Source organism: Equus caballus, chromosome X (assembly GCF_041296265.1).
Source record: "Equus caballus isolate H_3958 breed thoroughbred chromosome X, TB-T2T, whole genome shotgun sequence".
NCBI lineage: Eukaryota > Metazoa > Chordata > Mammalia > Perissodactyla > Equidae > Equus > Equus caballus.
Window position 1 is genome coordinate 38,770,283 of NC_091715.1, and position 241,678 is coordinate 39,011,960.

The following is a 241,678-nucleotide window of genomic DNA, read 5'->3' on the forward strand; positions in this document are numbered from 1 at the left end:
AGAACTTGGACACTGAGAACCAAGGGCAAACAGACGGGACCGCCGAGCGGGCACCGCAAGCAGCTGGAGAGCCCCACTAATTCCTAGAAGGGGCGGGGCAGCGCGGGGGCCGGGGCGGGTGGGCCCGCCCCTGGGGGCTGGTGCAGGAGCCGGGCGTGGAATGGTTGTGCGCTTACGTCGACCTCTGTTCATAGGCCGCGCGGTGCTGCTTGCAGACTTTGATTGGCTCACCGGGCGCCGAGCGGTCATTGGCTGCGGTGGGTTGTCAGGGCGACTGGGAGGAAAAAGAGCAGGGGTGTTGGGCCTGACGGCGAGCGGAGGCTGCAGAAGGCTGGGCGGAGAGCTGGGGGCCCCGGGCGTCCGCGATTCACGCCGCACTCCGGGAGGGGCCTGAGCGAGCGGGCGGGCGAGGAGGAGCGGCCGGAGAGCCCCGCGGGTCGGGACCATGGGCTGCTTCTTCTCGAAGAGGCGGAAGGCTGAGAAGGAGCCGAAGAAGACCGAGGGCGGAGAGAAGCCACCGAAGCAGTACAGCTGGGACCAGCGCGAGAAGGTGAGCAGAGTCCGTCGCCGCTGGGCTCAGCCCTCCCGATCCTCTCCGCGACGGGCCCTTGCGGCTCCCTCGCTCGCTCTCACGCGGGTAGTTGAAGTCGCAGTGAATGACTTTGCGAGGAGGGCGCCCCGGAGGGCTGGGAAGCGCTGGAGGGGGCCTGAGTGCGCCTTGTCCAGGGCATGGACCCCTGGGGGCTTTCTCTGTGCTCTGCACCCTGACCTCCCGTCCAAGGAGGGGATCGAGAGAAGGAAGGAGAGCAGCGAATGCCCCGATCTCAGATCTGCTCGTTTCACCCGCAGCGCCCAGCGGGGTTTCGTCCAGTCCTCGAGTTACACTTGGGACTGATTCTCATCTCTTTCGCGGCTTCTGTTCTTTCTGTGGCTTTCTCTTTTGTCTCTCTAGCCGGTAAATCTCTTCGGCGCCTGATAGTATGTCCACTGCTGAATTTTCTGTTACGAAGCGGACTGTTGAACGTACAGCTCTGCCCTCCCTCCTCTTCCAGTTACCCGAAAGGAATAATGAAAATCGAATCCGCCTTGGAATGTCTGTTAAGAGTGAAAGGTGAAAATAACCAGCATAAACCAGGCAGTATTTTACTATCGCTATAAGTGAATGAAAACGCCCTTATTTCTAATTTTATATGTAGCCAGAAACAAAAAAGCTTTGGAAATGTCCACTAGTCTTGCTCAAAACTCACTTAGTCATAAATTTCATAATGCTTCCTCTTTCTACATAGTTCTCCATTTGTGTTTAGTAAAATATTTGGATAGACTTATCAATTATTTTTGTCTTCCAGACAAAATGAGGTTTTTAAATGAGTGTTATGAACAGTTAACTCCTTGCTTAATGCAACATATCTTTATCCATGAATACTTTGTAGTAAATTTCTAATTAATGTCTTGATTTCATAGATCTTCCTGTGTGATTTCCAATCCCCAGCAGCATTTATTCATGTAAACCTGATTCTCCAAGAGTCAGATTTAAGAAATTGGACACTTTTTGCAGACTTCTCAGCCCCATCTTTCTGCCCCTGTTTCTCAGATCCTCCTCGGTATATTTATTATCTCGTATCCATACTTGATAGCAACGTTTTATAATGTAGGAATGGAAAGTACTGTGCTTTCTGTCGTACGAGAAGATTGCACCTATCATTTAAAGTCATTTGGTGGACAGCTTTTAAAAGATTCATTTCCTCATCCTTACTATTTCTGACAATATTCTTTAAGCTTAACTGTCTGCCATAGAGAAGATTGTGTATTTTATTTTTATTTTAGCTTTTTGTTTTGAAATCATAGGCTAAAACTAAAGTGCTTTTAGTTTTTTATTTAGAGTAGTCTTGGTTGCCCTCTGACTCATTACTTCATAATAAATTGTCTTACAGTTAACCTTTCTTAACGTAATGTTTGGGTTAATTGGAATCTCGCATGTTAATCTTTGTCCTTTTAGATAAATGGATGTGTTCTGTGACTTTTTCTTTTGCTCTTTGGCTAAGTAAACACATTGGAAAATAGAATAGTGGACACCAACATCTAAACCCCCCCGCTCCCTCAATGAGCGTACGGTAAACTTTCCATTGTAGACATTGTTTTGAGCTTACAGGGAACGTTTTTGGGGAACACTGCTAGATACTGTAGTTGTAGAGGTGTAAGAGATGTTACTGGAAATATAAAATAAGTTCATGCTTCTGCGTATGTGTATAGTAAAAGTTAAAATCTTGATCAACTCAACTAATCAAAATTTTTCTAACTAAATGAGCATTATATTCCGAAAACAACCCAATTTAAAAATCCTTTGGGGGCCGGCCTGGTGGCGCAGTGGTTAAAGTGCGCGCGCTCCGCTTGGGCGGCCCAGGGTTTGCAGGTTCGGATCCTGGGCGGGGACATGGCACCGCTTGGCAAGCCGTGCTGTGGCAGGCGTCCCACATATAGAGGAAGATGGGCACGGATGTTAGCTCAGGGCCAGTCTTCCTCAGCAAAAAGAGGAGGATTGGCAGTGGATGTTAGCTCAGAGCTAATCTTCCTCAAAAAAAAAAATCTTTTGGACTATTAAAGAGAATTCCCAGCTTACGTTTTTTTTTTAATTTTATTTTTCCTTTTTCTCCCAAAGCCCCCCAGTGCATAGTTGTGTATTTTAGTTGTGGGTCCTTCTAGTTATGGCATGTGGGACGCCGCCTCAGTGTGGCTCAGTGAGCGGTGCCATGTCCGTGCCCAGCATCTGAACCGGCGAAACCCCGGGCCGCCGAAGCGGAGCGCGCGCACTTAACCACTCGGCCACCGGGCCGCCCCGGGCCGCGCCCCACCCCCCCCCCCCCCCCCCCCCCCGCTTACATTTTGAAACAATGCAGATACCACATTTCCCAACATTGCTTTTTCTTTTGGGAATTTTTCTTTTTCTTTTGGAATGACTAGGGTGCCTCATTTATGACAGACTGCTACATTTTATATGATTTTGAAGATTTTTTTTTCCCTAGTTCCTTACCTCTCCTGAGGCCGATTTGGCTAGTGTACAAATGTTCTGTGTTAGCCTAATGATACTTTTACTGATACTTGTTTGCTCTTAGAAGAGTTTAATTGTACCTTAAAAGGAATAGAATGCAAATACAGTCCAGAGAACATAAATGAGATATATTGTATATACATTAACAGAATGGTTTGTATTAAAAGTTTAGGCTTCTATAATGTGATCCTGGAGTATAGCATATATAATTTTAAAGTTATGCTAGACAATTACCATTCAATTTATAAGACTTTAGGTCTAAAAACAAAATTCGTTGGCTGAAAAGTTTCCTTTGCAACTTGGAAAAGTGGTGTTTAAATTTTTCCTTAGGTTGTGTAATCAGAGTATCTTTATGGAGAGGCACCCTCTGGGTTTTGGTTTTTGAGTTGTGTAATTGGGTCAGTCTTAGGGGACTGAAGCTAGGAGAAATTGTCTCAATTAGAAAGAATGTTTGGAGACTAAAGGTTGTCATGGCAACTGATATACTGTAATCAACAGTGTGAGAAGCTCATTTCTATGGCTGCTGACTTTGAAAAAGAAAAAAGTTTACTGTACAATTACTACATTGACATGATGAGAAATATTTTTTGATTGTAAGATATGTGTTTAAATCATTTGGAAAGAAGTGCCTTTATCCTCATCTGTATGCTGTCTCCCATAGCCAGGCAAATCATTCAGTATGTATGTACTGAAACACCAAGGAAGACTCAAAATTCTAAGAATGATCCCTGCCCCGAAGAGCTGACTGGCTTTCTTGAGTTAAAATAGGAAATATTTAAGTACGAACAAGGGGAGGATGAGTGGTGCAGAAAAGTAGTTTTCATTTTCCAGTTATTCATACCAATACTCCTTCTCCTAGATGATAGAAATGAGGATTAGTCTTCTAAACAATGATGGCATAAGTATGAAAATTGTGAGTTTGAGTATGGACAACACATCCTGTATCCATTACATTTGTCTCATATTCGATAGAAATAATACTAAACAAAAGCTTTATACCAGAGATTCAAGTAACTGCATTTTATTCAATACCTGTTGTGTAACTTTGGAGAAAGTTGGACATTGCAGGCTCCTTGGCTATAAAATGGAACAGTGCTAAAGATTTCTGTACTATTTAATAAGGTCAAGGCCTGTCCTGAGGAAGAGAGGTTAGACGGTAATGTTACCACTGAGGATAAGACTCGGACCAGAGACGGAGCAGGACAGAACGAGTCTGAACATAAGGCAGGTCATAATTCCCAGAGTTGTTCATCAGTGGGAGGGGTGGCTTTGTGAGGACCTGATTTCCAAGGTAGTCAAAACGTTCAGACAGAGGTTGGAGAGTGACCTACTGGAAAGAAGCGTCTGCACTGAGTAGGGGGCTAGATGCTACTTTTAGCCTTTCAAGTATATAAGGTATTCTAGTTATCCATTGCTGCATACCAAACCACCCCAAAACGTCATGGCTTAGAATAATGGTAAGTACTTATTGTGTTGCCAACTCTGCAGTTTGTGTGGGGCTTAGCAGGGTTGGCTCTCTGCTCTACGTGGCATCACCTGCGGCAGCCTGACTGGGAACCAGAGGACCTGCTTTCAATATGGCTTAATCGCAGAGCTGGCTGGCGAGTTGATGCTGGCTTTCTGCTGGGACTGAGGGCCCGGGGCCTCTTCATGGAGCCCGGGCTTCCTCACAGTGTGATGGCCGGGTGCCAAGGGTGAGTGTCCTAAGAGAGACTGGCAGAAGCGGCGTGGCTTTTTCTAACTAGCCTCTGAAGTGACCTAGTGTTACTTCTGCCACATTCTGTTGGTTGAGGCAATCACACATGTCCAACCAGGTCCAAGGGGAGGGGACTTCTTGATGGGAGGATTGTCAAAGAATTTGTCAACATGCTTTAAAATCCTTTACATAAAGTTGTTGTGTTTTAACGGCAATAGCTAGTTCTTTGTTTATTCATTTTAAAAGTAGCTTTATTGAGATGTAATTCATATACCATATAATTCACTCATTTAAAGTGTACAACTCAATAGTTTTAATAAGTTCACAGGGTTATGTTACTACCATCACTATGATCTAATTTTAGAACATTTCCATCCCCGCGAAGGAAACTCGCACTCTCGTTAGCACTTCCTCCGCACCACGCGCTCCTCCCAGCCCCTGGAAACCACAATTTTACTTTCAATCTCTATAGGTTTGCCTATTTTGGACATTTCATATCAATAAAATCATACAATACGTGGTCTTTTGTTACTGGCTTCTTTCACATGGCACGTTTTTGAGATTCATCCATATTGTAGCATGTATCACTACTTTATTCCTTTTTATTGCTGAGTAACATTCCACAGAATAGATATATTATTTTTTTTTAAAGATTGGCACCCGAGCTAACAACTGTTGCCTATCTTCTTTTTTTTTTTTCTGCTTTATCTTCCCCAACCCCCCGTACACAGTTGTATATCTTAGTTGCAGGTCTTTCTAGTTGTGGGATGTGGGGCGCTGCCTTAACGTGGCCTGACAAGCGGTGCCATGTCCGCGCCCAGGAGCCGAACCCTGGGCCGCCGCAGCGGAGTGCGCGAACTTAACCACTCAGCCACAGAGCAAGCCCCTAGATATATTATTTTATTTATCCATTTTTTTATTTACCCATTCATCAGTTGATGGACATTTTGGTTGTTTCCACTTTTTGGTTATTATGAATAAAGCTGCTATGAACATTCGTGTACAAGTTTTGTGTAGACATATGTTTTTATTTCTCTCGGGTATAAACCCAGGACTTGAATTCCTGGGTCATATAGTAACTCTATGTTTAAGTTTTTGAGGATGTGCCAAACTGTTTTTCAAAGTGTCTGCACCATTTTACATTTCTACCAGTGGTGTATGAGTGTTCCAATTTCCTCACTCATATAGTTTTGATAAAGGGAAAAAGCGTAGTGAGTGGAAAGTGTATGGGACTGGAATTTTAATTTGTGTTCTGCACTCAACTACACCTTACCGCTAAAGCCAATTAGCTTTTCCAGCCCTCAGTTTCCTAAGATCCCTTCCAGTTCTCTAATTCCTTGAGCATCTCATGAGGGGAGGTAAGCGTTGCTACAAGCATTCAGGCAAATCTGGGTAAACAAGGGGAATGTGATAGGATGTAAGATTAGATTCAGGTTGGATTAGATGATGTGGAAAATCCTTTCTGATCCTAAAAATCCATAATTCTATTTTGTGATTATATAGTTAGCAACACAGTGAGCTAACAGAAATATAGTACTGCACCTTTTCTCGTCATCAGTGTATTTAAGACCAAAGTACTGATATTATTTCTATAATTACATGGCACTGCCTTTTCATTCATGAAATAACCTTTCAGCTGTATAGCTATGTAGCCCTGAAAATGACTTAATAATGTTTCAATTTTAAGCAATTTGTTTAATTGAAGTATAAATTATGTACGGCAAATTTTACCCTTTTAAAGTGTACAGTTCTGTGAGTTTTGACAAATGAATACAGCTGTGTAACTATCACCACAATCAAGGTATAGAGCAGTTCCATCGTCCCCCAAAATTTCCTCGTGCTCCTTTGTGGTCAGCTCTGCCCCCAGCCTCTGATCAGTTTTTTATCCCTATAGTTTTGTCTCTCTGAGAATGTCATATAAATGGAATCATATAGTATGTAACCTCTTGAGTCTGGCTTCTTTCACTTAGCATGGTACATTTAAGATTCATCCGTGTTGCTACATGTACACGAGTTCCTTTTTATTACCGAGTAGTATTCCATTATACGGATGTACCACATTTGTTGCTCAATTCACCAGTCGAAGGACATTTGTGTTGTTTCCAATTTTGGTCATTATGAATAAAGCTACCATAAACATTTGCATACAGGGTTTTGAGTGAACATAAGTTTTCATTCCACTTGGGTGAATACCTAGGAGTGGGATTGCTGAATCATATGGAAATTGTATATTAAACTTTATAAGAAATTGCAAAACTATTTTGCAAAGTGGCAATGCCATTTTGCAGTCCCACCAGCAATGTATGAGAGATCCAGTTGCTCTGCATCCTCACCGACACTTGGTATGGTCAGTTTTCAAAAAATTTTAGCCATTCTAATAGGCATGTAGTGGTATTTCATCATGGTTTAATTTACACTTCCCTAATGACTAGTGATTTTGAGCATTTTTCCATGTACTTATTTGCCATCCGTATATTTTCCTTGGTGAAGTGTTTATTAAAATCTTTTGCCTATTTTTTACTGGGTTATTTGTTTTCTTATTATTGAGTTTTGAGAGTTCTTTATATATCCTGGATATAAGTCCCTTGTCATATATGTGTTTTGCAAACATTTTTTTTCCCAATTAATGACTTGTCTTTTCTTAACAGTGTCTTTTGAGGAAGAAAAGTTTTCGATTTTGATAAAAGTCTGATTTTCAATTTTTTCTTTTATGGATTGTGTTTTTGGTTTCACATCTACGAAATCTTTGCCTAACCAAGATTACAAAGATTTTCTCCACTGTTTTCTTCTAGAGTTTTTAGACTTTTGGATTTTATTTTTAGGTTCTGTGATCCATTTTGAGTTAATTGTTATATATGGTGCAAGGTATGGGAGATTCTTTTTATTTTTTTTACATATGGATGTCCAATTGTTCCAGCACCAGTTGTTGAAAAGACTATCTTTTCTATATTGAATTGCCTTTGCACCTTTGTCAATATACACATGTCTATTTTTGAACCCTCTGTTCTGTTCCATTGGTTTATATGCCTAGTAAACACTGCTTTCTGTTTGAATGTGGTTGAGTATGAAGAAGCAGCCAAGAGAATGGACTTAGGAGCCAGACTGCCTAGGTCTGAGACTCAGCTCAAGCACTTACTAACTCTGTGACCTTGGGCAAGTTATTTGGCCTCATGCTGCTGGAAGCCATGATAGAGATAATGATAGTACATACCCCTCATAGGGATGCATAAATCTCTTTGAACTGTTGATTTCCCATATGTGGTGTCTTACCATTTAATTCTAAGTATTTTTAGATTTTGATTATGATTTCTTCTTTAACCCATGACTTACTAGCAGTGTGTTTTTAAAATTTTTTGAATAGGCAAAGATTTTTAAAAGTATCTTTTTTTAATTAACTTCTAACTTAGTTGCATGTTGGTCCACTATCATGACCTGTAAGTTATTTGTTATTTAAAATTTGTTGAGGCTTTCTTTATGATTTAGTACATGATTTTAAAAAACTCTTTAATGTGTGCTTAAGAAGAAAATGTGAGTATACTTATTGGATGCAGAACTCAAGCTTATTCATCGTGTGGTTGAGATCTTCTATATTTTTGTTGATTTTATTTTTTTACTCCACTTGACCGATCAATAATTGAGAGAAACAGCATTCGAAGACACTCCTTAGATTTTAATTCACCAGTTCTGAGGGTTTGGAGAGGTCCAGAATGACTGTCAAAGTTAGTCCCCACGTGTTTTTCTCAGCTCTTCACCAACTCAGGGTTTCTGCCCTGCCCTGCGTTTACTCCCAGGGAAGTCTAGACCAGAGGTCTGAGTCCCAGCAGGTGTGGGGGAAGCACTATTGTCTCAAGATTTGGGAGGGGGAGAAGCTAGAGCAGAAATCTCAGGTGTTCCTTTACTATTGTATCCTCCCACACCCCACCACAGGGGTGTCTCAGAGTTTCCCCTTTTCTTGGTGTTTTCCTTACTTGGTCCCTTTGGGGTTGATCTTGGGCAACGGGGAGCCAGCAGCAACACTGGCCCTTTATATATGTACATCACCTGTAAACTCCTAGAAATGAAATCGCTTGAACACATCTTCCCACATTAAACCTGTGTTGCCTCCTGTGTTTTCCATTTTGTGTGTGTGGCACTACCAACATCCAATCACATAAGCCAGAGCAATGTTTTTTCAAACCTGTGAGTGGGATAATAGAAGGTATTAAGGGGCTTAACACAAAATAAGGGTAAATATTATTTTGTGAAACTTTTGTTTCATTGGTACACGGACATGCACAAATACTCTTAAGTATGTGTACTGGACTGTGCTGAAGAATGTACTAGTGTGGATTGTGGTCAAAAAGGTTGAAAAACACTCGACTAGAGAACTAGGAATCATTTTTGATCCATCCTTCGGCCTTACCTCCTACAGCCATTGAATTACCAAATCTGCCGATTCTACTTCCTCAATATTTCTTAAATTTATCCCATTTTCCTCTTCCCTGCTAACCACTGCTCTAGTTCCAGCCTTTTCTGGACAACTGCAACAGCGTCTCGGATCTGCGATCCACTTTTCCTTATTCCCATCAGAATAATCTTCCTGAAATGTAAATTATTTAAATCCTCCTGTGGCACCCTATTGCCCATGGATAACTTCCAAGCTTTATACTGTGGCCCCCACCTACCTCTCTAGCTTTTTCTGCTCCCATTCCAGTGTCACCGGTCACACCAGTTTTCCTCACCCTCCCTGAAGAGTTTTATTTTCCTCCTCCTTTCACTTTTGCCTGGCGTGCGAAGGGAGGGTTCTTTACTCCCACCCCTTTTACCTGGTGAACTCCAGCTTATTCATTCTCACTTCATACGGGAAGTCTTATACCCCCACGTCCCCCGCCCCAGGTGTTCCTCTTCTGTATTTCCAGAATATTCTGGGCATTTCTCATTACACAGTCAAGTGGTTTTTAAATGATCTGTTTAGGTTAGTGTTTACTTCTTTTATGGAAAGAACTGGTCGTATTCATTTCAGTGCCTAAAACAATGTCTGGCTCATACTGGGTGTTCAAATGTTGGTTGAATAACTGAAGATCCAGAAAGCTGAAGTGCCTTTTTCAAGATCATGTTGCTCAGAGGTGACAAAATTGAGACTGGAAAACAAGTGCCTCTTTTATTGCCTCGTGCTACAGACCAGTACCCCTTCTAGTACATTATGTAAAACTGGATAAGTACATTTATTGTGCAATATTGAATAAGTCACTTTAAGCTAGTTTGCTAATAATTACGATGATTAAATTATCCTTTGTAAAAAAAAAATCGGGGGGCTGGCCTCGTGGCTGAGTGGTTAAGTTCGCGCGCTCTGCTGCAGGCGGCCCAGTGTTTCGTTGGTTCGAATCCTGGGCGCGGACATGGCACTGCTCATCAAACCACGCTGAGGCAGCGTCCCACATGCCACAACTAGAAGGACCCACAACGAAGAATATACAACTATGTACCAGGGGGCTTTGGGGAGAAAAAGGAAAAAAATAAAATCTTAAAAAAAAAAAATCGGGTTTTTGCATACTGTATCTCTGGGAGCCTGTTTCTGGTGCATAAAGTTTTGCATGAAATTTAATATTTGCAAACAGGTAAAACAGTGGAAGTGAATACAAAAATAATGTGGAAAAATCAAAATGGCCTTTTTTTTTTTTTTTAAGATTTTATTTTTTCCTTTTTCTCCCCAAAGCCCCCCAGTACATAGTTGTATATTTCTTGTTGTGGGTTCCTCTAGTTGTGGTATGTGGGACGCTGCCTCAGCGTGGTTTGATGAGCAGTGCCATGTCCGCGCCCAGGATTCGAACCAACGAAACACTGGGCCGCCTGCAGCAGAGCGCACGAACTTAACCACTCGGCCACGGGGCCAGCCCCAAAATGGCCTTTTAATGACTATATTTTGAGAGGCCAGTTAAAATTTAAAAAAATAATGTGACAGATTCCAGGCATACCGTTTAAAAGATTATGTGAGCTTTAGTTTGGAATATCTAGTAGATGCAAGTTCTGACATATAGTGATTCTTGTGCTTTCAGGTTCTTCCATTTTCTGTAATGTGTTGCAGAAATCAGTCAGGGTTTAGAAACTAAGACCCATGCCTCAATTTATGGAAGAACAGAGAAATATATTTCAGGGGCTGGCCCAGTGGCGTAATGGTTAAGTTTGCGTGCTCTGCTTCAGCGGCCCAGGGTTTGCAGGTTCAGATCCTGGGCACGGACCTAGCACTGCTCGTCAAGCCACGCTGTTGCGGCATCCCACATAAAATAGAGGAAGATTGGCACAGATGTTAGCTGAATGACAATCTTCCTCAAGCAAAAAGAGGAAGATTGGCAACAGATGTTAGCTCAGGGCCAATCTTCCTCACACAAAAAAGAGAGAAGTTATATTTCAATCTGGGTGTATTTCCAATTTCAGAAGTTTTAAAGAAGCAGAAGTTATTTTAAAAGTGAAGCATCAGAAAAAGGGTCAGAGCTGAAATATTCCTTAATATTATCCATTATGCTGTGTATATGTGTGAGAATTTCGCTAATTGTTTCAAAAAAGTGCTTTTACGATTGATATGTTGAAACAGGATCCAAACACTGTCCGCACATTGTTTGGCTGATATGTTATTGAGTCTTTATCTATAATAGTTCCCTCTCCCTTTCACCCCCGCCCATGCCTTTTCTTTATTGGAAAAAAAAATTTGCACTGTTCATTTTCTTACTATGTCGCAAAGTCAGTGAAAGTAGGAACGTATTATTCTAGCACTAAGAATTGGGCCTGGCACCCAATAGACATTTAATTGGTATCTGTTGAATAATGTTAATAATACTCAAGGTGTGTGTTTTGTCTCTGCAGGTTGATCCGAAAGACTACCTGCTGAGTGGCCTGAAGGATGAAACAGTAGGCCGCTTACCTGGGAAAGTGGCAGGGCAACAGTTTCTCATTCAAGACTGTGAGAACTGTAACATCTATATTTTTGATCACTCTGCTACAGTCACAATTGATGACTGTACTAACTGCGTAATCTTTCTGGGACCCGTGAAAGGCAGTGTGTTTTTCCGAAATTGCAGAGATTGCCGATGCGCATTAGCCTGCCAGCAGTTTCGTGTGCGGGATTGTAGAAAGCTGGAAGTCTTTTTGTGCTGCGCCACTCAGCCCATCATTGAGTCTTCCACAAATATCAAATTTGGCTGTTTTCAATGGTACTACCCTGAATTAGCTTTCCAGTTCAAAGATGCAGGGCTAAGTATCTTCAATAATACCTGGAGTAACGTTCATGACTTTACACCTGTGTCAGGAGAACTCAACTGGAGCCTTCTTCCAGAAGATGCTGTAGTTCAAGACCGTGTTCCTCTGCCTACCACCGAAGAGCTCAAGGCTGTCCGCATTTCCACAGAAGCCAACAGAAGTATCGTTCCAGTATCCAGGGGTCAGAGACAGAAGAGCAGTGATGAATCATGCTTAGTGGTATTATTTGCTGGCGATTATACTATCGCAAATGCCAGGAAACTAATTGATGAGGTAAGGAGAGAGAGAAGAGAAACAGACATACAACTAGATAGAAACACACCGCTTTCCAAGAACTTCCATTTTTTTCAAATTGGCTGTTAGAAATACAGGCAATCCTTAAGTTATAGTCCTCTGCTCCCTACAGATTTATCTGTAAGATAAATCTTACAGAGGTTGCTTAGGCCCCAAAATATTTTCCCAAAGAAACTTTTTAAAAATATAATTCAATTCAGTAAGCATTTATTAAGCACTTACTATGTGCAAGTTACTCTGTTATCATATTTCATTGATTAGAGGATGCCCATTTGTTTTCCACATTTTCACTTATCTGAAATGCATCCTACAAGTGACAGCAACTTAGAGCTGATGAAATATAGTATCTCCTGGAGGTGGAGAGACACAGACAAAATTCTCTGCCTTCAAAGAACTTGTGTTCTTCATAATAAATGATTTCCATGGAAGCTCACAAAAGTAGCACTGCATAGTAAGGCACAGCCTTTTATAATGATTTAGTGAGGAAATTTATTTGGAGTTTTCATTGGTTAGGAGGTAGCAAAGACATTTAGGAATAGGACCCCCTTTTGACTATGAGAGCCACCTCCACATTGCTTTCCTTATTTTCCTTTGCCCTATTGCCAAGGAGGGGAGGTTGGTGCGGAAGAATGAGGTGGGAGCTGGGATAGCAGAGGTTGTGGGCTCCTGAGCAGGGGCGTGTGGTGAGTTCGTGAGTGTAGAAAGGTTCTCTGGGTTCTTTTCTCAAGCAGCTTCCACTTGAAAAATAACTGGGGCCGTAGAGGTCAGGGGCTCCAGCAGCAGCGGTTGCTGTGTTGCTGGGCGCTCCCGCGGAGAGGCAGCAGAAGGATGCCTTGATCATCCATTAATCAGACGTTCTTCAGGAGGAGTCTGTTCGAGTTTAAAAATCAAACTTCCAGAAATGGAGAAGTGAATGGAAAACTCATCAAGTCTTTTTTAATGGATTTTTAAAAAGTTGTAACAGTTCTGTCAAAAGGAATGGTTTTAGGAAAAAAACTAAAAATGACTACCTCTCTATAGCTCTACATTCTACAAGGTAGAAAACCCATGTCTGAAATCTATAGAGTATATCTGAGGTCTAGTTTTCAAAAACAACAGAAGCCAAGGTATCATTTTCAGACTTTGATATTTTCTTTTTTTATTATGCCAATCTGATAAAAACATGCTGTGAATGTGGTAAGACATGAAAACCGTGCTTCTGGCCTTTGAGCTGTTGAATCACATGCTAATGCAACATCTGAGAGGTGATATTTTCATTATACTATGAGGTGATTTTTTAAAAAAGATCTACGTACAGTTTTCAAAAGACGTAACTATTCAGGCTAAACCCCTTTTTGGTAGGTAGTGAGGAGTGGATGTAAAGAATATGTAGCATATTTAAAGAAAAAAACCATCAAAACAAGCTGTCTTCCTTCTTGAGTCATCAGATGTTCTTCACCTTTTAACTTTTGGTATCTGACGTGTGAAATGGCAGTGTTGTGTGCACTTGAAAGCAACATGACCAGGAAGAATGATATTCTTTAGATGTCCTTCTAGATTACAAAATAATTAAAAACAAACAAAACTCTAACAACAACAACAACAATAATAGCTAACATTTATACAGTGTTACTATATACCAGACACTGTTGTAAGGGATTTAAATGGATTAACTCACTTAATTCAGGATAACCTATGAAATAGGTACCATTATTCCCCTTTTCACAGATAAGGAAAATGAGCCACAGAGAGGGTAAGTAACCTTCAAAAGGTCACTCAGCTGGTAAACAGCAGAGCCATGATTTAAATCCAGGGCAGTCTCGCTTTGTAGGCCACAGTCTTAACCCTTAAGCATGCTGCTACCATGCTGCCTCCGTGGTGAAGGGAAGTTGATAAAAGCCTGGTGGAACAGGAATGTGATCCAAAGTATGTGGAGTCAAGGCAGCTACTACCCTCCAGCCTAGAAAGAAAAGCCCTGGGACTTTCTGGCTACAGTTATCCTATCTAATTCTGAAATCGGAATTAAGGAATGAAAAGAGAAGAAAAGGCCAAGTACCTGTGAAGAGGGTATCAAATGTGCTGAAAGACCAGTGACTTACATATTAAGAGAGAGGTTACAAAGTTTTTTTTAATTCTTTTTTTCCTTCTTAAGCTTGGCGCCCGAGCTAACATGTTGCCAATCTTGGTTTGTTTGTTTCTTCTTCTTCTCCCCAAAGCCCCCAGTACATAGTTGTGTATTCTAGCTGTAGGTCCCTCTGGTTGTGCTATGTGGGACGCTGCCTCAGCGTGGCCTGATGAGCGGTGCAAGGTCTGCGCCCAGGATCCGAACCGGCCGCCCAAGTGGAGCGCAGGAACGTAACCACTCAGCCACGGGGCTGGCCCCAAGATTACGTGTTTTTTAAAAAATGAAGCTCGAGTTCCCAGGAAAATATGTGTAGAAGCTAGTTAATTCTGAGATGGAAAAATGAAACTTGAGTCTCATTTCATAACACAAATAGCTTAGGATAGCTTAGATTGGAACTGTGGTTGCTAACTCTGCTTTTGTTAAACCCTAGGAGTATCACAGAATTTTGTTTCACGTTTTCATAAATTAAACTTATCATAATGTTTTTTTTTTTGAGATAGGAAGTATAAAACTTAAGAGAGTAGGAAGTCCAGAAAAGCTGGGTAAAGCAGAGCACATTCCCTTGGGAGTCAAGAGAAGTTACTGGGCCTCAGTTTTCTCACCTAAAACTCAGATTTCTTGCAGGCTCTTACCTGCATCACAGATACGCACAGGAAAATTAGAGTAAAAGTATGCACAATTGTTTGGAAGTAAAATATTGCATAATTTAAGTTGGGTAGTTACCACTATTTTCTAGTCTTTAAAAGTAGAAGAATTTTCATGAAAAAGAGTCTCTTCAACAATCTGCAGTGATATATCAAAACAGATATAGTTTTCATAGTTCCTTATTTGTTTTTAGGTAACGGCATTTTGAATTAATCATCTTTTGTCAGTTTATGTGTCTGATTATAAAGTGAGAGGTAACGAGCTGTCTAGAAAATTAGAAGCAGATGTAGGATTGTTTCTGATATTTTAAGTAACTTTGCAGTCATCATCTGGCAGTGATGTCCGTGTAATTTTCTGCTACTTTTTTATGTATGTTTCTTTTTTCTGAGGCAGCATTGAGGGCTTTGAAAACAGATTTAAGTTTGATTCCAATTTGATGGAATGGTATGGAATAATGTAGCCATAGAATGAAATACTGTCAACCATTAAAACTGATTTTATAGTAGAATTGCTGGAAAATGTTCACAATCAAGTAAGTGAAAATCTGTAGAATATTATGTAAGTATCTGATTCTTTTTTAAGTAGATAAGTCTGGGGCTGGCCCAGTAGCACAGTGGTTAAGTTCGCATGTTCCGCTTTGGCGGCCTGGGGTTCGCCAGTTCGGATCCCGGGTGCGGACATGGCACCGCTTGTCAAGCCATGCTGTGGTAGGCGTCCCACGTATAAAGTGGAGGAAGATGGGCACGGATGTTAGCTCAGGGCCAGTCTTCCTCAGCAAAAAGAGGAGAATCTACAGCAGATGTTAGCTCAGGGCTAATCTTCCTTAAAAAATTAAATAAAGTAGGTAAGTCTGGAAAATTATATATACTAAAATGTTAACAGTTATGGTTATTCTTAGGAAGTGGATTAAGAGCAGAGTTTTCTTTTTTGTGGTTCTATGGATTTTACAATGAACATGTATTATTTCTGTAATGGGGGAAAAAGAAAACTGGGAGAGTAAAAGGAAGTACACCGATATGGGCAGTGGCATCCTTGAGTGGTAGCACTTTGGTTGATATTTCTTTGTTTTCAAATGTTCTGTATTGAGCCTATGTTACTTTTATAATTAAAACCCCAAGAGGCTTTGCTAAAAAAAATTAATTGGTTGAATGACTTTGCATTTTTTAAAACTACTTCCATAATTATTTTAAAAATTAATATGTACTTATTGTAGAAAACTGTAGAAATAAGTTTAAAAATAATCCATAATGTACCTTGAATAGTCTTTTTAGGAATAATTTTTAATTTATTTAGTCTATAATCAGATTAATTGGGTTTGAATCACAGCTCTGTTACTTAATAGTTGTGTGACCTTGGGCAGGTTCCTTAACCACTCTGTGCCTTAGTTTTCTTGTCTATAAAATGAGAGTAGTAATAGGTACCTCACCTGAGGGCTAAATGTGTTATACACGCAAAGTGCACAAAACTGCCTGGCACATAGTAACTGCTCCATAAATGTAATCTATTGTTATTGTGCTACACTGTATACATGTGTATCGTGCTTTTTAAGATTAACATTATCATGTAAGCTTTTCCCCATCTTATTTGTTATATTTGATGAACTATGATACTTTATCATGTAAATGTACTGTAATTTACTTAACCATTCTCCTCTCATTGGACATTTGCAGTATCACCAAACTAAAGCTTCCATCTGTTAGTTTCAGTCAAAGAAAATTTTTAAGTATGTTTTAAATTTTGAGGGATAATTCACATTTGTTGGACTCTAATCTTAACAGTAGGCATTGCAGTACTAATTCTTAACCAGAACCACCCATCTGGAAGGAAGAACCCCGTATATGTGGAAACTTGTTAGAGCAAACACCCTGAATGAGAGTCATCGCTAAAACAAAAAGCAGCAGGCTGTGTTGCGTTTGGTGCAGAAAAATACGAGAATAGGAAAATATTGTTTTACTCTCAGAAGGTCATTTTAAAATCTAAATGAAATTTTATTTTCCACAGATGGTTAATAAAGGCTTTTTCCTAGTTCAGACAAAGGAAGTGTCAATGAAAGCTGAGGATGCTCAGAGAGTTTTTCGGGAAAAAGCAGCTGACTTCCTTCCTCTTCTGAACAAAGGTACCTTCTGGATGATTCGTCTACTTTTGTGGTTATTCTCTTGACATGCTGATTTGATTTATTTCTGCCTTTAGCATTTCTCTTCCATTGCCTTCTCTTTCTCATTTGTTTTATGTTTTTTCCTATTACTATTCAGAAATGTCAGAATTTCACATCATTCAAAAAACCTTATATAACTAACCAGAAGTTAGGCATTAGGATTTTTTCCTATTCTATCATCTTAGTACTTGAAAGTCACATTTTATTATTATGTATTTTATTCTTTTTAATTATTGTCGTATTATTGTATTACAGTGAGTGACCATTTCATTTTCCCTGCCCACAGTTACAAAGCACTTGATGAGGATTCTTTCTGCTTTCAGTGTGCTTTGACCATACTGGAAAAGAAATAAGAAATATAAATAAAATGGTGTACTATTTTATGTATTTGATATAATTGATTAACTTCTCATGCATAATTAGAATTGTTTTCCCCAGTGGGCGACTGCCACCAATAAATTTCAGATGCTGGAAATATGTCTGCACACAGAGGAACTAGAGCTCATGTGCCCTCCTGAAGGGCTGCTGTCTGCCTGTATGCCTTTGAAGGTGTACTTATTCTAGAGGACAGAATACTATTTATCTGTCAGAGCAGGGACATTGTTTGCTCAAAGCTCATCAGACTTTTCTTGACGAGCCTGAGCAAATATGTGTAGAGATATGCAATGCTGAAGGGGTATACCCTAGAAAGAGGGTGCATCTGCATTTACATGCTCTTTATAAATAAAGAAGTTGTAATAAACTGCAAAAACCTGTGTGAAAACGTTGGAGGATTGTTAGGATAACTTTAATAACTAATGCTGGGTGTGAGTCAGCCCTTAAGTATTAATACAGTATCTCATATACCTTGTGGTTACTCGAGTAGCATCAAGGATTCGCTCCAACCCAGTGCATGAATCTCTCCCAGATTACCAATAGGAAATCGTGACCTGGCTCCTTTGGTGCGACCATTTTGACATGGGAACATTCTGATGGAACCTTGAAAATGAACCTTTAAACTCTCAGCAGCTTTTATAAATTGAATCAAGTAATAAGTGTAATGGACATCCTAAAGTGTGAGAATTAGGGATGAAGTGAGCATACGAGTAAGTCTACATTAATGATCTATGTACTCATGTACTGTTAGTGTAGTGGTTTCATAGAATTGCTCCAACCCAAATATAATATCTGTGTTTACTTAACACAACATTCTACATGGAAGAAGTAAAATGTTCTGTTCCTCCAAAAAGTAGAACCAAAACCAATGGGCAGATGTTATAGGAATTTCAGCAAATAAATGTCATATAAACCAGAGATACTCACAGGAAGTACTCAAAGACTAATGAGGTACATCAAAAGGTCACAGGAGCCAGCGTGAAGGAGTTTCCACTGGCCAAATGTGGGACAATTTGAGCATCAAAAAGAATAATGAAAGGAATTTATTTAACAGCAGCAGAGATCTATGCATCTAGTCATAATAAAAAAGAGGGGAAGAGGAAATAAAGGAAAGCTCTTCTGCTCTGTACAGAATACTGTGAGCTAATAAATGTAGAAGGAATGATAGACTTTTTCCAGCCCTCGATATAATACTTCAGACAAAGATTATCAGTGAATGCTAAAACTATTGGGGGAAAAGCTGATAAGAAATAGAGTATTTATACATTCTAATTCCAAGGCGGAGTGTACCTTTACAGCAGAAACTTGATGATCCCATTAACCCAGTGATCAAACTTAGCGTCACTGATGGCAGGGCAGCCTGCCAGTGTATTTCTCCTGATGTGGCGCAACAAGAAATACACAACATCACCTATGAAGTCTTCTTGCCAAAAATATTTAACCTGAATCTAATCGATCCAAGACTTGCCTTCTAGTTTATAGGAAAGAAAGGAAATCTAGGGTTATGTTAAATGACACCATGAGGAAACAGGGAGACAAATCCACAACTGAAGACATTCTACAAGACAGCTGGCTAGGACTCTTCAGACGATGTCCTGGAAAACAAACAAAAACGATGGAGGACTGTTCTTGGATAAAAGAAACAACTAAATGCAAGGGATGACCTTGGTTGGATCTTGGATTGGGGGTGGGTGAGTTATAAAGCTGTAAAAGACATTTTGGAGACAACTGGGGAAGTTTGAAGATGATAGTGTGGAATTATTGTTAGTATCCTTAGGTATGCTAGTGGTATCCTGGTTATGTAGGAGATGCACGCTGAAGTATCATGATGTCTGCTATTTTCAAATGACTCAGCAAAACAAAAACAGTGTGTGTGTATGTGTGCATGTGTGTTTGGGTATAGCATGTGATAAAGGAAATTTGGCCAAATGTTAACATTTGACGGGTGTAGGCGAAGAGCAAATGGATGTTTATGTTCTTCTTTCATCTTTTCTATGGTGTTTGGAATTTTCCAAAATAAAAAGTTGGGGAAAAATTTTAAGCTGCCCAGTAGTGCATTGATTGATGTGGAATAGTGAGCAGGCTGTCAGTGGAGATATTCCACCAGGAGTTGGATGGATTGGGTCCTTACCTAAAAGTGGCCATCAGTCATTCTAAGGAGGATTGCTCAGCCTCAGCATGATTGACATTTTAGGACAGATAATTCTTTGTTGTGGGGGGCTGTCTTGTACATTCTAAGATGTTTAGTAGTGTCCCTGCCTCTTCTGACTACGTGCCAGTAGCACACTGCCCCAATTGTGGCAACCAAAAATGTTTCCAGACATTGCCAAATGTTCCCTGGAGGGTAAAATTGCTCCCAGTTGCAAAGCACTGTTCTGAGCTGAGGGTGGACTTACTCTTTTGAAAATTCACTTTTCTTTCAAATACTTTGTACTTTAGAGTCTCTAAATTTTCCTCTTCAGTTAAAGTAGTCATAGTTATGTACTTTCAATTAATAAATCTATGTGACTGCTTAATGAGAGAATTCATTGTTTTCCATCTTGAGAATCTTCAACCTGACTAATCCTCAGAACCATCTAGGGTGCTTTCAAAGATGTAAATTTCCAACTCCTGCCTCAGAAAGACTGAGCCAAATGTCTCTGAGATATACCCTTGGAATATGCATTTAAAAATTTCCCCAGATGATTCTGATGATTAGTCAGACTTGGGTTCCTTTGTTTTAGAGGGTCATTCATTCATTTATTCAACAAACATAGTAGATGAGATCTGAGAAGTAGTAGTGGAGGAGTTAGATAATTTAGGGCCTTGTAGGCCACTGTAGACACTTTGGCTTCTAGTCTGAGTGAGATGAGAAGCTACTAAACATTTTTATTTTTTAATTTTTTTTTTGCATTTTTTATTGAGTTGATAGGTTACAATCTTGTGAAATTTCAGTTGTACATTATTGTTTGTCAATCATGTTGTAGGTGCACCCCTTCATCCTGTGTGCCCAGCCCCCACCCCCCCCTTTCCCCACATAGCCACTAATCTGTTCTCTTTGTCCACATGTTTAAGCTCCTCATATGAGTGGAGTCATACAGAGATTGTCCTTCTCTATCTGGCTTATTTCATTTAACATAATTCCCTCAAGGTCCATCCATGTTGTTCCAAATGGGACAATTTTGTTCTTTTTTACGGCTGAGTAGTATTCCATTGTGTATATATACCACATCTTCTTTATCCATTCATCTGTTGATGGGCACTTAGGTTGCTTCCACGTCTTGGCTATTGTAAATAATGCTGCAATGAACATAGGGGTGCATGGGACTTTTGGAATTGCTGACTTCAAGTTCTTTGGATAGATACCCAGTAGTGGGATAGCTGGGTCATGGTAGTTCTATTTTTAATTTTTTGAGGAATCTCCATACTGTTTTCCATAGTGGCTGCATCAGTTTGCATTCCCACCAGCAGTGCATGAGGGTTCCTTTTTCTCCACAACCTCTCCAACATTTGTTACTATTTGTTTTAATTATTTTTGTCCTTCTAATGGGTGTAAGGTGATATCTTAGTGTAGTTTTGATTTGCATTTCCCTGATGATCAGTGATGATGAACATCTTTTCATGTGCCTATTGGCCATCCGTATATCTTCTTTGGAGAAATGTCTGTTCGTGTCTCCTGCCCATTTTTTGATCGGGTTGTTTAATTTTTTGTTGTCGAGATGTGTGAGTTCTTTATATATTATGGATATTAAGCCTTTGTCAGATGTATTACTTGCAAATATTTTTTCCCACTTAGTGGGTTTTTTTGTTTCAATCCTGTTTTCCCTTGCCTTGAAGAAGCTCTTTAGTCTGATGAAGTCCCATTTGTTTATTCTTTCTATTGTTTCCCTTGTCTGAGAAGACATGGTGTCTGAAAAGATCCTTTTAATACTGATGTCAAAGAGTGTACTGCCTACATTTTATTCTAGAAGCCTTATGGTTTCAGGTCTCAGCTTTAGGTCTTTGATCCATTTTGAGTTTATTTTGGTGAATGGTGAAAAAGAATGGTCAATTTTCATTCTTTTACCTGTGGCTTTCCAGTTTTCCCAGCACCATTTGTTGAAAAGACTTTCTTTTCTGCATTGTATGCCCTCAGCTCCTTTGTTGAAGATTAGCTGTCCATAGATGTGTGGTTTTATTTCTGGGCTTTCAATTCTGTTCCATTGATCTGTGCACCTGTTTTTGTACCAGTACCATGCTGTTTTGATTACTGTAGCTTTGTAGTATGTTTTGAAGTCAGGGATTGTGATGCCTCCAGCTGTGTTCTTTTTTCTCAGTATTGCTTTAGCAATTCAGGGTATTTTGTTGCCCCATATGAATTTCAGGATTCTTTGTTCTATTTCTGTAAACAACGTCATTGGGATTCTGATTGGGATGGCGTTGAATCTGTTGATTGCTTTGGGTAGAATGGGCATTTAAACTATGTTTATTCTTCCAATCCATGTGCATGGAATGTCTTTCCATCTCTTTATGTCATCATTCATTTCTTCCAGAAAAGCCTTGTAATTTTCATTGCATAGGTCTTTCACTTCCTTAAATTCACCCGGAGGTATTTTATTCTTTTTGTTGCGATTGTGAATGGTATTGTGTTCTTGAGTTCTTTTTCTGTTAGTTCGTTATTAGAGTATAGAAATGCTACTGATTTATGTAAATTGATTTTATACCCTGCAACTTTGCTGTAATTGTTGATTACTTCTAAAAGTTTTCCAATGGATTCTTTGGGGTTTTCTATATATCAGATCATGTCATCTGCAAACAGCAAGAGTTTCACTTCTTTCCTCCCTATTTGGATTCCTTTTATTCCTTTTTCTTCCCTGATTGCTCTGGCCAGGACCTCCAGTACTGTGTTAAATAAGAGTGGTGACAGAGGGCATCCTTGTCCTGTTCCTGTTTTCAGGGGGATGGCATTCAGTTTTCGCCCATTGAGTATGTTGTTGGCTGTGGGTGTGTCATAGATGGCCTTTATTATGTTGAGGTAGTTCCCGTCTATCCCCATTTTGTTCAGAGTTTTTATCATAAATGGCTGTTGGATCTTGTCAAATGCTTTCTCTGAATCTATTGAGATGATCATGTGGTTTTTATTCCTCAGTTTGGTGATGTGGTGTATCACGTTGATTGATTTGCGGATGTTGAACCATCCCTGTGTCCCTGGTATGAATCCCACTTGATCATGATGTATGATCCTTTTGATGAATTGCTGTATTTGGGTTGCCAAAATTTTGTTGATAATTTTTGCATCTATGTTCATCAGCAATATTGGCCTGTAGTTCTCCTTTTTCGTGGTGTCCTTGTCAGGCTTTGGTATCAGTGTGGTGTTGGCCTCATAGAATGTGTTAGGAAGTGTTCCATCCTCCCTAATTTTTTTGGAATAGCTTGAAAAGGATGGATATTAAATCCTCTCTGAAAGTTGGTAGAATTCCCCAGGAAAGCCATCTAGTCCTGGGGTTTTATTCTTTGGGATGCTTTTGATTGCTGTTTCAATCTCTTTCCTTGTGATTGGTCTGTTCAAATTGTCTGCTTCTTCTTGACTAAGCTGTGGGAGATTGTAGGAGTCCAAGAATTTATCCATTTCCTCTAGGTTATCCATTTTGCTGGCATATAGTTTTTCGTAGATTCTCTTATAATCCATTGTATTTCTGCGGAGTCTGTTGTTATTTCTCCTCTTTCCTGTCTGATTTTGTTTATTTGAGCTTTCTCTCTTTTTTTCTTTGTAAGTTTGGCTAGGGGTTTGTCAATTTTATTTATCTTCTCAAAGAACCAGCTCTTTGTTTCATTGATCCTTTCTACTGCCTTTTTTGTTTCAATAGCATTTATTTCTGCTCTGATTTTTATTATTTCTCTCCTTCTCCTGACTTTGGGCTTTGTTCTTCTTTCTCTAATTCAGTTAGGTGTAGTTTAAGATTGCTGATTTGGGATTTTTCTTGTTTGTTAAGATGTGTCTGTCTTGTGATGAATTTTCCTCTTAATACACCTTTTGCTGCATCCCATATGAGTTGGTATGGCATGTTATCATTTTCATTTGTCTCCAGGTATTTTTTGATTTCTTCTTTAATTTCTTCAATGATCCATTGCTTGTTCAATAGCGTATTGTTTAGTCTCCACATCCTTGTGCCTTTCTCAGCTTTCTTCTTCTAATTAATTTCTAACTTTATAGCATTATGATCAGAGAAGATGCTTGTTATTATTTCAATTTTTTTAAATTTGTAGAAGCTTGCCTTGTTTCCCAATATATGGTCTATCCTTGAGAATCTTCAATGCATGTTTGAGAAGAATGTGTATTCTGCTGTTTTTGGATGAAGTGTTCTATATATGTCTATTAAGTCCAAGTGTTTTAGCTTTTCGTTTAGCTCCGCTGTTTGTTGATTTTCTGTCTGGACGATCTGTCCATTAATGTGAGTGGGGTGTTGAGGTCCCCTCCTATTATTGTGTTATTTTTGATATCTTCTTTTAGGTTTGTTAATAGTTGCTTTATGAACTTTGGTGCTCCTGTGTTGGGTGCATAGATATTTATAAGCGTTATTTCTTCTTGATGAAGTGTCCCTTTGATCATTATATATTGGCCCTCTATGTCTCTCTTTATCTGCCTTATCTTGAAGTCTGTTTTGTCTGATATAAGTATTGCGACACCTGCTTTCTTTTGTTTGCTATTAGCTTGAAGTATTGTCCTCCACCCCTTCACTCTGAGCCTGTGTTTGTCCTTGGAGCTAAGGTGTGTTTTCTGGAGGCAACAAATTGTTGGATCTTGTTCTTTAATCCGTTTTGCCACTCTGTGTCTTTTTATTGGAGAGTTCAATCTGTTTACATTGAAGGTGAGTATTGATGCATGAGGGCTTAATGCTGTCATTCTGTTGCTCGTTTTCCTGTTTTCCTGTGTTTCCTTTGTTTCTCGTTGTGTGTGTTGTAGCCTACCCATTGACTTCTGCAATTTCTTATGCTGGGTTTCTTAGATTTTTCCTTATTTATGTTTTGTGTCTCTGTTCTGTTTTTTAGTTTAGTGGCTACCCTGAAGTTTGTATTCAGAATCTCGTGTATATCATAGTCCATTTTCTGGTGGTCTCTTACTTCCTTAGCCTAGACTGATTCAGTCCCTTTCCTCCTCCCCTCCTAAATTATTATTTTCATCTCTTACTCCAACTTGTGTTGTGAGTTTGTGGTTAGAGTGATAAGATTGTCTTTGCTTTGTTGATTTCCTTCCCTTTATCCTAATGCTATAGTTGAATATTTACTATCCTATTCAGATTCTATTTCTCTCCCTACTCTGTGTTTTGTGACCCCTTACTCCCTTTTTTTCAGGTATGAGAGCCTTCTTGAGGATTTCTTGTAGTGGAGGTCTTGTGACTACAAATTCCCTTAGCTTTTGTTTGTCTGGAAAAGATTTAATTTCTCCCTCATATCTGAAGGATATTTTTTCTGGATAGAGTATTCTTGGCTGAAGATTTTTATCCTTTAAAGTTTTGAATATGTCACTGCAATCTCTCCTAGCTTGTAAGGTTTCTGTAGAGAAATCCGCTGAAAGTCTGATGGGGGTGCCTTTGTAGGTTATTTTCTTCTGCCTTGCTGCCCTGAGTATTCTTTCTTTGTCATTCATTTTTGCCATTTTTACTACTATATGCCTTGCAGTAGGTCTTTTTACATTGAGAAATCTAGGAGATCTGAAAGCTTCCTCCGCACACATTTCTCTCTCAATCCCTAGATTTGGGAAGTTCTCTTCTATTATTTTGTTGAGCACACTTTCTGCTCCATTTTCCTTTTCCACACCCTCAGGAATTCTGATGATTCTCAAGTTGCATTTTCTCATTGAGTCAGCTATTTCTCTGAGATTTTCTTCAGTTTTTTAAATTCTTAGTTCTCTTTCTTCCTCTGTCTGGAGCCATTCAGCCTGTCTATCTTCGATTATGCTAATTTTCTCCTCTATGGTGTCTGCATGGGCATTCAGGGAACCCATATTCTGTTTTATCTGATCCGTTGTATTTTTCATCTCTAGTATTTCTAATTAATTCTTCTTTATAATTTCAATCTCTTTTGTGAAGTAACTCCAGAACTCGTTGACTTGTTTCTCTATATTTCCCTTTACCTCATTGAATATTTTGATGATAGCTATTTTGAACTCATCTTCACTTAGTTTACCCATTTCCAAGCCCTCAGGACCTACTTCTGTATTTTTATTATTTTCCTTTTGGACTGGAGCTTTTATAAATTGCTGGATGGTAGAGGAGCAGTTTTTGCGCATGATGCTATTATTCGGTTGCAGTTACAGCCTGTCGCCACTAGATGGGGGTCGAGAGCCTTGCTTTCTGAGCCCTCCACCTTCAGCCATGATGGCCGCGTGCAGCGTGGGTGGAGGGAGGAAGGGCACTTTCACTCACGCTGACCCGTGTTGGATCAGCTCTCACTTTCTGGTCTCACGGGGCCCTGCCTTGCTGGGGTTCCCCCACACGAAAGCTTTCCCATTAGAGGGTTTCCCTGCACAGGCAGTGGGAGTCCTGGATGATCCTGTGGATGCACAGCCCCTCCCCCACTCCTTCCCTCACCCACGGCAGTGATCCCAGTCTCTAGGGGAGGGAGCGAAGTTCTCTCCTACCCTGTTGCAGCTCCTCCAAGGCCGGCTGCAGCCTCTCCGCCTTCCGTCATTTGGCTTCTGTAGGTCTCTGACGATTTCTGTTATTAGGATTTTTTTTTTTGGTTGAAAAGCAGTTGCTCTTTTTGGTTGTAATTTGGAGGGAAGAGAGTCCCGGGTGAGCTCACGCTGCCATGTTGCTGACGTCCTTTATTTTTTTTAATAAACTTTTTATATTGGAATAGTTTTAGATTTACAGAAAAATTGTGAAGGTAGTACAGAGAGTTTCCATATACCCTTTACCCAGTTTCCCATAATGTTAACATAACCATGGTACATTTGTCAAAACTAAGAAATTTACATTGGTAAAATACTATTAACTTAAACTATAAACTTTATTCAAATTTCATCACTTTTTCTACTTGTGTCCTTTTTTTTTTGAGGAAGATTAGCCCTGAGCTAAATGCTGCCAATCCTCCTCTTTTTGCTGAGGAAGACTGGCCCTGAGCTAACATGCATGCCCATCTTCCTCTACTTTATACTGGGATGCCTACCAGAGCCTGGTGTGCCAAGCACTGCCATGTCTGCACTCAGGATCCAAACTGGTGAACCCCAGGCAGCCGAGAAGGGGAACGTGCGCACTTAACCGCCGCGCCACCAGGCTGGCACCCACTTAGGTCCTTTTTCTGTTCCAGAATTCAATCCCACATTGCATTTAGTTGTCATGTCTCCTTAATCTCTTCTAATCTGTGACAGTTCCTTAGTCTTTCCTTGTTTTTTATAACCTTGAAACATTTCAACAGTACTGGTAAAGTTATTTTGTAGAATGTCCCTCAGTTTGGGTTTGTCTGATGTTTTCTCTGGTTAGACGTGGGTTATAGGTTTGGGGGAAAAAATGAAGTGCCCTTCTCATCACATCACATAAGAGAGCAAGCGATAGCAACATGACTTATTGCTGATGATGTTGACCTTAGTGACTTGGTTCAGGTGGTATCTGCCAGGTTTCCTGAACACTGTAAACTTCCTATTTTTCCCTCTCTATATTCTGTGTTTTGGAAGTTGAGTCACTAAAACCAACCTACACTCAAGGAGAGGGGAATTAAGCTCTACCTCCTAGAGAAGGGATTATGTACATACATTATTTGGAATTCTTCTGTAAGAAAGATATTTCCCTTCTCTCCCATTTATTTATTCAATCATTTATGTCTGTCAATAGGGACTCATGGATATGTATTTTATTCTTTGGGTTATAATCCAATACTATCAAATTGTTGCAGTTTTAGCCTTTGGGAGCTCTTTTAGATTGGTTCCTCTGTCCCTTTGACATGCCTTTTATTTCTTTTTCTTGCATTATGATGCTGGCTAAGACTTCCACTATGAAGCTGTATAGAAGAGTGAAAAGAGGACATCCTTGCCCTGTTGCTGATCTCAGGGTGAAAGTGTTCAGTCTCACCATTAAGAATGATGTTAGTTGTAAGTTTTTTATACATACTTTATATTAGGCTAAGGGAGTTCCATTCTATTCCTAGTTTGTTGGGTTTTTATCACACGTGGATGTTGAATTTTGTTGAATGCTTTTTCTGCATTTATTGAGATGATCATATGTTTTTTATTATTGAGTCATTTAATCTGGTGATTGACTTTGGTTGATTTTGAATGTTGAACCAGCCCTGTATTTTTGAGATGAACCCCCTTGATCATGATGTATTATTATCCCTTTAATATATTGCCAGATTTGATTTGCTGTTATTTTATTGAGGATTTTTGCATCTTTGTTCATGAGGAATATTAGTCTGTCGTTTTCTTGTAATATCTTTGTCTGGCTTTAATATTAGGGTAATGCTGGCCTCATAAAATGAGTTGAGAAGTATCCTTTCTTTTCTATGATCTTGAAGAGATTATAGAGAATTGGTATCATTTCTTCCTGTGGTAGAATTTGCCAGTGAAAACATCTGGGCCTGGAGAATTTTTGGAAAGATTTTTAGCTATAAATTTTATTTATTATTTATAGGGCTCTTCAGAATGTCTTTTTCTCCTTGAGTGAATTTTGATAGATTTTGTCTTTCAGGAAATTGTTTCATTTCATCTAAGTTATCAAATTTATGGGCATAGAGTGTTTATAGTATTTCCTTATTCTTAGTCATGTCTGTGGGATCAGTAGTGATGTTCCTCTTATATTCCTGCTATTGGTAATTTGGGTCCTCTCCCACTCCCATCAGCCTAGATAGAGGTTTATCATTTTATTGATAATTTCAAAGAAGCAGCTTTTTGTTTCACTGGGTTTTTTCTCTATTTTTCTCTTTTCAATTTCATTGGTCTCTGCTCTAATACTTATTTCCTCCCCTTTCACTTGCTTTGGGTTTGATTTGCTCTTCTTTCTCTAGTTTCCTAAGGTTTAAGCTTAGGTTACTGATTTCAGATACTTCTCTAATAGAGTTGATTCTTGTTATTCACAGTAATGTTCTATAAAGTCACTGTGAATGCTGAATTAGTAAGTACTGAACTGTTGCTCCGAGGAGAAATACAGGGTTAGGTTCCTGCAAGTCTCTGGTCACAACGTTTTTGTCAACCAATCAATACATAACCTTGTTGTATCTGTGTTTCTGTTTAAAGACACCTTATTTAGTATATATCATTGAACTCACAGCCAACAGCACTGTAACTCATACCTGAGTGAAGCTTATCTAACAGATACTTTCTCTGTAAGGCGCATCACAGCCTTCCGAAGCTTAGGAACATTAGACAGCACTTCAGTGCTATGTTTGGGGGCCATTTTAAACATCAAAATCACCAACAAAAATGTGGCACTAAATAGACTGTGAAAAGGACACTTGTTTACAGAATGAATGCTGATAAAAGAAGGCAGAGCATCACTTTGTTTGCCTTCACTGGGAACATGCATGTCAGGCAACTCAAATTTTTCACTGCTCTGTGTGTGTCTACTAATGACCATGAAAAGACTGCAAGTATTGATTTGGGGCTTACAAATAAATTTTACTAAGTAGGCAAATTCGCAAATAAGGAATCTGCAAATAATGAGGATCAACTGTATAAAATGTAAGCACTGCTTTAGCTGCATCCTGCAAATTTTGATATGATGTATTTTCATTTAATTCAGGGTTTGGCAAATTATGGGCTACTGCATGTTTTGTAAATGAAGCTTTATTGGAGCACAGCCATGCTCATTCTTTTATCTGTTGTTTTGCTGCTTTTGCCCTATAACAGCAGAGATGATTAGTTCTGACAGACGCTGTAAGGCCCGCTAAGCCTAAAATATTTCCTACCTGGTTCTTTACAGAAAAAGTGTGTTGACCCCTGATGTACAGTCATGTGCCACGTAATGATGTTTCAGTCGATGACAGACCACATGTACAACGGTGGTCCCATAAAATTAGTACCATACAGCCTAGGTGTGTAGTAGGCTATACCATCTAGGTTTGTGTAAGTTCATGCTATGATGTTCACACAACAACAAAATCACTTAACAGTGCAGTTCTCTGAACATATCCCTGTTGTTAAGTGATGCATGACTGTAGTTCAGAATATTTTTTAGTTTCCCTTGAAACTTTTCCTTTGATCCATGGATTATTTAGAATTCTATTGTTTAACTTCCAAACATTTGGAGATTGTCCAGATGTGTTTCTGTTACTGATTTCTAGATTAATGCTGTTATGGTCTGGAAATGCACATTGTATGATTTCTATTTTCTTTAATTAGTTAAGGTTTGTTTTGTGGCACAGAATATAGTCTATCTTGGTGAGTATTCTGTGTGTATATGAGAAGAATGTATTATCTGCTTTTGTTTGATGGAATGTTCTATAAATGTTCAGTAGGTCCATTTGGTTGATAGTGCTGTTCAGGTCATCTATTTCCTTACTGATTTTCTGCCTACTCATTCTATGAATTAAAGAGAGAGGAATGTCAAAGACTCCAACTATACTTGTGGATTCATCTGTTTCTCTTTTCAGGTCCTATGGGGTTTTGCCTCATGAATTTTGAAACTCTGTTGTTAGGTGCATACACGTTTAGGATTGTCATGTCTCCTTGGAGAATCTTTTATCATTATATAATGTCCCTCTTTGTTTGCTAATCTTCCTTGTTCTGAAATCTACTTTGTGTGAAATGTAGCTACTCCAGCTTTCATTTGGTTGATACTGTTTCATGATATATCTTTATCCCTTTGCTTTAAACTTATCAAAGTTTGTACATCTAAAAGGAATTTTTTGTAAACAGCATATAGTTGGTTCACGCTTTTTAATCCAATCTGACAATCTATGTCTTTTAACTGGTATGTTTAGACCATTCACATAGAAAGGGATTCATAATATTTGGATCAACATCTACCAACTTGCTAGCTTCTTTCTGTTCCATTTGTTCTTTGTTTCTTGTTACCTCTTCTTCTGTTTATTGGGCATTTTTTTATGATTCCATTTTATCTCCTTTATTGACATTATTTATGCCTCTTTTTCCAAATCTTATTTAATGGTCACCTTAGGTTTTACAGCATACGTATTTAAGTAATTTGACTCCACCTTCTAATAATATTATACCACTTTACCTATAGCATATAAGGACCTAATAACATTATATTCTCAAATCTTCCCTCCCATCCCTGTGTCACTGTTATATATTTTACTATTACAGATGCTATAAACACCTAATACATTGTTCATATTATTACTTTAAACTGTCAGTTATTTTTAGAACAATTAAAAATAAGAAAAATATAGATCATATTTGACTGGAGGTTTCAGAGCAGAGAAATGTCCTGGTCCCTTTAAAATGTAGCTTTTCTCCTTCTGGTTGCTCTAGGGGGAGCAGAGAGACCAGCTGGGAGGTGGTTGCTGTAATCTAATGGAGACGTGACAGTGGCTTCTTCCAAGGTCACGTTAGATAACACAGAAGAGTTTGTTAGATAGGACATCCAGGAATCTTTTTTGTTTACTTCAAAGTCTCACAATTTTTCATGCCAGTTCAAATATTTAGATTTAAAGCTGCTGCGAACTATTTGATAAGACGTTAGCATTAAAACCCTAAAAACATGACCGATGATCCTTGTTGACCTCATAGTTCAGTTTGAAATAATCACAGTAATTGTGGTCATCATCATAAGACAGACAAATATGACTGCTTAAAAAGTGTGGTGTCAGCTTTGTAATTTTTAAAAAATTTAAGATTATGTACACGTTAATCAAAACTAATGCCCTTGTCCACATTTTTCATTCGTGTTTCTTTGTTGGCAAATTTTTAGGTCACTTATTGGAAGTTCATCATATTCTACTCAAAGAATATCAGCCAAGTTATGTACCTGGGTAATTCTACCAAAATTGTATTTCTGAGTCCTAGATTATATTGCCTTTGTAGAATACAGGAACTTTCAGTAATAAATGTCTGACCTTAAAAAATATATCTTCTGTATTTCCTTGTGGTGAATTCTAAATAAAAGCATTCTCTATTCTACCTTAATTCAAACTTTCCACTCTCTGCAAAACTGGAAACTCTACATTTATCATCAGTTTTTTCTTTTTAGTTCAGTATTTATTCAGTTTAAAATGCTTTTTAAACTCTTTGTAAATTTCCAAATGTACTCTGTCTCCTCAAAAGTAGAGAGTACAATGACCCCATGTGTACCCATCCCCCAGTTTTATCAACTTTTTGCCATACTCTAAAGAATAATCTATAATCTCTTCTTTTGCTGAAATATTTTAATCAAATTTTGATATGTCCTGTCATTTCATCCCTAAATATTTCAGTATGTGTCTTAAACAAAACAAAATTTAAAATGGATGTTTTCTTAAACATTACATTATATTATCACATCTATCATGATTAACAACAATTCCTTAATATCTAATGCCCAGTTCATATTCGAATTTCCCTAATTGTCAATACAATCTATGTATTTTTACAGTTAACTTGATCCAGATCTAAAATTGGCTCCCTCACTGTATATGCTTGTTTTGTATCTTATAGCTCTCCTAACCAGAAACAGGTGTTCCTACTCCCCTTTTGTTTCATGCCTTTGTCTTGTAAAAGAAACCTGGTCAGTTGTCCTGTGGTATGCATGAGTTTGTTTAATTTGTTCCTTTATGGTTCTTGTAGACTAGAAGTTAGATCAAAGCCGTGTTTATACTCGTTTAGTTTTTTTTTTTTTTGGCAAGAATATTTCACGAGTGGTACTATTTCCTATAGCGTGAAATGAGAGGGCACATAATGTTTAATTGTTGCACTTTTAGGGATGCTAAGATGGATCGGTAGGTTCAGGTGGTGACAGCCTTCTCTTTTTATTGTAAAGTTTCTTGTCAGTTTCCCTGTGGGATGCTAAAACCACTGATGATCGTTGCCTGATCCAGTTATTTTATTACGAGTTGCAAACTGATCATTTTCTAATCATGTCATTACCTCTGCATTTATTAAGGCATATTAACAGAACTTCTCCTTGTACATCAGAGCTGTTTGGTTAACTTGAAATATGCTTCGTATCAGAAAAGCACAATAAATAAAGGGAAAATAATTTAGCATCAGTTTTCAGAGTAATGAATTGGTGCCCTAGCAACCTACACTGGTGTCCAATGAATTGTTTCTCTTTTTAAATGTCATTATGAACTCATGACTTTTGATATATTGCAGTATGTTTTAATACATTGCTATCATTAGTCCTTCTGATCTCACCATGTCTCATTTGGCCATTGGGAGCCCCTTCAGGCTGCCTCCTGTGTCCTTCTGATACAACCCCATTGGCCTTCGATAGCCTCATCACTTTTTGGCTCAATAAGATATTCCAGGTCGATCTTACCCTTTTCTTGCCCCAGAAAGAGAATCATCCATTTTTCTGAGAAAATGGTCCCCAGTTACCTTCTTTCCTTTACTCAGCACCTATCTTGATCTACACTGTGATGCTAAAGCACTCATACTTTAATTTGTTCTCTGTATCTAATTGTACAGTTGACTGTTATATATCCTGCCTTTTCTGTGTTTGTTGTCTGTATTAAATCACAAGCCCTCAGTTATTTTGGTGCCCAGTGTGGTGTGATCTTTTCTCTTTCTTGTGCCTTGTCCTATGGCACATGACTACATTCACCTTAGTATTTCATTACTTAACATTTCATTATTTTCCCTTGTTCCATATTTATTTAATGGGTTTATGTCTTTTTTCAAGAAATTTGTAATTTCCTGGAGGTCAAGACTTCTCCATTACTGTAGGAGATAAAAATCAAATCTGTTAGGAATATAGTGGTAGCTGAATAAATATTAATTGAATTGAAGGGCATATTTTGTTTGGCTAACTTATGGCCATGTTTGCTAACAATTTGACACCAGTAGTGCCAATGCTACATTTAAATCCAAGCCAAACTAAACCATGAATCATTATACTGGAATTTAAAGTACAAGTGGTTTAAAAGTATTCAAATGAATTTGTAGGAAAGAAGGCACAATATGCTATTCAGACTTAAAAAATAAAAACTTGGCCGTTGGTTCTAGAATGAAGTTTTAAGGCACACTCAAGAAAAATACTTTCAGATGGTCATTCCTTTTGGTGCCTGGCCTCAATTACTGTTCGGCTTAGCTTCATTATTGGTGGCCCAGAACTTGGCTGGTAAGTAGGAGAGTGGGAAGCAAGGTTGGCTGCCTGGCAAAACCTGCTTATAACTGACTTAAATTGCCTTTGATCTTATTTGTCATTTTATCAACTATTTTTTGTACTGCTAAATGGGTAGATTTTTATGGTTTTTATAGAAGAATGAAACCCAGAAAAGCCAGACTATTTACAACCCTTAAAAATGTGACTCTAGTCCTATAATAGCACTGAAGCTACTCGTCACGTGATGAGACCCTGCGCTCATTTGTTTTATGATTAGAGGAGGAAGAAGTAGCTGAAGTGATGTGTCCCATCTGTCTACTTCCTTCTTCCTTTTCTCTTCCTCCCAAAGAAGAGGCTGGAGAGTCTTCAGGGAAAAATAAAAAGATTAATGTTAGAATGGGTTTGTATTCATGATAAGACAGGACTTCTTGGGTTTGCTTATAGGTCCTGTTATTGCCTTGGAGTTTAATGGAGACGGTGCTGTAGAAGGATGTCAACTCATTGTCAACGAGACATTCAATGGCACCAAGGTACAAGATTTTATTGACTACATTTCAATCAAAGTTTTTCATTTCATTTCCTTTTCCTTACAATCAAATAGTACTTTTATCCCTGGTATTGCTTGGAATTAAAAAGAAAAATAGAAGGTCATGAATTTTAGAACCTGTGTTAAATAATTGAGAGCTAAGCTTTGCCAAACTAAAATTTTAATTTCTTAAAAATTTACAAAATAAGAATCTACTTATTAAAAACTTCCAATAATGCATGTTTCTAAAGTCAAGTCTCATGAAATGCCTCTTGAAGTCCTTCCTTTTTTAAAATAGTGATATGTTGAAAGATGTTATATTTCTATGATTATATCTTTTAGACAGACAATCCTATTGCCCAGTATTCGTTTTTATTTGCTTCAGAAATTGAACTTGAGCTATATCTAGAAATCATTACATGTAGGTATTTTCTAGATATGTTGATGATGTTGCTGTATTTAAGAATTTCAGACTTAAATAACTTAAAAACCAAACATATAAGAGGATTAAATGAGTATATATATATATATAACTGGTTATTTTTTGATAAATATCTGAGAGGGAATTTTTGGTTTTGTAGTCTGATTTGGTTTATGATTATTTGAACTTACATAATTTAAAGTACACTTTGTCTTTTGTCTCATTTTATCATCACACAGTATTAAGGGAGAGGGCAAAGATAATCAGATTGAATAGAAAAAGAAACAGAGAGGGAATGGCTATATGATTTGGAGTTTTTAGATCTGGATGAGTTAAAGATTGTCTAATCCAGCTTCCACATTTTACAGGTGTGGAAACTGAGCCCGTGGAGGTTTATTAAATTGTCAGCATCACACAGCTAGTTTATGATAAAGCTGGAATAGAAGCCAGGTCTCCTCTAATTCCTGGCTGACATTTGTGAAAGCTACTTTTGAAGGGTTCTATTGAGTACTGCTTTATTTATGTTTAGAAAATAATTCATTTAAAATTAATAATATATCTTTAGCAGCTTTAAAAAGATAACCTCAAATTTTGCTTCTCAGCCTATTGAGATTATTATTAGAAAATAAAAAGACTAAGAGTTCTCTGAATAAACCTCTTTATTCAGTAGCTTTTTTTTTTTAAAGATTGGCACCTGAGCTAACAACTGTTGCCAATCTTCTTTTTTTTTAATTGCTTTTTCTCCCCAAATCCCCCCAGTACATAGTTGTATATTTTAGTTGTGGGTCCTTCTAGTTGTGGCAAGTGGGACGCTGCCTCAACGTGGCCTGATGAGCGGTGCCATGTCCACACCCAGGATCCGAACCGGCGAAACCTTGGGCCGCCGAAGCAGAGCGCACGAACTTAACCACTCGGCCACGGGGCCAGCCCCTATTCACTATTCAAAATAAAACTCCAAGTGTAATAAAATACAACTGAAGTATTAGGAAAGCGAAGACTTTAGTTATAGCAGAAGTGCTTTTAAAAGAGCTCAATCTAGGGGCTGGCCCTGTGGCCGAGTGGTTAAGTTCGCGTGCTCCGCTGCAGGCGGCCCAGTGTTTCGTTGGTTCGAATCCTGGGCGCGGACATGGCACTGCTCATCAAACCACGCTGAGGCAGCGTCCCACATGCCACAACTAGAAGGACCCACAACGAAGAATATACAACTATGTACCGGGGGGCTTTGGGGAGAAAAAGGAAAAAATAAAATCTTTAAAAAAAATTTAAAAAAAAAGAGCTCAATCTACATTATAGCCATTGAAACTATATTGCATAGATACTACAGAAAATCTACTGATTAAATATTATAAATGATGTACTTGCATTTCTTTTAAATAGCAAGCTTGTGACTTTTTTCTGTGGAGAACGTGGGCTTTGGAATTTGGAGATTACTAGTATTTATTTTTTGTTTCTTTTGTATTTCAAATAGATGTTCGTATCGGAAAGCAAGGAGACAGCATCTGCAGATGTAGACAGCTTCTACAACTTTGCCGATATACAGATGGGAATATGAAATGCAGTGCGGAACCAAGAACTGGATGTTAAGTCCTTTCCAATTTGTGTATTAGCAGTGGGTTTTACTAATGCTAAAATTGTTAAAGTTGACTTTTTAATAAATCATTGAATACTGCATCATCTACTTGACTTTCAAAAGTAGTTAATTTTCAATTAAGTAGTTTCAATCAGCTTAAAAACTATGTACCCCACTTCAGTAAGCTCGCAGTTTTGTTTCTCTGCATATGGTACTGTTATTAGAAAACAAAAGTGGGTAACAGTTCATGATTTTAATCCTAATTAAATGTTCTTTCAGATCTCTAATAATTTAAACTTTCCTCAGTGCCCTGTGATATGTGTTTGAGAATACATTCCATTGCTTATTTTTTTTCTTTTTTAATTTAGAGGGATTTATTACTAGTTGATCAATGAGAACAAACCTATGCATATTTTTTTCATATATACGTATCCAGTTAAATAATTGCTTCCTAGGTGCATAATATGGAGAATGAAATTTTGTACACAGAGTTGACATAATACTTTGTAAACTGAATTTTTTAAATTAATAGGTATTTGATAACCATTTTTACAAGTAACTCTACTAACTGATGTTAGTATAGCTGTTTAAAGACTACTTTGTGAGTAGAATAATTATTTGAATCAATTCCACACCGTTTAGTTTTTGAATACAGCTGCTAGATGACTCTTCTGCTTCCTGGTAAGAAAAGGCATATGCAACACTAAAACTGTGAAATTCCAATCACCGGCAGTTTTCCAGAAGGTGATTACCATTTTATCAGCTCTTGAGGGCTATTAGGAGAATTAGAACAAAATCTTGTGACATTTAGGTAAGAAATACTTAGGCATGATGATAAGCTATGCAGGTTATTAAAAAGCTAGATAAATTTGATTTTCATTAGACATGCCACTCATATCAAATAATGTTCAAGTATGATAAAATTATTTTGTTGCTTTAAAGCATTATTTTCTAAATCAACTTGACCAAAATAATTTACCAGGAGGCAGGGGAGAGCTAACTGTTTAAAAATCCACATTCTTGGACCCAATCCCCAGATGCACGGGTTCAGTCTCCAGGAGAAACTCTGTTTTAAGGGGTTTGTAGTAATCTAAAGTAATCAGGTCAGAAGATGTTGATAGGTTGATCATGTGAGAAGGGACTGAACCTGCCATCCACATCACATATAGCAGCTAATAGAAAATTAGCTTTCATAGGTCTATTTTTAAAACGAACCTTAAATTTAATTCTATTTTAGTAAAACTAAGACTGAAAATAGCCACCTGTAAAAATTCTCCATATGATTGTTACTAAAAATGTATTTTCATGTTTAAACTGCTTTTAGATATTAACTACTACATTGAATTATGTGTTGTTCAGACGTAAAACATTAAAAGAATTTTCACTTTAAATTAGTAAGTAATATTGACTACCTAGCCTGTGCCTGGCCTTGTGCTAACTATTTGCATTGCATCATTTTAATCTTTTTATAATAGCATTCTATACTATATAGTCAACCTCTCCTTTAAGTCAAAATGATTTAATAAGATGCAAATAAAAATTGGTGACAGGTTTAATATAATGTCAATCATAATTTACAAACGAGCTTTGCAAGTAGTGGTCAGAGGGCATTAATTTGTCCCACAGTTAAGTTGAATTAAACATATTCCTTGTGATCATGATTACATTATTAAACCTCATTATTTACATTTAAAATAATCACAATACTTTTTGTCTTTCAAACATGTAATACAATGTCATGCAAAGCTGTAAATTGAGTTCTTTATTTTATCTATGGTATTTTAGCAATAACTCAGGAATATATAAGGGAGATGTTAATTTAAAATTTCCCACTAAATTTAGTAACTACTAATCAAAGCCTAAAATTGTATATTCTTCAGTTAGATAAGAGCTTTTACCCAAGTTTATTTTGTCTTTAAGGACAGTGATTTGGCTTCTGAATGTTTGAAAAGATTTTTCAAAATAAGTCGTGCTATGGTGGTTGTTTCTATAATTATAAACTTTGATAGTAATCATGGTATACAACATTTCATTTCTGAATAGCTTTTGAATTCGTGAAAAATTATTAGCAATGAAAAATTAGCAATTTTCTTAAGTTATACATGTTTCAACATTAGATTAGATTATTTCTCTTGTGTTAATAGGGCTGCTGTTTTTGCTTCTGTATATTTATGTCTAGCTTTTATATGTAATTTAGTGTTTATAAAATGTGATTTGTAATAAATATTGTTAAAACGAAAGTGGCTTAACACTCATTTTTGAAGAGCACTTCTAAAACATACATTTACTCATACATGTGCCAAAATTTTATGACACAAATTTTTTAATGATAAAAATAAAATAAAATGGTCTAACCTCTGTCTTATGTTAATGAGAAATGAGCTGTATGGTGTGCACGCGCGTGTGTACAAAGAACTCTGGAGAAATGCAAAGAAAGTAGAAACCTATTTTAATCTAAGTAATTTCCAATATAATGCTTCCTTTGTTAATGTATTTCTTAAGATTAGGCATCTTTCTCTTCCATATTTAAGAAAATAATGAATTGTTTGTGGTATACCTTCTTTCAGGTTTATACAAATGGACCTTATTTTTAAATTACTGCCAAATTTACCAGCTTTTTGTACCCAACTTCTCCCTCTCCTAGCCCATAAATCAGAAGTACTGAAACTGCAGATTGGTTAGTTTTTAAAATTCATTTAGTATCATTATTTCTATATATAAAGCTTCTACAAGTACATTTAGAGCATTGGGGGGAAATCACCAGAAATGCACGAGACAATAGCAAAAATTACTTTCTATTTATTGGATAATTCTTGCTATGCTGAGTTTGAAATTTTTCTCATTTAAAACGGACATGTTTAACTCTGTTCTCTATAGGAAGAGAAGATACTGTAATTAGGATATGATTACTCCTTCAAAGTCCATTCTAGAAAATACTTTAAAAGTATAACACTAAAAAAGCCAAACTTCATTTGAATTTTAGTACTGAAAACCTCCTTTGTGCAAATGGACTCATTCACTGTTGACATGGTTTTCTGTTTTGGCAGATGGAATGTTGGCGGGAAGGCAATAAGCCTTTATACACTTCTCTCTCCTTTGACATCTTGACTTTTAGTGGCAAACTCCAGCAAGATGTTCAGAAACAGCAATGTCTTCCCTTTCTCATGTTTTGGTGCTTTCCTGGTGAGAGTGGGTTCTCACCTATAAATAGCTGGTCAGGGAGCAGGAGCACAGGTAGCAGAGGGCACTGGTTCTGATCCTCCCCCCGGGGCCTGCCTTCCCCATTTCAGCTGAATCTGGTCCACTTGTAATTGGAAAAGTAACTTGCAAGTAGTGTGACAAGTAATTAACTGATGTTTGTAAAGTGCCTTGAAAGTGAAAGGTACCTTATGAATGTTAAGTAGTATTGTGCCGAGCAGAGTACAGATGGTGTTCTTTTACAGTAGTTCAGCTGTGCAGCCCGACACCCACCTACAAATAGACAACTGAATAGGAGAAAACAAATATAAGAGGCTGTTAAGACTTAAGTGCTGTTTTCTTACTGATTGATCTACTTTCATTTGTCAAATGTAGGTCAGTTTGTTAGGCTCATTAATAAAACCTTTTATACTATTTCACCCTAACTTCAAAACAGATTAAGTGATTTTAAAATTTATCTCATTAGAGTCATCTAGTTTTAGGACTTTGAAGACTGGACATTTTCAATCCCTCATTTTACAGACGAGAAAATTGAAGGTCAGAAAGTTTTGGGGCCGGCCGGGTGGCGCAGCGGTTAAGTTCGCATGTTCCGCTTCTCGGTGGCCCGGGGTTCGCCAGTTTGGATCCCAGGTGTGGACATGGCACCTCTAGGCGAGCCATGCTGTGGTAGGCATCCCACGTATAAAGTAGAGGAAGATGGGCTCGGATGTTAGCTCAGGGCCAGTCTTCCTCAGCAAAAAGAGGATGATTGGCAGTAGTTAACTCAGGGCTAATCTTCCTCAAAAAAGGAAAAAAAAGAGAATTGCAATCTGGGAACACAGGTTCCAGCAGCCACAAAAAAAAAAAAGAAGTTTAGATGGCCTGTCCATTCACACCATAATCACTGAACCACAATGTAGACCTCTTGGCTTTCCCCTGAGATCACCGGGAGAACAAGGCTCAGCTCACTCGTCTTCTCCTGTATGAAGCCTTTTTTAACACTCCCAGAAAGGCGCATTCCCTCCCTGGTGCTCACACAGTGCTCTGTATAGTTTGCCAAGTACCTAAAACATTTTATTCTATTTCTTTGTCCAGGCCTCCCTTGCTACTCAAAGTGTGATCTATGGACCAGCAGCGTGAGCATCACCTAGGGCTTGTTAGAATCTCAGGCCCCACACCAGATCTGTTGAATAAGCTTCTACATTTTAACAAGGTGTTCAGGGGATTCCCATGCACATTAAAGTTTGAGAAGCTCTGTCCTAGACGGTTAGTTCCTCTAGCGCTAGAATCAAGGCTTAGAGATCTTTGTATTCCTAGAGAGTAGCTTAGGGTCCAGTAACGTGATCTATATTTAATAAATGTTTTTGATTGAATGACACAATCGAGTGCTTCATTCTACTCTCCTTGATTGGGCTTTGGAATAAAAAACATTCTACAATATTTACTTTTTTCCTTCCTATTTTGTGTTGAAATAGTAATTGCGGTCTCTGCTCACTGAGGCTCCCAGGGAGCTCTGAGAACGCCAGTGGTATTCATCAGAAACAGAGAGAAGAGCACAGTGGTTTCCGACTTAAATTTTCTTCTGATGTGTTTTCGTATTCAAGTTGGTTTTATTCTATTAGGAAACATGTTGCATGGAGCCGGAGTGATGTGTTGATGCTTGGGGCTGAGTTAAAATAAAACAGCAGTCAGCTACCCGCTTTGGGCTTGTGGGGAAATTTAAGCACCTGGTCCCTCTCAGACCTGTCATCCTCCCTCTTTATCTCTTGACATCGTCCCACTTCTAGTGTTCAGGGATGAGCTTGGCCATCCTCAATAAGACTTGTGCAGGATTGTCCAGGGAAGTGTTCCGTGTTGCTCTAAATTTTGGGGAGAATATGATGGAGACAGTAGCCTTTATTTCTTTCCTAGAACAAAGGCTTAACTGTAAATCTAAAATTTGAAAGAAAAGTAAAATCCTAAATGTAGACTCTACCCTTTATTTAAATGGTTTTTCTTTCTGTCTCCTCAGTATAAATATATTGATGTCTTCATATGAAACTTAAATTGTAATTTCTTATTTAGAAAGTAGTTCTTTGCATTTGGTCAATGGTAGCGGTAGGCCAGGATTCAGGCGGCATATGACCGCTCCCTTCCTGTTACTTTTTTAAAGGTAACCTAACACAGGAAAAAGAAAAACACCTGCATGAATGTGGCGCTTAGGTTTGAAGAGTCAGATGTTTCTGACTTGAACCAGGGCTCAGCTCCTTGAAATAAAAAAAAACAAACCGCTGACCTCCTTTACACATCTTTACTCAAGTGTATCGTATTACAAATCCTTTAGTGTTAACAGGTACTTGCACAGTGAACTAAATGATTGAAGGCCATGGCAATAGACAGGGCAGCGTCTGAGGCCTCCATGGCATTCTTCATGCTGAATCCGACAGCAGGACTACAGGTGCTGGCCTGATTATTTCTATATTAGTATTAAGAATAAGGAAAAATGTAAGCCACTGGACACATAATAGATGCTCAGATTATGACAGTGCCCTTCCTTCACCCTTAGAAAACTCATTTCTATGAGCGATTTAAAAAAATTGTGGTGAAAAAACACACAACATGAGATCCATCCTCTTAAATTTTAAATGAGAACATTTTTATGGGAAAATGTTGCATTCCTCTTCCCCTCAATTATATGTGAAGAGGTACCTCCCATCTCATCTGAAGGGGCAGAAATCATTTAAGTGCAGTTGGGTTTGGGTTTTTAAATGCTGTTAGAGCAGCCACGTATTATATGTCAGGCTCTGTGTTAAGCACTTTACATATAAAATCTCATTTAAGCAGCTACTTATATCTCAGGTCTGTGTTAAGTACATTACATATAAAATCTCATTTGATTCTCTCAGCAACCCGAAGAGAAGGGTACTACTATTATCCCTATTTTTCTGATGGAGGAAATTGAAGCTCAGAGAGGTTAGCTAACTTGACCGTGGTCAAACAGATGCTAAGTGCAGAGTCTGGACCCGAGGCCCGAGAGCAGGTTAAGCCCAAAATCCGTGCTCCTAACCATTGCACTCTACTGCTCAGCAATAATAATACATAAAAATAATTGCAACCGTTTATTGAGCACCTGCTATAGTGGCCAGGCCCCGTGTTAAGTATTTTGCATACTTTAAGCCATTTAGCCTTCACATCAAATGTATGACAACTGTATTATTGGTCCCATTTTGCCAGTTGAAGAAATTGAAAGTTAGGCCCAGTACCTCATTTGTTTAGGGGTCACATGTTTGAGATTGGTAAGTGGGAATCTATTAAAGGATGAGATCAATATGGTTGAGGATGTGTTTGGCCAGGATAGAGCAGAACCTGAATCCTGCCCTGATTACCTGGTTCCAGGGGGTCTCTGAGGGACATGTACGCCTGGAAGATAAAGCAAAGGAAAGTGACCCTTTATTATTAGCTGGGGCTTTGCCCCCAAACTCCCGTGTACCACTGCAAGGGGTGAGGCTGGCCAATTTGGAAGACTCGATTTTTCTATGCTAGATGGGCCTGAGGCCCCCAAAGCCCACATTCTCGCTCGGCTCTTCTTCCACGGATGTCACAAGGCCCTACCTAGGGGTGCTAGAGGGAAAGAAAGACCATTTGTCTTGATGCCTGGGAGTCTCTGCCCCTGGAACACGGCTACTGCAAAGGGAAGGCAAGCAAGCAGAAAGGCACTTCCAGACAGAAGATGGAGACAACATGTAAGAACCCCTTACCTCTCTACTCCTCTGAAAGGGCTGCTTACTGTGACTGTGGCTCAGCCTAATGCCCGGGAATCTTCCCACTCCACATCAGCACTCCTTTTGAGGAGGTGGAGATGGGAGTCGGGGAGGAGAAGAGTAACTCTGAGCTTCCTTTCCCCTAAAGACCAGCGTTACCATAGTGGTAGAGCTAGGGTTTAAACCAATGTCTGTCTCTTAACCTCTATTCCAGAGGGGAGGGCATATCAAAATGACTTGTGGGTATTTTTAAAATACATATGGCCCTCCAGGCATTTAGAAAGCCTAAACAAGGTGACTGTACAGAACATTAAAGGTGGGGAAAAAAAGATCAGAGATGGGCAGAGAAAGAACATTCAAATAGCATGAAGTTAAAAACAACAAAAAACAAAGATCTATCTCTATGTACTGATAAGGAGAAATGTTAATTTTAGGTTACAAAACCAAGGCCCAGAGCAACGTACCCACTATGCTACCTTATGTATAAGAAAGGGGAGATAATAAATGTGTGTATATATATGCTTAATTTTGCATAAAGGACCATTGAAAGCACAAATAAGACACCAATAAAAGTTACCCAGAGGAATCAAGAGGAAATGAAGGAGATGGGGTCAGAAGTGGGACTGAGACTTCTAAATGTACACTTTTTTACAGTTTTGATTTTTGAACTTTGTAAATATGTTATTTGTTTTTAAATCAAAGTTGGGAGTAAAGAAGCAGAAAGAAGGCAGTAGAGACTAAAAGAGAAACAGAGTAAGAACGAGTAGAAAAAATCATGGGAATACTTTTCCAAAACCTACCTGGTGATTTTTTTTTTTATTTGGGATGGAATTCAGGGAAAGCAAAAAAGTTAGTGCCCAGAGATGGCTGGAAAGAGATGACCTTTGGCCTGATACCATAGACTGGACCTAGGATCCAGATAGCAAGATGTTTCCTGAGTGACTGAGGGAGTTGGGGAAGAGCTCCGACTTGACTAAGGGATAGGAACCGAGTAACTATCAAGTCAGTGGCACATCTTTTATTGCTGGTCACGTGCTTTACTCCTCCTTTTTACCTCATAAGAATGCTATCAGTGTCAATATCACTTAGACTTCAGAAAAGCGCCTCTAAGCCTTCTAGTCAAGATCCATAGGTTGGTTTTGTTCTTAATCACACTTTGCTCCCTGTAGCATTTTCACTGATAATCATTTTCTTATTCTGCAAAGTTGCTCCCACTTGGGTTCCTGTGATAATGACTGCAGTCATCCGCCATCCGTGATTCACTGAGCACTGCTTGTTGGGCCAGGCATGGTGCTAGACTCGATTTTTCCTACTTCGCTGAGACTTAGTCTCTTTAGCTAGCTCCTCATTTCTTTTCTCTGTGCCCTCAGCTGTCATCATGGCACAAAGTTCAGTCTTGAGTCCTCTGCTGTTATCCCTATGTGCTTTCCTTTCGCTTCATGAACCTTTCTCAGAGCTTCAGCCGGCACCACTAAGCACAGCTGTTCCTCTGACCGCTGTTCTTCAATCTTTAACTATACCAAATATGTTCACTTGAATAGTTCATTGTTCTCCTGGTCTCACCATGTATTAAGCTGAACTCATCACACTCCTCCTTCCCAGATGGTTTCCCTGCCTGGCATCCTCCCTTCCACTGGTGATAGGCAATTACCTCAGTTATACCATTGACACTTTGGGGTCATCTTAGAATGTTCTTTTTTCACCCCCACTAGGCCGCTCTTAACTAGCCCTGTTGTTGAAATGTTTCTCTTCTCCATCGTCTCCTTTTCATGCCCATCCTCATCAACCTAATGTGTGCCACTGGCCCCACGGTTACCACATCAGCCTGCTCGTTGGGGCCCCTACTTAAGATCTCTGCTTGAGTCCTCCTGAGCATCCCATACACTGCAGGGCAAGAGAGCATAGTCTTTGCAGGTGGTTTTCTTATCACTAGTCTCCTGTCATCTTGTGACACTTTCTGTTTTGGAATTCCTTTTTTTTTTTTTTGGTGAGGAAGATTGGCCCTGAGCTAACATCCATGTCAATCTTCCTCTATTTTGTATGTGGGATGCCACCACAGCATGGTTTGATGAGCTGTGTGTAGGTCCACACTCGGGATCTGAACCTGTGAACCCTGGGCTGCCGAAGTGGAGCGTGCAAACTTAACCATTATGCCACCAGGCCAGCCCCTCTATTTTGGAACTTTTAAATAATTTCATTCTCTCCCAAGCTAGATTGTCAGCTTTTTGAGTAATCCATATGATAAGTACCTTCGTTTTGAAGTCTGGGACCACTTTCTTAAAGAACAAAAACAACATCAAAAAGTGAGTAGCGGGGCCAGCCCGGTGGTGTAGCAGTTAAGTTCGCATGCTCCACTTCAGCGGCCTGGGGTTCTCCAGTTTGGATCTTGGGTGCAGACCTACGCACCACTTATCAAGCCATGCTGTGGCAGGTGTCCTACATATAAAGCAGAGGAAGATGGGCACAGATATTAGCTCAGGGCCAATCTCCCTCAAAAGAAAAAACCCACAAAACTGAGCAGCAACTACATGTCAAGTACTTTCACAAAATTAACCTTGGTATACGCCACACTGGCTATCACAGGATGTTGAGATAAGTCAAGAGATACTTAGAGTTGGCCTTCTGTATGCGCAGGTTCCACATCTGTGGATTCAGCCAACCACAGTTGGAAAGGCTGGTTGCATCTGTACTGAACATGTGCAGACTTTTTTTTCCCTCACATTATTCCCTAAACAATACAGTGTAACAACTATTTACATAGCATTTACATTGCATTAGGTATCGTAAGTGATCTGGAGATGATTTAAAGTATACCAGAGGACGGGCATAGGTATACGCAAATACTCTGGCCATTTTATATAAGGCGTAACTAGGAATCAGGCAAGGAAAGTGTTACTGAGAATCTGATAAATAACTAACATGGTCTGTCAAATATTTTCCAGACAAGGAGAAAACTAAATGTGCTGTTTTCAGAGACTGATGTCCCCGTTTTTGCAGATATTGCCATCCTACAGTGAAACTTACATGGTTCCAGCAAGACCCCTGCAAACTGCTCCAGCTCCAAGTGTCCAAAAGTTACCAAGGACCCAGTATGTAATGACATGTTCCTTGACTTCGTTATGTAATGGCATGCTGCATTGAATCTGTTATGTAATGGTATCTTGACCTCGTTCTGTAATGGCATGTTACACTGAAATCATTTTGTAATGATACCATGAACCCGTTATGTAATAGCCTACACACGCACCCTGATTGTGCCCAGTTGTTACCCAGTGCACCCGTGTATAAAGTCTCCACCACGCTAGGCTCAGGGAACCCTGCCTTGGGAGCTATCCCCAGTGTTCTCCATTGCTTGTGCAGGCAATAAACCTTTTCTTCACCCACTTCAGCCTTGGTTGTGCTTTTCAGCTCTGCACTCCCCAAGAGATGAACCCATTGAGTTCAGTAACAAAGGGACTTAAGCATCTACCAGTATCAGGTCCTGGAACCAATATCCCCCAGATACCGAGCAACAACTGTATTTGTTTGAAGAACTCAATCCTCCACTTTAGCCATTAGATCTCCTGACTATGGAATAGGGTATGATCAGTGAAAACTGGTCTTTGCTTTTGTTCCTCTCCATGACGGGAATTCCTTGATCACTCTCCCACTTTTCCCACTCCCTTACCCAAAAGCTTCAAATTTTGCCCTTCTTTCAGGATTGGCCCAAGTTCTATATCCTCCGGTAAGCCACTGACCCCTGATCATTTGGACTAGTCATGTCAGAGTTGCAAGAACAACAAGTGTGGATTTGAGAACCATCAGACCTGGGTTTGATTTCCATTCTGCCACATACTACCTATGAAGATCTCTGCAAGCTAGGTTATGTCTTTAGTTTTCTCATCTGTAAAATGAGAATTAAGCTTGCTTTGCAGTTATTTTGAGTATCCCATGACATAAAGTAAATAAAAGTACCAGCCTCAGTGTTAGTTATTCTCCTCCTTAATCATACAAAACCTTGAAGTATTATTTTTCTTGTGTCTTATTTTTCCAAAATGACACAAAACTCTCTGCGGACAGACGCCAAGACTTCTACACCTGCCCCCTCTTGGCCCCAGGCAGCCAAATACTGCCTGAAGCAAATGAACACTGGTTGGATGAGTACAAACACGAACATGTTTGAAGGGGTTCTAGTACTCTAATGCCCATCAGTAACTCTTGGTGAATGCTTATGAGTACTGAACCCATGAGCTGAACGCTGTAGGATGGGAGGAGGGAACTGTTACCAGGGTATTAAAAAAAGAAGAACATCCTGGGTGTCATGTAACACAAAGTCTTGAGGCAGTCAGCTACGCAGCCCAGCAACTCCACAATATCTTGAAGGTCCTAAGTTCTTTCTATCTTCCTGCTCTGCCATCCTAACCACGTAGCTTTTTCTTTACACTGGGAAGATGGCTCTCACACCATTACGCATTGTGACTGCATTCTAGGTAGAAAGAATGAAGAGGTGAATGGCAAAAGGCCAGATAAGTTTGCCCCTTTTCATAGGGAAAACAATAACTTTCCCAGAAGCCTCACTCAGTAGATTTCTAGTTATATCTCACTTGCCAGAGCTGGATCACATGGCCATCCTACCCGATAGGGAGTCTGGGGAGGTGAATATTCTTACTGGGCACATCGTCTCCCTGAAAAATTGAGGTTCTGATAGTAAAGATGAAAAGAATACATATTGGGTAAGCAACTATCAGTATTTGCCACATGAAGCTTACAATCTGTTTAGTTTAGAATACACCACAAACAGACGAGAGGGGAAAAGTTTAAGAACATTTCCAAAAGTAACCCAAAAGTTTCTTCAGAGGGATAAAGAATAAGATGCAATTGTTTTTGTAAGGTCTCCCAGAGAAGTAAAAAATTCCCAAGAAATTTCTGAAGAACTTCAGGAATAAAATTATTGCTATTGTGATTACAACAAACAAACAAACAAAAACACAACTAGTACTTATATCCCATCAGACATGCAGGACTTATGGATGGACGTGAATAGAGCATGGAAGGTCTGGAACAGTTTTCATGGGCTTCTGTCCCATAGGATCCCGGTGCTTCTATCTTCAGAAAGCTGAATACAGAGCCTTCTGAGAAGCCACTTAGATGCGGGTTCCCAAGAGGAACTACTCTCTCCTAAGCCACACACGGTGCAGCTTACCTCTAATATGGAAAATGATGGCTAGTCTCTAAAGTGGGGCATTCTCCAGAATCAGACACTTTCTTAATCCCTTTTGAATGGTCTGATTTAGAAAAACCAATCTAAAAAGAGAATACAAAGTTCAGGGAAAATTAATTTTTTCCTAAGTGCATACAGATTTGGGATTTTTACATAAAAGACAGTGATTCTATCATTCAGGATTCCACCAGAGAAATAGAACCATCAGGAGATATATATATCTCTCTAATATATATATAATTTTATTGCACTGAGTTCTTAGGTTATTGCGGGGGCTGGCTAGGCAAGTTCAAAATCTGAAACCCATCCAACAGAGCGTCGGGAAGGGCAGGCTGGAACTCTCAGGCACGAGCTGATGCTGCTGTTCACAGGCAGAATTTCTTCTTCAGGGAAGTCTCAGTTCAGCTCTTAAGGCCTTCAATGATTGAATCGGGCCCACTCAAATTAGCTGGGATAATTTTCCTTACTTAAAGCCAACTGACTACAGACCTGAATCACAGCTACAAAACACCTTCACACCCCCACCTAGGTTAGTGTTTGATTAAATAACTGGGGACTATAGCCTAGCCATGTTGACACATAAAACTGACTATTACAGTGACAGTTGGTGTTTCATTTCGTTTTAAATTTCTATCAGTGAACACTGTGTTCTTTGTGAAAATAAATCACAAGCCCAGACAGACTTCCAAGAAAAGAGAGTCAATATTATCAATCTGTGGCATCAGCATGAGTACATATTTGGTCTATGAAGGTCATTAACCATCTGGTAAAAGGAAACTTCACTGATTATAATGCATCCATTGCGTGCATGCTATTGCCTGATTCCACTAAACTGTTTTCAGTTTATCGTAAAAAAATTAGTTCTCCAATTCAACTGAAGTTAACACCTAAAAAGGAAGGATTTCAAGGAACAGGTGTGTGTGTATTTCTTCATTTGTAAATCATTTCCTCATGCCACAAATGTTTAATGAGTACTGGACTAGGTTAGTTGGCCATTTCTACTCTCCCTTGAGATAAAAATGGTGGATGCTTTAAATATCAAAACCTACACATGAATAGAAAGCATTTGCTTTGAAGCGCACCTACTGTCTGCTGATGGTGTGGGGAAAGTTTTCTCTCTGAGCCTCAGTTTGCTTACCTTTAAAGTGGGAATAATAATTACTATCTTGAGGGAGGATTAGATGAGAAAATAAAAGTTAAACACTTGGAACACAGTAGATGTGCCACAAATAGTGATTTTCTGCCTCCTTCCATGAATATAGCCTTCACAAGTGAAGTCTTGGGAATTAAAAGTTCTCTGCAATTTTTTTTGCAGATTATCTCTGTTTACTACTATTTGGGATATCAATATGTAGCAAAGAATCAAGGGAGGTTACCAGTGCACACCAACTTCTCACGCTGACTATACTCTCTCACTATGGTCTCCTTTGCACTTATTTATGTGCATATGAAGACCATTTTTACATGTTATCATTTCACCCATGTGTGCAGATAAAATTGCCATGTGTTTACAATCGCTATTTTGTTTGAAAAGTCAGCGATTTTCCACCTCTTATCTGAAAATGTTTCTGTGAGTCATAGTGGTGAGATTCTGAACAAATGTTAGGTGTCACCAGATTTCACAAGTTTGAAAGAATTTTGACTGAGGTAAAAGAACACATATCTTAAATTCTTGTTCGTATCACTCTCTCATGTGACTTGGCAGATGCACAGGTTGTTTTGTTTTATTATTGTTAATTACACAAACAATATCATTTTATTTTCCCCCAAAAAAATTGGAGATAAATCTAAAATCCTCTTTGATCCCTACTTCCCTTTGGTAACTATCATTATCAGTTTGGTCTGTATTCTTCCAGACCGTTCGTCTATGGATTTACATGTATATTGCGGGGTACAGTCAGATGAACTTATGTGGAAAGTAGCTATTTTACTTGTCTAAGGAAAATGGGGCCCCTTCTCGATTTTCATCATGCGAAATTTGGTGTGATGGATAAGAGAGAGATTAGAAAGAAAAGAGAAAAAGGAAGGGGGATCTTGCCAATAGAGATAATTTACTTCTCTATATTTCTTTGGCCTTTTCACTTTTGGTCCCCTGAGCCCATTTCTGGCAAGTTACACCACGGTAGTGTCTGCACAGTAGCACAGGAAGTTTAAAGAGCTTGCATCCAGTTTCATCAACGGGTGGCTCAACACAGACAGTCAGTCTCCCACGCCTGCTGTAAGCATCTCTCCACCAAAGTCCGAGCATCATCAGCTCTACTTTACAAACTACAAAAGAAAGACAGAAAAGAAAAATAGTTTTGGCTTTAAAGTGCAAACTGAAGTCAGCATGACTTCCAAAGTCAAATTCTTTGTTTTCCAACTGAAACAAAACTCTCTTCGTTAATCATTTCATTAATGATGTAACTTCATTACGTATGAGGTAACTTCAAGTTCCAGGCAAGATGGCATAGACTCATTTCTCCTTGCTCCTTCCTGCTAAGTACAACTAAAATCCCTGGAAATAGTACAAAAATCTCAGCATAAAGAGACTCTGGTAGTAGAAAGAGGAAGGTGGGCTGGCTGGAAAACCCAGCTCTTGAGGAAACACACAGTGAGCTCCCTGGTTTTTCAATATCCCAGACTGGGTGCAGGAGAAGCCTGCAAACTTGGAATCTCCAGCGCAGACAAAAAACAAACAAACAAAAACAAACCAACAAACCCAAAGAAAAACCTGCTCTTTCTGGCCAGAGGATCAGGAAAGGAGAGAAACCCAGTCCAGCGGGAGAGAAATCTTTTTGACAACACCCGCCCTAGCCCAGCCGGCAGGGCCAGCAGAGGATGAGTAGGGACCACAAACTTCGGTCCACCTTTCAGAACCCTCAGGCTGCTGGAGGACCGCCTTCCTCTCCCTCTGGGAGCATAAGCCGAGATTGAGTGGGCGTCCCCGCGGCACCCGGCAGCCTGGGGAAGCACTTTCCTCCCCAGCGGCACCTGGCCAGAGCCAGCTGGAGCCTGAACCGCACTGCACCAGACAGGAGGGGAGCTGTGCTCTGCCCCCGCCGGTGGGTCAGCGGATGCCCAGCGAGGAATCCATACAGCCGTGCCCCACCCAGCAGCAGCAGGTAGCCAAGGTTAGCACTTTCGGCCCCTGGCACAACTGGCATCTGCCACCCCCACATCCCCACCTGCTGACACCAAATGGCCCAGGGAGGCACAGGATCTCCTGACCCCCACCAAGTGGCAGGTGGTTGGGGAGGCACTTTCTTCTCCTGCCAGCGGTGTCCGCTGAGAGCTGTGGGGGATTCTGAACATCTGCTGCTCCCCTCTCGGCCGGCATCAGCAGATGATCCAGAGAGATCCGCCCCCTACCCGATGTTGCTACATCAGTGGAGACAGCATGAGGAGTCTGGACTTTTCACCCTCATCTGCCAGTGGCAGCTGGTGCCCCTCACCCTCCCAATTAGGGAGTAAAGGAAGGATCTCAGAGAGGAGGAAGCTGGAGAAAGGGATTCTTGAATCTGCACAGGGAGTCCTGGAAAGACACCTGACTGACCCAAAGGTAAAACTGACTAAAGGAACGTGCCTGAAGGTCTGAGACCTGAACTACAGTATGGAATACGGCCTAAGTTTGCCAGGTGGCTTCAAGTAGCACACAAACGATGCAGACCAGAATAGCACTGAAAGGGTTCTAAAAACTACATTGTCATTGGAACCACAGCACACAGAAGTACACTAAACCTGTGCACTAAACCAAAATAGGGTAACTGCCTGCTGAAATAGGAGATTTCAGTAGGATCCAGAATCTCCTAACATCCAAAATGTCCAGGAGACAAAGGAAAAGTGCTCATCATACCCAGAACTAGTAAAATCACAACTTGAATGGCAAAAGGCAATTAACAGACATATCACTGAGATGAATCAGATGTTGGAATTATCTTATAAGGATGTTAGAGTAGCCATCATAAAAAACGCTTCAATGAGCAATTACAAATTCTCTTGAAACAAATGGAGAAAACAATAAAATTTCAGCAAAGAAATAGAAGTCACAAAAAAGAACCAAAGGGAAGTTATAGAAATGATAAATGCAATAACCAAAAAACTCATTGGGTAGGCTTAATAGTAGTGTGAAGATGACAGAGGACAGAATCAGTGAACTTGAGGACAGAACAATAGAATTTCTCCAGTCTGAACAAAAGAGAGAAAATTAATGAGGGAAAAAAGACCCAGGGTCTCAGGGACCTGTTGGACAATAACAAAAGTGCTAATATTCCTATCACTGAAGTCCTTGGATGAGAGGAGAGAGTGTGACTGAAAATGAATTCAAATAAATAATGTCTTAAAATGTCCCAAATTTGGGGCTGGCCTGGTGGCGCAGCAGTCAAGTTCGCACATTCCACTTCTCGGTGGCCCGGGGTTCACCGGTTCGGATCCCGGGTACAGACATGGCACTGCTTGGCTAAAGCCATGCTGTGGTAGGCATCTCACGTATAAAGTAGAGGAAGATGGTCATGGATGTTAGCTCAGGGCTAATTTTCCTCAGCAAAAAGAGGAGGATTGGCAGTAGTTAGCTCAGGGCTAATCTTCCTCAAAAAAAAAATACAGCCCAAATTTGGCAAAAGACATACACCTACAGACTCAAGAAGATCAGTGAAACCCAGACAGGAAAACCCAAAAACATCGATGCCAAGACACATCATAAATAACTTCTCAAAACTAAAGATAAAGAAAAAAATCTTGAAAGCAGCTAGAGAGAAAAAATGCACCACCTGTAGAGGAACACTAATTCAGATGATAGCAGATTTCTCATTTGAAATCATATAGGCTGGAAGGAAGTAGTACATTTTTCAAACGATGAAAGAAAAGAATTCTCAACTCAGAATTCCATGTTCAGCAAAAATATCCTTCAGGAATGAAGGGGAAATAAATATTCTCAGATGAGAGAAAACTTACAAAATTTTCACTAGCAGACTTACCATTAATGAATGGCTAAAGGAAGTTCTCCAAACAGAATGGAAATGATAACAGAAGAAGGATTGGAACCTCACAAAGGAAGGAAAACAATGAAATGTGTAAAAATAAGGATAAATATAATAGACTATCCTTTTCCTCATGAGTTTTCTCCATCATGATGGATTGTTGAAGCAAAAATTATAATGTTGGGTTCAATGTATGTAGAAGAAACAGATTAAAAAATTATATTTAGGGGCTGGCCCCGTGGCTGAGTGGTTAAGTTCGCGCGCTCTGCTGCGGTGGCCCAGGGTTTCGCTGGTTTGGATCCTGGGCACGGACACGGCACTACTCATCAGGCTACGGTGAGGCGGCGGCCCACATGCCACAACTAGAAGGACCCACAACTAAAACATACAACTATGTACTAGGGGGGTTTGGGGAGAAAAAGCAGAAAGAAAAAAAAAGATTGGCAACAGTTGTTAGCTCAGGTGTCAATCTTTTAAAAAAAATAAACTAAAAAAATTATATTTAAAAAGTGGGAGGGTAAAGGGACCTAAATGAAAATAAGGTTTCTACACTTTACTAGAAGTGGTAAAATGTTGATGACAGTAGACTGTGATAAGTTATATATGTATATTTTAATACCTAGAACAACCATTAAGAAAACCACACAAAGTGATATACTCAAAATACTCAAAACACTCAAAAACACTATATAAGTCAAAATAAAATTCTAAAAAATATTCAAGTAACCCACAATAAGGCAACAAAAGGAAAACAGAGGAATGAGAACAGAAGGAATAAACAGAAAGCAAATAATAAAATGTTAGACTTTAGCGCTAAGATATCAATAACTGTGTTAAACATAAATAGTCTAAATATACTAATTAAAAAACAGGGATTCACAGAATGGTTTTTAAAAATAACCTAACTATATGCTGTCTACAAGAAACTCACTTCAAATATAATAACATAGGTATGCATAAAGTGAAATGATGAAAAAAGATATACTAGTCAAACAATTTATAAAAACAGGAGTGGCTATATTAATATCAGATAAAGTAATAGAAATACCATATGTGGGGCTGGCCCCATGGCCGAGTGGTTAAGTTCGTGCACTCTGCTTTGGCGGCCTGGGGTTTCACCGGTTCGGATCCTGGCATGGACCTAGCACCGCTTATCAAGCCATGCTGAGATGGCATCCCACATGCCACAACTAGAAGGACCCACAACTGAAAATATACAACTATGTACCAGGGGGCTTTGGGGAGAAGAAGGAAAAATAAAGTCTTAAAAAAAAAAAGAAAAAAAGAAATACCATATGATCTAGCTATTCCGCTTGTGGGTATTTACCCAAAGAACATGAAAACACTAATTTGAAAAGGTATATGCACCCCTATGTTCATTGCAGCATTATTCACAATAGGCAAGGCTTGGAAGCAACCTAAGTGTCCATCAACAGACAATGAATAAAGAAGATGTGGTATATATATACAATGGAATAGTAAGTACTCAGCTATAAAAATAGACGAAATCGTGCCATTTGCGACAACATGGATAGACCTTGAGGGTATTACGTTAAGTGAAATAAGTCAGACAGAGAAAGCCAAATACCATATGATTTCACTCATATGTGGAAAATAAACAAATAAACACATAGATAAGGAGAATAGATTAGTGGTTACCAGAGGGGAAGGGGGTAGGGGAAGGGCAAAGGGGGTAAAGGGGCACACATGGATGGTGATGGATAGAAACTAGATTTTTGGTGGTGAACACGATGCAGTCTATACAGCAGCTGAAACATAATGATGTACACCTGAAATTTACACAATATTATAAACCAATATGACCGCAATAAGATAATTAAAAAATAAAAAATATATCAGATAAAGTAGACTTCAGAGCAAACAAAATTACCAGGGACAAAGAGGACTATTACATAATGTTAAAAGGGTCAGTCCACCAAGAAGACGCAGCAATCCTAAATGGGTATATACCAAACAAGAGAGCTCCAAATACTTGAAGCGAAATCTGATAGAACTGAAAGAAGAAATATACAAATCCACAATTATAGTTGGAAACTTCAATACTCCCTCTCAGCAATAGAACTACTAGACATAAAATCAGTAAGATTATACAGCTCAACAACACCATAAAGCAACAGGATCTAATTTATATGACACTCCACCCAACAATAGCATAACTCACATTCTTTTCAAATACCCATGGAACATTCACCAAGATAGCTCATATTCTGGGTCATAAAACAAACTTCAACAAATGTAAAAGAATTGAAATCATGCAGAGTATGTTCTCTGACCATAATGGATTCAAACTAGAACTCAATAACAAAGTCAACAGAAAAATCGCCAAACACTTGGAAACTAAACAACACATTTCTCATTAATCCATAGGTCAAAAAGGAAATCTCAAGGGAAATTTTAAAAAATACAGTGAACTGAATGAAAATATATCAAAATTTATGGAATGTAGTTAAAGCAGTGCTGACATGGGAATTTAGAACACTAAATGCTTACATTAGAAAAGAGGAAAGGTCTTATATCAATCACATAAGCTCCCACCTCAAGACAGCAGAAAAAGAAGAGCAAAATAAAATGAACTCAAAGCAAGCAGAAGGAAGGAAATAAAGATAAGAGCAGACATCAATAAAATTGCAAATAGAAAACAATAGAGGAAATCAATTAAACAAAAAGCTATTTCTCTGAAAAAAATCAATAAAATTGATAAACCTAGAGCAAGATCAACTAAGATAAAAAGAGGGAAGACACAAATCACTAATATCACAAATGAGACAGGGGATCTTACTACAGATTCTGCAGCCATTGAAAAGAAAATAAAGTTCTCAACTCAGTTCCCAAATTCTTTGGAAAAATGATGCTATGTGAATGTCTGTCCATAGCAAATATATAGTCAAACCATGAACAAAATGTTCATAAAATCTGTCACTATTTGGAAAACAAACTTGCAAATTATTAAATTTCTTTGACATTAGGGACAGCCCCCACCCCGAAAAAAAAAAGGACTACCACGTGATCCAGCAATCCCACTTCTGGGTATATATCCTAATGAAATAAAACTATTATGTCAAAGACATGGTTATACTCCCATGTTCATTGCAGCATTATGCACAACAGTCAAGGTATGTAAACAATCTAAGTGTCTGTCAATGGATGAATAGATCAAGTAAATGCGGTGTGTGTGTGTGTATATACTATACACTAAGTGAAATAAGCCAGACAAAGACAAATACCGCATGGTATCACTTATATATGTAACCTTAAAAAAAAAGTGGAACTCATAGAAACAGACAGTAGAATAGTGGTTGCCAGAGGCTGGGGGATGGGGAAATAGAGGGAGGTTGGTAAAAATGTACAAACTTTTAGCTATATGATGAATAAGGTTTGAGGATTCAATGTATAACATCAGGATTATAGTTGATAACATATTGTATGATTGAAATTTCCTAAGAGAGTAGAACTTAAATGTTTTCACCAAAAAAAGGGATAAATTTGTGAGGTGATAGAAGTGTTTAAAAAAAAAAGGAATACTATGAAAAATCCTATGCACATAAATTCGATAACTTAGATAAAATGGACCAAATCCTTGAAAACCACAAACTACCACAACTCAACTAACATGGAATTTATAATTTGAATAGTCCAGTAACAATTAAACAAATTGGATTTGTAATTTAAAAGTTCTTGAAAAAAGAAAGCTCCAGGTTCACATGATTTCTCTGGAGACGTCTACCAAACATTTAAAGAATTAACACCAATTTTACCCAATCTCTCCTAGAATACCAAAGAAGAGGGAACACTTCTGTGTCAGGGGTCCCCAAGACCATTCCCGGGCTCAGTGATTCACTAGGAACTCAGCACATAGTCAGACTCATAGCTATGATTTATTACAGCAAGAGAAAGTAGAGAAAAATCAGCAAAAGAAAAAGGCACATGGGGTGAAGTCCAGAGAAAACCAGGCACAAGCTTCCAAGAGTCCTCTCCCAGTGAAGTCACACAGGACGCACCTAAGGCAACCAGCGAAGAGTTGTGATCACACGTGTGAAATGTTGTCTATCAGAGAAGCTCATTAGAAACTCAGTTCCCAGGGCATTTATTGGGGGTTAGTCTCGTAGGCACCCTCTGCCTAGCAGTTACCCAAATTCTAGACTCCCAGAAGGAAAGCAGATGCTCAACACAAACCATATTGTTTATACAAACAGTTTAGACACAGAGAGCAACTCTTATCAGTCCTGGGAGCGGTGGGAACTCACCCCAAATCCAAGTTTCCAGATGCCATCTAAGGACCGACCTTGCAAACAGGCCTTTCAAAGGATAGCAGTTAGGCCTGCTATGTTAATTCTTTTCTGCACAGCTTGGAAATCAGGAGACTTGAATCCTAGTCCCAGCATAAATCACATTTGTACAAATGGATTGGCACAGTGAGCCACAAATGGATTGGCACAGTGAGCCACTCTTATCGGTTCTGGGCACAGTGGGAACTCTCCTGAAATCCAAGCTCCCAGGTGCCCGCCAAGAGCCTACTATGTTAACTCTTTTCTGCACAACTTCCCAACTCATTCTATGAGGCTAGTATTATCCTAATACCAAAACCAGACAAAGACAGTGACGAAAACCCTCAAAACTTCTCTCATGAACGTTGACACAAAAATCTGCAACAAAATATTAGTGATATAGAATCCAGAAAGGTATGAAAAGAATTATACTATGGCCAAGTGGGGCTTATTGCAGATATGCAAGGTTAGTTCAAAAATCAGTATTCCATCAATGTAATCTATCATATCCACAAGCTAAAGAAGAAAAATCATGATTATATCAATTGATGCAGAAAAAGCATTTGACAAAATTCAGCATTCATTCATGATGAAAACTCTCAGCAAACTATGAATAGAAGGATACTTTCTCAACTTGATAAACAACATCTACAAAAAACCCTGCAGCTAACAGTTTTCTTAATGATGAAAGATGGACTGTTTCCCCCTGAGACAGGGAACAAGGGAAGGATGTCCGCTCACACCACTTTTATTCAACATAGTACTGAAAGTTCTAGCCTGCACAGTAAGGCAAGCAAAGAAAGGAAAAGGCATATAGATTGGAAAGGAAAAAACAAAACTGTCGATATTCACAGAGAACATGATTGTCTATGTGGAAAATCCCAAAGAATCTACCAAAAAACTCCTAGAACTAATAAATGGGTTCAGCAAAGTCAAAAGAGACAAGATCAAAACACAAAAATTAATTGCATTTCTATACACTAATAATGAACAATGAATGAGGAAGCTGAAATTTAAAACACAATACTATTTACAATCACCCCAAAGAAAATGAAATACAGTATACACTTCACAAAGCACTTACAGGATCTGTATGCTGAAAATTCCAAAATGCTCATGAAGGAAATCAAAGAAGATCTAAATAAATGGAGAGACACACATATTGTGTTCATGGACTGGAAGACTAAGTATAGTAAAGATGTCAATTCTCTGCAAATCAGTCTAAAGATTTAACACAATTCCTATCAAAATCCCAGCAAGGTTTTTGTAGATACAGACATGCTCATTCCAAAATTTATATGGAAAGGCAAATGACCTTGAATGGCTAAAAACAATTTTGAAGAAGAATAAAGTGGGAGGAATCACTCTATCCAATGTTAAGACTGTACAGCTACAGTGATCAAAACTGTTTGGTATTCACAGAGGGATAGACACATAGAACAACAGAAAAGAACAGAGAACCGAGAGGTAGCCCCACACAAATAGCCCAATGCGAATATGCCGACTGATTTTTTTTTAAGATTGACACCTGAGCTAACAACTGTTGCCAATATTTTTTTTCTGCTTTTTCTCCCCAAATCCTCCCAGTACATAGTTGCATATTTTAGTTGTGGGTCCTTCTAGTTGTGGCATGTGGGACGCCGCCTCAGCATGGCCTGACAAGCGGTGCCATGTCCGCGCCCAGGATCCGAACCAGCAAAACCCTGGGCCACTAAAGTGGAGCACACGAACTTAACCACTTGGCCAGGGGGCTGGCCCCTGCCAACTGATTTTACAAAGGTGCAAAAGCAATTCAATGGAGGAAAGATAGTCATTTTAATAAAAAATTCCATAGGCAAAAATATGAGCCTCGACCTTAGGTTCATATTTTATACAAAAATTAATTCAAAATGAATCATGGATTTAAATGTAAAATATAAAACTATAACAAGGAAATATGAGAGAAAATTTGTGGGACCTGGGGCTAGGCAAAAAATTTCTTAGACATGACACCAAAAGGATAATACATAAATGGAGACATTGATGAGTTGGATTTCACCAAAATTAAAAATTCTGGTGTGCAAAATCTCTTAAAAGGATGAAAAGACCAGCTACAAACTGCGAAAAATATTTTCAGACCACATATCTGACAGAGAACTTGTATCTAGGATATATAAAGAATTCTCAAAATTTAACAGTAAGAAGCAAACAATACAATTAGAAAATGGGCAAAAGACATGAACAGACATTTCACCAAAGAGGATATACAGATGGCAAATAAGCACATGAAAAGATGCTCAACATCATTAGCTATCAGGGAAATACAATTTAAAACAAAGAGATATCCCACCTATTAGAATGGCTAAAATAAAAATACAGTGACAACACCAAATGCTGGCAAAGATGTGGAGAAACTGGATCTCTCATACATTGCTGGTGGAAATGTAAAATGGTAGAGAGAGCCTGGAAAATTTTGGCAGTTTCTTCTAACACTAAACTTACACTTACCATCCGAACTAGCAATTACACTCTTGGGTATTTGTCTTGGAGAAATTAAAACTTATGTTTACACAAAAAACTCTACATGAATGTTCATAGCAGTTTAATTCTTAACAGGCAAAAATCGGAAACAACCCAAATGTCCTTCAATGGGTGGACAAAATATAGTACATCCATACCATAGCAATACTACTACTCAGCAAAAAAAGGAATGAACTATTGATGCCTACAACTTGGGTGGATCTCAAGGAAATTATGCTCAGTAAAGGAAAGCCAGTTTCAAAAGGTATGATTCTATCTACATAATATTCTTGAAATAACAAAATTATAGAGATAGAGAACATGTTAGGGGTTGCCAGGGGTTAGAGTAGGAGGAGGTGACTGTGACTATATTGGGTAGCAAGAAGAATCTTTGTGATGGAGAAATAGTTGATTGTGGTGGTTACATGAATCTACAAATGTGATAAAATTGCATAATACTATATATGCAGACACAGAAATGAGTATGTAAAACTGGTGAAATCTGAATAAGGTCTGTGGATTGTACCAAGGTCAATATGTTGGTTATGTAAGATATTACCACGGGGATAAACTGGGTGAAGAATACATGGGACTTTTCTGTAATATTTTTTACGGATCCTGTGAAGCTATAATTATTTCTGTGATATCAATAAAAGAAACCTCAACTAAATTGGAGTCCAGAAGGCCTGTAGGGGAAGCTCTCATGCCCTATGATACATCATCAATTACTCCAAACAGAAAGAGATCCATGCTTGCATTTCCAACAGGAAGTACAACTACTTTACTACCGAAGGAAGATTTCTCTCTAAGCCCAGCAACAGTGCAACCAATGAGAAACGCCACAGCTCAGCGAACGAGAAGCTGTCACCACCGTGAACTGCTACTTTCCTCCAATGGACTTTCCTTTAGAACAGCCCTTCTCTACTACCCCTTTTGCCCTACAAAAGCAAGCCCCTTCTTTTGTCTCTCTGGATTTGCTTATGGTTCACCATAGCATGCACATCCTGAATCGCAATTCTTTTGGCTATTTCCCAATAAACTCATTTTGAGGGTAAAATAACTAGTGAATTTGCTTTTTAAGTTAACATTTCAAAATGAGTTGAGTATAATGAGGTATATATAAATATCTTTATATTTATAATATATAATATAAATTATAAATTATTAAATATAATTATATGTATTATTACAGTATTATATTAATATATAATTATATAACATAATATGTATAATACATGTCATATTTATATATTTATATGTAAATATAGAATGAGGTAAGTCTGAAGGACTGTGAATATTTTAGAACTCACATATTTGCATATTATGAAATAGAACTACATCTTCGATATGAAAAACAGACAAAATATAAAAGAGCCTACATTTTTGTTTAGCCTAGAAAAGTAAATGAAAATGACAATATGAGTTCATAGTAATTCCACATGGTACATATTCAAACCCTGGTAGTAAATCAAAAAGGATTTGTTGCTTAAACATCTATATGAGGCAGGATTCCACCAGAGAGGCAGACCAACAGGACAATATATATATAGTCACAGGCTGCATAATAACGTTATGGTCAACGATGGACTGCATATGTGACCATGGTCTCATAAGATTAGTACCATAGCGCCTAGGTGTGTAGTAAGCTATACCATCTAGATTTGCCTAAGTACCGTAGGGGAGGAAGAAATTTTCCTCTACCCTTCGAGGTTCTTCCAGCTGGTCTAAGAATTAAACCGACATGAGAAGTAAAAGAACACAGATGAGAACCCAACAAACAGGCTTTTCTAGGTTCCTCCCTGTCTACCATCTAATTCCCGTTATGCTAAGGTGATAGCTCGCATCCTGAGACAGGTTTTTAAATCTGAATTCTTTTAGGCAGTTAAGGGGGAGGTAACAAGAAAAACTTTGTCTTTTGTTTCTTCAAAATAATCCTCATGTTAAAGAGACATTTTGAGGTAGCAAGTTCTGTTCCCCTTTAGTGCACACTACAATGAAAGCGCCACATTTCTCAGAACATATCCCGGGGGTAAGTGAGGCATGACTGCGGCTGTGTGTATATATACATACGTATATAATTTGCTTTTTCATTCATTCATTACGAGATATATGGCTTACACAATTGTGGGGATGGCTAAGCAAACCCAAAATCTGCAGGGCATGCAGTCAGAAAGGAACGATGGGGCCCACGCAGATTATACAAGGTAGTTTCCCTGACTTTAAGTCAACTGATCAGGAGCTTTAGTCACATCAAAATCTCTTCACAGCAACACCTAGATTCGTGCTTGATTGAAAACCGGGGGGCTGGAGCCTAACCAAGTTGACACATCAAAAAGCCACACGACATCATCAACGATTTGTCTTACAATTGAATAAGTTTATGCTATGATATGATAGCCACCTGGGCTTTATTCTCAGAGGTAATCCAAGCGCAAACGATTTAAATCAACAGTGGCTGGACAACGAGTTGAATACACGAGGGTCCACTTAGAGAACTTCAGAGTTGAAAGGGGCCATGAAAGCTTAGTTGTCTCTCGCCGCAGCCCAGGAACCTCCCCGCCGCCCTCTCTGGCACTCGGCCGGTCGAGGCTCCTCCTGGAAGGCACGCGCGCCGCGGAAGCCGCGGGGAACCCACCTGGAGCCCGGCGCCGCGGCGGGTGCGGGAGCAAAAGGGGGCGGGGCCTCGGGACGCGCGGCGCTGGCTGTGGCGCCCAGCCCGCCAGAAGAGCGCGCGGCGGGCGGACGGCGGGGAGCCAGTCGGGTAGGGCGAGCGCGGCCGGCGGGTTGGGGGGAGTGAGTGGGGGGAGGGAGGAAGGGGAAGAGGCGGAGCGTGGGAGCGCACAGTGTCAGGAATACAATAGTGCTCGGCGCCGCTTCAGCCGCCGCCGCCGCCGCCGCCGCCGCCCAACCGCCTGCCCAGCGCGGAGGCCTGACGGGCCCGGCGGGCGGGAGCCGAGGGCGGGAGCTGCGGCGCAGGGGGCGGCCCCGGCGGGTCGGGCGGGGGCGGGGGCGGGGAGGAGATTAGGGGGCAGGTGCGAGGGAGGGGAGAGAAGAAAGCGAGCGGTTAGGGGGCGGGTACCTCCCCTGCTGGACTCGCCCGGCACGTTGCCGGGCTCGAGCGTGGAGCCGGGAAGGCGCCGCGACGAGCCACGCGAAGGTAGGCGCCCCTGAGGGGGCCGCGGCGCGCCGCCCGGGCGGTGGGAGTGGCGGCCGCAGGGAGTCGGAGCGGGCGTCCCGGTCAGCCTCGCAGCGCGCTGCCGGGTCGCTGGCTCCGAGTCGCGGTCGCCTCGGGCGTGCGCGGCGGCTGCGGGCTGTGGGCGTGTGTGGGCTGAGGTGAAGTGCCCGGCGGCCCCGGTGCCGGCCGGGGCAGGGCCGGGGGCCGTGCGGGGGTCGGGGGCGGTCGCCCGGGCTCGCGGCAGCTCCGCTCGGGCAGCGACTGAGCGCCATAACTGCTCCGGCTCTTCCCTCCGGTGCCCCCTCCCGGCGCCCCCTCCGCCCGTGCTCTGCCGGGTCCCGGGGCTCCCGGCGTGAGCCCCGCGGCGGGAGGACCTGCCCCGCGGGCCGCCTGGGGCCGGATGCTCCGGGGAGCGCGGGCGCGCCCGGGCTGTTTGCAGGGCGGGGGGCGGGAAGGACCGAGTGCCTGCGGAGGAGGGCCGGCGGTGCGGGGAGCGGCGAGGCCCCCGGCGAGCGGGGCGCCCCGCGGGCTGACGAACTTTCCCTCCCCCTGCCGTCATTGTTCGGGCGCTGCCGCTCGGGGCCGCCGCTGCCGCCGGGCGCCGGGCGCTCCGGGGGGTGGGAAAAGCAGTAGGGCTTTGCGAGTCTTACGGGAAAAATTTCCCACCGCTGGGCACGGCAAAGTTAACTTTTCTCCAGCGGTCGAGTTGGTGTTATTCCCTTCGCCGTGGGGCAATCGATGAAAAAGAAAAGCAGAAGAGAGCCTCCCTCCAATCTTTACCTCTCGCTTTTCAGAGCCCCGGCGTCGGCTCTGAAGTCTGGCTTTAAATTGCACGGGGCAACCTGCGTTTATTGCGAGGAGGAAAGGAGGGCGGGATCTCGAATGAGTGACCATAACAGGGGTATGTGAAGGCGTGTTTAAAAGTTGGTATCGTTGTGTAGCCCCGGGACGTATGTAGCTCCTAGGCTTTTGGCAAGAAACTTGTTTGGCCGCTTCTCTGGCTTATCTGAGTTGCAAGGAAATCCATGGCCTCAGATGTGCACGAGGGTTTTTTTTTTTTTCCATGTGAGATCCGTTTATCTGTGAAGTTGAGGAGCAGATTCCCCACGCCCCTCCCGCCGCTGGCTGATTGTATAAGAAATCAAAACCGTGTTGATGGTGATTCCAGTGGCCTGGAGGGGAAGGCGGCCTCATTCCCTGTATTCAGTCTGATAAAGATAACTGCTTCTCTCTAAACTCGGAAAGTAATGGAAAATAATTTAGGTAAAAACTGGTTGCACAACATCTTGGCTTAGTTTAAGCAACCCAGAATCCACTTTCCCAGAGTGGTTTTCTTAAATACATTCCCTGCAGCCACTTCTTGTCAGCCTGGGAGTTGGGGGGTGGGGGATGAGAAAGGAGTCAGCTTGAACAAAGTTTTGTGTTTTTATTTAATTTAATACTTTCATAACATCTGTAAACAATGGGAATGTGGATCCTGGCCTCTGTACCCTTTGAATAGTGTAGTTCTCATACTTTTATAGCTTCATGTGATTACTCTCCGGATAAGTGAAAATACTTTTTTTTTCTTTTTTGTTTAGCCTAGGAGTATTCTACCTCCATAACATATCATTTTCTTTTTCATTTAAAGTGAGCTCTGAGCTTAAATACTTGAGCCCTGAAAGGATAATACCTCTCTTCAAAGGGTAAGAGGTTTACACGAGATCCTTGGGAAGTGCTTCTCAGCGGTAGCTACTACCATCATTGCCACCTTTTCTTCAGCTGTGCTCTTCTCTACAGTTTTGTTTGCTAGAGAAGAGCTCTTAACCCAATATTGTTGCCTTGAAACAGTTCCTTGCGTTCTTCATCCGGTCACTTCTGGAATACTCAGGAGTGCAGGTCTGGTTCTAGAATCCGCACTTTCTGTCTCCCTCTTCTCTGAGTCACGTTGCTGTGCCTTGGCAGTGTGGTAAATGCCCTCTCGCCTGTGAATCTTGGTCGCAGGTAGGGGAAGGTGGAGAAGGGCCTCCCACTGCTCCCTGAAGTGTTTGTGTTCAGCTGGGAGCCAGGAGTGACTTGGAAGCAGCCTTAGGGGTGCCTGTGACCCACCTTCTGGCCTGTAGAGGAGGTTCCCAGGCTCAGGACAGGCGGTGCTGCAGGGCTCTCAACATAGGTGAAAAGTATGAGTTAAGAAATTTTCAAGAACAAAGAATGGGGACCGGCCTGGTGGCGCAGCGGTTAAGTTCGCACGCTCCGCTTCTCGGCGGCCTAGAGTTCACGGGTTCGGATCCCGGGTGCGGACATGGCACTGCTTGGCACACCATGCTATGGTAGGCGTCCCACATATAAAGTAGGGGAAGATGGTCACGGATGTTAGCTCAGGGTCAGCCTTCCTCAGCAAAAAGAGGAGGACTGGCAGTAGTTAGCTCAGGGCTAGTCTTCCTCAAAAAAAAAAAGAACAAAGGATGTTGAAGGTTTGTAGGTCGCATGATCCTCTCCTTTGATAATGCTTGTCTTTTCTCTCCCTTCTGTTCCACCAACCGTAACAACCCATTTCTCCCCTAAGCTGCGCAAAGCCATTTCTTCTTTTTGCCCACTACTTTGAGGTCTGGCTAGAACTAGGCAAGTATTTTGGGGGAACTGGGGGAGGCAGGAGGCATCGGGTGTTCGTGAAGATGTGGCATTACAGAGGGCCCTTGTAAGCCTTCATCAGGAATACAGACGTTGAACGTTATCATAGGACATAATGCACCTCCCTCCTCATGGAGCTTATACAAAACAGCAGTTGAGGAAGGTAGAGCTCATATGCTGGCTTACATTAAGAAAATCTCTCATCAGGGGATAACTTTCTATGACCTTTACTTTCCTCACCTTATAGGTGAGGGCTGGGTGTTAGGTGACACCCATCTGGCACTCTCCTGAAATGGCTAATATGGGGACACTTGAATGGTTTACAAGTTTCTACTTATTGTTCCGGCTACAGTGGCTGGGAAAGCCGAAGCATTCTGGTTTGTTGGGTGAGGAGGCTCTAGGATGAGTGGGTAGAAGTGATGAATGAATAAAAGGCTGCTAGCAAGTGGTCTTTACAGACCAAGTAACCACTGCTTTGAGTTTTCTGTTTCTGGAACCTTTGTGACTCCCTTATAGTTATTTTTCCCTCCTCCCGTAGGGCTCTCCATAGACAATAGCAGCAAAGCTCTTACCATCAGAGCTGCCTCTGTGCTCCTCTTGGGGGACAGGAGGGTCCTGGGGAGAATTTGACCCCCTAGCTAAGCTTAGGAAAAGGAAAGTAAAAACTCAGAGGGCAGCCAAGTGAAGAAAGTGGGAAGATCGTTCTAGGGCTTTGATCAATAGGAAATACCTATGGGTTTGTTAATACTCTTCAAGCAGTAAGTAATTTAATCTCTGCCAGAACCCAGAAGCTATGGCTGAAGGCTGCTACTCAAGGAGCTCTTCGTCCCTTGATATTGGCTGATAGGCAAGGAAACCCGAGCCTGGAGTATGTTTTTTTGGAACAACTGACGAGAATATGATATCATCATAGCCAGTACACTAGACCTTGTGTGTTGGAATCTCCTGGGAAAATTATTGTTGTTATTCTTTTTTAGATTTTAAAACCTTTTTACTTTGATATAATATTATTACAAAAAAGTTGAATAGTACAAAGAACTCCCGTATTCTGTTTACCTAAGATCACCATTTATTAACAGTTTGCTCCAATTTGCTCTTTTTGGTTCTTTTTCTGAACCATTTGAGAGTAACCAATGAGAGATTGGTATTTGTCAAGGACTTCCTGTCATGAAGGATGGTTCAGGTGTAGCTGTGGGATCTAACAGAACATTGGTGGTGATACAGGGCCCCAGAGGTAGAGTAAGGTCTACCTATAGCTGTGAAGCATGCATTTGTAACTCACATGTAAATCTCTAGAGCTAGATATAGAAATCATTATCAATTGTAAAAGTGGTTGAGATAGGCTCCCCTTTTGTCATCATTCTTGTCGGATTTGTTCCTAACTATGCCAAACTTTAATACTGTTATGAAAATCAACTCTGCCACTCCCTAACTTTGTAGCCATAATATATTCTCCAACATTTTCATTTAATTCATTCAGCAAACATGTATTGAATGCCTCCTGTTTGCTAGGGGTATAAGAGGTGAAGGATATTCATCTCCTTAACAGTTCAACATCCAGTGGAAAGGAAGTAAGGAAATTTACCATCACAGTCAGGGGGAAGAATATTCGCTGAAAGGGTTTACAGGGGGTGATTAGAACACTAGGCTGGTTAAGGATCTGAAGAGTAGATACTTGGGAGTCCTTTGGGATGTACGTAAATGTGGAGATCCATCTTCTCAGTCTTGCTGCCCTTAGATGGCAAGGTTCACGAGTTAGGGAGGCCTTTGTTGTCGTACACCTGGCACAGGCTATGGGGTCAGGCCAGCTTGGATTCTAATCTACTCTTGATCTTGCCCAGTTACTTAACTTCTCTATGCCTCAGTATCTTTGTTTGCCAAACCATGTCTCTGATGTAATAATTAATTGAGGTAATAATTGCTCTGTGAACATTGACTTCATCTTCCCCTCCAAAAATGCAGTATGTGGGGAAATAGCATGAAAAGTGTTAGGTATTAAGGTTGGAACTAAGGTGGTGTTTCTAATTTTTCTACAAATAAATATCTAATTACTAACTGTACTAGGAGCTATGATGGAGATCATTATATGGGATAATAACAGTGACAACAGCAATGATTTGTTAACCATTTCCTGTCTGCCGAGCACTGTGCTAAGTATTTAACATAGGGTGTCTCTCTGAGGTGTGAGGCTCAGGGAGGTGAAGCAAAGGTAACTTGCCCAAGGTCACACAGCAAGTAAGAGGTAGAACACTTCTGTGAGGGAGACCAGCAAGGTACCCTGGAGCCTGAAGGATGAGCAGAAATAAGCAAGGTAAAAGTCAGCGAGAAGGGATCGCCCGGCAGAGGAAACAGCAGGTGTTGTGAGGGCACTGAGGTGGGAGAGAGATGTGGAAAGGATCCACAGAGGTTTGGCTAGGACCTGGGTAAAGAGAAGAAGTAGGCAGAGGAAGATTGACAGGGCCTTAGGGGACCTTGTTAAGGAGCTTGTGTTTTATTCCAAGGGCAATGGGAGGCTGCTGAAAGGTGTTTTTCACCTTTTCTTAAACTGTATGATGTGTGTGTGTGTGTGTGTTTGTTTAATCCAGAAAAGCATCTAGTGAGGCCTGAACAAAAGTGGCTTGAGAAAGCCATTTCCCCTTCAGTGTTCCACTTTGTGATCCAATAGAGGCAATGTTTCTGGCCCAAATGTGTAGATCTTAAGCAGTTTTTACTGCCTTCCATTAACATGGCTAAAAAGAGTTGCTGTGATGCTGGAAGAAGCTGGTTTTGCAGAATGCTTCTAGAAGGAGGTTTAATTAGGCTCATATGTCTGATGCTTTTTAGGCTGTGTTAAGGGAGCTCTTTCAGCTTTCACTGAGCCCTGTGAAATGGGGAAAAAAGTAGAATTGGGAGAAAAAGTAATTCCTGGAAACCTGAGTTGTTGTTCAGTGTTAGAAATGTTGAGTATAAGACCTTGGTTTAAATATATCATGGTAAAGATGCTTCAGTGACTAAATGGAAATTTTTTATGTTTTTTTGTTTTTTTGGTGTGTGCCATCTGTGATGGCAGACAGCACATTTGTGAGAATCTGGGAAGACTTAGGCATTTTTTCAATACTTATATATTTATTCTCATCCAGGTACTGTAGGTTTTTCAGTTTGAAACTATTTCTTACATGCAGAGTAAACTTCATGGGAGGAAGACAAGTGTTCTCTTACCCTTTCTGTACGTACTGGACCACAAACATTTACTCTGAGGTAGCTGTGTTAATTAGCTTTTTTGGCAGGGAGGGTTCTTAGCTGGTGGCTGGATGATCTAGGACGGCCTTGCTCACACATCTGGTGGTTGGCAGGCTGATTGGTCAGAGGCTCTAAGGTGGGATGGCTCATCTCCACTCCAAGTGGTCTCTTCTCCAGCTGGCTAGTCTGGACTTGTTAACATGGTGGTCTCAAAGGCACAAAAAGGAGCAAGTGAGAGCAAGCACCGGTACACAAGCACTTCTCCAGTGTTTGCTTATGTCACATTTGATATTGTCCCATCAGCCAAAGCACTGAAGTGCTTTCATGGCCAAGCCTAGAGTTATTGTGGGAGGGGACCATCCAAAGGTGTAGCTACAAGGAGATGTGAAAAAATTGGGGGCCATTGTTGCAGTGATGCATAGTAATTATTAACGAATGTAACCTCTTTTCCTTTGATAAATCTTGTTAAACGCTCACTTAAATGTAGTGTTTTCTTGAGACTGATATGATTGTACCACCCTTTCTACCTTTTCTTCTACTGAGTGTGGGGCTGAGTGATGATTTTTCTAGAAGGAAGCCAAAGGGAGATAGTGTGGCTCTGGACATAGATATTCTCATGGGTGGTGGCTTGACTGCTTACTGATTTTGTATGGTTATTATCAAAGGAGCCCTTGGGTTTCCCCAACCTCCTGTTCAAGCTTTATCATAAAAACTGTAGTGTATTAGGCTGTACTAGGTTTTGTAGTCAAGCAAAAAGATGGTTAATTGGGAATCCATCACTACCTGAAAGGTGAGAGAAATGTTTGCAGCTTTTCCTCATAATCTTTATGTGATTTATAGTTGTTACCTAACAGAAGAAATCCTTATTTGGGCATTGTGATAAGGACGAAGGATTCTCTGTAGATACATTTTATTTGGTCAAGATTTTAAAACTCTCCTTGTGACTGCAGTGAAGAATTCAGTATGGTGCTGTGAAGCGAGTGGCCAGTGACCAGCAGTTTGGGGCATCAGCCTTTGGCCTCTGCTCGTGAAGATTTCAGAAGTAAGACCTTTCACGTAACTGAAATAGGCTTTACAACCAGCTTGTGGCCTGATGTATATTACATGAAGATGCAACTGGACCTTAGGAAGCATGTGTGGGCAACTGAGTAGAAGGCTCACTTTGTAAATCTTAGAGCTGTACGTACATTCCTCCAGAAAATTGCTTGGTGTTAGAAGCTCAGCTTCCCTTCTTTCCTCCTAGGGTAAAAATTAAAAATGAAAAATCCCTGACATTTTAAAAGTCAGTGACTTGGAAATAGCCATCAGAATTATAAATGCACATATCATTTGACCCAGCAAACACTTCCAGGAATTTATTCAACAAATATTTGCATATTACTTGAAGTATCGCTTGTAATAGCAAAAGATAATATCCTAAGTATTGGTCAAGGCTTGGTTATACAGTAGAATATTACACTGATATTGTATAATCTTCAAGATGTATGAAATGAAAAAAGTCAAGAAACAGAATGGTGTGTTTGTATGCTACCATTTGTGTGAGATAGTGGGGCATTAATATATACATTTTCACTTACATAGATATAAAATATTTCTGGAAGGATATTCAAGACACTGATAGCTTTGGGGCATACATGGTCAGGGGTAGAGGGTTGGAGGGAGACTTTTCACTGTGTAAACCTTTATATATACCTTTTGAATTTTAAGCCATGTGAATATATTACCTGATTTTAAAAATTAAATGCATTTATATAAAAAGAGATGGTGGATGGTGATGTGCACTTTCATGGACTCCCACCCAAGTTGACCTGGTCAGAGCTATCTCTATTAAAAAATATATCCAGTAAGTTTTATTTCCTAGAAATGCCTTAGAATAGTGTACTTCTGAATTTTTAACTATTGTCTTGTCTTTCCAGAATGTCATATGAGGGGAATCATACAATATGTAGTCTTTTTTGGTCTGGCTTCTTTACTTGCTTCATCTATGTTATGTGAATTAATAGCCTGTTGCTTTTTATTACTGAATAGTATTCCATTGTATGGATGAACCACAGTTTATATACCTGTTGAAGGACAACTTGGCTGCTCCCAGTTTCTTGGTAATTATGAATAAAGCTCCAGTGAACATTAGCATACCAGTTTTTGTGTGAACATAAATTTTCCATTCATTTGGGTAAATACCTAGGAGTGAGATTGCTGAGTTTTTGTAAGAAACTGCTAAGCTGTCTTCCAAAGTAGTTCGACCATTTTGTATTCCCACCAGCCATGAATATGAGGTGTGTGTCAAGGTTTGTTTTTCTACACATGGATGTCTGGTAGTTTCAGAACCATTTGTTAAAAAGACTATCCTTTCTTCACTGAATTGCTTTTGCACCTGTGTCTAAAATGTGACTGTGCTTGTGTGGGTATATTTTTGGGCTCTCTGTTCTGTTGCAGTGATCTGTGTGTCTGTCATTTTGTTGTTACCACACTGTTGATTACTATAGTTTATAGTAAGTCTTGAAATCAGGCAATACGAGTACTCTTTTTTTCTTCTTTATCAGAATTCTAGTGGTAAGAGAGGACATCCTTAACTTGTTCCAATCTTGGAAAGCATTCTATCTCTCACCGATAAATTTGATGTTAGCTGTAGGTTTTTAAACGTATAGTACCCTATTGTGCTGAAAAGAGTTACTATAGCAGGCCTGAGGCTGCTTGCTCTCTTTAGAAGGCCTGCTGGCAAGATTGGCCCTTGGCTGGTGTCTGGAAATTGGCTTTTGAAACATTTTGAAAATGAAATACTATATTCTACTTTCATTTATTCCTTTTCCAATGCCCTTTGTTTCTTAATGCTAATCCAAGTTCCCACCTTAATCATAATCTCTGTCTGAAGAATTTTCCTTTAACATTTCTTTTATGCCAGGTCTTCTGACAGTAAATTCTTTGTTTTTGTTTGTCTGAGAAAGTCTTCATTTTTTCTTCACTTTTGAAGGACGTTTTCGTGGGATATAGAATTCTGAGTTGACCATTTTTTTCCTCTTTCAAGGTGTTACTCCACTGTTTCCTTGCTTATGTGGTTTTTGATAAGTTTGCCATAATTCTTATCCTTGTTCCTCTAACGTTAGTGTGTCTTTTTTTTCCCTCTGGCTGCCTTTGAGCTATTTGTTTTTGCTTAGGTGTGGCTTTTTAATTTTTTCATATTTATCCTCCTCAGAGTTCTCTGAGCTTCTTGTATCTGTGATTTGTTGTCTGTCACTAATTTTGGAAAGTTCTCATCCATTATTTCTTCAAATAATTCTTGTGCCCTGTTTTGTTTTGTTTTTTTTCCTTCTTCTGGGATTCCAGTTACAAGGATGGTATACTGTTTGATATTGTCTCTCAGTTCTTGTATGCTATGTTCTATTTTTTACACTCTTTTGTCTCTTTTAATTTTAATTTTCATTGACCTGATCAGTAAGCTTGATCTTCATGCTCACTGATTCTTTCCTTGTCTTTGTCAAGTCTACTGTTGAGCATGTTGTTTTTTTACTGTGTTTTTTATTTCTAGCATTTTCATTTGATTCTTTCTTACAGTTTCTGTCTCTTTGCTGAAATTATCCATCTGGTCTTGCATATTGTCTACCTTTTCCGTTAGAGTCTTTAGCATATTAATCATAATTTTTTAAAATTTCATTTCTGATAATCCTACATCCATGTCATACTGAGTCTGGATCTGATGATTGCTTTGTCACTTAGAATATTTGCTTGCCTTTTTATCATGCCTCATAAACATGTTGAAAGCTGAACATGGGCAGGAGATACTGAGGTAAATATTGGATATGTTTGGGGAACACAGGTTACCTTCTGCTAGGCCTTTAGTGTTGAGATTTGAGTTAATCTAGTCAGGAGTTGGCTTGTGTTTGACGTTTGTTTTTGCTCTGGGCACCAGAGATTTCTAATGCCTCTAGTGATACCTTCTTTTTGACTCCTGCTTGGCTTTGGGTTTTGCCTTTGTGCTGTTTCCCGAGAGCTGTCTCTTGCAACCCTCCCAGTTGTATTCCAGTGTTCCTAACCTCGTAGCTGGTTTGCCAGATGGTGGTTCGTGGGGGAGGGGAGAGTTCTCTCATGATTTGATTAGGCCTCAGACTTAGGCAGGTACTGGATCCTGGGTCTTGAGTGTGCCCTTCACAAGATTTCCTGCCCCTCCTCCAGGGTTGGAGCTTTTTCTTTTTCCTTTCCCACAGCTGCAGTGAGTATCCACCAGTGTCCTCAAGCCATGGGTTTTAAGCCCTTCCCCCTGCAGATTAAGGCTTTTGTGCTTTACTGGAGATAAGGAAAGAAGTTTGGGTGGATTTCACAGTGGGTACTGTTTTCCTTGGCCAACCAGCACCACAGTGGAAGCTTCCTCTGGGATTTTTCCCTGATCCTCCCTGTAAGAGCCTGGTGGAATTCCCTTAGGGAAAACTGGTAAGAGAATGAGAATCTCCTCCCCTCATCACATGGAGCCCAGGAGCTGCATAGTCTCATGATCCCAAACTCTGGCCTCAAGCAATGTGTCAGAATTTCTAGTTTCATCTTCCTCCCAGCTTAGTGCTTGGATCCTGTATCTGCCTGCAGGCACCTGTGTCTTCAGATATTGAGATGGTGGTTTGCCCTGTGACCTCGGTTCTCTAATAGATCCAAGAAGAGTCATTAATTTTCAGTGTAGCTTCTTTCTTGTTGTAAGGGTGGAAATGGTGGCTTCCCAGTGCTTTACATGTCTGAGCTGAAACCTGAATCCTCAAGTTTTAATCTATATAAATGTCTAATGCAATGCATGGCCCATAGAAACCCAGCACAGGTTAGATTTTCCCCTTATTTTTCTTTTTCTCACCCCCTTGAATTTTATGGTTTTATGGCTAGGGAGCCAGGAATAATTGATTCTGGTTTGAGTTATGCCTATTTGGGGTTTTAAACACCTCTACACCATTGGCAGTATCTTATATGTTTGTCTTGCTCTCTTCCGAAATTCTGTGTCTGCCTTTGTAATTATTGAGCACATCATCAGTACTCAGTAATAATTTGCCTCATTCAAAATTAGAGCATGATTTAGTCTTTCTAGATTATAGGTTTTGTTAGTGACCATGTGTTTGTCATTTTTATTCCTCACATTTACAGGTGCAATTCAGTTCAGCAAATATTTGTTGAGTGCCCACTATGCTGTGAGTGAGGCACTAGGTGTTGCGTAGAATACAAACAAGCCTGACCTGGTAAGTGGAGTAACCACGGGGTTCCTGAAGGCAATGGAAGCCTTGTGGATGGAAGGATACTGCAACTTGGGAAATATCTCTGTTTCAATCCAGAAGGATTTTTTAATTTCTGTTTTTTTTTAAGATTTTATTTTTTCTTTTTCTCCCCAAAGCCCTCCAGTTGTATATTTTTAGTTGTGGGTCCTTCTAGTTGTGGCATGTGGCATGTGGGACGCCGCCTCAGCATGACCTGACGAGGGGTGCCATGTCCGCACCCAGGATCCAAACCGGCAAAACCCTGAGCCACCGAAGCAGAGTGCAGGAACTTAACCAGTCAGCCATGGGGCCAGCCCCATAAAATTCTCTTTTTGATTATACCAGGGATACATGAATGCCTTCTAATAAAAATTGAAAAATTGTAGAAAGAGCTGTAGTTCTCCATGACATCCTCATTTCATCACATTCTCCTTCCCAGGGTTGATTTTGGTTACTTTTTTGTGTATGTGTGTGAGGAAGATTGGCCCTGAGCTAACATCTGTTGCCAGTCTTCCTCTTTTTGCTTGAGGAAGATTGTCGCTGAGCTAACAACTGTGCCAGTCTTCCTCTATTTTATGTGGGACGCCGCCACAGCGTGGCTTGACAAGCTGCGCTGGGTCTGCACCTGGGATCCGAACCTTTGAACCCCAGACCACCGAAGCAAAGCACGCGAGCTTAACCATTACACCACTGGGCCAGCCCCTGATTACTTATTTTTGTTTTGCTATGCAAATTGCTATATCAAATATCATGCCATCTAGTAATTTACTGAAATACTTTTATTTTTAAGAGAATAAGCACTCAAATTCATTTAACTTTTAAGGAATAGGAATATTTATTTAAAGAGATACTGTCATCATTTAGTTTGGATGTGTAGCCTGATAATGGTTCTTTGCTTCACATTATAGTGTAACTCTTTTAATTTTTAAATCTGAAAGCTATTGTTAGTAATAGGTAGAATGGTAAAAGTCCACTGTGAGTAAATGAGAAATAGCAGAAGTTAGTACTCGCCAAAAAGAAGCTGAACTATATTGCCTTTTTCTTTAATTATCATACAGTAAAATTAACTTTTCTGAGGTGTGCATAGTTCTGTGGATTTTGACGCATGTATAGATCTGTGTAACTACCACCACAATTAAGGTGAAAACCAGTTCCATCACCCCAAAGAACTCCTATGTGCTATCTCTTTAGTTATACTCTCTTCCCACCCCAACCCCTGGCAGCCACTAATCTGTGCTCTATCACTATAGTTTGTCACTTTGAGGTGACACATAAATGGAGTCAGACTATATGCAGTCTTTTGAGTGTTGCTTTTTTTCACTTAGCATAATGCTTTTGAGATTCATCCAAGTTATGTGTATCAATAGTTTGTTCCTTTTTTACTGTTGAGTAGTATTCCGTTGTATGAGTCTACCACGTTTAGATTATTAACAGTTTTGGTGATTATAAGTAGAGCTGCTATAAAAATTCATGTGCAAGTGTTTGTGTGCACATACGTTTGTATTTCTCTAGGGTAAATACCTGAGATCAAGATTGCTAGAATCATACTACCGTTCATAGTAAAACTCGTTAGCTAGTTTGAATGCTAGAATGGATAGAGTAGCAGAGACTCAAGTTGTTTGAATCCTCCTTTTGCTTCTTACTAGCTTTGCAGCTTTGAGTGAGATTAACCTCTGTGTGACCCAGTTTCCTCATTTGTAAAATGAAGTTAATAATAACAACCACTGGAATTGTTGTGTGGAATTAATGGCATATTAAGGATAAAATGCTGAGCAATGTCTGACATGCCAAATTTTTTATTATTATTATCTCATGTTTAATAGAGCCTTTTCTTGTCAGAAACATTCATCTTTGATTGATTAAAGTGGAGAAATTAAGTAATCCATAAGTGTGGTGTGTTTGGTAGGCAAGCCTTCAAAGCATGCTGTCTAGAGGGGAAATTTCAAAAGTTGTCTTTGGGGCCGGCCCAGTGGTGTTGTGGTTCACATGCTCTGCTTTGGTGGCCTGGGGTTCGTGGGTTCAGATCCCAGGTGTGTACCTGCACACCACTCATCAAGCCATGCTGTGGTGGTGTCCCACATACAAAATAGAGGAAGATTGGCACAGATGTTAGCTCAGGGCCAATCTTCCTCACCAAAAAAAAAAAAAAAAAAAAGTTGTCCTTGATGGTAAAAACATTTAAGGACGTAGACGTATGAGAGTCCTATATAACATCCAAAGTTTGGACCAGGTGCCCAATTTTGATGGTTTTACTTGCCCCCCCCCCCAACATTAAAGAATCATGTTCACCAAAAATTTATACTTCATAAAGAAGCTGCAAAAAGTAGCTCCGAATCAACTAACGCTCAGTGAGTGCTTGCTATATACCAAGCCCCAGGCTAGTGTATAAACCTGAGTATCTCCCCACAAAATAAGTAATTTAGATAGTCACTAAATGTTATTTTTGTACTTTTTTTAAATAAAGCTAACTGTTGAGACACTGAGGCGTGATTTCTTGGAGCCCCCATGATGTGAACCATCTACAATTTCTCAGATCCTATTTTAAAGCACTTCTTTTTATAGGCAACCTCCCCAGTTTTGAGGAGCACATTGAGGGGAGAATTGCAAAAACTCAGCATGCCCACTCAAATCTTTCCTTAGAGCACTGTGTCATTAGGAAATGCAGTGCAGGCCCCTTTCTTGCGTAGCTGCTCTGTAGTATGGTCTCACTCAGTCTGAGCAAGCCTCAAGGGCAGAGGGGTTGTGTTTCCCCCTGGAGACCATCTCCCTATGCTATGAAGTGTGCACAAAGGGGTACCCATTCATCTACTAGACAGTGGATGAAACCCCATATGTGCAAAGGGGAACCTAAATGTCCTTTCTTATCTTGTCTGTTATAGTTCAGTTGTTTTATAATATTTTCACGTGACACAGTCTATCAGCTGAGGACCATTCTTCACCTGGGATTTCAGGGGAACTGTGTGGAACAAGAAGTCTTGAACACGCAGTCTGGGATGTCATCTCTGAACTGTTTCCTCACTGCCTCCCCTTCCCTAGTACCACCAACAGTTCAACACCAAGTTTAACTGGAGCCTTTCCTCACAACTAGAACATCCTTCCGTCTCTGCCCTGCCAGTCCTGCTTGGGCTAGTTCTTCCAAATTCTAGCTCAGCAAGAGGCTCTTCCCTGTCCCCGAACCCCCACTCGTTTGGATGCCATCCCCTACACCGTGCTCCCTCATTAAGTCCTGTCTTTTCTATTCACTTTGGTACCTAATGCCATACTTCCTTACTTGGTGACCTGTTTTGTGTACAGATAACCTCAAGGTTTTACAACTAGATTGCCGCTCCCAGAGTGTAGGAAACCCTCAAATTCTTTACATTCTGTCTCCCACAAATACCTGAAATAGAATTGCTGCCTGCTGTTTAATTAACAAACTAAACATCAATTCTCATATTATATTTAAAAAATTATTTGTAACATATTCTAATGGCCACATAAATCCTGTGGAAAGCAGTAGTTTGGAAAAGAAATATGCATTTTGCAGACTGTCAAAAGAAAACTGGTGTTGTGCCATGCTGCCACTGTGAAAAGTGTGGCATGCAGCCTGCCTGGGCAAAGCATAGCTTCACAGTGTAGATTACAGTCAAAACTGCAGGCAGCTTTTCCCTGGCTCCCTCATAGTTTCTAGCCTGCCCCATGATTCCTTGCCCACTTACAATGTTAGAGAGAGCGTTAGGAATTTTTTCTTTTCAAATATAGGCAAGAGTTTGACTGTAAATAGTTGTATCCTATTTGTCTCATATAAAACTCACATCTTATATGGGAGAGGGGTGTGTGTGTGTGTATTATGAGCATAAATTTAGCTCTCTCTAGGATAACCAATTTAAATTCAGGATAAACATTTTTTATACTTCTAAATAAATCTATGTATAAAAGCTCTAATTATGCACTTTAGCCCCTTGAGGAGAATCCATGTAGGCACTTACCTTTAGGGAAACCATCTCTAGGCTGCTTTCTTGCCGTGAACACCGTGCCTCTAAACTCCAGGTCCAACTCAGCTTTCTTCCAGACTGCTGTCCATAAAGTGCAGGCTCTAAAGGCATCTTCCCTATACTACCATCCCCATCCTGGTCACTAGGCCACCACTGACCCCTGACTGCTCAATGCTTAGTAGGTAGTGTCTCTACTCCTGAGATCCTGACAGTTAAAGCCCCCCACCCCAATTGTATCCTTCCTCACCATCCTTACCTCTAACTTCCCAAATCCTCTTCTCTGCCCACTCCACCCAGGCATGTATTCACTAGAGTTTAAATATTCTGTGAGTCATCTGCTACTCTGTACTGCCCTGCCTGAAGTTCTCCACATTCCTCTGGGTTTGTTCCATCCTGCACGTTCCTCAGGACCCAGTCAAAAGCTCATCTTTGTCACCTCAGTGGTTCCTACCATCTCTGAAGGCCCACAGAACTAAATGTGCTCCACACTCATTTTCCCAGATGGGATGGTACGATAGAGTGCTTAATGGCCACAAGTCCTTTCATCTTTGTATGTACACCCCTTTATGGTGTGAATTTCTAGCTCTTCCTGTCAATAGGTGTCTATTTCTCTACTCCCCAAATCTGGACTGTTCTTGTAACTTGTTTGGCCAGTAAAATGCAGCATGAGTAGCTGGGTGACTTCTGAGCCTCAATCTCAAGCAGTCTTGTAGCTTCCCTCTTGCTCCCTGGGAACCCTGAAGCAACCAGCTGGAGAAGCCCGGGCTAGCCTGCTGGAGCAAGAGAGGTGATCTGGAGAGGCCAGTCAACAGTCAACCATCAGACATGTGAGTGAAGCCACCTTAGATCATGCAGCCCCAGGCACATTGCTAGATGACTATAACCGCATGAGGGACACCAGGAAAGACTAGCAGAAGAACCACCCAGCTAATTCTAGCCCAAATTGCTGACCCACAGAATTGTGAGCAAATAAAATGGTTGTTATTTTAAGACATTAAGTTTTAGGGTAATTTGTTATGCAGCAGCAAATAACTGAAAGGGCAGGGTTTGTGCTGCTGGATTCCCAGGGCCTAGAGGGCATGCCCATGGCAGATTTTCAGTAACAGATTGTTGTGGATCACTGTCATCATGGTGTCACTCCTCTCTTTACATGATAGACAACCAAGCTTCCCAATCCCTATGTCTCTCTGGCTCTCAAACAGATCAAAGCTTAGGCTCAACAGTCTTCCAGAATGACACCTTGCAGTTCTTCTTCGCTCCACTGGACCAACATTCATCTGTTTGCTCCCTTCACAGCCTCATGACAGGTTGTACCTCTTAGCTCCATGCTCCATCCCTCACTATTTACCCTTGTTCACCAACCCCGTGGGGCCAACTCATGGATAGCCTCAGTGCCATAAAGCTGTTCTCAAATTCCCAGCCCTTCGTAATCACTCTGAACCCTCATTACTCACTACCTGATTCACATGTCCTTATAATTAGGAGGGACCTTAGAGATTGTGTAGGACAAACCCTTCAAGTTATGAATGAGGAAACGAAGGCCCAGATAAGAAATAATTATAATAAATGGCTTATTTAAAGTCACATGATGGCAGTATCGATACCAGAACTCACTTCTCATGCAGATTATTACCTAGTAGATTGCTTATTTGTGCTTGGTTCATATGCGTGAAACTGTGCCTTGCTGATTAAGCTGTGAAAGTTCTTTGGAGGCAGGCATATCTTTTACTTCTCCTGCCTTTTCACACTCTTCTGCTATCCCCAGAGACTAACCAGTGACTGCTGGACGCATCAGTAGTCAATAAATATTTGTTGATTAATTGACATTTAAAAAGCAATTATGCTTGGAACTGTTCTGTATCTTATTTGTGGTGGCAATTACCACCGTATGCATCTGTCAGAACTTGAACTGTTCATTAAAAAGGGTAAATTATACTATGTATAAATTTTTAAAATTAAGGTATAATTCAAAGCAATTATACTGAAGACATCCATTTATTTGATAAATGTAGCTAAATGTATAGGTAACATGTTACTGTGAGAAAAGAAATTTGACCCTTTGAAAATAAATTTGCACGTAATAGGCACTCAGTAATGTTAGTTTCCTTCCTCGCACAAAAATGCTTCTTGATCACATGTCAAGACTGCTAAAGAAAGCATTCCTGCCCTAGGAGATGGCTGGATCTCAGATGACTTCTGAGATCTTGTGATTGGTTTGAAAGGTAAATAAGTGACTATTTTGGAAGGCTTGTGTAAAGTAAAAGATATAAACAGTACCACGCTATTCTAAAGGCTGGCCCCTAGAACCTTAATTTTACTTCTAAAATTTTTACTTCTAAAGACTTAGACTCAGGTGTAAAATAAAGCATTAGCCCTGCTAATAGAAATTATTTAAAACTTAAAAATAATACAAAAAGATGACCAAATGTCCTTTCATTGTCATACTGGAGCATTGACTGAGAGGCCCACCCAAGGATTATTTAGTTCTCTAGGGGTCTGCGTCTTTGTTTGGCTCATTATGCACTAATGTTTAGGGTCCAGACTTTTTGAAGTGACATGTTAACTTACAGATTTTTGTCTGGTAGAGATGTAAAAATTTCTGTTTGGTAGAAGAAATAGTCCCAAAGACTACGAATTAACTGTCCTATAGGGTATTAACCACTTTGCTATCTAATTTAGCTGTCTTATTCTAGCATTTTTACTTTCAGTACCGGTATATACTGAATCTCTCAAATATTCTTTGAATCAGCCCTACGTCCTGCTGGTTCCCTCACTAATAAATTAGTCTTTGACATGTGTTCATTCTGTATTTGTATATGAGTCATGTTTTTAATTTTGAAAATTATATCTTGACACTCCAAACATCCTACAACATTGCCTGTGGGTCATGCCCCATCCTGTACAAAGTCCCTGAAATCCACTACTGATTGCTGGTCTTAATGCTGTAGCAGCACCTGGAAGTAACCTTTGTGATCATGCTGGTACCTGAAAAGGTCTTCACAGGAAAAAACTGGATACCTCGGTAGGTGCTCAAGAACACTGCAGAAGGATAGTCTAGAACTACACTCACAAAATAAGAAACTGATGTTCCTTCCTATTATGTTATTGTTCTATGTACAAACTGAGAGAGTGACATTAAGAACCTTTGTTTTAGAAGATCCAGAGCAAACAGACTCATACTGGGCCCTTCATTCCTGTCAAACACTATTCCTATAATCCTCTTTTGCTAGTAATAGCCATAAAATAACTATATTGGGGCAATAAAAATTGATAAACTACCAGCTGCCTCAAAAATCTAATAGCTTTGGCAAAATATACTGCAACTCGTTGTAATAGAGCCTCCTTTTCCCTAACAGGTTTTATTTTAACACTTTCTTTTTCACGCTACTGAACAGCGTAATGAAATAAATTCAGCAAACACCCCCCACACTGAAACAGTGTGTTCCAGGCACTAGGCACTGGTCAGCCCTGACCACCCTCACCCCCTGCCCCCCGCAGACTCTGGTAGTGCTCAGTGTCAGGCATTGATTTGCAGCCGTCCGGGATGGAAATGGAGGACAGAGCCCAAACGGAGGGTTGCAGTCTGCCCTCTCAGCACCCAGAGGATTTAAAGTGGAGTTAAGCAAAAGAGTGGATCTCTTTCACAGTAATAAAAGCTTCGTTATCTACCACTGAGTATTAAATACATACAAATTGGAAACATCCTGAGAAAGAGGAAGGGCAAGTTAAAATATGGTTCACTAACAACTGGTATTTATAAATATTCTGAATCAGTTTGACACCTTTATTGAAAGAGGCATAAAACAAATATCTGGCAATAAAAACTCAAACTCAGAAATAATCCAGGTATAGTGCCCATTCTTACAAAAACCAAAGTGCCAACTTGTCATGCAGCGTAGGGAATCCTCTGCAGAGGAAGTCTGAACCAAGATTCTAAAACACCAGGGAGGAGGGAGTGGAGTGGGTTGAGGATGTAGAACAGGAGAGGGGGAAATTTTCAACCCACTTTTTTCCCTGGTGATTATTGAAACAAAATTCTTTAATATTTCCCAATAAAGAGTTTTTGAAAAAATAATCAGTTCTTCTGTGCGATGTAGAGAGCTGGAAGGAGTGTTGCTTCCACCCTTACAATTTAAAAAAGATGGACTAACTTCAAATTCATGACTTTTATTGAACCCATCAGAGAGAAGTATTCTATTTTGCTGAAGTATTTGTTGAGAGGAGTGTTTAAGTATTTTGCTCATTTTTAAGTTCAGTAGTTTGTTTTCTTGCTGTTGAGTTTTGAGAGGTTTTTTTTTTTTTAACTGAGGAAGATTCGCCCTAAGCTAACATCTGTGCCACTCTTTCTCTATTTTTTAGCCTGTGGGCCACTAGCACAGCATGGCTGCTAACAGAGCAGTGTAGGTCCATGCCCGGGAACCAAACCCAGGCCACTGAGGTGGAGCACACTGAACTTTTTACCACTAGGCCACTGGGGCTGACCCAAGAGTTTTTTTTTAAATATTTGGGATAAAAATCTTTTGTTGGTTATGTGGTTTATCACAAATATTTTCTCTACAACTGAGGCTTGGCTTTTCATTCTCTTAATGGTGTCATTCACCAAGCAAGATTTTAATTTTGATGAAATCCAATTTATTTTTTTAAAGGACTCACCTCTAAGAACTCTGATTAACCCTAGGTCATGAAGATTTTTCTCCTATGTTTTCTTCTGAAAGGTTTCTAGTTATACGTTGACATTTAGGTCTATGCCCATTTCGAGTTAATCTTTGTATATGATGTGAAGCTTACATGGAAATCTGTTTTTTACATATGGATGTGTAATTGTTCCAGCATCATTTGTCCCAAAGACTACTCTTCCTCCTTTAAATTGCTTTTGCACTTTTGTCAAAAATCAGTTGCCTATATTTATGTGGCTCAATATCTGGACTCTCTTTTGTTCCATTGTTCTCTTTTATCACTTCACCAGTACCACTGTCTTGATTACAATAGCTATATAAATAAGCCTTAAAATCAATTAGTGTGATTTCTCCAACTTAATTCTTCTTTTTAAAATTTGTTTTAGCTATTCTAGATCTTTTGCTGTTCTTAGAATCAGCTTGTCTATATTTACAAAAAAGGCCTGTTGGGATTTTTGTAGGAATTTGGTTAAATCTAATGATGAGTCTGATGAACTTGGGGAGAATTGACATCTTTTTTTCTTTCTTTTTTTTTTCCTGCAGATGATTTGCCCTGAGCTAACATCTGCTACCAATATTCCCCTTTTTTTTTTGCTTGAGGAAGATTAGCCCTGAGCTAACATCTGTGCTAGTCTTCTTCTCTTTTGTATGTGGGTTGCTACCACAGCATGGCTGACGAATGCTGTAGGTCCGTGCCTGGGCTCTGAACCCACGAACCCGGGCTGCCAAAGTGGAGCATGCTGAACTTAACCAGTATGCCATGGGGCTGGCCCTGAGAATTGACATCTTTAGCATGTTGAATCTTCTATAACGTAAATATAGTATGTTTCTCCATTTAGATTTTCTTTGATTTCTTCCATCAGTGTTTTGTAGTTTTCAGCATATAGATCCTGTACATGTTTTGTTAGATTTATACCTAAATATTTCATTTCTTTGGAGCTATTGTAAATGATGTATTTTTTTAAAAAATCAGTTTCCAATTTTTTATGCCACCATATGGATTATGATTGATTTTTATATTGACCTTATGTCCTGCTCCCTTGCTAACCTAGTTTTTAAAAAATAGATTCCCTGATATATTCTAAGCAGTCATGTTATTTATGAGTAGGGATAGTTTCATTTCTTTCAGTCTCTGTGCCTTTTATTTATTTGTTTGTTTGTTTATCCCTTATTGCACAGGTTAAGACTTCCAGTATGATGTTTAATAGGAGTGGTGAAAACAGACATCTTTTTCTTGTTTGACCTTTGTCTTTCACCTTTAAGTTCTTTATCAGGTTGAGGAAGCTCCTTTCTATTCCTAGTTTGCTGAGAGTTTCTATCATGAATGCATGCTGAATTTTGACAACTGCTTTTGTCATCACCAACTGATAGGATCATGTGATTTTTCTCTTTTAGACTTAATGTGGTTGATTACATTGATTGATTTTCAAACATTGAGCCTGCCTTGCATTCCTGGGATAAACCCCACTTGGTTGTAGGGTTTTATATATTGCTTGTTAGTTTTGCTAATATTTTGTTGGGTATGTTTGCTTCTATATTCATGAGGGATATTTGGTCTATAGTTTTCTTTTTTTGTACTGTGTTTGTCTGAGTTTGGTATCAGGGCTTCATAAAATGAGTTGGGAAGGATTCCCTCCTCTCCTATTTTCTGGAAGAGATCTTGCAGAATTGGTGTTACTTTTTCTTTAAATGTTTGTTGGAATATGGCAGTGAAACCATCTGGGCCTGGACATTTCTTTTTAAAAAGATTTTTAGCTGTGAATTTAATTTCCTTAATAGATATGGTATTATTCAGGTTATCTATTTCATCTTCAATGAGTTTTCGTAGTTTTGATTTTCAAGCAATCTGTCCATTTCATTTACGTTGTCTTAATTTATGTGTGTAGAGTTGTTCATAGTATCCCCTTAGTATCCTTTTAAGGTCTGTGGGGCCTCTAGTGATAATCCCCTCTTTCATTCCTGATATTGGTAATTTGAGTGTTCTCTTTTTTTCTTTCTCAGTCTTGCTAGAGGTTTATCAATTTTATTGATCTTTTCGAAGAACCAGCTTTTGCTTTCATTGATTTTTCTGTTTTCACCTTCATGATTTCTGCTTTATCTATTTCCTTTTTCTGCTTGCTTTGGACTTCTTTTTCTCTTTTTTAATTCCCTAAGGTGGAAATGTAGATTATCTATTTGAGAGCTCCCCCGCCCCCCGCAAAAGAGCATTTAATGCTATAAATTTCCCTTTAAGCACTGCTTCAGTTGTAGCCTACAAATTGGGTTATGTTGTATTTTAATTTTTCTTTAATTCAAAATATTTTCTAATTTCCTTTGAAAGTTTCTCTTTGATTCGTGGGTTATTTAGATGTGTGTTATCTAGTATCCAAGTGTTTGGAGCTTTTCCTCTTATCTCTCTATTATTGATTTCTATTTCAATTCTTTTATGCCTAGGGAACACTTTATGATTTCAATTCTTTTATATTTGAGGTTTGTTTTATGACTCAGTATATGGTCTGTCTTGTTGAAAGAATATGTATTCTGCTGTTGTTGGGTAGAGTGTTCTGTACATGTCAGCCAATTCCAGTTGGTTGATACTGGTGTTCAGTTCTTATATATTCTTCCTGATTTTCTGTCTACTAGTTCTGTATATTATTTAGAGAGGAGTTTTTAAGCCTCCATCTATAATTGTGGATTTTTTCTACTTCTAATTTTAGGTCTGACAGTTTTTGCTTCACGTATTTTGAAGCACTGTTGTTAGATGTTTACACATTTAGGATTGTTAAGTCTTTTGGGTGAGTTAATAACCCTTTTAGCATTATGTCATATCCCTCTAAGTCCCACTTTATCCTTATAGTTTTCTTTGCTCTGATTTCTTTCTTCTGATCAGTGTTTGCATCATCTATCTTTTATCATCCTTTTACTTTTCACCTGTCTATATCATTATATTCAAAGTGATTTTCTTATAGTGTGTAGTTGGGTCACGTTTTTTAAATCTGTTCTGACAGTCTCTGTCTTTTAATTGTATGTTTAGGCCATTATACTTAATGTAATTATTGATATGCTTGGTTTAGGCCTACCATTTTATTTCTTTTCTTTGTATTACCTCTGTTATTATTTCCTCTTTTTTTCCACTTTCCTGCCTCCTTTTGGTCATTTGAACAGTTTTTGTGCCTCACTTTAATTGATCTATTGTGATTTTTGAATTCGTCTCCTTGCATATTTTTGTGGTTGTTCTAGGGATTATATATCTATATATTCTTTGCACAGTCTACATAGAATCAATACTTTACCACTTCAAGAGGAATGCAGAAACCTTACTACCCTATAGGTCCCTTTACCCTCCCTTGTTTATGTTATAGTTGTCTTATATATTACATCTACACCTGTTAAAAATCTCTTCACACTTCGTTATCATTTTTGCTGTCAGCTGCCAAACATACTTTAAAGAACTCAAGAAGAATAGTCTATTACATTTGCCCAAATATTTACCATTTATGTTGCTGTTCCTTCATTCCTAATGTTCTAAATTTCTTTCTGCTATAATTTCTCAATTTTCTGAAGAACTTCCTGTAGCAATTCTTTTAGAGCAAGTTGCTAGCTATAAATTCTCATTCCTGCAGGATGTTTTTGCTAGTTATAGAATTATGTGTTGACAGTTCTTTTTCCCCCCACACTTCGAACATGTTGTGCCATTTCCTTCTGACCTCCACAGTTTCTAATGAAAAATACACTGTAATTCAAATTTGTTTACCCCTGTAAGGTAATGTGCTGTTTTTCTCTGGCTGCTTTCAAGATTTTTTTCTTTGTGTTTATGTTCAGCAGTTTGATTTGGATATGTCTGAACATAGATTTCTTTGGGTTTATTCTGTTTGGGGTTTTTCACTCTTCAAGCTATTCAGTGTATCGTAAGTAGGCTCTAGATTCCAGAATAGGCTGGAATAATAATGATAAGACTTCTTTTGAAGATGTCTTTGCTTCATAGGGACCTGCACACAGTAGAAATAGAAATATTTGTTATATATCCCAGACAGAATTTAACATTAGTTTAATAAAGTATAGTTGTAATTCTGCTCCTTTTCAGTGATATGGAAGATTGTTGCAAATGGACTAGAGTGGAGGGAATTGAGTCCCAGAGAGAGTGAGTGAATTTTGTGGCTTTACACACCTAGTAAGTTGCAGGTAGTTTTTCAAGTTCCATTTACACTATAGTATGTTGCTGTGCACTTACAGAATTTGCACTTCCCCCCAAGCTGAAACTTTAACATAAGTTTATGGTGAGATGCTGGTTTGAAATGTCTACATTTTTTGTGTATGTGTGTGAGGAAGATTGGCCGTGAGCTAACATCTGTTGCCAATCTTCCTCTATTTTATGTGGGATGCTGCCACAGCATGGCTTGACAAGTGGTGCTAGGTCTGCACCTGGGATCCGAACCCCCAAACCCCAGGCTGCTGAAGTAGAGTGCACCAACTTAACCACTGTACCACCAGGCTGGCCCTGAAATGTCTAAATTTTTTTTAATCAGAGAAAGGCTGAAATTTTAAATTCCTTCAGAGAGGCATCAGCTCTTGGTTTGAGCAAGGATTGGTACACTATAGTCTGCCAGCCAAAGCTGGCCCACTACATGTTTTCATATAGCCCACAAGCTAAGAATGGGTTTTTCTATTTTTAAATGGTTGAAAAAAATCAAAAGAAGAATAATATTCCATGACCTGAAAATTATATGAAATTCTGAATCATAAGTTTCAAAAGGCTATTAAATTTACACTTGATTTTTGTCACATTTCTAATTCCTATATACACCCTAGTGGTATCTTTTGCATATAGGTAAAGTTTATAGTATTTGTTTTCCTCTTCCTCAAACCATGTTTGTATTTATTAGTAGGGATTAAGCAAAAATTTTTAAAAGTTCTTTAACCACCTTAATCATTCTTACTCCTTTTTTGAGAATTCCTTTTCCATTGTCTATACTTTTTCTAATAATTGGATGAACACATGGTGGTACAGAATACAGGAGCCTACTGGGTAACCTCCTTGTGGTATTTATCAGTGGCCATGCCTTTTAGAACAGTGTCTGGCTTGAGAAAACTTGGAGAATGATAACGAGTTAGAAAGCAAGACTTCAGAGTGGCAGGTAAAAGATTATGATCACTAACTCTGCAAAAGAGAAGATTAAGAGGGTGCCCCTTCAATGTACTAGGGACGTTTTAAACAAAATTTGGTAGTGGCCAGTTATAAGTACTAAAAATAATATAAAGACTTCATTGCTGTGATGGGTTTAGGAAAAGAAGGAAATATTTCTAACAACTGTTGAAATGCTGAAATGGATCCCAAAGAGATACAGTAGAATTCCCCAGCTGGGCCTGAGAAGAAAATTCCAGTCTCCCTTTTGGGGGTTTAGGTGAATGTAGAGGTCTTAAGGGGCAGTGAGCAGGATTGGGGAGAGGGCGTTCTTACATCATCACCTGGCCCTCCCATGGAGGTAGCAAGACTTAGGGGGGGAAGTGTCGCTTTGGGAATCAGTCCATGGCTTCAAATCTCAGCTCCCTGATCTCTCACTGAGGCAGTTTTGTATAAATGGATAATATCATGTGACAGGTATGATTGAATGAATTAAAGTAGGTGAAGCATCTACAAAAGCAAAAGATGCCCCCATGAGTATAGTCCCCCGTGCCACTCTTTTACAGTCTGTTCCTAGCTTGGCTCCTCAAACTCACTGCTCATCGATCTCTCATACCACTCTCTAGTCTAATCATACAGAATTACTTATAGGTTTTTTTGGTCTGTTAGTTTGTTCATTTTCTTTTGTTTTAAGCATGTTGTGCCTTTCCATGCAGTCATGTGTATTATGCTTTCACCTTGGAGAATTCACCTTGGTCCATGTCTGGCCTTCCACTTGGTGGACTCTGAAACCCAATCTTGTTCATACTGAGGATGGACCCCTACTTAGGGATGGACTTGAGGTCACCCAGCTCTTGAGATCTGATCTGTATAAGCCAAGATGGCAATTTATCAATATATAGTGAAAATTCAACTGGTTGCATTTTCGTGTGATGTAGCCAACTCACACTAGATTGCAAAAGCTGATTGTGCACATCACTTTCAAACTCCATGGTGAGTGATATCATCTTAGTAGCTTGAAATTGACCTTGGTGAGAGTATCTGCATCACAGAAATCAGTAAACTACAAATCAGAGACCCCCCACCCCACCCCGGAGAGCCTGAAGTTAAACATTTATCAGCACATCACTAATACTATCTCTCTGTCTCTTTGGGTGACTTGTGTGGGACTCCAAGCCATGTTAAGATTACATCACAAGTGTGGACCTTGACCAGGGACTTGAGTGATGTGATTCTCATGTTCAATGTCATCAGCATGTGAGCTCCTCTTGGTCCTTTTCTGAAACTGTGGTGTTGCTGTCCCTCAGCCCAGAGGGGTGAGTACTTGGACATGAGCTCCATCTCCTCTGGGCCATGCTTAGGCGGGAACTTCTGCCTGTGTGACTTTTCTGTTTTTTTCAATCCTTCAGACTGATCCACCTTTTATTCTCACAGTCTTTTTCCATACTAAGTAGAATATAAAATATAATTACTTTTACTAAATTATAGTCATTCCAATCCTGCTTCCCTGAAATTAAGTCAGACTCACTTTTTTTTTTTTTTTTTTTTTTGCATCCATGCCCCTCCCAGATTAATTTGTTTGGAGTTTTGGGTGTTGATGAGCTTTTTGGTCCCCTGTACAGGCAGTATCGGGGTTTGCCCCCAGAGGTGTCCAGTCACATTCAAATGTGGATTTTACTAGTTATTTTTCAGAGTAAACAACTGCATTTTGCTCATCTCTAAGTTCTTGAGAGGTACCATGCTCTTTGATTGGTCCACATCTTGATAATGTGTCACTTCCAACATGGAGCCTCCATGCCCTCTCTGGACAGATTCAGTCATGTTCTTAGGACATTTGGAGCCTTCTCTTCTTCTGTTATAAAACCCGTCACCCTGGGTTGTGGTAATTTGTTTTCCTCTCTTCCTCATCCCTCCACCAGAGCTCTGAGCTCCTCGAGATTACAGGTCTTGGAGTTATCTGTCCCTGTATCTGCAGTACCAAGCATGGTGTCAGACCTGTAGTATCCTGAACATAAATTTGGAGTGTGGATAAATTAGTGAATAACATTCTTTGCAATTAAAGGGAATGTGAAGGTTAAATTAGCCAGTGGGAGTTTCTAAGATTAAGATCCCTAAATCAAAATTGTAAACTGTGGGGCCTGGCCCCGTGGCCGAGTGGTTAAGTTCACGCGCTCTGCTGCAGGCGGCCCAGTGTTTCGTTAGTTCGAATCCTGGGCGCGGACATGGCACTGCTCATCAGACCACGCTGAGGCAGCATCCCACATGCCACAACTAGAAGAACCCACAACAAAGAATACACAACTATGTACCGGGGGGCTTTGGGGAGAAAAAGGAAAAAATAAAAAAAAAAATCTTTAAAAAAAAATTGTAAACTGTGGGTTAAGAATCAATTCCTGGGCATCTGTTTTGCCCCCTTTATAATTTTTCATCTCTGATAATTGCTAAAGTCTGTGAAAGTGCCTTTGGAAGGATTTCCTATACAGGAAGGAGCACATAAAGGAACATCATTCTGGGTCTACAGCTTTGTCCTGGAATTATGTGGGCAAATGAACTAATCTTTCTATTTAAAGGATGGTTTCTTCTCTGTGGACAGACGGGGGCCAGCTTCTTTGATGCTGACTCGTGGAATTCTGCCTGTGTAAAAGATGCCTCTGTTCTCTCTGCGGTTATTTTGTGGGTTCACTTCATTCGCTGCAGTTTTGACTCTGTGTGTTCCTAGTCACTGGCGACAAAGATTCAGGTTAATACTAAGTATTATTGATAGTTCAGCAGACAAGAATGCAGAGAGAAAGAGAAGTGTATATGCTAAAGAAGGATAAAGGGGGTGGTGGTGGTAGTGAGCAAAGAGAGAAAACTTTAAATATACATACATAGAGCATAAGGGACAGAATCTGAAATATAAGTGGAAGTATAATGTACCTGAAGAAAAAGTGAACAAGTCATAATTGTGCAAGTCTATTAATAATCTCAAAATGAACATACCCATGTAACCAGTGCCCAGGTCAAGAAAAGCACCTGGGAGGCCCCCTTCCTGCTTCCTGGCAATGACTGCCCCTTCTTTCTACCCTAAAGGTTACCAAGTTATCACCGTCCTGAGTTCTGTCACTATAGATTAATCCTGCATAGATGGAGAATATATATCTCTCAAAGTTTAAAAAAAACCTATTATACTGTGATGAACATATTGGGGTTGTTTCCAGTTTGGGTCTATCACATATAGTGCTCATCTGAACGTTCTAGCACCTGTCTTTTGAGGAATGAATGTGTGCATTTCTGTTGGATATATAACTAAGAGCTGGGTCATAGGGTATGCATATATTAAGCTTTAGTAGATATTGTCAAGCAGCTTTCTAAAGCATTTATACTAATTTACATTCTCACCAGCAGTATACAAGAGGTAACATTTGTCCACATCTTTGTCAACATTTGTCCACATCTTTGTCAACACTTGTATTGTTGATGTTTTGAATTTTGGCCATTCTAATGGATAATAGTGATATTTCATTGTGGCTTTCTTATTTCTTTTTTATTGAGGCATAATTTACGTAGAGTAAAATGAAAATATTTTAAGAGTTTGAGTTTTAACAAATGTATATACTCATGTAACCCACATTCCAGTCAAGATATAGATCATTTCTCTCACCCTAGATAGTACCATCATGTCTCTTTTCAGTCAATCCTCTCCAACCAGAGACAACCACTAATCTGATTTCTGTCACCAGAGATTAGTTTTGCCTATTATTGAACTTATGTAAATAAAATCAAACAGTATATCTTCTTGTGTCTGGCTTGTTTTTGGCTTATTTTGCTCAACATAATATTTTTGAGATTCATCAATGATGTTTTATGTATCAGTAGTGCATCCTCTTTCATTGCTGAGTATTTCATTGTGTAAATGTAGCAAAATTTATCTTTTCTCCTGTTGGTGGATATTTTGGGTCTTTCTGGAAGTCTTAATGTGGTTTTAATTTTTATTTCCCTGATGACTGATATATTGAACATCTTTTCATAATTTATCGCCATTCGAATATCCTCTTGTGAAGAATCTCTTTAAGACTTTTGCTATTTTTCTGTTGAGTTGTCTGTCTTTTTATTAATTCATATTGAAGTTCTTTAAATAGCCTGTATAGAAGTCCATTGTAGTCTGAGAGAGTCTTTTTCACTCTCTTAAAAGTGTCCTTTTCACACAAAAACCTGTACAGGAATGTTCATAGCAGCTTTATTTGTAATAACCAAAAACTGGAAACAACTCGAATGTCCTTCAGTGGGTAAATGGTTAAACAAATTGTGGTACATCCATATAACGGAATAAAAGGAATGAACTATTGATAACATGGAACAACTTGGATAAATCTCAGGAGCATTATGCTGAAAGAAAAAAAGCTGGTCTCAAAAGTTTATTTTCTGTATGATTTTATTTATATAACATTTTTTTTTAAGATTTTATTTTTTCCTTTTTCTCCCAAAGCCCCCTGGTACATAGTTGCATATTTTTAATTGTGAATCCTTCTAGTTGTGGCATGTGGGACGCCACCTCAGCATGGCTTGATGAGCGGTGCCATGTCCGCGCCCAGGATTCGAACTGGCGAAATCCTGGGCCGCCAAAGCAGAGCGCGCAAACTTAACCACTCTGCCATGGGGCCAAGCCCCTATAACATTCTTAAAATGACAACTTTATTGAAGTACAATTTACATACCACAAAATGCGCGTTTAAATACACAACTCGGTGCTTTTTAATTTACCAAGTTATGTAACCATCTCTATAACCCAGTTTTACAGTATTTCCATCACTCTAGTGAGATTCCTTTTGCCCATTTGCTGTCACTCTAGTCCTCTCCTCCCAGCCCTAGGCAACCACTAATCTACTATCTGTCTGTATGGATAATGCCTTTTGTGGACATTTCATATAAATAAAATCATAAACCATATGGTCTTTTGTGTCTGGCTTCTTTCATGTTGCATAATGTTTTTGAGGTTCATCCATGGTTGTGCCATGCATCAATAATTCATTCCTTTCTATTGTTGAGTAGCATTACATTATATGGATATACCACACTGTGATTATTTATTCAATGTGGTTGGACATTTGGGATGTTTCCGGTTTTTGGTTCTCATGAATAATGCTTCTGTGAACATTCATGTACATATTCTTGTCTACACATACATTTTCATTTCTCTGGAGTAGACTCCTAAGAGTAGATTTGCTAGGTTGTATGGTAAATTTATGCTTAGCTTTTGAAAGAAACTGCCCAACGCTTTTTCCAAGGTGGCTGAACCATTTTGTAGTCGTACCAGCAATTCCCAGAGAATGTTCCATGTGTACTTGAAAAGCATGTGTATGTTGCTCATCTTGGGAGGAGTGTTTGGTAAATGCCAGCTAGGTCAGTTTTTTGGTAGTGTTGTGTAAATTTTCTAGATTCTTGCTGATTTTCTTTCTGGTGGTTGTATCTATTATCAAGAGTGGGATGTTGAGCTGTTAGTGTTGGATTGTCTGTTTATTCAGTTCTCTGTCTGTAGTTTTCAGTAGTTTGATTATGATGTGTCTGGGTGTAGATTTCTTTGTATTTATTATGTTTGGTCTTCCCTCAACCTCTTGGCAATTTTCAGCTATTTTTTCTTCAAATATTTTTCTGCATCACACTCCTTTTCTTCTTTGTATTAGATTCCAATTACACAAATGTTAGTTCTTTTATTCTTATCCTACAGGTCCCAGAGGCTTTGTTCCTCCCCCCACCCCCATCTCTTTCTTCCTGTTATTTAGATTGGCTAGTTTGTTTATCGATTTTCAAGTTCACTGCCTCCTCTGTTCCGCTATTCTGTTCTTCCAGTGAATTTTTATTTGGGTTATTTTATTTTCCATTCCTAAAGTTTCAATTTGATTATCCTTTATATCGTCTCTTCACTTTGCCAATACTTTCTATTTTAACTTTTCTTTCAAGAATGTTCAATTTTGGTGATTGCTCATTTGAGCATTTTTATAATAGCTGCTTTAACATACTTGTTAGTTTCAATATTTGTGTCATCTCATTGTTGGCATCTGTTGATTGTCTTTTCCTATATGAGTTGGCATTTTTGTGGTTCTTTGTATACTGAGTAATTTTGGATTTTATCCTGGACATTTTGAATATTATGTTATTAGACTCTGGATCTTATTTCAATCCAATGGAGAATGATGATATATTGGTTTTAGCAGCCAGTTGACCTGGTTAGGTTCAGACCACAAGTTCCAGCTCATTTTCTGTGGGCTGTAGTTCCAATGGCCGTTCAGCATTCAGTGCCCCTTTTGTTGTTGTTGTTGTTGTTGAGGAAGATTCACCCTGAGCTAACATCTGCTGCCAATCTTTCTCTTTTTGTATGTGAGCTGCCACCACAGCACGGCCACTGACAGACAAGTAGTGTAGGTCTGCGCCCGGGAACTGAACCTGGGCCACCAAAGTGGAGCATGCTGAACTTACCCACTAGGCCACCAGGGCTGGCCCTCAATGCCTTTTCAGTGCTATTCAGATCTGTCCCATGTGTGACACCCATGGTCAGTCTGGTACCTGACTGTTCATCTGTTAGCTCATTTCTCAAAGTCTTTGACATGCTAATTAGGATCAAATCCACACATGCAGAGAGGTTGGGGGGGGGGGGTCACCCGAGTTGCTCATAAGTGGCTTTAAAGTTTGCTTTCCTCACTTCTTCCCTCTTCTTTGTTTCCATGGTGCTTTCTGGTTTCCTAGAGCTTTCCTTTTTCGTCTTCCAGTCAGAAACCACCCACTTTAACGATGCACTGCCTCTGGGGCACAAGGGGCAGGAAGGCAGAGAGAAAGTAAGAAAAAACAATGAGATTTGACTTTGCCCTTTTGGAGTTATAGCTCCACCAAATGAAATGGAAAGTTCTTCTCCCTCGAGAATTTTAACTTTCCCTCTCCCAATCACTTTCGTTGCTGCTGCTGCAGCCTCCACCATGGGATTTTCTGGGCATGAAAGAAGGGAGAAAAAGGAGAGAAAAACCCAGGGGATTTCCCCCTAGTCTCTCTGAGTTTTAGTAGTTCCCTTTTCCAAAAAAAGCACCTTGAGCCAGAACATGTGCTCTAACCACAGTGCTCACTTTCAGGTATTGTGTTGAGTTCAGGCCAGAGAATACTGGAAGGAAAAAAATAGTAAAGGCACTAACAGTTCATTCTTGGCATTCCGGTATTCTTCCCTGATCCACCTGCTGATATATGCTTTAAAGTGTTCTCTAATCGCTGCCCATGCATTCTGTACAGAATTTATAGTTGCATTCAGTGTACGTAAAGGTGGGTGTGTTTATTCCATCTTACCTGGAACTGGAAGTTTTAACTGATATTTAAGTGATGTTTTGGGTTAGTTTCCCCTCCTCCCCAAAGTATTTATATCTGAAATAATAGTTTCAGAGATGTAGTGTTTGGCGTAGTTAGTGGACAAAAGCTTCTAAGGATAAGCAGAGGAGCTACACTATTGGCAGAATGCATAATGACCTCCTGAAAAACAAAGCCAATTTTCCAAAGGCAATCTCATCCGGAAGTACAGCTCTTTGTCCTCATGCAGCATATCATTGACCTCGTTGTTTTCCTTGGCGCTGCCTTTCTGTCACATTCTCTTACTTCTGTCCTGCTGTTTTCCAGTAACTTTTGCCCCCAGGACTTCATTCATCAACCCTTTTCTCCTCCTCCCTCCTCTGTTTGTCTCTGGTTTCCCCCACACTCTCTCCTTCCTAACATTACAGTCTTAATTTTATCACTAGAGTCTGTCTTCCAAGGATAATTACACTGCCCTGTGACATCTTAGGATGTAAGTGCTTGCACTTGAAGGATGGAGAAGCTAGGCTGGAGAGGTGGGGGTGAGTAATCAGCTTTTGCTCATAGGTTAGGACCAGACCTGAGTCTCTGCAAGGCATTGTGGTGGTCTAGCCAGCCACTTTTCCAGCATATTAGGGCTTTTTCTCTCATACAGTATTTCTGGTGGTAATGGGGCCAGGCCACATGAAGCTCCAGCACAGCCAGGAATATGTGTCTAGAAAGAAAGTGGTATTCAAGCCACACTGATTTCATTAATTTGGGAATAGATCAGAGCCCTCTCAGCTATTTTTTGATTTTGTTTTGTTTGTTGTTAATCTTGAAATTTAATAAGAAACTACTAAATAATAGTTACTTTTTATGTATTTCCTATTGTTAGCTATGTGATACAGAATCCCTGCAGGAGGGAGATCCTAAATGGGCAAAATTACATGGGCAAAAAGCACATGTTTTTATGTTGTAGCATGCTTTCAGTATTTTTATGATGGAAACATACGTTCCTTAAAAACCACAGTGGACTTCCCAGGTGTCTATTTAGATCCATCAGGTTCCAGGCATGTAAGGCTGCTCAACTCATAACCTTCTGGGCGTATATTAACTATGTACAGATAAAAACTTGTTGGTGTGAAAGACATGGTACCTTTTGGAAAGAAAATCCTCAGGTACAGCATGCTGTCTCATTTACTCCTGCTAAAATCCAGTGTCTTCTTGGCTGGGAGCAGGGCAGCAGTAGGAGGCTGCCTGAATTCTGAGCCCACTGTTTTTATGCCAGACTGACCCTCCTCACACAAGGACAGGTCAGTGATACTCGTTTCCACTGCTAAGACTTTTATTTTTTCTTTTGGCAGTAGCCAAAGCAACTGGTTACAAAGAAAACACACTCATTATTCTTACTCTTTCATTTTACAAATATTCATTTCAGTGGGATGTTTCAGTGGAGATCTCTTTAGCAGTGGGAACAATTTGACTTTGGTACTGGAAGAACAGCTAATAAGTCACAGAAACAGTGATTAAATAGTCAACAGTTCTACAAATAATACCAATTTAATTATGTGCATGAAGTTGACCAAAACATGGGAATTAAAGCTAGCTTTATTCAAGGCCAGTATAATTCTTGTGACCCCCTGCCAATAATAATTTTCAGGCCCGATTAAGTGAATTATTTCTTACTGATTATGAAATATTTCCAGGTAACACCATCAAAGGCTGTATTGAATTCAGATTGTTTCATTATTTTTTAGAGCTTGTCCTGGGATAACTGTGCTGCATTTCCCAGAGCCTGTGAGCTCTAAACTGAGAGGTTCTGGTCCAAGGTTGATGGAACCTGAGAAGTGGAAGGACCTTGGAGATCACCAAATCCAGGTACCTTCCCAGTGCAGGAATCCTCTCTACAATATTCTGTCAGACAGGAAGTTGTCTGACTCTTGACTACTTTTTCCCCCCAAAGAATACATATTTTTCCTCCATCCATGTTTGAGGCTACTCACTCATCTTTCCATGATAGGTCGTTCTTTATTCCCAAGCCAAGGTCTGCCTCCCAGGAACTCTTGCCATTGTTTCCAGCTCTTCTCTCCATAGCCACACAGAGTAAATCTCCTTTGTCCAAAATAGTTAAAGCCATCTATTTTCTACTTCCCATTCCCCTTTCTCCCACCTGTGATTTCTTAGATTAAAAAATTCCTGGTTCTTTCGACAGCTTCTTTCGAGGATTTTAATGCAGTGGAAAAATTCAGAGAATAATATAATGAACACTCGTATTTTCCACCAGCCAGAATTATCAACAATTAAATTTTGTCATATTTTTAATTTTCTTAAATAAAGGAATTAAAACATTACAGAAATGATTATTTCCCCTTTGATCACCCCTTCTAGTGTCATCTTCCTCCCGCCTCCCAGTTTTCATGCATAAATAGGTATGTATAAACAACATATAGATTTGTTTTGGATCTCTTTTAATTTACATAAATGGTATTATGAATGTGTCTGTGTGTTTTCTCCACACAGCAAAATGTCTTAGATCTTTTCATATGTTTTGTATTAATGTTTCCATAGTTTATATTGTATTAGTCATTATATATAACATAACATATTTTGGGCTGTCTGCCATCTGGACATATGGCAGGATTGTAGTTCATGCCCCTTTTGAAGTTAGGTGTGGCCATGTACTTGGTGTGCTCAATGAAATGTCAGCGAAAGTAATGGGTGCACTTCTAAATGGGAGTTTTAAGAGCCAGTATGAGATTTACCATGTTTTATTCCCCTGGCAAATAGAGATGGGGCCTCTGTCAGCCTGGGCCTGAGAATAACTACATTGAGCTTTCCTGCCAACTCATTTTAAACATGTAGTGTAGGAATAAATAGACTTTAGTTGTGTTAAGCCACTCAGATTTTAGGCTCCTTTTGTTACTTTGGCAAACTTAGCCCATCCTGATTGATAAGTAGACCTACATCATTGTAGGTGCTGCAAAGTTTCGCAGTGTGTAAATAGGTCTTATTCTGTCTAGCTATTCTCCTAGTGACAGAAGCTAAGTACTTCCTAAAATTTGCTTTTATAAGCAATTCCATATTGGCAATTGTGTAAATTTTTGAGTGTTTCTCCAGGATATGTATCTAGAAATAGGATTGCTGGGTCACAGAATATGGATATTTTCGGTTTTACAGAATGCTGTCTTTGCTATCCAAACTGGCTGTACCAGTTTACATTCTCACCCTTTCAGCTGTCATTTGTGTGACATGATTCCCAAACCTTTTTCTAATCTTGGTTCCCCTCTCTGGATTCACTTTTGTTGGTCATTGTTTCTCTGTGATGCTCAGACTGGAACTTAGTTGTCCAGTTGTTGGCTGACTGAGGTAGACGGTATTTTTCCAAATTCAGCCCAAGTTGAGGAGCTGTGGTATTTGGTGGCACCAAAAACTGACCTGCTATCATCTTATATTTAGGGAACAGGGTTTTTAAAATTGCAGTGGCTTTACATATGTTCTAGTTAAATTTCATCCTGTTTTTCTTTGTCATGTTAGCTTTTGAATTTTTCCCTTTCCCCGATGAATGTTATCCCTCCTAAGTCAATCATCCTAGGTTCATCTATTTTCCTGATCAAAGTTTTGATCAGCACAGGGCCACAGGTATAGCTCTGTGTCCCACAAGACACCTTTCAGGTTTGCCTGCCTATAGCCTGGATTCTTCATCTTATCAACTGGAAAATCCTGATAGCCTTTGTGAGGTGCCTCCACATATACTATACCTATAAATAATTACCTCAATAAATGAATTGAGTGACTGGAATAGAAAGGAGTCTTGGTTAAGTTGGATGTGTCCTGATTTTAGAGAGCCTGTGCTGGCTGCTAATGACAATTTTTTTTCTTTTTCAAGTGCTCATCCAACCACTGCTTTATTAATCTGGTCTAAAATTTAGTTTAGAGTGAAATTCAGACTTTTTATTTGTTAATGATTATACTCTACCCCTTTGAAAATAAAAGAGATTTTTGCTTCTCTCCAGCCTATTGTGAAGTCTGGTGTCTGTGAGTTTTCATAGACGAGAGGAAGTGATTCTGCTGTCATAGCTGCAAATAGTCTTTTAGCCCTGAGGAGAGGAACAAGGTAGTTTTTAGGGTTATGACCAGCTAGGATGCCGTGCTCTACTCCCCAGCCAGGGTGTCTTTTCTCCTTGTACCAGAATCAAACCTGGTCATAGTTCAAGGAAGTATAAGGACTCTCTAAGCCAGTAGCTTGGATCATTACAAGTTAGGCTTGCTGGTGGTCTTTCTCTTGTTCTTTGGGACCAATTACATGTCTAATTCCAGTTAGTATTTTTGTATTAGGATTGTATTAGGATTCTTAGTTACGTGTGTCAGAACCCCAACTCAATTTAGCCAAAGAAAGTTTACTGTTAAACGAATAGCCCATGGACTACTGCCTTTAGGAATGGCTGCATCCTCACACTCATTGCAGCCCTGAATCTCCTCACCTCGCCTTTCCTCTGAGTTAGTTTCACTGTCAGGCAGGCTATCTGCAGCAGATGCAGTGCCCCTCTCCCAATACTTCCGTCAAAACCATTGGATGACTTGTTGATCTAGCCTGGGTCATGTGCCTTAGACCCAGGAGGTGTGTATCTGTTCTGGCGTGGGGACAGAGATTGCCTTCACCCAGACCACATGGACCACTCATTTATTCCTCTTCCATACATTTGCTGAGTGCCCACTATGTGGTAGGCACTGTGTTAAGCTCAGGGGTTATCACAGTGAACAACACAGGCATGGTCTCAGCCTTTTTGAAGTAAGTATTAAAAAAATGGACTTTAATCTGCTCACAGTGATAAAGGAGAAGTTAGTGGTGCTGGAAGGCAAATGACAGAGGTTCTGAGGTACTCTGGGGCAGGTAGGGGAAGGCTGCCCTGAGGAGGTGTCATTTGGATTGAAATCTGACATGAGTAGGGCTTAGCTATGTGAAGTTGGTAGGATGATGATGAGCAATCTAGGGGTGGGGTGGGGAGGTGGAATAGTATGCACAGAGTCTTGGAGGTAGAAAGGAGCATATTCCAGGCACTGAAAGGAGGCCAGGATGGTTGGATCACAGAGACTGAAGGGGCAGAGAGGCACAAGTGGGACTGGAGAAGTAGGTTGGCACCACCTCTAGCAAGGCCACATGGCTTGTAAGAGGTTTGGAAGCCATACAAAGTTTAAGCAGGGAATCGGTGATTAATAGCCCTGGTTCATGTAACTCACTATCTGGTATCTAGCTTAGTCTAGTTAATTAACTAACCAAGATCACTTACCTGGTTGGGACTTAAACTAGGGATGCTGCAATATCTGGCATGTGTCCAGACCTGGCTCAGGCATTGCCTCTCCCAGGAAGCAGTCGTCATTGCTCCTTCCTTCCTGCCACTGGGAGAGGGTGGGTTTTGCTCCATTCCTGCTCCCTTTACCCTGCTCAGAGAACTATCATGATTTTGTTTACCCCATCCAGGCCTGGGCAGGACATGTTGGTTTGGTGCCCAGCCAGGCTAATGATTGTCATCTCTGCAAAAAAGTGTTATCATTAGCAGGCCTGACTTTGAAAGGCCCGCTTACAAGGTTGTCCTTTGGCTGGCATCTGGGAACTTGATTTTGGGGAGGGTTCCCACCATTCCCAGAACTGGTAAGGGTGGCTCATTGTGCCTCAACTGTTTATACAAATAGTGTGGTTTCTTATGAGTATCTGCTTTCCTTTTTAGAGTCTAGAATTCGGGTATTTGCCAATCACAGGGTGCCTATGTGACCAGCCTCCAGTCAAAACCCTGGGCGCTGAGTGTCTAATGATCTTCCTTAGTAGACAACATTTCATGTGTTGTCACAACTGTTGCTAGGGAAATTAAGTGCATCCTGTGAGACTCCGCTGGGAGAGGACTCTTGGAAGCTTGTGCCTGGTGTCCCCTGGATTTCACCCTGTGTGCCTTTTCCCTTTGCTGATTTTGTTTTGTATCCTTTCAGTGTAATAAATCATAGCCATGAGTATGATTATATACAGAGTTCTGCGAGTCCTCCTGGTGAATCACAGAACTTGGGGACCCCTGACACAGCACCCTTGCAGAACCATTGTTAAATATTTGTTCAACACTTACTCAAAGGAAAGAGTGAGCCTGGTGGGCAATCAGGGCAGAGAAAGGAGCTCTCTAGTGGTGGCACTGCTTCTCCTCTCCTTTTAAGCAGTCAGCTTTGGTCCTAAACTTGTACTGTCCACTCTACTAAACTGCAGTCCTGCAGGGGGCTACAAGGGAATCTCAGGAGTATCATGATCAGATTTGCATTTTTGGAAAGAATAAATGCCCAAGAATCATCAGGAAAACTTGTGAGGAGAGTTTGCTTTACCAGATTAAAACTTACTGCAAAGCCGCTATAATAAAAATTGTATGGTAACGGACTAGAACTTTGATCTAACACCCAGGTTTCCCAAATTCCAGCCCAAGTTCCTTCATCGAATCTTTACTGAGTTCTTCGATGGGCCCTGTGTAAGAGTGAACAAATGAAACGCAGTTCCTTCTTGACTTTACTTCTGAGACAGGTCATGCAGAAAACAAGCATCACTTATACTGTCTGCAATGGAACCCTCTGAACTTGTTTTTAGGTGTTTGTAATGCTGTCAGCTGTCAAAGTAGGAGTGTGGGATTCTGAATTCAGAACCTGGGAAAAACAGTAAGTAAACAAAGAACTTTTTACCAGTCTCCTGTGAATTGCTGATATTTCAAATCACTGCATGTTAATAGTATAAGGATAATCTTGGCACTTTTAATTTTTATAGTTTTTCTGTTGGAAAAAATCAAATATTCCTGTCTCTACAATCTGCCACCATTGTTTTGTCTTTCTTTACGTGTCAAGGCTGATGTTTCCTGAGGGAGAACTTAATTAGACTGTGCAATAATCTTTTTGAGAAAATAGAGAAAATCAGTTATTTAAAACACACTGGATGAATGATCTTATTTTTTAAAAAAACCTTTGAAAAAGGAAAACATCCTGTACTGAGGGAACAGAGGTGGGATGACGGAGTTTTGCTTGTCTTTGTTTTGCATTTCTAACAGTAAACTTGAAAGCACAGGATCTTCTGACCATTGAAGCTGAAATTATGTATTCAGTGTTTCTCATGAGATAACATTTACCATAAAAAAGACTGCATTTATACTTGTCTTGGGTAATTCTAAAAATTTCTATGTAGAAAATTCTAAAAATTTTAATGTGGAAAATTCACCAGTTCCAGACCCACACAAGCACACAAAAGCATTACATTGATTACATGTCTGTGTATTAGCTGATTCCTGAAATGGTGTCTCAGAAGGATTAAAATTGAGCCTCTGTTCGGAGCACGTGGTGTTGACTGTGGCCTGGGAGTGTGCCAGTTAGTCCCAGCACCTGCGCCTCCTCACAGGGTCTTCCTGCTGCTGCCCAGAAAAATGGAGGGGAGCTGCCTCACCACTCCAGCCACACACGCAGGGCTAGGAATCCTGCCTAGGAGGCTTTTCCTGCTCTGACCGACAAGAGACCTGGAGAGGATAGTCTAGCCAGCTGGCTGCAACTCTGGGGCGGGAAAAAAGGAAGAAATAAGAATAAAATCAAGCCCCGCCCCCCCCCACCCACCCACCAAGCCCACGCTGACAGTAATAATCAGATGGCTTTTTGTCAGCAACCTCCTCTTGAATTAAACAACATTCAGGAATCCTGGATGTGATGGCCTATTTGCAGTGTGTAAATGGAACATGGGAAGAGGGTGCTCAGATCTGACCCAGAAATTTGAGATGTAGGTGAAGAGACCTAATACCCCACTGGGGACTCACAGGCCAATTACCTTGAGTCTGGTAAGTGGAATACAACTCCTAAAGGAAACTAGGTGTTTTGAACTAGGAAATAATATATGTATAGGCAAGGCTTCCTGTATTTCTTTGTTTATTGTAAGTCCTCAAAGGTTCATAGGAATTAAGGTTCTCCAGAGTGTGCGAGAGCTTTGGAGACAAAGGGAGAGAAGCAAAGGAAAGAGTCTTTTCTTTTTTTACTTACTTTTGTTCATGAGCAAAATCCTGCAGTATTCAATTGAACCGTTGCTGATATTCAAACATTTTGATCTACAACAATGGCAATTTCATGTGGTTTAACCTAATAATAACTAATTTTGCCACACACTTTGAAAATATTCTCAGTTTACTATTGTATTGGGCTTAACTTCAGAAGGGGAAGGATCTCATAAATTCTTAGAGTCTTATTCTTTATAATAATTTGTGACATGTCCATCACTTATCGAACTGGTGTTTTCTGTAGCAGCCCTATTGAGGTATAATGGATATACAGAAACTCCACATTCACTGTACACAATTTGATGAGTTTGGACATATGCATATACCTGTGAAACCATCATCACAGTCAAGGTAATAGACATATCCATCACCTCCAAAAGTTTCCTTGTGCCTCTTGTGTGTGTGTAGTAAGAACACTTAGCATGAGGTCTACCCTCTTAAATTTTTAAGTGCACAATACAGTATTGTTAATAGGCACTATGTTGCACAGCAGATCCCTAGAACTTACTCCTCTTGCATAACTGAAACTTTATACTCATTGAACAATTCCCCATTTCCCCCTCCTCGCAGCCCCTGGCAACCACCATTCTATTCTCTGCTTCACTGAGTTTGACTGTTTTAGGTACCTCATCTAAGTGGAATCATGCAGTATTTGTCCTTCTGTGACTGGCTTATTTTACTTAGTATAACGTGCTCCAGGTTCATCTATGTTGTCGAAAATGACAGGATCCCTTCTTTTCTGAGACTGACTAATATTCCATTGTATGTATATACCACATTTTCTTTAACTGTTCCTCTGTCAGTGGACATTTGGGTTGTTTCCATATCTTGACTGTTGTGGATAATGCTGCAATGAACATGGGAGTGCAGATATCTCTCCGCGGTCCTGACTTCAATTCTTTTCGATGTATATGGCCAACAGTTATATGAAAAGGTGCTCAACATCACTAATAATCAGGGAAATGCAAATCAAAACCACAATGAGATATTACCTCGCATTTGTTAGGATGGCTATTATATATATTAAAAGAAAAGATAGCAAGTGTTGGTAAGGATGTGGAGAAATCAGAACTCTTGTAGACTGTTGCTGGGAATATAAGATGGTGCAGCCACTATGGAAAACAATGTGGAGATTCTCACAAAATTAAAAATAGAACAACCATATGATCCAGCAATCTCAATTCTAGGTATATATCCAAAAGTAGTGTTTGTTTTTAACTTGGATATTCTTGAGAGAGAATCCCAAAGAAATCTAAAACGCCGTTCTCTTAAATACAATGGTATTGTGATCCATGTCTTAGTAGACTGGAGTAGCCTCGAATTTTTAATTCATTTCTGTCCCGGTACCTGATTCACTAGGCCTTCTTACGCAGTCATTAGGCATGACTACAAACAGTTGCTATTCCACCATTTCATAACTTCATCCTCAAAATGCATGTTGCAGGCCAGCTACTTACTACCTTACTCAGAATGTTTTTGGAGCTCTCCTTTTTGGAATTACCTTCAGAGCCGTTTTTTTTTAAACGATCAATTTTTATTAAACCTCAACCCTTTTTTTTTTAAGATTTTATTTTTCCTTTTTCTCCCTAAAGCCCCCCGGTGCATAGTTGTATATTTTTAGTTGTGGCATGTGGGATGCTGCCTCAGCATGGCTTGATGAGCAGTGCTAGGTCCGTGCCCAGGATCCGAACCAGTGAAACCCTGGGCCACCGAAGCGGAGCATGGGAACTTAACCACTTGGCCATGGGGCCGGCCCCCGTTCAGAGCCATTTTATAAGCCACCTGAGGAATTGATTATTCACTTCATTCATTCCTTGGGTATTTATTTGAGGTAGGTACAGTGTTGGGCACTGTATCAGGTACAGGGACAGATGACATGGACATAGCAGGTGGTCCATGGGAGGAGTGTGAACAGATGCATGCACGCGAGAAAGCACCAGGACATGTGAGTGGGGAGGAATGAGGGGCTCAGCTTCCTAGAGAAAAGACTATGCAAGGAAAATAAAACTAGAAAGATGAGCTGTGGCCACATTGTAGAGTGCCTTGGATACTAGGCCTAGGAGTTTGAAATTTGTGCTGTGAGCTGTAGGAAGCCATTAAAGGTTTTTGTGCTTTTAGAGTTTTAACCTGACAGCTAATGACAGTGGAATTGGAATTATCAGTCAGCTTTGCAATTTACTGTCCCAGCTTGTTACTGACTAAAACTAGTTTTACACACCTCAATTGTGTCTTCACTTGAATGGACTTTGAATAACATTTGATTGTTTCCAAAATTAAATTCCCTCTCAGAGAAAAAATTTGCTTCCATTGACCTTATTTAAAGAAACATGTTATGCCAAAGGGAACAGAAAGCAAATCCAAGCAAAAAATGTCCTAAGTATTTTGAGAAATTGCATTGTTGGAACAAACATTTGCTACCTCAGAGGGTCTCTTGCAAGTCAGCCTATAATTGGATGTGTAAATTCTCGCATATTTTTTAATGACTTCGTACTTACATGTGTATAATTAATCTTTTGAGTTGGTATCTGCTCTGCCTTTACTGGCGTGCACTGAAGGGTAACCGTGCAGATAAAGAGGATGGGGATTATAACTAAAAAGAATAAGGATTCTAATAGCAATGCTAAGTTCTCTTCAGGTGAGATGTTAGGGGTGTAGGATGTGTTAATGTGACATTCTAATTAACTGCTGATTGCAGGTGCCACTCACCTCTGGCCTGAGGAGGTACCTTATGGCTGCCTTGGCATCAAGTAGGTTGAGAAACTTGCAGATAGAGTGACATTTGCTATTTGTATGTCTACTATTACAGATTTCTTCTTTTAGGCGAGGTATTTGACCCCTCTGTGACCTTGGTATTAGCTAGAATGCCTTTCTTAGTGGAGCCCAGCAGCAGTGCCTGCTTTGGAAAATTATTCGATGTTGAAAGTGATTCAGTGTACTAGGACTGAGGTATGTGATGAAATTTCCATTCTGTGGTTAATCATTAAAAACTACCTTCTAAATTCCATCAGTTAACTATTCCTGTATACTTAGCCGCTTCGAAAGTTAGTGGCTCAAAATAGTAATTATTTATTCAGTTCATTATTCTGTGAGCCATTTGGGCTGGGTTCAGCTGAATGGTTCTGCTGTTCTTAGCTGGTCTCCCTTATGCCTGTGGTCAACTACAGGTCAGCAGGGAGCTCTGCTTCTGAGGTTGTCTGGCTGTCAGCTGAGGCAGTGGTACGGGGTAGGAGCATTAGGCTATACATCTGCTACCCTGCAGCAGGCTGGCCCAGGCTTGTTTTTATGGTAGCTGGGCAGGTTTCTAAGACTGAATAGAAGCAGCAAGGCCTCTTGAGGCCTAGACTCAGAACTGGCATACCATCAGCCCTGTTGCGTTCTGTTGCTCTAAGCAAGTCACAAAGCCAGTTCAGATTCAAGGAGTGGAAACAAGCTTCAAAGTCACTTTGAAAGGGCATAGATAAAGAAAAGGGTGAAGAATTGGGGGCATTTTTGCTACCTATAACATAAATACAGATTTCTTAAAGGCTTCAGTTACTCCTGTAACATTTAAAAACTCATGTGTTCTGTATATTTAAAGTTAAAGACTGATCAGAAACAACTAGGAAAATATTAAAATTGTTCACAAGTCAGGGCCTTGATGACAGTTCTTTTGTGAAGCTGAATTATTTTTAAAACTTGGATGCTCTGATACCTGAGTGTGCCTCACATTTTAAGTCAGTCATTAATTCTTTGTCCTTGCTACTAAATGATGTGAAGACCATAAATGGAAGTTTAAAACATAGTCGCAGATTCTTTGACACTACTCTCCTCAGGAGGCGGGGCCTCTGTCTCTTTACACTTAAATCTAGGTGAGCTTGTGATTTCTTCAACCCGTAAAATACGGTATGTGACTCCTGAAGCTAAGCCATAAAAGGCAGTGCAGCCTCTGCCTTGTTCATTAGGACATTCATGCTGGGACCTCTGAGGTGCTGTGTTAGAAGTCTGACTACCCTGAGGGCCCCCTGTGCTAAAGAGGCTTCATGTGGGTGCTCCAGAGATGGTCTCTGCTAAGCCCAGTCATTTCTGTCAAAGGTGCCAGATGAGTGAAGAAGCCTCCAGATGATTCCAGCTGTTTGAGTCTTCCCAGCTGAGGTCCCAGACATCTTGCAGTAGAAGAAAGCCATTCCTGCTGTGTCTTATCTGAATTCCTGACCCACAGTATTTGTGAGATGATAAACTGGTGGTGGTTGCTTTATGCCACTATGTTTTGCAGTGGTTTGTTACACAGCAATTGATAACCAGAACAGTGTAAATGAATGGGCATGGCTGTATTCCAGTAGAAGTTTATTTGTGGACATTGAAATAAGAATTTTACATAATTTTTACATGTCACAAACTCTTCTTCTTCTTCATTTGATTTTTTTCAACCATTTAAAAATGTAAAAGCTATTCTTAGCTCACGGCTACACCAAAAACAAGCAGTGAGCTAGATTTGGCCTAGGGCCGTAGTTTGCTGATCCCTGATCTAAGAAATTATGTAGTACTTGTGAAACTTAAACCTAAGGGCTTCTGGTCAAGATGACTCTGATTTCATACTTTAAGCTCATATCTCTTTTTCTAAATGAAGTGATAATAGATAAAATAAAAAATTAGAAAGACATATCTGTGATCAAGAAAAGATAAATCTTTGGACCAGAAACATGAAACAATAAGTGGAGATTGGTAGGGCCTCTAGTTACTGACATGCTGGACTCTAGATCCAGAAAACAGTAGAGATGGCTGGGAATTGTATATTTGTAGATAATGGGGATCAAAACACTCAGTGAATGGCGGAAATGATCCCTGACGAGTGAAGTCAAGGATTACTCATGAACAGAGACAGAAAAAGATGTTACTTCTATTCAGAGTGGCAGGCAGGAGAGTGGAGAGAGACTCAGGTGCAGAGACAAGTGTCTTATTGGCTTACTGTCTAAATCTGTATTTTTCTCCGTATTGTTGGGATGGGACTGAGAATCCTGGGAGGAAGCAACTCTCAATGGAGAGGGTGAATGAAAGAGGGAAATGAACTTTCTCCAAGGTTAGCGTGAAAACTAAAATTTCAAAGTAAGGACAGTTGTCCAAATTAGCAACCAGCAAATAAATTCATTCCCAATGAGAATCATTTTAGAATGACTTTAAAGTCTCAGATTTTCAGAGAAATGAAGAATAACATCCATTATGAATTTTTTAAAAATCTAGCCCATACCTGGTAGGAACTCATATTCTAGTTGGAGATTTTTAAATATATATCAGTAGTTACGAGATAGTTTATTAGTGGTGGTGCTGTACACAGGCCACTCTGAGAGCCTGCTGCGGTTGGGATTTTCAAGGTGTGGATGAGTCAGGTGAGGGAGGCTTTCTAGAAGAGGTGACATATTTGCTAAGCCTTATAAAGATGAGTTTATATGTTTTCAAAGTGAGGATGTGAGAAGAGGGCCTTCCAGGCAAGAGGGATGGTGTGATTCTATAAAGCATAGGGGTGAGAAGCAGCATGAAGTGGGAACTACAGAGTTTCAGGATTCTTAGAGCATAAGACCAGGGCAGAGTGTGGTGAGGGATAAAGCTGCAGGAGTAGGTGCAGCTCGATTGTGGAGGAACTTGTTGGCCTTGAGGAGGACCCTAATAAAGGGAAGCCATTGAAGTCTCTCAGCAATGAGGGGGCATGGTCCAATTTGTGTTTCAGATAAGTCTGGCAGTTGGGTGGAGGATGAATCTGAGGGCAACATGATCAGGAGTCCTAGGACAGGTTAGGAAGCTGCTTGCTGTTGTAGTCTCCACTTCAGGAGATGGTTAGGTCACAAACTAGGAACATGAAGGCTAAAATGGGATAGAAATATTGATTTAGATTATTTCAAAGGTTAACTTGGCGGGATTTGATGACTGGATGTTGAGAAAAAGGAAAGAGTTAAGAGGTTTTTCTGGATTTTATGACTGCATAGAGGAGGGTGCCAACTGAGACCACTAGAAGGAAGGAAGAGCCAGTGAAGCAGAGAGGATAGTGGCCTTGGTGCTGATCATCTTCCAGGTTGATGTATCTGGTTTGCAGGGGGTTTTGGATTTTTTTCTTTTTATTTCCTTCCTTTTCTTTCCCTCCCTGCTTCCCTCCCTCTTTCTTTTCCTTTGCCTTTCCTTTCCTCTCCGCCATAAGCATGTGTGTCGTGTAATAGGGCACTTTGGGGAAACACCATCACTTACAAGATGGTTAGAGGAAGAAAAGGATATTAGGGAGTAACACAGGGAACCTGGGAAACGCCTTTGGAAACCAAGGCAGTCGTTTCAAGAGGAGCGGTGGGAAGGGGGGAGGGTGTGATCCGCATGTCAAATACAGTATACAGGAACTTAGAGATGACGGTTGGGAAATATGCACACACTGGTGACTTTGCCAATTGAGGAGTGACTGAGGGCAAGGAAGGGAGGACAGACCATAGACTACTTTCTGAGGAATTTGCAAGAGAGGGGAAAGAAAAAAATTAGGTATTAAATAGAGAAAAATGATGTAGGGTCAAGAGAGTTTGGGGATAAAGGTAGGGAGAGATCTGAACCTGTTAAAAGGTGCAAATCTAGTATAAAGGCAGAATTAGGAAGTTAAAAGGCAGATTTTTTCTGTTCTTAGAAAATTATTTCTTCATTTAGGGCTGTCTAAAAATTTGGAATGGATTGCCTTGTTAGATAGTGAGCTTCCTGTTGCTGGAGTGGTCAAGTAGAAGTTGGATGTTTTCTGGTCAACTGTGTTGAAAGATATATTTATGAGTGTCTTTGGGTGTTTTAATCTCTGTTGAATTCTCAACAGTTTGCCCAAAGTTGTTTTAAGCATTATAAACTAATGAGTTATTCTGTGGACCTGCCTCACCTGGCAGCTTTCCCTAGATTCATGGAATCAATGGGCCACGTTAATTTATGTGCCTTTGATCTTGAAGGATGAAATTAAATCGCACATTCTCAGATAAGAGAATATTGAGACTTAGTGTCCAGGAAAGTTTCATCACTATGACCATCAACTGTGGTCTGGGCTCACATGTATTTTTGACAAGGTAATCACTTTCCACACAAAGCAACAATGAATCTTTATTTCAGTTTTTGAGTTTTACTTTTTATTTGTCTATTTTTGTAAAACACTCTCACTTGAAGTAATTAAAATAGCACTGAGATGATAGGAGAAATGGATAGAGAAGAAAAATCTTTTTCCTTTTCTCTGTGATTCATATTCCTATATGGATACTTTTAGTTTACATGAATGTTTGGTTTTCTGGGGCCAAGAGAAGATAATTATAAACTAATGAGTTTATATCTGTGTAGTTCCATCTATGCTCTCTAGTCCTCATCTTAGATCTTTTAGTGATCCCTTCCGTTAGCATTTCAGACAATTCAGGGGTAACCTTTTGCTGTTTTGTCTCAAATGACTACTTATCTGTATCCAAATCTGGCTTCCTGGCGTAGTGAAGCATGAACAGCATAAATGACTGAACTCAACTAATTCTCAGAAAGCCACATTTTAGTCAGTACTTTCCAACTTTCTCACTCATCATTTCTTTTACAGAACTAACAAGTGGTGTAACTAATTAATTAGAGTTTTATTCCTTCTCAAGTTAAACATTTTAAATATTCTCTGTTAACCTTTTTTAAATGCTAATAGGTAGTAAAATAACTAAAATCCAGACAAGGAAACTAAAAAATGCAAGTACTGGAAAAACAGCTGCCCCCCCCCCCCCCCCCCCCCCCCCCCCAGAAAACCAGGAGCACTAGGTGTGGTGAATATTTATCTTTTAAGGAAAATAGATGCACCCTTGTTACTAATTAACTTTCCTCCTTATGGCCCACAGATAGGGGGTCAGCCTCCCAATTACCCCCAGGCTGGGAGTTTTACCTATTTCTTAGCCTGTTTGCTTGCTTGCTCTGGGAGAGTGCAGTAAGTGAAAATCTCACAAGTCTCCATAGGTTGATTCTTTTCCTGTCTCAATTTAATATTCTCCAGATATGTTAGGAACATGAATAAAATTCTCTTTTTATTATATACTTACTTTCTTAACAGTTAATTTTTTTATTTTAAGATAATTTTTTAAATTTTGAAATAAGAGATTTTGAGATAGTCTAAATTTAGAGAGAAGTTGCAAAAATAGTACAGAGTGCAATCTTTCTGCTCCAGACAAGATGGAATAGGCACATTTCACTCTATTCCAATTAAATGTAATGATCTAGGTAATTTAAAAGTAATGAATGGAAAAAGATATACCATACCTGCCAACTAGGAGAAAGCTGGAGTGGCTATACTAATATCAGATAAATTAGACATCAGAACAAAGAAAATTACCAGGGACAAAGAGGAACACTACATAATGATTCAAAGGGTCATTCTACCCAGAAGACACAGCAATCTTAAATGAATATGCACCAAATAACAGAGCTTCAAAGCACATGAGGCAAAATTCAGCATAACTGAATTGAGAAATAGACAGATCCACAATTATAGTTGGGAACTTCAGTGCCCCTCTTTCAGTAACTGATAGAACCAGTAGACAGAAAATCAGCAGGGATATAGAATAACCCCACCAATCTTCCAGATCTAATTGACATACAATGCTCTACTCAACAACAGCGTAATATACTTACCTTTTAAGTACATATGTAATATTCACCAAGATGGACTCTATCCCAGGTCATAAAACAAACTTCGACAAATATACAAGGATTGAAATCATACAGAGTATATTCTCTGACTATAATGAAGTCAAACTAGAAATCAAAAACAGAAAGATTACAGGAAAGTCTCCAAACACATGGAAACTAAACACACACTTCTCATTAATCCGTGGGTCAAGGAGGAAGTCTTAAGGGAAATTTGAAAAATACATTGACCTGAATGAAAATGAAAATACAGCATATCAAAACTTGTAGGATGTAGCTAAATCAGTGCTGAGTGGGAAATTTATAGCACTAAATGCTTATATGAGAAATAGGTGGAAAGTCTCAAATGAATAATTTGAGCTTCCACCTCAAGAAAACAGAAAAAAAAGAGGAAAATAAACCCAGAGCAAGCTGGAGGAAGGAAATAATAAAGAAAAGAGAAATTAATGTAATTGAAAACAAAAACAATAGAGAAAAACAATCCAAAAGCTGGTTCTTTGAAAAGAGAGATTCTGACTTAATTGGTAATGGGTGTAGTTTGGGCATGGGGATTTTTACAAGCTCCCTAGATGATTCCAATGTGTAATGGGGATTGAGAACCTCTGCTAGGGAAGCCAGATACACAGGGTTTAACCTGTGTTGTCATCTATGGCCCAGCCCCTTTCATTTCTCCTGAGGAAAATTTGTGGCCATTTCATTTTCCCTCACTTTTTGTATCAGTACTGACTCTTTCCCTGTATGTTAACTTCCATGTCTGATTTCTCCTTTTCCATGGGCATTGCTCTGACCAGAGGTGAGCCTTTAACAGCAACCCTCCTCCACTTCACACCCACACCACCTTGATTGATTTGGGGATTAACTCCGAAACCTCCCTCTGATTGGTTTCTCACACATCATTGGTTACTAGTTTTAGGCTGTGATCACCCAAGCCATAATGACAATGTGTCTAGTGCACCTGGTCCTGTGACCCTGGCTCTGAGGGAGCCAGAGGACTTGGTTTCTCCGTTCTGGTGGCTAGTGCAGTGCCTTCCCTCTTATTAGCACAGTATTAACAGTTGGTGTGCAGTGGATTTGAACTTGCTCAGTAAGTTGGGGATTGTTTCTGTTTGTTTGACCTTATATGTGAGGCTTACATGCCTGTTATTGTTGCTAAAACCTAGGCTAAGGGTTCTTTTTCCTCCTAATAAATTCTGATTATCACTTTAAATCAGGTAGTTGTTATTGTAAATGTATTAGGGGTACATGTGAGTAAAAATTTCAATGTGGAAGCAACTCACAACAGCATTTAAGACATAATGGAAATAATTTTTTAAAATGATTTGAGTTTCTATCTGAAGAATTGTGTATTTCATAGTAAAATCTATTCTTGTTGATTTACTTTGTTCTAAAGTCTTATTTGCAAATGATATTTTATCTTAAAGGGATTTATGTTTTATACATATCTCTCTTTTTATTCTTAAGATGCCAAGCCTACTTATTTATCTGGGTAGTTGAACTTGTTGAATATATGTACATAAATTAAAAAGAAAATGTACTGCTAATTTTTAAAAAGTTGTTGGAACTGGGGCCTTTTTTCTTAAAAGGCATAAAACAGACTTTAATTTAGAAAGGGCTAGAACCCTTAAAATCTGTCAAGATAACATCACAGAATAGTCCACGCAGGTTGAAACTTTCCAGTGAGTTCTGTATCAGCCAGTAAGTGGGCTGAGAGATTGGGAAGGGGAGGGGTGGTGTTAGGACAGTGATAATTCAATTGTATGCTTCCAGTTTTCAATATTCTTTCTTTCATTAAAAGAAAGGTTTCTTGTAGTTGAGACCAGAGATTGACAAGCTATGGCCTATGAGCCGAATCTAGCCTGCCACCTGTGTCTCTGTGGCCTGCGAGCTAAGAATAGTTTTTACATTTTTGTGTGATTGAAAAATGAAGAATAATATTTCATGACATGAAAATTATATGAAATTCAAATTTCAATATAATAAAGTTTTATTGGAACAGAGCCATGCTCAGTTGTTTATGTACTGTCTGTGGTGGCTTTCATGCTACAATGGCAGATTTGAGTAGTTGCAACGGAGACCACATGGCCCACAAAGCCTAAAATATTTGCTATCTGGTACCTTACAAAAAAGGTCTCAGAACCCTGATTTAAACTTACTTCCCAACCTGGCCTTCCCATGCAAGATGATTTCTACTTGGGGAGTTTGAAATTCCCAAATAATTTGTTAACAAGTCTGTATATTAAAGAGGGTAAGTAAGCCTGCTTCCTGGCAACAGGGATAACTGTGGTTGACATAGAAATACTTGTTTGAGTGGTGGGAACCTACCTAGGTAAATTTGTATTTTCTTCTTTTTTCTTTAATGCTTTTTGAGGGCTTTGGAAAAAAGTTGAGCTCCAGACTCCTCATCTGGTCATGGGGACTCATGAGTCACATGATGTCTTAATTTTTAAAAACAAACTTTAAAATGACTGAGATGAAGGTAGTCTTCTCTTAGAAAGTACAGAAAAGGTTATCTACTCCAACTTCTGGTATCTGTTCTTTTTTAAAGACAAAGATTTGTTGGGAGTGAGGAAAAGCAGCAAAATATGTAGGGTATGTTCTTTTTCTTCTGATTATTTTTTGTTTACTCAGTCTCTAGATATTTATGGCTTTAGTCACTAGACTACTAAAATGTGTTAGAGATGAAAGATATGCAAGGTGAACAGGCTTGAAGGGAAGTTTTGTTTCCACCACATTGAAGCAGTGATAGATTGAATTGTTTTGTAGAGAGGAGTGAATTCTGAATTTTAAAGCATAGGCATTGGACTCAAATGGTCTCAGTGTGCAGAGGGTTAGTATTGTTTACCCCAAGCAGTGGTTATTAGCTCAAGAAACACATTTATAGTATTCATGATTTCATTTTAAGAAATAGTTTGGGACGTTCTTTGCGCACATGGGCAGGAATTGACCGTTTAGGATATAAGAAGTGTGCTGCTCTGGTCTGACCAGTGGCCTAACTCAAACATCTGTCTCTGTAATGGCTCTGAAGGATATTTTCCTGAAAGCCTCGGGAGGTGGACTGTCAAATGCTTCTTTACTTAAGGATTACTTCTAAATACCATCGTGGATTTATCCTCTCTGATTTTATCTCATTCCTTCTTGAACATGTTTACATTTTCATTCTGTTCCACTTCTTGAGCTGATGAGTTCCCTAAGTTCCCTAAGCACTGCTCAAAGTCCTGCTTTCTTTTTGATAAAATTGCCTTTAGGTTTCAGGGAGTGCCCCTTTGTTACTTTAACTCTGTGATTGGGTGAATAAATTCAAGTCAATCATTTCTACACTTTTCTTATTTTTTTTTTTTGTTTTTTCCTTTTTCTCCCCAAAGCCCCCCGGTACATAGTTGTATGTTCTTCGTTGTGGGTCCTTCTAGTTGTGACATGTGGGACCCTGCCTCAGCATGGCTTGATTAGCAGTGCCATGTCCGCGCCCAGGATTCAAACCAACGAAACACTGGGCCGCCTGCAGCGGAGCGCGCGAACTTAACCACTCGGCCACGGGGCCAGCCCATACACTTTTCTTGATTCTTATCAATTTCTGCTTCATTGTTGTAGAGCAAGATTTCTCAACCTTGGCAGCATTGACATTTTGAGCCAGATAAATCTGGGCGTTGTAAGGAACTGTCCTGTGTATTGTAGGATGTTTAGAGCCTCCCTGGCCTTTACCCCCTGGATGCCAGTAACACTGTCTCTAGATATTGTCACATGTCCCCTGGGGGACAAAATTGCCTTCAATTTAGAACCACTCTTTGGATATTTGTCTTTCACAAACTGCCAAGTTTTGTGCTTTTGGGACTATCTTTATAATATGAAGGCTTCTCTATCTACTTGATTGTATTATACTTTTCTGGACTTTTTCCAACTTTGGTTAATGTCCATCTTGAATGACAGTGACAGCTACTTTGATAGTTTCAGTTTTCTAGGTCAGCTGTATCGTTTGTGGGTGGCATGGGGGGACAGATACCTTGAAACCTTATGAGTATTTTTTCTAATTATAAATGCCCTATATGTATACTGTAAAAATGTGGAGAATGGAAGAAAATTGGAAAGAATATTTTTATCACCCAGAAATCCATCTCTTCAATGTTATTAATGATAGTAAATTGGTTTATGGCCTTCAGCGATTTTCTTCATATTTTACTTCATAGATGTAATCTCGCTATAAACCAATTTTTATAGTCTTTTCCACTTAACATTTTAACATAAATATTTCCCTGTATACCATGTTTAAATGATTGAATGAAATACCATAATATTAATATACTTTAATCATTCCTCTTTTGATAGCTAGGTTTAATTTATTATTTTTATTATGGAATTTTGATGGACATTTGTTCATAAATAATTTTCTATGTTTTGGACTATTTTTAAGCTGCTGCATGCCCTCACAGAGGGCAGTGAATAGGAATAGGGGCGTCTCGCACTGACCATGCATTTCAGAAGTATGTCTTTTCAGCACATAGAAGGAAAGGAAAGGGCTGTGTTTGAGTTAATCACTTTTCCTTGCCTGCCTGCTCTTCCATGGGAATATTAATGGGGAGTCAAGTAGCCACCAAACCACAGACTTAGATTCCAGTCCCAAATAATCCCAGATGGGTTGACTTCCAGACAGTGCTCCTTTAAAAGGGAATTCTACCCAAGGAAGGCATTTACTTTATATGTTTGTATTTTGCCTAGCTAATAGTCACTGTTAAAATAAATCACGTGCTGTTAATCATTTTGGTTGAGATTATAGTAGGAATAAGATCTGAAAACTGCCATCAAATTACTGTTCCCAAGGGTGCAAGGTGAGGGCTGGTGCACATTTCATTTCTGCCAAAACAAAGGAATATTCATTGTGGGAGGTAAGGAAGAAAAGAATGCCTTTATAAAATCCGTGCCCAGAATAGAGGACCAGAAAAATAAACTGAGTAATATATCCAAACGTAAGACATCGAAGCACGTTGTGAAGTTACTCCAAGATTGCACTGTACTCATTTGTGGTTTTGCTTAACAAAAAATTTTATTCTAAAGTACTTTTTTAAAGTGTACCACTTAATGAAGATTCACATGTTGTCTTAAGTAGGGGTGCCTAGAAGCAGACCCTGAGACAGTATTTGAACATAGGTGATTTATTGAGGGAGTGCTCTCAGGAGAAGCTTAGAAGGGAGCAAAGACAAGAGGACAGGGAAGAGGAAAGAGCTAAAGTAAAGGTATGGTCTTAGGAAAGTCTAGCCTTAGCCTGTTTTGGTTGGGGGGCGTATAGAACAATTATTGACTGCTGGCTGCCCCTGGGAGGGAGACAGGGAGAACATAATCTCCCTGGTGAGACTCCAGCTCTTGGGGAGGGGGACAGCTGTGAGCCGTTAGTGGCCAGCAGGCAGTAGCTGGGCGGTGGGTGTGCTAGCTAGAGGATCTGGGTAAGGCACTACAGCATATGTTACTCTTTCGTATGTTTATTTTGTTCAGGACACTGTGGTAAGACCTGGGAGTAAGAGATGACTGTGACATAATTCTTGCTTTGAAGATGGTTGTAGCCTAAGTGGCAGAGTTGACCATGTAAAGAACATTTACAATGCTTGTGAGGTGGTTTTGACATGGACAGAAGCATGGACAGACTTGGATAGAAAGCAAAGGAGTGAATAACTGTGGGAGAAGGTTATCTGGCGAGCTTCATTGAGGAGATCCAACAAATGGGTAGGACCAGGTTGGGGGAAAATGGGCTAGTCAGGGTAAATGGAGAGGGAAACTGTAGGTAGAAGGAAGAGTCCCATGCTAAGGCCAGCAAGTATGAAACAAGATGATGTGTTCATGGAATCACATAAGGCATAGCATGTGCAGAAGGCAGGAGAACAGCAGCTAATGAGGCCTAACAGATCGGAGTCAGTATTCTGGGCCTCGAAGGCCATGCTCAGGAGGCTGGGCCTAGAAGGGGCAGATTCCTGTTGTCCTCCCCCCAGCCTGCCTCACAGCTGGGGGTCAACTTGGAGTGCCCATTCCCGATATACCTTCCACCTCTGCCCTCTGGTGGCCGTATGGCTCCAAGCATGTTGCTTAACATTTCTGAGCCTTAATTTCCTCATCTGTAAAATGGCTGGTGATGATGCTATTTGTTGGACTGTTGTTGTGACTAGAAATAACAAAGACAGATCTAAAGATTTACCATCGTGGAATCATTCTGCTGATATTTACTGTTCTTTGTCATTTTCCTACAGTAATGAAAACAGCAGTACTGTCACAGAAGTGGATAGACAGATCAATGAACTACAACAACTCAGGCTCAAACATTTGCTTGCTTTGTTTTCTTTTCTAAAAATCATTAGCAACCCAGTTTCTTATTTTCCAGGACTGGTGTTACTGGTGTTAGGTAATCTTGTTTCCTGGGCTCTTTACTAATAATGCAAGATTTTTTGTTTCTATCTATAGTAAAATGATTGTTCCTGTAGTAGTTTAAAAAAACACCAAATTTTGCAGATTCTTAAAAATCTGTGCTTCCCTCAGTCATGAACAGTTTGGTAACTCATTTAAAGAACAGAATATTATAGAAAATGGAGACGCTACTGGCTTAAGTACATAAGATGAGAGGAGTATCTATCTCACAAGAAGTCTTTGATCTCCTGAAACTCTCAGGGAAGTGAGGAGAGAGAGTCCATGCTCAGTTGGATTTCTTCACTGAGAGTTTTTAAAGAATAAAAGTATTTCTTCTATGGTATTTACTGCTTTCGATCCCAGTATGAGTTATCCATATGGAGGTTACATTCAATAGATGGAATTTTCCTATTGCTACTCTTCTTGACTCTGCCTAAAAATTTGTCATTGGTAAATGTTACTGTATTTTTAAAGGTTTTTTTTTAAAGTTTTATTTAGTTGTTATTTACATACTATAAAATTCATCTATTTTAAGTATACAATTCAGTGAGTCTTAGTATATTTACAGGGTTTTGCATCCATCACTGCTCTCCAATTTTAGAAGATTTCTGTCACCCTGAAGAGAAGCTTTGTGCCCATTTGCAGTCAGTCTGCATTCCCACTCCCAACCCTAGGCAACCACTAATCTACTTCCTGTCCCTATAGATATGCCTACTCTGGACATTTCATATAAATGGAATCATATAATAAGTGATCTTGTGTTTATGCCTTCTTTCACTGAGCATGATGTTTTCGCAAAGTTTTTTTTACATGTTTTACATGTTCTAGCATATATCAGTACTTTGTTCCTTCTTATTGCTGCATAGTATTCCACTGAATGGATGTACCACAGATAGTTTGACCATTCACCTGTTGAAAGACATCTGGATTGTTTTCAGTTTTGGGCTATTATGAATAAAGCTGCTATAAACATTTGTGTACATGTTATTGTGTGTACATAAATTTTCATTTCTCTGGGATAAGTGCCCAGGAGTGCAATTACTGGGTCCTATGGTACTTGCATGTTTAATTCTTAAAGAAATGTCCAGATTGTTTTCAAGAGTAACTGTACCATTTACATTCCCACCAGCAATGTATGAGGGATATAGTTTCTTCACATCTTCTCCACCATTTGAATTTTCACTATTTTTTATTTCAGCCATTGTGGTTTTAATTTGCATCTCCCTAATGGCTAATAATATTGAACATATTTTCGTATGCTTATTTGCCATTTGTATTGCTTTTTGATGAAATGTCTGAGTCTTTTGACCATTTTTAATTGAATCATTCATTTCGTTACTATTGTTTTGAGGGGTTTTTACATATTCTGGATACAAGTCCATTGTCAAATATGTGGTTTTTAAATATTTTGTCCAGTTTGTTGTAGCTTATTTTTGTATCTTCTTAACAGAGTCTTTCTCAGAACAAGTTTTTCATTTTGACGAAGGCGAACTTTTCTCTGACGGATCATGCTTTTGGTGTCAAGTCTAAGAACTCTTTGCTTAGCCCTAGATCCCAAAGATTTCCTTGTATATTTTTCTAAAAGTTCTATAGTTTTACATTAAGTCCATGATCCATTTTGAGTTAACTTTTGTATAAGGTATGAGACTTAGGTTGAGGTTCTTCTTCTTCTTCTTTTTCCCCTATTACTCCAGTACCATTTATTGAAAAGGTTATCTTTCCTCCATTGATCATTTTTCTATCTTTGTCAAAAATCTTTTGGGCATATTTGTGTGGGAGTATATTTGCTTTTAATAATGCAAAAATACGTTAGGTTTTGGTAGGCAGAATAACAGACCCTCAAAGATGTCTATGCCCTAATCCCTAGAACCTATAAATATGTTAGGTTACATGGCAAAGGAAAATTAGGATTGCTAATCAGCTAACTTTAAAATAGGGACATTATCCTGGATTATCTGGGTGAGCCTGATTTAATCACAAGGACCCTTAAAAGTGGAAGAGGGAAGCAGAAGAGAAGAGTCAGAGAATGAGATGTGATGACAGAAGCAGGGTCAGAGAGATGCAGTGTTGCTGGCTTTGAAGATTGAGGAAGATGGCCAAGATCCAAGGAATGTGAGTGGCCTCTAAAAGATGGAAAAGGCAAGGAAATGCATTCTCTCCTAGAGCCTCCAGAAAGAAGTGCAGCCCTGCCAACATCTTGATTTTAGCCCCGTGATACCCATACCAGACTTCTGACCCACTGAACTGTAAGATAATAAATTTGTGTTTTAAGCCACTGAATTTGTGGTAACTTGATACTACAACAATAGAATACTAGTAAATGGATATTTTAGAGAAGCTCCCATTGATAATAGGATTTTAAATGTTTGAGTACACCATTTATCTGGAAAGTTTACATAAATGGAGCATCCCAATGATATCAGACAAATGAACTGCTACTCTAGGTAGATTAGTGCATTCAATAGGGAATGATTAGAGAACATATTACTTTTATTTTTGTTTAAATTTCTACATTCATTGTGTCTTTAAATTACATGTTACTTTTTGCTGGGAAGTGTTTTGTTATTGTTTTTGTTTGCATTTCAAAAGTGTTTGAATGTCTTAAGTTTTGCATCAAGGAGCCAGATGTAGCCCCCAAAATTTATATGATGGGAGGTTAACATTCTATTTAAAGAAATATTCCTCATTTTGCAATATATACAAATACTGAATGGTTATGTTGTACACCTGAAACTAATAGAGTGTTATATGTTAATTATGTCTCAATTTTTTAAAGAAAGAAATATTCATTTGACTTTAACAGTAGGCAAATAGAACGTTGATTAATGATTTTGATACTTGTACTAATCCTATTAGTTTTTGAAATAACGGCTTTATCAACATATAATTTACATACCATACAGTTTGCCCATTTAAAGTGTACAATTTCATGATTCTTAATATATTCACTGATATGTGCAAACATCACTACAGAGCACTTGGAATAGCTTATCTCACTGCCTTCTGACTTCCATTGTTTCTGATGAGAAGTCAGCTGTTAATCCTATTGGAGTTCCCTTATAAGTGAGGAGTCTTGCCCTTGCTTCTTTCAAGATTTTCTCCTTATCTGGCTTTCAGCAGTTTTACCATGATGTATCTGTAGATCTCTTTGCAGATGATAGTAGTGATAGTATAAACTACTCGGAGTTTGTTGAGTTTCCTGGATGTGCAAATTAATGTTTTTCAGTAAATTTGGAAATTTTTTAGTCAATATTGTTTTGAATATTTTTTCTCTTTGCTTTCCTTTCCTTCTGGTACTCCCATTACATATGTGTTGGTGCACTTAATGGTGTCCCACGTTTCTCTGAGCTGTTCTTCATTTTTCTTCATCTTCTTTTCCTCTGTTCTTTGACTTGTATAATCTCTACTGATCTATTTCAAGTTCACTAATTCTTTCTTCTGACAGTTCAGATCTCCTCTTGAGCCCTTTTAGTGAATTTTTCAGTTAGTTATTATATTTTTCAATGTCAGAATTACGATTTGGTTCTTTTTTATATTTTCTATCTCTTTAGTGATATTCTTACCTTCCTTTACTTTAATCATGGTTTTCTTTATTTGAACATGTTTATATGGCTAGTTTGAAGTCTTTGCCTGTTAAATATGATATCTGGTTGCTCTCACAGGCGGTTTCTGTTGCATGCTTTTTTGCTAGTGTATAGGTCATACTTTCCTGTTTCTTTGCATATTTCATAAATTTTTGTTGGAAACTGGATATTTTAGATAATATAATGTAGCAACTCTGGGTACTGGCAGCAGCCCCCCTCCCACCATCAGGGATCTTTATTGTTTACTTCTTTAGTGACTGACTGGATTATTTGAAGTCTATTTACTCCCCAGAGTTTTCCCTACAGCGTAAAGTCTTGATGTTGCTTCTTAGAGGTGCAGCCTTTGGTATGCCCCGTAGTCACTCTAGGGTGACAGTGGTTTTGGCAGGGTTCCTTTTGACTTTTTCCCTGACCACACCCAGCTGTTATATTCCACTAATTGCTGGCTGATTGCTCTGTTGGTTTTAATAGTGCCTTGGGGGCATAAATTGCTCCACAAACCGATCCGGTCAAATTAGGGCTCCCTTGATGGGCTAATTCCTTAGATCAGTATTTGAGATTTCTTCTGACCCCAGGATGGTTCCTCTCAGCTGTCTCTGTCCCTTGTTCTCTCCAGCATGCTAGCCAGCCTAGGCTTGAACTTCTTCACACTCGGTTGGGAATGAGGTCAGTTCCATTGTAGGGAGATTTGGAGCCCTCTATTCTATGACCTGCTTCTCCCCCGTAGGCAAAATCTCTGAACCACAGCTCTGGTGTAGTGGGTAGGGACAATGATGTGCTTCTCTCTGAGTGGCAGCCCCAGGTATCCTAGGTTTGCATCTCTTGGTGTAGAACCCCTTCTCCGCAAGCTGGAGCCAGAGCAGCTGGGGCCTCAGTATTCTTGGTAGCACCACACCCAAGGCATAGCCTCCATCCCAGGAGTAGGGGCCAACTGGAAGGAAGGAGCCCCCACCTGTCAGCCACAGTTGTCTGGAACTTAGCCTCAGAAACAGGTAGCTGAGGGCAGGATGAGAAATGCTGACATCCTGCTCCTCCCAGGAAGAAAGCCTTGCAACTGGGAGCTGGGCAAGAGGGAGCTCTGTGTTCTTGGCTGCTCCAATCTGGTGTGAGATCTGTGCTGGGAGATGGAGGGAGAGGGTCTAGGTCCAAATACCACAAACTCTTTATTTACTGAGTTTTAGTAGATTTCCTTTAATAAATGCTTCTTCATTTGCTCTATGACCTTAGGACCATTTCCAGAGATTTTAAATAGTGGGTTTTAATAATTTCCATCAGTTTCCCTGGGGAGTGGGTCCACAAAGTTCTTCACACTGTCATGCCAGAAATGGAAGTCTCTCTATTAACTTTTTAACATACAGTTTTGTTTCTGTTACTCCTAATGGCTCACAGTGCCCTTGTACTTGGATTTCTTTCTCCTTGGTAGATTATGAGTGATTTGAAGGCAGTAGCCCTAACCTTTACTCCTTGTGGGATCATGATTGCCCCAAGTGGCATTTTGTGTACTGTGGCACATAAAAGAATGTCAGTTACTGTCTTTTCTAGTTTACATTTTCATCACTTCTTTTGTGACTTGAAGTGTCTAACTGTGTCTTCCTTTTTTCCTACACTCCACTGCTGGTGTGTTCCCAGAAAGATGGTGCTGCTTTTCTGTCATTGGCCACACACACAGGGAAGGACACTTAAACCATTAGAAGTTTTAGTCAAGAGCATTATGTATTTTTCACAATATAGGAGCTTTCTATAACATTTCTTGTGGTGTATCTATAGATATAATGTTAAATTAAGCTAATTGTTTGCAGGATGAAAGTGAGAAACGGCAGGTGGAAAAGCAGTGTGGCTGTGCTCTTAAAGATGGGACATGCCTGACTTATTCTTTCTTCAGCCAACCATGTCTCATATCTTTCAACCTTGTCCCTCGATAGCTCTGCCTTTGTGACGGCTTTTGCCTTTCCTTCCCCTCCCTTATTGAGGATCCTTGGCTGATGATGACCCCATGGCAGCCCCCCTTTGTTTGGTTGGACAGTGCTCATGAGGCCACATCTGAGGCTCCAGCCAATCCAGTACCATTCATCCTGTGCTGCTTGGGCTTCCTCCTAAGGCTAATATGTGGCCTCAGCCAATCTTTGACACCCTCTGTGTTGGAAAGTTTGATAGTCCTCTTCTCCCATCACTCTAGGTCATTTGAGAATATTCTTGACAGAAATCATTTGATTTATGTGATTTGCCGCTGCTGCTTCTTGGGATCTGTAGGACAGTTTGACTGCCCTCTGGGATGGGTGTGTATGTGTTTGATTGTTTTATTCAGTGTTGTTCTTTTTCCCAGGATGCTCCAGGATGAAACGCCATAGAACTCTCAGCAGCGGTGACAGTTCAGACGAGAGTGAGTAGAACCAGCCAACAGCTGGTAACCTCTGTATCTATACTCCTTGAAGATTTCTTCTTTGACTTAAGGACAAGCTTTTTCATGATTCCTTAAATGGTTAAAAGATAATGTTTCTAGGAAGGAAGCTTGGGGTGCTATTTTTCTTATTCATTTAAATTTCATTAGAAATAGGTAAGTTAGGTGAGAAAATTGGTTTTGTGTGGCTATAACATTTTGTTTTTCACTTTTCATTGACCAAACCAACAAAAGCCAAATCTGATAATGATTTAACAGTGCTTTTCTAGAAAGGAAGAAAAGTATGAGAGCAAAAATTGTAGGCCCTACAATCCTAATTGTAGCTCGGGTACTAAATGTTTGACTACATGAATCATCATTTGTAAAAGGCAACAACTTTATTAACAGTAGCATTTGGGGAAGTGCTGAAGGATGCACAGATTACTTGTTCCACATTTTTCGTTTTTCCAGTTGCTTTTGCAGATCCATTTTCTCCAGGTGGAACATGAATTGTATTATTCTAAAATGTTATGAGGTATGATTATACCAAATCAAATCTCCTCAGCATTAGCATTGTTGGCGCTTTTGTATGCTGGCAGGTCACATATAAATGTTGTTAAACTCCATTATGAGGTTTTCTTGGGTGCAGTTTAACTGTTTTCTTCAGTGGTATGAGATCACTGTGCTCTTCTCCATCATATCTTTCACATTCTCTTGGATGACAGTTATATTAGTGAGTAATCAGTCTCAGTATTTTTTTTCTAATTAGCTTTTGCAGGTCCTTCTACTTCCTTTGCTTCTGGGTCACTGTATAGGAGGAGCAAGTCAAAAATTCCAAATGAACGCAAGAAGCCGGCTGAGGTAAGATCAAATATTCAGTTTTTAGACTTAAAAAATGGATAGATAGCTGCCTCCTGCCTACATAGTTATAATACTCAGATCTTGGAGATGTGAGGAGTTAACTGTGTGCCAGTGGATATGCTTGTTTTCTGATGAACCTTTGTTTTTCCATTTTCTTTTCCCTTTGGGAAAACAGTAATCTTCACACTGTGATTTTATTTTGGTGAGGATACTTAAGTGCCTGGCTTTAGAATATAAAGCCTCCCCTAGCCAAGAAATCAAAGGGAGCCAGACTTTGGGAATTGAGGACTCAAAGATCTAGCCCATGATTGGAAAGAGCTAAGTTGGCAGGTAAGAGGCAGTGCAGGAAGGGATAGATGAGGATGTTACAGATGAAGAAGGGAAGGACTGTGTTGGAGATCTGGGCTGTGGGCTGTGATGGGTCCTCACAGTCTTCAGAGCACTGACAGCCCAGGAAGAACAAGGCACTCCTTGTGAGGCTGGTCATCTTCTGCCCCCAGGGCAGCAAAGTGCTAGGGTTGCACTTCATAATCGTTTAATGTGTCCCACAGACTTTCCTCTGTGACGATTAAATGATGCGAAACTGACCTTGTGTATCTTCACTTCTACTATGAGTAGAGTTCCTTGGCTGCAAAGAAAAAGAATGTATTAGTTAACTATTACTGCATTACACATCATCACAAAATTAATGGCTTAAAGCAGCACACATTTATTATCTCCGTTTCTGTGAGTCAGGAGTCTGGGCACAGCATGACCAGGTTCTCTGTTCAGGGTCTTTCAAGGCTGTAGTCAGTGTGCTGGCTGGGTTATGTTCTCATCTGGAGGTTCTAGCAGAGAAGAATTCTCTTCCAAGCTCATCTGGGTTGTTGGCAGAATTCATCTTGTAGCTGGAAGACTGAGGTCCGTATTTTTTTGCTGGCTTATGGTGGAGGACCAGTCTCCAGTCCTAGATGTTGCTTGTAGTTCCTTGCCGTGTGGCTTTCTCCATAGATCCTCTCAAAACATGGCAGCTTACTTTTTCAAAGCCAGCAAGGGGAGAGTCTTTTCTCCAGTCTGCTGAGACTGAGTCTTATATAACATAACATAATCATGGGAATGACATCGCACCACATCTGCCACGTAACATAACCTAATCAAGAAGTAGCATCCCATCACGTTTGCCATATTCTGTTGGTTAGAAGCAAGTCACAGGTTCCACCTGCTCTCACTCATGGAGGACATTGCTTTAGGCTGTCAGCCAGAGACAGTATTTCTCCCTTTCTCAGAGGTCATTTTTCATTGCCATCTATTGGCAGGGATCTTTCCAGGCACAGTAGAATATCAGAGTGTATTTATGTGTGTCTGTCTCATGCAGAAAAACTTAGGGAGTAAAATCCGTGTAAACAAGAACAGAACAAATTTCCCACCTATCCAGAGGAGGCTTTGACTACGGAATGATAAGAAAGAAACTTTGCTAATACCATTTAGGACAGCTGGTCCTAGAAGATAAAGTGACTCAAGAGCTTTGGGTCTTAAGGCCTGCTGCCTCCAGGTTAGTGAGAATAGCAATCTTTTGTTGCAAAGGATAGGCGATGTGGGCTACTGGCGGCAAATTTGTTTGTTTATACTTCACATTCTGTTCTGTAATATCAGATTCTCTCTTTTGACAAAACTAGACTTGGCATTAGAAGAGATTGGTACAATGTCTTGTTTTGCTGGCTTATTTCACCTCTCTGAAGTAATTTGTCATCGTAACATGGACATTATCACACTTATCATTCATAACTACCATTTATTGAAATTTTTTGTGCCAAGAGCTTTATATTAGATAATCTTGATTGTTTCCCCAAACTAAGCAATTATAAGAATCTCCTTGGGGCCAGCCTGGTGGCGCAGCGGTTAAGTTTGCACATTCCGCTTCTCAACGGCCCGGGGTTTGCTGAGTCGGATCCCGGGTGTGGACATGGCACTGCTTGGCACGCCATGCTGTGGTAGGCGTCCCACATATAAAGTAGAGGAAGATGGGCACAGACATTAGATCAGGGCCAGGCTTCCTCAGCAAAAAGAGGAGGACTGGCAGTAGTTAGCTCAGGGCTAATCTTCCTCAAAAAGAAAAAATCGCCTTGGATGCTTCTTTCATTTTAAACATTTATCTAATAACTTATTTATATCAGTATAGACTCCTGTATATTTATTTTATACATTGGGTTATATTCCAATACTATATATATCATGTTGCTTAAATTGTTCCATAAATCAGTCAAATCATCTTATTGTTTCTCTCTTTTCAGTTTCATTGATTTCTCCTCTTATTTTTGTTATTGTTGCTTTAGGTTTATTTTGTTCTTTTTCTAAATTCTTGAGGTGGGTGCTTAGGCTGTTTGAGATTTTTCCTCTTTTCTAATATGAGAATTTTAGTGCTATAAATTTCCCTTTAAACACTACTTTAGCTTCATCCTATTAATTTTGATATGTTTATTTTCATTTTCATCCAATTCAGTATATTTTTTATTTCCCTTGAGACTTCCTCTTTGACCCATGGATTGTTTAGAAGCGTATTGTTTAGTTTCCAAGCATTTGGAGACTTTCCTGCTATCCTTCTGTTATTGGTTTCTAGTTTGAGTCCATTTTTGTCAGAGAATGTAGTCTTATGATTTCAGTTCTTTTAGATTAGTCTAGGTGTGTTTTATGGCCCAGGATATGATTTATCTTGGGTGAATGTTTCATGGGCATTTGAAAAGAATGTGTATTCTGTTGTTATTGGGTCCTGTTGGTTGATGGTATTCTTCTGTATCCTCACTGATTTTGTGCCTAGTAGTTTTATCACTTGTTCAGAGAGGGCTGTAGAAGTCTTCAGCTGTAATTGTGGATTTGTCTATTTCTCATCAGTTCTGTCAGTTTTGCTTTATGTATTTTGAAGCTCCATCGTTAGATGCATCCATATTTAGGATTGCTATGTCTTCTTGGTGAGTTTATCATCATGTAATATCCCTCTGTCTGTGGTAATTTTGTTTGCTCTGAAGTCTGCACTATCTAATATGAATATCATTTCTGGCTTGCTTTTGATTCATGTTTACATGGTATATTTTTTTCCATTCTTTTACTTTCGGTCTGTATATATGATTATATTTGAAATGAGTTTCTTGTAGATATACAGTTGGGTCAATTTTTAATCCACTCTTTCGATCTTTATCTTAATTGACATATTGAAACCATTATATTTAATGTAAATTTTAGTATGATTTGGTTTGTTGGCCATTTTATTGTTTCTTTTCTATTTGTTCTCTCTGTTTTTATGTTCCTCTGTTTTATTTTCTGTCTTCCTGTGGATTACTTGAACGTTTTTTTTATTTCCATGTTAATTTTTCTGTAGTGGTTTTGAGTGTATATCTTTGTGTAGATTTTTAGTGGCTGCTCTTGGGGAGCAACCTTTAAAAAGGAGGACCATTTGGGGCTGGCCCCGTGGCTGAGTGGTTAAGTTCGCGTGCTCCGCTGCAGGGGCCCAGTGTTTCGTTGGTTTGAATTCTGGGCGCGGACATGGCACTGCTCATCAAACCATGCTGAGACAGCGTTCCACATGCCACAATTGGAAGGACCCACAACGAAGAATATACAACTATGTACCAGGAGGCTTTGGGGAGAAAAAGGAAAAAAATAAAATCATTAAAAAAAAAAAAGGTGGACCATTTACAAATATAACTTATTAGCCTACTGGTCTCTACATTTTAACACTTCAAGTGAAGTATAGAAACCTTACCACTATTTCGGTTTGTTTATCCATCCCCCCATCTTTATAATATAATTGTCTTAAATATTTTCTCTACATCCACTGAGAACTATGTTAGACAAGGTTATAATACTTGCTTCAACCATCAGACATAATTTACAAAACTCAAGAGGAGAAGGATAGTCTATTATAGTTACTCATATTTTCTCTCTCTTGTTCTTCCTTTATTCCTGATATTCCAACTTTCCTTTTGTTCATTTCCTTTCTGTTTGAAGAACTTCCTTTAGCCATTTTATTAGGGTAAGTCTGTTAGTGATAAATTCTCTTAATTTTCCTTCATTTCAGAATGTCTTGGTTTCACTTTCATTCCTGAAGGACATTTTCACTTGAGATAGAATTCTGGTTTGACAGTACTTTTATTTCAGTACTTGAAAAATGTGCTACTTCCATCTGGCCTCCACGGTTTCTGATGAGAAATCTACTCTCATTCAAATAGTTGCTCTCCTGTAGGTAATCTGTCATCTCTTTTCCAGTTGCTTTCAAGATGTTTTTTTGTCTTTAGTTTTCCAAAGTTAGATTATGATGTGCCTGGGCATGGATTTCTTTTGGTTTATCCCGTTTGAGATTTGATCAGCTTCTTTTTTTTTTTTTTTTAACTTCTTTATTGAAATACTACGTGCATAGAGTAAAGTATGTGAAATATGCAAATCTTAATTTTATAGCCCAAATGATTTTTATATATGTCATCATTACCCAAATCAAAATATAAATTTTCAGCATCCCCTAAGTTTTCCTTGTACCCCTCCCCAGTACCGACCCCCAGATGGAAATTTTTTTTTCTTTTCTTTTTTATTGCGGTAAGATTGGTTTATAACATTGTATAAATTTCAGGTGTACATCATTATATTTCTATTCCTGTGTAGATTACATCATGTTCACCAGTCACGTTACCCCTTTTACACTCCTCCCTCCCCACTTCCCCTCTGATAACCAGCGATCCAATCTCTGTCTCTATGTGATTGTTTGTTGTTGTTTTTATCTTCTATTTATGAGTGAGATCATACAGTATGTGACTTTCTCCCTCTGACTTCTTTCGCTTAGCATAATACCCTCAAGATCCATCCATGTCACAAATGGCCGGATTTCATCATTTCTTATGGCTGAGTAGTATTCCATTGTGTATATATACCACATATTCTTTATCCATTTGTCCCTTAGATGAGCACCTAGTTTGCTTCCAAGTCTTGGCTGTTGTGACTAATGCTGCAATGAACATAAAGGTGCATACATCTTTACGTGTTTGTGTTTTCATGTTCTTTGGATAAATACCCAGCAGTGGAATAGCTGGATTGTATGGTGGTTCTATTCTTAATTGTTTGAGGAATCTCCATACTGTTTTCCATAGTGGCTGCACCAGTTTGTGTTCCCACCAGTAGTGTACGAGAGTTCCCTTTTCTCTACATCCTCTCCCACACTTATTTCCTGTTTTATTAATTATAGCCATTCTGATGGGAGTGAGGTGATATCTCATTGTAGTTTTCATTTGCATTTCCCTGGTAGTTAATGATGTTGAACATCCTTTGATGTGCCTGTTGGCCATCTGTATATCTTCTTTGGAGAAATGTCTGTTCAGATCTTTTGCCCAATTTTTAAATTGGGTTGTTAGGTTTTTGGTGTTAAGATGTATGAGTTCTTTATATGTTTTGGATATTAACCCCTTATTAGATATATGGTTTGCAAATATCTTCTCCCAGTTGTTAGGTTATCTTTTCGTTTTATTGATGGTTTCCTTTGCTGTGCAGAAGCCTTTTAGTTTGATGTAATCCCATTGGTTTATTTTTTTTCTATTGTTTCCCTTGCCTGGACAGACATGGTACTTGAAAATATGCTGCTAAGACCCATATCGAAGAGTGTACCGCCTATGTTTTCTTCCAGAAGTTTCACAATTTCAAGTCTTACATTCAAGTCTTCAATCCATTTTAGTTAATGTTTGTGTATGGTGTAAGATAACGGTCCACTTTTATTCTTTTGCATACGGCTGTCCAGTTTTCCCAGCACCATTTATTTAGGAGACTTTCCTTTCTCCATTGTATGTTCTTGGCTCCCAGATTGAAAATTAGCTGTCCATAGACATGTGGGTTTATTTCTGGGCTCTCAGTTCTGTTCCATTGATCTATGTGTCTGTTTTTGTGCCAGTACCATGCTGTTTTGGTTACTATGGCTTTGTAGTATATTTTGAAATCAGGGAGTGTGATACCTCTAGCTTTGTTCTCTTTTCTCAGGATTCCTCTGGCTATTTGGGGTCTTTTGTTGTTCCATATAAATTTTAGGATTCTTTGTTCTGTTTCTGTAAAAAGTGTCATTGAAACTTCAATAGGAACTGCATTGAATCTGTAGATTGCTTTAGGAAGTGTGACTATTTTAACTATGTTAATGCTTCCAATCCAAGAACACAGAATATCTTTCCATTTCTTTGCGTCTTCTTCAGTTTCTTTCAACGTTTTGTAGTTTTCAGTGTACAGATCTTTCACTTCTTTGGTTAAGTTTATTCCTAGGTATTTTATTCTTTTTTTTGCAATTGTAAATGGAATTGTATTCTTAATTTCTCTTTCTGTTACGTTATTGTTAGTGTATAGAAATGCAACTGATTTTTGTATGTTGATTTTGTATCTTGCAACTTTACCGTATTAATTTTTTATTTCTAAAAGTTTTTAGTGGATTCTTTAGGGTTTTCTATATATAAAATCATGTCATCTGCAAGTAGTGACAGTTTTGCTTCTTCCTTTCCAATTTGGATCCCTTTTATTTCTTTTTCTTGCCTGATGGTTCTGGCTAGGACTTCCAATACTATGTTAAATAAGAGTGGTGAAAGTGGGCATCCTTGTCTGGTTCCTGTTCTTAGAGGGATAGCTTTCAGTTTTTCTCCATTGAGAATGATATTTGCTGTGGGTTTGTCATATATGGCCTTTATTATGTTGAGGTACTTTCCTTCTATACCCATTTTATTTAGAGTTTTTATCATAAATGGATACTGTATCTTGTCAAATGCTTTCTCTACATCTATTGAGATGATCATGTGATTTTTATTCTTCATTTTGTTAATGTGGTGTATCACGTTGATTGATTTGTGGTTGTTGAACCATCCCTGCATCCCTGGAGTAAATGCCACTTGATCATGGTGTATGATCTTTTTAATGTGTTGTTGTATTCGATTTGCTGGTATTTTGTTGAGGATTTTTGCATCGATGTTCATCAGTGATATTGGCCTGTAATTTTCATTTTTTGTGTTGTCCTTGTCGGGTTTTGGTATCAGGATAATGTTGGCTTCGTAGAATGAGTTAGGAAGCTTCCCCTCCTCTTCAATTTTTTTAAAGTCTTTGAGAAGGATAGGTATTAAGTCTTCTTTGAATGTTTGGTAGAATTCCCCAGGCAAGCCGTCTGGTCCTGGACTCTTATTTTTTGGGAGGTTTTTGGTCACTGTTTCGATCTCCTTACTGGTGATTGGTCTATTCAGATTCTCTATTTCTTCTTGATTCAGTTTTGGAAGATTGTATCATTCTAAGAATTTATCCATTTTGTCTAGATTATCCAATTGTTGGTGTATAGCTTTTCATAGTATTCTCTTAAATCTTTTGTATTTCTGAGAAATCCATTGTAATTTCTCCTCTTTCATTTCTGATTTTATTTGAGCCTTCTCTCTTTTTTTCTTGGTGAGTCCAGCTAAAGGTTTGTCAATTTTGTTTACCTTTTCACAGAACCAGCTCTTGGTTTCATTGATTTTTTTTTCTGTTGTTTTTTTAGTCTCTATTTCATTTATTTCTGCTCTGATTTTTATTATTTCCTTCCTTCTACTGATTTTGGGCTTTGTTCTTTTTCCAGCTCCTTTAGATGCACTATTAGATTATTTGAGATTCTTGTTTGTTGAGGTAGGCCTGAATTGCTATAAACTTCCCTCTTAGAACTGCTTTTGCTGTATCCCATAAATTTTGCCATGTTGTATTTTCATTTTAATTTGTCTCCAGGTATTTTTTGATTTCTCCCTTGATTTCTTCATTGACCCAATTGTTGTTCAGCAGCATTTGTTTAATCTCAATATATTTGTGGCTTTTCTGATTTTCTTCGTGTAGTTGATTTCTAGTTTCAAACCTTTGTGGTCAGAAAAGATGCTTGGTATTATTTTAATCTTCTTAAATTTATTGAGACTTGTTTTGTGGCCTAATATGTGGTCAATTGTGGAGAATGTTCCATGTACCTTTGAAAAGAATGTGTGTTCTGTGGTTTTTGTGTTGAATGTTCTGTATATATCTACTAAGTCCATCTGGTCGTTTAAGGCTAATGTTTGCTTATTGATCTTCTGTTTGGATGATCTATCCATTGAAGTAAGTGGAGTATTAAAGTCCCCTACTATTATTGTGTTACTGTCTGTTTCTCCTTTTGTGTCTGTTAATAATTGCTTTATATATTTAGGTGCTCCTATGTTGGGTGCATAGATATTTACAAGTGTTAAATCCTCTTGTTGGATTGTTCCCTTTATTATTGTGTAGTGCCCTTCCTTGTCTCTTGTTACAGGGTTCTTTTTATCCAGTTTTCAGTTCTCTCTCAGGGGTAATTGTTCCCAGAGTAGTTGTAAATTGGTTGTGTTCGTTGCAGAAGGTGAGTTCAGAGTCCGCCTATACTGCCATCTTGACACCTCTCTGATCAGCTTCTTAAATCTAGGTTTATGTCTTCTGCCAAGCTTGGGAAATGTTCAGCCATTATTCAACTGTTTTTTTAACTCCACCTTTTTTCTCCTTCTTTTGAGACTTCAATTGCATGAATGTTAGATCTTTTGTGATTTTCCCACAGGTCCCTCTTCATTTTTTTTTCAGTATATATTCTTTCTGTTGGTCAGATTGGGTAACTTCTCTTGTTCACTGCTTCTTTGTTCTGCTAATTCCATTCTTCTGTTGAGCCTATCCCATGAGTTTGTTATTTCAGTTATTGCATTATTCCATTTCAAATTTTGCATTTGGTTATTCTTTATATCCTCTATTTCTTGCTAAAACTGTCAATTTATTTGTTTCAAAAGTGTTTGTAATTTCGGGGGCTGGCCCCGTGGCCGAGTGGTTAAGTTCGTGTGCTCCACTGCAGGCGGCCCAGTGTTTCATTGGTTCAAATCCTGGGCGCGGACATGGCACTGCTCATTAAACCACGCTGAGGCAGCGTCCCACATGCCACAACTAGAAGGACCCACAACGAAGAATATACAACTATGTACCGGGGGGCTTTGGGGAGAAAAAGGAAAAAAATAAAAAATCTTTAAAAAAAAAAGTGTTTGTAATTTCTTGCTGAAGCATTTTTATGATGGCTGCTTTAAAAATCCTTTTCAGATAATTCCAACATCAGTATCCTCTTGATGTTTTTGTCTATTGATTGTCTTTTCTCATTCTCGTTTCTTAATATGATGAGTGATTTTCTGTTGTATCCTGGACTTTTTTGGTATTATGTTATCAGACACTAAGTCTTATTTAAATCTGTTTTAGTAGGCCTCCATAATAACCAGGCCAGTGGGGAAGAGGGGCGCTGACTCTTTACCACCAGTTGCAGAATTCTTATGCTCCCCATTCTAGTTCTGTTATGTCTCTAGGAAGACAGTTCTGTTATCTCTCTGGAAAGGGGATGGGGTGTCTCATTACTACTTAGTGGGAGTGGAAATCCCCACCTTGTTGCCTCCACTGATAGCAGGGGGCGTGGTGGTGGTAAGGAGTACCATGTTACTGATGGCCAGAGGTGACACACTCCAGGCTCCATATACAGTCTCTGCCAATACCACATTGAGGAGGAGGGTCACCTTGGTATTGTTGGGTGGGAATAGATGTCAGGGCCTCTCAGGTGATGTCCATTGATACCACAACAATCACCGTTTTGTAAAAAAATTTTAACATCTTTTTTGAAATATAATTCTCACACCGTATAGTTTATGTATTTAAAGTGTATAATTCAATGGGTTTTAGTATATTCAGAGTTGTGTAACCACTACTACGATTTAAATTTAGAACATTTTCATCACCCAGAAAGAAGCCCCCTGCCCATTAGCAGTTACTCCCCAAACCCCCTAATCCCAGCCCCTGGCAACCACTAATCTGACTTCTGTCTCTGTGGATTTGCCTATTCTGGACATTTCATATAAATGGAACAATACACTATATGGCCTTTTGTGTCTGGCTTCTTTCACTTAGCATAATATTTTTAAGGTTCATCTGTGGTGTCGCATGTATCAGTACTTCATTTCATTTTATGACCAAATGGTATTCCATTGTATGGATATATCACATTTTGTTTATCCATTCGTTAGCTGATGGACATTTGAATTGTCTCCATTTTTGGAGTACCATAAATAATGCTGCAATGAACATTCATGTAGAAGTTTTTAGGTGGACATATGCTTTCAGTCGTCTTGAGTATACACCTAGGTATGGAATTGCTGGGTCATATGATAACTCTATTTAGCCATTTGAGGAAATGTCAGACTATTTTCTAAAGGGGCTTCATCATTTTACACTCCCACCAGCAGTGTATGAAGGTGTTTGAAATTTGTCATTGCTAGGGGCACCAGAGACTTTGAATTCCTCTGTGACCTTATTTTTGTCTCCTCTCTTGGCTTAGAGTCTCCCCTTTGTGCTTGTCCTCAGAGAGATTCTAGCTTTTGCAGCTCTCCCAGCTGTAAGCCACTGTTATCACTGGAGGCTTTAGCATGATGGTAGGGTATGGGGGAGGGGCACTGTTCTCTAATCTGATTATGTCCCAGTCTTTGGAGTGTGTAGTGGTCCTGTGTCTGGGAATGGGATAGGGGAGGTGGACTTCAAGGGTAGAGCTTTTTTGCCCCTGCCCCTATTCTTCTATCTGCCTGCAGCAAGGATCCTCTGGTGTTCTCATTCTGTGTCCTTGAGGTTCTCCCTCCTATAGATTAAGGCGCTTTTCCCCTTCCCCCAACACTGGTGAGATTATACCAGTGCCGCTCTTGATATCCTTCCCCTGCAGAAGAAGCCTTTTATTCAGTAAGGGAGCCAGCGCACTGAGCACCAAGGGCCCAGATAGCACCACTGGGGGAGCTTTCTCCAGGTTTTCCCCCATCTTCCCTATGAGAGCCTAGTTGGGTCTGGAGAAAAAACTTATAAGAGGGTGGGACCCCCTCCATGATTATAGCCCCCAGGAACTTCATATTCTCATAGTGGTCCCCACTTGGCCCCCAACGATTCATCACAATTTCTAGTTTAATGTTCCTACTGTGGCTTCTGCCCCAGGTAAGCAAATGCTCCCATCCTGTGTCTCCCTTTGAGTTGGCCGTTTGTGCTGTGACTCATTTCTCTAATGAGTTCACAAAAAAATCATTAATTTACTGCCTGTCCTGCCTTTTTCTTGTAAGGATGGGAGTTTCTTTTTTCTGACTCTCTACAGATGAAATTTTATGTTTCTCCTGGGAGTTAGTCATTGAAATGCAATATAAATGATTGTTTTTGCTAGGGCTTAATTGGCTGCATTAATAGATACTTATTTTCTTTGATGTTTAGTGCTTCGGTAAGGTTCCTGTGCATGCTTCCCCCTGATTTATCCTCTAGAGAAGTTTCCTAGGGGTGTGTGAATCCTACATATGATTCAGGGGCTTTGGTACCTTCTGAAAATTGTATACAGACTTTTAAGGGTATGTTTTTACATGTATTTTTTTTCTGAGCTAGTAGCCTTCATCTGTTTCTCCAAAGGGCCCATGCTCTTAAAGATGTTTTTAAAAAGCTAATTACCCTAGAAAAAGCACATAGTATTGGATGATCAATTTGAATATATTAAAAAGTCTTCCATTCTTTCTCAAAAGCCTGAGTGTTTTCGCCTAATATTAGTCTGACTTGTCTATAAAACATATCAACCTGTCTTTGGGTGGGGGGGAAGATTGGCCCTGAGCTAGCATCTCTTGCCAATCTTCCTCTCTTTGCTTGAGGAAGATTGTTGCTGAGCTAACATCTGTGTCAGTCATCCTCTACTTTATATATGGGACGCCACCACAGCATGGCTTGATGTGCAGTGTGTAGGTCCGTGCCCAGGATCCAAACCCGCGAACCCTGGGCCACCGAAGCAGAGCGTGTGAACTGAACCACTACGCCACTGGGCCAGCCCCCATATCAACCTGTTTTAAAGGATTGACTGCATATCATCTATAGGCCCAGAGTCTCATTTATTATGTCTGAGACTTTCATAGCAGCAGAGTGAAAGGTCATGTATTTTAACTCAGGAGAGAACACTGCAATACCCTCAAATAGAGCCTGTTTACATCATTTTACATGTATTTCTAACAATCTTCACTATTTGGTTTCCAACCCACAGCAGATAAAAAGCGCTAAACTTGAAAATGCACACTGCACAGAAAGGGACATTGAGGGATGGAAGAGAAATTTACAAAGCAAACCTCAGATGTCATCTCTTGTGTGAAAATTGCCCAGATCTTCAAGTCGGACTCAGTTGCTCCCCCTCCTCCATTACCAAGATGCATACACCTCTGTTTGGTACAGGGTAGGGGGAATAATCAAACCTACCTAAGTAACCCCAAAGTACATGGCTTTATGATAATTGATGTACCAGTTTATGTTAGCCCGTACCCATCAAAAATGTCCTGTTTATTCTTTATAAGAAACCTGAGAATTATTTTAAACTACTTAAAAATATTCACATGGTCTTTAAAGTTTTAAACTTAGAAATTGAATAAGCTTTGCTTCGTTGGAAAAATCAATGTGGGACACAATGTCTTGACAATACTAGGTACCTTTGTTATCATATAAGAACAAATTTATATTCTATGCTAGGTTTTCTCTGCTTTAAGTGGCTGATTCATCTAGATAACCCAAACATCTTTTCTTGCCTTAAGATTGTATAATTCTAAGAAAATTGCTTACAGTTAGTTCCATTTGATTAAATGTAGTTACCATATTTGCAGCTGTTGTTTTGTGCTTTTGGGGGTGACGCATCTGTTTGTGGTCAGTTATGTATAGTTTCAGATTTAAGCGCTTATGAATCAAAACTGGTCAGTCTCTTTGCTTCATTTACATGGGCCAGACAGTGCTCCCCTTTGTGTCATACAGGAAGTAAATGTTTTGGCTTTTCGTCTAAAAAATATCACAAAAATGTTCAGACTAACTGTGCTTTAAGAAATTGCCCACTGAGAGATGTTAATGAGAGCAGTAAAAGCCAGAGCTGTCCATGAAGGGCATTTTCATTTTGTGGCTCTGGCAGGTTAAGCATTGATATTCTAATTGAATTCATAGTGAGGCCTCCTTTGTTTCTGCAAGCATCTGAGAGGCCAAGATGTGCATGCACTGTTGGACTTGGCATAGCTTCTGGGCTGTATGTTAGCCTGTGAATCCCCTCTTTGACCATAAATGAGCAGATATCTGGTAAGTACAAAGCCTTTTTGTTTCAGGATCTTTTGGGGAGACTAGTAGTGCATATAAAATAGGCACACAATTAAGAATTTGTAAAACTTCTCAACTTCATTACCTAGGTCAGTGTCAACATCCAAATCCCTCATTCAGAATCTTTACTTTAGCAACAAACGACCGTGTTTTATTTTGTGAAGTTTCTGCATTACCTCGTGGCCTATAGAATGTTGGTTAAAGTTCTTTATGGGGCTCTTGCCTCAGAACCCTGTCTTTGGGAGCCAAACCATGCACATTTTAGTTGAGCATGAACTCACGGTTCCTTTACCCCATTAACAATTACTTTATGGACTAGGTAGCAAAACTCAGCCGTACTTTTAAAAGCAGAAAGCAGTATATGGTTGAGACAATAATGATAATAAAATAACTGCAGTGGAATTTGTTTAGCAATTGCCATGATCCTAATACCATGCCAAGCCCTTTACATAAATTCACCCATTTAATCCTTACAAACCCTATGAGGTGGTGTTGTTATCCTTATTTTACAGATGAGAAACTGAGACACAGAGAATTTAGATAACTTGCTCCAAACTAGTAAGTGGTGAAATCAGCGGACCAATCCAGGTAGTCTGTCCCTGGACCCATATTCCTTTCTCTAAAGATTTTTAATTTCATTTTTTTTCCTTTTTATCCCCAAAGCCCCCCGGTACATAGTTGTATGTTCTTCGTTGTGGGTCCTTCTAGTTGTGGCATGTGGGACGCTGCTTCAGCGTGGTTTGATGAGCAGTGCCATGTCCGCACCCAGGATTCGAACCAACAAAACACTGGGCCACCTGCAGCGGAGTGCGGGAACTTAACCACTTGGCCACGGGGCCAGCCCCTTTAATTTCATTTTTAACTATGTAAAATATTTTCCTGGTTCAAACATCAAACTATGAAATGAAATACAGAGAGATCCAGCTTTTGTCTCTCTCTTCTCCGTATTTTCTCCCCCCTCCGCAGAGTTAACCATTTTTTGGAAAAGTTTATGGTTTATCATTTTGTTTCTTTATGAAAATATATACAAATATATGTGTGTATGTATGTGCCACTATATGTGTATAAAACTCACACCTCAACCCAGGAAATGCTATAGCTATTTTGTTTGCCTGTATTTGATTTAAAAACCTAAAAAAAAAATGCCTTTTCTTTTCAGAAGCAGATTCATGAGACCAGTCTGGTAAATATATTTCATATCACTTTGCAGATATCTGCCTGAGTACTGAACTTACATTCCTAACCCCTCTTCAACATTTTATGTTCTGCCTCATGCCTGAGATGTTTGACTTCTACAGCAAGATAAGGCAGACTCTTGCACTCTGCCTTGAGTAAAAATGCTTCTTTAGAAACCTTGGATCTGATGCTATTTAATCTGGCTAGCTTGTAAAATTGAAATCAGGCTTATCATGTAAAGTCTGCTATTTTTCTCTAAAGGCGAAAGGGAAAATTATAATAGTCATTGGATTTAGCCTTCATTTGCTTAAGAAAAATAGGTATGAGTTGATTAGTGTTCCTGCAGTCCAAGATTTCCTAGACTTCACAGAGTGCCTGTTCCCTGGAGATTTGGTCTTTCTGAAGCCATGGACAAGGGCCAGATTTCATTGGCCTTGGCTTTTATATCTCTTTGTCTAGAGTCTTCAAGTTACTCTTCTGTTTGGTAAATATGTGTATTTGTTTCCTAGGGCTGCTGTAAGAAATTGCCACAAACTAAGTGGCTTAAAACAAGAGGAATTTATTTTCTCACAGTTCTGGAGGCCAGAAGTCCAAAATTGGCCAGGCTGTGCTACCTCCGGAAACTTTAAGGGGAGATTCTGTTCTTTGCCTCTTTCAGGTTCTGGTGGCTCTCAGCGTTTGTTGACTTGTGGATCAAGAGTCGATCACTCCAATCTCTGCCTCCATGGTCACACTGACTCCTCCTCTTCTGTATCAAATCTCCCTCTGCCTTTCTCTTGTAAAGACACTTATTGGATTTAGGGCCTACCCGGATATTCCAGGATGATCTCTTCATCTCAGAATCCTTAAATTATTTACGTCTGCAAAGATACCTTTTCCAAATCTGGGAACATTCACAGGTCCAAGAAATTAAGACATGGGCATATCTTTTGGGAGGGCCTCCATTCAACCCACTACAATATGTTTCCAAGCTACTTAGGGAACTATACAGAACAGATTTTCATAAGCAGTTATACCAAGTATTAAGATATGACTTATGCTATGTGATTAGATGGTGTAGTGGTATTAAGCCAAAAGCGTGATTTTGCAATCATTTGATTTATTTTGTGAAATGTATCACATGGAGAATAATAAAATATTTCAGGAGATTGAAAAATGTTTGACTCTAGTATTCTTTCCAGATCTAAGGTAGGGTTTCCCACAGCACTGTCTTTCCTGAAGACAGTAGTTTAGCACAATTGTAAATTGCCACTGCCACTTAACCACTCGCTCATTAAAGGCACTCTAGTAATTTATAGAAATGGATCAGAGTGTTCAGCAAAATGGTGATTTAGTTTCTGCCTCTAGCCACCCAGAACACTGAGCTCTGTGCAAAACATGTTAAATGGATGTGTCTGTGATCCTCTCTTACCCTCTTATACAAAGTATTATGTAATAAATCACCAGTTTTTGTTTTCTGTAGACTTGGCTTTCTCACTGCACAGCACCCAATTAACTTTAATTGGCTAGGATTCTTGGTAGGAAAATCATTTTGTTGCCACTTGGCCACCAGCATATTTAAGGTTGGTTTCCTTCTCTACTGTGCTCAGGTCCCATTATTAATTATAAATCTCCCCTGAGTGAAACCAACAGGCATTTGCAGAGTTGTCCTTGCAAAGTAGCAAATGGAATGAGTCCTTATTCATTTAAATGGCATCATTTGATTGTGTGATAGTTCAGTTCTATTCTCTGTGAAATGTCAGTTTAAACAGAACTTCACCAGCTGAGAATTCCTTGCTTTATTGGATCATGCTCTATGCTGCCTCCTTTCATGTTACACATAACTTGGGTAGTGTTTGTCTTCAGGGAACCTTTATTAGCATTAAAGGCTAAAACGTTTGCTTAAATAGCATCTCTTTCTTTGATTTTCCAGAAATGTGGACACATTTATCTTCAGTCTACAAGTGGTTGATTTTTTTTTTTTTCGGAATTAGAAATTAGTAGGTGAGGTATAGACCAATATACGTATGCTTTTATGTGAAAATGTATTCCCTCGTTGCTTAGACATTAGTTAACTGGGCCTTCATCTCTGAAATCATTGCCAGGTTAGCTTAAGAACTCAGGGCATACTTTTTTTCTGTTGTTGAAAAGGCAGAATCACAAAGCTTAGGCTGCCACAGCAATGTAAGTCATGTTTCCAGGCTGGTGAGCACAGTTCTGTGCCCCTTAGTCCCCCAGGCACCCTTTCAACCAGAGGATAACAGTACATCAAATTTTAGATGGATCCCTGTCCCCGTATTGTCAGTACCTAATTGTGCTTAGGGTGTAGAAAATGGATTATGGGGAATCTCTTTGTTTCCACAAGTCCAAGTTGTAGCTGTACCCATATCATTATCCCCTACCTCTGGCCTTTGAGCTTTCCACGCAGTTAGGGCTTCCTTGCCGGGGGTAGGGTTAAGGCTTGCACAGCGAAGCCTCTTGGCTACCACAGTAAACATGTCATTCTTATCCTTCTCACCCCTGAGGAGTTCACTGAGAGAAATTAAAAACTGGTAAATCAGATAGTAAAAGGTTAAAAAAGAAAATGAGACTAAGGACGTTTTTAAAAGATCTAAGTACAAAGATAGCAACTAAAATAAAACTACAAACCTTCTTAAATATGAAAAATATATATAATTAAAAGAGCGAAAAGTATGCATGTGATAGAGAAAGAAACATAGGAAATATAACATCATTCATGTAGTTATAAAATATGACAGTTGAGACCAAATATAAGTCGTGCCAATAAATATGAAGGGACTTGACATCTGTTAAAAAAAAATTGGGGGCTCAAAAAACAAGACCCAACTATATGCTGTGTACAAGAGTATACCAAAAACACCTATTCAGAAAGGCTGAAAATAAAGAGATGGACAAAAGTATACCAGGAAAACAGAAACAAAAGTGTCAGGAGTAGTGATCCTGATATCAGGTAAAGTAGAAATCAAGCCCCCCAAACAAAGAAGGAGACTTTTTAATGCTAAAAGCTATAATTCACCATGAAGATATGGTACTTACGAATATTCATACACTCAATAACACAGCAACCACCTTTATGGAACAAAAACTATAGGAGATGCAAGGAGACATAAACACACTAATCATAGGAGTCTTTGAAGCACATGTCTCAGTATCAGATTAAGTGAACAAAAAAATAAGTGAGATGTTAGAAGATCTAAACAACATAAGCCGTAAGGTACATCTGATGAATATATATCAAACTCTACACCTTGTTATTAGAGATAATAGAGAACACACCTTCTCAAATGCATGTGGTACATGCACAAAATATGATCAAATATTAAGTCACAAAGAAAACATCAGTAATTTCTGTTAAGTAGAAGTACTATAAACAAGACTGATCACAGTGCAATAAACTCAGAAATTACTAACAAAAATAGATCCCTACGGAAATTTTAAAATCATCTATTAAACAACTCTTGAGTGAAAAGAGGAAATACAAACTGAAATTATAGATTTTTTTAAAATAATGATAATGGGGGCCAGCCCCATGCCTGAGTGGTTAAGTTCACACACTCCACTTCAGCAGCCTGGGGTTCGCCAGTTCATATCCTGGGCATGGACCTATACACCACTCATCAAGCCATGCTGTGGTGGCATCCCACATAGAAGAACTGGAATGACTTACAACTGGGATATACAACTATGTACTGGGGCTTTGGAGAGAAAAAAAAAAAGTAATGATAATGAAAACATTCCATCTCAGATGTTTGCCTGTTAAGTTATATGAGAAAAAAGAGGCAAGCATTGTTCAACCTAATCTTTTTTTTTTAATTTTTATTTTTTAATTTTTATTTTTTGAGTAAGATTAGCCCTGAGCTAACATCTGCCACCAATCCTCCTCTTTTTGCTGAGGAAGACCGGCCCTGAGCTAACATTCGTGCCCATCTTCCTCTACTTTATGTGGGACGCCTGCCACAGCATGGCTTGCCAAGCGGTGTCATGTCTGCACCCGGCATCTGAACCAGCAAACCCCGGGCTGCCAAAGCGGAACGTGCAAACTTAACTGCTGCACCACCAGGCCAGCCCCAGTGTTCCACCTACTCTTGATAAGTTTTTCTACAAAAAAAAACTTTAATTCTCAATGTCTCTAAAGTTTAATTACAGTATACTAAATAAACACTAGTTCTATTTATTTCATTTCTCTATACATTTATAGCCAACAGTAAGAGAGTTTCCAATATTTTGACCAAAATGTTCAAAGATCATAGAAAAATCATAATTTTTTCCTTAAGCTATTGATTGCTTTTCACAGTTTCCACATGCACCATCATTTTTATGGTCTCACATTGTTGTGCAAAGTGGAACTGCCTATACTTTGCAAGCCTCTGTACAAATAAATTTGAAAACCTGGATAAGATAGATAATTCTCTGTGGAAATACAAATTACCAAAATTGACCCCATTAGAGGTAGAAAGCTTAAAGAGATCAATTTCCAAAGAAGAAATAGAGAAAATTATTAAGGAACTACCCCACAAAAAAAAGCACCAAGTCCAGATGGTTTCATAAGGACCAGATAGTCTCAATAATTCTGATTATTCTAGAGCATTGTAATGGAAGGAAAATGTTCTAATTCCTTTTATGAAGCATGCATAACACTGTTGCCTAAACCTAAAAGACAAAGACAATACAATCAGAAGAAATAAAACTGCAGATTAATAACACTCATGAGTATGATACAAAAATATTAAAATATTAGAAAATAATATCATACCATATTAAGGAAGTAATATATCATGACCAAGTCACATTCATTCCAGAAATGCAAGTTTGTTTCATTATTAAGAAATCCAGTATTATCATACAGCATATTAATATGTCTAAGGAAAAATTATTATTTCCATATATGCTAAAGAAGCCTTTAACAAAATTCAATACCCAGGCATTATGAAGCATTTAAGAAAATAGGAACTGTAAGATACTTTCTTAACATTATGAAATATGTACACCATAGTCCTCGACCTAGTCTCTTATTTAATGGGAAACACTAAAGGCATTTCCACTAATTTCAGGAAGAAGGCAGTTATACCCACTATCCCTGTTACTATTCCAAATATTAATAGAGGTATTAGCCAATGCAATGGAACAAGAAAAACCAATTAGAGACATAAGACTAGGTAGAAAAGATGCAAAACTCTGTAGATGATATGATAGTATATTTGGAAAATCAATGATGAAACTGAAGCAATAAAAGAATTCAGTAAGGTAGCAGAATATGAAGTTAACATCTAAAATTAACAGCTTTTATAACCAGTTAGAGGATGTAAACATGCCTGGGGCATGTTGTAATGTAGGAAATTAAGGAAATGCTTTAAAAAAGATGGGACATGTCGAAAGAGCACTGGCCAACCTGAAAGAACTCCCGGTGGCCAAAGGTGGAAAATCTGAGCAACAAATAAATAATAATACTAAATTATAACCCAAAGAATAGAATAGATACTCATGAGTCTCTAATGATATAAATAAATAATTCAATAAATAAGAAAATGGGGGAGAAGGGACAGATCTTTCTTTCAGAGGAATTCCAATTAATAAATGTTGAAGGACAGAGGGAAATAGAAAATCACCTTAGAACACCACAGTAATAATTGTTGCAGGCAAGATATCCACCAGTGGATGCTAAAATTAGTCAATGACAGTTTGAAGAGAAACAGGATATTTTTATAACCTCAAAGTATCTCCTCTAAGATATTTATTAATTACAAAGGAAAATATAGTAACCTAAGTGGAGAAAAACAGAAAAACCTACTTAACCAAGTGATCAAGTTTAACATCACCACTAATAAGATATTGGCATCATGTGTCCCTGATATAATGGAATGAAAAAGGCACAGCATCATTTCTGTGGTATTCTTGCCAAAAAACGAATAACCTCAATCTAATCATGAGAAAACGTCAGACAAACCCAGATTGTAGGGACATTCTATAAAATACATGACCCATACTCTTCGAAAGTGTCAAGGCTTGAAAGACAAGAAAATACTGAGAAACTGTCACAAATTGGGGGATACTAAGGAGACATGACAACTAATTGCAATGTGGGATCCTGGATTGAACAGAAGGACATTAGGGGGAAAATTAGTAAAATTTTAATAAGGTCTGTAGATTAATTAATAGTATTGCAGCAATGTTAATTTCCTGGTTTAGATATTTGTACTCTGGTTATGTAAGATGTTAACATTAGAGGAAGCTATGTGAAGGGTATGTGGGAACTCTGTACTCTTTTTGTAACTTTTCTGTAAGCCTAAAGTTATTTCTAAGTAGATAAAAACTAAGGTAATGACTAAATAAACAGATATAAGTTATCAGAGGATACTTTTTTCTTAATTTGAGAGTTTTAAAGATTATTTGTTTTATACAAACTGTTTTAGAGTAACCTGTATTGATTTAAATTCAAGGAGCCCAAGAAAATAATTCAGGAATATCCTCTTTACTCTTTATTAAATCCAGAACAAGCTGGCTTCCTTGTCAGCACTTCAAACCCTTTCCAAACAAGTTGATCTGGCTGTTTAGGAAGTTAGAGATGTTTCTCTTGTTGAAGCATAGAGTGGGTGGGGATGGTCTTTTTAAAAGAACATTAAATGGTGTTAGTTCCATAGTGATGGTCTTCTCAAGGTGTGTGTAATGTCTTCCCAGGTATTCCGGAAGGACCTCATCAGTGCCATGAAACTTCCAGATTCTCACCACATTAATCCTGACAGCTATTACCTCTTTGCGGATACATGGAAGGAAGAATGGGAAAAGGGAGTCCAGGTACCAGCCAGTCCAGAGACTCTTCCACAGCCTTCCCTCAGGTATTTGCATGCTTGTGCCTCTGGCTTAGGGAATGAATGCTCTTATAGTTATCTTTGTGCTGCTTGGGGAGAGACTTTGAGTAGCTAATTATATGTTTAGAATACAAAGTCACACATCATGTTCACCGGTTCATTCAGACCAATGGCAGATTATACCAGGCTAGGATAGATCAGTAGTTAAAGTCAAGCTCATTTATATAGGGATATAATATGTGCCCATTCACAGAATAAAACTGTTTGAAGTCCAGTCTGAAGTTATGATAAGATTTTGGAGACCAGGATTTCCAGGTCTAACTCAACAATCAGTAGCATCTATTAGTCTTTGAAGAGAAATAGAGCATTAATTATATAACCCCATAATAACTCTATTAATACATAACTCCATGAGAATTTGCTTCATTATAATCGGGACCTCATAGTGATAGCCTCTATAGAGGGCCAAAACATACAGAGTTTGTAAAATGCATAAACCCAAAGTGAAGGGGATAACTGGAATAATTGGGTTGACTGTAAGCACGTGGCCTTCATTTGCAAAGACTTGAGAAGAAAGTTTAAGTAGGAGAGGACTTTTGTTTTGTGGAAAGGGGAGAGGACTTTTCTGCCGGAAGTAGTAGTAAGTTCAGTTCCTCACGAGTAATGACTGGTTTTGGAAGCCATTTTTTCTTACTGGTCTTTGTGTTCCCAGTGCTTTGCACAAAGGCTGGCATGAAATAAAATGCTTGGCATAAGTTTGAGTGAATGAAGGAAGAAAGGAAGGAAGGAATAGCACCAGATAAAAGAGCTGGTGGGACCTGCTGGTTACTGTGAGAAATTGTACATCTCATTGTACATCTTTCTCTTTCTAGTACATAATAGGTTCTTAAAGGGCAGAGATCACATCCTTGAATTCTCTGCCCCTAGCACCAGGTTCTTCGCTCCTAGTCATGCTCCAGAAATGCTTATTGAATCACTTCTAAAACCCAAGCCCAGGCTGTCCCACCCACAGAGAGACTGTCTGTGCTCTGTTAAGGAAAGCTCCACAGTCTTGCCCAACATACGTCCTCAGCCTCACTAGCTTATCATCATTGACACCATCTCTTGCCTCCTAAAAATTAGAACAGCATCACGAATGGACACAAGTCAGGCATTTTCATGTCCTTACTGTCAGTATTTTTATCTACTGTAATAGTAACAGTGGGGAACCTAGACTTCCACCTCAACCTGGCAGCAGTAATTTCTCCCCCCATCTAGGGTGATGTCAGAGGAGACTTAGTAGAAAGTCAGGACTTTCACCACTGCCCAACAGTAATGAGGACACCTCCTCTCCCCGTGTTGTGAGTGGAAGCCACATAGGGAGCGGTAGTAAGGCACTCTTACCAATCCCAGCAAGGAAGGTATCAGTGGAGGCCTAATGGGGAGCCAGAACCTGACCCAGCAGTAACAGAGTCCCTACCCTTGGGACCCTTGTCGACCCATGTCGACAGAGGCCAAATGGTAAACAAGGACTTCTACAAACACCTGGCAGTGATGAAGTGATATCCCCTCCCCCAACCTGATCTCCAGCTAGAGCAGTGTCAGAGGAAGCCAGCCAAAACAGAAGGTTTAAAGAAGATCCAGAGTCTCATAGCATAATATCCAAAATGGTCCAGGTGTCATTAAAAAAAAATCACTCACATCAAGAACCAGGAGGATCTCAACTTGATCATAGACAATCAATAGATTGTAGCACCAAGACAACAGAGATATTTGAATTATCTAACAAAAATTTAAAAGCAGCCATCATAAAAGTGCTTGATTGAGCAATTATGAACACACTTGGAGCAAGTGAAACAATCATATCCCTTCTTTCATTCCTGATATTGGCAATTTTTCCCTACATTTTTTCTTACTACAGGTTGGTCAATTTTACTGACCATTTCACAGAACCATCTTTTTGTTTCATTATTTTGTATTTATTTCTGCTCTTATCTCTGTTATATCAGTCCTACTTTCTTTGGGTTTATTTTGTTCTTCTTTTTCTAGTTTCTTGAGTTGGGAGCTTAGCTTATTGACTTTTCCTCTTTTCCAGTGTAAGCATTGAGTGTTATAAATTTACCTCTCAGCACTGCTTTAGGTGTGTTTTAATGTGTTGTATTTTCATTTTCATTCACTTTGATATATTTTTTTCCCTCAAGACTTCTTTTATTTAGAAGTGTGATTTTGGGCTGGCCCCATGGTGTAGTGGTTAAGTTTGGCACACTCCGCTTCAGCGGCCCGGGTTTATAGCTTCAGATCCTAGGTGTGGACCTACACCACTCATCAGCCATGCTGTGGTGGTGACCCACACATAAAAAAAAAAAAGTGGAGGAAAATTGGCACTGATGTTAGCTCAGGGCTACTCTTCCTCAGCAAAAGAAAGAATGTGATTTTTAGTTTCCAAGTATTTGAATAATTTCTTGTCGTTCTGTTACTGATTTCTAGTTTTGATTCCATTGTAATTAGAGAACACACACTGTATAATTTCAATTTGTTTAAATTTGTTGAGGTTTATTGTATGGCCCAGGATATGGTCTTTCATGGTTCGTGTTCCATGGGTGCTTGAAAATAATGCATATGCTGCTGCTGTTGGGTGGAGTATTCTATAAATGTCAATTTGATGGTGTTGAGTTCTTCTATATCCTTGATGATTTTCTGTATGGTTGAAGTCTCCAACTGTAATTGGGGAGTTGTCTATTTCTCCTTTCATTTCAATCAGTTTTTGTTTCACATATTTTGCAGGAGTGTTGTTTGATTCACATACATTTATGATTGCTATGTCTTCTTGGTGGATCCATCCTTTTGTCATTATATAATGTTCCTCTCCATCTCTGGTAATTTTCTTTGCTATGAAGTCTAATCTGATATTAATATAGTCACTCGTGCTTTCTTTTGAGTAATGTTTGCTTGTATATCTTTCTCCATTATTTCACTTTTGATTTATATATCTATATTTTAAGTTTGTTTTTGTAAACAGCATATATTTGGATCATGTTCTTTAATCCACTCTGTATTAATGGCTTTAGACCATTTACATTTAATGTAATTATTGATATATTAGGACTTAAGTCTGCCATTTTATTTTGTGTGTGTGTTCTCTCTCTCATTTCTCTGTTTTCTTTTTCCTGCCTTCCTGAGAGTTACCTGAACAAATTACCACAACTCACCCAGTGTGAAATACATGGCTTGAATAGCCCCATAACTATTAATGAAATTGAATTTGTAATTAAAAACTCTCTCTAAAAGTACCTCCAGGCCCAGATGATTTCACTGGAGAATTCTACCAAACATTTAAAGAAATAAAAAGTGATAATACTGGAAGAGAAATTTGAATCAAACTAAATGTAGTTATAGAATAAGTAGCTGACCATGGGAATGTGGATACTGTTGTTGTCTGAGAGGCTCTAGATATTTAGCCAGAGGAACTTAGTGAAAGCGAACTTATGGACATAAAGAAAGAAAGTGATTGTGATGACAAGAATGAAGATGTCCCAGAGAAAATGATGCCAGCAAAAAACTGCACATTAAAGGAACTTTCAGAAATATTTTACAATGTTGAAAGCACAAGGGACAAAATGTTGAAAACTAATCCAAATTTAGAAAGGAGTATGACAGTTTGCCAAGGCATAGAAAAGATGCTTGCTCTGTATCATAAGTTATGTGATGAAAAGAAGGAGTCACGCACTGTACTCTTGATAAGATTTTACAGAAAAATAAGTTTAAATTCTCAGTGCTTTAAATTATAGTGTGTTAAATACATACTGATTTTACTATTTTTACTTCCCTATATATTTGTAGCCAACAGTGAGAGTTTTAATGTTTTGACAAAAATTTTAAAGGTCACTGAACAATTGTAATTTTCCCCATTGATTATAAAGATTGCTTTTCACAGTTTCAGCTTGCACAGTCATTTTTACAGGACCATGCCACTGTGCAAGCAAGGACTATCTGCAATCTTTAGTGACAGCAGATCAGTGGTTTTTGGAAGGGGACAGTGGAGGGCACACAGAAACTTTTGGAGGTAATGGATATATTCATTGTCTCGGTTGTAGTGCTGTTTGCACAGATGTATATATACGTGTGTGTCAGAACTTACTAATTTGTACATTTAAAATACATGCAGTTTAATGTATGTCATTTTTACCTCAATAATGTTAATAAAACAATGTTAATTCACATTTTAAGAAGGAGAAGACGACAAAGGAAGCAAAGAGGAAAATGAGTGGGTGTTAGGAAAGAAAATTAGTGAAGAACCAAAAGATGCAAGTAAGAAAAACAGAGATGAGGCTAGGAAGGGAAGAGCATAAAAACAAGGAAGATTAGGGAATAACTGCAAATAGGAAGGCTGAACCTTCCATTTTCACCACTTGCCTTTCCTATACTAAAAGTAAAAAGATTTTTTTTTACTTTCTCAAGCACTCGATTGAAAGAGTTTAGAGTAAGTAAACATACATTACACCTAACAAGTGATTTTATAAATCAAAATAGGAAAGTGGGATGTAGGGGGGATTTCACTAAGTTCCTCAGTCAGGTCAAGTTCCAAGTTTGTCATATGACCAACCATGGGCTTTTATAAATGTGCAGCTCTCTTTTTTTTTTTTTTTAGTTTTTTTAAATTGAGGTATAATTGATATAAATATTTTTATCAAGATAGATTTTACATACCATAAAATTCACCCTTTTAAATTGTACACTGGTTTTTAGTGTATGCACAGAGTTATGCAACTATCACCACTGTGTAATTCCAGAATATTTTCATTACCCCTAAAAGAAACCCTGCATCTGTTAGCAGTTACTCCTCATTTTCCCTTTTCCCCACCCCCTGGTAATCACTGTGTTAGTCTGCTCCGGCTGCCATAACAAAATACCACAGACTGGGTGGCTTAAACAGCAGAAGTTTATTTTCTCACAGTCTGAAGGCTAGAAGTCCAAGATCAAGTTGCCATCAGGGTTAGTGTCCAGTGAAGTCTTCCTGGCTTATAGACAGCCACCTTCTCTCCGTCTCCTCACGTGGCCTTTCCTCTGTGTGCACGCAGAAAGGGAGATCTCTGGTGTTTCTTCCTCTCCTTATAAGGACACCAACCGTATCGGATTAGGTCCCCACCCTTATGACCTCACTTAAACATTTTTATCTCCTTATTATAGGCCCCATCTCCAAATACAACCACACTAGGAGTTAAAACTTCAGCAAATGAATTTGGGGAGGACACAATTCAGTCCATAAGAACCACTAATCTACTTTCTGTCTCTATGGATTTGCTTATTCTGGATATTTCATATAAACAGAATCATACAATGTGTGCCCTTTGGAGTCTGGCTTCTTTTACTCAGCATAATGTTTTCAGGGCTCATCCATGTTGTAGTATGTATCAATATTTCATTACTTTTTATGGCCAAATAATATCCCACTCTATGGATATACCACATTTTGTTAATCTGTTCATCAGTTGATGGATGTTTGAGTTGCTTCTATGTTTTGGCTATTATGAATAATGCTGCTTTGAATATTCTTGTACAAGTTTTTGAGTGGCCACACGTTTTCCTTTCTCTTGTGTATATACCTAGAAGTAGAATTTCTGGGTCATATGGTAACTATATCTTTAACATTTTGAGGAATTGTCAAACCATTTTCCACAGCATCTCCAACATTTTACATTCCTACCAGCAATGTATGAGAGTTCCATTTCCTCCATGTCCTCACCGATAACACTTGTTATTGTCTGTCTTTTTGATTATGGCCATCCTAGTGGGTATGCAGTGTATCTTATTGTGGTTTTTATTTGCATTTGCCTGATGGCTAATGATGTGGAGCATCTTTTCTTCATGTGCTTATTAGCCATTTGTATATCCTTTTTGGAAGAGAGCTTTTGTGCTTTATTACAAAGAGAAGAAGCCTTTATGTGGTCAGAAAAGACAAGATTGATCTTTTTTTCTCTTCCTATGAAACACTGCTGTTCAAATAGCCGAAGTGAATTGTCTCAGTTTACTTCTTTATGTTCCATCACATTCACTTTGGGACAGATGCCCTTGGCTGCTAAAAATCTGACCCTTTAGTGAACAGGGTGACAAAGTCCCCTGACCAGCAGTTCCAGAATGTCCCATTTTTATATAGTGCATCCATGCATACCTCCTCTATATATCTTCTTTGAAGAAATTATTCAGATCTTTTGCCCATTTTTAAAATTGGGCTATTTGTCTTTTTATTGTTGAGTCGTAAAAGTTCTTTACGTATTCTGGATATGTCTCTTATCAGATACATGATTTGCAAATATAGTCTCCCATTCTGTGGGTTTTCTTTTCACTTTTTGGGTGGTGTCGTTTGAGGTGCAAAAGTTTTTAATTTTGATGTTCAGTTTATCTGGTTTTTTCTTCAGTTGCTTGTCCTTTTGGTGTCATATCTGAAAAATCATTGCCTAAACCAAGATCATGAAGTTTTATACCTGTTTTCTTCTAAGAATTGTATAGTTTTATCTCTTACATTTGGGTCTTTGATCAGTTTGAGTTAATTTTTGTATATGATGTGAGGTATTAGGGATCCAGCTTCATTCTTTTTTGCATGTGGATCTCCAGATGTCCCAGCCCCATTTGTTGAGCAGCCTCTTCTTTGAAAGTGGTAGACACTCGCCATACCCTAACTCCAGCCACCTTGATTCTATGAGTCCCTCATGAATCAGGCTGCTATGAGGAAAACATAGTTCTTGAATCACCAAGAAACCTCAATTTTATTTTTTAAAATCCCCCTTTTCACAAGTCTAAAAAGGTGACTTTTTAACTTTTCCTACCTTGAACTGAGATGCTAATGTCTCTACTTTATGCTTCACTCTGTCCAAATATACTTTTTTCTCACACTATATAATAAAACACCACTTATGTTCCTTTTTTATTGGTTAGTTTTATAACTTCCTGTATGTTTTTGTTTTTGTTTTCTTCATAGATTACAAAAGTCCTAGAAGCTAAGGAGGTGCCTGGTAATAATTTGGTTATTTACACTATTGAGAATATTTATTTAAACAGTTTTTGAAATTAAAAGATAGTAGCTTTATTCACAAAAGCCAAAAATAAAAGTGTTTTCTTCTGATATAACTGCCAGATCTAAGCAAATGTAAATGTTTCATAACAAACCCTTGCAATGGTTGCTTTTAGACTTAAAACTAATATCTTCAGTGATCATGTATTACTTTCATATAAAGAAGAAATATTAAGAATTATTCAGTGTAAAAATTCTTCCTGCCTTCCAAATTTTAAAAATTGTAAATCAGTGTGCCTTAAAAGCATGATGACATTCCTTAATATTACGCTAAAGATTTTTAATAATGTTATAGCAGTTCATAATAGCATATGAAAAGTATCGGAATATAAGAACACATCTTTTAATACATTATTTTGAGTTGGCTCCTCCATGTTAGTTTTGGTAAAATTAAAACCTAATTGGTTAGTTATTTTCTACTGATGGAAATCTCCTTTCTCTGGAGAAAATATTCTAAAATATAAATCTCTTAGAGAAATTTAAGAATGAATCTAATGTAATACAATAGTGATTTAATGTAAAACATATATGAAAATATTGGGAAATAATTCTTTACCCTTATGTATTAGTCAAGATAGGCCAATTGCTATAACAAACATCCCCAAAAGTCTTAACATCTTAACACAATGAAGGTTTTATTTCTTGCACATGTCTCTGTCCAATGTGGATTTGGGATGTGGGTTACCTGTGCCCCACCTAGTCGTTCAGGGACTCAGGCTCTTTTTATGAGTGGCCCCTCTATCTGCCAGCTCCTTTCCCACTCCCTCCTCCACCCCCAAACCTCTAAATCCAGGCAGCAGGAAAAGTAAAGACAATGTGTGGAGGGTTGTGCAGATAGATGCTGGGAGGGGAGGGCTAGGCTTTGAAGTGGCTTATCCACCCATATGCCATTAGCCAGAACTCACTTCCATGGCCCACGTAACTGCACAGGAGGCTGGGGAATATAGTCTTGCTGTGTGCCTAGATGGAAAATGAAACACGATTTGGTGAACACATGGCATTTCTCTGCTACTCTTTGATAGTGGCATTACAGACTCAAAGCTACATGAGCGCAGAAACCTTATTGATTTTATTCATCACTGTAACCCTGTAGTTGATGCTATGATCTGCATTGCCCAGATTCCCATATAGTCTTAGGACCTCTCCACGTGGTCTCTGAGTAGGGTAGTCTGGCTTCTTACCTGGCACCTCCGGGCTCCACAAGTGAGTTTTCCAAGAGATAGGAAGTGGGAGCTGCTAGTCTCAAGGCCTGGGGGCTCAGAAACTGGCACAGTATTACTTCCACCGTATTTTTATTAGAGCGGTCACAGAGAGCTCCCAGACTGAAGGGGGAGGAAGTAGACCCTACCTCTCAACAGAAGGACTGGCAAAGGATTTCTCACCACCTTCAGTCCGTCACAATAGTAATGTTTTTATTGTTTGTATTTGACTGACTTGCCTTACTGCCTACAGACAGATTAATCAGTCAACTAGAGAAACATAGATACTAATAAACTAAAGTACACACTTGCTTTTTATTTATTACCTAATCCACAGGATTGTCGAAATGCTTCAGAATTTCATTTCCTAATGGACTTAGAGAAGTAATTTTGGATGAATATAAATTAATTGACCTGATGCTTGGGTGCTAGAATTACTCTATTCATGCTATAATAATTGAAAAGGGGAAAAAAAGATACAACAGTACGTGGAGCAGATCCTATCAGGAGTCTTTGTTCTGGCTTTCAGACTAGGTTTTTCCCTGTTTCATTGTCCTCTCTGCAGTTCTCTTGTCTCTTGGTTTAGTGCAGTGTTGTGCCTATCTGTGGTGATTGAGGGGAGGGGTACGGAGAATTATGGAGCCAGCTCACACTCTCAGTTACAGCTGCTTAGAAGAGTCTGTTCACTACCTCAAGGAATTTTTCAAAAGTAAGTTCAACAAGTAAAGATGATGTTAACCTCGTTACATGTTTTTAGGTAGATCTGGGTGATTTTGATGCTAGTCAATAATAAACAAACTTCAGGTAGGTTTTGTTTTTAGGTTTTCATTTGTATATTTAAATTAGTTTCTATTACAATGAAGTTCTAATGGAAGGAAAACAATGCTTCATGTTTGGTTGAGAGGAAGCATGCGTTATACGTTGTATGACATACAAGTGGTTAATGATGTATTTACCATGTATGTGCATGTATGTTTTTAAAATTATAGATGAATTATGGCTTATCATACAAACAAAAATAATCAGACTACAGAACATTAACTATATAGTATATGTCTTATACACACACATGTATTTGTAGGTAAATATAAATGGAACATTCTAAACTTGCTTTTTTCACTTAACAATATATCATGATACACTTCTGAGTCATTAATGATACTGAAAGAAGGAATAGTCACATGTTCAGACAGGCCCCTATTTCTCCTTGAAATGTAAATGTTGGACTAACTGGGCTCTGGAGAGCAATACTTTCTTTACTAAACTCCAGACTCAAATATACAACCACCAATTCAACATTTCCACTTGGATGTCCAATAGACGTCACAGACTTAAAATTCCCTAAACTGAACTACTGAACATCTTCTCAAACTAGTTCCACCTGTAGTTTTCCATGTTTAACTAATGGCAGATCCATCCTTCCTGTTGTAACTCTGTTTTTTCAGTGTTTCAAGCCAAAATTCTTAGAGTAATCTTTGATTCTTCATTGCCTCATACCCCATATTCAATATTAAAGGAGATCCTCTTGGCACTGCTTTCAAAAGATATTCAGATTTCGTATAGTAAGTCAAAGGAATAACAACCCCTAAGGATAAATGGGAGCACAAGCCTGCCTCCCACTCCTGCTGTATTTCATCATCCTGCCCCACTCAGCTCCCCCTACTCTCCTTGCTCCACTCTTCCCACACTTCCTTTCCCCTTCCATTTTAGACAGCAGCAGTCTACCATTCTTGCTTTCAATTATGAGAATCAATAAAGAGCACAATGTACAGAGCACTTTCGTACACACATTTATCTTACTTAAAGTTTAAAGCAGTCCTTTAGGGGTTTTCCCAGTTACTGTTGCTGCATAAATTGTTTTTCCAGTTACTGCTGCCCCCAAACTTAGCAGCTTCAGGCAACTGTGTTATCATAGTCATGGATTCTTATGGGTCAGGAATTCAGACAGGGCACAGTGGGGTTGGCTTGTCTCTGCTCTACAATGTCTAGGGCATCATCTGGCAAGACTTGAAGTTTGGGGGTGACTCAGCAACTGGAGACTTGGAATCATCTGAAGGTTTATTCACTAATGTCTGTCACCTGGGCTGGGATCACGTAAAGACTGCACATGGCCTCTCCATGTGGTTTGGCTCCTTCACAGCATGACAAGCTCAGCATAGGCAGACTTTTTATAGGCCTCAGTCACGGGGTTCTACATGCACATGTTTCAGCAAACAAAGTGAAAGCTGTGTTCCGTTTTATGACCCAGCCTCGCAATTCTCATAGCATTGCTTCTGCCATATTCTGTTGGTGGAAACGGTCACAAGCCATCCCTGATTCAAGAGGAGGGAAAATTAGAGTTCACCACTTGATGGAGGAGTAACAAAGTCACATTGCAGAAGAGCATGTGGGATTTTGAAAATATCATCTGTCACTGAAGTTATAAGTGTCCTTTGTTTCATAGATGAGGCATGAAGTCTTATAGAGAAACCGTCACCCCAGAGTGGCCAGATTAACAAGGGGCGTCTTGGGAAACTACTCCTAGAGATATTATTACAAAGGGCTCCTATTTAGTTAGCTTTTAAGACATTTATTTCAAGCCTTTAAAGAATCCATGATGTTATAATAGTTGTGCAATTTATGTGCTGTTCACAAATGATTCCAATCTACTCATTAGGAAATGAAGCATAGTCTCTACCTGCCAAATATTTAGATCAACTGAAGACACACTGGGGACTCACTGTGCATAAGACACTGGAGGAGGCCCCATAGGTCCGTTAGAGTGGTTGCAGCTTCCTTTTACTGCCTCCTCAGTGTTCACACGGGCCAGAGGTAGCTGGCCTACCCTGACAAGCAGGTGGACAGGCCTTCTTTCTATGGGGCTAAGCAGGTGCAGTTATAGGTCCTTTCACCAAAGGTCAATCATCTAGAAAGTTATTAAAATATTCGTTTACATTCAAGCATCTAAATTGAAAACTGTACTTACTATGTCATCCAAATAAAATTGCTCGTGCCTCTAGGCTTGCAAGCTTTTGCTGAATTGATCAGTGGTCTGTGACCATTCAAAGAGTGTCTCTATACTTAGTATATAGTGACGAGAGAAGAAAATTACCCAGGGATAATCCTGGGATTTCCTCTAGCTGTAGCAAGGTTATAGGTACTTGAAGATGTTAAAGCTGCATTTTTAAAAATCCCAAAGTAATATTTCTTCACTAATTCTCATAGACTTTTCCCTCTGTCATTATAAATGCAAGAATTTCTCCTTCTGAGAAAGAATTTGTCCTTGTGTATTAACTTCACCTTTTACCCACATATTTCCTTGCCTTTGGTATTACTGTTTCAGTCTATGATTTTTTATTGTCATAGACTCAGTCCTTAGATTCAGACCTTTAGTTTAAGATACGTATGAAAAGATGAGTGAGATATCATCATCATCATCATTATAAATTTTGAACTGAAATATAATATACACATAGAAAAGGAACCAAAGCGTAACTGTATAACTCAATGAATTTTTTTGTTTGTTTGTTTGTTTTTTGGTTTTTTTTAACAGGCTTAATTCACTTTATTTTTCTTGTATAAAACTATGTGGTAGCCACAGCTGGAGCCTGGGTCCTCTGCACGGAGACTCTGGTGTGGTTCTTTACAAGATGGTCAGTGAACTCCTGATAGGGAGACTTGGTGAACACGGTCTCTTTCCAGGGGTCGGGGGTGAGATAGCTGTAGGTCTTAGAGATGGCATCAAAGGTGGCCTTGGCAAAGTTGCCAAGGGTGGCAGTACAGCCCCTGGCTGAGGTGTAGCAGTTGTCAATACCAGCCATCATCAAGAGCTTCTTGGGCACAGGAGCTGACACAATGCCACTGCCCCTGGGGGCAGGGATGAGGCACACCAGCACAGAGCCACAGCGACCTGTCACCTTGTAAGGAGCAGTATGGGGGCTTGCCGATCTTGTTCCCCCAGTAGCCTCGTCGCACGGGAATAATGGAGAGTTTGGCAAGGATGATGCCCCCACGGATGGCAGTGGCTACCTCCTTGGAGCACTTCACACCCAGACCGACATGTCCATTGTAATCCCCGATGGCAACAAATGCCTTGAACCTGGTCCGCTGGCCAGCACGGGTGTGCTTTTGCACCGGCATAATCTTCAAAACCTCCTCCTTGAGAGATGCCCCCAGGAAAGAGTCAATGATCTCAGACTCCTTGATGGGCAGGGAGAAAAGGTAGATTTCCTCCAGGGACTTGATCTTCATGTCTTTGACCAGGTGACCCAGCTTGGTGACGGGGATCCACTCCTTGTCCTCGGCCTTGCCTCCGCGAGCTCTGCGGCCGTGACCCCGGCCCCAGACTCCACTGCCGAAGCCTCCGCAGCTTCCCAGTCCAGGGCCCCCAGGGCCTCCAGGCCCTCCAGGCCCTCCCACAGCACCGGCGTCATTCGCCATTTGGTGTTTTCTCGGAGAAGAAGTCAATGAATTTTTATGAATTAAATATACTGTCACCCACAACAAGAAATAAAACATTACCAAAACCGAGAAGCCCTCCTTCTGCTTCTGCCCACTAACTGACCTCCCTCACCATAGGCGACAGTTTTTCCTGGTTTTGAACTTCATACCAAGACTGGATTGTTTTGTTCATCTTTATGCTTGTGAGATTCATCCATGCTGTTGCATGTAGTAGTTAATTGTTTCACTTCTGTGTCCTATTCCATTGTGTGAATATACCACATTTTATTTATCTGTTCTGCTTTTGATAGATATTTGAGTTGCTTCCAGTTTTCAGCTATTATGAAAAATGCTAATATGGCCATTTTTATTCATCTTTTGGTGTACATATGTGTACTTCTTTTTAAGTATATTCCTAGGAGTGAGTTTGTTAGATCATAGGATATGCTTATGTTCATCTATAACATCTGCTGCCAAATAGTTTGCCAAAGTGATTTTACCCATTCACACTCCCCACAGCAGTGTATGAGAAGTCCGTTTGCTCCACTTCCTTACGAACACTTAGTATCATCAATTTTTAGTCAGTCTTTTTAATTTTAGCTATTCTGGTAGGTAATAGGGATTATGATTTCAATTTGCATTTCTGTGATAACTAATGAGGTTGAGAACCTTTTTAAAAGTTTTCTTGCCATCTGGATAGCCTTATTTTGTGAAATGTCTGTTCAAGTTTTTTGCCCAGTTTTTAATTGGGTTGTCTGTCTTTTTCTAATTGATTTGTAAAAGTTTATTATATATTGTTGATAAACACAAGTTTTTCAATCTCTTCCTTTATGGTTAATGGCTTTTATGTCTTATTTAAAATATCTTTGCCTAGACCAAGGTCATAAGGATATTCCCCCTTTGTTTTCTTCCAGAATCTTAGTAAACATATTACTTTTAATTTAAGAAAATTTATAGTCTACCTTGTTCCACGTAGAATTTGAGGCAGTTGAGATAAATAGTTAGCAAAATGTTCTTCCATTTAGAAAAAGATGGATTTTGAAAAAAATTAGATACTTAGATATCTATAATTATCTCACAGCCCATACTAAAAAAGCACAGCATATTTAATCCCATAGTCTCTCTAGAATTCATATGTATGTCTTGTCCTTTTCAATTGGGTTCATTTCAGATGGAAACAGGCCTCTGACAGCAGTTTCCAAAATTTTAGCTTCAATTAATATTTTAGAGTTCTGCTTTTTTCCTCAAGTATTTGTTGCCTTTGTCTTTAAAAACTCCATATGCTGGAAAAATTAAAATGTGCAAATGTGTGTAGTTATTAACTTTATTCAATATACATTATATACATATATATATATATATATATATATATATATATATATATATATATACAGGCTATAGCCTGTACTTTTTACCACCATCCAGTATTGCTTCCATGGCAGAAAACCATGAATTTAGCTGAAATATATCTTTGACGTGGAATCTGCCTGTGCCTTTGTGCCAGTATCACTCCTTCCTAAATTTCCCCTTCTAAATAAACTTGGTGGTCATTGCCCCAAAAGACACAATGCAGCAACATTTTATTAGAATGAATGGTAGTAGGAACCTAGGAGCCATGAAGGTAAATGAAGCAGATTGTTAGCAGTCAGTGTTCACAGCAGATGATAAAACTGAATTTGTAGAACCATTTGCTTTCTAGAAAGAGATCTGCCATACCTCCCAGTTAGCAGAGCAGGGGATTTCCTCAGGGTAGAACGGGAGAGTGTTCAACTCCGCTGTCTGGCCTAAGTGCGTGAAATCTGTCATTTGTTTGTTACTGGTATCTTTCTTTTGCCTTTCTAGGATTATCGCCGAGAAGATAAAGGAGGTTCTGTTTATTCGGCCCAGGAAGTACATCCACTGCTCCAGCCCAGAGACCGCAGAGCCTGGCTACATCAACATCATGGAGCTGGCAGCATCTGTGTGTCGCTATGACCTAGATGACATGGACATCTTCTGGCTCCAGGAACTCAATGAAGACCTCGCAGAAATGGGTAAGTTGTTTTCTCAACAAGTAAGTTGTTCCTTGACTTGATTTGTGGGGCTTTTTAAAGTTGTCAGGACCATTTAACTTGCTTTCATCTAGTGGCTTCCATTCTTTTCTGGTCTTTTCATTTATTTTTCTCTTTGATCTTATCTAATGAGGCATTTCTTGAAACGCATACATATATTGATATAGAGCAGTAACATTTAAATCCGACCTTTTCTTTCCTTGTTCATGGTGAATAGCACAGATCAGGGATGGCATGTAGGTTTCAGGAGGATGTTTCCCAATTCTGAGTGTGAGCATGGTCATGGCTGATTGGACTTGTGGTTGAGAAGGATTCTGAGCCTGGTTCCTTGCTCAGCCCTGAAAAGCACTCTGATCAATGAGCAGGGCCAGGGGTAGCGGAGCCTCTGCCACCTCCACCTGATGGAAAGAAGCTCCAACATCAGCTTTAGGCAGCACCGCTGCAGCTGACAGGTCAACGTGACCAGGATGCCTTAATGGAGGGCTTGTAAGTTTGGTGCCCAGAAGAATGGAAGGCCTAGGGCAAAACATCCCCAGAGCAGTTCTTAGCTACTTCCAGTGAGTTATAGAGTTGTCGTGCAATTCTCAAAAAATAAAGTAAAATAAAGCAAAAACAAGCAAAGCAACAGCTTGGAAATAAACATAATTATAATTTTAAAATAAATATATGCCGTACAGTACCATACTGGTGATGCTGGGAAATCCTAGACTGAAAGGAAACTCACTTTATACTTACACACAGCTCTTTTTGACCTGTCTTCAATCTGAGCAGCGTTTAGGTCCAAGTGGTCCTGTGGAACAACGAGTGGTTTTTAGGTCTCCATATGAGCTATGATAAAAGATACATTCGATTTCATTTTTGTTTGAATCACATTTGTTCATTGTTAGTACAACAAGGATCAGTGGTTTTCCTTTTCTTTCCTCTCTCCCTTTTTTTTCTTTCTTTAGAGGTTGATATCTGTGTGTGAATAAAAAATAAAATTCTATTAAATCCAATTTGGTATGATGGTGGTACTTATTCTACCAGTAACCAATCCTTCTTGCTTTTTAAAGCCTTTTGTCTTATGTCTTCTCTTGCTTGCCTTCTAAGAGGAGATGAGTCAGTTTAGGCTGGGAACCACAAAGAGAAGAGAATAAAAGACTGACAGAGAGGGAGAATCAGAGTATGAGGGCATAATCAAGTGGATTGATGGCTCGATGTGCACTTGTGTTTATGAACCATACAGCAGCCATATACATTACAACATCACAGTGCTGCCTTCAACATGACCCCACCTTATAACAAAGTCCCTTTGGTATTTTGCAGTTAATTCTCTTTGGATGAGTTTTTTTAATAAACTTTTAAATTTTGGAGTAGTTTTAGATTTACAGAAAAGTTGCACATTTAATACAGTTAACTGTATGCCCTTCACACAGTGTCAGTTTCCCCTAGTGTTAACATCTCACTTTACCATGGTACGTTTGTCAAAGCTAAGAAACCAACATGGTACATTACTATTAACTAAATTCCAGGATTTATTGGGATTTCACCAGTTTTTCCACTAATGACCTTTTTCTGTTCCAGGAGCCCATCCAGGATACCACATTACATTTAGGCTTGGACGAGTTTTAAAAGAGGATTACCTTATCTCAAGCATTCCTTTAGTGTGAATGATATTGTATCGAGGCTTCTAAGAGCCTAAAATGAACTTTGAAAAACAATATTAAATTAAGCATGTTTTTTTGGTTCAGATTAAGGAATTTTAAAAATTGAGTGCTTGCTACATACCAGGCACTGTGCTAAGCAATGTACGAACAATTACCTCATCTCAGCCTCACAAGAAATCAGTGAGTTTGGTATTATTATCCTCATTTTACAAATAAGGAAATTGAGCTCTACAGAGGCTAAATAACTTGTCAAAGTTTACATAACCAATATGAGGTCAAGTTGCAATTTGAATCCAAGTGCTCTTGTAACCAGACACTCTATTCCTCCACTCCAGAAAGAAAATGTGTGATTTGTCTTGGCTGGAAAAATGAAACATACTACCTGGGTAGTTTTTGGTTTCCTAAGTAGCTACAACATTACAAATTCCATATATGGAATTCCAAAGTTCCTTAGGGTATCGTATATTACAAATGAAGGGCAATACTTGGGTAAATTTGTTTGGGATTGTTGATAAGCTATTAGAATAAGTATATATACTCTCACAAAATCATTAGTCCCTCTAAGAAAAAAAATGTTTAGTTGTTACCAGTATCCACCATATGGATCTTTTAGTTAGGTTGTTAAGGATGGAAGGCTAAGAGAAATTAAAAGTATAGAAGGAAAAAGGAATCAAGAGGCAAAAAAGGCAATTTCAGAATTTGCAGTTAGACCTTTGTGAATACTAATGGGTTTATTTTATATTATAGTTTGCCATTGGACAATATTATTGGATTTTTTTAAAGTCAGGTTTGGAAAACAAAATATTTCATATGTGTGATTATATATACATTACCTAGAATTTTCTTTTATGCCTTAATACCTTTTTATATGAAAATATCTTTGTATAACCATTAGATGTGCTCATTGGGACTAATTTGCTAAGAATGAATTATTATTTATGTTTAAATAGTTATGTGATTCTCATTATTTTATTATGCTGTCAGTTAAAGTGTTCAGAATTACAAAGCTGTGAAAGTTCTCCCTCAGTGGAAATAAGAGAAAACAGAGAGAGATTTAGGAGGAGACTGGCTAGGATTTAGACAGAAAATTGAAAGGGTCAGTAATGTATCTTATAAGGAATATGATGAAATGCATTTCTCCTTTCATGTGCCAAACACTAATATGTGATGATAGGTAAATATTAGAATGGCTCTAGTGAAAGATTCCTTGAAATCTGGTTGTTTTAGATCAAGGGAGAGATGGTTTTATCCTTTAGAATCCCCCTACCCACGCATTGGGCTCACAGTAGGTGATTTGGGAATGACAGCTGACTGACGGGTTGATTGATTGTTTGTATTTCTGTGCAGGTTGTGGGCCAGTTGATGAGAATCTTATGGAAAAGACAGTAGAAGTCCTGGAACGCCATTGCCATGAACATATGAACCATGCTATTGAGACAGAGGAAGGGCTAGGCATAGAGTATGATGAAGATGTGATCTGTGATGTGTGCCGGTCTCCAGACAGTGAAGAAGGGAATGATATGGTGTTCTGTGATAAGTGTAACATCTGTGTGCATCAGGTTAGTGAGAGTGGAGACCGCCACCTACCCACGGTCAGCATTTCTGAAGCTCAGTGATCTCCAGCACCCATATCTGGGTAGCAGCTTTCATTTAACAGTGAACATAAAGATTTGGACTGGCTTGTTCTCCAGTAATTCCTTTAGAAACAATACTTCTTAGGATCCCCAAGATGACTGACTTACTAACTTTACCCCAGGGGGCCAACCCCAGGTCTTTATTGTATTGCTTCAATGCCCATACCATTGAGATGCCCAGTTCGATACTTTTACAGTCCCCTGGGGAGTCTCCTTGCTGCCTGCCTGGGAGTCTCTCCTCTGCCTTCGAATCCCTGTCACATCATCAGATTACACCCATGGTCAGTGGCGTTGGTGAGTTTACACTGCCTACAGCAGGAAGTCTGGATTCCTTATCCTGGCACCCAGAGCCTTCCCCAACCCCACAAATATATAACTCCCAGGAAGCTAGATCACTCCACTTCTAAAGATCATAGAATTTTAGGGCTGTAAGAGGTCATTCCACTCCTCAATTTTGTGGATAATACCAGGAGAGGAGGAGTGACTTTACCTAAGCTCTTACAGCTAGTTATTTGTCATTCTTTCTACCACAGTGCCTTTTTAATTAATAGTAATAACAATGATATCAGCATTCTTTTCAGCTCTTTCCTTTTCTTCCCCCACAAGCCCTATCCTCCAGTGACATAAGGTTATTCAAGGGGGGCAGTGATGAATATTCCTGATACTGTCCTGTCTCTATGTTTCAGCTACATCCCAATTTAAAATGCCTTCTCCCACCTTGAGCTGTCAAAAATCTACGTATCTTCCAAGGTCTGGTTCAGATTCTTTCTTCAACTCCCCTACCCTAAGTGATTTTTCTCTCTTCTGAACCTATTCTGTGTTTCATTCATTTTGTTAATTTATCTGGCAAATAGGTATGCAATACCATCCATGTGGCAGGACTGTGCCGCATGCTGAAGATACAGTCAGTGATGAAGAGGAAGACGTGGTCTTTGCCCCCAGGGAGATCAGAGTCTGGTGTAGGGACTAAGGGAAACTGCCCATTTAGCATAGTATGCCAAATGTTTTTGTAGATAGAAGTCCATGCTGCCGTCAAAGGGCATGGGAGAGAGGGGAGTCAGGGACAACTTCCAAGAGGTGACATCCAAGCGGAATCTTAATGGCCAAAAGGAGATGCCAGATAAAACAGTAGCGTGCGTTCAGGTGGGGAGGAGGACATGTCCAGCCAGGGTAGTGAGAGTGCACAAAGTATGTCGGAGGCAGCTCTGAGTGGTTCAGAACTGCGGAGAATGGTAGGGTGGAGTCGGGAAGGCAAGGAGAGTGAGAGTAGAGAGAGACACGAGGGTCACATGTGAAAGGCCTTTTCTGACAAACTGAGGGACTTCGGTTTTGTCCTGTCAACCCTGCAGGGTATGATTTGTATTTTAGAAAGATCATTCTGGCTACAAAATGACTAAAATGATTAGATAACACAAGAGAGAGAGAAACCAGGGCTTAAGACTTTAATTCCCTGGGCCACCTAATGTTACCCTCTGAATTAGAAGGTGCTCAAAAATTATTCTGTGACCTATTGGATCTTTCTCTTCATTTTACTGTGTCCTTTAAAAGAGTGAATTTGAAAAATTTATCTTCACTCTACCAGTTATTGGCATTTATATCACAGCTTTAGTGAGAGAAAATCTTTACCATTTAAGTGTAAACTTAAGTATCTCACAATACAGGTCCACAGTCCCTTCTCTGCAATTCCAAAATTTTGAAGCTCTGAAAACCACAAGTTTTTGCTTAAGTTTGGCACCAAAACTGATTTGGGGGCAATACTAGAACTCACCCAATATGGGGCTATTTATGGTCTTTATCCCATTTTGTGCAAATACTCATGAATTTTGTTAGAGAAATATTAATGTATTTGATTATATGGTACTGCCCTTGGGTCCCATTGTGGGGTATGGTAGTATACCATGTATGTACTGTATTACTTTCCTAAGATCTGAACAATTCTCAATTTCCTGATGTTTCTCAACCTAGAGTTTTTAGATAAATGACTATGGATCTATAGTAGGCTTGAAGGGAATAGTACAGAGGTCATCTGTACATATTTTGTATATTTGTCCTTCACAGTTGATACAAAATATTAAGGAATTATTTTCACGTTCTTTGACTAACAAAATGAAATGTAGCATAATAATTCTCCTCAAAAGTATTTTATTTGTTTTGAAAACACACCCAGTAGTGACTATAAATGATGCCCTTTCCTTACATAGAAAGAGGTGTCAGTAACACCTGACCAGGCCTTGCAGAAGGTAAGCTGGTATGTATTAAAATGAGATGTTGGTGCCACATAAAGTTTCATATAAAAGAAATTCTAAATTGATTATTTTCACTTGACTTCTAAAGAGATACTTAGGTTGGAGCTCCCTCTATTGACTGAAAAGTGACTTAAAATGATTTGGAAGATTTGGTTTACTCCTTAACAGAATCGGGGACATATATAACGTCTGTATTTTTTAAACATAATTTTTCTTCTTTAATGCCACCGTATTATGTCAAATGTTTGTTCCTCTGTGACTGTACTGCATTTATGGTCAATACTTTAGAAGAGAGGTTTACATCAATAGACTTGAGGTTTTAACAATGAGCTTAAAATTTTTGCATTAAAAAATGTGAAAATTGGGATCATTCCAAGTCCCTTTATATGTTCCATTTTCTTTTTCTTAGCCCCGGTATTGAACACTCAAACTGAGGCCTAAATTAATTTGCCGGAGGGTACATGCTTATAGTTTTTATATCTGTCATATATATATAATGTTTGGCACTAAGTTTATTAACCCCCTGAAATTATATGTAAAACATATGTCCGTGCATGTGTGCGGTTTTCTCAAGAGAATCCACAGCCTTCATCATTTAATGGTCTAGAAAAAGTTGAGAACCACTGCTATGAAATATAAGCTTCTGTGATCTTGTGACCAGGCATAAGTCTACACGAAGGCTCAGTAGATGATTTTCTGCCCAGCAAAATGGCCAGGAGATAAAGGATATTCCTAGAACCAGCCACTGGTTTTTCTTCTGCTGGTCTCAAAGAGGCTCTGTTTTAGGGAGGAAGCTTGCTTTCATTTCCTACCAAACTTGCTGGACCTCAGAGAAAGACAAGCTTTGAAGGTTAGGAACCTTATAAAATGATGCCCTGTTGTTGTGAGAGTATTTGGTTGGAGTCCAGCTTCAGTTCTTGAGCTAAATTAATTTTTTTTCTACCAAGCCACCTACTGGGGCTCAGCATAGAGAGCATTCCAGATAAATTGATAATAAAGGACCTACCCCCCGTGACCTTACAGTCTCACTGAGGAGATGAAACATTAACAGCCAAAGTAGAGAAGAATACATGCTGCCAACTAGGCACCCGGTGAGGAAAACTATGTTGAGTAGAGGGTGGGGGTCAGGAAGTAGAGCAGACAGAAGGGGCTACAGGGACCTGAGAAGTGAGGCGAGGAGCAGCAGCCTTTCAATCAGGGGCCAGCAAACTTCTCCTTTGAAGGGCAAGATAGTAAATATTTTAGACTTTGAGGGCAACATACAGCCTCTGTTACACATTCTTCTTGTTTTAACGTCGCTTTAAAAATAGGAAAACCATTCTTAACTTGTTGGCCCTACAAAACAGATCTCAAGTAGTAGATAGCCAACCCCTGGTTTAGATGGGGGTCGGGGTGGAAGCAGAGGGAATTTCTAGAGGGTTTGTTGCTGTGCAATGGTATGAAATCTTTGCTTTAGTAAAAAGAATATGGCAGCCAAATAGAGGAAGGATTGAAGATATGAAGGGGGAGGAAGAGAAGTTAGATATCAATCACTCCAGGATGATGTGATGAGGACTTGGATGGAGCAGTTGTGGTGGAGATGGAGAAGAAGGTCAGAGTCTAGGGGCCACTGTGTAGGGAGGACTAGCAAACCCCAGGGACAGTAGATGAAGGAAAGTGGATAATATGAGTCCAGGAATTTGTATCTGGCAGCTGGGAAGCATGGTAGTGATATGGATAGAGCGAGTTTGGAAAGGGAGCCCGTTGGGGGGTAACGTGATGGTAAGTGTCGTAACTTGAATCTGAGCCATGGGTGAACCTCCTGGGGCAAGCACAGTTTTTGAAGCTGCTGTGGTGAATCAGGCAGCAGTGGAGATATTATGCCAGGCCACATGGAGAGCCAGGTGGCCCCAGCTTGAGTCTCTAATGGTGAGGGTAGAGCAGTGAGGGGAAGAAGGCTGGGCGAAATTGGAGGGAGTAAAAAGGAAGTCTAGAATGTTTTTCAAACTAATCTCTCTCCTCACCCCAGTAATTCACTTATTTATTTGTCCAACTTCATTCTGTAAAGGATTTGAAGCAGCTTCCAGAACTCATTATGGAGTGTTGTGATTAGTCTAATCGTCTATTCAGTTCAGGGTTCATTCACAAGTCCCTTTGTCTTCAAACCAAGCAAGTAATTGCTACAATTTGATGAGCGCTTTTATGCACTAGGCACTGTTAGGCTCTTTAAACATTAGCTCATTTGCTCCTCAGAAGTTTCATTCTGTTTATTTTCTAACTCTTTTTTTCTTGATCACAACAGTACATGACATGTAGAAGTTGTTCAATAAGTATATGACTGATTAATTATAATGTGTAATCATTGAAGAAGCTTTAGAAAATGAAGGCAAAAAAGAAAAAAACATGTAATCCCAAAACTCAGATAACAGTTGGGCTAGCCTGTGTATATGTTTCCTTCTAGTCCTATTCTATTGTCCTGCAAGTCAGTTCTCATAGATGGACATGCTGATCTTAGAACAGATACTGGGAGTTGTCTTTTTTTTTTTTGAGTGTTTTAAAATTGCTAAATCCTGGATATGAGTTTGTTCAGCCTTATTGGCCTCTCTCTCCTAAAAGCAGAAGGTACTCTGTAACTGTGTACCAGAGTAGACAGTTCCGGTGAGAGGATGCTAACCATTCTTCCCTCTCCTCCTCATGCCTCCAGGCCTGCTACGGCATCCTTAAAGTCCCAGAAGGCAGCTGGCTGTGTCGCTCCTGTGTCCTGGGCATTCATCCACAGTGTCTGTTATGTCCAAAAAAAGGTGGAGCCATGAAGACCACCAGGACAGGGACTAAATGGGCTCACGTCAGCTGTGCCCTGTGGATTCCAGAGGTAAGAATTTGTCCGAGCCTGTGAGGCCATTTGCTCCAGGGTGCCCCCATTTCCCACAGCATTCAGACTGACTCAGGCTTCATGGAGATGCTTCGTGCCTGCCCATGTTTCTGAGCTGATAATGCTTCCACTTGAGTTCCCTTGTATCCTTCTTGGATGCAAGTGAAGCATGCAAGCTCATGCTGATTCATTTATAGGTGGTACTACCAGTGGTATTGGATACATTTGTGTGAGAGGAGAGGTATAAAAAACCCCAGAGTATGAATAGCAGAGTTTTTAAGGTAAAACTTACTTTAAAATACCAAATCTTAAGTGTAGAGTTTCATGAATTTTTACACATGAATGTATCTGTAACCACAACCCAGACCAAGACATGGAACACCCCAGAAGTAGACATGGAGCACCCCAGGAGGATCCCTCATACTCACTTTCCAGTTCCTATCTGGGCCTCTATTACCCAAGAGAAACTACTATTTTAATTTCTGTCACTAAAGATTAGTTTTGTCTGGTTTTGAACTTCATATAAATGGATCATACCGGATGCACTCTTCAGTCTGGCTGGCATTCTTATGTTGTAGTGTATATCAACATTCATGCCCTTCTGTTGCTGAGTAGTATTCCATTGTATGGATATACTGTGATTTATTTATCCATTCTCCTTTGATAGACATTTGAGTTATTTCCAGTTTTAGGCCATTACAAATAAAGCAAGCAGCAGCTCTCTTCCCCACTATGATGGTTGCCCTTTGATTTCTGAAGCTCTTTTCAGAGCTTCAACTCAATATTTCTCTAAGAGCTTCTTTATTCAAAACTCCATCCCTCATTATTTAATCTGGTCCCTCAGTTGCTGATACTTCCTGAGGAGCTACGTCATGCACACTAAGTTGATTAAAAAGGGCTTCCAGGCATCATTACTTCTCCTTGCTTCTTATGGCTGCCCTTTTTTTTTTTTTTTTTTTTTTTTTTACTGCTTAGACATCCCATTCTCTTCCTCTTTCCCCAACCCCTATCCAAGCCAGCACATTTGTTAGGCAATTTAACTGCAGGACATGAGAGACTGCAAAATTCAGTTCATGGGGGAGGTGATGATACTGTATCAGTAATTCATTCTCCTTTAAAACTTGCCTGGCTTTATTCTTGTTAATGTCAGTTCAATCTAACAGTCGAGCTCACAGAGTTAGACTGAAAGGCCTAGATACATACTATGGTATCCATATTTGAGTAGTGATGTCTTTTTCTTACTAAGAACATCCAGCTTATAGATATGTGAAATGGACGCTCAGGTTTCTGGCTTGAGAGTGACTGGTTTCCAGCAGCAAATACCCCAACTAATGGAGCAGACTCTCTCAGCATGTAGAAGTCTGGAACATGACTCAGGAAGAGTTCTTTAAAAGTAAAAGAAGCTTTCTCACCTATTGACAGTCGCTTATGATTTCCAGTACCTTGTGGGCTGTTCAGCATCTCTTTGATCTTTCTACTGTTGGTTTCTCAGTGTGGGCAGAACTTCTGCTAGTTTAACCACCCCTATTCAACAGTCCTTCACTTTTTAAAGTTGTCTCTCTCTTAGAAAGTCATGTACATATTTGTAAAACAACAAAAACAAAAAAGGAAGAAAGAAAAGAAAACATTTTTTACCAGAAGTTGCTTGACTCCTTATTTTCACGTAGAAAAAATTTTTTCCATCTTTTTTTAAAGTATCCCTTTCAGTGCTCTCCCCAAGAGTAATTTCACTTTGATGCTACTTTGGCTGAGAGAGTAGAGTAAGCTGATGATAGTTATGTGGTTTTAAAGACTTTGGTTTAAAAATGTTATCATCCTCATCCTTTCTACTTACATGCTGCAGTCTCTTCATTACACATACATTGCTGCTACTTGCCCACAATATTATGCTTCTTTGTAAACTGAACTGAAAGGCTTGTCACTGCCTCTGTTTTTCATCCTTAGTTAATTACATGAAAAAACAAGGCATGTGGCACCATCTATAACGTATGAGAGGTGCTAGATTTTGTGGATTTTAATTCCTTTCCTTAGTAGCACTTTTTGGTTCCTAAGTAAAGTGTAGATATCTTTGATTCATTAAGATAACGATGCCTAGTCTCCACTCATGCCCTCTCATCCTATAGATGAATAGTTTACATTACTGGAGATGGTTGAAAGTCTGAACAGTGGCTAGAGACAGGTTTTATTTATTCTTGGTTCCGTAGTAACCTTAGGAGACATGGTTCACCTCAGTGTTTTGATGTTCTGAGCTTCATGTAACATCATTTACGGTTTATGAAAGGTACTTCTGGAATGCCTTAGTGCCTCTGCCTTATGGTGATGTTTTATTTGTAGGTCAGCATTGCTTGTCCTGAGAGGATGGAACCAATCACAAAGGTCTCCCACATCCCGCCCAGTCGGTGGGCCTTAGTCTGCAGCCTGTGCAAGGTGAAGACAGGGGCTTGTATTCAGGTAAGTCCTCATGAGAAGTAGTGGGGTGGACTAACGCCAAATTGGCCAGACTCACCCTCCCAGTGAGAGCATCCTGTTACCTACAAGGTTACTCAGGAGGCCTCCCACTTACTCCTAGGGCTCTGCCACTGGACAGACCATTTCTGGAACTATTTTTTTGGAATTGCCTCTGGATTTTTCAGCTTATTCTTTTCAGTATCCATAGTGGTAGCTAATTTCCATTCGTTGCTGTCAAATCTGACGTGTTAGGTGAGTCCTGAAGTTATATGATACCATCCTCGGTGGAAACAAGCCATAACTCTACAACAGCCAGTCCCATGTTCTTGTGTGGGCTTACTCACTGACTGTGGATGGACTCAGGTTCCAGGATGATTTCACAGTTGACTCTGTTGCTGGACTAAGTGCTGCTCATTTTGATAGGGAAAGATGCATCTGAATAGATAAATTCTGGTGGATTGGTTTGAAAGTCATTCTCATAGGCATATTTGTTGCATATGGTAGTCCAAGTAAAGTTTTCTGAGACATCTGGGGCACAGGAATTCAGCTGCTTGAAGTAGAAGTAGTAGCTGCTGAACCCAAGAACAGCAGCTGGGGGGCTGATGGATGGAACTGGGAAAGGCCAGTTACCTCCAGCAAAGGCAGAAGAATTGACCCTTCTACTCCCAAGACTTCCTGTATAGAGGCTACAGGCTGATTGGAGTTAGATTTGCGTGCTGACCTTCTTCACAGAAAAGGAGCCGTGTGAGGTCATAGCTTAGGGACAGTGGCTCTAGGTATCCTCTGAGGTTCCTTGCTGTCTGGCTCATCTTGTAGATTTCTTCCTCCAGACCTGGGATCAGCCACTCCTCCAAATAACCCTGGTTCTTTCTTTTACTGGGAAATGGTATTTAAAGGACAGTCTGGACCCAAAAGCCCTTTTAATTCTTTAAATTTATTTTTACATCTGACACAACGAGATACTTCATCTTGCTTTTTTTTTAACTTTTTCTGCTGATATTATTTATTTTAAGTACAGCACTATAGCAATTATAAAGTAAAAAAATGTAAAGGAAAACTATTCCCACAGGGTCTACAACCTTAATCCATTGCCTGTTTATGTTTGTTTAAGTTCTCTCCTGGTCGCTCCCCATAGGTGAGCCCCTTGAGGGCCAAGGTTGTACATCATTGTGTGGATTTCCCCTAGCACGAAGGAGAGTGCCTGCCCATTGTCAGTGTTCAATTAGTGTTTACTGAATAAATATACCCATGTTTAATTGTATCATAGATTACTTTGTAATATGCATTCTCCCCAATACAAAAATAAAATATTTTCCATGTTTTCATAATTATTATTTGATCATTTTATAATAGCACATTGAATTTATACCCATTAATTTACTTATTTTCCTTATTGTGGTAGCTGCATTTTTCCCTTATTCTTGCTGTTGTAAAGGATGGGGCTTGGTTGTTTTTTTTTTTTTTTTTTTTTTTTTACAACAGTTAGTAATTGGCAGTAAAGTGACTGTGGTGAGAGAAAACGCTGGCCTTGACCTTAGCAGACCTAAGTTTCATTACAGCCCCACATCACCACATTCTGCCCTCTGTTATAGTTACTTGTCTGTGAGTTTTATCTTCCCTAGTAGACGGTAGGCTCAGATTGTTTCATCCTTAGATCCCTCACACCCCTGATGTGGCAGACAGACAGTAAATATTAGATTGATGGATGGATGAACAGATGGGTGGATGAAACATTCTGGAGTAGGTTTTTCATTTGCAGTGCAGTGGTTCTTATTTTTGTTACTTAGAGTTTAGAGTCTGCATTTTGTAAAGATCTTACTGAGTTAAGACTCCTGAAATTTTGATTATAAGGAATTACAATTTTTTTTAAAGATTTTATTTTTTCCTTTTTCTCCCCAAAGCTCCCCAGTACATAGTTATATATTCTTCGTTGTGGGTCCTTCTAGTTGTGGCATGTGGGATGCTGCCTCAGCGTGGTTTGATGAGCAGTGTCATGTCCGCGCCCAGGATTCAAACCAACGAAACACTGGGTCGCCTGCAGCGGAGCGCACAAACTTAACCACTCGGCCACGGGGCCAGCCCCAGGAGTTACAATTTTTAAACACATGTTGAGTCAGGAGGCACTGTTCTAGGCACTTTGGATTTATCAATGAACCAACAAAGAACCTTGCACCATGGAACTTCCATTTTAGTTGGGAGAAATAGATAATAAGCAATAGATATTAAACAATGCATCAGAAGATGGTAAGTGCTACGCAAAGGAAAAATGTGAAGTATGGTAAGAAGATGGAGTGTTAGGGGCCTGCCCAGTGGCTCAGCGGTTAAGTGCACACGTTCCGCTTCAGCAGCCTGGGGATCGCCAGTTCGGATCCCGGGTGCGGACATGGCACCGCTTGGCACACCATGCTGTGGTAGGCGTCCCACATATGAAGTGGAGGAAGATGGGCATGATGTTAGCTCAGGGCCAGGCTTCCTCAGCAAAACAAAAGAGGAGGACTGGCAGTAGTTAGCTCAGGGCTAAACTTCCTCCAAAAAAAAAAAAAAAGAAGAAGATGGAGTGTGAGGCAGAGTGCATGCACTGCAAGTTTAAATAGAGTGGTCAGAGTAGGACTCGTAGAGGTGACATTTGAGCGAAGACTTGAAGGTGAGAGAAAACAATGCAGATATTTGGGGTAAAAATATTCAGCTGAGGGATCAGCCAATGCAAAGGCGCTGGGATAAGAATTTGTCTGGCCTGTCTGACTGACAGGAAAGAGGCCAATGAGACTGAATGGAGTGTTTGGGAAGAGAAGATCAGAGAGATTATATGGGGACACGATTGGTTAGGACAGGGTTTGGCAATTTTTTTCTGTAAATGGCCAGATGGCAAATATTTTAGGCTTTGCAGGCCGTACAGTCTCTGTCACAACTACTCAACTCTGCCTTTGTAGCACGAAGGCAGCCATAGACAATACTTAAGCAGATGAATGTGGCTGTATTCCAATAAATTATTTATGGACTCTGAAATTTAAATGTCATATTATTTCATGTGTCACAAAATATTCTTCTTTTGATTCTTTTCCCACCATTTAAAAATGTAAAAACCATCCTTAGCTCCCATTCTTAGCTCATGGGCTGCACACAAACAGGCAGCTGGCTGCATTTGGTTTGTGGGCCATTGTTTGCCAGCCCCTGAGGTAAGGCCTCCAGGGCCCTTAGGAGATCTTTTTTTTAACTCTGATTTGAAAGGGGAGCCATTGGCAGGTTTTGAGCAGACAAGTGAAATCATGATTTATGTTTTTAAAGGATCATTCTGTGGAATGATATGATGTCTAAGATTTACTTCAAAATAATTTGGAGGGCGGGCGACCATGGGGTTTAAAGATGAAACAACATTGGTCATATGTTAATAATTATTGAAGCTGGACGACAGGTATATGGGGTTTATTATAGTATTCTCCATGCTGTTATATAGATTTTTCCGTAGTAAAATGTTGAAAACAAAAATAGGCACTCCGGCTGCTGTATTTAGAATAGACTGAGGAGGGAAGATTAGAAACTGGAAAAGCCATTAGGAGGCTATTACAGTACCATGAGAGATGGTGGTGGTGGCTTTGACCGGAGTGGTAGCCCTGGAGGTGGTGAAAAGTGGTTGGATTCTGGATGAATGTTGAAGGTAGAGCCAATAGGATTGACTCTGGATCGGCTAGGAGGTATGAAAGATAGGAGTTGGGGATGCCTTCAGGTTTTTGACCCAAACAGTGAGAAGGGTGAAGTTACCATAAACGGAATGGAGAAATCTGCAGGTAGAACAGATTTGGGGGGAAAGATCACAAGTTCAGTTTGAGACATTGAAATTTGAGATGTCTATCAGATAGCCTAGTGAAAACGTTAAACTGGCAGTTGTCTATGTGAGTTTGGAGTTTAGGAGGAAGTTGTGGACCGAAGACATAAATGTGGGAGTCAGTGGCATATAGATAGCTCTTGCCTGGACTGGGTAAGGTCAGCGAGTGAGTAAGTGCAGATAGAGAAGAGAACAGTACCAAGCACTGGACCTGGAAGCATTCCAGTGTTAAGAAATCAAGGAGAGTAGGAAGAAATAGCAGAGGAGACTAGGAAGAAGCTGCCAGGGAGACGGGAGGAAAACCAAGAGAGTGTAGTAACCAGAAATCAAGGGAAGAAAGCTTTTCCTTCTCCTTTTGAAAAGCTTAGTGGTGTCAAAATGCTGCGGAAATAAGCTGAGGACTACAAGTTGACCCCTGTATTTAACAGTGTGATTATTGGTAATCTGGATGAGCGGTTTAGGTGGGGTGGTGATGGCAAAAGTTAGATTGCCAAGAGTCAGGGCAAAGAAATGGAGTAGGAACAGTTCAGAAAAGTGGGGGAAAGAGGTCTTTTCTTTACGTTAGAAGAAATAAAAGTACGCGTGTAAAATGTTAACATGTAGAACATAACAGTATGCATACAAAGGGAGTGATCCAGTGGAGAGGAAGAGCTGCTGGAGTGAGGTTTTTCAGTGGGTGAGAGAGGGTGGGGTGAAGTGTGCGGTGGAGGGATAGCTGGAGGCAGGAGCACTGATAGGTCTTCCTGGGTAACAGGCTCGAAGGCAGAGTGTGTAGGTGCAGTATTAGGTAGGTGTGCTGATTGTGATCTGCCGAAGTGCTCTTTTTAAAAATTATTTTATTGGGGTCACATTAGTTTCTAATATTGTGTACATTTCAGGGGTACATTATTATGTTTCAGCTTCTGTATAGACTGCATGTTCACCACCACTAGTCTAGTTTTTATCCGTCACACACATATGTGCCCCTTTACCCCTTTCACCTCCCCGACTCCCTTCCCCTCTGGTAACCACCAATCTGTTGTCCTTATCTGTGTGTCTGTTTGTTTATCTTGTTTTAATTTCCTCAGTGAGGTAGGAAACAGGATCATCAGCTGAGAGTGAGGATGTGGGTGAGGTCGAGAGGGTCAGGAGAGAAAAGGTGTGAACTAGTTTTTTGGTTTGGGGAAGTGCAGTGTGAGTGCCAAGCTGCATTAAAGATCCTCCCTCTGAGTGAGGGGGAGTGAACTTCAGGTGACCTTCTTAAGTGTGGTTGTATTTTTCTCCACCTACATTCTGTTTACACTAATAGAGTGGTCTTTGTTTTCCATGATTGACACCTAGTTTTCTTGTGGGAAAACAGACCAAAACCTTTTTTCCCTTTTAAACAACCACTGAGTAGTTAATTCCAAAACCATTAGTAATTTAGCATCTTGTTCCCTGTACGGAAATCAAAAACATAGTAAAGAAATACTGTACAGTAATTCACTAGAGGGTCAAGTTTTATTAGCGTCATTGTTCTTCAGAGGTTTATTTAAGAATCTTTGTGATTAGTAATATATCTTGGGTGTTTTGCTTTATAAACTCTTTATGGAAATTTCTTAACTGTCTGTGAATTGTATTTATTCTTCCTATCTCCCAGTACTGGGAATACCCGCATCTCTCCTCTTCTTTTGATTTGGGAACGTTCAGTGGGCAAGGATAGAATCTAACACTGGTGGATTTGGGGTCTAGACTAGCCAATATCTACAGCCTCCATATCTGGGAGCTTGAACCTTTCTCCTGAGCATGAAGGTTTCTGATAATCCTGGAACAGATCCTAAAGATTGGGTTCAAATCAGATGCCCCTGGGCCAGCCTGGTGGCACAGTGGTTAAGTTTGCACATTCTGCTTCAGTGGCCTGGGGTTTGCCGGTTTGGATCCTATGCACAACTTATCAAGCCATGCTGTGGCAGGCATCCCAAATATAAAGTAGAGGAAGATGGGCATAGATGTTAGCTCAGGGCCAGTCTTCCTCAGCAAAAAGAGGAGGATTGGCAGCAGTTAGCTCAGGGCTAGTCTTCTTCTTCAAAAAAAAAAAATTCAGATGCCCCAGACAGCTCTGGGTTTTGCCTAGACCCTGGACACAGTCTCTCTAACTGCCAGCTTTTCAGAATTTCTGTAGGGTCCTTATATATCTTATGTTCAAGCCCCATTCAGCCTAGATCCAGATGCTTTAGGCCTTCTCTGAGAAAAAAGAACAAACAGAGGTTAACAATATGGCCTTTGGAGCCAGTCACCTGGGGTTCAAATCCTGGTTCCACCTCCTGTTATGCGTTCTTGGGGAAGTTACCTACCATATCTGTGCCTCAGTTTCCACACTATAAATGGAGATGATAATAGTACCTACTTAATAACATGTTAAAGAGCTTAGCACAGGTGCCAGCCCCGTGGCGCAACGGTTAAGTGCGCACGTTCCTCTTCGGCGGCCCGGGGTTCGCCAGCCCGGATCCTGGGTGCAGACATGGCACCGCTTGGCAAGCCATGCTGTGGTAGGCATCCCATGTATAAGGTGGAGGAAGATGGGCACGGATGTTAGCTCAGGACCAGGCTTCCTCAGCAAAAAGAGGAGGATTGGCAGCAGATGTTAGCTCAGGGCTAATCTTCCTCAAAAAAAAGAACTTAGCACAGTACCTAACAGATAGTAAATACTCAGAAAATGTTAGTGGTACTAGTAGTTGTACTTGTTGTTATTGTCGTTGGAGTCAATCTGATTTTGCTAATGGAAAGCCCTAGGACTCATCTAGCCAAACTTAATAGAATCATCAAACATTTGGTGCTGAGGTAGGTGCCCCTTTTGACAGTAGAGGGATGTGGTCATGTCTGAAGTCACATGCAAGTATATGGAAGTCAGGATAAGTCGGTAGGCCAACATGAGTTTACTGTTAGGCTAATGAGTTTCACTATGAAGGAAGTAAACTTTTTAAAAACAAATTAAAATCTTTAACAAACGGGGAAATGTAAGTACACCTATTTAGTGACTATTAGAAGTGCTGCTAGTAGAGAACGAAATTAAATATTGAGATTAAAGGGCACCCCAAAAAAAAAACTAAAAGGGAAAGCACTTTAATACTTTTCTCATATATTCCAAATTTTATTTGTCAGTACAAATTGTTCTTGTTCTAAGTCATTTCTGGTCCCTGCCTTTAGGAGTTTAGAGTCTATTAAGGGAGGCCAGGTGTAAACATGGGAAAAGCTGAATCGCGCTGAAGCGGCATCTCTCCTCAGACACCGCAGGCCCTGAGGGCTGAGAGATCAGAGGGCTAGCGGCCACTGCTGGTTCTGGAGTTTCAGTACCCAATAACTGAACTAGGTTTTGTAGGCTGGCTTGAACCATTTATGACATTGCTTTAGTGACCAAATTTTGAGAAAATTGTTCTGATACCACCCATTTCTTTGTTCACGAATTATTGGGGATTAAGGGCAGACAAATGGACACTGTCCTCCAACAGGACAAGAACTGCTGACGATATATGTTCCAGGCCCTCGGTGTTCCAGGAGGGTATCATCTGCTTTTGAGAAGGACACACTATTTTCTTTTCAGGGGTGACAAAATATTTCTTTAAAAAGGCAAGAAGCACCTTAATTCCTAGATGCTCTTTTTCACGATATTTATTCCAACCACCCTATCTGATCCAATTCTCATCCCGCAGAAGCTCCCCTTACACGTGTGAATATATAAGGGTAGCATTTTCCCTCTAAGGAAAGGATTTTAAAAACTCATTTCTATTCTACAATTTCTGAAGAATATGTAGAAAATTACGTCTTTTCCTTTCTTTAAAAGGAAATAAACCAGGGCTGGCCCGGTGGCGCAGCAGTTAAGTTCGCACGTTCTGCTTCGGCGGCTTGGGGTTCACCGGTTCGGATCCCGGGTATAGACATGGCACCGCTTGGCAAGCCATGCTGTGGTGGGCGTCCCACATATAGAGTAGAGGAAGATGGGCACAGATGTTAGCTCAGGGCCAGTCTTCCTCGGCGAAAAGAGGAGGATTGGTGGCAGATGTGAGCTCAGGGCTAATCTTCCTCAAAAAAAAGTGAATGAACCAATGAGATATCACTTCATACTCACTAGAGTGATAATCAAAAAGGCAGACAATAACAATTACTGGCAGGAATGTGGAGAAGGTGGAACCCTGTGCATTGCTAGTGGAAATGTAAAATGTACAGCCAGTGGAAAACAGTTTGGCAGTTCCTCAAAAAGTTAGGAGTGGAATTGCTGGGTCACATGATAACTCTAAGTATATACCTGCAGTTTGAGAGGTCCGCAAGACCACCCTCAGGTTCAATAATTCACTAGAAGGACTCACAGAAGTCGGAAAAGCCATTATACTCATGGTTACAGTTATTACAGTGAAAGGATACAGATTAAAATCAGCAAAGGGACGGGGATGGCCCGGTGGCCTAGTGGTTAAGTTCGCGCACTCTGCTTCAGCAGCCTGGGGTTCACAGCTTTGGATCCCGAGTGTGGACCCAGCCCCACTCGTCAAGCCACGCTATGGCGGTGTCCCATATAAAATAGAGGAAGATTGGCACAGATGTTAGCTCAGGGCCCAATCTTCCTCACACACACAAAAGAAATCAGCAAGGGAAGAGGCACATAGGGCAGGGTCCAGGAGAGCTCAAGCAGGAGCTTCCAGTTGTCCACTCCAAGCGGAGTCTTGTGGACAGTGCCTATTTCTCCCAGCAATGATGTGTGATAATACACACAAAGTATTGCCAACCAGGGAAGCTCACCCAAGCCTTGACGTTCAGAGATTTTATTAGGATTTGGCCACATAGACACAGCTCACCACCTGCATGGCTGACCTTAGTCTCCAGTCCCTCCAGAGGTCAGGCTGACACCACGTGGCCCAAAGCCTCCACCGTAAATCACATTGTTAGCATAGACCATCTGACATGGCCCACGGCCCCCAGCTAAACAAAGACACTCTTATTAGGCAGGACATCCCAAGGGTCTGAGGTTACCTCTCAGGAGCTGGGGGCAAAGGGCCAAGCCTTTCTTTGGGCAAGGTTAACCCTTTATTGCACATTACCAAAGAGAAATGAAAACATATATCCACATGAAAGCTTGTACACAAATGTTCATAGCAGCATTGGTTCTTAATAGTCAAAAAGTAAAAACAACTCAAATCTTCATTAACTGATGAATGGATAAACAAATGTGGCATATCCATACAGTGGAGTATTATTTGGCCATATTTTTAAAAGAATGAAATTCTGATACATGCTACAATATAGATAAACCTTGAAAACATGCTGAATGAAAGAAGCAAGACACAAACGGCCACATATTGTATGATTCCACTTATATGAAATGCCCAGAATAGGCATATCTGTAGAGAGACAAAGTAGATTAGTAGTTGCTTAGGGCTGGGGTTGGGAACAGGGAGTGACTGCAAATAGGCACAAGATTTCTTTTTTGGGGTGATCAAAATGTACTGGAATTGTGTAGTGGTGATGGTCGCACAACTCTGTAAATATACTAAGAACCATTGAAATGTATACTTAAAATTGGTGAGGTCCCATGGTGTAGTGGTTAAATTCAGCACACTGCACTTCGGCAGCCTGGGTTCATGGGTTTGGATCCCAGGCGCAGATCTACACTGCTCCTCGGGCATGTTGTGGCAGCAACCAACATACAAAATAGAAGAAGATTGGCACAGATGTTAGCTCAGGGCAAATCTTCCTCCACAAAAAAAAAAGAAGTGTTATGATATGTAAGCTATATCTCAATACAGCTGTTTTTTTAAATGGGCATAATAATACCTCTCCTGTCACTTTAAGTGGTTACAGTAGAAATAAATGAGATGTATACAAATGCAGTTTGCTTAATAGAATGTACCAAATATATGTTTTTGGGAAAAAGTAAATAAGTATTTGATTGGCACCAAAACTTGGTTGACATCTCTCCTTTACTACCAAAGTATATAGAACTCCAGCTATAAATAACATAGACTGACCTTTTTTGAAACTAGATAGATTTTATAGCAGAGTTTCCTGAGGACATTCCATTTTTCATCTAGGTACCCAATTCTTCCTCGTGTATTGTCTTTTATTTTGAGTAATTTATATTTGTGTCTCTACATTCTATAAATTTGATGTGAAAGAGAGAATCTGTTTTTAGCTTCCCATTAGTAGTTGTTTTATGTGACACATTTGTCCCCTTGAATAGAAAACAGTCCTTTTGCTTTCTCTTCCCATATTTTTATTGGTTATTAAACAGCAAACAAGTGGTATGCCCAACACTTTAATCTTTTGCTAAAGAATGCCTTTTGCGGGGCCAGCCCCGTGGCCGAGTGGTTAAGTTCGCGCACTCCGCTGCTCAGGGTCTTGCCGGTTCGAATCCTGGGCGCAGACATGGCACCGCTCGTCAGGCCATGCTGAGGCTGCGTGCCACATGCCACAACTAGAAGGACCCACAACTTAAAGTATACAACTATGTACCAGGGGGCTTTGGGGAGAAAAAGGAAAAGTAAAATCTTAAAAAAAAAAAAAAAAAAGAATGCCTTTTGCTACTTGTTGTTTTAATGACTGGCTAGTTTCTTAGCCAAGTGATAACAAAAGGTGCCCAGATAAAAATACATTTTGGGCTTTCATCATGCTCGTTTTCATGAGGCTTTTCAAATCTATAGAAGTTTTTGGGGTTTTTTGTTTTTCTTTTTTAAGATTTTATTTATTTTTTTCCTTTTTCTCCCCAAAGCCCCCCGGTACATAGTTGTATATTCTTCGTTGTGGGTCCTTCTAGTTGTGGCATGTGGGATGCCGCCTCAACGTGGTTTGATGAGCAGTGCCGTGTCCGCGCCCAGGACTCGAACCAACAAAACACTGGGCTGCCTACAGCAGAGCGCTTGAACTTAACCACTCGGCCACGGGGCCAGCCCCTATAGAAGTTTTAAGGATACAGATTTCAGTGTAATGTAACAAACTTTTCCAGTAGAGCTGTCCAAAGCTGGGCTGGGCTGTCTTGGGAATGTAGTAAGTGACTAGAGTGCCACTTAGCTGAAAAGTGGAAGGAGTTTGCACCGGGGCGGCGGAGGTGGGAAATCAGGTACTCTAGAGGAAATACAAGTGATGGTAAATGTGAGGCTGGCTAAGATGGCATTTTAGGACTCTATCCCATCCCTGGAACTTTATCCTGTGACGTTAGTTTAAATGGAATCTGCCCCACTCAGGCTTCAGTGGTTACCTGTACTCTCTTGGGTGTTGAATTTCTCAATCTATTATAAGGAGACCTGTCAGAGTTTGCATTTGTTTAGTCTTTATTCATAACCAAGGTAATTCTCTGTGTTTAATTATCAAAAACCTAACACATAGGTAATTGAGCAGTCTTCCCTCTAGATGCAGGCTTCCAAGCGAGTTCAGGCTTGGCTTTAACCGTGGGAATTCCCCCTACATCCTTAGAAACTAATCCTCCATTGCTGTCCCTCTTTCTTCTGCATCAACGTCTGAATGCACCCATGCGTTTGAAGTCTTTGGAAGGAAAGCTGTAGCACTGTAACCATATCAAATGGTAATTGAGACTACCTGAAGCACAGGAGGACAGCAGTCTCGGGCCGGCTTCTTCCTGCTCTGCTTTCCCGTGAACCCTCAGTGCGTGGTACATAGTGTTATTAAACAAATGTGTTGCATCTATGAATGGCAGAATATTATAAACGTACTTTCAGATTGTCTGTAACCATACTGTCCAATAGAACTTTCTACAATGATGGGAATCTGTGGTATCCAGTATGGTTGAAATGTGGCTAGTGTGACTGAGTTGAATTTTTAGTTGTATGTAATTTTAATTAATTTAAATTTAAATAGCCACTTGTGGCTAGTTAGCTACTATTGGCTACCATGTTGAACAGCACAACTCTAGAACAGTTTCAAGAAGTTAGGTTACTTAGATATTGCAGTTCCTGTGGCCTTTTTAGAACCAGTAGATGCTATAGCAATAATATTGACTTTGTTTTTTCTTTCATTTGTTCAGAAGCATTTCTTACGCACCTGCTTGTTCAATAGTTGACAGCAATGCAAAGAGGAATGACATAGCTTCTGTCTTTAAGAGCTATGGCCAGGAATTTGACATTTCTTATGCTATAGGTACAGTGTGAAAAGTACCATTATAGAAGCATATGATAAGGTGATATGGAGGACACAGGGAAGGTACAGCGTGACTCTACAGGAGTCAAGGAAGACCTCTCAGAAAAACTTGATGCTTAAGCTGAAACCTTAAAGGAGAGTTTGAATTTTTTTTCTTTTTGGCCTCTGTTTTTGCTGTTTTCTATAAGAGCAGATTTTTGGGGGGTACTTGTAAAGCAACCATCATGGTCAATTTAGGACCAACTTTCTCCCTGTCTTTCCTTTGCTTCCTGTGAGCTCTCAGTTTTAGACCCAGGGATATAGGGCTTCCACTCCCCCGCCCCCCAGCCCTGCTTCCTTAACACATCTTTTCTTTCTGCAGTGCTCCGTGAAAAGCTGCATCACTGCCTTCCACGTCACCTGTGCCTTTGAGCACAGCCTGGAGATGAAGACTATCCTAGATGAGGGGGATGAAGTGAAGTTCAAGTCCTACTGCCTCAAGCACAGCCAAAACAGGCAGAAACTCGGGGAGGCCGAGTACCCCCTGCACAGGGCTGCAGAGCAGAGCCAGACCAAAAGCGAGAAGACCAGCCTGCGGGCACAGAAGCTTCGGGAGCTGGAGGAGGAGTTCTATTCCCTGGTCCGTGTGGAGGATGTGGCCTCAGAGCTGGGGATGCCCACTCTAGCTGTGGACTTTATCTATAACTACTGGAAACTGAAGCGGAAAAGTAACTTTAATAAGCCACTATTTCCTCCAAAGGAGGATGAAGAAAATGGCCTGGTGCAGCCAAAAGAGGAGAGTATTCACACTCGCATGAGAATGTTTATGCATCTACGGCAAGACCTAGAGAGGGTAAGGTGACCAGTTGTGACTAGTGTGTAGAAATGGAGAGCCCACTTCTAGTTTAAAAAAACAGGTCAGCTCATTTATGGTGTGGGCTTTGGTGTCCTCCCTTACCTTCTGATTTCACTGTGGCCCCAAACATTGGGCTCTGTTTCAGTTTTGGTAAGCACATTCAGGGAACTGGAGAGCCCTCACTTCTGTGCTCTATGAACCTTAAATCTGAAATAAATTCTCATTTGGTTTACTTTTTACTCACTGTTGAGCCTAAGTTGGCTCAACTATGTTTTTACTGGCACACAAGACTGTGGACTGAAGAAAGAATGAATTTTGTTCAGGAAAGTGCTAGATCAGACTTTCTCAAAGTCGGCACTGTTGACATTTGGAGCTTGATAGTTCTTGGTTGTCCTTTGTTGTGGAGGACACTGTAGGATGTTTAGCAGCATCCCTGGCCTCTACCCACTAGATGCCATTAGCAGCTCCCCCACATACCCAGTTGTGACAATCAAAAATGTTTCCAGGTTACCAAATGCCTCCTGGGAGTCAAAATCGCCCCTGATTGAGAGCCTTTGCACAGATAATTCAATTTAACTCATGATATCTATATCAGGTATCTAGTAAATTAGGTATACAGGGTTCAAAGATAAGTTAGGCCTTGTGTTTACCCTAGAGAATTTTATAATCAAGTACAATTATAGAATAGAGATGGCATGTTTTTTTTCTCTGCTAGCAGAATTTGGAAGGGAACTAATAGATTTGGCTCACTTTTTAAAATTTAACTCTCACGTGTATATCACTTACTACGTGGCAGCACTGTTGTAAGCATTTTAAAAATAGTAACTCATTTAATCCTAACATTCCTATGAAGAAAGTACTATTATTATTTCTATTTACAGATGAATAAACTGGGGCACAGAAAGGGTGAGTAATTTGTCCAGGTGGGGCGTAGGAGAGAGTGAGGATTTCACCCTTGTGGCTCTGGAGACTTGGCTGAGCTAAAAGTGTAAGCAAAAAGCCACTTCCGGTCTTCCCAGCAGACCTTTATCCTGCTGGGCCAGCACTCATTCGAAAGTTGTACTGGATCCAGCATTGCCATCGTTTACTCAGGGATCTAAAAGGAAGACTGAAATGTTACATCATCCTTCGGTCTTTCCAGCCTGGCTGTGCAGATGAATATCGAGCCCATGACACTGCAGGGAGAGCAGGTTTTAGGAAGTGGCTTTGCTTGTAATGCTGATTGATATGGAAACCACGATCCCCCAACTGACCATGCTGTGTGAATTCCTGTGGAGTGCCTCTTGTGCAGCTTTGGGGTTCTGTCTTTTCTCCTCACCCCCCACCCCATCTGACTTTAGTTGTCTTAATTTTAGCTGAACGATTTCAATCGTCAGGTTTGCATAACATGACAAAATTCTTTATTTGCTGGGGGTTGGGCTTTCAGGTCCGAAATCTGTGCTACATGATAAGCAGGCGAGAGAAGCTGAAACAGTCACAGAACAAAATACAGGAACAGATCTTCAATTTGCAAGTCCAGCTTGCTAACCAGGAAATTGCTGCAGGTAACCTGTATAGTAAAGATGTCCTAACAAATATGTAGACTCTGCTTACGTCCTATTTTAACTATTTAAATTTTATGTCAATTGTCTCACTTTAAAACCTTTTAAAATTCTTGTTAGATATTTCATTTGCTCTAGTCCAACCCTGATTGTAACATGGCCCATTTCACTGTCAGCTCATGAGGCAAGAAATCCCAGGGTGGGGTTGGGGGAGTTGCAGGTCTAGGGCAGATAATCTGGGTCCCAGATAGATATTAGGGGCCATTAGTTGGAGCCATGAAATTATTCTATAATCATCGAATTGCTTTAGAAATCAATAGAATAAGATCTAATCCTTGTTTCCAGAAAACGTTTAATTCCAGGGCTACTCATCTCAACAATAGTCTGTTAAAATAAATCCTTAGCCCAGAAGTTAGAAGATCTGGGTTCTTATCTCTTCGTTTATTCACTAATATTTGTTGAGCACCTACTATGGACTAAGAACTGAGCTAGAAGATAGAGTCAGCAAGACAGAACCCTTGCCTGCAGAGTCCACTGCCCACTTGGTAAGAGACAGGTGAGCATAATTGCAGTGCCCTAATCATGGGGAGCTTAGCTGGAATGATGACAACCACATTCAGTGACATTTGCAACCTCCCTGTGCCTCATTTAACACAGAGGTCGGTGGCAGAGCCTGGGCAACCAGGAGTCATTGGGCAGTGTGTGCAGAATCCAGGCCCTGTCAAGGGCCAGCCATAGAGCAAGAGAGACACCCAGAGATGCGGTGTCAGGTAGGCATCAAAGGCTCTGGGGCATTTGTGGGTATCACGGGTCACAGCCAAATAGTGTAGCAGGAAGGAGCAGGGCTGCTCAGGCACAAGGGCACCGTAGTGGACAGGACAAGGAGAACCACAGGACAGCAGTGGGGAGCCCCTGTGTGCTGAGGAAATTGGCCCCTAGACCAGTGGCTTCTGATTGGTGAGAGCCAGCCCTGTACCTGCTTGTGGCATCAGCTAGTGGCAGCCCCTGGTAGAGAATGAGGGCTGTAAGTGTTCAACATGGACCCTTAGGGAACAAATGCTACCCATTGGGGCACCTAATAGTTGTCCTCTCTCTGTCATTTTTGCGAGGCTATACAGTAAGGTGGTAATGAGCAAAGGTCAAGTCCATATGCAAGGAGGAACTGTTCAGTAGCGCTCTTTTTAATTTCACAGCAATCGAAATAATAGAGGAGACCTGCTCTAAATATGATTATCAGATGACACAACCAAGTAACTGATTGCCAGTACTCCCCAGGCCAACCTCATAGCAGGCCACTGGCAGGAAGGAATGTGATTCCTTTCTGCTGGCCTTGCCACTACAAAAGCTGCCCCACACCTCCGTGATGGTTATTCATAGTAAGGAAATTATCTTAGGTTAAGGACCTAAAATACACAGGAAGCACCCACTACCACTTCTCCTAAAACACATACTCGCGTACTCTTCGCCCACCAAACCTGTGCTGCATTCCCGAGGGTTTGTATTTGACTTGCTCTAGGAGGGCCAGGAGAGATGGAAGGTGGGGTCTGAAATGGCTCTGTTTAAGGCACATCCTAAGTGCCATGTGGTGCCCACACATGCGCACGTGCACACACACACAGATAGGGAGACCCTGTTCTAAACCATTGCTAGTGACGATCTTTTCAGAAATGGAGGAGGCAGAGATGGGGACATAGGAGGCAGCACTCTAGTCTTTGTGATCGTTTTACAGCCTGGGAGAGCAGAGGTGAAGAAGTTGGGAGTCACACAGCAAACAGTGGCATTGCTGAGTTTTCCACCTGTAGCACCCCCCCATACCAACCTGTGGTTCAGCTTACTCCAGCTGCTATCCCGTGACGTACATACATGTCAAAGACAGTGCTTGTTAGACATTTGGAAGAGTGGATATGTGAACTCACTCTGCCATAAGCACGTATGCCGTTATTTAAATCAGTTGTTAAATTGACTCTTTCTTTTTGATCTCAGGACTTCCTTTGACAAGTGCACTAGAAATCTCATTGTTTTACCCACCACCAAGAATTACCTTAAAGTTAAAAATGCCCAGATCAGCCCCGGAAGACTGCAGAAACAGCTCCACAGAGCCTGACCACGGACCTCTCTCTCCTGACAACAGCTCCCCTGTTCACAATGTAAGGAGCACGCAGGTGCCACAGGAGTCACTAGAAATGAGAATGAAAGCGTACCCAAGGCATCCACTAGAGAGCAAGAATAACTGTCTGCTGGCCAGTCTCAGCCACTCTAGGAGTGAAGCAAAGGATTCCAGTCCTGCTTGGAGAATTCCATCTCCGGAGTTCTATCATGGGCAGTCGCTGGGCAAGCCTCTGGTCCTTCAGGCTGCCCTGCATGGACAGTCTTCCATTGGGAATGGGAAAAGTCAGCCTAACCCCAGGTTTGCCAAATCCAATGGCCTGGAGGGCAGCTGGTCTGGGGATGTCACCCAAAAAGACAGCTCCAGTGAGATGTTCTGTAACCAAGAGTCCATGCTCAGCTCCCACTTGGCCAGTCAGGGCAGCTTTAGAAAATCTACCATGGAACACTTCAGCAGGTCCTTTAAAGAAGCCACCAATAGGTGGGTGAGGACCACAGAGGACCTCCAATGCTGCGTGAAGCCAACCAAGAATATGAACCCCAAGGAGCAGCTGTGGGGCAGGCAGCTTGTCAGGCGGTCTGCAGGGAGAGCTCCTTATCAGGAAAATGATGGGTATTGCCCAGATTTAGAGCTGAGTGATTCAGAAGCAGAAAGTGATGGGAATAAAGAGAAAGTCAGGGTGAGGAGAGAGAGCTCAGACAGGGAAAATCCTCCCCATGACTCTCGACGGGATTGCCACAGCAAAGGCAAGACCTATCCCCTTTCCCACAGTTCAATGCAAAGGTGATTAGAAACTGCCAAGAATAACTCAGTCTTTGCCTTTGCCTCATATATTGGGGGAAACCCAAACACCAAAAGGATTCTAGCGTATGTTAGGAGGAATTGTAGTGAAAAGGATAACGTTTTTCCACAGTCAATTGGCTTGCAGTTTTTGAAACAATTTCAAGTCTAGTTTTCACAAGCACATTATAGGAATTGCAGCTTGTCCAAAAGTGTGTCTGCCAGAGGCTATTGAGAATGGCTGGACCCAGATTAATTTGCTCAGTGAATACTTTGGGGCAGCTTTCCAGTTATATTAACATGTTGATGCGCATATGTATTATGAGTCCTTGCATTGTTGATGAATTTGCAAGAGACCATGATTATCAGACACTAAAACTACTTATCTTTTGAAGCTACAGCATGTGACTCCCAGAGTTCCTGTCTGTAGGAAGTTTCTAACTCCACTGGTATCTGAAAACCCTCTTCAGGGAGAGACCAGGGACCAACATCTCAGATACTGTCAAACTCACTACCCTCTTCCTTTGCTCTGCACAGGTTGAGTTCCTTTCACAGTATCTTAACTTACCAAGTCAATACTCCTAATGCTTATAAATGTCCAGTGCCTGTTCCTAGACTTGCTTGTTGGGGACGCACTTGTAACTATTTCACCCAGCTAACAAGCATAAAAGGCTAACTTGTGGATAGTGTTTACAAAAGTACAAAAGTACTACTTCCAAGGAAAATGCTCTGATTCTCTCAGTTTAGGCGTTTCTGAAGGATCCCAGAGCCTTTCCCAAAGTGAGACCATTTCTGGGGGATTTATACCAGGTCAGGGTTTTTGTGTTACTGTTTTCGAATAAGTTTGACTTAAATAAGTTTGGCTGACAGTTTTTGTATACCTGCTTTAAAGTTTATAAAATTTTTATTGAGGTATAATTAAATATAGTAAAATGCACAGAGGTTAAGTATTCTTACCTGCTTTAATTTTGAAACAGATTTTTATTGTCAAACAATTTGAAAGCATGTGTTTAACACATGAATATAATTTAGCTTTGTACCAACTTTGAATCCGAGGCAAGTTCCCAAACAAAAAGGCTGGAGCCATTTTTCAGAAGTTGCTTTATACCCTGTTCCCAAACCATCAGCCTTGATTAATTTCTGGGAGGCAGGGAATAATTACACTTGCCGGGTGGGGGGGGGGGGGGGGGGTGGAACATGTCTGCTTCCCATTTAAAGATGGGGGGTGTTAGAGGTTTTCAAATGTGAAGCTGACTCTAATTCTCTGCTCTCTTTTCTTCTTAGCCTTAAATTACTATTCTCTTTCTTCTAGTTTTGGAAAGTGTAGTGGGAATTTTCAGACGAAAGAGGCCATTTTAGATTTTGAGGTTGCTTCCTGGTGAAAGAGCCCAGCTGCAGTATACGCAGTTGGTCAAGGTGGCCCCGTTCGTCTCTCCTCACGTTTGTTCTCGTCGCCTTGTCAATGGGTTCCTTTGCTTTTGTTTTTGCCTCCTTTTCTGAAAACTTCTGTGTTTTGCCTCTCCTTTGGCTATGCCTTCAAAATGTTTCTTTTATGCCTGTGTACATGTGTGAACATGCCCTAGCATGTGTGGTGTCTTGTATTTTGTTTGAATGGAAAAAACTAGAATTATCCAAATGAGGAAGAGATTTCTCCTATTTCTGCACTAGGTTTCTGTGCTTTTTCTTTGAGTTCTCCTGGGGTAGGTATTAGCTTGACACCTTCATGGCAACGAAATCAGAATGGAGCTGTGTCATCAACTCCTTCTGTTACAGGCCGGTGCAGTCAGTCTGTGAGCCCATGTCCTTTCATGCCTTTCAATTCTGAGCGAGTGGGAGTAAAAGCAAACATTGAAAAAGTGCTTCAGCCAAATTTCGTGTGTAATGCCATTGGGAGAGTATTGACTAAAAGAATTTCAGTCAGGGAAATATAGTTGTAATATTTTTACAGAATTTTCCTAGGTAAATGAAGGAGCCTTCAGTTGTATGAATTTCAATTGCCCCAAAATGTATTTGCTACATTTTGCTGTTGTTTGAAGTATTACCTCTTAACCTTCTTTGTTAATTTTTTTTCATTTTGTCTTATATAGTCCAGTTTTCCAAGGTAAACTCAGTCTTTTTTCAAATGTCACCTTTTTACCGATACTTTTTCATTAAATTATGAAAACTACTAACTACTGTCAGTGTGGTAATTTTTTATTTTGCATATGGGTTTTAGAAAATCTTACATATGTTCCTTTTATATTAAAAAAATCTTACTCGTTAAACAACAGATGGTGGGGGGAAAGGAAGGAGGAGAAATTGAAGGTTTAGAAGCACAGATTCATGGTTCATGTCGATATCAGGCATCAAAGGAAACTGGGGACTTGGACTCTACCCAGAAACCATGATTTCACCAGGCTGCTGAGACAGACCTTGGGATCGTCGTGAAAAGTCACCAGGACACTGAATCCTATGTGAAGTCACAGAGTTGGTAAGGCTTCATGAATCACTTAAATATACATTCTTTACAATATTCGTTCCGTTTGGAGGCCCGTGAGTATATTAATGTTATAAGGGTTATGTAGTCTCATGGAGGGACTTTCAGGGCATTATAAACATTCTCATTGTGTTTGAGAAACACACTTGCTGAAGGTCATCAGGTAAATCAGTAGTGAAGGGAGAGATAAGGTTGTTTCTCTCCCTTCCTCCCCCACCCTGCCCGCTCCCCCCTTGCATTAATGGATAACTGTTTCGATTCAGCAAATTGTTAGGTAAAGTGTTGGAGAACGGGAACTACAAATATACCCTGTTATAGTTAACAGAAGCTTTGGGTTTATACTAATGTCTATATTCCCAATGGGAGATGAACTTTTGTGTTCAAGAAATTTTTAAATTCATAGAATAGAGGTTGGGCCCTGTGGCCGGGTGGTTAAGTTTGCGCACTCTGCTTCGGCGGCCCAGGGTTTCGCTGGTTCAGATCCTGGGCGCGGACATGGCACTGCTCATCAAGCCATGCTGAGGCGGCGTCCCACATGCCACAACTAGAAGGACCCACAACTAAAATATACAACTATGCACCGGGGGGCTTTGGGGAGAAGAAGAAGAAGAAAAAAGAAGATTGGCAACAGATGTTAGCTCAGGTGCCAATCTTTAAAAAAACTTCATAAAATAGACCAGAGGATGCACAGTCCTGGGGGTTTTTCCCTCCAGGACTTGACAATCCTCAGCATGCTTGCTGACCCTTAAGAATCAAGGAAAGATACATGACAGGCGTAAAACCTTATTTACCACTGAGTAACTTTCATGTGATGTTTTCAAAAGACATATCTTGTTGATAACAAATGTGTATTATATTTTCACAACCTTAATTCACCTATTTTCAAGTTTTATGGAAAGCAGTGATTGTGTATTGATTTTTTTAAAAGTAACTTTTCGTTAATAAATGCCTACCCTGAGGCTGCCACAGGGCCTATGTAACACTAGGCTCAGCTCTGTTAAAGGAGGCTTCTGTGAATTCAGTTAACCTCACTTCATGGAATAGAACAAATCACATGACCTGAAGCCATGGGGATAGTTGTCCTTGAAGTGGGTCGGGGTAGGGGAGGCTCAGGCCCCAGACTGGTGTCCCCTGCCCTGTCCAGTCACTGAGGGGTTACTACATTGATCGTCTTGATCAACTCTCAGAGCACCCGTCATCTCTCATCTTGTTAAGGTGGGTTTGGGTGTGAGCATTCCAGCCTCAAGGCCTAGACACCCCAAGTCCTAAATTTCCTTCCCCTCCCCTCAGCTTCTGACCCCACCTTCTCAGTTTCATTTATTTTAACTGAATGTCAGGTTATAAACAAGCAGGAAATGGAATTGGGCTGATGCAGCGGTACTCAGCACAGCAGGTTCTCTGGATTTGGAAGCCATTTGCAGGATCACCTTCTGGTCAACGTTACTCTCTAAAGTATTGAAGCTGCTTCCGTAAATCACACATGGAATTGGGTCTCATTACTTTACAGTCATTTCTCACAGGAAGAAAAAGCTTCATGCTAAGAATTGCTGACATTTTGAAAATTATAATTTTACTGAATTAATCACCTCAGCCACAAAAAAGACAGACATTTCAGGTTGGGCAGTTACCATTTTAGATCTTTCAATTGCTTAGGGGAGAAAACATTACATACTTACTCCTGCTTCAGATAAGCCTGGCATATGTACCAGGGTTCTGATAACAGACTTTTCTTTTCATTCTAACTTTTTCTCTTCTACTTCCCAAGAAGGATCTCTGGTTAATTCTGCGCCCCGCCCCCACCTCCTCCAGCTCTGCAGACAGGTGGCCATAAGGGTAAAACCAGTGGTGTTCACAAGCCTGCTGTTGGCTGTAGGCAGTACTGTGGCCACTCGGTCTTTTCAGTCATATTTTCCCACAGGGATAACAACGAACGAGATAGACAGGGCTGTGTGCATCTTCAGGAGAGAATCTGTGCCAGTGTCCTTGTGCCCCAGTCAGCAAAGCTGGACTGAAAACTACACTAGCAAAGACTAGGCTAAAGGTCAATTTTAAGACAGCTGCTTAGGTCCCTTGGGAACGCTGACCAAGACCAAGGATTAGGACTAGAACCTGTAGGGTTGCCTCTGCAACTCATACTCATGGTCACTTTGCTTGATTCCTGGGCCCCAAGCCTCTTCTGAGTGTTTCATTCAGCTCCTACCTGAACAGAGCAACCTGAATTGGGGTTTTAATCACATGAGTTCTGTACCACTTGATCCTTGCCATCCTAGACAGAGATGATTGGACCAGAATTATTCGTCTGACACAAAAGCAGATAGTTTAGAGGCTTACATCCAAAGAGCCGGATCATTCACCCAAATCTGGACAGGATGGAGCCCATGGGGAGCTGGGGCCTGATGGACTCACCTTCTCCATAGCTAGTCTAACCTCTGAGTGTAGTGGGCTAAATAATGGCCCCCAAAGACGTCCACATCCTCATCCCTGGAACCTGGGAATCTGTTACCTTGCATGGCAAAAGGGACTTTGCAGATGTAATTAAGGTTAAGGACTTGAGATGGGGAGGGGCCGGCCCCATGGCCGAGTGGTTAAGTTCATGCACTCCGCTTCAGCAGCCCAGGCTTTCGCCGGTTTAGATCCTGGGCACAGACCTAGCACTGCTCATCAGGCCATGCTGAGGCAGCGTCCCACATAGCAGAACTAGAAGGACCTACAACTAGGATATACAACTGTATACTGGGGGGCTTTGGGGAGAAGAAGAAAAAAACTTGAGATGGGGAGATTATCCTTGATTATCCAGGTGGGCCCAACCAATATAATGACAAGGGTACCTATAAGAGGGAGGCAGGGGGATCAGCGTCAGTAGTAGTAGGAGATGTGACAATGGAAGCAAGAGGTTGGAGTGATGAGCCAAGGAATGCAAGTGGCCTCTAGAAATGAAAAAGGCAAGAAAATGAATTCTCTCCTAAAGGCTCCAGAAGGAACCCAGCCATGCCTACACCATGATTCCAGACTTCTGACTTCCAGAACTATAAGACAATAAATTTGTGTTATTTTAAGCCACTAAGTGTGTGGTAATTTTGTTACAGCAGAAATAGGAAACTTGTACACTAGGTATAGAGCAAGTGTTCCTTATTCTTTCAGAGAAGCATTCCTCCTTCCCAAAGGGCCCAGCTGGGCTGCAGCTGACCACTCTAGGTTGGTTCCATTCTTTCTCTCTTAGTTGAAATGCTTTCTGGGAAGGAGAAATAAGTGTTTTTTCAATCAAAATCCTCCCTTGTAGACATTCGTTTTCTATTTCCTACCCCTCACACTCTTTCCAAGGTGGTCTCTGGTACTTCTCAGGTAGCCTTGAGTAATCCTCTGTGGGCCTGCTTGACCCACTGTGACTGGATCTGGCACTGCCTGAGGTGTTGTCATAGGTTTGGGTGTCCCTGTTGTCTGAAAAACTCTCCATGGGAAGTGGAAATAATCCTCTGAGTGTTAATGCTGGGGTTCGGGGTGGGGGGGGGATGGAAGGCAGGTGGGGCTCATTCTAAGGAATGATGCTCTAATTAGAGCCTCCTACAAGGAAGTGGGTAGCTCAGAGAGTTCTTGAAGATCCCAGGCACCTGAGCAGAGCTGGAGGATTAAAGAATGTAACTATGCTACCTATAAGAAACCTGCTTTTAAATATAAAGACACAAATAAGTTAAAAAGTAAGAGGATGGAGAAAGATAACATGCCAGCACTAACCAAAAGAAAGCTGAAGTGGATATAGTAAATATCATACAAGGGCAAATTCATCAAGAGGCCATAAGACCCCTAAATGTTTATGCACCTAATAACATAGCTTCAAAATACATTAAGGAAAAACCAATAGAACTGCAAGGAGAAATGGACAAACCCACAATTACGGTTTATGTCTGTAAGTAATAGAACAAGTACACAGAAATCAATAAGGATATAGAAGATTCAAACAAAGCTACCAACCACCTAGATTTAATTGACGTTTACCACTCCACCCCACAACAGCAGCATACACATCCTTTTCAAATGCAAATGAAAAATTTACCAAGATAGACCATAATCTGAGCCAGTGAACAAGCCCCCCCTTTTTTTTTGGTGAGGAAGATTGGCCTAGAGCTAACATCTGTTGCCAGTCTTCCTCTTTTTTTTCTCCCCAAAGCTCCAGTATATAGTTGTATATCCTAATTGTAAGTCATTCTGTTTCTTCTATGTGGGACGCTGCCACAGCATGGCTTGATGAGTGGTATAGGCCCACGCCCTAGATCTGAACCCATGAACCCCGAGACACCAAAGCAGAGCATGCAAACTTAACCACTCGGCCATGGGGCCAGCCCCTGAACAAGTCTTAACAAATTTAAAAGGATTCAAGTCAAAGAAAGTATGTTCTCTGACCACAAGGAATGAAATTGGAAATCAATAACAAACATCTCTGGGAAATCTAATGATCAGAAACTAAACACACTTCTAAATAACACACAAGTCAAAGAAGAACTCATAAAGGAAATTAGAAAGTATTTTGAACTAAATGAAAAAGAAAACACAACATATAATTTGTGGCATGGTGCTAAAGCAGTACCTTGGGAAAATTCTATAGCACTAAATGCCTATATTAGAAAAGAAAGGTCTCAAATCAGTGACCTCACCTTCCACTTTAAGAAATTCTAAAAAGAAGAGGAAATGAAATCCAAAGAAAGAAGATAGGAAATAATAAAAGTCAGAGCTGAAATCAGTCAACTAGGAAAGAGAAAATTATTGAAACCAAAAGCTGGATCTTTGAGAAGATAAAATTGATAGACCTCTAGTGAGACTGATCAGGAAAAAAAAAGCAAATTACCAATATTAGAAATGACAGAAATGGCATTGCTACAGATTCTGCAGATATTAAAAGGACAATAAGGGACTATTATGAACAACCTTATGCCAGTAAATTCAACAATAGAGACAAAATGGATACATTCCCTCAAAGACACAAACTACCAAAGCACATTCAATAAGAAATAGATAACCTGAAAAGCTGTTTATTATTAAATAAATTGAACTTGCAGTTTCAAACGTTCTTATGAAGAAAACTCCAGGCCTAAATGACTTCACTGGTAAATTTTAAGGAACGTTTAAGGCACAAATGATATCAATTCCACACAAACTCTTCCAAAAAATTGAACAGGAGAGAATAGTTCTCAACTCATTCTATGAGGCCAGCATTAACCTGATACCAAAGCCAGACAAGGACATAAGAGAACTACAGACCAATATCCTCCATAAATGTAGATGCAAAAGTTCTTAAAACTTTAGCCAGTTGCCTCCCAACAATATATCAAAAGGATAATGCATCCTGACTGTCTTAGCTTGGGCTGCTATAACAAAAATCTATAGACTGGATGGCTTAAACAACAGAAATGTATTTCTCACAGCTGGGAAGCCCAAGACCAAGGTGCTGTCAGATTCCATGTCTGGTGAGAGCCCACTTCCTAGCTTGTAGACAGCTGCCTTCTCACTGTGTGCTCACACAGCCTTTCCTTGGTGCACACTCATGGAGAGAGAGCTCTTTCTCTTCCTCTTATAAGGGCACTAATCCCATCATGAGTGTCCCACCCTCATGGCCTGATCTAAGCCTAATTATCTCCCAAAGGTCCCACCTCCAAAATCACATTGGAGGCTAGGGCTTCAACATATGAATGCGGGGAGACACAAACATTCAGTCCATAACAACGACCAAGCGAAATTTATCCCAGAAATGCAAGGTTGATTTAACATTCAGAAAACAATCAGTGTAAGTCACCATATCTCAAAGATACATAAAAAACATTTGACAAAATCCAATGTCCATTCCTCTCAGCAAACTAAGAACAGAAGGGAACTTCCTGAACCCAATAAAGAACATCTATGAAAAGCCTACAGCTAACATCATATTTAATGGTGAAAGACTTAATGCTTTCCCCCTAAGATCAGGAATAAGACAAGAACACCTGCACTCACTACTTCTCTTCAACATTGTACTGGAATTTCTAGCCAGTGCAATAAGGTAAGAAAAAGAAATGAAAGGCATCCTGATTAGAAAGGAAGAAATATAACTTTCTTTATTCTCAAATGACATAATTATCCATGTAGGAAATCAGATGGAATCTACCAAAAAAAGCTACCAGAATTAATAAGTGAGTGTAGAAAGCTGCAGGATAAAAGGTCAATTTACAAAAAAAAATTCTATTGTATTTTATATACTAGCAAGGAGCAATCAGAAATAGAAATTTTTAAAATCCATTTAGATAGCACCAAACATGTGAAATTCTTAGGTGTAATTCTGACAAAAGATGTGAAAGACCTGTACAATGACATCCATTAAACATTACTGAAACAGAAGAGCAAAATGATTGGAGAAATGCACCATGTTCGTGGATCAGAAGGCTCAATATTAAGATGTCAATTATCACCAAGTTGGTCTATAGATTCAGTGCAATTCCAATGAAAATCACACTAGGTTTTTTCAGGGGAGAGTTGACAAACATTTTAAAATTCATATGAGAGTGCAAAGGACCTAGGGTAGGCAAAACCGCTCGGAAGAAAAAGAATGAAGTTAGAGGACTGACACGACCGGATATCAAGACTTAGTAATCAAAACAGTGTGGTATCGGTGTAAAGATAGACATAGAGATCAATGGAACAGAATGAGTTCAGAAGTAGAGCCACACATCTGTGGGCAACTGATTTTCAACAAAGTTGCACAGCAATTTAGTGAAAAGAGGATCATCTTCAACAATCCTCTTCCCAAAAAGTGTGCTGGAACAACTGGATATCCACATGTAAAAAATAAAACAACTTCAATCCATACCTCACGCCATATATAAAACTAATTACAATGGATCGGAGACCTAAATTTAAAACCTAAAACTAAAAAACTTTTAGACAAAAACAAGAAAACCTTTAGGACCTCGGTTAGGCAAAGATTTCTTAGATATGACACCAAAAGCACTTTCTATAAAACATTGGTAAATTGGACTTCAAAATTAAAAACTGCTACTTTTTGAAAGACACTATTAATAGGATGAAAAGAGAAGTCACAGACTGGGAGAAAAGATTTGCAAATCACTTATCTGATAAAGGACTGGTATCCAGATTATGTCAAGAATCCTCACAACTTAATAACAAGAAAATAGCCTAATAAAACAAATGAGCAAACGATCTCAGTGGGCACTTGAGTGAAGAAATATGAATGGCAAATACTCACATGAAAAGATGCTCGACACCATTAGTTATTAGGGAAATGCAAATTAAAACCACGACGAGGGCCGGCCCGTGGGCGAGTGGTAAGTTCGTGCACTCTGCTTCGGCGGCCCAGGGTTTCACCAGTTTGGATCCTGGGTGCAGACCTAGCATGGCTGGTCAAGCCATGCTGAGGCAGCGTCCCACATAGCAGAACTAGAAGGACCTACAACTAGAAAAATACAACTATGTACAAGGGGCTTTGGGGAGAAGAAGGAAAAAAAAAGATTGGCAACAGATGTTAGCTCAGGGCCAATCTTTAAAAAAAAAAACACGAGATACCACTACACACCTATTAGAACGGCTAAAATGTAAGAGACTCAGCATACCAGGGGGTGGTGAATGTCTAGGAACCAGAACTCTCCTACGTGGGTGGTGGGGATGTAAAATGGCACGACCACTTTGGGAAACAGTTTGGAAGCTTCTTACAAAGTTAAACATACACCTACCATGCGATCCAGCCACTCTGCTTTTAAACGTTTACTCGGGACAAATGAAAGCAAATGTTCACATAAAGACTAGACACGAATGTTCCCGGTAGCTTTCTTTGTGATAGGCGAAACCGGAAACACCCCAAATGGCCATCAACACTTGGATGGATAAACAAGTTGTGGTATTTACATATAGTGGAATACCTCTTAGTAATAAAAAGGAATGCGGGGCCGGCCCGGTGGCACAGCAGTTGGGTGCGCAGGTTCCACTTCGGCGGCCCGGGGTTCTCCCGTTCGGATCCCTGTGCGGACATGGCACCGCTTGGCAAGCCATGCTGTGGTAGGCGTCCCACATATAAAGTAGAGGAAGATGGGCACGATGTTAGCTCAGGGCCAGGCTTCCTCAGCAAAAAGAGGAGGATTGGCAGCAGATGTTAGCTCAGGGCTAATCTTCCTCAAAAAAAAACAAACGAATGAACTACACACAGCAAGATAGATGAATCTCAAAATAATTACACTGAGTAAAAGGAGCCAGACAAAACAGTATACATACTATATAATTCCATGTATATAAAAATCTAGAAAATGGAAACTGTTCTAGAGTGATAGCAGATCACTAGTTGCCTGGGAGTTAGGAGCAGAGAGGGGCAGGCGGGAGGTATAATAAAGGGGGAGGAGGAAACTTGGGGGTGATGGATATATTCATTATCTTGATGGTGGTGAGGTTTCAGACATGCGTACATATGTCGAAACTAATCAAATTATACTCTTTGTGTATGTCAGCTTATTGCATGCCTGTCATATATTGATAAAGCTATTAAAATAAAACCTTTAAGGGACTTCAGTTCTGCCTTTGTCCCTAAGAACTGTGTTCCATCAGCCGGGAACCATGTGGTCTGCAGCCTCTGATGGGTAATGGTTGGCCTTCAGCCAGGCTCTAGAGACACAAGATTGCACGAGCGCCATCCTTACGGCCCACGGACGCTCTCACGGGGTCTTCTGAATCGAAAGCTGCAGCTCTTCTATACTAACCACCTGCTTCCTTCACACTTTCCGACTGTCATGTTCTCTACCTGGCATGATTTCTCTAGGGACAATTTGAAATTACCGTGGCCACATTGGGGAATTTTTGACACGAACAAGATTGTTCATTGAAGGGGCCTGCCCGGTGGCATAGTGGTTAAGTTTGTGCACTGCCCTGCGCTCCGGCAGCCCAGGGTTCGCAGGTTTGGATCCCTGGGACGGACCTACACACCACTTATCAAGCCACGCTGTAGCAGTGTCCCACATACAAAATAGAAGAAGATTGCCACAGATGTTAGCTCAGGGACAATCTTCCTCACCAAAAAAGAAAAAAAAATGGTTGTTCATTTGACAGGTACCCTAGAACAAAAAGGGAAGAAACCCTCATGAGGAGATAAAAGAGAAATCATTTTTTTTAAACATAGGAGACTAAGTTAGCCTAATTTCTATATTTCAAGGATTAATGAGTGGTAGCTTTAAAATTATTGAGATTGGTAAAATTGTCAGTGGCCTGAGTTATTGTCTAAACCGGCTGTAACCTCAGTATCTACCTATCCACCTATCTATTTCTGTCTCTTTCTCGCTCATGTTCGTCAAAAAGAGTTTTCCATATCTATACATTCTTCCTCTTCCTTCAAAAAGATAATTTCATATTTGTCTGAAGCTGGCTCCCCGTTAATTTTTTTGTTCCTCTCTTTTACCCCCTTGGGCAACTTTAAAGATTAACTGATTTTAAAATTTCGGTTGTTATGTGTACACTCTAGGAATATCTAGTCCAGATAAATTGTCAAAAATGTCTAAAAGAAGAAAAGAAAATGTCATTAAATGATGTTTCTTTTTGTGAACATTGACAAATGTATTTACATAATAGCCTTTGTTATTCTAGTTACAAGAAAAGAACTTAATTCCAAGATAAAGACGAGCGTTTGATATGTTTAAAAATTAGTTTACCATTTAAAAATAATGTCAGCACAATATTTTGGTTCATACAAAACCAGGGTTAAATTATTTAAACTTTCTAAATTTCCTCCACTGTTTTGATGAGTCAGGTAAGATACCATTGTTTCCATAACTTTATAGATATGAACATACATATGAATAACTCAGTGGAATGATAATAACAGATGTCTTTTTAAAGAGTTTAATTTTATGAAATTCTTAAATTGCTACAAATCCCAAGAATTTACCATGTTAGCTAAAACTGAAATTTCCAGATCCTAACTAACTTTAAGGCCTTAGGCAAATGATAGAGTTATTCTTATTTCCTAGAGTAGCCCTGTGCTTATCATCCAGAAATTCAGGAAAGGTGCCAGGAACTAATGGAATTCTAAAACCAAAATTACCCAAGCTCTCAGAAATGCCCTGAACATTCATGGCCTAAAGTATTGCCCTTCTCCCTGACAGCAGGAGCATCTGTGCCCTCCAGGGTCCACAGGGTGTCTTCTGAGTGCATAACTTGCGCCCCGTGCTTTGGGAGGTGCTCCCCTCCTGGACTCCGCCCTCTTACAAGCTGATAGGACTAATTCCCTCAGGGCTTTCATCCACTGCCTCCGGCTTTATCACCAACAGGTACAAACTGCATTTTCTTTTCTTTTTTTTTAAAGATTTTATTTTCTTCTTTTTCTCCCCAAAGCCCCCCAGTACACAGTTGTGTATTTTTAGTTGTGGGTCCTTCTAGTTGTGGCATGTGGGACGCCACCTCAATGTGGCTTGATGAGCGGTGCCATGTCCGCGCCCAGGATCCGAACCAGCGAAACCCTGGGCTGCCGCAGAGGAGCGTGTGAACTTAACCACTCCGCCACGGGGCCAGCCCCCTAAACTGCATTTTCAAAACACACACCTAAGCAGCCTGTGCCTGATCTCAAACGTGAAGGTTCAATTTTCCAAAAAGTTACCAAAGAACCACTGCCCTCGAGCCGCAGCGGAAAAGACCCTGTCGAATACTGTTAGCAAGTGACAAGGGCAGTAAAACTCCAAGGTGCTGATACTTAAGTTCCTGTCTCCCAACCTAAATGAGAAACCTCCCTTTGTCCCGCCTACTGCACGGCCATTCCACTGGGACACTCTAAACAGGATTCTCAGGGACCCTCCAGAAGCTGCTGACTGCAGAACTCGGCAGCTTCTGCCCAAGGTTAAGCTGCCAATTCCTCAGCATCGGTTTTCTCTCCCCTCGCCTCCCAGCTTGCCTATCATTGTCCTTGACACTCCCCAGTAACCGACAAAAAGGCTCCTCAGCGTGGTCTCCCTCATCTACATCCTGTGACTTTGGACTGTCTTCTCCCACTTCAGAAAAACAAAACATCCAGACAGGTTTTCTCAGACCATTTCTACTTCTCTGAATTTAACTGTTAGCTGACAAAAATTTAATCATTCTTCCTTTCAACTCTGTAGAAGGCTCATTTCCTTTGATGGGCCCCTTCTGGTTCTTAAGTTTCCCTCACATCATTAATCCCAAACTTTGGTCATGTAAAAATTGATCTCACATCAACAAAATGCTTCTATTGAGGTCATGACAACCCTATCAGCAAAACCTGCCCGTCAGGAAGGAGGACTCCTACCGGGCTGTGCCCGGCTGCAAGCGTCTGCCCTCCTCAGAGACGTCCTTTTCAGGAACTGTGTAACTTCACTCAAGGCATCTGCCCATTTCAAGGGCCATATACTTACCTCACGCAAAACCATCCTTCTCGCAATAGAGAATAGGGTCTCGGCCCCGTTGGGAGACCATTTCTTATGTGGACATTTCTGCCACACACTAACTCATCCAGAACATTTGGGCTGATTGTTAGAGACCTTCAGATGTTTCAACTCCTCCTACCCCGGTGGAACACGTTTTCCCGAGAAGAGGCGAGCAGAGGCGGATGTGGGTAATTCCCAGGCAGGGAATTCCCAGACTCTTGCTGCCTGCGCTGTGAGAGGCAGTCCCACAGTGAGGAAAGGTGGTCCCAAACCCGGCTCTGCCCTTAGCAGATGCCATAAACGACACCACTTCTACTCTAGCAGCCCACCAAAGCGGTTTGGCTTTAAATTCACCGGCCAGAGTCGTCCTGAGCAGTCGCTAGCCCCTGATTTCCTGTGGCGTCGCCCAGGGCGAGGGGACGCTTCCGCACACCCTTCTCGCTGCGCTCACACATACTCCAGGTCGAGCAGAACCATTTCTGATGAGGCCAAAAGAAAAAGCCACCCGGCTTTCACGAGAGGCCAGCTGGACTCTGGACGGGTTTCCGTGGCCTGGGTTTGGCCATCGAGGCCCCGGTCTCCAGGGTCTCTTACCAGGACTGATCATCTCACTTCCGGGAACTGTCTGGGGTGCATTTGGCCCGTGTAGCCTGTCCAGAGTCTTAAATGCCACCGCACAACCCTTGTCACATCAGAGGATTCAACAACTCATCCTGTGACAAACAGAGCAGGAGAGGCTAGCCCTAGCCCTACTACAGACAACTTTCTCTGAGCACCTTCAGATGGGCAGAACCTCAGCAGTGGTGATGATCAGAATACATGGATTCTCGTCCCTTGGCCTGACTTCATCTGACCTTGGACAGAGCTGGGAGGTGAGAAAGAAATGTAGCCCCTGACATCCGGAAGCTGGCCTGGCGCCCATAGCAAGGCCGTGGTGTTCTCCTGGTGAACACGAACAATTTCATGGAAAATCAGCATCACACAAGACCACTCCATGACTGTGATGGACCAAGACAAAAACAAGGCTAATCATAAACATTGTCCAAATCCCCAAAATGACTAAACATCGCCCTCTTCTAGCTCATATGAATGAACGAGTGCTGCTGCTTTATCAATCACTCCGTTCGCCTCACCTTCTAGGTGAGAATTAAGATGCTCGAGCATAGAATTACCCCACTTCCTGACAGCATCCAATCCTTGGACTCTCCCCAAAACCGCCTCCTACAGGCCAAATCCTGTAATGGGTTCTTTCTAACACCCTCTTACCGAGACATCCCACGGTTCCCCAGGGTGTGTGTTCTCCCTCATTGCAAGAAGTCGATGAACCCAGATTTGTTCGACTGGAGGTGATCTTTGAATGAATGGCTTTATATCATAATAAAAGATCCAGGACTTACCCTCTGAGAGCTCATAACGCAGCAGGAGAGACAGACACACCAACAGTTCTCAGTGTGATGAGAAGGATAATAAAACATAAAGACAGAATGCTGTAAGAAAAACAGGCCAGAGGCACGGGGTCAGTGAAGGCTTCCTGGTGGAGGGGACACTAGGCTGACCCTTAGGTAGGAGTTAGCCCAGTGCAGAGGTAGGGGTTGGATTAGTGGGAGGAGAAAAGTGTTCTAGTCAGAGGGAGTAGCAAGTTCAAAGGCAAGAAGCAGAGAGAGTACGTGGCTAGACCACGACTGAGGCCAAGAAGGGCCTCCTAGCAAGTCTGAAGGGGTTTGTATGCTCTTGGGCCCATTGAAGGGTGCTATGATTAGATTGTACTTTATAAAGATTCAATAACCACGTATTGTGATCACAGTTAACAAACCAACATCATTGGCCTCCGGATGCTAAGAAGGATACAGCATCACTTTTGTAGTCTTGCCAAAAGAGGTGTAAACTGAATTAACCATGAGGAAAAATCAAATAATCCCAAATTAAGGAACATTCCACATTTTGAACTCAAAAATGTCAGTGTCATGAAACAAAGGAAAGCTGAAGAGCTGTTCTGGATAAGAGACTAAACACAGCTAAACACAAGGATTTCCCCTGCACTGGATTTGGGAACAAAATACTATTTTTTCCTTTTGTTATAAAGGACGTTGGTGTACAATTGATGAAATTCAGCTGGATAATACTATATACATAAAGTATACAGCTAGTGTAACACATATACTATATGTTGATTGCCTGATCTTGTTAACTGTGTTGTGGTTATATAAGAGAACGTCCTTGTTTTCAGGAAATGCATACCAAAGTTTTAGACATAAAGGAGCTGTGACTTACTCTCAAATTGTTCAGAAAAAAAAAATATATATATATATAAACAAGAGAGAGAAGGATGAAGAAAATGTGGTAAACTGTTCACATTTGGGGAATCTAGGTGAAGATAATCATGAATTCTGTTTATTATTTTTGCAACTTTTCTGTAAGACTGAAATTTTTTTCAAAATAAAGTTACCCACTCCCTAAAAAAAAATAAAAAGCATATAGTTGAACAACTGCTATGAATTGGCACCTGGGGAGGCGAGAGCGAATCAGACGTGTCCCCTGCCCTTCAGGACTCATAGTCTAGCGGCCATTTCGGCAGCAGGTCCAAAGGGTGACATGAGACCTCCAGGAGATGACAACAATCTGGTCAAGAAATGGGGAAGGCCTGAATGAACGAACGCAGTGCCAACATAGTTGGAAAGACATTAAAGGGACACTTTCTATGATCTGGTGACTAAAAACTTGAGGTAGGGAACAAGAGAAGTCTGGCGAGGTGTCCGGGCTTCTTGCACAGTCCATTGGTTGGACCACTGTCCCCACTCGCCGAGACACAGTGTCCAGGAGACTTGGGGAGAATAATGAGGTGGGTTTGGACAGCTCAATGATGCTATGGAGTAGGTTTGAGCCACGACCCGCAGCTTGGAGGAGAGACCTGGGCTGAGATGCAGCCTGGGGAAGCCGTGGGATGGGAAGAGGGTACCACAGAGCCCCAAAGATCCCCATGTCTAGAGATCTCAGCCCCATTCTTTGCCCCACCCAAGAAAGTGTCCTTCAAGTTCTTATTTTTCTACTGATGGTTTGGGCTATTGGCCAGATTTTCCCCAGCTGTATGTCTGGCTTTGGGAGTCTCCTCACTGGGTAGACTTGTGTTTTCCCATGGGTACTGGGGACGTGAGAGAGTAGTTGTCTTCAGGACCTCCCAGGGTGGAGGGGAAATAGTTGGGGCTGTAAATGCCAGTTTTTCTGAGTTACTAAACTTTAGACTTTGCGCTGAGATTGCTCCAAGCATCTCCTGCCTGCCTGGGGCCTCACACCTTTGCATATTGACTTCTGGCGCTTCCTCCTTAGTGAGTTCAAGTGAATTAGGATGCCACAGGGACCGTGATTTGAGTGACTTTAGGGGTTTTAGGATAGTGCAGATGGCAAGAAATGGGACACTAGAATGAGAGATATAAATAATGAGGTAATACTGACCTTGGATTCAACACACACAATAAAATGCACAAATCTCAAGTGTACCACTGGATGATTTTTTTTTTTTGGTATTTTTTTCCCTCCTCAAAGCCCCAGTACATAGTTGTATATGCTAGTTGTAAGTCCTTCTACTTTTTCCATGTGGACACCACCTTAGCATGGCTCGATGAGTGGTGGCTTGGTGAGCGGTGCCATGTCCGCGCCCAGGATCCGAACCCGGAACCCCCGGCGTCGACACGGAGCGCGCGAACTTAACCACTGGGCCATGGGGTCCGCTGGAGTGTATGGTGTGACAGTACACATACCTATGCAGCAAACTTCCATCAGGATGCAAAACATCTCCATCCCCCTGGTACATTCCTTTAACTCCCCTTCACAGGTAACCCCTGGCTCCCATCCCCCAGGGCCAACCACCATTCTGTTGACCTCCCTCCCTGAAGATTTTTTCTGACGTTTTAAACTTGCGGGTTATTTAGAGAAAGCGCGGAGAGTGAGGTGGCAGGACCAGGAGCACATTGAGGCTGTCCAGGGAGAAGGCGCCGCCAAGGGCTGCTGCGGATCTTTTACTCCATAGGATTTTGAAATCCAATCGAGTCAAGCCTTTCTTCTGCCCGCACCACAGACGTTTTGCAAGAGCTGGCCTCCAGCCATCCGACGCTTCTCCGCCGGCCCAGGGAGAATCTATTTAACCGCTTTGTTCTCTTTTTAACCTGTTTGTGCTTAACCGGACCCTCGACCCCAGCTCTCTGTTAGCATTTGACAGCTTTTTGGTTTACGTAAGAGAGAAACTTGAGCTCTCCGTCCAAACTCCAAAGATTAGGTTCACTGGGCTCCAAGCCTCTGCCCCGCCCCCTGCGCCGGGGTGGCTTTGCAAGATTCCTCCACCGTGAACGAGAAGACCGCGTGGGGGGTGCCAGGCCCGCCCCAGACGCTCTGCCGCCTGACCTTTGAGCGTCTACAAGTCACCAGCCGGGTGAGTGCCCCGGGCGGGCCAGCCTCCCGCCCCCTCTCTGCAGAGGAAAGTTCTGGAGACAGCCGAGCAAAGCGCGCTTGGCCGGTCTTCCGACCGGGGCCGGCTGGCGGGAACCAGACCGCCCTCTGCGCGCCCCCTCAGCCGGCCGGGGACGGGGCCCGGGACAAGGCAGGGCGGCCTCTAGCTGTCGCTTGCCGGGCTCGGCGGGCGCCTGAGGCTGCAGCGGCGCCACCAGGCTGTGCGGAGGCCCCTCGGGCGCGCGGATGCCCCAGGTGTCGCACGGGCCCCTGGCGCCGCGTCCCCGCTCGCCAGCGCTCTGCTGCCGCGGCCCCCGCCCCGAGCCCGGGCGGAAAAGGGCCGTTTGCCAGCCCCTGGCTTGCATGACCGAGCGGGGCTTAAAAGCTGCCATTGCACAAGTCCCGCGTCTGATCTCGGGTCTTATCTCAGGTTGATAACGTGAAGGCCTTGGGAGTGCGCGCCAATCTCTAACAGCCGGTGAAGATTGCAAGTGCTCTGACACTGCCCGTCACTATCTGTGTGTCTCTAAAAACAAATGCAGTTTATTGAAGGAAAGATGAAACCAAAGATTCTTTTCCTTTCTTCCCCTCATTGGTTTGCCCATCCACGTGTGGGACCACTCATTTCAAAGCAGATAGGTGCCAGGGAGAAGGTGAAGATGCGGGCAGCGTGGATGGTCATCAGGGTAGAGTTGGGAAAGATAGCAGGCTCTTGAAAGTTGCCTTTCTTCCTTCTCCTACATGGGTTTTTTAGATAATGTTTTTCCTTTTCTGATAATTTTTCTTTTTCTTCTCCCTGTTCGCTGGTCAGTCTCTGGTCTAAAGTCCCAGCATAGAATGTTCCCACTTTTGGAGCTCAAGACTCCTTGCCAAACTGGCTTGGTGCCTTCCTAGGCAGCAAGAAATAGCTGAGGGGCTGTCAGATCCTACCACGGTGCCCAGGTGACATCCTTTTCTCCACTCCTTCCATTGTCTGCATTTGCAAATGGATGGTAGTTCTAATTTAGTGTATTATCACTGATGAACGTATTTCTAAAAATGCAGTTCAGAAAAAAATGCAAAGCAGGAAGGCCCTGGCCTTGAGCAGTCAGAGATGGAAATCAACAACATCGATGGATGGGGAGGGCAGCAGGAGACGGTGACCCGCAGACGCCCAGAGGAGCCACCAATGAGGGAGCTGCCTGGCCCCTGACGGGCCCTGGGGCCTCGGTCGCCGGCATAAAGGGCAGCCTTGCCTTGTCTGAACAGCACTAGCGCCAAGGCGTGGATGTTAGTGCTGCTTTTTCCTTCCTCTTTTTAAAGACAGCTTGAGGAAAAGCACTGGTAAGTGGATTGAAGATGTCTCGTGTTGCCGCCCATCAGCTCTCTGACCTTCTTCCTGCGTGCCGCCTCCTGCCGCATTGCATATCTTATTCTGATTTGGGGAAGGGTGGCCAGCTTTTCCAGTTCTGATAATGAACTCCATCTGTCTTGGGTTCTTACCAGGCTCCTAAGCCAGGTGTTTTGCTGAATTTGCTCCACGTGATTCCATTCCATTTTCTCTCTGTCACCTTCAGTAGATCCCCCGTGACAATGTCTTCCATTAAGATTGAGTGTGTTCTGCCCGAGAACTGCCAGTGCGGTGAGTCGCCAGTGTGGGAGGAAGCGTCCAGCTCTCTGCTCTTCGTAGATATTCCTGCCAAAAAGGTTTGCCGGTGGGATGCGCTCAGCAAGCAAGTGCAGCGAATGACCGTGGGTAAGGATGAAGGCCCAGCTCCGAGCAGCCCGACAGCCATCTTTTCCCTGGGGAGGGGTGGTCACTTCATGTGTCATTCCCCGGACCCTTCGTGTTTAAGCATACTGAATATGCTTTCACACTTGTGGATTGTCCTGCTCTCTGGGTCCTCCTACTTTGACCCCGGAGTAAATTCTGGATGGTCAGTACTTTCCTCTTCTCCTGTGCGTGAGGGCAACGTTCCCCATCGGGTTTGGATGGTGAGGCCCTGGAGGAGCTCTCCTTACTGCCCTCAGATGACTGAAAGCTGGAGAACCGGTTTGTGGCACAGCAAAGGCTGTCTCCCTTGGGTCAGGCCAGGGCCTTAATTTTCAATATAAGAACAGGTATAGCTTTCTTTGAAAGTGAAAAGAAGAGCTTTCAGACTCAGAAAGCATCACCCGGGACCATCTGCTCCCTGTACAAACTAGGATGCACGAGGAATTGCGAGTGCATTTGAATGTGGCTCTGCTTCCGGCCGGTGTGACTCCTGGAGGAGGCTTTTATCCCAAGGGTGTGGGCTTGAGTAGCGCTAGAGAAAGAAGTTTCTTGTTTTCGTTACTATGTTCACAGAAAAACAACCAGGAATTCCTATGACCTTGGGATGCTCTCTCAACCCCCAACTGGGGACCTCAAGATTTTTTTAATCAGAGGAAACAGTTTTCTAATTCACTCAGGGATATGACTGTGGCTGGAGGCAAAGTGACTGGGACAGCAGAGGTCAGAGTGGGGGGAGGGAGCCATGGCCTTCCCTGGTCGCTCCTTCCCAGCATGCACAGGGTGGGGGGCTGTTCCCACCCCTAACCTGCAAGCCCCCCAAATGAAAAGGCCTGGTGGTGTCAGCAGTAGCTTGGGAAGCTGACAGAAGTCTTGGGCCCCAGGGTGGCATCGCTGTTGAGGGTGTGACCCTCCTAATAGTGTCCTGCACATTCCCTGGGACCCTTCTGAGCAGGGCTTTTAGCTAAGTAAGAGCTGCTCCCAAGGCGCCGGCGCCCTGCACTGAATAGGTGCTTAGGAAATGTTTTCAAAATAAATTTGGATAAATTTGTTTCCTGTGACTGCCCACCACAGCAATCAATCTCTCCACTTTAAAGAAAGAATTTTCCTTATACATGGAAAAATATTAAACCCAGAAAACCTAAAATTTAAAATTACAAAATATAGTATTATAATGAAGACATGATGGTTTTATCACTGCATCTATATTCCTATTTATTATTTTTTGTCATGCTTACTTCCAAAAAGGGTTTGAGAAACAATTTTCAATTAAATACGTATGAAATAAGCCCCTTAGAAAAGACAAGTCCTGGGCCAGCCCTGGTAGCCTAGTGGTTAAGTTCAGCACGCTCCCCTTCGGCAGCCTGGGTTCGGTTCCCAGGCGTGGACCTATGCTGCTCTGTTAGCAGCCATGCTGTGCTGGCGGCCCACATACTAAAAAATAGTGAAAGATTGGCATGGATGTTAGCTCAGGGCAAATCTTCCTCAGCAAAAAAAAAAAAAAAAAAAAAAAGACAAGTCCTGTATTGGAGGGAGAGAGAGATGTCACAAAGCCTAGTTGCTGGAACAAAACACAGTTTGTGTCTCTGAATTTCCTGGAGATCAGGCAGATTGAGCATAGCTTGCTCTGTGACAACTGCTCTGGTGCCTGCCCCACCCAGGTTAGGAACCCCTCCTCTTAACTTGATGTGGCACCTGTCCCCGTGTATGGTGACTGCCGTGGTTTGACTTCTCTGCTTCTCCCACTAGACTGGGAGCTTCCAGAGGCGTTGGGTTTTGTTCCCCTTTCTATCCTGCTGCCCAGAACAGCACACAGAGTTCATGCTCAAAGAATATACTTGGTTTCATAGCCTTCACTATTCGACAGAGGGAGGAGAGCGACCCATTGTCCAAAGAGCTGAAATCCTGGTAGACATGCCAGGGGGCGTGACGGCGGCAGGGGGCCGCCTTCTGACTGCTGCCTTTGCCTCCACAGATGCCCCGGTTGGCTCAGTGGCCCTCCGCCAGTCGGGAGGCTATGTCGCCACAATTGGAACGAAGTTCTGTGCTTTGAACTGGGAAGATCAGTCAGTAGTTGTCCTGGCCGCGGTAGAGAAAGACAAGAAAAACAATCGATTCAATGACGGGAAGGTGGATCCCGCGGGGAGATACTTTGCTGGTATGGTTTATCTTCAGCATGTGCTCACTGAGCTCAGGAGAAAAGCGCAATGTGTCTTCTAAAAGTCTCACAGCTGTAGTGGGAAAACCGTTATTCATAATGGGGCTTGGGTTGTCCTTTTATTAGTTGAGTCGCTTGTTTCCTAAAAAAAAAATCCCATGAGAAAAATTTCACCGATATTCCTTTCAGTTTCTGTCTCTAGCAGAGACTAAAATTTGTATGTACTTTTGTAGTTTAAATGAGTTTTAAACTAGAGGTTTTGTTGTTGATGTTTAAATTGGGAACAATTTCAAATTTATAGAAAAAAAATTTAAGAATAGTACAAACAACACCCTCTACCTAGACCCACCTCTTGTCAACATTTGGTTCCAGTTGCTTCCTCTCTCTCTATATAAACATATTTTTCTCCAGAATCATTTGAGAGTAAGTTGCGTATATCGCATGCCTTTACCCCAAAAATACTTCAGTGTGAACTTCCCAAGAAAAATGACATAGTCTTACGTGACCACAGCACAGCTATCAACTTAAAGAAGTTTAACATTGATACAATAATTTTATCGGATATACTGTCTATACTCTAGTTTTGGCAATTGACCAAATAATGTCCTTTACAGCATTTTTTCCCTCCAGCACAGGATCCAGGCTGGGATCACTTACTGCATCCAGTTGTCATGTCTCTTTCATCTTCTTTAACCTGGAACAGAACTTAGCCTTTCTTTGTTTTTTATGACATTGCCACTGTTGAAGAATACAGTCCCGCCCAACTTCCCCCCTTTTTAATAGAACATTCCTCATGTTTCTGTGTTTGTCTAATGTTTCCTTGTGATGAGATTGACGCTATACATCTGTGGCTAGAATACTGCGTAGGTGACGTTTTGTCCTTCTAGGTGCCATCTGTCCCTCATTGGTGATGTTAATTTTGATCACCTGGCTAAGATCTTCTCAGATTTCTCTACTGCATAGTTACTGTTTTTTAATTGCAATCTATAAGCATTTTGTGAGGTTTGTTAGGTATCTATTGCTGTGTAACAAATTACCCTGAAATTTAGTGGCTTAAAATAAGAAACAGTTATTATCTCACATAGTTTCTGAAGGTCAAAAATCTGAGTGTGGCTTAGCTGGCTGGTTCTAGTTCAAGGTTGTTTTATGAAGCTGCAGTCAAGCTGTTGGCCAAGGCCTCAGGAGGCGCTGGAGTCTCTGAGGGGGCCTGGAGGATCTGTCTGCATCTAAGCTCACTCACTTGGGGGTTGGCAGGAGGCTCAGTTCCTTACCGCATGGGCCTCTCTCTTCCCTCAGAGCCCATGATGAGCGACAGAGAGCACCCAGGGTGGAAGCTACCGTCTTATTATTGCCTAGCTCGGAAGTGACATGCCATCATTTTTGCCGTGTGCTGTTGGTCTCACCGATGATGATGGAGGGGACTATGTGCAAGGTGTGAATACTGGGAGGCAGGCATCATTAGGGGCCATCTTGGAGGCTGGCTACAACATGGGGAGCTGCTTTGAGTCCAAGCAAATATCCTGGTCCTCAAGAAAAGTTCTCCCTTAGCTTTTACATTTGTTGATAATTCTTGCTGGAACCAATCTTTATCATGATGGTTGCAGAATGACTTATACACAACTTTAAATGAATTTTAACGATTGTTTGAAATTAAATAATGCATTTCACATAAAGTTCTCATTTACCTCCCCTCACACCAACCCTTTAAGTTAGCCAAAGTTGATTCTAAACCCCTGCTGTCTCGCCTCCCCACGCCACCCTCTCACGTTGTCGGCCATGCTGTCCTGGCTCCATTCACTTCCAACATAGAAGGTAGGTGAGATCTGAGCAGCTGGCTTTGGATTGATTCCCATCTTCCTGGACTTTACACAACCACAGACAAAGTCCAGGACAGGTTGAAAGATTAAAGATGAGAATCCGTTGGAAGCCTTTCTGCCAGTAATTTCTGCAGGATAAAGAAATGTAATTAGCTACCCTAGCTTCCTGTTGGAACTGATTTTCTCTGTCCCTTAGGGCTGGAAGTTTACAGTCCCGTGGCACTTCGTGAGACAAAATAAAGACGTCCTCAGAGGCCTGAGTTCTTAGCCTGGGGTCCCCATTTCTTAGCCTGTGCCCTCAGGAAACCCCTTCAAATTATAGGCATCACTGTGGGTGTACATACTGGTTGTGTGCCTCTGCCAATGGCGCCTGAGAACCTTTTTGCAGACAGAGTTCCTAGCTTTCAGCAAGTGCTGAGAGGGGCCCCTGAACTGGAAAAGGGTGGAGTCACCTCATAGTCTAGATGGGATCTCAAGGTGGCAGGTAGTAACCTGAAGGTGGTGCCACACCCAAGGTCTGACCTGTCTGTGCTCACTCCTAGATAATGATGGATAAGCCAGGGCTCCGGCTTATTCTTTCCCTCCGAGAAAAAGCCCTTTCCATGCAGTGGGGGATTCACATTCATGTTTTGGGCATCTCTTTCTGTGAGGCAGATAGCGGGGAGGAATATTAATGAAACAAACTCAGCCACCCGCAGCTGGAGACTGCTGCATGAACAGCCTTCTCCCCAGGGAGGGAGGGCTTGCCCTGGCTGGCTGGCTGTTCCAGCTTCCCCGTATTAGTCCATTTTCCTCTCGATCTTCTTTCGGATGGAGCATGGTATAGGAGAAGAGCTTTCCAGTTGCTTTGTTACGGTCAAGTTCTGCTCCGCCCCTGAGATCACACTCAAGTCTATCTAACTGAATATTCACGTGCACTTGAGAAGAATGTGTATCTGCTGTTGTGGGGTGGAGTGTTCTATAAATGTCACTTACATCCAGTTGGTTGATGGTGTTCAGTTCTTCCATTTCTTTGCTGATTTTCTGTCCATTTGTTTCTCTTACTGAGAGAGGAACGCCGACATTGCCAACCATAATTGTGGATTTGTCTATTTCTCCTTTCAATTCTGACTTTTGCTTTACATATTTTGAAGCTCTGTTGTTAAGTGCATACACATACCATTTATCCCTGGTAATTTTCTTTGCTCTATTTTGTCTGATATTAACATAGCCTCTCCAGCTTTCTTTTGATTAATATTTGCATGGTCTATCTTTTCCCTTCTTTTACTTTCACACTACCTATGTCATTATATTTGAAGTGAGTTTCTTGTAGACAGCATATAGCTGGATTTTTAAAAAATCATTCTGACAGGGTCGCCCCAGTCGTGCATCAGTTAAGTTCGCACGTTCCGCTTTGGCGGCCTGGAGTTCGCTGGTTTAGATCCCGGGTGCGGACATGGCACCGCTTGGCAGGCCATGCTGTGGTAGGCGTCCCACATATAAAGTGGAGGAGGGTGGGCACAGATGTGAGCTCAGAACCAGGCTTCCTCAGCAAAAAGAGGAGGATTGGCAGCAGATGTTAGCTCAGGGCTAATCTTCCTCAAAAAAAAAAAAATCATTCTGACAGTCTCTATCTTAATTGATGTGTTTAGATTATTTATTTAATGTAATTATTGATATGCTTTGACTTACATCTGCCATTTTATTATTTGTTTTCTCTTCTTTCCGTCTGTAGTCTTTGTTCCTCTGTTTCCCTTCCTGTCTTCTTTTGGATTATTTGAACATTTTCTAGAATTTAATTTTAATTTATTTATTGTAATTTTTCACTATATCTCTGTATAGTTTTTTAAGGGTTTCTGAAGGGATTGCAAAATATATAGTTAATTTTTCATAGTCTAACTAAAACCAATATTTTACCACTTCAATCGGTAGTCAGCTCTTTATGCTGTAGTTGTCTTTATATACATACATTGAAAATCCCATCAGAAAATGTAATTTTTGCTTTAACTATCAGAAATATTTAAAGAGCTAAAGAGGAGAAGAAGAGTCTATTATATTTACTCATGTATTTAGTATCTCTATTGCTCTTCCTTCATTCCTGATGTTCCAAGCTTTCTTTTGGTATCACTTCCCTTATATGAAGAACTTCCTTTAGCAATTCTTTTAGAGCAGGTCTGCTGGCTGTGAATTCTCTTAGTTCTTTACTTCATATGAGAATGTCCTTATCTCACCTTCATTCTTGAAGGATAGTTTTACTGAATATAGAATTCCAGGCTGACAATTTTATTTCTTTCAGCAAATCAAAAATGTGTCACTTCCTTCTCACCTCCATGGTTTCTCATGAAAAATCCACAGACATTGAAATAAATAATAATAATTATTAGATGTAATATGTCATTTTTCTTTCATTGCTCTCAAGGATTTCTATTTGACTTTAGTTTTCAGAAATTTGATTATGATGGTCTGGGTATAGGTTTCTCTGGGCTTATCCTGTTTGGGATTTGCTCAGCTTCTTGAATAGATAGTTCTATGCTTTTCACCAAACTTGGGGAATTTTGAGCCATTACTTCTTCAAATTTTTTTTGGCCCTGTATTCTTTCTCCTCTTCTCCAGGAGTCCAATTACACATATGTTAGCCCTTTTGTTCTTGTCCCACAGGTCCCTAAAGCTCTGTTCATGTTTTTCCATCTTTTCTCTCTGTTGCTCAGATTGGATCATTTCTATGGATCTAGCATCAGGTACACTGACTCTTCCCTCTGTCATCTCTATTCTGCTATTGAGTCCGTCCAGTGAGTTTTGTATTTCAGTTATTTTATTTTTCACTTCTAAAATTTTCATTTGGCCATCCTTTATATCTTCTACTTCTTTGCTGATATTTTCTATTTTGAGTTTTGTTTCAAGACTGTTTACAAATTGCTCATTTGAGCATTTTTATAAGAGCTGCTTTAGTCTTTGTCAAATAATTCCAGCATCTGTGGCATCTCATTTTCTGCATGTGTTGATTCTTATATGAGTTGAGATTTGCATGCTTCTGTGTGCTGCCAAGTAATTTTGGATTGTACCTCTGACATTTTGACTATTAGGTTATGAGACCCTGTGTCTTGTTTAAATCCTATGGAGAATGTTGATATATTTGTTTTAGTAAGTAATCTATATGTTTAGGTGCAGACCACGAGTTCCAAGCTGCTTTCTGTTAGGTACCATTAGGATCTGTCCCACATGTGTGCCACTCGGGTCAGTCTGAGACTTAGAAGATGTTCTATCCATTCGCTCCCATTCTCACTCTTTGGTATGCTAATTAGAATCAGATCCCTGCATATACAAGTAAAGATGAGCCAGGAGATCATGAACAGCTTCAGGGGGTTGCATTCCTGAGCAACATCCCTCTTCACTATCTCCAGGTTCTTTCCAGTTTCCTGGAGCTCTCCTTTTCATTCCTAGCCAGAAACCACCCACTTCTATGATTGTGCTGCCTCCGGGGCCAGATGGCAGGAGGACAGAGAGGGAGGGAGAGAGAGAGAGAGAACACCAGAGCAGCAGTGTTTGGCTCTGCCCTTTTATCCCTGCAGCTTCACCAAACGGAGAGGAACAGCCCCTTAGCTCAGCGTTTGATTCCCGTAGGTTCCCGTTGCTGGCCACTCTCTGCTATTGCTACCCTGGCTGCAGAATTGCCTTGGGACCGGTGCATGAGAGAATGGAGAGAAAGGAGTGGAAAACAACCAGGAGATTTCTTCCACTCTCTCCGAGCCTCAAGAGTTTCCTTTTCTGCTCCTTGAGCCAGATCTAGAGGGTTTCTCTTGGCTCCCTGTCAGCCTGCACCACAGTGCTCGCTTCCAAATTCCAGGCTTTATTGAGTTCAGGCTGGGACGTACGAGAGGATAAAATGGAGAACTCACCACCAATTAGGTGGTACTTCAGATTCTGGTGTTCTTCCCTGAGCTGCCTGATATTCACTTTTCAGAGTTCTCAAATAGCTACGCCGTGTGTTTTGTCCAGGTTTTGTAGTTGTGCTTAGTGGAGAAAATGAGATTGGTGCAGATGAACTCCTCCTTGTCTGGAACCAGAACCTCTTGGTATAGTTTTAATTTGCATTATAAGCAAGGTAGTTGTCATTTTTTAGAACTATAGGACGCAGATTGGGATTGTATAATGATTTCCTTGATCTAGTCATGAGAAAGGGACCCTGGTGAGAAAAGATGGTGTAGCACACGGGGCAGGATGCTGCGGGGCGGGCTCAGTGCTCTGTGGGTTTTGTAGGCACCATGGCTGAGGAAACAGCCCCGGCAGTTACGGAGCGGCACCAAGGGTCCCTGTACGCCCTCTTTCCTGACCACCACGTGGAAAAGTACTTTGACCAGGTGGACATCTCCAACGGTTTGGATTGGTCCCTGGACCACAAAATCTTCTATTACATCGACAGCCTGTCCTACTCTGTGGATGCCTTTGACTATGACCTGCTGACAGGAAGGATCTGTAAGTACTTTTTCATTACTTTTCTTAACACTGCTGGTATTTTTTCATATGTATGTATGTGAAAAGGTCCTTACTTGTCAAATAGAGAGCTGTCCAATATTATTATTCCAATGCAGTAATGATTATGCAGACTTGACCATGCTGCCAGTCAAGGCATGGCCCTCAACACAATTAAATGTGGCCACAGTTGGCCTAATATAGATAGATCCTTAATCCTCTTTCTTGTCGCCATCACTAGAAAGAGGTTTAGTGTGAAATGGATCCTGTTCTACCAGGAGGTGCCTAAAGGCAAATAATATACAGCAGAATGGGATAAAAGACCAGAAAAGTAGAGTTTGGGGTTGCTATTTCTTATTTGTACTTTAGTTAACCATAGGCAAATTGTCAGAGATAAATTAACAACCTTTCAAAATGGAAAAGTAAACAAAGTAGTTGCAGAGGGCCGGCCTGATAGTGCAGTGGTTAAGTTCCCACGTTCCACTGTGGCGGCCCTGGGTTCACTGGTTCGGATCCCGGGTGGGGACCTACACACTGCTTGTCAAGCCATGCTGTGGCAGGTGTCCCACATAACTTAGAGGAAGAAGGGCATGGATGTTAGTGCAGGGCCAGTCTGCCTCAGCAAAAAAGAGGAGGATTGGCAGCAGATGTTAGCTCAGGGCTAATCTTCCTCAAAAAAAAAAAAGAAGTAGTCACAGATTGTTCAATTCCATCAATGGGCTCTACATGAGTCATAGCTTGAAACTGGGAGGGAAGGAATTAGTGAGAAGAATTGAGAAGGGAGTACTTGAAACTGTTTCATAAAGATGCCAAACCACAAGAACAAAACCAATAATAAAAATGGCTAAAAAAAATCACAAAACTCTCATGTGGATTTAGTCAGAGGCAAAATATTCCAGTATGGATGTTTTGGTTTGAAACATGTAGTGCTCTCTTTTTTGACTGTTTTTACCCATTTTATTCACACACGGTTTTAACATTTTTTCCCTTACACCTCAGTCTGATTATTGCAATGACCTGGGTCTTGATGTTTATCTTTTGTGCACTCTGATTCCCCCTTTAAGGCCAGCCAGTGGGTTTCTAGAACAACCCCCTTTCAGAAACAAGCTCTTCTAATATTTAGTTTGGACAGGTGATCCCGGAGCATTCAGTCAGGCAGAAACAGAACTCATACATCTTACTTGTTTTTGTGCTTGAACTATTCACATGGCACCATTAAGTTGCCTTCTAGAACTTGGAGTTAACCAAAGTAGGCATTTTTGTGAGTAAAGCAGCAGAGGCCTAACCGCAGGCCGAAACGTACGTGAGGTGGGCCTGCAGGCCTCAGCTGAGGTCCGCCTCAGAAAGATCTGCTCCTATTTGATTACGAATTCTGCTTTCTTTTTTCTCTTCTCTGAAAGCTTAGACAGACGTGTTCATACCCAAACTAAAGGGAGTGGATCCACCTTAAATCGTGTGGTAAAAACTCTTTGTTGAGGGGTGCCCGCTCAGGTTTCTGGACATTTTCTAGAGCTAGGAATCCTTCTGAACCATTCTACTTGTGGTGCCCCCACGCCAGGCCCTGGATGAGCAGAAGCGATCCGTGTTTCTCATCAGCTTGGTTACTCATTGTTTGATGCTCAGTATTGACTGGCCTATTGTGTTGTCGTGTGTGTGTGGTTTTTTTCACCACAGCTAACCGCAGAAGTGTTTACAAGCTGGAGAAGGAAGAACATATCCCAGATGGAATGTGTATTGATACTGAGGGGAAGCTCTGGGTGGCCTGTTACAACGGAGGAAGAGTGATTCGTTTAGATCCTGAGACAGGTAGGCCTAAGCCAAATGGGAAATCCCTGCTATGGCTAGAAAACACCAGACACCAGGGACTGGAGAAACTTCATTACTAATAAAGTCATATAGAGATGTATTCAAAGGTCTCAAGTGGATGATTTTGGGAAATAAAGGCCAAAGACAGCCCCAAATTTATAGTCAGAACTTCTTTTCCTGGGGAGATAAGTCTTTCTGCTCAGAACAAATTGCCGGGGAAGGTAGGTTAACTACGTGGTTGAAGTCTGACCTCCACAATCCTCTTTGAACCTCCCTATTACTCCGCAAGGGGTCCTGACAGTTTGCGCAGGTTGAAAATTTGCTAGAACTAGATTTTAATAAAATATTTGGTGATCTAGGGAAAAGACTCCAAACTGTGAAGTTGCCTGTTGATAAAACCACTTCGTGCTGCTTCGGAGGGAAGGATTACTCTGAAATGTACGTGACCTGCGCCCGGGCTGGACTCGACCCCGAGGCTCTCTCGCGGCAGCCTGAAGCTGGTGGCATTTTCAAGGTGATCTGGCTATTTCTTTTATTTTGAGGGTGAGGTGGGAGAGTCTCAGTTAAGAAACTGAGCAATGAGTGCTTTTTCATACTTCCAAAACATAATTCTATCTCGCATTTTAAGCTCATCGTGCTAGACGTAAAAACACTTTATTTACATTTTCCAGACTGTCACTTATCTGAAGTCCAGAACAATGTGTTTAGCCTACCTTGTACAGTACTTAAATTTTTTTTTTTTTTTGCTTCAGTAGTGTTTGTTGAAATTCTGTAAATCAGTAGAATAGGCTTAAAAAACCAGTGTTTGAAACATGTTTATAAGATCAGTTGATCGTTTTGATGTCACAGAATATTTTCAGGTTTTTAGCTTTTCTTTTGCAACAAAACAAACACTGATAAAAATTATACCCCTTTTGAGCTGAAAAGAAATATAGAAATCATCTGGCTCAAACCCCTTTCTTAACAGGTGGGAAAATGATAGAAATAAATTCAGTTTTAAATCCAAGTTAACTGTAAATGGTTGCTAGTTGGATTATTATATATGTGAATAATTGGGTTGGCCCATAAATACCTAATCCAGTAATTCCTTCTTATGATAGGAAATAAAACAAGGATAATAGGTGGCTAAATATATTATTATGAATCAGAAAAATGTTTTTAAAGAATATTTGTGAATTACCTTTTTTCAGAGTTTCTCTCCTGTCTTTTTTTAACAGATAACTGGCCTGGGGGTCAAAGGAATTCCTCCCTATGCCTACGCAGGATGAGTGCTAGGCCTTCTTTCCCACTGGAGGAAACTTTGAAGATAACTAGAAAATTCTGGAGCTCAAATTTCAATCTAGTTAGAAAAAAATGAAGCAATAATATTATTAACAGGGTTAAATTTTTCTTTGCAATTTTTTAAAGGTAGAGCATTTTTAACAAATGGGGGGCAGGTGGTTTTCATAACATCCTATAGACCTTCTGCAAAGGTACTATAGAAATGTAAAGAATTGTTCATCTGACAACCAGCCTCTTGATTCTTTGCAAATTGCTGGTGGAGGAGGGGAGAGGGAAGAGACCATATCTCTTCTTTATTCTGCATCTCATACTTACTATACCTAAAGCTTTAAAAAACTAATAAATAGTAATCTGGTAATGATTTATTATGATTATGTTCCGTTTTATTTTCATCATAATCTTATAAAATATGCTGCAATGCTAATCTACCTTCATATTACTCTTTTTTTTTTTTGAGGAAGATTAGCCCTGAGCTAACATCTGTCGCCAATCCTCCTCTTTTTGCTGAGGAAGACTGGCCGTGAGCTAACATCCGTGCCCATCTTCCTCTACTTTATATGTGGGACGCCTGCCACAGCATGGCTCGCCAAGCAGTGCATAGGTCCACACCCGGGATCCAAACGGGCTGCTGAAGTGGAACATGCGAACTTAACCGCTGCGCCATCAGGCTGGCCCCATATTACTCTTCTTTTAGTTTGTTATTTTATAAACTAAAATATTGCTGGACGATAAGAATTAAACACTTTGGCAAAGTCCATGGTTCCAACTGCCACCTAATAGATGTAAAAGTAATACATCACTTTGGAAAAAATTCTTTTTTAAAAAATAGTTTTATTGCATTATAATTGGCCAACACATATTGAAAGTGTACAATTTGCTAAGTTTGGCATACATATAGATTAATGAAACCAACACTGAAAGCAAGATAATGAATCTGTCTACTGCCCCAAGACTTTCCCTGTGTCCCTTTGTAATCCTTTCCTTTGGTCCCCAGATAACCACTGATCTGATTTCTGTCACTATACATTAGCCTTAAAATTGGGTAGTGTGATTTCTGAAACTTTGTTCTTTTTCAACATTGTTTTAGCTCCTTTGGCCTTCCGTGTAAATTTTAGAATCAGCTTGACTATATTTACAAAAAAAAAACTCTGCTGCAATTTTAATTGGAATTGATTTAAATCTGTAGAACAATTTGGAAAGAATTGGCATCTTAGGAAAAAAATAAAATCTTTGAATAAAAAAAAGAAGGGGGCTCGCCCCGTGGGCGAGCGGTTAAGTTCGCACGCTCCGCTGCAGGCGGCCCAGTGTTTTGTTGGTTCGAATCCTGGGCGCGGACATGGCACTGTTCATCAAACCACGCTGAGGCAGCGTCCCACATGCCACAACTAGAAGGACCCACAACGAAGAATATACAATTATGTACTGGGGGGCTTTGGGGAGAGAAAGGAAAAAATAAAATCTTTAAAAAAAAAAAAAGAATTGGCATCTTTACTATTTTGAGTCTTCCAATCCGTGAACACAGTATGTCTTTCCAGTTATCTAGGTCATCTTTGATTTCTTTCGTCAGCATCTTGTAGGTTTCAGCATACAGATCTTGTACATGTTTTGTTAGATTTATATCCAAGTATTTCATTTTTTGGAGCTATTGTAAATATTATTCTTAAATATTTTGTTTCCAATTGTTCATTGCTCATTTGTAGAAGTAAGATTGATGTTTGTAGGTTGACCTTGTATCTAATGACTTTGCTAAATTCACTTATTAGTTCTCAGAATATTTCTATAGCTTTTCTGGAATTCATTGGATATATAACCATGCCTTCTGTGAATAGAGACAGTTTTATTTCTTCCTAATCTGCATATTTTTATTTCTTATTCTTGCTTTATTGTGCTGGCTAAGATTGCCAGTACTATGTTGAATAGGAATAGTGAGAGTGAATATCCTTGCCTTGTTCCCAATCTTAGAAGAAAAGCATGCAGTCTGTCTTCATTAAATATGTTAGCTGAAGGATTTTTTGTAAATGCCCTTTCTCAGGTTGATGAAGTTCTCCTCTAGTCTAGTTTGCTGAGAGTTTTATTATTATTATTACTATTATTATTATTATTGCAGATGCATCTTATCAAATGCTTTTTCTGCGTTTATTGATATGATCATGTGATTTTTATTCTCTAGATGTTAATATGATAGATTTTTGCATTCCTGGGATAAACCCCCCCCCCATGGTGGTAGTGTATTATTCTTTTTATATGTTGCAGGAGTCAATCTTCTAACATTTTTTTGAGAATTTTTACATCTATCTTCATCAGGAATATTGGTCCCTAATTTTCTCTATTTCTACTGTCTTTGGCGTTGATATCAGGGTAATACTGGCCTCAAAGAATGAGTTAGGAAGTTTCCCTCCTATTCTCTGGAAAAGATAATGTATATTTATTGTTATTTATTCTTTAAATATTTGGCAAAATTCACCAATGAAACCATTTGGACCTGGAGATTTCTTTTTCAGAAAGTCTTTTTTAACTTTCCTTAATAATTAGAAGGCTACTCAGGGTATCTATTTAATCTTGGTGAGGTTTGGTAGTTTGTGGCTTCAAGGAATTGGTCATTTTCATCTAAGTTGTCAAATGTATGTGTGGAGAGTTATTCATAGTATTTCCTTATTATTTGTTTAGTAATGTCTGTGAGGTTTGTAGTAATAGCCCCTTTTTTTGGTTATTGGTTATTTGTTGTTGTTATTTGTTGTGCTTCTCTTTATTCTTTGTCAGTCTTGCCAGAGGTTTATCAGTGTATTGATCTTTTAAAAGAACCAGCTTTTTATTTCATTGGGGGCTTTTAAAATTATTTTTTGGTCATCAATTTCATTGGTTTATCCTCATTATTCCCTTCCTTCTTCTTTATTTGAATTTATTTTGCTCTTTTCCTAGCTTCTTAAATTGGAATCTTAGATTATGGATTTGAGATATTTCTTCTTTTCTAAAATAAGCATTTAGGGGCCAGCCCAGTGGCACAGCAGTTAAGTGCGCACATTTCACTTTGGCAGCCCAGGGTTCACCAGTTCGGATCCCGGGTGCGGACATGGCACCGCTTGGCAAGCCATGCTGTGGTAGGCGTCCCACGTATAAACTAGAGGAAGATGGGCACAGATGTTAGCTCAGGGCCAGTCTTCCTCAGCAAAAAGAGGAGAATTGGCAGTAGTTAGCTCAGGGTTCATCTTCCTCAAAAAAAAAAGAAGAAGAAATTCAAGTAACCATAAAGAAGGCAGGAAAGGGGAAACAGTCCATGCCAATCTTCCTCTATTTTGTATGTGGGACACCACCACAGCATGACTTGATGAGCAGTATGTAGATCCACGCCCAGGATCCGAGCCTGTGAATCCCAGGCCACCAAAGCAGTGTGTGAACTTAACTACTACACCACTCGGCTGGCCCCTTAACAATTCTTTTAGAGTAGGTACGCTGGCTATGAATTCTCTTAGTTTTCCTTCATAGGAGAATGTCTTTATTTCACCTTCATTCCTGAAGGCTATTCTCACTGGCCATGGAATTCATGGTTGATAGTTCTTGGTTTTTTCTGGGTTTTTTTTTTTTTTTTTTTTTTTTTGGTGAAGAAGATTGTCCCTTCCTCACCAAACTTAATCAAACTTAATGACTATACCACCAGGCCAACCCCAATAGTTCTCTTCTTTCAGCACTTTAAAAATGCTATGCCATTTCCTTCTGGCCTTCATGATTTCTGATGAGAAATCTGCAGTCATTGAAATCATTGTTCCCCTAAGGTAATGAGTCATTTTTCTCTCACTGATTTCAAGATTTTTAATTTTGTCTTTAGTTTTCAGCAATTTGATTACGATGTGTCTGGATATGGATTTCTTTGGGTTTATCCTGTTTGGGGTTTGCTCAGTTTCTTGAATCTGTAGGTTTATGTCTTATACCTAACTTGGGAAGTTTGGAACCATTATTTCTTCAAATATTTTTTCTGCTCACATTCCTCTTTCTGGAACTCCAATGACTTGAATGTTAGACTTTTTGTTGTTGTCCCACAAGTTCTGAAGTTCTGTTAAAATTTTTTTCAACATTTTTTCTCTCTGTTGTTCAAGTTGGATAATTTTTATTGATCTATCTTCAAGTTCACTGGCTCTTTTCTCTGTTATCTCTAGTCTGCTATTGAGCCAGCCAGTGATTTCTTTTTTGGTTATTTTATTTTTCAGTTCTAAAATTTCCATTTGGTTAATCTTTATGTCTTCTCTTTTCTATTCCAGTACTTTCCATTTTAATGTTTGTTTCGAGAATTTTCATCATTGCTCATTAAATCATTTTTATAATAGCTGTTTTAAAGTGCTTGTCAGATAATTTCTACATGTACTTCATCTCATTCTTGGCATCTGTTAATTGTCTTTCTCCATTTGAATTGAGCATTTTATTGTTCTTTGTATGCTAAGTAATTTGGGATTGTATCTTGGACACTTTGAATATTACATTGAGACTCTAGGTCTTGTTTACATCCTATGGAGAATGTTGATATATTTGTTTTAGCAGACAATATACATAGTTAGGTTCAGTCCACAAGTTCTATCCTGTCTTTTGTGGGTTCCAATCTCAGTTCAGTTTTCACAGGCTTTGCGATGTTATTCAAGTCTGTCTCGTGTGTACCATCCAGTGGTCAGTCTGGGACCTGGGCAGAGGACCTGGGAAGAGGTCTAGCATTAGCTCAGTTCTCAAAGTCTTTGGTATGTTAATAAGGATGCAATCCATGCATATGTAGGTCAGGAGCTAGAAAAAGCAACTCCATAAAGTTGTTTATGAATGCCTGGGCTCAAACCCGACCTGCAAAGGGCTCTTCATTGTGGATCTCCAGGGAACATAGTGGATCTGAAGCCACAGGCTGGCTTCCTCCCCAACCCTCATTGCAGTCCACTAGCTGTCCAATTTCTGCTGGTCTAATTATAAATATATATGCACCCAACACCAGAGCACCTAAGTATATAAGGTATTGACAAATCTGAGAGGAGAAATTGACAGTAATACAATAATAGTAGGAGACTTCAATATCCCATTTTCGATAATGGATAGAACATCCAGACAGAAAATTAATAAATAAAAAGTGGGCTTGAACAGCTCTGTAGACCAAATGGACCTAACAGACATACAGATCCATCCAACAGCAGAAAAATACATGCTCTTTGCAATCACACATGGAACATTTTCCAGGACAGATCACACGTTAGGTCACAAAACCAGTCTTAACAAATTTAAGAAGATCAAAATCAGGGGTCTGGCCTGGTAGTGTAGTGGTTAAGTTCATGCACTCCACTTCGGTCGCCTGGAGTTCACAGGTTCAGATCTCAGGCTCAGACCTACACACCACTCATCAAGCCATGCTGTGGCGGCATCCCACATACAAAAAATAGAGGAAGATTGGCACAGATGTTAGCTCAGTGACAACCTTCCTCAGGCAAAAAGAAGAAGATTGGCAACAGATATTAGCTCAGGACTAATCTTCTTCACCAAAAAAAAAAAACTTAACAAAAAGATCAAAGTCATACTAAGTATCTTTTCTGACCAGAATGCAGTGAAACTAGAATCAATAACAGCAGGAAAATGGAAAATTCACAAAAACATGAAAACTAAATAACACAATCTTGAAAACCTACTGAGTAAAAGAGGAAATCAAAAGGGAATTTTAAAAATATGTCAAGACAAATGAAAATGAAAACACAACATGCCAAAACTTATGAGATGCAATAAAAGCAGTACTAAGAGGGGAGCTTATAGTGATAAACACCTACATTAAAAATAAGATCTCAACTAAACAACCTAACTTAATACCTTAAGGAACTAGAAAAAGAAGAATAAACTAAGGCCAAAGTTAGTAGAAGGAAGAAAATAATAAAGATCAGAGTAGAAATGAATCAAATACAGAATAGAAAAATCAACAAAACTGAGAGTTTCTTTTTTGAAAAAATAAACAAAAGCAACAAACCCTTGGCTAGACTAAGAAAAAAGAGAGAAGATTCAAATAAATAAAATCAGAAATGAAAGAGGAGACATTGCAAGAGATGCCTCAGAAATAGAAAGGATGATATAGGACTATTATGAACAATTATATGCAAACAAATTGGATAACCTAGAAGAAATAGATAAATTCCTAGTAGCATACAATCTACTAAGAGTGAATTGAGAAGAAATAGAAAGCCTGAACCGGCTAATAACAAATAAGGAGATCAAAGCAGTAATCAGAAAACTCCCAATAAAGAAAAGCCCAGGACCATATGGCATCATGGCTGAATTCTACCAAACAATCAAAGAATTAATACCAATCCTTCTTAAACTCTTCCAAAAAACAGAAGTAGAGGGAATACTTCCAAACTCATTTTGTGAGGCCAGCATCACCCTGATACCAAAGCCAGACAAAGACATCACAAGAAAAGAACACTATAGGCCAATATCTCTGATGAACATAGATGCAAAAATCCTCAATAAAATACTGACAAACTGAATTCAACAACACATGAAAAAGATTATACAACATGACCATATGGAATTTATCCCTGGGATGCAGGTTTGGTTTAACATATGTAAATCAATCAATGTGAAACACCATGTTAACAGAATGAAAGATAAAAACCACATGATCATCTCAATAGATGCAGAAAAAGCATTTGACAAAGATCAACATCGTCATGATAAAAAAAAAAATCTCTCAACAAAAAAGGTATAGAAGGAACTTACCTTGACACAATAGAGCACATTTATGAAAATCCCACAGCTAACATCATAATCACTGGGGAAAATCTGGAAGCTTTTTCTCTAAGATCCAGTACAAGGCAAGGATGCCCACTCTCATCACTTCTAGTCAACATAGTACTGGAAGTGCCAGCAAGAGCAATCAGACGAGAGAAAGAAATAAAAGGCATCCAAATCAGAAGGGAAGAAGTAAAATTATTTCTGCTTTCAGATGACATAATCCTATTTGTAGAAAACCATGAAGACTCCACCAAAAAACTGTTAGAGCTAGTAAACAAATTCAGTAAAGTTGCAGGATATAAAATCAACATACAAAAATCAGTAGCGTTTTTTTACACCAACAATGATTTATCTGAAAAGGAAATCAAGAAAACATTCCCATCTACAATAACAGCAAAAAGAATAAAATACAAGAAATAAATTTAACCAAGGAGGTGAAAGATTTGTACACTGTAAACTATAAAACATTGATAAAGAAATTGAAGAAGACACAAATAAACTGAAAGATATCCTGTGTTCGTGGATTGGAAGAATCAATATTGAAATATACAGATTCAGTACAATCCTGATCAAAATTCCAATGGCATTTTTCACAAAAGTAGAAAAAACAATTATAAAATTTGTATGGAATCACAAAAGACCTCGAAAAGCCAAAGAAATCTTGAAAAAGAAGAACAAAGCTGGAGGCATCTTAATTTCAAATTAAGTTACAAAGCTATAGCAATCAAAACAGCATGATACTGGCATAAAAACAGACACATAGACCAATAGAACAGAATAGAGACCCTAGAAATAAACCCAAGCATATACAGCCGACTAATTTTTGACAAAAGTGCCAAGAATACACAATGGGGAAATGGTAGTCTCTTTAATAAATGGCATTGGGAAAATTGGATATTCACATGCAAAAGAATGAAATTGGATCTTATTTTACACCATACACAAAAATCAATTCAAAATGGGTTAAAGATTTAAACATAAGACCTGAAACAATAAAACTCTCAGAAGAAAACCTAGGGGAGAAGCTCCTTGACACCAGCCTCAGCAATGATTTTTTGGATATGATACCAAAGACTCAGGCAACAAAAGCAAAAATAAACAAGTGGGAGTACATCAAATTAAATATTTTCTGCGCAGCAAAGGAAACAATCAACAAAATGAAAAGGCAACCTATGGATTGAGAGAAAATATTTGCAAACTATATTTCTGATAAGGAGTTAATATCCAAAATATACAAGGAACTCCTACAACTCAATAACAAAAAAATAAACAGTCCAATTAAAAAATGGACAATGGGCTTGGATAGACATTTTTCCAAAGAAGACACACAAATGGCCAACAGGTACATGAAAAGGTACTCAACATCACTGATCATCACGGAATTGCGAATCAAAACCACAATGAGATATCATCTCACACCTGTTAGGATGGCTGTTATCAAAAAGACAAAGCATAAGTGTTGGCAAAGATGTGGAGATAAGGAACACTTGTGCACTGCTGGTGGGAATGTAAATTGGTGCAGCCACTATGGAAAACAGTATAGAAGCTCCTCAAAAAACTAAAATTGAACTACCATATGATCCAGCAATCCCTCTTGTGGGTATATACCCAAAGGAAACGAAATCAGTACCTGAAAGAGATATCTGCACTCCCACGTTCATTGCAGCATTATTCACAATAGCCAAGATATGGAAACAAGCATCTGTTGGCAGATGAATGGATAAAGAAATTGTGGTAAATATATACAATGGAATATTATTCAGCCTTTAAAAAGGAGATCCTGCCATTTCCAACAACATGGATGAACCTAGAGGACATTAGGCTGAGTGAAATAAGCCAGACACAGAAAAAAAAATACTGCATGATTTCATTTATGTGGAATCTAAAAAAGTCAAATTCATAGAAGCAGAAAGTAGAACAGTGGTTACCAGGGGTGGGGAGGTGTGGGAAATAGGGAGATGTTGTTCAAAGGACAAAAAGTTGCAGTTATATAGGATGACTAAGTTGTCGAGATCTAACACACAGCATGGAGACTATAGTTAACAATGCTGTATTGTATACTGGAAATTTGCTAAGAGAGTAGATATCAGGGGCTCTTACCACACACGAAAAACTGTGCGGGGAGATGGATGTGTTAATTAGCTTGACTGTAGTAATCATTTCACTACATATATCTAATTGCCTGGTGGACAATACCTAGAGAATATGAAAAAATACATATCTCCAGAATATATTTTTTCCATCTATGAGAACTCCAAGGAGGCAGGCCTGCCTTTCTTGCTCATGCCTGTATCTTCAGCGTTGAGATATAGAGCAGGTGACTAAGAAATGTCTTATTGAAGAAATGTCTTCCCACAAAGAAAACAGCAAGCCCAGTTGGCTTTATAGTCAAGTTCTACCAAATACTCAAGGAACAGATCATTTAATGCTGTAAAACTCAGAGAGGGAACAGAAAAAGGAGTAAAATCCTCAAGTCATTGTATGAAGATAGTGTATTTGTTCCCTAGGGTTGCCGTAACAGAATACCACAAATTGGGTGGCTTAAACCAACAGAAATGTATTGCCTCACAGCTCTGGAGGCCAGCAGTCTGCAATCCAGGTGTGGGCGGGGCCGTGCTGCCTCTGAAGCCTGCAGGGGAGAACCCTTCTCTGCCTTGTGCCAGTTTCTGGCAGTTTGCCTGCAATCTTTGGCTTGCAGCTGTATAATTCCAGTCTCTGCCTTTGTCATCACATGGAGTTCTCTCTGTCTTCACATGGCTGTCCTCTTATAAGGACACCAGTCATACTGGATTAGGGGCCCACCCTACTCCAGTATGGACTCATCCTAACTAATTCCACCTATAATGACACTATTTCCAAATATGGTCACATCTGAGGTACTAGGGGCTAGGATTTCAACATCTCTGGGGGGCACAATTCAACCCCTAACAGACAGCATAACAAACAACAAAGAGAAATTTCAGGTTTGTCCCATTCATGAACATAGATGCCAAAATCCTAAATGAAATATTAGCAATATATATATAGGATAATATATCAAAACAAGTTGAGTTTATCCCTGGAATACAAAGTTGGTTTATTATTGGAAAATTGAATAACATAATTTTCCATACGTACAAATTAAAGAAGAAAACTCATGGGGCCGGCCCGGTGGCACAGCGGTTAAGTGCACACGTTCCACTTTGGCAGCCCGGGGTTTACCGGTTCGAATCCCAGGTGCGGACGTGGCACTGCTTGGCAAGCCATGCTGTGGTAGGCGTCCCACATATAAAGTAGAGAAAGATGGGCACGGATGTTAGCTCCGGGCCAGTCTTCCTCAGCAAAAAGAGGAGGATTGGCAGCAGATGTTAGCTCAGGGCTAATCTTCCTCGGAAAAAAAAAAAAGAAGAAGAAGAAAACTTGTGGTTATCAAGAAAGACACAGAGGGGCCAGCCCAGTGGTGTAGTGCTTAAATTCATGTGCTCTGCTTCAGCAGTCCAGGCTTGGGAGTTTGGATCCCAGGTGCAGACCTACATAGTGCCCATCAAGCCATGCTGTGGCTGCATCCCACACACAAAATAGAGGAAGATGGGCACAGATGTTAGCTCAGCGACAATCTTCCTCATCAAAGAAAAAAAATAAGAAAGACACAGAAAAAGCATCTGACAAATTTTAGCATCCATTTATAATTTTTTAAAACCTTGGGAAAGTAAGAAGAAATGGAAACTTCTTTAACCTGATAAAGGGTCTCTACAAAAAAACATTATTCTCAGTGGGAAATGTTGCAAGATTTCCCTTTAAATCAGGAAAAAGACAAGAGTTCTACTAGCAATATTCCTTTTCACCATTGTGCTGAAGATTCTAGCCAGATCAGTAAGACCAGTAGAAGAGATGAAAGGTGTAAGGATTAGTGGTCTGTGGGCTGAGTGATTTCAGGGGTTGCAGGTCTGTGAGGCTCAGGTCGACAGCTCAGGCTGCAGGATGACAATGTCATGGACACTTAAAACAGAGCTCCTAGATATTTCAATGCACATCCTGGGGAACCTACACAGTCTTCCTTCTTCCAACAAAACTGAACACTTCCCAGAAACCTACCTGGGCTGAAAACCAGGAGCTCTGGACCAGGACTGTCTCCATGCTGGCCTTTCTCTGAGTCAAACCATGGAAGCTGACGGGACACGTGGAGAGTGGATGTGTGTGCACCTGCGGTTTGCTACGGACTGCTTCACCAAAGACCACGCCCCAACCACACTGTCCTCCCATCCTCCAAGTCCTGAATTCATAGCGGGGCATCCCAGTGTGTTACTGTCCCTATTCCCCCAAATTGTGTATAGTCTTACGCTATGGACATGCTGAAGATTTTCCTCAATAATACTAAGATATTATACATATTATATACTATGTATTCTATGATCTGTTATCTCCATTTTACAAATAAAGAAACTGAGGCTCAGAAGGAATAAGGAATTTGACCAAAGTCAAACTATGTTGGTGTGACATAACAGAAAATACATATGTTGGCTTCTGTCCCTGGTTCCTGGCACAGAGCTCCTAAAACCTTTCTCATTTCCTAAGTGATAAGAGCACTAGGAGCATCTCTTGTTCTAATGTTGGTCTTTGACCCGTCCCTGACACAGGGCTGCAAAACCCTTGTAAATCCCTAAGTGATAGGAGCTCTAGGAGCATCTTTTGGTCTAATGAAGTGACTCTAGGTGGGCCTGGATGGCTCCTGGGTGGGGGCTGGTCACCAGGAAGACCAAGCCATGATTAGAAGCTTGGAATTTTCAGCCTTGGCCCCCTCCCACTTCTCCAGAGAGGGGAGAGGGGCTGGAAATGGAGTTAATAACTGATCGTGTCTACGTGAGGAAGCCTCCATAAAATCCCAATAGCACCGGGTTCAGGGAGCTTCCAGGTGAGTGAACACGTCTGTATCCTTTATTACATCCTTTAATAAACTAGTAAATGTAAATAAGTGTTTCCCTGAGTTCTGGGAACCGCTTTAGCAAATTAATCAAACCTGAAGAGGAGGTCGTGGGTGATGCGGGCTCGGTGAGCCGAGGAGTCAAAAGAAAGATTTCTTGGACTCTCAAGGTCTGGTAGTAGTGCTCTTTTATTCAGAGAGTAGCATGGGGACAGGACCCACAGGCAGTAAAGGGCTGTAGGCATGGGGACAGGACCCATGGGCAGTGAAGAGCTGCAATGTGTTGAGGGTTAGGGCTAAATTTATAAGGCATGGGTACATGACTTATTTTTACTAGACAAAGGAAAGATGATGTAAAAAGTCATTAAATGGTATCAGTGCAGGTGGGGTCTGGTTATGGTGTGGTCGTATAACTTTAGACATGAATCAGGTCATATAGATTGGCATGTAGGCTATGATACCTTGGGCTTCTCTCCCTGGGGCAGCCTGGATCCACATCGGTGGGAACCTCCAATTTGTAGCCACATCAGACAGAAGTTGTGGGTAACCCGGGATTGGCATCAGAAGTGAGATGAGCAGTCTCACAGGACTGAACCTTTAACCTGTGGGATCTGACACTATCTCCAGGTAGATAGTGTTAGAATTGAGTTAAATTGTAGGACATCCAACTGGCGTTGCAGAGAATTGATTGGTGTGGGGAAAAACCTCAACACATTTGGTGACCAGAAGTGTCAGAAGTGGAACGTTCTGTGTGAAAGTAAAGGAGACATATAGGAAGAAGAGGGCTGGGTCTTTTCCTATACAGAAGAGGGAGACCTGGGTGGTTTTTCTAAGACAGTTGGTAAGTGGTAGAGCTAAGTACCAAGTGCAGGTAGGTCTGGATCTAAAGGGTGACTCTTACCTAAGAAAAATACAATTCCATGTCTTCTTGAAGACCCATTCTCACCTGGGGCCTGGGGCAGCTCCGTTTCCCACAGGAAAAGTCTCTAAACACTAATGACACCTAGCCAGAGCCACTGACCCGCAAAGAATCCAATTAAGGGACCAAAGAAACCCCAATCAGAGTGTCACTCCTCACTGGCTCACATAATCACTACCATCACAGCTCCTCTCCCAGTGATTGACAGCCAGAGATCCTCAATCAGCAGCCTCGCAGGCCTCCAATCACTAATCACCTCAGGCCTCAAATCCTGGAGTCACATCCCTGACACCACTAGCAGCTGATTACTGACCTTCAAAAACTGCCAATGGCCAAACCATAGGGACTGTCAGAGGACACAGAAAAATCCCTCAGTTCTTGATTTTCAGGGCCTGAGATTTTACCCTCTTGCAAGCTAACAAGTTTTATAAATGCTGACAGAAGACATGAGACTCCTGGGGCAGAGACAAAGGATTTTACTACTCACAGCACAGCGGGCAGCATGCACATCATGTTGGTGTCCCACAGGTGGATGCTGCACACGCTCTGTGTTTACATCGCAGCCAAGACACGCTGAGCTTGGGGAATCCAGCCTGCTCTTTGTTCCAGAAGGAGACATTATCTCATCCCTCAAAGTTGCCCAGTGTCAACACAACCCTGAGGAATGGCCAGGGTAATGAGTGGTCAGGGCCTTGTATTCTTAGATGGTCAGGAAGTAGTCTAAGGCCAGACTATTATACTGCAACTCACACAAAGGAGTTTAGACTGACTTGCTGATGTTTGGTGTCACTGTCAATAATTATAGGGGCCAATACACGGGTCCAAAAAAAACCCCATCCCTGACGGAAAGACATTCTGTTCCCCATTCTTTCTGCCATAAACAAATATATAACCCAAAGGGGCATGGTTCATTTCAGTTCAGAATTTGTTGTTAAGCTTGATTGGGATCACCATTACATTGGTTTGGTTAAGTCCCATGGGTGGTGTCATCAAATGCTAGTAGACCAATTACCAAGGCCACTCGGGTATCAGGAGAAGCAAAGGAATTTGTATCAGTCAGACCTAAACAAGGTCGTGCTGGCCTGTGTGTGTTTATGGGTACGAGGGAGGTCTGTGTTCAGGAGCTGACGTTGATGCATCAGGCACAGCAGAATAATTTAGGACCCGCCATTTTCACATGAGTTTTTCTGTTTTTTCTCATCCCAAGGAAGTGATGACAAACCTGGCAGTGGGTCAGATTGCCAGTTGCACCTGCTTCTTGACCCCACAAGGCCATATAAGATTTTGCCCAGCTCCCATGCTTGATCTAGAGGACAAAGAGAGCACTGATTGTCTCCCCATCCAGAACTTCACAGGGTCTAATCCAAGGACTTTCCTCCCATGGCCATGAAATCGCTGTGTCCCATCCCAGGGCCTACAACTTCACTTTTAGTCAATCATCCCCTACTTGCACCCAGACCATTCATCCAGAAGGGTCAGGTGCAAGAGGACCAAAGCCATTTTTATAAAATTTACAGAGATATTTTTAATGTCTTCTATCTTGGCCAGTGTGGGCCACAGTAGGGGAACTCAGTGAGCATGTACTCAATAAAGTGGTCATTGTTGTTATCATCTAGAACCATGTCCACCCAACAAGAGAATCCAGGTGACTAAACCAGAATGAAGTTCCAATCCCCTAGGCCCCTTTTGGGCTGAGCTGCCACCTAGAGGGTTACCAACTAGGCTGGCCTGGGAGTGCTGTGAGGGGAAAGAAAGATACATCGCGTCCAGGAATGGCTGGGCAGAACCCCTAAATTTTCAAAATAGGTCTCTGTAACTCACCTCTTTTGTCCTGATCATTATCCAGGGGGTATTCAATAGGAGATGACTCCTTTCTGGGGACAGCCACATTCAGTGACCAAACTACCTTACTAAGGTGTGTGGACCAGGAGGAGGTGAGAGAGGTAGAGTCTGAAATCGTTTTGAGTCCATTTTTGAGGAGTCACTTCAGTGCTCAACAATATCAGATACCTGCTGATGGTAGGGAGCATGGAATGTCTATCGAATACCTTGACTGTTGGCCCATTGTTGAATGCATCACTGTCACACTGCAAATGGTCTGCATCAGAAGCATGGAGTCTTTTACTTTCTGCCCAGTCTCTGATGGTGGATGTGTTGCCAAGTCCAGGGGGCAATGGCAGTGATCTGGGCAGTGCAAGCTCCATCAGCTGTTTGATTTCAGTCGGTCTCATCAGAGAATAGGCTCTTACTATGGGCGTCTACATGGGTGACCCAGACTGACCTCAGTCACTAACCAGCCATACTGATCCCCACAGGCCTCCATCATTGCCCCAGAAACCCCCAGCACTCTCACCAGAGACCATCTATCAGACAACCTCCTCCATCTCAGTCTCTCAGTCCCTAAAACCTCAAATCAAGTTTCAATTCTATGCCAACTGCCTTTAAGCTGCATCTAAGAACCACTTCTATTTCCAGTCCCCAACCCTAAGACCACGTTTTCTAAGAGCTGCCCTTTTTCACAGGTGCAGTGAGGTTGCCGTGTCTGCCCAGCAGGGGAAAGCTTAAGTGCTTTAAAGCTGTGATTTGCAAACTTTTTAAAGTATCATAAGCCTTCTTAAAAACTGATAACGGGGGGCTACTCGTGGAATTCGGGTTCCTCGTTAAGCGAAACAAGTCAGTCAAGGACAAGACCCGCATTTTCTGCAACCAGTCGCCCCGCCCCCAGCTCAAACTGATATGCTTATTGGATGATAAGTGTGTCGGTCAAACCAAGACCCTACCCTCGACTGCCAAACGACACAGGGCTCAGACGTCCTCACCGGTTGGAAAGGCTATCAATCAAGTCCCCATCCCGCCCCCTGCTTGCAGAGGAGCTGCGGGTCCAGCCCAGTCCTCACCGACAGGCCGCCTAGTCAATCAGCCCTCCACCCTCTCGCTCAGCACACCCAGCCCCCACGAGCAAGACCTCTTGATTGGCTACCCGCTGCCCATTCAGCTGCAGAGCCCATGGTCTAAAGGTGTCAAAGCTGCTCTGATGAACAGCTGATTAACCCATGGGTTGTCACTGGCCCACAGATCTGTCACAACTGGCTCCAGCCTCTTCCCGGACATCTAATGGCACAGACACAGGCGGATCTGCAAAGAGGCTCTGAGCCCATCTCAGCTTCTCTCTGCTGATCCTTTATAAGGTGTCGCATTCGGTGCCCAGTCTCACCCGGGAAGGGAGGCCCTGGGGCAGTGTTGATGTCCCTGACTGGAAGTGCGCAGCCGCATCACGGAAAACTAAAACCTGGAGGCGGGTCCAAAACACTTTTCAAGATTAACTGGGAGAGCTGCTACTTTGATGTTCTCATCTAGCGTTTAGCATTGGATTTCATTCGGATTGCCAGAATTGAATCCCGGTATGGGAAATTTTACCCACGTGTGCCCATGTGTGTGATTTTTAAAATATATATATATTTAAATGATCTGTAATTGTGTTTTCTGTAAGAGTCTGTAATATGGTAACGGTGGTGTGTAATTCACTTACAACTCTAGTTTAAAAGCTAAAAAACAAACATAGTAAAAATAACCATACCTACAATAATGTGTTATTGATTATACAATATAAAAAATATATAAACTGTAACATCAATAACCTAAATTGTGAAGGGGAGAAGTAAAAATGTAAAGTTTAGTAATGCTATTGAAGTTAAGTAGTTACCAGCTTAAAATAGGGTGTTATAATTTTAAGATATTTTATGTAAGCCTCATGGTAACCACAAGGGAAAAACCTGTAGTAATTACACAAAAGAACATGGTAAAGAAGTCAAAACCTACTGATAGCAAAAGATATCAAAACAAAAAAAGCAGATAAGAAACATGGAACAATTGATCTACAGAACAGCCAGAAAGCAATGAACAAAATGGCAATAGTAAATCCTTACCTATCAATAATTACCTTAAACGCAAATACATTAAATTCTCCAATCAAAAGACATAGAATGGGGGGCTGGCCCCGTGGCCGAGTGGTTAAGTTTGCGCACTCCGCTGCAGGTGGCCCAGTGTTTCATTGGTTCGAATCCTGGGCACGGACATGGCACTGCTCATCAAACCATGCTGAGGCAGCGTCCTACATGCCACAACTGGAAGGACCCACAACGAAGAATATACAACTATGTACCGGGGGCCTTTGGGGATAAAAAGGAAAAAAAATAAAATCTTTAAAAAAAAAAAAGACATAGAATGGCCGAATGGATAAAAACACCAAGACCCAATAATACGCTGCCTACAAGAGACTCACTTTAGCCTTAAAGATGCACATAGACACATAGACGAGGGTGAAGGGATGGAAAAAGGTATTTCAAGCAAATGGTAACCAAAAAAGGGGCAGGTATAGCTATACTTATATCAGACAAAATAGACTTCAAATTTAAAATGGTAAATTTCATTAATCAAAAGCCTTTTTCAGGGTCAGATCCCAAACTGACCCACCTGAGCTTGTTTTTTCAAAATGAAGGCTTCCCCCAAAGAGGCCACATTTGTAGGGTGAGTGGAATTTTCTGGAAAAGGGAGAAAGCAAATTCCTTGTGAGAAAAATGGTGGCCCAGAGGTTGATATGACTTAGAATCTTGGCAGAAGAGGCTGGAAAGTGCGTGCAGAGAGTGGTTTTCATTTAGGTAGATGCTGTTTGAATGCACACACACACAGACATACACACACACACACACACACACCCCTTCCCCGAACCTCAGCCTGACATTCAGAGCCCTGTGTGATCTGGCCCCAAAACACCAGTCCTGCCTCATCTTGATAGGTTTAGAGTTTTTGAAGAGTTCCTTCCTCCCCACTACCCTCCCTCCCTCTTACTTTCTCTTTCTCCGTCCTCCTCCTCCGCTTCCTCCTCCTCCTACTCCTTCTCTCTCTCTTTTTGTCTCTCTCTCTCATTAAAATAACAACCTAATTTATTTTTTTAAATTCTTGGTTAGCATGACCACAATTACAAGGACAACACACCTGATGCGGTTTGTGTGCGCTATGGAGGCAAAAAACTCAACATCATAGAGAATGAATAGTAAGGGGGGTTGGAATGTCAAATAAGGGGGGGGGGTCCTCTTTGAGAAGCTGATATTTAGCAAAGACTTGAAGGAGGTGAGGAATTTGGAAAGAGAATAAAAAGATAAGACTACAGCATTTCAGGGCCCCGAGAACTGTACCTCGTGGCATTCAGCAATGGCTGCTCTTTTCCTAAACTTCAGCTGAGACCCTGGATCCTCATTCTGACCCTGGCATAGTTTCTCAGACCCTCTCTACCTTTGAGATGACTGACTGCAAGAATCCTGCAGCTTTTCCGACAACTACTGCACAAAAGGCCCTGACTGGCTGGGTTTTTCAAACCTCGTCTTCAGGAAACACCACTTTTCAATACCAGTCCCCAGACCTCTTGGTAGTGACTGCCAGGGTTCCAAAACTACCCTCCATCCCGGCTCCACAACCTGAACATTCCCAAAACCATGGTTACCAGAAGTTCCTTTCTTAGGGCACTTATTAAAAAACTCCCATGGTTACTATGTTAATGTTAATGCGGATTCATTCATTCAGCCAATATTCACAAACATCTAATCTGTCAGGCAATATTATAAGCACTCACTCTCCAATTAATCCTCTCAACAGGATGGGAACATAAAGAAAGTCACACATTTTGTATGGAAGGAGCTGTGATTTGAACAGGGTCTAGAATCCGAGTCCTTAACCGCTGTGTTAGACGATCTTGAAACCATGGCTCTTCTTTCAAAGTTCTCTCTTCAGTTAGACACTTTCCTTAGGTCTTTCTCAAATGTCATCTCAGTGAGCCCTTTTCCCTGGCCACTCTAGCTAAAATTTACACACACACACACACACACACACACACACAAATACTTACTACACCCTTTCCTGCTTTATTTTCCTAACACTTACCACTATCGTCTTATACATTTTACCTATTTATCTAGCAATTATCATTACCCAAAATGGTTATTTGTTCCTTACATTTATTGTCCGTCTCTCACACTAGAAATCAGCTCCAAGAAAGCAGGGGTCTTTGCCTGTTTCAGTCACTGCTATATTCTCTGTCACACAGTAGGCACTTGGTAAATATTTGTGAGATGAATGAATGAATGAGTGAATGCGTGAATGAACCCTTCCAAGGACGGTTGATTCTAAGCTGCCTCTCCTGGATCCTGGTTTGTCCTGGATTCGCTCCTCTGACTCACATGCAATTGACCTCTGATGTATTGGCTCTGCTTACAAACATTAACATTTAAAATTGGAATTATACCACCTCAGATGAATTTGTATTGAAAAAGTTTGCCCTGGAGTGAATTCTGAGGCAATTTAATTCCTTGTTCAATGCCATCCAGTGATGCAGTTAACCCAAAGCCAATTTTGGCCATTTTCATTTTCCTGAAATTGTTTTCAGTTGGATGAATCATTTTCGGGTTAATTTTTCCGGTGACGATTCGATCCGCGCATCAATTTTTCTTATCTGTGTCATATTTCAGCAATCATAGCTTCATCCCAGATATCTCCTTGGCCTCGGGCTGCTCCTTGAACAGCTCAGACACATTCTTGCTTCAGGGACTGTACTGCTGCTTGTCCCCTCTGCCAGAAATGCTCTTGTATCTGTGTGGCTCATCTCTTGCTTTCTTCACAATTTTCCCTCAAAAAAAAAATCACCTTTCCACAAGGCCTAAGCTGACTACCCTATTTAAACACAAGCGTCTCCCACCCTGCACTCCGACCCACCTTACTGGCTTTGTTTTTAATTTAATGCATACTTCTCACCTCCCAATATACAAATAATGTAATTTGTTGCCTGATTTATTGTCTCTGTCCCTCTGCTAGAATAGACTCCCGGAGGGCACGCAGTTTTGAATCTTTTGTTCCCTGCTGCATCCCCACTGCCTGTGACAGTGCCTTGCCCCCAGTAGGCACTCATATTTGTTGAATACATATTTGTTGAATGAATAGCTCCTGTCATTCTGAGCTTTATTTGTGGCCAATTTTCACCAAGTCTAATGTTTCCGGATCAAAACTTGCAGGTTCACGTCTTGTTGAGAACATTGGATCCTTCCATCTGTTTTCCCTCAACACATTTAAAGTTCATAGTTTTAGCTGTTGTCTGTTTATTCTGTGGTGCTTGTGTTTATCAGTAATAGTCATTTTGTGAATGTGGTCAGATATTTTGTTTTTATTTCCTGGGTAATCCACGAGAGAAACTGTAAGCATCTCCCTTAGACCATCCAGAATTGTCCGGGATGGGCTTTGCTAAGCTGGGTTTTCAATAAGCTTCTGGTCAACTTTGTGTAGTGTGTAAAATCTAAACTCCTTCCAATCATGACCATGGCGCCCTGTGGATCTGGCCCATGACCACCCCTACAAGCTCATCTCTAACCACTCTTTTCCTGGAAGATTCCAGTGATTCCAGTAAGCACAATATTCCAACCACACTGGCCTTCTGGCAGAACTTATCTCATCTGTTGATTTCTGTGCTTGTTTACCTTCTTACCCACCGCCTTGAGGTGAACTTCTTGAGGACAGAGACTGTCTTAGTTTGGGTCCCTCCAGAAGCAGACCCTGAGACAAGGATTGAAGTCAAGTCGTTTCTTTAGGACATGATTCCAGGAAGCACCTGTGGGGCAATCGGGGAGTGTGGAAGGGAGCCAAAGAAGAGAAGGCAGCCAGTGAAGACTGTTATCAAGTGACTTGGCACCGTGAGCAACTGGAGCATCTTTCCACCACAGAATTCTGGGGGCCAGTGGAGAACACACGCCTTAGAGATGTCCAACCTGAGGGGCAAGGGGGCTGGGGTATTTATCTACCAGCTTTCAACAGTCATTGGTTGAGTGCTGCTGCCAGAGGGTGTTCACTTCCTGGTCCTTCCAGCCTGCTAGGCCCACAGGCAAAACGGCCTTCTGCAGCTTGAGGGGAAGCCCTCCAGTGAAGAGATGCAGACCCCGGCAGTTGGCAGTGGCCAGCACCCACTAGAGCAGTAAGGTCACAGGGATACGGGCAGGGAACTGCCAGCGTCTGCTCTGGGGACTTCTGACTGGGCCTTGTACATAACAAATACTCTATTATAATAAATACTCTATTAGATTGAAGGTTGAAGAAGGTTGGCATCTGCCATGTTCCCAGAGAAAAGCTGGGTCCAAAATATCAAGGTTCAATTATCCATAGGGTGAAAACATTGTGTTTAAGTTCTCTGACCACTCACACCAGCCCCCACCCGCACCCTGGGAGATTCCTGAGGACCGGGATCCTGGTATCTGTCAGTGCCTGGTGCGCTGTCAGGTCTTGGCACACAGTAGGCACTCAACTTCCACCCCTTCATCCCAGTGTGGTCCTTAAAAGGTCAGTCATTCACCAGAATGGCTACAATGAAAAATATGGAGCGTGCTGAGTGATGGCAAGGATGTGGCATTGATTACTGGGGAAGTGT

General features: G+C 40.4%; 3 protein-coding genes and 1 pseudogene across 23 annotated transcripts; 3 read left to right on the forward strand and 1 right to left on the reverse strand.

The window, feature by feature from the left end:
• Nucleotides 1-220: 220 nt before the first annotated feature.
• Nucleotides 221-38,462, forward strand: RP2 (RP2 activator of ARL3 GTPase). Its single transcript, XM_001491267.6, has 5 exons — nt 221-550; nt 11,583-12,248; nt 17,020-17,134; nt 34,150-34,235; nt 36,121-38,462. Exons 1-5 carry the CDS (start codon nt 446-448, stop codon nt 36,202-36,204), a joined length of 1,056 nt encoding a protein of 351 aa, XP_001491317.1. The 5' UTR covers nt 221-445; the 3' UTR covers nt 36,205-38,462.
• Nucleotides 38,463-62,683: 24,221 nt separating this feature from the next.
• Nucleotides 62,684-191,261, forward strand: JADE3 (jade family PHD finger 3). Of its 15 annotated transcripts, none has more exons than XR_011435077.1 (14): nt 62,780-62,843; nt 97,104-97,224; nt 101,963-102,030; nt 124,326-124,382; nt 125,149-125,240; nt 146,235-146,392; nt 160,874-161,064; nt 164,076-164,287; nt 169,292-169,459; nt 171,794-171,910; nt 184,189-184,659; nt 186,089-186,206; nt 186,549-186,759; nt 188,187-191,261. XR_011435077.1 is itself a non-coding variant. In XM_070258589.1 (14 exons), exons 5-14 carry the CDS (start codon nt 124,337-124,339, stop codon nt 189,095-189,097), a joined length of 2,484 nt encoding a protein of 827 aa, XP_070114690.1. In that variant the 5' UTR covers nt 62,780-62,843; nt 97,104-97,224; nt 97,735-97,775; nt 101,963-102,030; nt 124,326-124,336; the 3' UTR covers nt 189,098-191,261. The 15 variants fall into 15 exon arrangements, 11 of the variants coding, with proteins under 11 accessions (XP_070114694.1, XP_070114690.1, XP_070114695.1 ...); XM_070258589.1 differs by lacking the exon at nt 186,549-186,759 and adding an exon at nt 97,735-97,775; XM_023634153.2 differs by lacking the exons at nt 62,780-62,843; nt 186,549-186,759 and adding exons at nt 63,137-63,239; nt 97,735-97,775.
• LOC100147232 (small ribosomal subunit protein uS5 pseudogene) lies at nt 158,132-159,046 on the reverse strand (annotated as a pseudogene).
• Nucleotides 191,262-206,877: 15,616 nt separating the features above from the next.
• RGN (regucalcin) lies at nt 206,878-222,136 on the forward strand. Of its 7 annotated transcripts, none has more exons than XM_023633225.2 (8): nt 206,889-207,382; nt 208,444-208,722; nt 208,956-209,134; nt 211,125-211,307; nt 217,361-217,576; nt 219,248-219,379; nt 219,739-219,893; nt 220,597-222,136. In XM_023633225.2, the coding sequence occupies exons 3-8, from the start codon at nt 208,972-208,974 to the stop codon at nt 220,645-220,647; spliced, it is 900 nt and encodes a 299-aa protein (XP_023488993.1). In that variant the 5' UTR covers nt 206,889-207,382; nt 208,444-208,722; nt 208,956-208,971; the 3' UTR covers nt 220,648-222,136. The 7 variants fall into 7 exon arrangements, with proteins under 7 accessions (XP_014584227.1, XP_023488993.1, XP_014584226.1 ...); XM_023633226.2 differs by having other exon boundaries at nt 207,309-207,382; nt 208,959-209,134; XM_070256684.1 differs by lacking the exon at nt 206,889-207,382 and adding an exon at nt 207,422-208,341 and having other exon boundaries at nt 208,959-209,134.
• Nucleotides 222,137-241,678: the final 19,542 nt, after the last annotated feature.

Excerpts from the sequence above, each read along its gene's own strand:
- RP2 (XM_001491267.6), top strand. The coding sequence starts at position 446 with ATGGGCTGCTTCTTCTCGAAGAGGCGGAAGGCTGAGAAGGAGCCGAAG. Across the intron at positions 551-11,582 it reads GCTGGGACCAGCGCGAGAAG|GTTGATCCGAAAGACTACCT; the intron begins GTGAGCAGAGTC and ends TTGTCTCTGCAG. Across the intron at positions 34,236-36,120 it reads AGACATTCAATGGCACCAAG|ATGTTCGTATCGGAAAGCAA; the intron begins GTACAAGATTTT and ends TATTTCAAATAG.
- JADE3 (XM_070258593.1), top strand. The coding sequence starts at position 124,337 with ATGAAACGCCATAGAACTCTCAGCAGCGGTGACAGTTCAGACGAGA. Across the intron at positions 125,241-146,234 it reads AACGCAAGAAGCCGGCTGAG|GTATTCCGGAAGGACCTCAT; the intron begins GTAAGATCAAAT and ends ATGTCTTCCCAG. Across the intron at positions 186,207-188,186 it reads TAACCAGGAAATTGCTGCAG|GACTTCCTTTGACAAGTGCA; the intron begins GTAACCTGTATA and ends TTTTGATCTCAG.
- RGN (XM_014728741.3), top strand. The coding sequence starts at position 208,972 with ATGTCTTCCATTAAGATTGAGTGTGTTCTGCCCGAGAACTGCCAGTGC. Across the intron at positions 219,380-219,738 it reads TCGTTTAGATCCTGAGACAG|GGAAAAGACTCCAAACTGTG; the intron begins GTAGGCCTAAGC and ends TTGGTGATCTAG. Across the intron at positions 219,894-220,596 it reads AAGCTGGTGGCATTTTCAAG|ATAACTGGCCTGGGGGTCAA; the intron begins GTGATCTGGCTA and ends TTTTTTTAACAG.